General features: G+C 45.3%; 4 protein-coding genes and 2 non-coding genes across 8 annotated transcripts in view; 3 read left to right on the forward strand and 3 right to left on the reverse strand.

Moving 5' to 3' along the window:
• MPC2 (mitochondrial pyruvate carrier 2) overlaps positions 1-5,393 on the forward strand; it is a 26,608-nt gene extending 21,215 nt beyond the window's left edge. Inside the window, exons 4-6 of the mRNA XM_044916411.1 lie at positions 66-150; positions 654-765; positions 5,180-5,393. Coding sequence (XP_044772346.1) covers positions 66-150; positions 654-765; positions 5,180-5,216 — 234 coding nt within the window. The 3' untranslated portion in view covers positions 5,217-5,393. The remainder of the gene's footprint in view (positions 1-65; positions 151-653; positions 766-5,179) is intronic.
• A 2,975-nt stretch (positions 5,394-8,368) lies between these two features.
• On the forward strand, positions 8,369-90,384 carry ADCY10 (adenylate cyclase 10). 2 transcript variants are annotated; one of them, XM_021682662.1, is made up of 33 exons: positions 8,369-8,499; positions 14,976-15,181; positions 15,853-15,957; positions 17,081-17,119; positions 17,315-17,458; positions 18,420-18,625; positions 20,285-20,381; positions 24,835-24,923; positions 27,325-27,516; positions 29,955-30,073; positions 31,109-31,185; positions 33,341-33,530; positions 36,202-36,257; positions 40,062-40,215; positions 42,331-42,523; positions 43,061-43,147; positions 46,869-47,143; positions 48,526-48,662; positions 60,435-60,563; positions 61,746-62,024; positions 62,144-62,434; positions 70,591-70,660; positions 70,924-71,155; positions 73,084-73,191; positions 73,684-73,859; positions 77,509-77,665; positions 81,251-81,455; positions 81,535-81,638; positions 82,298-82,406; positions 83,268-83,385; positions 85,125-85,320; positions 89,112-89,300; positions 89,864-90,384. In XM_021682662.1, exons 2-33 carry the CDS (start codon positions 15,034-15,036, stop codon positions 90,023-90,025), a joined length of 4,833 nt encoding a protein of 1,610 aa, XP_021538337.1. In that variant the 5' UTR covers positions 8,369-8,499; positions 14,976-15,033; the 3' UTR covers positions 90,026-90,384. The 2 variants fall into 2 exon arrangements, with proteins under 2 accessions (XP_021538337.1, XP_021538338.1); XM_021682663.2 differs by lacking the exon at positions 8,369-8,499 and having other exon boundaries at positions 15,004-15,181; positions 81,535-81,631; positions 82,291-82,406; positions 89,864-90,025.
• An 11,118-nt stretch (positions 90,385-101,502) lies between these two features.
• Positions 101,503-163,961, reverse strand: MPZL1 (myelin protein zero like 1). The gene is made up of 6 exons (XM_044915958.1): positions 163,742-163,961; positions 123,400-123,566; positions 118,213-118,426; positions 117,359-117,491; positions 114,831-114,933; positions 101,503-103,961 (listed from the first exon to the last, which is right to left on the reverse strand). The coding sequence occupies exons 1-6, from the start codon at positions 163,830-163,832 to the stop codon at positions 103,860-103,862; spliced, it is 810 nt and encodes a 269-aa protein (XP_044771893.1). The 5' UTR covers positions 163,833-163,961; the 3' UTR covers positions 101,503-103,859.
• Positions 163,962-170,418: 6,457 nt separating this feature from the next.
• Positions 170,419-170,490, forward strand: TRNAP-AGG. Its single transcript has one exon. It is a non-coding gene; the product is annotated as a tRNA-Pro (tRNA).
• A 630-nt stretch (positions 170,491-171,120) lies between these two features.
• On the reverse strand, positions 171,121-171,192 carry TRNAP-CGG. Its single transcript has one exon. It is a non-coding gene; the product is annotated as a tRNA-Pro (tRNA).
• A 6,826-nt stretch (positions 171,193-178,018) lies between these two features.
• RCSD1 (RCSD domain containing 1) lies at positions 178,019-242,303 on the reverse strand. 2 transcript variants are annotated; one of them, XM_021682664.2, is made up of 7 exons: positions 242,181-242,303; positions 196,580-196,681; positions 195,349-195,438; positions 190,871-190,942; positions 187,862-188,059; positions 185,077-185,772; positions 178,019-178,864 (listed from the first exon to the last, which is right to left on the reverse strand). In XM_021682664.2, exons 1-7 carry the CDS (start codon positions 242,184-242,186, stop codon positions 178,832-178,834), a joined length of 1,197 nt encoding a protein of 398 aa, XP_021538339.1. In that variant the 5' UTR covers positions 242,187-242,303; the 3' UTR covers positions 178,019-178,831. The 2 variants fall into 2 exon arrangements, with proteins under 2 accessions (XP_021538339.1, XP_021538340.1); XM_021682665.1 differs by lacking the exon at positions 178,019-178,864 and adding an exon at positions 182,830-182,864.
• Positions 242,304-267,257: the final 24,954 nt, after the last annotated feature.

Consider the following 267,257-nt stretch of genomic DNA (forward strand, 5'->3'; position numbering starts at 1 on the left):
CTAAGAATTATTACTGCACACTCATGATACCATTTCTCTTGCTGTGTGTTAACGTGTATTTCCAGGGGTTGGTGTGTGCTGGATTGGCTGACATGGCCAGACCTGCAGAGAAACTCAGCACAGCTCAATCTGCTGTTTTGATGGCCACAGGTAAATTAATTGAATATTTTCTGTGTTTCATTTAGGACATTCAATATTTTTGTTTTGTTTTACATCAATTTATTTAACAGTTTAATGTTTGAAGCACCTACTCACACACAAACACATACACACACACATACACAAAGGAATCAACAGTGTTCTCTCTGGGAAATTTTTATAGATTATAGATAGAAAAGGTAGAAGAGGGTTACTGTGAGTAAGTATCCTCATGGGTTTTGTTTTTTATGTTTTTGCCATGAACCTACTTTTAAAAGTGGGAAAAAATAATCGTTTGCCCTGTAAAGATTCCCTGTTGATGTAAGAATTAAATATTTTGTGTAACACTGAATTATGGCAACTTTATTAAAGACTCAAAGTATAGCATTTCCTTTTCCTTTATTCTACATTATATTGTCATGGTCTTATTTATAATTATCTTACTCTAATACTGAATGTTCAAAGATATTGCAGCAGTACCTGTGCTTTTTAAAAAAAATATTTTGTTTCAACAGGGTTTATTTGGTCAAGATACTCACTTGTAATTATCCCAAAAAACTGGAGTCTCTTTGCTGTTAATTTCTTTGTGGGGGCAGCAGGAGCTTCTCAGCTCTTTCGTATTTGGAGGTAAGCCTATCAAAGGTGTAAAAAGAAAAATCTGCCTCAGAAGCCACCCAGATGGCAGTGCCTTTTTTTTTTTTTTTTAAGATTCATGTATAATGCTAAGATGGGATATGCCTAAGGCAGAAATTTCTAGAAAAGTCTGGGGGTTTAAGTTAAAAGTGTTAAACAGTATGTTTGCTACCTAGGTTTTAAATCTGTCTGTGTATTATCAAGACATATAGCCTGTTCATAGAATCTGTTTTAAGACAACATACACAATTTATGAAATACTAAGTAATTTTCTCCACGAACCTTTTATGACTCAGTTTCAATTATATATAATAAAGTGGGACCTAAACGTGTATGGTTATGTAGTGTTGGAAATGATCTTTAGAGGGAGGTTACTGGTTTTGTCAGAAAGTATTCCATGAGCATTTGGAAATTTTTATAACTGTTTACAGGCATCCCTTATTTTATTTCACTTCACTTCATTGTGCTTCACAGATTTTGCACATTTTTACAAATTGAGGGTTTGTGGCAACCCTGCATCAAGCAAGTCTATCGACACCATTTTTCTAACAGCATTTGCTCCCTTCATGTCTGTGTGTCACCTTTTGGTAATTCTCACCATATTTCAAAATTTGTCATTATTATATTTGTTATGGTGATCTGTGATGAGTGATCTTTGATGTTACTACTGTCATTGTTGGGGGGTGGGGAGCATCACAAACCACACCCACATAAGACAATGAGCTTAACTGATAAATGTGTGTCTTCTGACTGTACCACCGACCGGCCATTCCCCCATCTCTCTCCCTTTCCTCAGATCTCCCTATTCCCTGAGGTGCAGCAATATTAAAAATAGGCCAATTAATAAGCCTGCAGTGGGCCTCTAAGTGTTCAAGTGAAAGGAAAGAGTCATATATCTTTTACTTTAAAACAAAAGCTAAAAATAATTAAGTTTAGTTAGGAAGACATGTTGAAAGCCAACGAAATAGGCCAAAAGGTAGCCTCTTGTGCTCAACATTTAGCTAAGTTGTGAATGCAAAGGAAAGTTCTTGAAGGAACTTAAAAGTGCTACTCCAGTGAACACATGATTGATAGGAAAGTGAAATGACCTATCACTTATATGGAGAAAGTTTTAGTGATCTGGATAGAAGATCAAATAGCCACAACGTTCCTTTAAGCCTAAGCCCAATCCAGAGCAAGGCCCTCACTCTCTTCAATTCTATGAAGGCTCAGAGAGATGATGAAGCTGCACAAGAAAAGTCTGAAGCCAGCAGAGGTTGGTTCATGTGGTTCAAGGAAAAGCCATCTCCGTAACATAAAAGTGCAAAGTGAAGCAGCGAGTGCTGATGTAGAAACTATCTATCCAGAAGATCTAGCAAGTTAGTTAATGAAGGTGGCTACAGTAAACAACAGATCTTCAGTGTAGGTGAAACAGCTTTATATTGGAAGAAGATGCCATCCAGGACTTTCATAGTTAGAGAAGTCAATACCTGTCTTTAAGGCTTCAAAGGACAGGCTGACTCTCTTGCTAGGAGCTAATATGGCTGCTCACTTTAAGTTGAAACCAGTGCTCATTTAACATTCTGAAAATCCTGAAGACCTTAACAATAATACTAAATCTATTCTCCTTGTGCTCTGTAAATGGAACAACAAAGCCTGTATGATAGCACATCTGTTTACAATATGGCTTACTGAATATTTTAAACGCACTGTTGAGACTCACTGCTTGGGGATAAAAGGTTCCTTTCAAAATATTTCTGCTCATTGACAATGTACCTCATGACCAAGAGCTCTGGTGGAGAGGTACACCAAGATTAGTGTTGTTTTCATGCCTGCTAACCCAGCATCCATTCTGCAACCCAAGGTTCAAGGAGTTGTTTCAATTTTCAAGTCTTCTTATTTAAGAAATATATTTTGTAAGGCCATAGTTGCCATTGATTGTGATTCCTCTGATGGATCTGGTCAAAGTAAATTGAAAACCTTCTGGAAAGGATTCCCCATTTTAAATGCCATTAGGAACATTTGTGATTCATGGGAAGAGGTCAAAATATCAACATTAACAGGAGTTTGGAAGGAGTTGATTGCAACCCTCATGGATGACGTTGAGGGGTTCAAGACCTCAGTAGAGGAAGTAACTGCAGATGGGGTGGAAAGAGCAAGAGAACTAAGCATGAGAAGTGGAGCCTGAAGATGGGACTGAATTGCCACAATCTCAGGATCAAACTTAAACGGATGAGGAGTTGATTCTTATAGATGAGCAAAGAAAGTGTTTCTTGAGATGGAATCTACTCCTAGTGAAGATGGTGTGAAGACTTTTGAAATGACGACAAAAAAATTCAGAATATTACATAAACTTAGTTGATAATGCAGAGGCAGCATTTGAGAGGATTGATTCCAATTTTGAAAGAAGTTCTACTGTGGGGTAAAATGCTATCAGAATGCATTGTATGCTATGGAGAAATCATTTGTAAAAGAGAGAGTCAATTGATGTGGCAAGTTCCTTACTGTCCTGTTTTAAGAAACTGCCACAGCCAGCCCAACCTTCAGCAACCATCACCCTGATCAGTCAGCAGCCATCAACATTGAGGCAAGACCCTCCACCAGCAAAAGGATTATGACTCACTGAAAGCGTAGATGATGGTTAGCAATTTTTAGCAGTATTTTTAAATTAAGGTATGTACTTTTTTTCTAGACATAATGCTATTGCACACTCCATAGACTATAGTATAGTGTAAACATAACATTTATATGCACCGGGACACCAAAATGTTCATTTGCTTGCTTTATCATGATACTTGCTTTTATTGTGGTGGTCTGGAACTGAACCCACAATGTTTCCAAAGTTTGCCTGCACTCAGTAGTTGACATTATTTGTCAGTGACTAGCTAACACTCTGGAGTGAGCTCATCTTAGATGAAGGCTCTGCCTTTGTTTGAACCATAGAACCTTTCTAAATTACGAAACAGTGTTCTTTGGCTGAAAAAAATAAATGATCTCAATAAAGAAATAGAAAATATTCAGTTATAATTTACCTTCCTTTCAGAAGGCATTCTATTCTGCACAGTATAGTATATCCTCATTTTATTCATCTTTACTATCCCTATGTTTATAATTTAATCCTTTCATAATCATCTAGCACAGATGGGATGGATGAATAAATAACTCATTCTATAGTATGTCTGATGTCTGACCAGCATTTTTAGAGCTTACTTATATCAATATAAACTTTGATTTGTACAGTGATTTTATTCACAAGTATTTTTCTCAGCCACCATTTCTTTTTTTTTTAATTTTATTTTAATTTTATTTTTTTTATTTTTTTTAAGATTTTATTTATTTATTTGAGAGAGAGAGAGTGAGAGAGAGCATGAGAGGGGAGAGGGTCAGAGGGAGAAGCAGACTCCCCACTGAGTGGGGAGCCCGATGTGGGACTCGATCCTGGGACTCCAGGATCATGACCTGAGCCGAAGGCAGTCGCTTAACCAACTGAGCCACCCGGGCGCCCCTCTCATCCACCATTTCATTTTAACTTTATATTAACTCAGTAGTAGAGCTAAGAAAAGGCTAAGTGCAACATTCAGAACTATTTCTAGAGCAAAAACTCAGATACAGTTTGACAAAAGGATTTTTGGCACCTTTCAGTCACAATAGCAGATTGGGAGATTTAGTTAAAAATATAAATGTTGGACTTTGGAGCATTTAGAAAAACACTGTTGGGTATTGAAATCAGAACCTTTTGAGAAATCTGGGAGGTATGGTAGACTTCATGGAATAAGTTACTTTTTGTGCTTATATTATTGTCCACTCTTGTAATCTGGGAAGAACAGTAAATGAAGCTCAGGGTATTGTAGAAGGGAAAGACTCTATGGCTTTGTGGTTAATTCTTCTTTAGATAAATGAGAATTTAAAAAACAGGCCTTAGCTTTACTCTCCTGCTAACCCAGTGTTTACAAACTGCTAATAACCCAGTAATCTGCCTGCCTCACAAAAGTATATTTTATTTTTAATGATTAGACAGGATCCCATTCCCAATTTATTTTATTCTTAGGAAAGGTGTTCTGCGAGTATAAAATAAAAAGTTCTAGATGACCACGTTTTGCTAAATTTTATATATATGTTCACATGTTTATTATGCTCTTAAATAATTCAAGAATGAAAATATTCACCAAAATAATACTTTTGTATAAGAAACTGTATGTCAGTTAAGTTGTTAAAACTCTTGGCAGTTGGAAGCCAGATGCAAATAAAATCCTTAAGTCACTTTCCCTTCTGCCTGTTTTACCTACATGCCCCCGAGAAGTTTGTAGTTACAATGATGTAGCCTCTTGACTAGTGAGAAAGAAGACATGGAATATACGTCCCATTCCCTTCTTATTACACATATATCTATTATGATTCATAATTATTTTTCTTTCTGTTTCCTTTATAGATATAACCAAGAACTAAAAGCTAAAGCAAACAAATAAGAGTTCCTGACCACCCGAACAATCTAGATGTGGATATACCCACTGGGACTAATTTGATTTATTATTTGGCTATTGATAAGGTGATATTAACTGTGCTACTGTTTGGAAGGCATAAAAAAACTGTAAACTGGGGGCTAATACTTGATTCAACAGAAAAATAAAGCAAACTTTTAATAATAGTGTTTCTTTATATGTGACTTAAGGAACTTATCTATGGCTATGAATAACATTTTTTTCTACCATTTGCCCATTGTAAATCATACTTGCTCCTACAGACCCATGGCTTCCTTCTGTTCTAGTCTACCAGAAATGGTTGAAAGGTTAAATAATCTGTTGGACAGTGAAGGATGGTGAAGTCACCGGAAGTAAAAGGAAATCGAGCTAAGGAGAGTGAGAAGTGGGTAGTGGAATGGCTAGCCATTCCTTTACAGCCACAGGGTAACAAAGGATTCAAAGTTTTTGAATTATATTCTGTAATTGATATAATGTGGTAGAAAAGGCTCTGGAGTCCTAAATTTGAATCCCAGCTCGTGATTTGTAATCTATGACTTTGGGCAGATTAAAGTGTCTGGTAGAGTACCCTGGATGTAAGTCAGCTTTTGAAAACATTGTGATCTTTGTCCCTGTTTTGAAGAGAGACTGGACATAGATTACTCTGTGCTAGAAATAATCAGCTGTCTATTTGATTTGAGCTTCTGTTTGGAGTACTGAGTTTCCTTCTAAAAATTCTAGTAGAGCTCGTCCCGGGTAGTAGTCAGAGGAATCAGCAAAGCAAGTTATTTCCAAGTTTGAAGAAGCAATGACAAAAGAACTTTTAAAATAATGTATTTGATCAAAATTTGGCAATTAGTGAAAACCTTGCGCTTTATCACTTACCCCTTCTCTTTAGTCCATCTTTGAGGAGGAAGGATTAGAGAATTTGACATAGGCAAAAGTGAAGAGGTCCTGAAGAGCCCAATTATTACTGCTTTCTTTGTATAAACCATGCTGTTAAATTAGTGTGGCATGTGTGAGCACACGTGTGTGTTTCCTAGGGTTAAGCCTTTAGGAAAACCATCTATTATGAAATATGGCATAGACACAAAAAAGTTTATTAAAATGTTTATGTTGAACTGATGTTTCCCTTCCTTTTCATTAAAACCTCCTCTTTCCTATATAGGTTCTTCTAAGCCCCACTTGTCAGTCAAATTAATTGTAGCATTTAGATGCAATCACAATTCTCTTCCTTTTGGTTCTCAGAAGTTCCATTGATAGACCACGAGCTCATGCTTTCTTTATGCCCCGGAACTTCATCCATCCCATTATTGAATCTTAAAAATTAAATGACTCTAATAAGTATCCAATCGAAAATTCTTGCCACTTAAAACATAGAGTCCACTGACCAGTCTCACAACTACTCTCAAAAACTGAGAATTTATATACCAGAAGTCCTTACTACCAGTGTGGGTACTAACATCCATAAAAGTACAAATGATACAAATCACTTGATTAGTTAAGTTGATTTCTTTATCAAAATTTCTAACCAGTCCTTACTGAAAATTTCATTAGGTAAATACTCAATGCCAGGTCTAATAGGCCTGGGTTTCAGCTCAACTCTGCTACATATTAACTGTGAGACCTTATTAACCTTTTTCTCTGGGCTTTAGTATTTTCAAGAGTAAAATGGGGATACGAGAGTATTTACTTAATAGGATTGTTGTAAAGATTAATTGAAATAATGTTTTAACTCAAGACCTCGTCAATGATTGGTGTAAAATTAAATAAATGTAGGAAGTTTCGGAAAATGGTAAGCTTATTAATTGAAGGTAGACCTAAAAAGTACTTTCTTAGACCAAACTATACCTGCAAAGAGGGTATACTGTGTTAACCTATTTGCACACCTTCTGGGGTAGTAACTGTTGGAACTCTTGAGGCTTTCACAGATTAAACAGAAAACAAGCTGCTTGGGGTGAGGGTCCAGAGGCGGGGTGGAGAATGCTCAATAAGAGATAAATTCTTTAACCTAATCTTTTTTGTGGTTTGGCATTCATTTCAAAGAAACACTGATCCAAAGTACATCAGTGCTATCAATTCTCCATAGTTAAACAGGTTCTCTTTTTTTTTAAGTTGTTCAAATGATGGTGAAAGGTTGAATCTTAACGTGGGTTGACCTCAAAGCCCAGGTTCCTCTCCATGAAGCAAAGCAGTTTCTACTGGAGCTTGTTTGTATAATGAAACAGAAATAGAAAGCACTGGTATTTAGATGGGCTTTCTCCCTAAGGGGTCTGTTCAATTATATGAAGTATGATTCTAATTATATTAAGACTGGTTTCCACAACTAGCATCAGAAAATTTTCTTGACAAAATATAATTAAATGAATCTCTTTTCCTCCCTTAAGACAGATGTGTTTTATAACATTTTGAAACACACAGTAAATGTAATTATAGGGCTGGACTTTGCTTGAGAATGATTACTTGCTTTTTCAGTTCAACTTTTTTAAATTCAAGTTTTACATATATGTCACTAAATGTTAATTGTAGTTGTGACATACATAAGAACAGCTAGAAAATCAAAACGTGATTTAAGCTGTTAGAAAATATGCAACCTTCTTAAAACATATTTTGCCAGTGTCACATTGGATTGAGAAACCCAAATCCAGTGCCACATTGGATTGCAAGTTATCTTTGGGGTGAATTTGATTAGAAATGTGCACTTGCCCAATCAAAAAAGACAGGTGTGTAATTCTTCAAACAAAAATTTACCTCACAAAAATCCCTAAAGTTCTGAAAGCATAACTGATAAATTTCATAGTTCTGGTAAAAGCCATAATCATTATTGATCAAAATTGGGTGTTTGCTTATTTAGGAGATACATGGCTTTAGGATAACCTACTAATTATTGCCTAATTTCAGCCACCCTCTACGAGGTCAGAGAAAGAGTTATGAAAACTACTTTGGAGTCAGTCATATCAGTCTCCCAGACCCTTGCCCCACATGTCCGGATGGAGAACCTGAAACAACCAGTCCCTGTAGGAGATAGGCTGCTGGGACTGGTGGGGGAGGGGAGGGCAGTGCCAGCCAATCAGAAGCATGGTCAGTGAGCATGAAACAATGAGCTTCTGATGAGGGTGTGGCCTGGAAAACGGCTTTTAGACAAAACTGTCATTTTATGGGCCATACACAGACATGGCACTTTTGTCTTCAGAATAATGTCACCCAGGCCCCTTTTGTGTTTTCTGCACTCCTGAAAGATCTAGTACCTGATCTAGGCTCTGGCTTTCCCTCAGCCTTGGAGAAAGAGGAGGTATGTGGAGTCTCAGTAGGAAGAATGGTTGCAAAGGTAAAGGTGAGGTCAGCCCTCTGGGAAGAAGACAGGTATTGGAGCTTAGAGGAAAGGGAACTCCTTGGGCTAGGTATCCTAGATAGATAGACAGATGTAAATCTCTGTGTCAGTCTTTTAAGTGAGGCTAGAAACTTGGAAGTCTTAAATGTTGCCTCATCTTATGTATCCTGGATGCTCTATTTTGCTGGCTTGCCATCTTTATTTACCTCTGTCCTGCAACTTCTCCCTTGATAGCCTACTTTTTATTGGTCCTCAAATAGCAAATGCTACCGTGTGAGGGGGGTGGTAGGAAGATGCTCTGGAGGAAACAAGGACATGTAGAATATGGCCTCTAAGACAGGAGTTTACAATTCACAGGAAGATATAAGCAGATCAATAGGTAAGGATGTTTAAATAGAAAATAAGGCATGTACATTTATAGACACTAAGTGTCCTCATAACTCAGAGGAAAAGTTGCCTTGGCTAGAGTGGTCTGGCAAGCTTTCCTGACACATTATCCCTTTAAGTTCAGAGTATCTCCTCTTTGGGCTCTTGTAAAACCTGATTTTACATAGTGGTAACAACTGGTTGAAAGCTGAAATCTATTAGAAGTTTCTAGAAAAGGTATTTAGAGAAACCATAATGGATATAATCTTTAGTTTCATTTTCGTTTTTGGATACTGCTGAGTTTTAAGTAGAATAAACCCACACACTTCTTCCTTCTTTCAGGAAACTCTATCTTGGTGTATCTTTGGGGTCTCATCCGCCTGCTTGCTCTTTCAGTCTTTCCAATATCCTCATTCCTCATTGCTTTCATGCACCCTCAGTGCCTGCTCTGTTCATGCTCTCTTCTTGACTGTGACTGAGTTGGCCAAATAATTGATGACACCACTATCAACATGCATTGGAAGTACTCTAAAATTAAATGTATCTTTTCTCTAGGTCATTAATATCCCCAAGGTGTCATAAAACATATGCAAATGGGATGTAGCAAGGTGTGGTAGAAAGAATATGGATGTTCAGATCCCGCCAACCTGGGCTTTCCAGCTGTGTGGCCTAAGGCAAATTAATTTCTTTGAATTTCAGTTTCTGTGTCTATAAAATGGGGGGGGGCTACCTCACAGTGCTGTTTTGAGGCAACCAATGTAAAATGCTTCACGTAAAGAGGTCTCAATAAGTTGAAATGTGCCACAAAGTAAATATTAATCTACTCTTCTAAAATAGAAGTTTTCTATTGTTGTTTTATGAGTGTTCATAAGACAAACTCTCAGGTATTCATTTTAGATGTCTGGGCCTCTTCAGCTCATGGACATCATTTTCTTACTCTAGTTTCCCTCATACATTTGTCATCTTAGTGGCCAAATGCATCTACTTTCCCTGCCGTAGTCCTAAACTTAAAAAAAAAAAAAAAAAACCTGTCCAAGTTCTCAGATCACCTTATTTAAAACAATGGCATCTTAGCAATCATCTTTCCATTAAATGTAAGAATCACTACAACCTTGCAAGCAAGATAGCTGTGGTGTCCCCTTCACGAGGAAATCCAGTGCTTCCCAGACTGCCCTGTTGGGGAGTTTACATTGTTAAATTTGCCTCCCAGTGATTGCCAGCCATCGATCCTAGTTCCTGCTTTTGGAGCAACAAAAAATAAATCTAACCCACTTTCCACACAGTGTTCAAACTAAAGCAAGATGGTCTACACTGTGCATTTGAGGAGGGTATGGTATTTGCCAGAATTGACAGGCTGGAAGCAGGGTTGCTAGATAAGATGTAATAATTGGGATATATTTATATTTAAAAATTGTTCATTGTTCATTTAAAATTTAAATTTAACTGGATGTCCTATATATTGTGCTCATTCTCGTAGTCTCACAAATGGTAGCCAAAGAAAAATCTGTTGAGAAGTCAGTGAGCAGCGGCAGGAGAGGGAATAAAGCTCCAGCCCTGCTCAGTTCTCTTCAATCCTACCTCAGTTCTGTGGCTGCTTAGCACACCTGTGCAAGCCTTTTCAGAGCATCCATGCCTGCAGAAACCTATTAAGATCATCCGTTCTTTGATAAACTGACCCCCTCTACTGAGGAAAAATCTCCAACCTGCCTTTACTCCTCAACCCTCTTGTGAACTTTATTCTCGATTAGCCACACTCAATCCCTACCTGAGGGAAATAGTAGAGGGATTAGTATGTGAAAAGCAGGGGTCTGCATTAGACTTTGCACAGGGACCTGTGTCTCCTTGTTTCTTCACAACTTTCACATTTCCAGATATTGGAAGATAACTAGCATTTCACCTGAATGTCATCATCTCCTGACATTTCCAATCTCTCCCATCACTCATGTTCCATTGTTAGTGACCTTCAAATAAAGTGGGCACAACTAAACCCAATGCTCTGGATCAGATTTGAACACTACTCATATACCTTAAGATGGCATCATATCCAAATGGCCAATAAGCATATGAAAAGGTGCTTAATTTCATTAGTACCACAAAGTTCCCCACAAGGGAAACAAAGCCACACATACCACCACTCACCTACGAAGATGGCTAAAATTTTGAAAGACTGACAATAGCAAGTGTTGGCCAGGATACAGAGCTTCTGAACTCTGATATCTTGCTTGTAGGGTATACATTGGTACAACCAGTTTGGAAGACTGGCAGGATCTACTCAAGTTCAATATATGTGTATCCTGTGACCCACCAACTCCACTCCTAAGTAGATGCCCAAGCAAAATGCACACGTGTTTACCAAAACACATGTACAAGAATGTTCTTAGCAGCATTGTTTCTAATAGCCTAAAACTGGGAACAACAAATAGGTCAATAGTACAATGGATAAATATTTATGGTATAATCAGCTGGTGGAATACTAGATAGCACCGAAAAGGAATGTTCTTGATATACAAATAACATGGATGAATATCACCAACATATGAGAAAAATGAAAGAATATATATAGTATAATTCCATTTGTGTAAAGTTTAAAAACATAGGTAAAGATAACCTGTGGTGTTAGAAATAAGGAGAAGGGGTTACCTTTGGGAAAAAGTTGGGGGGGGGGCGTGCCTGGGCCATGACATGAAAGGAGCTTCTATAGTGCTGGTAATGTTCTCTTTCTTGATATCAGTAGGAATTACATGGATTGTTCACTTTATAATAATTCATAAAGCTATACGCTTATGAATTGTTCATTTTCCTGCATGTTATGCTTTAATAAAAGTGTTTTTTAAAAGACAGCATGGAGGGACGCCTGGGTGGCTGAGTCGTTAAGCATCTGCCTTTGGCTCAGGTCATGATCCCAGGGTCCTGGGATCGAGTCCCATATCGGGCTCCTTGCTCAGTGAGGAGCCTGCTTCTCTCTCTCCCTCTGCTGCTCCCCCTGCTTGTGCTCTCTCTCTCTCTGACAAAAAACAAAACAAAACAAAAAAAAAACAGCATGGAATTTGCAGTAAATCTAGTTTTTCACACCATATGCTGATGCATTTGATTTCGTTAAAATTCTACATATAGCACTTTGCCTTTGTTCTTCTGAAATTTTATTATTATTTCAGTCAATTAAAATATTTTAAGATCCTGGGGCGCCTGGGTGGCTCAGTCAGTTAAGCGTCTGCCCTCAGCTCAGATCATGATCCCAGAGTCCTGGGATTAAGACCCACATCGGGCTCCCTACTGAGTGGGGAGCCTGCTTCTCCCTCTCCCTCTACTGCTCCCCCTGCTTGTACTCGCTTTCTTTCTCTTTGTCAAATAAATAAAATCTTTTTTAAAAAAAGATATTTTAAGATCCTGATTCTGTCATTCAGTACATTGGCTCTCTTTCCAATTACATCTTTAAGTCCTCTAGCATGCCCATGGAGGCTTCCCTCTGAGTGGACGATAGAACACGAATCCATATCCTTTAGGTAGGATTGTTAACAATGTTAACAGATAACCATGTTTTTATCACCTATAATTTTGTATCTTACCCATAAGGATGTGAGAAATTTGGCTAAATGCATTGTTAAAGTCAAGATATACTTTACAGCATTCTCTTGATTTAGAAGTTTAATAACTCTTCACAAAAGTTAATAACTTTTCTCTTGGCTCTGAATCTATTTTAACTCCTTTTAATCACCTCCTGCTGATCTAAGTGCTCACATTTCAGCAAATATTTGAATTTTCACAAATATTCCAACTCTGCCTCCCACTGCACACAAGGTAGAATTGCACTTTCACACTTATTTGAAATTGTGTTCACATAATTTTCTTTGGCCAATGTCATGTGAGTAGAAGAGAAATATGTCACTTCTGTGAGGACACTTTAAGAATGAGTCGGCCCCATCAAGTCCTAGTCTGGCTAGCCAGAATGTCCCAGCCTGGATCCCAAAGTGAAGGCAATAATAGAGCAAAGCCTCAGACAATCTACAATAGATATGTAGCACAAGTAAGAAATGAACAGGAAATAAGCCTTTGTTATTTCAAGCCACTGTCATTTTGGGGTATTTGTTTATGAAGCAAACCTAGCTTATACTGACTGAAACATATTTACCAGTCTATGTTTTCTGTAGCCTCATCTTTTGAAATTCAGAAAAGAATGTGACCATCTCCAGTTTTCTAGCTCCTCTCTTGTTCTCAAGATTACATCTGTCCATTCCTTCAGTATCTGTGTATATAGGTTATCTGGGGCTGACTACTTGAATTTGTTTAAAGTGACTTGGTGCTTTATCACTACCTTCTAAGCTTGGAGTTTAATTCTTTCTTAGCAATATTTGTTATACTTTTTAATTCTCCATAGTGAAGAAGCCAGAAACTTTGTCCTTATTTCTCTTTTAATAATTTCCTTGATTTTAATAAAGCCTATAACTCCCTCTAAGTTTTCTTAACTTCAGCATTTTTCCTAAGTCTCAGCTTACTCTGGGAATTCAGTCTTCTCCCACCCTTCCTATAAGTCATATAACACTTACCAAATTCACTATCTGAAATTATTTATTTGATTTAATCTTTTTTTTATTTTTTATTTTTTTTAAAGATTTTATTTATTTATTTGAGAGAGAGAGAATGAGAGAGAGCACATGAGAAGGGGGAGGGCCAGAGGGAGAAGCAGACTCCCTGCTGAGCAGGGAGCCCGATGCGGGACTCGATCCAGGGACTCCAGGATCATGACCTGAGCCGAAGGCAGTCGCTTAACCAACTGAGCCACCCAGGCGCCCTATTTATTTGATTTACATGTTCTCTATTAACTGTTCCTAGTACATGCTGTGGTTTTTATTGAGTTTTTAAATGCCAGCCCCCCCCCTTTTTTTTTAACCTTAGGTACATGTCTCTCTATCTTTTGTTCACTTTTTAATATTTGAGTTTGCCAGGGCTTTTCCTTTTAAAGGTTATTCAGTACCTAATATTAAGTACTCAATTTTAGAGGTTTCTATACATTTTAGAGTTTGCTAAATATACTAATGTTTTCCCTTGTTTTTTTTTTTTTAATGTTTTTCTTAAGTCTATGATACATGTTAACTATCTCTCTTTTTCCTTCCAATGCTCTCACATACCCCAGTATGACCTGTGTCTGGTTGAAATTACTAACCAGTTTCTCCCTGATGGTCAGGAACAGTTCCTTTTTTTTTTTTTTTAACTCTCTTATTATCTGTATCACTTATTCCAGGAACTTGGATTGCTCTGAAAATGTTGGGTATGCTATTTCTGTTCACGGTGATAGAGCATGATTTTTACAACACTCAGGCATGAACATTTAATTGACCCCAACAGCTTAAACGAAGGCCTTAGGAAATTCTGGTTTTCTTAGAACTAACTGGGCAATAAATTAAAGTTTCAACATTTCCCTTTTAACTTACAGTTTAAAGCCTGGTGCGTGCGTGCACACGCACACACACCCCTTTGAATTCGTTCCCTCTTGTAATTTAAGACTATACCTTAATACACATAGTCTCCTGCTTGTATGTGATACTGCTTTGCTTCTCATCTTTATATAAACATTCACCCACATAAACTCACATCTATACTTTTTTTTTTAATTTTCAAAAAGGAGAAAGAACAGGTGAGAGACCAAAAGGGAGGGAGAGAGGAGGATGAACCATGAGGACAGAAGAAGGACAAGGAGCATAGACTGAGCGAATAGTGCAACTGGCCTCTCTTCAACAGGACTTGTATCCTGAGGGCTCATCCCTTCACGAAAATGGATGGACTCATTCAGCTACTCTCTTTTCACTCCATTCCGTTTGTAATGGTGCTCATATATGTCACAGCTGTTGAGGGTTGAAGGCCCAGCGTATGAGGGGTTCTCCATATAGAATAGTGGCCCTTTTCAAGTGTGACTCAACACTTCAGGCATTATCACCACTCGGTCACTTAAATAAGTAGTCCACAGTTTAGAACAAAGCAAGTGGAGAAAAAGAAATAGGAAAGTGAGTAAATGAATATAAGTCAGATTTCCAAAAAAAAGTCAGATTTCCTCCATTCTCAGCTTTTCTTTGTAGAAGGTCTATTTGGGGACTGTTTGCTGTGACCATAAATTCCTGAACATTTGCCTTGAACATGAGCACTCGAAGAGAAGAATCACAGGACCGGGCCATCGTCAGAATAGCAGCTCATCTACCAGACCTCATTGTCTATGGAGACTTCTCTCCAGAGCGACCCTCTGTGGATTATTTTGATGGGGTCCTGATGTTTGTTGATATTTCAGGCAAGTACAGAGGGAATCTTTCATGTGGGTGAACTCACAGAGCTTGATTGCAGAGTGGGGTGCCATTTTTGAGCTTTTGCGCTATTACAGCAGATATTCCTATGGAGAAAACAGGAGGGAGGAGGGATAGCCTGTGTACCTGGCCCTTTCATTCTTCCCTTCCCCAGCATGTCCAGTCACGGGCAAATCTTTAAGATGCCCCAGTTCCAGGCCTGGAACTTTAGGCTCCATGTCCCTGCCCAACTTCACTGAGTCTAGCTCCCAAGCCCCACACACATTCCAGGCAAACTTGACCTCAGGAAATGGTCTCCCCAGGTGTTATTTACATCTTAACAGTAAACTTGTCACCTCTTCAGACGTGTTTCCATTTTGTGTGTTTTCATTATCATGGAATGGAAGTCCTACACCAGTTAAAGGAATTGCAGTCATCCCTGTACAGGGTGAGGAAATTTGGAGGGAAGAGGTAGCTGGCATCTTTCCCTGATCCCTAAAATAATAAGCATAGATAGGGGAGGCTGCATGTTTGACACTCGACCAGCTGAAGATCATGGAGAAGAAACCTTGCCCGTTCTTAAAAGTTAGGACTCAGTGCCCTCGAGTGAGTTCCTCTTTTCCTGGCTCTGTTTGCTTCCTCCAAGCAGCCAAGGAAACGAGGTGGACATTTATTACAGGTTTTACTGCAATGACTGAGAAGTTCAGCACAGCCATGTACATGGACCGAGGGGCTGAGCAGTTGGTGGAGATCCTCAACCACTACATCAGTGCAATAGTGGAGAGTAAGTGTCCCCATGGGTTTCTGACTTAAGTATGTTTCATTGATTGTTTTCCCGTATTTTTTGGTTATAACCTGATAGAATGCTATCTTTGTTTTCCTCATGAAATGTGTAAGAAACCAATCTTTTTTGAAATACAATACAGTGCAAGTAAAGGAATGTAATCACACCTCACTAATACAGACTATTTGCAGGAAAGAGTGTTTTGCACCAAAGACTGAATTAGAAATTACCTTTAAAGAACTTTAGTTATATTCGATGACTCAAAAAAGCGAGCATCAACATAACCCAAAGGTCATTAAGAGAATGCTGTATGAATAGATGAGTGATTTTAACTAACTCATCAGTGCTCTGTCTTCTAATGATGAATTCAGAAGCACAACTGACTTTTCAACCTCTGCCTACCATCTTATTTGTATTATTAATTTGGACTATTCATGAAGAAAAGATTTACTCTATTAAGGTAAACTCAGGGTCTAGTCTTTTATCGGGCTGTGAGTTTCCCTAGTAATATCTTAATGTCACCCACTAAACAAAAGTTAATGTTCCTTAAAAGCAGAAACTGTATCTAATTCCTGTTTGTGTCCCACTCAGCACAACGGTGCTCAACAAATTTGTGATGATGCATAAATAAGAGAAAAAAATGCCCACTTATGTCATAAAGCCTAAACAAAATGAAAGTTGGTAATAAACAAAACCCCAGTTGACCATTGTAGTGGTTTCCCAATTTTTGGATTCTCACTTCTGTGGAATCCTGCCACTCATCCACTCACCCATGCTTAAGCCCCAGCTTAAAACATATATTGATCTGTAAAAAGCATTCCACTCCTGAGGACAGGAGTAGTCGCTGTCCTCAGACCTCACCAGAAATCCCACCTTCTGTCCTATCTTTTCCCATTCACAGAAACAGAACGTGTACATCATCTAGTTCAATGTGTGCCTTCTACAGTTGAGGAAACACACTCCAATGGGTATAAGTGATGTGTCTGAGACATCTTTAGTATAAGTTTATTCTCTGAATTGTTGTTCTCTTGACTGATTTTCTATTCCATGGATGAAGAATGAATTCTCATTAGCTTTAAAAAATTGGGAGTTTGATTTACCTTATTTTCTTTTTTTTTCTCAGAAGTGTTGATTTTTGGAGGAGACATCTTAAAATTTGCAGGTATGGGGGGCTCGCTGAGATGGGAGGGGTAAGGAAGGTGTGCCGAGGGGCCTGTGCTCCAACAAAGGAGACACCTCACAGAAAGCAGTGGCTGGCTTGAGGCATGTTTGAAGAGTAAGTGTCTATAGATTCCAGACAAAACAGACCGATCCCCAGGGCAGCTCAGAAGCCCCCCGGTGTGTCTGTCCCTTCAAGGTGATGCGCTGCTAGCCCTGTGGAAGGTGGAGCGAAGGCAACTGAAAAACATTATCACGGTGGTAATTAAATGTAGCCTGGAGATCCATGGATTGTTTGAGACGCAGGAGTCTGAAGAAGGCCTGGATGTCCGAGTCAAGATCGGTAAGCTTGGAGAAAAGAGAGATGCTCCAGCATTCTGGAAATGGGTCCCAACCCCTGAGGCATCTCTCTCCCTAAGAGAAAACACAGAATATAGTGGAACATAGTGGCTCAGCCCGCCCATCATGTCTTGAACTTCGGAATTAGACTAACCAGAAGGAGTTTTGGCTCCTTCACTTACCAATTAAGATTTGGGCTAATCCTAATTAATTTGGGCTAATCCTAATATCTCCCTCGTAGGCTCTTACAAAATGTGAGTTTAAGCAGTTAGTATAGTGCCTGGCACATAGTAACCACTCCACAAACTAGTCTTTATTATTACTATTATTGCTATTATTGTCAGGTCTTGCTGCTGTCAGTCATTTGAAAGAACTGTGTATCACGCGTAGTTCATTCGCACATATAGTTTGTATATATGTTGTATTTTACAACATTCTATCTTCTGTCGCTCTGGTATGGAAACCTTCAGCTCTCAACTTGAAAACAATCAGAGGGCACATTGTTGGGATGGGACCTACTCCTTTTCCCCAACCTTTTCCCCTCTGGCTGTTGCAGAGGTTGAAAAGTCAGTTGTGCTTGGTTTTGCCTGATACTTTCTCATTAGTTAAAGCCTCAGTCTCTGATAAAACGAAAATCCTCTCCAGAAGGAATTACTGAAGTTGTTCTCTGTTGCTCTTAAGTACAAATAAATTGAAGAAAGGATAAAATAACTTTGGGGACTGAGAGGGCCATCTAGAGAGAGCGATGTCACAGAAAGGTGAAAGCTAGTAGCCGAGTTTCTAGCTCAGGAGAAAGAGGAGTTTTGGAAGGCCTGGGCCCACAGGGGCGTCTTCCGACACCTCTGTCAAACTTCAGAAACTACATTCGCTCTGACGTCGCGCAGTCACACCGAGATTCGGGCTGTTCCGAGAACCAGTGCTGCTGGGGACTAACCCAGAACTCCTGGTGCTTGCCTCCTTGCCAGCCCTGGCTGCAGGCCACATCACCATGTTGGTCTTCGGAGATGAAACACGCAGCTTCTTTCTGGTGATCGGGCAGGCGGTGGATGATGTGCGCCTGGCACAGAACATGGCGCAGATGAACGATGTCATTCTGTCCCCAAACTGCTGGCAGCTCTGCGACCGGAGCATGATCGAAATTGAGAGAATTCCAGATCAGAGAGCAGTCAAGGTAGGTGCCATGCTGCCGCTTGCAGAAAGTTCTGTCCGTCTGTGCCAGGGGGCCCCCTGTCAGGAAGCCACTGGGAAGGCCCGTGGCGTGAAGCTCCCGGGCTGGAGACTCGGGTGGGACAGCCTGAGTTAGACTTACAAGGCTTTAGTCCAGGAGCCAAGGCCGGGCATTCAAGAGGAGATGATTAGGCTTCTCTGTGCTCACTGAGGATGTAGACTTTGGGTATGGAGGCCTTTGGTGGAGGTAGGGCCCTTGCTTAAGGAAGAGGGAGGGTCTCCTGCCTATTCCTTAGGAGCAGAGGGCTGTTGTTTGAGGGCCGCCATCGGCCATCACTTTCACTACTCAACACCCTCCTAACTCAGGGCGAGGGATCACTGAGGGTGAGAATAGGAGGGGAGCAGGGGCAGCCGTTCAGTGAGGGAAGACTTTCCCCACAGCCCTGCCTAGTAGCAAACACTGTGGTGAGGTTGAAGACTGACTATAAGCAGAATGGTCCTTGGGACTGGACTTCGGGCGTGCATAGCAGGGAGAAGAGCTGTGCCACCAGCTGAACCCCGGGAATGGACTGCACGGCCCACAGAGAGGTGGTGGAGATCTGGGTAGCCGCTGGTGGAGGCCAGAGGCCCTCCCACATTGTGCCTCAGTCTACCACCCTCACACTCACCCACCACTCTCCCTGCAATGCTGCCCAGGCTACATGATCTAGCTGGCTAACAATTCCCTGTTCCCCATCTTCTTCAATCATTCCTTATAACTTTAGAAACTGTTTTAATTCTAATTAATTTTAGACTCACAGACAAGTTCAAAATTAATACAGAGTCTCCATATATCCCTTACTCAGCTTCCCCGAATGTTAACATCTTTCATAACCAGAGTGCAGTAGTCAAAAGCAGAAAATTAACATCGGTACGATACCATTCACTAATTAAAGGCCTCCTTTGGACTTCACCAGTTTCCTACTCAATATCCTCAGTGGAATGTTCCAAGAGTCTATCCATGATCTCACACTGCATTTTGTTCTTATTTTTACTTAGTCTCCTGCAATCAATAGCAATTCTTGAGTTTTTCCTTGTCTTATTTGACCTTGATACTTAATAAGAGTATTGACCATTTTGATGAATGTCCCTCCATTTGGTTTTGCCTGATACTTTCTCATTAGCGGACTAAGGTTACTCATATGGGGTGGGAGGCAAGGACACCACAGAACTGAGGTTGTATCATTCTGTGTGTCATACCATGGGGTTCCTGATCTTGGTATGAATCTTATTGCTGGTGATGCTCCGCCAACATTTTTGGGCATCATTTCCTTTTGTCCTTTTATCCTTAAAATATAAGAAGGAAATGATATGTAGTTTAACCAGGTTTTATTTACATTAAAATGTTACGAGGGAAAGAAAGACGAAAGTTCTGAGTGGAAAAGTATGCAGATCAGCCCCCTGGTGTGGCCTTGTGTGTACACACTGAAGTTTGAGATCTTAAGGACTAATCAGAAAGACATCCAAATGAAAGGTCTTTGTTGTCTAAGTATGCCAGTCTCTGTTTACCATGTCCTGGACATGCAAAAACATACTCCCTGCCCTTTCTGCTGAGAAATTCTATTCAAGGGACTGGTCAACCCTCAGAATAACCGAAAACTTCTCTTTTTTTTTCTTTATTTAGGTTAATTTCTTAAAACCACCTTCTACTTTTAACTTTGATGAATTTTTCACAAAGTGTATGACTTTCATGAATTATTACCCTTCTGGTGACCACAAAAGTAAGTACACTCCATTGACAAGAGCCTTTGCCTCTACCAGTGGTCAGTAGGGTCTTACCAACACCAAGGGCTCTATTATAAGTGGCAGGCCTCCTCAATACAGCTCCCAGTCCTCAGCAGCACACAAAGGGGACCTCCTTCCCATTCCTCACGACAGTGATTCCAAGCACAACCCTCCCCAGGCCCTCCATCTCTGCTCTGGCAATGACTCTTCCCCCTTACCATGTGCAAGTCTGCCCCATGATGAAAGAAAAATAAAACTTCTATGAACCCTAATTTCCCCTCTGAATTTTCACCACCAGAGTTCTCAGAAGAGTAATCTGTATGTCTGTGCCTCCTTCTTCTATCTTCTCATTTATTTATTCACCCAATAAACTTAGGTGAAAATTGCATTTGCATTGGGGGGCATGTGTTCACCTACTCTTCAGTCTTGAGCCCCTGACATCTAGCTTCTAGCCATTTCTCCTGTCTACTGAGACTGTTGAGGTCAAGGCCACCAATGAGCATCAACTTGCCAAAGCAGGTGACCTCTCTTCAGGCCTCATCCTAGCTGGTTGGCCTTAGATTACTTAGATTACTCTCTTTTTATGGACACAAGCTTCTCCTCTTTCCTTGGTTCATGAATATTCTTTCTTAGTTTTGCTTTTACCTTAAGCCACCTGTTTCCACTTAGTCTTAGTCTCCTTCTCGTTCCTTAAATGTTGGTAATTCTAGGGATCTGTCCTTGACCCCTCTGGTCTTTCCTACTGACCTCTTGGAGATCCATTCCATTCATCCATGCTTGACATTCCTAGGACTCCCAGCAGACTGGGACTAGGATGAGGAAAGGAGGAGCCTAGGGCATGGAATTTAAGGAGGCACTACTCATCGTCTTGCAAGTTGCTTCCTTCACATAAGATCCAGCCCTACTTGCCAGAATTCAGCCCAGACTTTTGTCATGATTTCTAGACTCATAAAAAAACTGCCCATGGGTCATCTCTACTGGATGTCAAACAGGTACTCCAACATTAACGTGTTGTTAAAAAATTGTTAAAGACAATTTAGGTGATGCAAACAAACTCAAATGCTTCAAGAAGTGGACAGTCTCCTTTAAGAGACCTGCAAAATGAGGCAGAAGACAAGCAGCTTTTATAAGATGTACAATAAAGAACAAGGAAGCAGCAAATAGAAAATATCCAACTGCCTGGGGCCACACAGTCAACCTTGTTTGGGCTGAGAAGATGGAGAATTGGCTTGGCATTTGGGGATTGGCTGGCTAGATATACCACATTTCTGGTCAAGTGGGGCATTTCCAGGGACATGACAGTTCCCGAAGTTTCGGTTTGCTGACGTGGCACCGCAGGCATGGGCCTAGAAATTGATTTCAACAATGTCTAAACTCAGCTACTTGCCTTTCTCCTGCAATTGTTTCTTCCTCCACACTAGAAACTTCAGAAGCATCTTTGAATCATTCTTCTTCCTTGTCATCTACATACAGGTCTTACGTATTTTGAACATTACAAAGAGTAGATTATACGTTTACTAAGCTGTAGTATGTAATGGGGCAGGAGGTGGAGCAGGGGGGAAACTGTTGCAGAATTGATCAGGAAAGGCCAAGAACCAAAAAGCTCCAGAGATGGAGAAGGTCCAGTGACACCCCTTGGGCTCTACCTGATCCCATCCCCTAGACCTTACTGGTGCCTTCAGTATAGGGCCTCTTCACACTTTATTTTGGGCACTGCAGTATCACAATGCAATCCTGATGCTAAGTACCTGGAGTTAGCACCGATTTCATAGGTTAAATTCTCTCCAAGACACACCCCCCCCCCACCACCCCACCACAACTTCAGACACCAGCAGCAAGCTCTGGGATCACCAGGCCCCCTGTACTTCTGACCAAATGTCTATAAATCTAGGGGTTGCCCCACTGCTCCCAATAATTTACTAGAATGACTCACAGATCTTCAGGAGATGCTGTGTTCATGATTTTAGTTTTATTGTAAAGGATACAAATCAAGAGACACTTAGGGTAAAGTGTGGAGAGTCTCAAACATGAAGCTTCTGTGTCCTCAGGGCACATCACCCTTCCTGCACATCGTTGTATGATTACCAACCAAAAACAGTTCACCCTGGTTTTGGGGTGTTCAGTTTTTTTTTTTTTTTTTAAGATTTTATTTATTTTGGGCGCCTGGGTGGCTCAGATGGTTAAGCGACTGCCTTCGGCTCAGGTCATGATCCCAGGGTCCTGGGATCGAGTCCCACATCGGGCTCCCGGCTCAGCGGGGAGCCTGCTTCTCCCTCTGACCCCCTCCCCTCTCATGCTGTTTCTCGCTCGCTCGCTCTCTAATAAATAAATAAATAAATAATCTTTAAAAAAAGGGAGCCCGATGTGGGACTCGATCCCAGGACCCTGGGATCATGACCTGAGCCGAAGGCAGTTGCTTAACCATCTGAGCCACCCAGGCGCCCGGGTGTTCAGTTTTTATTGGGGTTTTTATTTTATTTTATTTTAAGATTTTATTTATTTGAGAGAGAGAGAGAGAAAGCGAGAGCACAAGTGCAGAGGAGAGAGAAGCAGACTCCTTGCTGAGCAGAGAGCCGGATGTGGGGCTTGTTCCCAGGACTCTGGGATCATAACCTGAACTGAAGGCAGCCACCCAACTGACTGAGCCACCCAGGCGCCCCTTATTGGGGTTTTATTAAGTAGGCATGATTGATTGAATCATTGGCCATGTGATTAAATTCAGTCTTCAGCCCCCTTGCCCTCCTCAGAGGTCGGAAGTCAGGCTCATATCACATGGCTCAAAGCCCCAACCCTCTAATCACAGGATTGGTGTTTTTCAGCACAAGCAGCCCCATCCTGAGACCTCATTAGCATAAATTCAGCTGTGGTCCAAAGGGCCTACCATGAAGAACAAAGACAATCCCATTATTTGAGAAATTCCAAAGATTTAGAAGTTACTTCCCAGGTACCAGGAACAAGGACCAGCCAGATGCTTTATTTTACTATAGGCACACATACGTCTCCATAATATTGCCACTACAGTAGCCTAGACCTTTATAATTCCTGCTCCCTTGCCTCTCTCCAGTCTGTTCCATATCATTTCTTCTTCCTGTCTTTTAAAGATTTATTTATTTATTTGAGAGAGTGGTGGGGGGAGGGGCAGAGGGAGAGAATCTTCAAGCAGACTCCCTGCTGAGCACAGAGCCCTGCGCAGGGCTTGATCTCCCAACCCAGGAGATCACGACCTGAGCCGAAAACCAAGAGTAGGACGCTTATCTGACTGAGCCACCCAGGCGCCCCCATATCATTTCTTCTTAATCTTCAGTACTCATACGGGATTCCAGCCAGGCTAGCATCTTCACCAGTCCTTTAACACACTGTGCTCATTCTTGACTTTCACTGACATGGTCCCTCTGCTAGGCATGCCTTCCTCAATCCTTCTAGAAATATGCCAGAAGTCATTCAAGATCCGGTAAAATTCTCTAGTTCTCCTGTGAACCCCTTTCTTATTAAACCATCTCATATTGATCACTTCTTCCTCTTTATAATCTATTAGCCCATTTGAGCTTTTCTTTTTCTATTTAACTTTTCCACTCATAGTACATTTGGAAGTCCAATGAGTAAGTGCCTCCAGGAAAAAGCCCAAGCTTCCTAATTACTTTTTTATTCCCATGTAGTGCATGGTATTTTGAATATACTAGCCTTTGAATATACTCAATAAATGGTTTAAATTGAATTCGCTTCTTAATTTATATCCTTTTCAGACTCCATTTTTATTTTTCTTCTCATCTTTTTTTGCACTGTTATTATTCTATTCCATGCTGAAAGCCTATCGCCACTTTTTCTCCCTTGTTTTTTTATTTTTTCGAGCTCATTCCTTCCACCTCCTATTAGTCCATTCTAGAGTATGGAACTGTCAACCATCATAGTGAAGGGATCCATAGAGACTATGAGACCCCACTGAGTTTTTTTTTCCAGATGAGGAAATGGGGGACCACCAGGGCAGTGAGGTGACTTGTCCAGGGTCACACAATGAGTTGGTATCAAACCGGGGATGAAAAGCCCGGAGATCAGAAGTCTCCTGAATCTTACCCATGCTGCTCTTTCACCTCTGTCGTCCCCTTCATTCTGTCTTCCTTTTCTGTTGTCATCCTCACATCTGTCCATTCACATCCCCTGTGGCAATTGCTTTAGCTCAAGTCTGGAAGTAAAAGTCTCCCCAAGTTCTGAAGTGTGATGACAAGTATAACAGGGTTTTGATCTCCATGCCACTGAATTCTGAAACCTGCAACTTCATAGAACTTCTCATTGGACTTCCTTTGGTTCTCTTTGGCCACGAGATGTCCCAGAGTCCCCTGACTGGACTGCGAAGACCACCACCCAAGGGAACGGGGACTGGGAGACTCCTATCTCTAGCTCTGCAAAACCATGCTTCCTTTTCTGATCCTGCCCCTCCTTCTGCTCTCTTAGACCTCCTGAGGCTTGCATGCATGCTGGAGTCTGACCCTGAGCTGGAGTTGTCCCTACAAAAGTATGTGATGGAAAGCATATTGAAGCAGGTATTTGCACAGTTTGATTTATTGGCTTTTATTATCAGGGATCTTGGACATCAGGAAAGATCAAGAAAACCAGTAGCTAGTAAAATGTTTCATTGAACTAAAAAGAGATGGGGCTGACGTTCTCTATGTGTAGGTGACTACAAAATGTGTTCTTCAAATCAGGATATTTTTAAGAGTTAAAAGAGGCATTATTCATAATTACACTCTGACAACAGGCATAAACCATGACTGTGTGTTTTTATACAACTGGGCAAATGGGAACTTTTTTCCCCAAGCAAACAAGAACATGTGGTCACCCTTTGTATACCCCACATAGTCAAAAGATCGCAAGTGAATTAACATTGCTACACTGTTTCTCTAAGTCACTCACCTTAGATCTGGAGCTTTGGGAGTTAACAATAAAGATAATTAGAATGCCCCGAACTACCTCCTCCACCCCTAAAATTTTCCCTTTTTATTCGCTTAGATCTAGGCTTTCTTAAATGTATTAATTCATGTGAATCTCAGCACTCACCATATGCCAGGCATTCTGCTCTCATGTATTTATTCTCCACAATTCTTGCTAGATAGCTTTATCCCCATTTTATATGTGAGAAAACAAAGACCCAGAAGGATACCAGGAACTTTTCTAAGGTTATAAAGTAAGAGATGTAGCTAGGATTTGAACCTTGTTCTGTCTGAATCCTACATTTTTTTTGCACAGGCTGAACACCTTCCTAATATATGCATGTTTTAATCTTTAATTCCATCAAAATGCAGTTGTGTCCTGGAGGACATCTTAGGCAAGCCTGAACAGTGGGCAGCTGCCTTCCCAGTGTGAGTTGAAGTGAAATCAGAACACATCCCTCCATCTTCAGCCCAATTTAGAAGCCCTACCTCCAGTATCTGCAATTGTTTGACCCCTCAAGATATGACACATTATGCTGCTTCAGCTGCAACCAGCCAAGAGCAAGATTTACAGGAAGGGAAGGCAAGATAGACTCCATGAGCCACCAAGAAAATTGTGGGTAGGAATGATGAACACCAGGTAAAGAGATACAGCTGAGGGGGCAGAAAGGAGGCAAAAGACAAACCTTTCACACAGTACCAAGACTGCACCTAAAGAATAGAGATCCTCAGAGATGCAGTGATTGCATTTTTCCAATCAAAGCTCAGGCCACACAGTCCAGTGGAATAATTTTTAACTCATTTCTTTGCTAGATTTAATTTTTAATATTTATTTAATATTAATTTCTTATTTAGTGACTTATTGGGGAAGTCAAAGAAAATCATCACATCGATTAGTTAGAGATTACTAAATCATCTTTTTTTAAAAAAGATTTTAATTCATTTATTTGAGAGAGAGAGAGAGCACAAGGCAGGGGAGGGGGAGAGGGAGAAGCAGACTCCCAGCTGAGCAAGGAGCCCGACTTGGGGCTCGATCCCAAGACCCTGGGATCATGACCCAAGCTGAAGGCAGACGCTTAACCAACTGAGCCACCCAGCCGCCCCTATTAAATCATCTTTTATGAAAAGAATAAAATTACCTGAAACCAGGACTGTCCCAGCCAGTTAGGAAGCATGACTGCAGGATTCCCTATGCACAATTCCCTCCTTTGTCTAGAAGATATGTTTTATATTGTCAATGGAGAATCTGATACTTTTGTGCTCTTTGGAGAGAAAATGAAATTATTTTCCCCCATTGGTTTGCTTTGCACTTAATTAAACAAAATTCAAGAATGATGAGAGGCAGGCATCATTTGGGAACGCGCTTCTTTCCTTTCCCTGGGCCTGTTGTGGGCGGGGTGGAGAGAAGAGAGGAGTGGAATGAAATATACCGCCTGGGGATGCAGGTGCGAGTCCTAAATGGAATATTGGCCTAGGAACCTGGAGATCCAGGTTCTGTGTGACCCTGGGAAACTTGTGTAATTGCTCCGTGTCTCAGTTACCTAATCCGTGAAGTGGGAATAATAATGCTGATTTTATTTCATTTGAAGACAAAGTAGGATAGAATGTGAAAGTATTCCGGACGGTCCCGGGCTGTGAAAATATCAGGTTGGATTATGTAACATGCTGTCCTTATCCCTAACTTGTAAGAGAGTCAAAAGGAACAGTACTTCTTTCTGTTATTGTGATGGCTCCCACTGGCACTAGGGAGCAAGCAGCTGGGGCAAGGGTGTGGTGGTCATGAGCAAGTCTGGCTGTTCACACTGGAAGAGATTTTGATAGTGCATTCCATTTCCATCTGCTCGGCTTTGGGCTGACTCTGCCATGTTGCACCTCGTACATTCTGATAACTTCCGCTTTCTGGAGAACCTCAGAAGGTTAGTTGCCTCCAGGGATAATGTCATGGAGGTGGGGTTGTGACAAAGAATCCACTGCCAAGGACACGCACTAAGGAAAGCTGCTCTCGACTCCACAGATTGATGACAAACAGCTTCGGGGTTATTTGTCTGAGCTTCGCCCAGTGACAATTGTGTTCGTGAACCTGATGTTTAAGGACCAAGACAAAGCAGAAGTCATAGGCTCGGCCATCCAGGATGCCTGTGTGCACATCAATTCTGTCCTGAGGGTCTTCCGAGGCCAAATCAATAAAGTCTTCATGTTTGACAAGGTAAATATGAACTCAGGGGTGGGAACCTACCAAGAATTTAAGGTTGGCACTCCCACCTATGGACATTGGTGAGAGGAAGAGAAGAGACTTTTAACCTAAAAATATCTGTCTTTATTTGTAGTTATAGAAACAGCTTATATGGTGGATTTGGCACTTACTATGTGCCTGGAATTGTTCTCAACCCTTTACACATATTAACTCATTTCACCCTCAGAACTCCTCTAAGAGGTAGGTGCTGAGACACTGAGACACTGAGACAGGTGAAATTAAGTTTTGCTCGTGATCATCCAGTTAGTGGATAGTGGGCTGGATTCAAATCCCGCTAGGCCGCCTTCCCAGGCTCTGCCCTTCAGCCCTATGCTTGACCAGCTCTCCCTGTAGGCACATCTGTAGCCCCACATCTCCCGGAGATTTTAGGTCAGGTGTCTAGTAACCTTCACACCCCAGAAGCCTGTTTCTAATAATCCCCACCTGCCATATCTACACCTCCTTCCCCTTCCAGCTTTGTGGGGTGGGGGTAGGGAGAGAGGCCAAAGCAGGGAGGGAGGAAGGGGGCGGGGGGTGGGGGTGAGGGTTGGCACCTCTAGCTTCTGGGTGTTTTTATTTTTTATTTATTTATTTTTTTTTTAAAGATTTTATTTATTTATTTGAGAGAGAGAGAATGAGAGACAGAAAGCACGAGAGGGAAGAGGGTCAGAGGGAGAAGCAGACCCCTTGCTGAGCAGAGAGCCCGATGCGGGACTCGATCCCAGGACTCCAGGATCATGACCTGAGCCGAAGGCAGTCGTTTAACCAACTGAGCCACCCAGGCGCCCCTCTGGGTGTTTTTAATCTGCTCTTAATCAGTTCAGAGAAGAACAGTGTAATTGGCACGTTACCACAGAAGTGATAGTGAGCATGGATTTCCCATCTCAAGTGTTTTTGCATCTTTTGCACTAAATTACTGCCCCACACTCATTCATTTATTGGGCATTCTATAGAAAGGGGTTACCCTCTAGTCTTTACACAGACCTGAATCAGGGCTTCCTTTCTCCCATCAAGACAGAGCCCGGCACCAACTAGGATCTGACCCTTAGACTCTTTTTGGAGAGGGTTGAAGAAATCAAGGCATTCTTTTTTGCATGTCATCAGGCTATAACATATACAGACTGAAATTTGTAGTCCATTGTCCTTTAATTATTAGGCTCTTTCCTTATAGACAACAGCATCTGACTGAGGTAATTTTTTAAGTGATTGATACTAAGAATGCCAAGCTTCAGAGTTTAATCTCTGCTCAGAACAGTTAAAGTCATGCCAAGAAAAACCACTCTCAGTTTAAGTCTTTCTCCCTACGAATAATAACAATATCTAAAAAGAACATTATAGTTTACAAAGTGTTACTGTATATCAAGTTTATATTATATATGTATATAATGTTATATTTTGTTTACAAATATAACATCATTACAAAAAATATATATATACTATAAAGTATGTATTCTATATAAAATATGGAATATATGTAATATACTATGAGAAATGTATATATACTATAAAGTAGTTTATAGTTTATATATATATACATACATTATATATATGTAATATACTATGAGAAGTGTATATATATACTATAAAGTAGTTTATAGTTTATATATATATACATATATTATATATGTAATATACTATGAGAAGTGTATATATACTATAAAGTAGTTTACAAGCTTTGTGTATATATATATATATATATATATATATATATATACACACACACACACACACACAAAGTAGCAAAACAACCTTGGCAGGTCTATGTTATATCCATTTGCAAACTGAGAAACTGAAGTTCACAGAGTGTAGTTGACTTATTCAAGTTTCCACACTTGAGGTTTTTTTGTTTAATTTTTTAAAAAATTTTATTATGTTCAGTTAGCCACTGTACAGTACATCATTAGTTTTTGAGGTAGTGTTCGATGATTCATTAGTTGCGTGTAACACCCAGTGCTCATCACAACACGTGCCTTCCTTAATACCCATCACCCGGTTACCCCATCCCCCCACCCAAGTTTCCACACTTGTGAAGGGGCCTGAGAACACAGATTTTCTGATTGCAGAGCTGGTACCTTTTCCACTGCTCTGTGCTGCCTACACAGATCTACACTTAGCACCTTGTAGCAGAAGATCTTGACTGAAAGGGAAGAGACAGGTGGGGGCACACATAGCCCCATACAACCCATTATCTCTAGAGAAAAGCAAGCCCTCCTCAGGGTCGAGCCCTACTGCTGCTGATGCACTTAGAAGTTAGATGAAGTTTACTAAACATAAAATAGGTAGGAGAAAAATCACGATGAAATGTGATCCAGACAGGGAAAGTTGCTACCCACCTTCCACTGGGCCTTCTGGCTGGTCCACTTCAAAGATCGCATTGCACCAGCTGTGTTTGCTGACTCTCTCCCTCACAGGGCTGCTCCTTCCTCTGTGTCTTTGGTTTCCCCGGGGAAAAGGCTCCTGATGAGGTCACTCATGCCTTGGAGAGTGCTGTGGATATATTTGACTTCTGCTCTCAGGTTCACAAAATTCAGTGAGTGTTGCCCCTGATCCCATCTGGTGATCCCTGAGCTTTTTGTAGTATCTGGGGAGAGAAGACAGGGTCAGAGAACAGGAAGTAAGGAGAGAGCTGTCTGGAAGCCCTTCTGTTTGTATTCATTATTCAGGGCCGAACCAGCCCCGGTGCAGTGATAAAGGGACCATAGAGGCCAAGTGCAGAAAGGACATCCTTACAAAGTTTAAATGTAGCAGGTTTGCAAGAAAACCTAATTGGGTTGTCTCTCGATCCTCCGGCTTACTTTTTGGTAGAGGTTGAACCACCAACACCATGTTGGAGACCTGCATTGATTTTTAATAACCAGGAGATACAATGAGTCCTTGGGCTGGAAATGTATATATTGATCTGGCCTCAAGATGTTCTACTCACAGTAAAACTGTTAAGATAAGTAAGGTTTGCCATCCCCAGCCCTGGCTGCCTGAGAGCCCAGGCCCCCAGGTTCATCTAACCTGAGCACCCCAGTGACCCAACACTTAGTTCTACTTAGCTACAAACAGGTATCACCCCCTTGCTCTAAATATTTCCACCATGTCAGCCCCTAGTCATCTATATATTCAGTTATCCTCATGTACTAACGAAGTTAGCTTTTGATGCCACATACTACATCTGAGTTACTTCCGTTCAAAATAATGACTTTATTCTTTCTAGCAATAACAAAGATAAGTTAAATTGTTTAGAACCACAGCTGCTCTTCATTGAGAGTCCGCTTAGGGTGATGAGAGGTGCTTTTCTAGAAAAGTGCCTCAGATGAATACTTAAAAATAGCAGAAAAGCGAACTGATTTATCACTTCTAAGAACTTAGTTCTGTGTCTCAAACTGTCCATCCTTCACAGCTCTAGGCCCTGTACAGTGGCCCTAAACTCCCCACCGCAGAATACAGTTACTTGTTGAAAATCCTTTCCCTCCCTCCCTGCCCCGTTCATCGTCATGCCCCCACCCTCCCCACGTTCTCTCTGCTCATTATCTTTCCCTTTCGCCTTACAACTCTCTCGCTTTCTTCTGGGCACCAGTACCGTCTCCATCGGCGTGGCCAGTGGGATTGTCTTCTGTGGCATCGTTGGACACTCTGTGAGACATGAGTACACAGGTGTGCTGAGCTAGCTCATCTCGCTGCGCCTTGCCACCCAGCTTTGTGGGAGGAAGGGCAAAACTGAGTGAGACGTGGGCCCTGCCCTCTAAACCTATAGTCTTCCAGGATGAACCAAGCCATGTAGCTTTGCCCATTGGCATCTTGATGCTCGCAAAGTGCGTGTTTCTGGGGCTCTGCCTGGGTATCACATATGTAGTCATTCGAGGGGAGCAACGGAGGCTCTAAGCTCATGGAATGAGGCGGGGGCAGGGCCTTTGTAATAATTGCCTGTTATCATTAGACTGTTACGCCTCTTAATTCCCATTAAAAAATCCTAAAGAAAATTAAGAATATTGGCATTCCTGATAAATAATACTAATCTCAAAAGAAAAGAGAAAGAAATGCTATCTCAAGATTTTGCTGCTTTGACTTCCCTCCTCAACCCTATTACAGTTTGAGATATTCAGAAACAATACATCTGGAATACTGAAATCGTTATGTCTGAAATGATTGGATGTCTGAGATTTTCTTCAAAATAATACAGGGTGGAGAGTAGATGGGAGTGAGAGTGGGGCAGGATTGGCCACGCATTTGTGGCTTTTGGGACTAGGTGACAGGTATATGGAGATTCATGATACTATGCTTTATTGCATGGTCAAATTTGAATAATAAGCAGTTTTTAAAAAGAATATCTTGATCAAAAGAAGATGTTAGTTGAAAAAAAAAGAATATCTTTTTTTTTTATTAAGATTTTATTTACTTATTTGAGAGAGAGAATGAGATAGAGCATGAGGGGGGGGAGGGTCAGAGGGAGAAGCAGACTCCCTGCCGAGCAGGGAGCCCGATGCGGGACTCGATCCCGGGACTCCAGGATCATGACCCAAGCCGAAGGCAGTCGCTTAACCAACTGAGCCACCCAGGCGCCCAAAAAAAGAATATCTTGATCAGAAGTGCTTAAGTTTGTGTTAAAGTACTATATTTAAAACCTAGCTAGTTGTAACATTAATTGAGGGCTTACTAGCATCCAGGCACTGTTGAAAGTGATGTGCATGAATTGACTCATTAATCTTTATTTTTTAAAAAAAAAAAGACTTTATTTATTTGACAGAGAGAGCACAAGCAGGGCGAGCAGGAGAGGGAGAAGCAGGCTCCCCGCTGAGCAGGAAGCCCGACATGGGAGGTAGGGCTCCATCCCAGGACCCTGGGATCATGACCTGAGCCAAAGGCAGACGCTTAATGACTGAGCCACTGAGGCACCCTGACTCATTAATCTTTATAAACTGCTCCCTGAAAGAGATACTCTTATCATCCCCATTCACAGATCAGGAAACGGAAGCATGGGAGTGAAAGTACTAAGTTGCCCAAGTAATTTGGTAACATAGTTAGAGGTAGGGCTGGGGAATCGAACCTGCCCAGCTTCCTTCAGACGCTGTGCACTACAGTGTATTACCCTTTAAAATACCCCCTGAGTCTGTCTCACACACACACACCCCTTCCAGCCCTATTTATTCACTCTTAAGAAATTGCCAGTGGGGTGCCTGGGTGGCTCAGTCAGTTAAGCATCTGTCTTCGGCTCAGGTCATGACCTCAGTGTCCTGGCATTGGGCTCCCTGCTCAGTGGGGAGTCTGCTTCTCCCTCTTCCTCTGCCCCTCCCCCTGCTCATGCTCTCTCTCTCTCTCAAATGAATAAATAGAATCTTAAAAAAAAAAAAAAAGAAATTGCCAAATGAAGGTGATTCATTTTGAAAATGAAATGAAAAGTTGCTATTTTGTGCCTCACTTGAGGGTCAGTGTCCCCCGCCCAAGCTTGTGCTTGTCTGTCTTGTAGCAGAAGACCAGCTACACCTCATCTGCGAGCCCTCAGGCTTATGGTCACCACCAGTACAGAACCCTCTCCATACACCAGACCCTTTTATCTCCGAGCACATCATCCCCGCCGCCTCCCAGGAGAGGTAGAAACGGTGCAGATAGCTAATCAGGTTCACTCCCTTATAGTTTGAAATAACCATTGGCAGAATAAGGGTAGTCGAAGGCGGGACTTCTATGTCATTCATGAGAGGTGAAAGCAGTAAGGAGTGAAAATGCCCCTTGGGGACAGTATGTTTCTGATTACGTTCTGCTAGTTCAATGGCTGTTTTCTCCCTGGTCTTTGCCTTTCTCCCTTCTGTTTTAGTAATCGGTCAAAAAGTCAACATAGCTGCCAGGATGATGATGTACTACCCAGGGATCGTGACATGTGACTCCGTCACCTACAATGGTAGCAACCTACCAGCCTACTTTTTCAAAGAACTTCCAAAGAAGGTCATGAAGGGTGTTGCAGATTCTGGACCGGTCTATCAGTGTTTGGGACTTAATGAGAAAGTGTGAGTGTGGGGCATTGATTTTGTAGTATTTTTTAGTAAAGAAGTGGGAAAATTATGATAGCAAAAACCATTGGTCACCATGTCAGATCTGAATCCAACTTACGAAATTAAAATCTATTCCTTCCCCAGAACAAGGCCCAGATTTCAAAATCCTTCATCTTTCTCTATCCTACTGATATTATAGATGGTGCAAGATCCCATTCTGCCCTCATTACTGATAATCTGAGGGTGATTCATCACAGGTTGTGCAAACAGAACAGAGTCCCTTCATTTGAGTATCTACTTGGACCCAGCTGATCACAGTGACCAACCATTAAGCATTTAGTGATCATACCAACTGTGTGCCAGGCATCAATAGGGCTAAAAAAGGATAAGATAATTATTCCTCCTGTAGGTCTGTAGTGAAATATATTCCTCCAAAGACCAGCTGAGATATATGGGTATCACCTTGGAACTTAAAATCCTTCAGTGCCTTCCAATCACCTTCATAATGTGCAAATTCCTCGAAATGACATACAACATAACCACCTGCCTTTCCAACTTCATCTCCTCCTATGCCCCCTCCTCTGGGCTGTCTAAATAGATTGCCCTCTCCATCACCCACCCACCCCCAATTCTACTGGGAAAATCACAGTCAACTTTTGACATCTATTTCAAGGGATCTTGAATTTATTTCAGGGATCTATTCCTGCACAAGGCCAGCTCTGGAACTACCCAGTCAAGCTCAGACAGCTTAGCTTTTTCCTCCTCTGTGTACCTTTTCCTCCTCTGTGTACCTCTCTGGTACATACCCATCACAATTACTGACCTGATAGGCTTTTCACTTACTACGTTATGAGCTCTTTGAGGGGAGTGGCTATTTCTTGCTTGTTTTTATATTCCCAGTGCTTAACACATAGTGGGCACTCAATAATAATGAATACATGAATGAGTAAATGGAAAGTGGGTGGTATTATTCTTAATATTAGCAAGCTAGAATATAGGTCTTAAAGGTCAGATAAAAGAATCAGGGCAGCAGTTGGTTCAAGGAGTCTTTATCATTCACCTTTGTATTCCCAGGGTGCAGCACTGTACTTGGCATGCGTAGACCATCAATAAAATGCTGTTTGAATATATGAGTGAATAATACTAGTTTTTTTGTGGGCCCTTATTAAGTACTAGGCACTCTACCTCAAAACATGTAATTTACTCTAGTATCAACCATATCAGATAGAATCTATTATTATCTCCAGTTTATAAATTTAAAAGCTGAGATTCAGAGATGTTAAATGACTTGTCCACGGTCATAAATCTAGTAAACAATAAAGCCAAGTTTCAAAATGCCACAATAATGCTGCATTATAGACAGCCACAAAACCTTAGTGGCTTAGTATATACCACAATAAATATTTGTTTATCCCACAAATGTGGGATTCAGTTGATCTTGGCTGGATTTGGCTGATCTTGACTAGGCTTGTTCACCTGCCTGGGGCTCTGCAGGTTGTTGGCTGATCCAGGACGATGTCAGGTGGGATAACTGGGAAGTCTGGCTAACATAACGGGGACAGTTTGGCTCTGTGTGTCTCATCCTCCATCAGACTGGCCCAGGCATGTGGTCATGGCAATATCAGAAGAGCAAGAGAGAGCAAGCCCAATGCCCAAGCGTTTTTCAAGCCTCTGTGTCATGTTTGGTAACATCCCATTGGCAAAGTATTCACAAGGCTGAGCCCAGAGTGACGTAGCACAAGGCACAGATACAGGTAGGGGTGAAGAAGAGGGGCCACTAATGCAGTCAGTCTACCACAGGAACCCAGGACTACCCGATCCCAAAGGGTGGCCTCCTCATAGTTTTTCTATACCGTTTCTGCAAGTATGAGAGTGTAGAAATCACAAATATGAACAGGGCCTGGTTCCTGCCCTGAAAAGTCACAACTTCATAGGGAAGGCCAACATATACAATATACAAAATTAGCTGTATATTACTGGGAGAGTTGGCATGTCCTGTAACAGAGACATAATAAAACAGTATATTAGTGCAGGCAAGGAAATGATCCATTTGACTAAAAAGGCTCCTTCAAGAAATAATATTATGCAGTGGGCAAGCGTACGTACCCTGGCCTGGTTATAGATACTGATTCTGTCAGTATCCTCTGTTGCTGTCCTCACTACCCATGGGATCTTGGGCAAGTTAAACTCTCTGCACCTCAGTTTTCTCATTTGTAAAATGGACATAATAGTACTTTCTTAATGAGGTTTTTGTCAGGAGTAAAGGATGATATATGTAGAGCACGTGAAACTATGCCAGGCACGTTGCATGTGCTCACCAAAGGGGGGCCATTGTTGTTTGAGCATGTGGTGGACCCTTTCCAGGATGTGATGCAATATGCCACATCCAAGTCCATGGGTCCCATTATGGTGTCTGGTTTCCCTAGAAAGGTTCAGTTCCACCAATGCAGACTCAACAAGCATTTAGTGAACACTCTACCAGGCACTACATAAGTTGTTTGGACTCTCTATTACCAGGTAAGAACTTCTCTTTTCTCCTCCCCCTGGCGTCTGCAAACCTTGAGTCAGGGGATAGATTCTTGTTAGAGATCGAAAAAGGAGACTTTCTGGGAACTAAGCATGAAACACTCTTGCTCTCGATATTTCCCTGTTCTGACTCTAACATCTTTTCTTTTCTTCTCTTCAGCATGTTTGGTATGGCATACCTCATCTGCAACAGAAATGAGGGCTACCCTTTGCTGGGTAGGTAGTGGGCCTTGATTTTTAAACTTCTTTATTGAACTATAACAAAACATACAGAAAAATACACCAACGTTACATCTGCATCTTACTGAATTATCACAAAATGAGCATACAACCACCATCCAGGGAAAGAAATAGAAAAATAGAAGTCCTCCGGGAACCCTCACATACTTTATCCCTCACCCTCTCCCCAAGACGTCTAACACCTTAGATGACTCAGGCCTATTTGTGATATTCCTATAAGAGAAGTTGTACGATGTGTAATTACATATGCCTTCTTTTAATCAACTTTATGTTATGAAATTCCTCCATGGTCCTAGGTGTAGTGGTAATTCATTCATTTTCATCACTATGCAGTATTCCATTTTGTAAACGTACAACCATTTATTCATTCTGTCATTGTACAACATTGGAGTTGTTTCCAGTTCTTGTTTTTTACGAATAATACTGCCATAAAGATTCTTGTACATGTCTCTTGGTGAACACATGTACGTGTTTCTGTTGAGCGTATATGTAGGAGAGAAACTGTCAGGACAAAGAGCACAGCTTTGGTAGGTAATGCCAAATAATTGTCCAAAATGGCTGTATTTATTTATATTCTGACTAACAGTGTTATGAGAGTTCCAGTCACTCTTCACCCTTACCAACAACTTAGTTTTAACAGTCTCTATAATTTTAGTAACTCTGTTGGGCATATAGTCGTGTCTCATTGTGATTTCCATTTGAATTCCCCTGATATGGTTGAGCTCCTTTTTCATATATTTATTGGCCCTTTGGACATCATTTATAAAGCATCTATACAAATCTTGTGCCTATTTTTCAGTTGGGTTGTATGTTTATTATAGATCTGTTGGAATTTTTTATATATCCTAAAATGGGTACACTGTTGTTTTTCTAGTATGTAACTTTTCCCATTCTGTGCTTGCCTTTTTACTGTTTTTTTTTTAATTTTATTTATTTATTTGTCAGAGAGAGAGAGAGAACACAAGCAGGGGGAGCAGCAGAGAGAGAGAGGGAGAAGCAGGCTCCCCATTGAGCAGGGAGCCTGATGCGGGGATCGATCCCAGGACCCTGGGATCACGACCTGAGCCGAAAGCAGATGCTTAACCGACTGAACCACCCAGGCGCCCCAACCTTTTTACTCTGTTAATGATGTATTTAATGAACAGAATATTTTATTCTAATGTAATCCAGCTTATCAGTCTTTTATAGCTAGTGCTTTTGTATACTATTTAGAAATTTTTCTTCACCCAAAAGTCATGAAATTTTTTTTTAGATTCTCTTCCAGAAATTTTATTTGACCTTTTACATTTAGATCTGTGATCTAAATCTGGCAGTGGCCGTGATGTTTTTGTGATTTGTGGTGACAGGGACCCTATCATAAGGAAGCTAACTCGAGACTAGACTAGACAGGGAAGTGGACATAAAACAAGGGAGGGATATACCCTCGGGGGGAAGAGATCCTCATGAAGATAAGCCTGTGGATTCTGAAGGCAGCCATTTCTAAGAACACTTGAAATTTCCTTCTGTTAGACTTGAACATCCCTAAAAGCAGCATCATAAGTTAAATCCTGGTCCTAACTGTGTTAGGACAGTTAGGAGGAGGCTCTGTCCCACACTCTGGGGGCATGTCGGGACAGAATCCTGATTTTAGCAGAGCCTAAAAGAAGGCAGCTCTTCCAGAACTGTAGAGGATCAGCAGCCGTGCCCACTTTCACTGTGTTCAGGTGTTTTTCAGAGTCTAATCACTCTTTGTAAATCCAGACCCCCAGACTCCTGAAGGCTGGAAAGGAGAAGGAATGCTCACTCTCTCCCTCCTCTGAGGCTTTACCTCCCAGCCTAGGATATGCTTGTTGTGATAGTAACTGACAGCAAACAGAAGTCCTAACCCCCCTCTACAAGATCAAGGACTTAATGTGGCAGTCATATGAAAACACATTGGTCACAATAGGCATATATTCTAGTTGCCTTTTTCCCTGATTCCCCGATTCCATCAGGTAAAGATCAAGCCCACATATCTTTTCCTTAAACTCTAGTCAAAAAAGAGACTGTCAGAAGTTAGGACTATAGGAAGTGCCCTTCTTTTACAAGAGTTCCTGTGAATGAAATTATGTGCTAACCAACCGCATAGATGTCAACAAAACTATAATCAAAAAAGTGGTTTTTTGGGCGCCTGGGTGGCTCAGTTGGTTAAGCGACTGCCTTCGGCTCAGGTCATGATCCTGGAGTCCCTGGATTGAGTCCCGCATCGGGCTCCCTGCTCGTCAGGGAGTCTGCTTCTCCCTCTGACCCTCCCCCCTCTCATGTGCTCTCTCTCATTCTCTCTGTCTCAAATAAATAAATAAAATCTTTAAAAAAAAAAAAGTGGTTTTTTTAAGATCAAAAATACATGCAAAAGTCCCAGATCTTAGGGCCTTGTTTAGATAGAAACAAGGTGCATGTACTTCAAGTCAAGACAACTAGACTTTATTTTAGAATACAGCTGAAAGACAATCCATAAGGTCTTACCTGTATGGGCTCCTTGTGAATAGGACACAGAGAGCTAGAAGACGTGGCTCTGTGGCTGCCTGGGCTCTGCCTTCTGAGTTACCTACTGAGCCTCGGGCCAAAGAAGAGCATGACACATCTCACAATATCGAAGTTCAAATGCATTTTCAGAAAGGGAATGTTTCACCCAGAAGAAGTCACATAGTCTGCAGGTTAGTTCTCCCTAAATCGTGCCCAGAAATTTACATCACCAAGTAAACACTTAGCTTCTTTGTATAGAGCATCTAAGCTTAAAAGAATGGTCCTGGTTTTCAACAGACGTTAGATCACACCTCGTGTATGTGTTTACTCCATGAATGGACACCTAACTCTCTCGGCAGTGACCAATCCAGCAAAGGAGGAGAAAACCAGCCCTGAAGGGCTCTCCAGCTCCTTCCACAGAAATTGCTCACTCCTCTGAAATGACAGTTCTGGCAGCTCCTTCTTGTCCATGCAGGTTTCAAAGACTGTGGGCTGAGTTTCAGATTTCAGTCAGGGCATCCTGTTACATATATTTAGAAACACGTAAGAAAAATAACAGCATCAGGGGTGTAACCACGGTGATGTTTATTTGCTCCTAAGTTTTCCATATTTTTCACAGTGAGCATGTGTTAGTTTTATAATCAGAAAAAGACTATAATTTATTTTTACTAAGAATGTAGGTTGTTCCTAGGAAAGAAATAATCTACACGTGATTTCTGAGAGCAAATTGAATGTTCTTATCCCTGATCATGTTTCCAGTGGCCCTGAGAGAAGTATAATTTCTCATTTATAAAGAGCAAGTTTCTTTTACAGAATTAGAAATAAAAATACTTTATAGGAACCCTAACTTTAATACATTTATTTTCCAATGTAATAATCTACAGATTACTTCTAGTGTGTTATAGAAAGCAAGAAAAAGGAAAGGAACACAAGGGCCAGGGACAGATAATGCTGGTTTTGTTCTTGGTTGTGTAATCTAAGCAGTTGGCTACACTAAATTTTGGTTTTCTATGCTAAAATTAAATGGACATTATAATGAACATTATAAGAATACTTGCCCTCACAGCTTGTGGGGATCAAATAAAATTGTAAAACTACGTTGTTAACTGGAAAGCTCCAGAGAAAGATTTAAAAATTTTTTTAAAGGGCACAGGATCTCAAGAAAGTTAATGAACAATTCCATGGAAATTCCAGAGGTATTTTTAGAAGTGTTATCACTGTGTGCTTTTTTTTTGTATCTCTAGATTATTTTATGTTGATTAGGTTTGCTCCCTTTTTAAAAAATAAAAACAACAGGACGTGATAAGGAGATCAAATACTTCATGTGTACTATGAAGGAATTTTTGATGTCCAACTGCAGCCGAGTCCTAATGTACGAAGGATTATCAGGATATGGAAAAAGCCAGATACTTATGGAAATTGAGTATCTGGCCCAAGGTGAGAACCACAGGTGAGTGTCTTGCAATGATCACTTCTTGGAAACCCAGAGAAATGTCTTTAAGAGTTTCATTTATTTTAATGCTCCTCTCCTTTATATTATTTATCATATGCAAACCACCCACAATCTGTCAGTTATTGGGTGTCATGCCCTCTGTACTAAATAAATAATTAATGATAAACATATTGAGCTGAGAAATGAGAAGCTGGGCTGACCCCTGGAGATCCTAATTTAATGCCAGGTGGGGCTTGGATATCAATATTGTAAAGCTTCCTAAGTAATCCCAATGTGCAGTTTGAGAATGCCTGCCCGGATATTGAGAGCAAGGCTAGATGGGGTCTGCAGAACAAACACAGAAATATATCCAGCTCACGGACAGAGAATCACTAGTTCAAACCATTTAGCCCTGGAGTGGGGATGGAGAATGACAGGCCTCTGGATTTTCCTTTGGAAGGCAGAGCTAAGGTACTTCTCTCACACTGTTCTTCTGTTTTCATACGAGAAATGTCACGAGGGCACTCTGGGACAGCCCATGTGGCACCCTCGTGGCAGTGGGCAGGATGGTATTCAATAACAGTGACCAGTGACGGTGACTTAGATGAGGACGATGGTGTCCCATATCCTTTCACGATCGAACCTCAAGGCTTTAAGGGGAAAATGCTTATAAACCATATATTATTGTTACCTGTTTTTCTATTCCTTTTTAATGTCAAGCCTAGGAAAGGCTGGTTCATAAATATCTTTAACATTGCTTAGGAGATAATTAATAACCAGAAGACATTTATTCATTCATTCATCCTGTCACTTATCGAGTACATCCTACGTTCCAGGAACTGTTGAGGGCTATATTGGTTTGCTAGAAATGCTGTAACAAAGCAACCACGAACTGGGTGGCTCCATGAACAGAAATTTGTTGTCTCTGAGTTCTGGAGGCTAGGAGTCTGAGATCAAGGTGCCAGCTGGGTGGGTTCCTTCTGATGGCTGTGAGGGATGGTCTGTTCCATGCCTTTTCCCCTAGCTTCCTGTGGCTGGCTAGCAATCGTTGGTGCTCCTTGGGTTGAAGAAGCATCACCCAATCTCTGCCTTTATCTTTATATAGTGTCCTCCCTGTGCCTTGTCTGTGTCCAAATTTCCCTTTCTTATAAAAACACTAGTGATTTTGGATTAGGGGCCCCCTCTATGCCAGTATGACCTCATCTTAACCTATGTAATTACATCTATAGTGATCCTATTCCCAAATAAGATCACATTCTGAGGTACTGGGGGCTAAGACTTCAACATATGAATCCGGGGGGGGACATGAGTCAACCCATGACAAGTGCCAATGCCCAGAAGATGAATAATATCTGATCCCTGCCCTCAAAGAGCTCTTATGGAAGAGAAGGAGAAAGAGGGAATAAAAATAGGATGCGGTGAGGACAGTGATGGAGGTGTGCAATCAAGTATTGGGAAGCTATGACAAAGAGGGGTCTGTAACCCAACCTCAGGGCACCAGGGAAGATTTCCAGGAGGCTGCACCTGAGCTGAGATTTGCAAATAAGCAGGAGATGAGGAATTAGACAGCGCTGGGAGGAGCGGTAAGCTGCCAGGCTGGGGCGACAGCTCTGGGTGTGCAGGGAACTCTCACTAGTTTGTTGGTGGAGGGTAGATGGCTGGGCAGAGTGGCAAGATATGATATAATGAGACCTGGGAAAGTCTGGTATGGCCCGTAAAAGAAGTCTAGACCTTTCGGCAGTGGGAGCCACTAAAAACTTGTAAATAGGAGAGAGGATTTGCATCTATCCAGATACATCAGGCCTCTGGAAAGGCAATGCACTGAATCATGGTGCTAGGCAGGGGGAGTAGCATGTTCCTCAGCAGTGTGGGTGAGAGTCTGAGGGCTTGGGGCAAGGTGGTAGGGGTGGGACTACAGAAGACAACATAGTGAGGGTCAATTAGGGGGGCTCAGGGACATAGAGGAATGAGGGAGTGTATCTGAAGCAGGAGTAAAGAACAGCTTCCAGATAGTGTGGGAAATAGCTGTTGTAACAACTGAATAGGAAGAGCCAGAGCTTTCCTTCAGCCTTTATTATTTTCAGAAAATATATTTAAGAACTCTTTTCTGCTTCTCGGCTTTCTTATAAACAGGACTATTGCTATCGCGTTGACTAAGATAAGCTTCCATCAGAATTTCTATACCATCCAGATACTCATGGCCAATGTCCTGGGTCTGGATACTTGTAAACATTATAAAGAACGACAGACCAACCTTCAAAATAAAGTCAAGACTCTGTTGGATGAGAAGTTCCACTGTCTCCTGAATGACATCTTCCACGTCCAGGTGAGTAGCTAGATTGTGCCTCTGCAGGGAAGAGTGACGGGGTACCTGCAGTAACTCCTGCCTGAGGTTGGATGACTTAGCATCTCTTTGCCATTTATTATCTTTCTCTTTTCTCATGTGGAGATGATGTGTGTGATGAGGAAGTGGCTCCTAATCCTCCTTGAATGAGCTTCCACCTTCCTGAGACATTGGAGGTATCTAGAAATACCATACTGGAGAAAATCCAGATGGCCACCTGCTGATTCATTTTTTTCTCACCTTTCCATCAGAGCTATCCTGTAGTAGCTGGTGCCAGGCACAGAGTCCCTCTGCTCCTGCAGGTGACTGCCGGGGCAAAGACAGAGTATGCCCCCAGTACGTCCTGTATCTAGTAGGTTCACTGACATAGGGTGGCACAGCTGGAAGGGACGTTATGAACCATCTAACACATGAGGATTTGAAGGCACAGAATGGTAAAGTGATTTGCCCAAAGTCACACAGCTAGTAGCTCCCTTTGCTATTTCCCCAGACTCAATATTCTCATAATTCTTTATACAGTTCCCTATTTCACGAGAGGTTTCCAAGATGACCACCTTAAAAAAGCAAAAGCAGTTGGAAGCATTGTTTATGAAGATCTTGGAGCAAGTAAGAGCATCTGTGGGTCTAAAGTAATGGGGGAGGGAAAAGGGAGGTAGCCCGAGGGGCTCAGACGCCACTGGCAAGAAGCTTTGAAATGTGTGAAAGCTTCATCTTAACACCCCTCGCATCTCCTTCTTCCTTCCTTCCAAACCTCAAGTCAAGAGTCTGTTCAGAATTTAGCTGTGCTTGAAAGGAGTCCCTTTAACATTACTCCTGGGGGTTTGGCCTCTCCTTAAAACCAGCCCTCCCTCCTCCTCCCTCTGCCTGAGAGGCAGTATATCCAAATGCTTATGGATGTAGGCTCCGTAGTCAGACTACCAACATCTGAACCCTTAGGCCTATCACTTGCTACCTGGGTTACTTTGAGCAAGTGACTTAACTTGTCTATGCTTTTGTTTTGTCATCCATAAAACAGGGAAATAGTAGTACCTGGCTCCCAGGGTTGTGTAAAACACTTAGAACAGTGCCTCTTTATCAGAAACACTCCCCCTATCTTACTTCTCTCTCTGAGTAATCTCATGACAATCCACTATATGTTGACAATCACCATATTTATATTCACCTCTCTCATAAGCACCAGAACCATATTTCCAAGAACCTTCCATATATAACACGTGGATGTAGTAACTCACATTCAGGTCGGTGTCTAATACTAAATTTTCTTTTTCCTACTGCAATGGACCCTTCTTCCTCATTCTGGTCCTTGATTTAGTTAATGGCAGATTCATTCAAGCTTCATTTAAAGTTGTCTTTGTTCCCCATCCTCATCGGTTGCCACTTGTACCGCATCTACTGAGTTGTCAAGTCCTACCATTTCTCCTGTGGGTGGCCTCTGTCGTGTCTCCGGCCTCTCTTCCTTGCTGTACTTCTCTCTCTCCTGGACTATTTCCATGGCTTCCCGATGAATCTCTGTGCCTCATACCTCTCCACTCCAGCTCATCCTCCATATAACTGCCAGAGCACAGGCAGATTGCACCAACCCATCCTTTCTACTATCCAAATAATTCCCAGGGCTAATGACATAAAAGCCAAAAGCTTTTGTTGTTGTTGTTGTTGTTGTTGTTGTTGTTGTTGTTAACCTGGAGAAATGCTATTCATCCTTCAGTGTCACTTCTTTGGTAAAAACTCCCCAAAGCACTAGGTATGACTAGTTCTTCTTCCAATCTGTTTCTGTAGCACTTTGAACATCTTTCTTATGATATTTACCACACACTATGACAATTTGTTCCTTATATGTGTGTCTCTCCCCATTAGGAGATGGTGAGTTTCTTAAGGGCAGGGAACCTGATTCATTTTTATATTACCACTGAGCAGCTCAGCATCTGGTACATTATAAATGATCAATTCAAGTTTGTGGCATTGTCTTAAGTTTATGATATGACTTTCTCCTTCTCCACTTGGCAAGGCAATATGAGTAATTTCAAAATGTCAGACTTTGGACTGTTTGTGTTACAAGTATCCAGAAAGCTTCTTAAAAAAACATGGATTTACAAACAGAAAAACAGACTCTTAATATGGAGAACAAAATGATGGTTGGCAGAGGGAAGGTGGATGGGGGCTGGGAGAAATAGATAAGGGGATTAAGAGTACACTTATCTTGATGAACACTAAGAAATGTATGGAATTGCTGGATCATTAGATTGTATACCTGAAACTAATATAACACTGTATGTTAATTATAGTTGGATTAAAAAAAAAAACTTCTGTAGAAAAAACAAAAAACCATCGGGGCGCCTGGGTGGCTCAGTCATCAAGCATCTGCCTTCGGCTCAGATCATGACCCAGGGTCCTGGGATCAAGTCCCGCATCGGGCTCCCTGTTTGGCGGGAAGCCTGCTTCTCCCTCTCCCCCTGCTTGTGTTCCCTCTCTCGCTGTGTCTCTCTCTGTCAAATAAATAAATAAAATCTTAAAAAAAAAAAAGAACAAAAAACCATGAATTTATGAATTCTACCCCCCTAAAGATTCAAAGAGGCTTAGGTTGGGCTTAGGAATTTGTTTAGTTGTTGGTCTTTGTTTTAAATTCCTCAGTTGGTTCTGATGCACAATCTAGTTTGGAAATCACCACTAAAGCTATGCTTTAACTAAATGCTATGACAGTAATCTTCAGAACATTTACTATCTGTGTGACCTTGGCAAGTTACTTAACTGAAATTTTCTCAGTAAATAGATTCAATAGGACCACTTCCTGTGAATGTTATGAGGAGTAAATGAGTTAATTTATGTAAAGAGCATCACACAGTGCTTGGAACATAGTAGTGCAATGTAGACGTTGACTTTTAGTCACATTAGAGAGAATCCAATTCAGTCTTCTCATTTTATTTATTTATTTATAAAGTTTTTATTTATTTATTTATTTTAAAGATTTTATTTATTTATTTGACAGAGAGACACAGCGAGAGAGGGAACACAAGCAGGGGGAGTGGGGGAAGGAGAAGCAGGGGGAGTGGGGGAGGGAGAAGAAGGCTTCCCACCGAGCAGGGAGCCTGATGCGGGGCTCGATCCCAGGACCCCAGGATCATGACCTGAGCCGAAGGCAGACACTTAATGACAGAGCCACCCAGGTGCCCCCAGTCTTCTCATTTTAAATATGAAGAAACCAAGGCCTATGATATATTATAGAACTCATGCTTTTTTGGTTCCTGCTTGACTCTCCTCAGTTTACAAAGATTCACTGACAAGGCCATCATATAGCAAAAACTCACATTTCTATCTGCCCCATATTTTTAAAGGTATCAGCCAAAAACAAAACAAATGTAACGCTAACCTCCCCATTAATCAAAACGTCCTCAAGAAGAGTTAAATAGCTAGTAACAGAATGGAGCTGCAGGGGTAGATTTATTATGTATATGTAATCAAACAGGTTATAATACTTTATAATGATTGTCTTATGAAATCTGAAATTTTAAAGTAGCCTTTGCTGCTTTAGATGGTAAAAACATGGAGGGGAAGAATGGGTTAACTGTCTTCCCAGAAGGAGCCAAAGGAAGCCAAGAGCAGTGTGGAGCCCTGAGAGGGGAGAAGGTCTTCTCCATTTAGACACTTCACACAGTGCAATGCAGGCCCCACTCTGCAAGGGGCTGACTCTACCATGTAAGCTCTTATTTTGTTCAATACTGTATCCCCAGCACCTAGAACAATATCTGACCCTGATGAGTGCACAATAAATGCTTAAGAATAAATAATTCAGACTAGGGAGGGCAAAGGTAGCCTACACCTGGAAAGGGACCCGTGATCTGTTTTCAAGTGTGACATATACCACAGTTCAGACTAGAATAGCATCAACTAGCTTAGCTTCTTTCAGCACTGCGTATGTAGCGTCTAGCCCAGTAGGTGCTCAGTTAGTGTGTGTTGAATACATACATGTTGGTTGAACAAATGTCAGTTAGATAAACCCAGGAGATCTTCATTTGTCAGTAGATTAAAATGACGTGTGGTGAAGATATCAGTTCTTTTTATGTAGCGGGTGCTTTGACTTGGCTACAACCCCGTTTACCCTACAAATCTGCATTATCTTTCCACAGGGATTTGACGAAGTAAGAATCCATTCCAGTCAGCTCTGTCCAAATTGCCACACATTCCAAGTTAGTGGAATCTAAATTAATACAAATTTATTGGAAAGAAGATTTTAATTTAGCACCACAATATCAGTGCATACACATGCATACCCATACACGTGAATAAAAATCCAAAGTCCTCCAGCATTTTTCTGTTTCTCTACTTTGTCCAGACAGTGAAAGAGGAAAGGATTATTTTCATCATCGATGAGGGCCAGTTTATTGACTCAGCCTCCTGGGCCTTTATGGAGAAGCTGATCCGGACAGTTCCTATCTTCATCATCATGTCCCTGTCTCCCTTCACTGACATACCCTGTGCAGCGGCCAGGACCATAATGAAGAACAGACACACCACCTACGTCACCCTTGGAGCCGTGCAGCCTAAGGACATCCGCAACAAGGTCTGCCTAGACCTCAACGTCAGGGGCATCCCCAAAGAACTGGACACGTGGGTATCCTGTTTCTCCCCTGCGGTCTTCACATCCGTGTCCATTCCCCAGATCCAGACTTCATCAAATTTCTTAAGATACATCTGAAAGCACCCATTTCGGTATTTTCACTGGTCCTACCTTTCAAAAGAGCCATTTATCATCCTTTTCCTTGTTATCACTCCTGTTACACCTCCTTAAACTTGGCTCAGTGACATCAGTTTGGCTTCCCTTTCATCGTGCTGGGTATAGACATGCTCGGTTTAATCAACAGTGATAGAGGGCGTCATCATGGGCAAGTGTCACAAAAGGCAAACTGGTAAGCTTTAAAGACACAACCTGCAAATAAGCAAGGTCTCACTCGGCTGCTGGTAATGTAGGCTGGACTTGCTGTTCCGTCTGTGGCAGGTGTTGAAGGCAGGCTCTTTAGTCACTGCTCTCTGAGCCTCTCAGTGACTCCCCCACTGGGGTCCAGACAGTGGTCACCTTAACAACGTGGACAGTGCCCCTTCTTTAGCTGGCTGCTTACAACCCACCTTGGTATCTGCATCCATTCTTTCTAATGAGTTTGCTTTGCTTCTGGAAGAAAGATGTCTGGGACAAAGTCCCATTTAAAAGAACTCCAGGCACGAATTTGGCATGCTCTCTCCCTTTGTCTCTCGCTCGTTCTCTTTCTATGTGTATGTGTGTATTTCGTGTGTATGTGTATCTATACATGTACATTTACCTTTTGATCTAGAAACCCCAATTCTAGGACTCTATCTCAAAGATTTATTAACAAAGCTATAAAGAGACATATGGACAAAGTTTTATCGAAGCATTATTTGTATTAGCAAAAGACTGAAAACAATCCAGATGTCCATCTCTGAGAGGATAAGTAGGATAAAATAGGATGCATGCACATAGTGGAGCACTACATAGCATTAAGAAGAATGAGAAAGATCTACTGATATGGAGGGATGGGCAGGATATATTCTTGAGTGAAAAAACAAGGTGTAGCCAAGCGTGCAGTAGGGGTGACATGCTGTCTTTTAGGTAAAAAAAAGGGAGGGGGGGGATGAAATACATCTGTGTGCTTTTGTTTATATGTTTAAAAACACACATTGAGCAGATAAGCCAGAAACTAACTGATATGGTTATTTGGAAGTCGATCAAGGGAGGCAACACCGAGGATGTACCTGATTATATAGTTTGGGCTTTGAAAAAAATGTAAAGATTTTATGTAATTTTAAAAAATGAAAGAAAAAGAGAAAAAGCAACCCAAGAAAGGAAAACAAGTGGAAACAGAGAATATTGTTATTTTCAAATAATGAGTTTTTTCAAATAATTAGATGCGTCAAATATTTTTCCTTCCTAAAAGATGGTTGTTTGGTGTAAACAGATCGCCTTGTTTCTACTGCAGGTACCTGGTGGAGGGAAGCTGTGGGATTCCATTTTACTGTGAAGAATTGCTAAAAAACCTTGACCATCACAGGGTACTTGTTTTCCAACCGATGGAGTCTGAGGAAAAGACCAATATGACCTGGAATAACCTGTTCAGTAAGTACCCCGTTAAGACTCTTTCTCCTTCTGCAGGGAGGGCGGGAATGGGCTTTTCCACTGACTGCATCCTATAGCGTCAGAGGGTTTGGGGAGGCAAGGAGTGGCAGACCCGATATCCGAGACTGCGAGAGAAGTTAACGTTTCCTGTGGGGACTCACTGAACTGGGAGGAAGAATGTGTGCCTTGGAAAGAACATGGAAGAACACTGGGGAATCTTAAAGCCCAGAACCAACACTGAAGGGGGAGTTAGATGTTAAGTAAGGGGAGAAAATTCCTTGATTTTCTTTGGCAGGCAGCGATTATAAAATGGGGGTAAAGGAACTCAAATCCTTTTTTTTTTTTTAATATTTTATTTATTTATTTGACAGAGAGAGACACAGCGAGAGAGGGAACACAAGCAGGGGGAGTGGGAGAGGGAGAAGCAGGCTTCCCGCGGAGCAGGGAGCCTGATGCGGGGCTCGATGCCAGGACCCTGGGACCATGACCTGAGCTGAAGGCAGATGCTTAACAACTGAGCCACCCAGGTGCCCCTCAAATCCTTTTTCATTTATTCATTCAACTGAGCACCTTCTCTGTGTCTGACACCACAGGAGGTACTCTGGGAACCTCCTGGAGTATAAATGAAGTACCTGAATCAATATACTTTGCTACCTCTTTTTTTAAAACAAATAATACAGAGAGATTTCGTGCACCCTCTACCCAGTTTTCCCAGTAGTAACATCATGCAAAGTGGCCATATAATAGCATAGCCGGGATACTGACACTGAGGCAGTCAAGACCCAGGTTTCCATCTCCACAAGGAACCCCCTTGTTGCCCGTTTTATAGCCACGCCCACTTCTGTCCCCACACCCCACCTGCCCCCTCCACCCCCGGCAACCTCTAATCCACTCCCCATTTCTGTAATTTTGTCATTTTAAGAATGGGATCTAACTGGACTCATACGATATGTGTAATGTCTTGGGGTTGTTTTTTTTTTACTCCTCATGACTCTCTGGGGGTCCTCCAGGTTGTCAGTGTATTGGTGGGTTGTTGCAGTTACTTGCTGGGCGGTGTTCCATGGTATGGACGCCCCAACAGCTTGCTATCCCATCCGCCTGTTGCAGAATCTGGGCTGTTTACGGCTTTTGGCTATTACAAACAAAGCTCCTACAAGCATCGTGTACAGGCTTTTGTGTGAATCTAAGTTTTCATTTCTCTAGAATAAATACCCAGGCATGCAATGGCTGGGTCATATGGTAGTTAACACTGTGAGTTTTTCGTTCTTTTTTTTAAACTGCCAAATTATTTATTTTATTTTTTTTTAATATTTTATTTATTTATTTGACAGAGATAGATAGCGAGTGCAGGATCACAAGCAGGGGGAGTGGGAGAGGGAGAAGCAGGCTTCCCGCCGAGCAGGGAGCCCGATGTGTGGCTCAATCCCAGGGTCCTGGGATCACGACCCAAGCCGAAGGCAGACGCCTAAAGACTGAGCCACCCAGGCGCCCTTTATTTTATATTTTTAAAGATTTTATTTATTTATTTGAGAGAGGGAGAGAGAGAGAGCGCACAAGCAGGGGGGAGTGGCAGAGGGAGAGGGAGAAGCAGGCTCCCCGTTGAGCAGGGAGCGCAATGCGGAGCTCCATCCTAGGACCCTGAGATCATGACCTGAGCCTAAGGCAGACGCTTAACTGACTGAGCCACCCAGGCGCCTCTGAGTTAATTTTCATTTAAAGTGTGAGACTTGGGCTCCTGGGTGGCTCAGTTGGTTAAGCGACTGCCTTCGGCTCAACTTATGATCCTGGAGTCCTGGGATTGAGTCCCGCATCGGGCTCCCTGCTCGGCAGGGAGTCTGCTTCTCCCTCTGACCCTCCTCCCTCTCATGCTCTCTGTCTCTCATTCTCTCTGTTGCAAATAAATAAAATCTTAAAAAAAAAAAAAATTTAAAGTGTGAGACTTAGGTTGAGGCCCTTCTTTTCCCCTTCCTACCCCCCATGCATGTCCTTTTGCCCCAGCATCATTTATTAAAAGGCTGTATTTTCTTCCTTGAATTGCTTTGGCACCTTTGTCAAAAATCAGTTGGATGTGTTTGTGTGGGTATATTTTTGGTTTCCTATTCTGTTCCATTGATCTATGTATCTATCCCTTTGCCAATATCATTCAGTTTTTATTACTATAGCTATCTAGTCTTGGAACCATGTAAAACTGATTCCTTCCACTTTCTTCTTCTTTTTTCAAAATTGTGTTAGCTATTCTGGTTCCTTTGCCTTTCCATATGAACTTTAGAATAATCTTGTCTGGGGGTGCCTGGGTGGCTCAGTTGGTTGAGTGTTCGACTTGTGGTTTCAGTTCAGGTCATGATCTCGGGGTCATGAGATAGAGCCCCAAGTCAGCTCTGCACTCAACAGGGAATCTTCTTGAGATTATGTCCCTCTTCCCCACTCCCTCAAATAAATAAATAAATCTTTAGAATAATCTTGTGTATATCTACAAAAATCATTGAGGGTTTGTTTTTGTTTTGTTTTTTTAAGATTTGTTTAGAGAGAGAGAGAAAGAGAATGAACAGGGGAAGGGGCAGAAGGAGAGAGAGAATCCTGAAGCAAACTCCTTGCTGAGTGTGGAGCGTGGAGTCAGGCCCGGGGTTCAATCCCAGGACTCTGAGATGATGACCTGAGCCGAAACCAAGAGTCGGCTGCTTAACTGACTGAGCCACCCAGGCTCCCCCTTGGAGAGATTTTGATAGGAATTTCAATATATATGCATTGCATTGTATATCAATTTGGGGCAAATTGACATCTTTTCTATCTTGTCTTCCAGTCCATGAACACAGTACATCTCTTCCATTTATTTAGATTTTCTTTGATTTCTTTCATGAGTCTTTTGTAGTTTTCAAGCATACAAATCCTGTGCATGTTTTGTTAGATTGACACTTAAATATTTCTTTTTAAAAAAATATCGTAGGGGTGCCTGGGTGGCGCAGTTGGTTGAGCATTAGACTCTTGGTTTCAGCTCAGTTCATGATTTTTCGGGGTCATGGGATTGAGCCCTAAGTCAGGCTCCACGCACAGTGCAAAGTCTGCTTGGGATTCTCTCTCCCTCTCCTTCTGCCCCTCCCCACTGCGCATGTGTGCTCTCTCTCCCCCTCTCTTAAATAAATAAATCTTTAAAAAATATATATATATATATTGTAGGGCACCCGGGTGGCTCAGTCGGTTGAGCTGCTGCCTTCGGCTCGGGTCATGATCCTGGGGTGCTGGGATTGAGCCCTGCGTTGGGCTCCCTGCTCAGTGGGAGCCTGCTTCTCCCTCTCCCTCTTCCACTCTCCTCTGCTTGTGATCTCTCTCTTTGTCAAATGGATAAAATCGTAAAAAAATAATAAAATAAAAATAAAAAATATATTGTAAATGTTATATGTTTTTAATTTTGGTGTTCACATGTTCATTGCTAGTATGTAGAAATGCAATTGAATTGTGTGTATTTATCTTGTTTCTGTGTCCCTGCTGAACTCATTTATTAATTCTAGGAGATTTTTATTTTGTAGAGTCTTTGGGATTTTCTATGTACAAAATCATGTTGTCTGCAAATAGGAACAATTTTATTATTTCCCTTCCAATCTGTATACTTTTTATTTCCTTTTCTGGCCTTTTCAACTGGCTAGAACTTCCAGCGCTATGTTGAATAAGAGTGCTATGAGTAGCCATCTTTGCCTTATTCCTGATCTTAGGGAAAAGCGTTCAATCTTTAAGCATTAAGCATGCTGTTAGCTGTAGGGTTTTTGTAGATGCTCTTTTTCAAGTTGAGAAAGTTCCCCTTTATTCCTATTTTTCTGAGAGTTTTTATCATAAATGAGCTTTGAACCTTATCAAATTATTTTCTGCATTAATTGCTATGATTAGGTTAATTTTATTTTCTGTTAATATGATAGATTACATTGATTGACCTTCAAATACTGAACCAGCCTTGCATCCCTGGAATGAACTCCATTTAGGCATGTTCTATTATTATTTTTGCATATTGCTGAATTCTATTTGCTTAATCTGGTGTTAAGGATTGTTACATCTATATTCATGTGGGATATTGTTCTGTAGTTTTCCCTCCCTCTTTCTCTTTGTTGTTTTGTCTGGTTTTGGCTTCATGGTAATACTAGCTTTGTAAAGTGAAATGGGAACTGTTCCCTCCTATTTCCTAGAAGAAATTGTGTAGGATTGGAGATAATTCTTCCCTAAATGTTTGGTAGAATTCTCCAGTGAAACTATCCCATCCTGGGGATTTCTTTTTGGGGAGTTTTTGTTTATTTATTTGGTGGTTGAAAATGTATTTATTTTTCTTCAAATGATCTTTTCAAGCAATAAATAAAAACAGGCATGTTGACTTTTCTAGAAAATAAAACCAAACAAAAAAATCCCCTAAACTATATACATCCTACATAAATACAGGCATATCAAATGTAAAAATGACATCACTTTGAAAGATGGGTCTATTAACAAAAGTTACAAGTATTGCATTGCTCTGTCTTCAAGAATCCTCTTCCCCATATGACTCATAAGCTCTAAGGATGGGTAGAGTGCTCCTGGGGGACAGGGGTATCTTCAAGAGGTGAAACTCCTCCATCTTGCTTGCTAGACAAGGAAAATTTAAGGGAAAACCTCAACATCTTTTTGGGGAGTTTTTAAATTAAAATTTCAATTTCCTTAATAGTTATGGGGCTATTCAAATGATCTATTTTATATTATATTAATTGTGGTAGGTTTTCTTTTGAGAAACTGATCCATTTCATCTAAGTTCTCAGATTTATGTGTCTGGAGTTGTTCAGAGTATTCATTTAATATCTTTTTGATGTCTGCAGGGTCTGTAGTGATATCCCCTGTTTCATTCCTGATATTGGTAATTTGTATTTTCTTTCTTTCTTGTTAGTCTTAACTACAGATTTGTCAATTTTCTTGATCTTTCAAAAGACTCAGCTCTTTGTTTTGTTGATTTCTGCTCTTCTTATTTCCTTCATCCTGCTTGCTTTGAGTTTAATTTGCTCCTCTTCATTGTTGGAGGTTTAGATTATCAGTTTGAGATATTTCTTCTTTCTTATGTATGCATTTTTAGTGCTATAAATTTTCCTCATGGTACTGCGTTAGCTATGTCTCACAAATTTTAATATATTGTATTTTTATTTTTATTTGATTCAATATCTTTTTAAATTTACCTTGAGTTTTCCTCTTTAGTCATGGATTATTGAAAAGAATGCTGTTTCCAAGTGGTTGGATCCCTTTTTGTTATCATTCTGTTATTGGTTTCTGGTTTAATTCCATTATATTTAGAGAACATGCTCTGTACAATTTCAATTTATTTTAAATTTGTTGAAGTTTGTTCACAAGATATGGTCTATTTTGGTCAGTGTTCCATAGGCACTTGAAAAGAATGTATATTCTTGCTTTTGTTGGTAGAATGCTATATAAATGTTGGTTAGATCCTGATGATTAATGGTTGTCAAATTCATCTATATGCTGGCCTGATTTTCTGTCTAATTGTTCTACCAATTGCTGAGGGAAGAATGTTGAAGTCTCCAGCTGTAATTGTGGATTTGTCTATCAGTTTTTGCTTCACTTATTTTGCAGCTTTTTTGTTTGGTGTATAAACATTTAGGATTGCTATTTGTCTTGGTGGATTGACCCTTTTATCATTATATGATATCCCTCTCTGTCTCTGGGAACTTTTTTTCCCAAATGTTTATTTAAATTCTAGTTAATTAACATACAGTACAATATTGGTTTCAGGAGTAGAATTCAGTCATTCATCACTTACATACAACACCCAGTGCTCATCATAACAAGTGCCTTCCTTAATACCTACCACTCATCTAGCCCAACCCCTACCCTCTGGTAACTTTCTTTGCTCCAAAGTCTGCTCTGCCTGATATTAATATAACTATTCTTGTTTTCTTTTGATTAACATTTGCATGTTATTCATGCTATTCTTTTACTTTCAGCCTGTGTATATCATATCATATCATATTATATTTGAAGTGAATTCTGTGTAGAGAGCAGGTAGTTATGTTTTAAATATACTCAGGAAATTTATCTTTCAATTGTTATATTTAGACCATTTACATTTAATGCAATAATTGTTATGTCAGAGCTTAAGTCTGCCATTTTATCTTTTGTTTCCCTTTCTTCTCCCCATGTCACTGTTTTCATTTTCCTGTCTCCCTTGGCTGTTTGAGCATTCTTTAGAATTCTGTCTTCATTTATCTACAGTATTTGTGAGGCTATCTCTTTGTATAGCTTTTTTAGTGATTGCTCTAGCTATTGCATAATATATGCATATGTTATCACAGTCCACTGGTGTCACTGTTTTAACAGTCTGAGTAAAGATTAGAAACCTTACTCCTTTTTACATTCCATTACCATCTACTATTTGTAATTATTTTAAATATTTTCTCTGGGGTGCCTGGGTGGCTCAGTTGTTAAGCGTCTGCCTTTGGCTCAGGTCATGATCTCAGGGTCCTGGGATCGAGCCCCGCATCGGGCTCCCTGCTCAGCGGGAAGCCTGCTTCTCCATCTCCCACTCACCCTGCTTGTGTTCCTGCTCTCACTATCTCTCCTTCTCTGTCAAATAAATAAATAAAATCTTAAAAAAAAAAAAAAGAATTCTATCTTCATTTATCTATCATATTTGTGAGGCTATCTCTCTGTATAGCTTTTTCAGTGATTGCTCTAGCTATTACATAATATATGCATATGTTATCACAGTCCACTGATGTCACTGTTTTAACAGTCTGAGTAAAGATTAGAAACCTTACCCCTTTTTACATTCCTTTACCATCTACTATTTATAATTATTTTAAATATTTTCTCTGGGGTGCCTGGGTGGCTCAGTCATTCAGTGTCTGCCTTCGGCTCAGGTCATGATCCGAGGGTCCTGGGATCGAGCCCCGCATGGGGCTCCTTGCTCAGGAGGGAGCCTGCTTCTCCCTCTCCCGCTCCCCCTGCTAGTGTTCCTTCTCTTGCTTCTTCTCTCTCTGTCAAATAAATAAATAAGGGGCGCCTGGGTGGCTCAGTCAGTTAAGCATCTGCCTTCAGCTCAGGTCATGATCCCAGGGTCCTGGGATCGAGCCCCACGTCCAGCACCCTGCTCAGCGGGGAGCCTGCTTCTCCCTCTCTCACTCCCCCTGCTTGTGTTCCCTCTCTCGCTGTGTCTCTCTCTGTCAAATAAATAAATAAAATATTAAAAAAAAAAAAAAGGGGGCGCCTGGATGGCTCAGTCATTAAGTGTCTGCCTTCGGCTCAGGTCATGATCTCAGGGCCCTGGGATCGAGCCCCGCATTGGGCTCCCTGCTCAGCGTGAAGCCTGCTTCTCCCTCTTCCACTCCAGCTGTTTGTGTTCCCTCTCTCGCAGTGTCTCTCTCTGTCAAATAAATAAATAAAATCTTTAAAAAAATAATAATTAAAATAATAAAATAAGTAAACATTTTCTCATAAGGTGGTTGTTATAATTTTTGCTTGAACTGCAAATATAATTTAGAAAACTTAAGAGGAGAAGGGAAATCTATTGTATTTACCCATAGTTTTGCTTATCCTGTTCTTTATTCTTTTTTGATGTTCTGTTTCTTCTTTTATTGTTTCTTTTCTGTTTAGAGAATGTCTCTTAGTCATTCTTTCAGGGTAGGTCTGCTGGCTACCAATTGTCTTAGTTTCCCATTATCTGAGACTACCTTGATTTCCCCTTCATTCCTGAAGGATATTTTTGTTGGATATAGGATTCTGGGTTGACAGTTTTTTCTCTCAGCTTTTGGGATGGAAGCCAAGGCTCCTCCCTCAGCCTTTGCTGGTGGGAGCAGGTGTGGGCTACAGTTACTTGTTTTTGTTTTTTGTTTGTTTGGTTAGCTGGAGTAAAGTGGTTTTTGTCTAAAAATTTTCTGTCTCGCTAGCTGCCCCTTTGCTGGTCCTTTGGCAGAAAGTGCAGGCTATTGTTTGCAACCCTTGCTGTTTCTAGGTTGTTAAGATTCTTCCCTCCACATCTGGGATATAAGGCAAAAAGAAAACTCAGGAAAATCACTGCTATGTTGTTCCTTGGGTCCCAATGTCCCTAGCCAGTCTGACTTCTCTCCACTTTCAGTGTCTTCTTATATTTGCTTTATATATAATGACACAGTTTTTAGTTGTAGTTAACAGGAGGAATAGACAAAAACATGTCTACTCCAGCTTTCTAAGAAATGGAAGTTCCCAAATAAGTGATGGGGGTTTTACAGCTATAAGCACTGTGCACATTAATATTGCTAAGCTTGCAGAATAACAACTCCTTCCTCTGAGACAAATTTAAGGGTGAGCTTGTAGATGGAAAATCAGTGCCATGCTTAGATGAATATTTGTAATAAAGGAGGTTTTGGTGCTGGTTTTCTACATATAGCAGGATAGAAAATTATCACCTAAAGGTGATAATAAGGGAAATTTCACAAAGAAATTCCTCTTGCTTCCTGAAACTCCCCATGTCTCCTGCATGATTGAAGCGCGGAGGCCCCGTGTCCCTCCATGAACTGTTTCAGTCTGTGGCTTCGTCTGCTGCCTCTCATTCTGTGTATAATGACAGGCCCACAGGACCACATGGCCAGAGTGGCCACATCTAGAGGAGAAACAAGACAGACATAAGTTTGCTTTTTAAAAGAAAGCTATTATTTTTTCTGGGTAATCATGATTAAAAAACAGTCAGATAAGGCTTTTCTTGGCTAAATTAGTTTTAAGGAGGGTAATGAATCATCAGATGGACAATGCGTGCTAAGATCATTATTTTTAGATAAGTCCCTTACAGTAATATATTAACCAATGAATTAACAAAAGGAAATTTGTAAATATAAATACTACTGAACAATACTGTTCCTACATTTTACATGTTTATTTGTTCCACAAACATTTATTCAGTGTCTGTTAAGAGCTCTTTTCAGAACAGGTGACTCCTTTAAAACCGTTCAGTATCTTCTGGGGTGATTGAAAAATTCTGAAACTTGGGGCACCTGGGTGGCTCAGATGGTTAAGTGTCTGCCTTTGGCTCAAGGTTGTGATCTCCAGGTCTTGGGATCGAGCCCCACGTCGGGCTCCTGGCTCAGCAAGGAGCCTGCTTCTCCCTCTGCCTCTCCCCACTGCTCATGCTCTTTCTCTCTTTCTCCCTCTGTCTCTCTCTCTCCCAAATGAATAAATAAAATCTTTTAAAAAAATAAAGAAAAAAAATTAAAAAAGAAAAAAAAGAAAGAAAAATTTTGAAACTAGAGAGAGGTTTTGGTTGCAAACAATGTGAATGCACCAAATGCCACTGAATTATAAACATTAAAATGGTTAATTGTACATGAATTTCACCTAAATTTTAAAAAAAACAACAACTATATACAATACATGATCCTAGACTGGATCCTATATTGGAAGAAAAAAATGCTAAAGGACATTATTGAGTCGGTTGACAAAACTGGAATATGGATGGTAAATTCCTATTTCAGTGTGAAATATTCTGAAGCTGAAGAGTGCACTCTAGTTATGTAAGAGAATCTCATTCTTAGGAAATACAGAGTAAAGTATTTGGGGTAAAGGGGCATGAATTGTGCAACTTGCATTCAAATGCTTCAGAAGAAATATGTACATATAGAGAAAACAAAGGTTATGGCAAATGAGGCAAAATGTTAACAACAGGTGAACCTGAATAAAGAGTACACAGTTTTATTCTTACAACTTTTGGTAAGTTTGAAACTTTTCAAGTAAAAAGATTTTTTAAAAACATACATTTACTAACATAATATAATAAAATTAAATTAAATTTTAAAAAACCCAAACGTACAACATTCAGTGGTTTCCCACTGAGCTTATGACGAAATCCAGCCTCCCACCTGGGACTGGAAACCCCTTCAGGACCCGACTTTCACACCTGTGTGGTCTCATCAGTGTTCTGAAATGTGTTTCAGCCACACCAGCTGCATTTCTGGCATTTCCACTGCCGGGGCACACACCGCGCTCCTTTCTGCTTCAGACCGCTGTCCTCTCTCCTCAGGCGCCTCAAACACATGTTGGCTCCTCTCTCCCTCAGCTCAGGTGTTGCCTGCTCAGGGTGACTTTCTCTACCTCAGTCTAGCTGAAGAAAGCCTCCCTGACCCTGCACCTCTTGTGAGTCTCTGTTCCTTCATACAACGAAGTCACATTATGATATTATCCTATCAATTTATCTATCTGTTGTTCCTTGTCTCTCTGCCACTGTTGGAATTTAAACTTTGTGAGGCAGGAAATCTTGTACATTTTGGAATCTTTAACCCCAGAACAATGCTCAGTACCTAGGGGCGCTCAGCTGACACTGGTTGAGTGATTGAAAGAAGGGTCATCCCAGTTGCTAGGTCCTAGAAAGGGAAATGAAAAAGCATAAAAGAACATGGACCAAGTCGTGCCCTTGAACCTCACTCTCCTACCCCTAACGCACTCATACACACTCACACCAGGCCCCTTTTTGGGTATTCCACCCTGCCTTGACCTCCCTCATTCTGAACTCTTCCTGTCCCGCACCTCACCTCTCTGACCAGTCAGCCCTCAGCTTGGCTCCCTGGGTCTACTCTTCCAGTGACAGCTTTCTTCAAGTTCCATCCTTAGCCCCCTTCTCTGCTAGCTTGGTTCTCTCTCCCCAGGCGTTATTCATCTGTTCTCCAGCCTTTGTGTGTGTGTATGTGTGTGTGTGTGTATGCATGTGTGTAATCTTCAACCATAACCTCATTCTTAATTCTAGATGGTATATTCCCAATTGCCCATTGGATGGTCTTCTAGACACCCCTCAAACTCAACCTACTTAAACCCTAATGCATCGCCCTCCCTCCCATACTATAGCTCCTCCTCTATCTCCCAGCTTGATTCTTGGCAACACTCGTGTCTCAGCTCCATCTGTACAGGTCTGTACTGTATCGACATTGAACTCTCTGACACTGTGCCACTCACATGGGGCTTGTTTACTGCCTGGAAGTGTAGCCCTTTGTGTACATATCTTATCTCTCCAGGAGATTAGAAACTTAGCTGTGTTCACCTTCATATTTCCACATCACATATCATGCTGTTACATGAATGACTGGAGGAATAAGGAAGTAATGCATTTTGGAGTACCAGGAGACAGTTACCAGGCAAGTGTACTATCCAACCTCACCATTTTATTTTTTTTATTTTTATTTTTTAAAGATTTTTTTTTCTTTTATTTGATAGAGAGAGACACAGCGAGAGAGGGAACACAAGCAGGGGGAGTGGTAGAGGGAGAAGCAGGCTTCCTACTGAGCAGGGACCCTGATGCGGGGCTCAATCCCAGGACCCTGGGATCATGACCTGAGCCGAAGGCAGACGCTTAACGACTGAGCCACCCAGGTGCCCCATCAACCTCACCATTTTAAGTATCTCTTTCTGATAACCATGTTGTAAGTCGAGTACAATCTCCCACAGAACGTGTTTGCATCTGAGTGTGGATATTTGAATGTGCATACAAATATATGTTACTACATACTATAAGATACACACTGATAATCTTTGAATCAAATTTCTATAAAACTGCATATACTCCGGAAGACTTCCAATAGTTATTCCCAATACTTTTGGGGGCGGCAGAACATTTTTGCATACATTTAGGTTTTCATATATTAGTTTACTTAAAATGCTATTCCAAAATACTCGGTGAGCCAACACACATCTCTACCTGCTCTTTCTCTCGCAAGATCCATCTTGAAGTTTATTGGAAAATCAAGATTGTGATAGCACAATGACTCTCAATTGTTCTTCCTTTTCATCTCCCTACAGAGAATTTTAGTAGGCCAACCGAGGAATTAAAAATATTTACTCCTAATAATGAGGAGGGAATTGAAGAAGTCTGTAATCTCGCCAGTGGTGTCAGATTGAAAAACCTGTCACCGCCAGCATCATTAAAAGGTAAGGAAGATTTGACCCCGTGTTCCAGGACCTAGACTCCCCTTTTCCTTTCTCTAGGATGATTGTTGAAAAGGGAGAGAGGAAGGTAGTAGCAGACTGTGGTGGTTGTCTGTGTTGTGTTACCCCAGGCAGTCGAAGTCTCCATGGAAGGCTTAGCTTTTCTGCTTCTGACTTGGAACCACCTGCTCCCCTGGGCATACTCTGGAGTCTGATTTGAACCAAGTTCAGTTCAACTGCATAAACAAATGAGGTGTAGTACATTTTTCATTAAATCAAAGCCAAATAATGAGAGAGAAAATCAAATACTGACACTTTTTCTGTCATTTATTTTTATAAGAAATGACGAGCATGGAATTTATATCCGAGCTGTATTATTATTCCTTTAGAAAAAAATGACTTGCAAGCAATGTTCTAGTATGAATTCAGCTCCAAGCCATGCCATCTAGAATAACTGAACATGTTTGAAGGGTGACCTAGGGACACCTCGAGGTTCTCAGACTTCAAAAAAGCATCATTTGTTTCATTCACTATGTCTATGAAAGTAGGAAGGTGGGCTAGCTTGGCTTCTGCAGTGTTCTGCGGGCAAGCGGAGAAATTCGGATTTTGTCCTGATGCAGGTGATGTCACAGAAGGACATCCTGGTCCAGGTGTCCAGGGAGCCACGTGACTATGACAGCCACACATAGGTGAGAAGTTGGAATTGGAGCTTGAAGCTCTCTGGCACTTTGTCATGAGCACAGAGACAGTAGTAGACTGTCACAAGAACGAGTAAGTCTCAGGTGAGGTCGAGAGGAGCCTTGTTGCTAGGAGGAGGCAGTCAGTGAGGGGGGCAGACAAGGGCCAGCTGGCGAAGTCAACATAGCAGGTGGATGGCAGGCACTCTCCAACTACCATGGCCCACCATGACCTCCCCTGTCCTCACAAACCCTGTCACACTCTAGCACAAAACCCAAACACCTTGCAATCAGTCTTGTTCTGGGCTGGCCATCATGCCGTGCGTGTCTCAGATAGCAGCACCATGCACTCTCCGTGAAGTAGGTCCTAAGCAAATAATCTCTTTTGGTTTAGCGTGGCCAGGTTCCTGTGAAACAAGCAGTGTAGAGAAGGACAGTTGTCCATCTCTAGAATGTATTTGCTAAAGACAGGTGACCAGTTTCCTATTGTGTGGCTTTTCACCTGCAGAAATCTCTCTGGTTCAGCTGGATAGCATGAGCCTTTCCCACCAGATGTTGGTGAGATGTGCTGCCATTATCGGCCTGACCTTCACCACGGAATTGTTGTTCGAGGTTCTGCCTTGTTGGAACATGAAGATGATGATCAAGGCCCTGGCGACTCTAGTGGAATCCAACGTCTTTGATTGTTTCCGGAATGGCAAGGAGCTCCGAACAGCCCTAAAACAGAATGCGGCCTCGTTTGAGGTGAATTATCGCTCGCTGTCTCTGAAGCCCAGTGAGGGAATGGGTGAGTAGAACCTGGAAGTGACTCACATTTCCTCTTAGTTAAAGGCGTACCTGGTCAAGGAATCAGTGTGTGTGGGGCAGCAGGGGCTGACCCAGTCATTGCCTTTCTGTTCTCCCTAGCTCATGGTGAGGAGGAAGAGCTCCACGAGCTGGAAAGCGAGGTCATCGAGTGCCACATCATTCGATTTTGCAGGCCTATGATGCAGAAAACAGCCTATGAACTGTGGCTGAAGGACCAGAAGAAAGCCATGCACTTGAAATGTGCCCGCTTTTTAGAGGAAAATGCACACAGATGTGACCATTGCCAAAGTGGGGACTTCATCCCCTACCACCACTTCACAGTGAACATTCGCCTCAACAGTTTGGACATGGATACCATTAAGAAGATGGCTAAGTCCCACGGATTTAAAAGTAAACATACCTCATTCCTCGTTAGTCCTAACTATTCCTGGGGAATGGAGTAGATTTGGACCTTGAGGGCTTCAAGTCCCTCGAGGCGTGGGATCCGCAAAAGGCTGGAGACTTGAGTAGCATAGGTCACTGGAGTGGGAAAGGGGGATATGTGAGCAGCTGAGTCCAGCAGAAACACCCTTGCTGTGAGACTCAGAGAAGGTTTGAAGATCAGGAGTCTGGCAAAATGGGGTGCAGCCAGAGCTCAAAAGAAAATATCCAGAGGGATAAAATGGACCCAGCTTAATTCACACCAAGGGATGGAATCCAAGGGGGGTGGGGGGCAGGGGTCCCACATGTTGAAGCAGAAACAAGAGCAAGAGGGAGTACTGTTTCTTGGTAGGTAAGAGTGTTGTTGCTCTGGCAGTCAGGTTTGAAACAAGGTTCCATCAGAGAAAGAATGTGAGAGGGGGAGAATTATGCAGGGCTAAGCAGGTCAAGGCCCCAGAAAAGGGGGCTCAGGCTCAGGGCCGGGGTTCCAGACATCCGTGAAGCAAAAGCGAGAAAGTTACAGTCTGATAGCACAAATCAGCTACACAATCTGGGAAAACACAGGAGAGGATTCAAGGGGTATCAGGGACCAGGGACTCCGTTACCATAGGCATGGTGGATGTGAGGCTAGGGGCAGTAACCCCAACTTCAGCCCTCCCTCGTGGGTGACCAAGGAGCACCAAGGGGCTACATGCTCTAGCCGAAGGCCTTGGTGATTATGGCTAAATCTGGTTGGGAAAACAGAGGCTATAAGGACAGAATTCCTATATTATATGGATATTAAAAATTGGGAAGAAATGTATGTAAAGTGCCTAGCACATAGTAGGTGCAAAAATAATTTTTTAAAGATTTTAATTATTTATTTGAGAGCGTGCAAGAGCTAGAGAATGCCAGCAGGGAGAGGAGCAGAGGAAGAGGGAGAAGCAGACTCCCCGCTGAGCAGGGAGCCCGATGTGGGGCTTGATCCCAGGACTCCAGGATCATGACCTGAGCCAAAGGCAGATGCTTCACTGACTGAGCCACCCAGGTGCCCCCCCAAAATAAATATTTATTCTCATTCACTCTTTATTTCACATGCATTCTCATTTGATCTTCATGTTAACCTTTCAAGGTGGAGGGCTATTTTCATTTTATACATGAGAAAACTGAGGTTCTGGAAGATTGAATAACTTGTCCAGTGCCACAGAATGAGTGATAGACTATTCAATCACAGGTCAGTCTCATTCCCAAACTCATGCTGTGCCCAGTACACCTGAGTTTCCCAAAGTACAGGGTGGGACCTTTGGGCAAGACTGGCAGGGGAGATTAGAAGAGGTTCCTGGATGTGACAGTCAATGGAGTCAGAGAGGGAGGAAGGCGATGCCCTCTCAGTCCTCGATCAGGAAGAAAGCAGCTTTGCAGTGTGGCATAAGTCTCTCTTTGACCCAGTACTAACACTTGCCCATCTCCCTTTTCAAAAAAGAGAAGTCAGGCTTTAGGTTCAGAGCCTTAGAGTCTGGATTCTCATGGATCGGATGGGAGAAAAAGCCAGCCTGGAGCCATTTTAAGTACTTCCCAAGTACTTTTGGGAGTATGAAAAGAGCCCTAGATGCTGGAACGGAAGACACAAGAAAATAACAACTTTTAAGAAGGACTTGAGGACCAAGAGAGGGCACACCCCTACAACAAAAAAAAAAACAGGTGCCCAGAGGGCAGAAAATGAGGGCTGACAGGGATGCATGTGCAAATCCAAGAAGCTTCAGGGATGATACCAACATAGGTCCATGTTCAAGGAACCAGTGAAAATACCAGTAGGAGAGAGTTGACTGAGGCCGATAAGAGAAAGGGGAAGCAAGGGGCAGCCTGGTGACTCAGTCATCTAAGCATCTGACTCTTGATCTCGGCCCAGGTCTTAATCTCAGGGCTGTGAGTTCAAGCCCTGTGTTGGGCTCCATGCTGGGTGTGGAGCCTACTTTAAAAATAAATAAATAAAAATGAATGAATGAATGAATGAATAAATAAATAAATAAATAAATAAATAAATAAATAAATAAAAGAGAAAGGGGAAGGAAGATTCCAGACTATGTGGAACCAGCGAGTCTCTCTATGTATGTAATTATATATATATATATATTTGGTGGCAGTGGGGGGTAAAATCACAGTTGATTTTTGTTTAAGATTTGTTTGTTTATTTTAGAGAAGGGGGAGGGACAGAGGAAGAGAATCCCAAACAGACTCCCCACTGACCACAGACACGGGGCTCGGTCACACAACCTTGAGATCATGACCTGAGTCAAAATCAAGAGTCAGACGCCCAATCGACTGAGCCACCCAGGCTCCCCACCTCCCCCCAAATGGTTTTAAGCAGGCTAGGGCTGTCAAAGAAAGCAACTTCAGTTATTTTTGGATTCTCCAATATACCTTAGCAGTTTCACTCGGGTGCTTCTGTGCCCTCCTGTGTCTCTGAGTAATGTCTGCGCTTCTGTCAGCCCCTCCACCTGCCTGAGGCCAAAGCTCTACTATTTCTCCTATCAGAACTTTTCACCTGTTTAAAAGCCTATCAACTAGACATCTTTAAATAAGGACTTTAAAATTTTCCCTAAAAGTTTTACAATAGAAACAATAATCTCAAACCCTAGTGCCCCAGACAATTTCAGTACATCTCAGGGGCGAATATCTTAACTGTTCTTTCTGGTCATTGCCTCCATAACAAAATGATGTGTTTATACAGTTTTCTTTTTTAAAAAAACAAATTGACATTGTGCTCGCTTCGGCAGCACATATACTAAAAAAACAAATTGACGTTATCTTTTTTCTTCTTACTTTGGTGAACAGATACAGCATGCCAGGGTGAGGACTTACCCCTGTCACACTACTCCTCAGGACCTCTCCCCCAGTATTGTTAATGACCATCATTTGATAAATTGTTACAAAGACCATGTAAATGCTATGCATTACAGAACCAAGTAATATACTGTGAAAAGAGTTCTTTTTTTAAAGATTTTATTTATTTATTTGTCAGAGAGAGAGAGCTCATAAGCAGGGGGAGCAGCAGAGGGAGAGGGAGAAGCAGGCTCCTCGCTGAGCAGGAAGCCCAGTGTGGGGCCTGATCCCAGGACCCTGGGATCATGACCTGAGCCAAAGGCAGTCGTTTAACTGACTGAGCCACTCAGGTGTCCCTTGAGTTCTTACAAAAGTTTATTTTTCCTCGAGTTTCTAGGATAATTTTCTTTTTTGCAATGTCTTCTTTATAATATCCTGTCTTGGTTGGAGACTCTGTCCATTATCCCTGAACCTTGTGCCTGTAGGTCATACTGGTGAAGGACATACAGTTGACCCTTGAATAACACAGGTCTGAACTGTGCAGATTCACTTATATGCACATTTTTTTCAATAAATACAGTATAGTACTATGAACGTATTTTCTCTTATGATTTTCTTAATAACATTTTCTTTTCTCTAGCTTCCTTTATTGTAAAGATACAGTATATAATACATAAAACAGAAAATATGGGTTGGGGCACCTGGGTGGCTCAGTCGTTAAGCATCTGCCTTCGGCTCAGGTCATGATCCCAGGACCCTGGGATCAAGCCTCACATCGGGCTCCCTGCTCTGCGGGAAGCCTGCTTCTCCCTCTCCCACTCCCCCTGCTTGTGTTCCCTCTTTCGCTGTGTCTCTCTCTATCAAATAAATGAATAAAATCTTAAAAAAAAAAAAGAAAATATAGGTTAATTAACTTTATGTTATCAGTAAAGCTTCTGGTCAACCGTAGGCTGTTAAGTAGTTAAGTTTTTAGGGAGTCAAAAGTTATATGTGAATTTTCAACTGCTGGGGAGGCGAAGGGGTTGGTGTCCCTAAACCCCTGTGTTGTTCAAGAGTCAGCTGGAATTGGAAGAGGTTCAAAGACATTAGGTGTAAATTAGATAATGAGGAATTTGATTCTCTTTTCAATTCTCTCTCAATCCTCAAGTCCTTCTCAAGTTATTTTCTTAAGTCTTGATCCCCAAAGATCTGCAGTCCATGGGCTTCCTCCTGGGCTCTGTCCTTCAACTCGCTCTACCTACTTCATCAGAGACCACTCCTCTCACTCCTTTGCCTTCTGAACATGTATTGAAACCCCACCTGACATTTCATTTACTCATTCAACAAATACTGAGTTCCTACTATGTGCCAGACCCTGCTGCAGGCACGTGGGATACATCAGTGAACAAAAGAGCATTCATTCTATTGTGGAGAAGCAATGGAGGAAAAAACATAATGAAGAAGTAAAAAATCTACAGTATGTAATGGGGGGTAAATCCCACCCCAAGGAAGGAAACTGAAAAGCTTGTTTGCTAGGGCAAGTGGGATTAGGAATGCAGAGCCATTAGGGGGGCCCTCACTGAGAGGTGAGATTCATAGAAAGACAAAGGAAGTGAGAGATTTTGTCTTACTGACAGCTGGGGAGGAGCATATCATCCAGAGAGGATAGCCAGCATAATGGCCCTAGACGGGAATTGATCCCTTCCATACATTGTGGGTTTGTGCTTTTTAAGATTATTTTATTCTCATTTTAATAAGGTGAAATGTCCTGGACCTGGAGGTACTGGAGATAAACAAAAGAATTCAATCTGTCACCTTGAACCTGAAGTCTTATTTTTAGGTCTTTGAAACCAAGAGATGAGCAAGTGGTATCTTTGCTTTTCTCCTTTCTTCTGAGAGCCTACAAGCATTTTGTATATATTTTTTCCTTTTGAATTTTACAGATCCCCTCTGAAGTAGGGAACTTTTAAGAAAATATGTCCTTCATAAATGAAGAGAATTAAGAACTAAAAATAATATGATTCACCTAAAGGGTAAATGATAGAATGACAAAAAGCATATCTTGTACTCCCCAACTTTGCTTCCTTTTCTAGCCAATGTTGTTTGTCTCTGCATCTCGTTCTATCACTATTACAATTTGAAACATAAAGAAAGAGGCACCTTGGTGGCTCAGTCAGTTAAGCATCTGCCTTCAGCTCAGGTCATGATCCCAGCATCCTGTGATGGAGCCCCAGATCTGGCTCCCTGCTCAGTGGGGAGCCTGCTTCTCGCTCTCCAGCTCACCCCCCTGCTTGTGTTCCCTCTCTCACAGTCTCTCTCTGTCAAATAAATAAATAAAATCTTTAAAAAAAAGAGAAAGATGTTGAAGGAGAAATAGCATTTTTATTTTTCTTATTGATTTTTTTCAAAAAATGTGCATTTTATTCAGCAAATATTTATTGAGCATCTACTATGTGCTAGGCCATGATCCAGGTATCAGGGATATAGTGCTGAAAATGATAGACATGTGTCTATTCTCATATATTAGAATTTTCATGAAGGCTGGTGATAGATGTGATAGACAATAAACAGATTAATTAATAAAACCATAAAAGAGCCTTATAGGCCTTGATAAATAGTCTGACTTTTATTTTAAGTGGGTCGGAAGACTTTGGAGATGTATTAATTAGAATTAGTATTTGCTACATGTAACAAGGACCCAGCTAGAGTGGCTTTAATTTATTTACTGTTAAATTTATTTCTCTCTCATGTAAAATGTTTTGTCTCATCATTGGGACTAATATGAAGGCTTCATGATCATCAGAAACTGTTGGTCCAAAAATGGCTGCTGGAGCTCCAACCATCATGTTTACATTTAACACTAGAAGAAGAAGAGAAACCAAAAAAAAAAAAGGAAAGAAAGAAAGAAAAAGAAAGGGATACTCCTTCCCTTTTAAGGAATTTTCTAGAAGTCCTACACAAAACTAAATCACATGGCTATATCTAGTTGCAAGGGAGGCTGGAAAATGTAACTGCCCTGAGTAAAATTGAGTTTTATTACTAAGGAGAAAAAGGACAATAGAGTTGAGATAAGAAACCAACAATTTCTGCCACAGAAATCTGAGTCATGTTTTTAAAAACATATTCTGTCTTCTCTGTAGAGAACAGATTATGGGAATTGGACTAGAAGGGAGATCAGTTTTTCACATTTGTCTAGATAAAATTTGGTGGTGGACTAGGGTGGTACTATAGTAAAGATGGACAGAAGATGGATTCAGGTATGTTTTGAGGTAAAGTCAATGGGACTTCCTGATGGGCTGAATGGGATGAGGGAAAGAAAAGAATCCAGAACATTGCCTAGGTTTTTTGCCTTGAGAAAATGGATATATGGCTCTGATGCTTAGTAATATCAGAGTATAGGTTTATGGAAGAGAGATTCAAGAGTTCTGCTTGGATCATGTTAATTTTTAAATGCCTATTAGGCATTCAAACAACAGTTGCCAAGAAGGCATTTGGATATATGAATCTATAGTTAAGGGTAGATGTCAGGCTCAGAGATTAAACAATTGGCAGTCATTGGCATGTGACTGGAATTCATAGTCATAGGCAGATGAAATTACCTAGGAAAAATGTGCATAGAGAAGGGAGCCCAGGACCAAACGGAAGCTCACCAACATTGGGAATGTTGGTAGAGGAGTAGGAGCAAAGCAAAGTGGGCAGGCAGCCAATGAGGAAAGCAACCAAGAGCATGGTTGGTAGAAAACCTGGTGAAAAGAGGGAGTGGTCGATTGTATTTAATGCTTGCTGAGAGGTGTAAGATATGGACAAACGTGAGCTTTGGATTTGGCAACATGGTAGCCACTGGTAACCTTTACAAGAACAGATTTAGAAGAGTAGAAGGAAAAAGGCATAAAACAATTTATTTAGCATCCAGTCACTAGAAATACATTAGCTGGCAGTCTAGGGGGAGAGGTGGGCAAATTATTCCTCACACAGTGTGACACTAAGGACCAGGATGGAGGTCTGCACAGGGCACAGATGAGTCGGGGCACTAAATCTATGGGGACAAGGGCACAGAAGGCTTTCAAAAGAAGGTGATAACTAGGTGCCTAAATTGCATTTTTAGAAATTAAAAGATCTGTGGAATAATGCATTGGCCTTGGAGCTGGGAGACCTAGGTTCTAGTCCTACCTCTGTCCCTAACAGATGATCTGAGACAAGTCCCTTCCTCTGTCGAGGGTTCTTCCTTCCTTCTGCATGGGGAAATGGCTAGATCCAACCATCCTCATTTGTTTCTGGAATTTTCTAACCTATTGGAGTCTGGATAGACTGAAGGTTTTAAGTTCAAGTTTCTCTGCCCTTTAGTTAGCCTTTGGGGTATATATTTAAATGTCTGTATTTCTCCACTAGAAACAGATCATTTATTCGTAGTTTTAGTTGCTGCAGTGTAAATTAGTGAGGATAATGTTATCCTCTATAACCAACCCCAACGTTTCAGTGGCTTAATACTGTAGGAGCCACTGCAAGTCACTCCAAGACGGGCCATTTTGCATGAACATTATTTTGAATTAAAAGCAATCCAAATCCAGCAGATTCAGAAAAAGCTCTTCACCTGCCCCTCAACTGCCTGCTATTAAACAGAGATTCCTCTTTACCTAAGAAACTTCTCTGCATAATAAGGCAACCTTTGTTTTCCAAACATCTCCTCTCACCTTCCTGCTAATGGTCTTTCTTCCCTTTGTATCCTCAGATCCCCTCCCCTTCTCCTTAGCTCTTCTAAGCTCCATGTTTCCTCACTGTCTTTGGAATTTCCATGTCTGCGCGGATTCCCCTTATTGACATGTATTAAATTTGATTTTCCCCTGTTAATCTGTCTCATGTCAATTTGATTCTTAGTTCAGCTATAAGGACCTCTGAACGGCAGGGGAAATTCTTCCTCCCCAGTGGAGGAAGAATTGGGGACACAACAGAATAATTTTTTTTCCTGCCCATGTAATGATCCAGTGAAAGTTCTGACAAATGGTCTTGAACACAGTAAGTCAGGGACACAGGCTCCTTCCATTCTGTCCTTTTGCCATCCCTTAGATTCTCCCAATTATTTGCTCTCTAGCAGAAGGAAAGTGTGGAAAAGATACCAAACCATCTCAGCTCAGAGGTGCCATATATTACTTCTGATAGAATTCCATTTTAAACGAATCACGTGGGTTCACCTGAGACGCAGTGGAGACTGGGAAATGGAGAGTCTGGCTGGGCAGGAGGCACTGTGTCGGGAAAGGGGGAACAAGAGTCTTTGGTGGACACCAGACATTTCTGCCACATGGAACATTTCGTGACTCATACAACTCTTTTGTTTGTTTATTTTCTAGCTGAAGAAGAGACCACCTTTTCCAAAATAGAGATTCATAAGAAATCTGAGATATTTCCTGAAAATCTCAGGTACAGGCGTACATGACTGTTTAGGCATAAACAACTGTCATTAAGCTCAGAATACTGTTAAAATCTTCTGTCAGGTCAGTTCTTTACGGCCTCTTTGGTACGAGTGGGGAAATGTTGGGGTGTGTGCATGGTGAGTTCTGTCAGTAGCATCTACATCAGGTTTGATTATCTTGCTCTTTTATTAGTTTTTTAAAGATATTTTCATATCAAAAACTAAGTGTAGCTACAAGTTATTCCTCCTCTTTATTTCTGCATTTGGACAGTCCTGAAGAAATAAGAGAAAAGATCTTGAGTTTCTTTGATGTCATTATAACAAAAATGAGGACGTCTGAGGAAGACATCATTCCTCTGGAATCTTGCCAGTGTGAGGAGATCGTAGAGATGGTCATCATGCCTCTGGCCCACCATTTTCTGGCTTTGGGAGAAAACAACAAAGCCTTATATTACTTCCTAGAAATTACATCTGCTTATCTCATCTTGGGTGATAATTATATGGTAAGGTGTTTCTACCCCGCCCCCCCCCCTTGAGACAAGTTAGAGACCACAGTGCCCGAAGGGAAGCTCTAGGGTGCTTTTTTTATTACTTCATGTTCTTGATTCCTGCCAGCACCACTTTCCTCTGAAAATCAAATTGCTGAGAAGGGAAATGACCCGAGATTGAGAAATGAAAGTCAGAACAAATTGAAACTAGCATTATACATCATTTAAAATAGTGCCACCTTTAGAAACTTGCCATGAACTGTCTACCTATATGGGAAGGGGGTGGATGTCCTATCTCATTCCCAAAATGATGCAGAAAGGACTCTTGGTATCAATGCTGCTGTTTCAGCAGAGTCTTCCTCAGTAATGTCCTTGTGGCATTTGCCTTCTGTCCTCCCTAAATACCTGTGAGCACAAATACCTGTAGGTCTTTGGATAAGTACAAATCTGGCTTTCATCTTGTGATTCCCCAAAAGGAGCTCACCCACTTTGGTCTTCATGCAATTTGTGCTAAATTATCATACACTTCCTTTAGGCCACCAAAACACTAGTGTTTCTCCGGGATAATTGTAAATAACATTCCAGGGCTATATGCCCCTAGAAATGTGGGGATTGGATGTATGTATAATGAAATAAAAAGGATTAATTCTTAAGTAAGTTGGGAAGCACTGAGCTGAATAAAGCTAAATAGGTTCCTTTACTGCAAATATTTCATGGCCTTAATATGCTAAGATACAGGTAAATCTTCCAGAGGGTCGGGCTAGTTCTGGGGCATACTGTGTTTCTCAAACTTACTTGACCTTAGACCACTTTTCGTAGAGCAGCTGACTAGACTAACATTGCTTGAACTCACTTTAGGAAATGCTCCTCTGGCCCCTGCTTCATCTGACTCACATTTCTGAATAGGCATGCCTATACTTCATGCCCATCCTGGTGGTCTCTTCCATATTTACAACTGCTTTTGATCACAGCAGCCTAATCAACCCTCATACCTTAGATTTTTATAAAATTTAAAAATTAAATCATTAAAAATGTTGGTAAGCCCCAGTTCTCTCAGTATTTATGTGAAAGCTGAAAGTCGCCCATGTATATTATATATATGAATATATATGTGTGTATATATGAATACACACACACACACACACACATATGGAAAAGGGGGATATGATCAGTGAGTCCCAAGAAGAGAAGGTTTAAGTAGCCTTGGGGACCAACTTGCTAAGCACCCCCATCTCAATTAGCAGGGAATGGGGGATGGTCAGGAAAGACAATGATTGGAAGCAGAGCCCTGGTGCAAGTTACCCAGAATGTGCCATTTGCATCCTCTGTCCCACCAAAAATAATTTAGTAGGTCCAGGTCAACTCATGTCTCCCTCTTCTGCCTCCCACTCATATCCCTTTGGCTGAATGAAATTTGAGGATATCGCCTTGCCTTATTTTACTCTTCAAGTCTGACCTTGCCTTGGTACTCATGTGTACCAAGGCTGTCCTGTCTAACGATATCATAGTTTTAAAATGAAGTGGGGAGAGTTGCTCAGGGCCTTACCTTCCTAAAGATGGCCCTGGCAAAGGAAATGGGAGCGGTCCATAACTCATTCCAAAAATCAAGACCAGCTTCTCATAGATGTGGGGATACTGTCAGGGGCAGTGGGTACATTGTTGGAAATAGGGGCCATCGGGGGTGGAATTACTCAGAGGAAGAAATTGCCCTGGATCCATCCTCTCGAGTGAGTGATCCAGTGGACAAAGACGGGCCTGCAGGTGGCCAGGATCTTCACCAGGAACTTGACCTACCCAGTGCTGCCTAGAGTTTGGAGGCCCTTACTAATCCAGAGCCAGGGACGGGGGTGGAAGTGGGTCCTGCGGTGGCAGGTGCTTCTCCCTGCTCGGTAGAGGCCGGACCCCCGCTGACTCAACACAATGTGCCCCTCTGCTGGCTGCAGGCATACATATATTTGAACGAGGGAGAGAGGTTGCTGAAAATGCTCAAGGACGACAAATCCTGGAGTCATACTTTTGAGTCTGCTACCTTTTACAGCCTCAAAGGTCAGGTAAGAAACCATTAAAAACATGACCATGTGTTACCGGTCACTGGGGCGTTATATAGAAGAAGCAGAAGACGTCCCTGTCCTTCCTGCATCCCCTCCCATCCTCTGCCACAAATCCTTGCCAAGACCACAGAACATCAAGCCCCGCTACTCAAACCTCCTTGCCCTCACTTACCAGCAGCAAGATCTTCCTTGTCCTCGTGCCTGACGTCATTATGAAAGGTTTTTTAACAACCTCCAAACATGGACCTGCTCGGGGAAACATTTTCTCAGGTAGATGATGCACAATAAAGATTCGACACAAAATCCTCATCAGTCAGCCAGCATTCGTCTGCAAACATTTACTGTTATGCCAGGCCCACGGGGATTTTGTTCCTGGGGCTTAAGTTACCCTTTTGATAAGAATCCCAGGAATATGTGTTGTTGGAACACACCGATTAAGTCCAGAATCACTGCTTTTCCTCTCTCCTTGCTCCCCCTCCTTTCTCCCTGTAGGTCTGTTTCAACATGGGCCAGATGGTGCTTGCCAAGAAAATGCTGCGGAAGGCACTGAAGCTGCTCAACAGAATCTTTCCTTACAACTTAATCTCCCTGTTTCTTCACACCCACATTGAGAAAAACAGACACTTTTACTATGTGAATCAACAGGCCCAAGAGAGCTCACCTCCAGGGTAAGGGAAGAGCTGGAGATCTCACTCCTGAGAGAGAGAGACCTACGCAGACTCCATCAGCCCCCAAAGCCTGGGCCTCTAGGGGGCGCAAGAAGGCCTGGTGGCTCTGCCCTGAGGCTCACTGGTGCTGGAGGGGGCTGGAGGCGGCTAGAGGGGGCTGGTGGGGAAGGCTCCCAGGCGAGCTGGGGGTTGCCCAAGAATACCTCATACCAGCTTTTGCAAAAGGTGAGTTCAGGTGACAAGAACATCAGGGAGCCCTTTGCAAGCTGAGCTCCAGTGCCCTGCCCTAGTCCGCCCCTTCAATCCCTGTGACCCGCCGTGTTCCACTGGAAGCTAGCTGTACCAGTGCTCCTGGGGCCTCAGTCACAAGCCCTTTTCCATCCAGGGCTACAACGCTGGGTATCGTCCCTGGCCCAAACCGAAATACAAGGTTCCAAAGACCTCTGCCAGAGGGCAGACTGCCCACCCATCTATGTACCTGGATGGGAATGTGCGTTACATGGGAGTATCCATCAGTCATGATTAAACCACTAAGATTTATACATCTCAACGTATGTAAATTTTGCCTATAAAAAAACTATAAAAAATACTGGGAGGGGGACCACCTGTGTGGCTCAGTTGGTTAAGCATCGGACTCTTGATCTCAGCTCAGGCCTTGATCTCAGTGTCGTGAGTTCAAGCCCTGCGTTGGTAGTTGTTGAAGCTGGGTGTTCAATGCATGTAGTTCATGATATTTTTCTGCTTTACTGTGTGTATGTTTGAAATTTTCCACAATAAAAGTTTCTGGATATATTCCCCCTATCCAATCGGCGCCAAGGGAAATGCCACCTAGCTGGGGATCTAGAGAGCTGACAGAGGACATCTCTCCCATGCTGGCAGAGGCCAGTAGTGGTTTCGCTACAGGTTCTGCCTGAGATGCAAACAGCTATTTCTAGGAGCCAGTTGCTACAGCTCTTTCCCCAAGCCCACTGCCTTCCCCCAAAAGTGTTCCCTTAAATGTGGGGGAGCCTGGGGTGGGAAGGAGCTGGAGCTGAGCTACTTTGCAGGTTAGGGGCAGACTCCTGGGAATGGTGCCTGTGGTCTCAGGAGACACCAAGAGGGAGGGGCAGGGAGAGGTCAGCAGAGATCTCTCTGAGAGGTAGGAGGGAATCAGAGTTTGGGTCATGTGTAGAGTTGCCGGATCAAATACAGCATGCCTAGTTCACTTTGAAGTTCAGATGAACAATGAATCATTTTTTTACCTTTTTTTTTTTTTAAAGAGAGAGAGTGCGTGTGAATGGGGAGGGGCAGAGGGAGAAAGAGAAAGAGAATCTTAAGCAGGCTCCAGGCTCTAAGCACAGGGCCCAGCCCAACGTGGGGCCTGATCCCGCCACCCCGAGATCACTACCTGAATCGAAATCAAGAGTCGGACACTCCACTGACTGAGCCACCCAGGTACCCCGAGTCATTTTTTTAGGATACATATATGTCACACAAATATTTAGGACATGTGCATTCTAAACAAATTATTTATTGTTTTGAAATGCAAATTTAACTGGGCATCCCACGTTTGCATTCCCTAAATCTGACAAGCCTAGTTAACAGCCACATTTTATGAAAGGAATAAGAAGTTACCTGCATGAGGGTAAAGGGGGGAAGTACTGCTGAGGAAGAAACTGCAGAGCTGTGGGTTTCCAACACCGTCTGGTCAAACGGTTCTGATCTCAAAAATGAGGACAAGGAACAACTTTAAAGTCAGAGTTTCTACGGCCCTCATGAATGTCTTACGCTGTAAGGGATATTACGCTGTTTCCTAAGAGGCTTTAAAAAATAATTTCCACAACAGAATCAATGTCATTAATGTCTAAATTGAAAGTACCTGGAATTCTTCTTTAAAAATCTCCAGGATCTCTCTTTTTTTTTTTTTTTTAAAGATTTTATTTATTTGAGAGAGAGAGAGAGAGCATGAGCCGGTGGGGAGGGGCAGAGGGAGAGAGAGAAGTAGACTCCCCTACTGAGCAGGGAGCCTGATATGGGGCTTGATCCCAGGACCCTGAGATCATGACCTGAGCTGAAGGCAGATGCTTAACAGACCGAGCCACCCAGGCGCCCCCCAGGGTATCTCTTTCTTCCTCCTTTCTCGTCTTTATTTAAAATCTGCTTTTTGATAAATATTTCTAATTATATTTTGTTTTCTTGGTTTTGTTAAATCACTAATATCGCAGCCAATTTGCTTATCATAAAAATAAGGTTCCCATTTTTAAATGGCTTGTTGAAGCCAAGATTGAGAACCCGAACATTCTTTGTAGGTTGGTCGTCCTTCTCCCCTTGAATACCTTCAGCACAGGAGGTTCACCATCTCCTGTGACATTCCTTTACATTGTTGGAATGTGTCTTAGTCTGCTCAGGCTGTTTTAACAAAATACCATAGACTGGGTGGCTTATAAATAGCAGAAATTTATTGCTGAAGTCTGAGATCAGAGTCCTAGCATGGTCGGGGAGGGTCGGGGAGGTCTGTGACCTCTTTAGGGTCACAGACTTTTTTTTATCTTCATATGGTGGGAAGGGGCTGGAGAGCTCTGGGGTCTCTTTTATAAGAGCCTTACCCCCATTTATGAGACTCTACCCTCACGACCTAATTACCTGCCAAAGCGCCCATCTATTGTTACCATTAATTTCGGGGGTTAGGATTCAACATGTGAATTTGGTGGAGATGCATTCAGATCACAGCAGAATGTAATTGTTAAAATGTTCATTTCCTTTGTTGAGCTGAGGTCTAGCTCCTGATAGCCTGCTCAGTGGAGAACATGACACATAGGAATGGCTGGGCTGGAAGCGGACAGAGCCTGAGCCCTGGCCCCACCACATTCTAGCTGTGTGACTTCGGGTTAGTCACTTAACCTCAGTCTCACCTGCTTGCATAAAATGGGGTTCATTATTTCTTCCTTTCTTCCAAGCTTGTTATCAGAATCAAATGTGATGAATTAAATAAATGGGCTTTTAAAAATAACTTCATTTATTTATTTTTTTTTTAAGATTTTTTATTTATTTATTTATTTGAGACAGAGAGAATGAGAGACAGAGAGCATGAGAGGGGGGAGGGTCAGAGGGAGAAGCAGACTCCCTGCTGAGCAGGGAGCCCGATGTGGGACTCGAACCCCGGGACTCCAGGATCATGACCTGAGCCGAAGGCAGTCGCTTAACCAACTGAGCCACCCAGGCTCCCAAAAATAACTTCATTTAAATAGCGATGACCTGGGGCACCTGGGTGGCTCAGTTGGTTAAGCGACGGCTTTTGGCTCAGGTCATGATCCTGGAGTTCCGCATCGGGCTCCCCGCTCAGCGAGGAGCCTGCTTCTCCCTCTAACCCTCCCCCCTCTCATGTACTCTCTCTCTCTCATTCTTGCTCTCTCAAATAAATAAATAAATAGCGATGACCTGACAGGGGACAAGTGATTTGCATAAATTATCTTAATTAATCATCACAAAGTAGGTATTATGCTCCCATTGGGTGGGGGAGAAAATGTGCTTCATAAAAATTAATGTGCCTGCGCTTTACCATCTTGTAAAGGAGGCAGGACTCAGGCTCACACCTGCTTTGACCTCCCAGCCAGGAGCGAGGCTTCTGTACCTGCGTTCCTCTCTAGCCTGTGTGTATTTTCTCTAATAGGAAGAGGAGGCTGGCGCAACTCTACAGGCAAATCGCGTGCTTCTCCTTGCTGTGGCAGATCTATAGCTTAAATTATTTTTTCCACTACAAGTATTATGGCCATCTGGCAGCTATGATGCAAGTGAATACGGCCCTGGAAACTCAAGATGATTTTCAGGTAGGCTGTTGTTGTAGCTGCTTTTAAATTTCTGCATCTCATTTAGAGGGAAACTCCTACTGGGAGCCAAAAGGGATGCAGAATCGCGAGGGTAGAACAAAGCCCTTCTGGGCTGGGTTGTTTTGCCAAGGCCAGCATCCCAAACACTTTGGTCCCAGAATCACTTTAGACTCAGTAATTCCTGAGGACCTCAAAGCTTTTTGTTTTTATGGGTTGAATCTACCGAAATTATAAGAAACAAAAACTGAGGTATTTAAAAGAAAAATAAAGCTCTTACATGTTAATGTAATTAACATTTTAATTGGAAGAACAAAAGACCAATTCCCCCAGACAAAAAATTGAGCGAGAAGAGTGGCACGTATTAAATTTCTGCAAATATCTTAATGTCCGACTTCATAGAAGATAGGTGGGTTCTCGGTCTGTTTCTAATTTCACTTGGTTGCAACATGGGATGTTGCCCCTGGAAAACTGCGCTATATACCAGTAGAGAATGAGGGTAAAAAAGGAAAATGTTAAAGGATAATTTTTTTTTTAAAGATTTTATTTATTTATTTGACAGAGAGAGACAGCGAGAGCGGGAACACAAGCAGGGGGAGTGGGAGTGAGAGAGAAGCAGGCTTCCCGTGGAGCAGGGAGCCTGATGCGGGGCTCGATCCCAGGACCCTGGGATCATGACCTGAGCCGAAGGCAGACGCTTAACAACTGAGCCACCCAGGCGCCCCAAAGGATAATTTTTTTAAAAAAAGATAAAATCATGACTCATAGAAATACAAAAAGAACCCATGTCAAAGATCCTATTAAACACATTAATTACTGAGAAATTAGTGAGATGTTACAACTGGTTCCAAGGAGAACTCAATTTATGACTGGACGCAAAACTAGTCTAGTCATGGGGGCAATAATCACATGGATTCCCCTGAACACTTACATTTCTATGCAAGAGGCTAATTTACATTATCAGTTTTCTGCCTCATACAGAGCTATAAAATAGCCCAAAGACAATGAAAGGCAGAGATAACCTTAATGAGTGAACTAGACAGGACAATCCACTGAGTTTTGTGGATCGATGCGGGGCTCGATCCCAGAACGCTGGGATCAGGACCTGAGCCGAAGGCAGGCACTTAACGACTGAGCCACCCAGGCGCCCCGAGAAAATCAAATTTAATAGCGTATGTATGGGGAATCCATGGAGACATGAAATTCCAAAGACAATGAGGCAACATGAGGCTTATTTGAGCTAGGGAGAAGGGTAGGAGCCTGAGGGCACGAAGGGGAGGAAGACTGTTAACAGGAAGGTGAGGAGATGTTTGGAAAAGAAAGGTGTTGCCCTATTATGCAGAGAAATTCCTTAGCTAAAGAGGAATCTCTGTTAATACCTCTCTTCCTAGTAAAGCAGGCAGTTGAGAGACAAAGAGCTCTTCCTTGAAACTAATATAACATGAATGTTAATTTTATTTCGGCTTAAAAAAATAAAACAAATAAATTTGTTTAGCCTTTAAAAAAAAAAAAGCTTTTCCTGAATCTGCTGGGTTTTGATTGCCTTTGACTCAAAATAATGTTCATGCCAAAGTGGCCCATTTTGGGGCAGCCTGCCCTTGGCCCCTACAAAGTCATAAGCTGGGAAAACTTTGGTTAGATGTGGAAAACTCCAGAAGACAAAATAAGGAATTATTAAGCTAAATCCAATTCATCTAATGAATGATCTGGTTCCTTTATAAAAAAGCACATCAAGTCTAGATTTCTTCTGGGGCAGTAGCTTCCTCTTGGAGTGACTAATGATCAGGAATTAAGGGAAATGGTCAAGTAGCACTGTAAATGCTGGAGGGGCTTAAATTCCTAGCCAGGAGTCTGTCCCCAGCATTAGTGCCTTCCAATAGCCCAGGATACAAAAATATTTACAAAGCCCATCAAATATAGCCCTCTGCCCATCCTCCTGTAGCTCCCTGGGCCACTAAACCCAGCCATATTAGACCTCTTTCGGTTCCTCAAACATTAAGTTCAGTCCCCTTGTACGGTCTTTGCAGTGGATATTTCCTCTGCCTGGAGCACTCATCCCCTGACCTTTACTGGGCTCTGTGCTCATTAGCTTGAAGGTCACCTCCTTCATAGGCCTTTCTGGACCACCTCACCCACTGACTCTTTAACCTGTCCCTCTGTTGTAGTAGCTCTTATTACCATCTGACGTTTCCTTGTTTGCTCCTTTGTTAGTGTGTAGCCTGTATCCGCTACTAGCCTGTAAAGTCCATAAGAGCAGGGATCTTGTCTGTTACCGTTCTCACATCCTGAGCTTCAGTAACAGTGTCTGGGACATAGTGGGCACTCAGCAAATATTTAGTGAATGAAATCCTTTAATTCCCCTCCCTATTTGGGGTCTATCTCTTAAAAACATGGTGGCATTGGGGGACAGGAGACTAGAATGGAGAAGCCAAAATTGGAAAGTGAATCGAAAGAGGCTGGTTAACAATATGGCCATGACCAAAGGCAGAGCAGCCTGGCAAGAGCTCCCCTGGGTGCTCAAAAGCAGATGACACACTCATTGTTGGATAACAGAAAGAACCAGAATGAGCCCCGAGAGAGTAGTTTCCGGAACTTCACCCATCTGTGGCGTGACCACTGGCAAGCCCCATAACCTCCGAGCTTCATATTTTCTGCATAAAGTAAAGCAGTTGGACTCTGTGCTCTTGATCCAAATCCAAGAAGTCCTGGGCTCTGTTACAGCATTGGACATTTCATTCGCCCGGCAGTCCTCTCCTGGTCCACAATTTCCAGCTGCCCTCCCCTTCTGGTAGCACCATCTGAAACACAACTCAGGTCAGGAATACAGGAAGCCCCTCAGATTGACTCTGTGGCTTAACAAATGCCCACAGAACTGTCTGTTAACACAGAATTTGTAGCCTGCTTATTTTGTGTGAGTTGAAGAATTCTAGGAAAAAAGTCCCCTTCTCCTAAATGCCTCCCCACTGACTGCGCTCAGTGCGAGACACTTGTATCATTAGGAACCTTCTTTAGCAGGAACTGCTTTCTCTTCACCTGTCCCTAAGCATTTATATTCTGGAGCAACTTGACCATTTGAAAGAGTTGTTTATGGAGTAACCAACTTCTCAGAGGTCTCTCAATTCAGTTTACAACCACGCTTTCCTCTTTTTAAGAGCAAACAAACCAAACCCGCCTTTCTTTTTCGTTAATCAACAGAATAGACATACTTGTTATAAAAATTAAACATCACAGAATTGTATAAAGTAAAAAGTAAAGTCCCTCCTGTCCCTCAGATTCCTCCCCAAGTATGCACCATGGAGTGAATCCTTCCCGGCTTTTTGCTCTGCAATTATATATTCACATATATATAAGCCACCGCTTCTATTTTTCACAAAAATTAAAATTCTTATATTTTGCTTAAGGACTCTGTGGGCAAGAGGAGCCATCAAGCATGTCTGGGATGATCCAATAAACAGGTGGCAGAGACCCAGTTTAATATCTGCACCTAAACCCATGCCTTGACCAAATGACCTTGGCAATGTCCCCGGGCTTTCTGCCTTGGTTCCACCTTCATTTTGCCACTTCTCTTCTCCACTGCTGCCATTTCAGATCATCAAGGCCTACCTGGACTATTCACTGCACCACCAGCTGGCCGGCTACCAGGGCGTGTGGTTCAAATATGAAATCATGGCCATGGAACACATCTTCAACCTCCCCCTGAAAGGCGCGGGCATTGAAATCGTGTCATATGTGGCTGATACACTGGGCTATACCAAGCTTTTAATGGGTCACTTGGACTTGGCCATTGACTTAGGTAAGGTTTTTCTGGGCAAGAAGGGGCATGCAGAATACAAGTAACACCCTGAAATATACTGGAATTGTTTTCTTCCCAGGCTATCGAGCCCACAGGATGTGGGCTCTGCTCCGGAATCCCAACAGACACTACATGGTCCTCTGCTGGCTTAGTAAATCTCTCTTCTTGAAAAACAGGTATTTAGCTGAAAGCATTTTCCAAAATTAGAGGGAGGAAGCCATAGTAATTGAGTGTTCTGGGCTCGCTTTACTCTGGCCACTGGGTGGCAAAGGAGCAGGATTTACAGCAAGATGTGACTGATAATCATAGTCTTTGGGATACCACTGTTCTTTGCACAGCATTCTTTTTTTTTAAGATTTTATTACTTTTTAAAGTAATCTTCACATCCAACGTGGGGCTTGAACTTACAACCCTGAGGTCAAGAGTCGCACGCTCCACTGACTGAGCCAGCCAGGTGCCCCTGCACAGCATTCTTTCACATACATCATCCCTAGTCTGTTTGCTCTGGCCAGTGACTGGAGGAGAGTCAGTCAATCATCCTGCCGTGGGCATCAGGCTTTCCCTAGAGGGAAAGGGAAGAGTTTCACAGGAGAGGCAAATGCCCAGAGAAGAAGAGCACCCAGGACCAGAAGCTCCAGCCTCTGGTCGCCGTGATACAGAGGTCTGTGACAACAGTTTGAGCAAAGAGCCAATTTGAGATTTGGGAGTGGGTTTGAAATCTGCGTAAGGGCCATATTTGGTCTGGAATTGTGGGTACCATGGAAACAAGACCAGCACTCAACTCCATCCTCTCCTCCCCAGCACTTCCTAATCTTACTACCTTCCTTTGCCTCAGAAACAAGCAATTGATCCAGGTGTTGGGGTGGCTGTGGGACCTTTCTATAACAGAAGAGCACATCTTCAGCAAGGCATTCTTCTATTTTGTCTGCCTGGACATCATGCTTTATTCTGGTAAATGTGGCTTGGGGATTTACAAGCAATTGGGGGCACGGTATGTGTGTTGGTGTGGTGCGGCAGCTGTCGGGGCTAAGGTCTTGAGACCACTAGGATTCTGGCTGGGAAGACCTCTAGGACAGGGAAGGGGAGAGCATGGTCAGCTGAGGAGCCATCTGGAAGGTGCAAGGATTGTGAAGGACCAGCAAGGAGGAGAGTTTAGTCCAGAGGAACCTGTTGGGTGTAAGCTGCCAGTTTAAGGGTGAGATCAACTTACACACCGGTGTGGGGACTGACAGTGTCTTATATGTGCCTTTTACTAGAGGACTTGTTAGCAGAATATACTTAGAGACCTCATGCTTTAGGACAAAGGGTGGAGTTGCTAATGGGTCCAGGCACTGGTTGCTGTTGGAGATTTGGAAAACAAGTTCTGTCCGGATAGTCCTGGTTACACCAAGGAGGCAGCCTTCAGTGTCCATAGTAACCAGAAGGGCCAAGCTGGGCATTCATTCCCCACCATGTGATTTTTGGAAAGGGATACAGATACTGCCGCCAACGAGGGAAGCGTGGGTGGGGAGATGGGGAGGTCCCAGGCCGCACTAAGGCCAACTCCAGCAGGGCTCCCAGGGCAGGGTTGGTTTAAACTCCAACCCTGGAGTTTGTACCCTATGTGCATATACTTGCACAGAAGCTGGGGCTCTGCAAACACAGGGCAGCATGGTCTTGAGGCTGTTGCCCTCCCCAGGACCCTTTGGCTTCATAAAGTAAACAGAGATTATGGCCTCTCCCCACAGGAGGAAATTCTCCTGGGGAGCTACTAGGCTAGAACAGGACCACTCCGACCCACCACCAAAGCTCTCCTGCTTCTCTCTATTTTAGGCTTTGTTTATAAGACATTTGAAGAATGTTTGGAATTCATATACCAAAATGAAGACAACAGAATCCTCAAATTCCAAAGTGGAATCCTCCTGGGACTCTATTCCTGTGTAGCTGTCTGGTAACAATGTGTTGCATATCACTAAACTCCCAAATTTGAAAAGGTTGACTCCTGAAGAAGAGTTCTAGGAGATTAAAAAAAGAAAAGAAAAAGAATTTATAATTTATACGTGAGACAGATTGAAGGCGTCAGAGTGGATTTACATTGAAAGGTGCCTTGGGGGTCGCCTAGTTCATCCCCCTTAGGCAAGACCACCTCAGTTGTATTCAGTGCAACAAGCATTTATTACAGACACACCACAGTGTGATAATACAGAAAGGAAGAAGAGTACGTGCTTCTGAGGAGTGTTTGGGGTTTGAGGGAGACACATAAATAGTACCACTTGCCCACCCACCCCCACCAAGATGGAATTCTATTGAAAAACATTGTTGACAGAAGTGATGTTGGAGAATGTGGCTTGTGTCTGCAGGTGGGTGGGCTTCCTAATTTTGAACCCCAATATTAGGCTTGCCCCCTTAAGCAGCAGGCAGTGCTGGAAAACTGCTGTTCTCCTCCGTCAAGACAGGTCTTTTTCCAACGCGTGACAGAGAGGAGAGCCGTACGAAGCTCCCTGTGGGCCTCAGCCCTCTCAGGATGGAGAGGGCCAGGTCCTGGGCTACACCTGCCTACCTCCTTTCCCACAGTCACCAACAACCCGTCCCTCCGGACCACTGGAGCAGGAAGGGAAGCAGGGGAAGAGAGGCCATGCTTTGCACAGCGGAGCTCCCTCAAACGAAAGGAAACCGTGAGGGAAAGCAGCACCCTTCTGTACCCCGTTAACCCATCAAGCCTGGGGCTTAATGCCTTTAACTCATCAAGTTTTTAACTCAGTAAAGCTGCAGCTATGGTCTTACCTTCAAGGAAGTAGATCAACAGCAAGGTTCCAGAACATTCGTTAAATTACTTCCACAGCATCATTCCCTAGTCTACTTCCCATCTCGTATATGCAGCCATGTTGTCCAATATTTCAATTTTGTGACGAGATTAAATGACAGTATGAAGACATTCCTATACAAAGGGCCACAAACTAGAGCAGTTCCAAAATTGAATAGAAATCTACTATAAAATTCCTTGGGAGAAACTGAACTCTAAAAATGAATTACGCTTACCAGTAAAAGTCCAAAGAAATTAAAGTCCAAAGTTAAATTAACTTGCCCATGTGAATTAAAAATCAAGGGATCTAAAGTCCAAAAGTTTTTATTCTACTGATTCCTTTCAACAGCTGTGGCCCAGGCCAGTGCTTGTCACACTTAAATGGGCACAGCAATCACCTGGAGAGCCTGTTAACACTTGTTAACGCGGATTCCTGGCCCCATCCCCAGAGGGTCTGATTCAACAGATGTGGGTTGGACCAGCAAGCCTGCGTTTCTAAGGAGCATCCAGGTGACACTGGTGATCCCAGTCTGTGGCCCACACTTTGAGTAGCAGCACTGGCCTAAGCCATCTCTCTCTGGACTTGGAGCAATGTCTTCAAGCCCTAGAATTTATAGCTCCAAGCGTCCAATATCCTTCACTTTTTTAGAGTTCAAAGAGTTAAATAACTGGTTGCTAATATTACCTGAGCGTTCCTGAGGATTCTGTTTGCCTCAAACCAACCAAAAAATTCTATTCTTGCCCGGCTCCCTATCCCATCATTCCCACTGGGGAGCCGACGGCAGATTCCAGGCTCAGGTCCTGGGAGCTGTTACTTGCAGACCCACTTCAGAGCCTCAGCCCATTCCAAGGGCAACCCTGATTTGTGTTCTTCTGTGGTGACGCAGGTATGCCAGGCGTCAGGAATGGGACAACTTCCACATATTTTCCAGTAGAGCTAAAAACCTAGTGCCCAGAAGAACCCCAACAGCTCTCTACTATGAAGGAATCTGTAGGTACATGGAGGGAGAAGTTCTCTACCTTCAGAAGCAGATCGAGGGTCAATCTGAGAATGCTCAAGACAGTGGAGTCGAGCTACTCAAGGTGAGCCCAGGCTAACCCACCCCATAAGTGGATTTCTGTCTTCTACCTCCTTGTGATAATGATTTCCTCGGATTCCAGAAGTTATCTGTTTATAGTACAAATTTTTAAGGTAACGCCTTCCTCCCAAATTCGAAGAGAACACAAATTGCCCACAACCTTACTGCTCAGGGAGAACCGCTTTTTACCTATTGAGACACCACCGTTCAGGTTTTTTTACGATGTGCACATGCGCATGTTTCCATTTTTAAAATGTGCTCTCAAATAAAATATATTGTGAATGATTTCCTGTCAATACATTGTTTTCTACACCACGAGTTAAAAGGAAGCATAGTATTTTCTCTTACAGATAAAATCTCAAAGATCTTGTGAGACAATAGGCCAAAACTATTCTGGGACAGGAATTTTTCTGTAGCATTTTACTGCTGTTCCTGTGATAAACATCTTGGTGGGTAAGTCTTTGCACGTGGAAGTTTAAAATATTCAGCTGATCCTGAATGTGTCTTTTAAGTTAACTTCTTAAAAAAAAAAAACAACTTACAAATGAGTGTTCAAGCACTTCAATAAAAGCAACACAGAACGTGCACCTCTTCCACTCACTGAACAAAATTGTGCTGAGTGCCAAAATACATACATAAGTAAAATATTCAGCTGATCTGTAGTAACCACCAGGTACAGCTGCGGGGATACAAGGGGGAGCAAATTACACGTGGTACCCGCCTCTAGGTTTACAGCCTAGACTGGGCAAGCCCTCCACGGGAGGGTAGGGTTGAATCTCCGGTGTCAGCTTGACACTTGTTTGCCTTGTTCTCTTAAAAACTGAGCACAGGTGTATTCGTTTTCTATTGCTGGGTCCCCAGTTACCACAAACCTAACAGCTTAAATAACACAAAATTCTTTTTTTTAAAAATATTTTTATTTATTTATTTGATGGAGAGAGAGAAAGAGACAGTGAGAGAGCACAAGCAGGGGGAATGGGAGAGGGAGAAGCAGGCTCCCCACTGAGCAGGAAGCCCGACGTGGGGCTCAATCCTAGGACCCTGGGATCATGACCTGAGCTGAAGGCAGACACTTAACAACTGAGCCACCCAGGCGCCCCAATAATACAAACTTGTAATCTCATAGTTTGGCAGGTTAGAGGTCTGGACAGGCTTGTCTGGGTTCTCCGCTTAGGGTCTTAGAAGGCTTTAAAATCAAGATGTTGACCAAACTACCTTCTCATGATCTAGGGAAGAATCTGCTGGCAGGGTCCTTAAGGGTGTAAGCAGAACCCAGATGCTGAAACTTAGGAATGTCCCTGTTTCAGAGATGTCAAAATGTTCCAAAACAAGGCATCCTGGGACTTCAAGGCATCTCAAAGTAGAATAGCTCGTTTCATCCTTGGAACGTTGTTAGGAGGCAGGTCCTTTCACTCCTGCTGTAGGGAGGAGAGTCTTTAGTTTGCCCCGGTGGGAGCCGTGCACCACCAACTCTCACAGGACACCCAGGCCCAGCGTCTCTTCCTGCACTTTGTTCACATCGCTTACTAATCACTGCCTGAAACACAGAAAAGGTCATTGTCATCGCTGCTTAGAGGTATGTGCTCTTTGACATAGAGCATGTATTTATTTTTTCTGATGATAAAGCATTCTACTAGCTCTCACTCAGGGTATGGACTTGCTTGGTTATAGAAAACGTTATTTTGTTTTATGTAATTATTATGTATTGGGTAATTTCATGTAATTTGATAGAGTAATTAAATGTCTTTCCTTAAGTTGAAAGAATGACTTATGAGGGATTTGAGACATGCTTAACTCCATGTTGGTCAGGAAAAATAGGTTTTTGGTTTTTTAACCGTCTTACACATGCTCTATTCCAACTTTCTCTCCTTTTTTTTTTTTTTCAAGTACCAGGCACATTACATATGACAAGTGAATTGGCTGTCATTATCACTTCTAACTATTGATTAATAATAAAGGTGTACCATACTTTCGGCCAAACTGATATATGAAAATCCAGATAGACAAATTAGCAGGTGCCGAAAAGAAAGCACATCTTTATTTAGTGAGTAGTAAAGTGATAAAACTCACCTATCCCAAAGCCAGTACAGGTTAAAAATACAGTAGGTGCTACCGGGGTTACAATAAAGATGAGAGAAACACTGTCTCTCTACTTGAGGAGTTTGTGATTTATCTGATTTGGAGAAGCAGGTAGGGGAGGGGGCCCGGGGCTGGGAAGGCATGATGGAGGGAGCGGAGAGAACACGGGACCACAAAAGAGGGGCAAAGTGTGTATCTCCCACAGTACACAAAACAATGCCTTGTTCGCAGTAGATGTTTCATTTCTTAAATAATCAATGGACTAAATAGACATGGAATAGATCGGTCTGGAAAACTCAAAGGTTTGATTCCATTTCTATAATATTGAAGTAAATGCAACAAAACAAAAAGACATTATTTCATTGACCATCAAATTAGCAAAGACATGAAAGAAGACACATTTATACTCTGAAAGACTCCCATAAACTTGCCAGAGAGCATTCTGGCAAAATATCTTTTAAATACACACATCGGTTAATTCTCTCCCTGGGAATTTTTTTAAGGAAATAACCAGATGGCAAACAAAAACAAAAAAATCAATATAAAGATATTGATCTCAGGTTGATAGCATTAAAAAACTAGGAGAAAATAAAACCTATATGTATTTCATAAAGGAGATTTGGTTAAGTCAGACACAGTGCATTTATTTTTTTATCATTATTTTTTTAAAGATTTTATTTATTTATCTGACAGAGAGAAACACAGCGAGAGAGGGAACACAAGCAGGGGGAGTGGGAGAGGGGGGAGCAGGCTTCCCGCGGAGCAGGGAGCCCGATGCAGGGCTCGATCCCAGGACCCTGGGATCGTGACCTGAGCCGAAGGCAGATGCTTAACGACTGAGCCACCCAGGCGCCCCAGACACAGTGCATTTAAACATTGTGATATTTGACATAAAATTCTGAATTTCTGACTCTTCTTTTAAAAACTGGAGGAACTGCTGACTCTAGGCCCACATTCCTAAAGAGCAGCCATTGGCTGGAATTGAAAGGTGACACGTCTATAGAGCACATCTTCCATCTTCTGTAGCATGACATAAGAAGCATAGCTCTGCTCCTTCTCATGCTACATCCAGCGTGCTTATTTTTTTGCTTGGTTTTTTAGAGAAGGGGGAGGGCAGAGAAATAAGTGGGAAAGCATATACCCAAATGTCAAGCATATTTCTTTCTGGGTGCTAGGCTTATGGGTAATTCTTATTCTATACTTTTCCCCCGAAATTTTGAACAATAACTTAGGATGCCTTAGTAATCAAAAGAAAAGATATTTTTTTAAAAATGTGGTTGCAGGGCGCCTGGGTGGCTCAGTTGGTTAAGCGACTGCCTTCGGCTCAGGTCATGATCCTGGAGTCCCTGGATCGAGTCCCACATCGGGCTCCCTGCTCAGCAGGGGGTCTGCTGCTCCCTCTGCCCTCTTCCCTCTCGTGCTCTCTGTCTCTCATTCTCTCTCAAATAAATAAATAAAATCTTAAAAAAAAAAAAAATGTGGTTGCAGAGAAGGGTTAGTGAGCACCCCCCCCCATTGCATTCTTGGTCCGAGTGGACCGCTGAGGCTGCGCCACTTGATGCGTGTCACCTTATGTCCGCTGCTTCCTATATATGTCTCTGTAATGCGTTTTCATTTGATTGCTTGAAGCTTTGAAATGGTCCCAAATCATCTGTGGAGGAACAATCTTTGCAGCAAGGACCCCTTTCTGATTCGAATATGCTGTTTTTCCTTCAGAACTTGGAGAGTCTGGTGGCTCAGAATACCACTGGCCCTGTCTTCTACCCGAGGCTCTACCACCTGATGGCCTATGTCTGCATACTAATGGGAGACGGGCAGAACTGTGACCTCTTCCTGAACACAGCCTTACAGTTCTCCGAAACACAGGGGAATATGCTGGAGAAATGCTGGCTGAACATGAGCAAAGTATGTACCATCAACCAGCAAGCTGGGATGGGGACGCCCACCTTCCTAAGGAAGCCTCAGAAGCTTACTGCCTGGTTAGGCTTCCCCAAGCATGGAAGGCCTTTCTGGACTCTTCCTGTAAAGGGGTGATAGATCTGTAGTTCAGGTGTGTGTGCCTCTTCCCCTTTGAGTTCCCACAGAATCTCGCTCACATTCACATCTGCTTCAGCAAGATCTCTGCCCCTTCGTTGTAGCCCTCACCACTTTCCAGTCTGTGTTAGTTTGCTAGGCATGTCCCTCCTCCGCATGAGAATGTGAACACTTGGAAGGCAAAACCACACATAGCATCCAGCATGGCGCCTTGTACCCAGTATTTGTTGAATATGTGAATGGACGTATACTTCTATGGGTTTATTTAAAATCATGTGTCAGTATCTGAGTTTGGGCAGCAAAATTCATCATTTGTCTGTGGGTTCACATGGTTTTGAAAGCTCAAGGACACTGGACCATTTCTGTACGAGCCCAGCCTTGGTCACACAAGTGGAGGAGCGCTGGTTAATTCTTGGCCCTCTCCCTCTTCTCAGGAATGGTGGTACTCAAGCTCTGAGTTAACAGAAGACCAATGGCTTCAAACCATCTCGAGTCTCCCATCATGGGAAACAGTTGTATCCGGCAAGGTAAACATGCAGGATATTCAAAGAAACAAATTCCTGATGAGAGTTAATATCCTGGACAATCCTTTCTAACATTTCATGAAAGAGAACAAAGATTTCAGGAAGACTCCTCCTCTTGCAATTACCCATTATTACCCTTTCTCTGTAGCTGGCACCCTCCAGGTTCCCGCATATTCTCTTCCCTTCCAGACACAGAACCAACTACGTTGGTTTCTTCCCTCCCTTTCTGGAGGGTCAGAAAGGGTCAGCGGGGTCATGCGTACTCTCTCCTCACTTCACATAAACTCCTTGCCTCTCATTTTCAGCTTGACCTGTTCATTTCGGCCCATGCACAATGTCTGTCCTGGGGAAAAATATCAATATCAAAATGGTACACTTTGTGGCAGATACAATTTCTAGTGAATCTATTAAACCGAAAATGTTTATTTTTACATGTCCAATTGTCCCATCTTTTGTACATAGCACAGCATTGCAAAGGGCAAGTTCTTTTCACGGTCTGTGAGGGCAAGATTTGAAAAGACAGTTTTGTGGGGCCTGACTGTGGCTTCCACATGCATCGAATGTCTGTGGAAATAGATTTTTTTAAAGTTGAAATACTAGTAATTCTGATGCAGGTTCATGTACATTCTTAGTGTTTGTTTGCTTATTTGATTTAAGAAAGTAATAGCATGGAGCGCCTGGGTGGCTCAGTCATTGGGCATCTGCCTTCGGCTCAGGTCATGATCCCAGGGTCCTGAGATCGAGCCCCACATTGGGCTCCCTGCTTGGCGGGAAGCCTGCTTCTCCCTCTCCCACTCCACCTGCTTGTGTTCCCTCTCTCGCTGTCCCTCTCTGTCAAATAAATAAATAAAATCTTAAAAAAGAAAGAAAGGAAAAGAAAATAATAGCACTCAACTTCATTTCCCAGACGCTGGAGAATGTGCCCCAGGGCCACCTACAGTCACCGCCTCTCTTTGTTGGCAGACAGAACAGTTGTGGTTTTTTTTTTTTTAAGACTTTATTTATTTGATAGAGAGAGAGCACAAGCAGGGGGAGCGGGAGAACCAGACTCGGGGCTCGATCCCAGGAGCCTGGGATCACGGGATCATGACCTGAGCCCAAGGCAGACGCTTAACCGACTGAGCCACCCAGGCGCCCCCAGAAAGAACAGTTCTTAGTGGCGTTTTGTGCCTCTGAGGGTACAAGTGGAATCCATGTAGCCTCAGCCCACCTCTGCACTGCCACAGCTCCCTTGTGCTGGCTCATTCCATGGAGCCAGGTGGCCCTCTCAAGCAGGTGCACCAGGATTTCCATTTGTTGATTCCAGTCCTCTTCTGGTCCCAGGAGGAGGTTCTCCTGATGGGCCTCGCCATGTCCTGCTTTAATGCACACCGGGATTTCTCATAGTGATTTCCACAGGCGGTGCCACCAGACAGGTGTCTCTTTAGTAGGCCAGTATTTCATTGTCCTGCGGAGGTGCGCATACTTTTCATCCTGGTAACATAACCGTGCCCCACAGAGACCTGGTGGCCTGGGACGTGGGAAGAACAGCTGCCTGGGAAATTACAGCATTACATTCCAACATGAGCTCTGCCACACACATACTTTATTCCTGTGGCTCGTCACCTAACCTCCCTGTTTCAGTGCATGGGTGTGAGGATCGCAGATGACAGAGGTGAAAATGTGTTGGAAATGACAATGTGCCATACAAGTAAAAAAATTATTATTAGACTGATGACTGATTTTAAAATAAACACATCAAATAGTAACCTGCGTGTAAGTATCATCCCCTTCAAAGTTGTTCTTCTAGAAGTTGGGTACTCGTCTCATGGTTCTACGTAAAAGTTACTTGCTTTCTAACTGCCTTCATTATTTCGTATACCATTCATCTTATTCATTCACTTATTTATTCATCCGACTAACATGTCTTGACTAATCACCACGTACCAGGAACTGATTAAGGAGTGGAGGTTATGCTACAAAGACATAAAAGACCAGTCCTTGACCTTGGCAAGCTCATAAATCCATTAGCGGAAGCAGGTGCACCAGTAAAGCTCACTTAGCCCCCTGCGCCGTGGTAAGAATAGAGTGGTGGACAGTAGCACCCACAAAAGCCGGACAGCTCAGAAGACTTAGCTGAACTGCCTCAGCAACAAGTTATTTGGGTTACATTGTCCCTTCCTGGAGTGGGTGGAGGGCAAGTGGGGGGGAAGATGGGTGCGTGTGTAGGACAGCCTGGGCGTGCACATTAGAGGACAGCTGTGAGCACGGCTTAGCCAACAGAAAAGAGGTGTTTGGAGCTTATAGGAGATGTGGGCCGAGCGTCTGGGGGCCCATTCCACAGAGGCTGCGCTGTCCTGGAGGTGAGTGTGCCCTCCTCCCTACGCACCCCCACCCCCATCTCCCCCGGCCTGGGGCAGGGCCTGCCATTAAATGACTAGAACTAAAGCGTCCGGCGAGGAGCTGGGATGTGAGGGTGCCCACAATCCTTCCTTCCCCCAAACTTCAAAAGCTTCTTTCCCTTTATCTGACTGGCTTCTGAGCAAGCCCAAACAAAGCCCGGGCGAGGCTGGAGAAGGCGGACGGGGAGAAGGCAGGCAGGCCTGCGGTTACTGGAAGGGCAGCTCGGCAACTCCCAGACTGCATTGCGAAGGTCTGCCCTGGCCCGCGCCCGAGTCCAGAGGAGAGAGCATCAGGTTTGCAGGAGCCCTGCACTTGGTTTCCGGCCCCGACCATGCCGCAGACCAGTTATGTGACCTTCCTGTCACACACTGCGGCACCGACCCGGCTCTGCGTCCGGCTCAGGCTGCGATTCCACCTCCCACCAACAGGACGGGCGCGGGCGCGTCCCCTCTCCGGCCAGCAGATGGCAGCACCGCCTCCTGGCTGTGGCCGCCGCCGCCGCAGGGACAGGAGTTCTGGTCCAGCTCCGGGCTCGCGTCTTGAGACCCTTAAAACCACTTCCGCTTCCACAGCGGCGGCCCTGGCCACCTCCCGCAGCATCGCTGGAGAAGGGAGATTCGGCGGAGAATTCCTTTAAGAGAAGGCACCTAATCCATGAAGGCTTCAGGAGCCCAGAGGAATGGAGAAGAGATGATACCTCTCTCTTTTTTTTTTTTAACATGAGCCCTTGACCCCTCCTCTGGCAAGTCCCTGAACTCCTGGAGGGCAGGGGCTCTGTCCTCATTCTCTACCTCCAGGCCTGGGCAGTCAGGACGTGCTCAGAAAGTGCTTGCAAATTGATGAACGTATTAACATTTTCATTTGATCATCTCAAGTTCACTCCTACAGGCACCCTGAGAAGTATGAACCTATTATTTACTGAATGAGTAAACTGTGTGGACCCTCAGGGAGATGAACAAAAGTTATTTAGCATCGGCAGCAGTGGTCGGGATCTGTGCCGGGGCTGAAAGGACGGAAAAGGACCCGTCTGCATGGTGGTGACACGTGTGGGTCCGGGACTTCACTGGATGGATCTCCATACTGCCAGTTGCTAGCTTTGTGTCCTTGGGCAAGTTAACCTCTTCGTGGGGGCAGTTCCTTTGTTTTAAAATGGGGATGATAATAGTATCCACCTTAAAAGGTTGATATGAGTTAATTCAGGTAAGGCACTCAATTCTGCAGAGGGAACAAACAGGCGATTAAAATTCAGGGTCCCGGGAAGCCTGGGGTGGCTCAGCCAGTTAAGCGACCACCTTCGGCTTTCTAGGAAGCTTCCTGGAAGAAGAAAGAGGACTCAGCCAGGGGAAGACTTGCCAAGCTGGGACCTGGTATTCAGTGCTGGAGAAATTGTGGAGGCCACGGAGAGCCCGGGCCTCCCACGTGGTCTGAACAGAGCTCCACTGAGCCCGGCAGGGTATGATGAGGACGTGGGAGGTGGGTGGGATTGGCATCGCTAAAGGCCTGGTGGTCTGGGCGGCTTAGGGGTTGGGCCCTTATCCTGCCGGCCCCACGGGAGGCACTGACTTTACTGAGGAAGTGCGTGGATCACATTTCTGATTTTAGAAAGACCACCCCTTTGTGGACCATGGGATGGAAGGGAGCTGGGCCCACACAAAGGCTGGGAGGTAGTTGCTGTCTGTAGGCTTGGAATTAGGATGGTCTGCAGTAGAGAAGGGGCAGTGGAGACAGAAGTCGGGTCTTTGATTTGAGAGATACTGGAGGAGGCAGAACATTTAGAAATCTTAGATTGGCTTTTCAAGGAGGATGCTCACAAGTAACAAATATGTAGGGAGAAGCCCAGTCAAGCAGGGACTGGGGAAGTTTCGAGCACTTGTGTCTTCCCAGGACTTGCTGAACAGACTATTACATCACTCCCTCTTGCCTCCGCCCCAGCGCCCTCAGGATGACCTGTTGGTGAGTCGGCTTCCCATCTCTTAGTGGTGCTGGTCACTGCTCATCTCCAGTCTTCTCTCTCCAGCTGCCCCCCCCCCCCCCACCGTCACTATATTCTGCCAAAGCCCTTTCCCATTCTCCCTAACCCTCCTCAGACCCTCCTGGCCATCTTCATTCCCACTGCTGCGGAAAATCCAGTTGGTGTGTGACTGAGCTCTGCAACAACCACATAATGAATTGCTCTGATGAATTCAGATTGCCACCCCCCACCAACTGGCAGGGTGAGCTTGCTCACCTGCAAATCCCTGTTTACTACTCCTCTGCCTAAAACCCTTTGCCTTCGGGACAACATCCCAGTTTCTTAGCCTGGACTGCAAGGCTTTTGAGGCTTGGCTCCCTGCCAAGTCCGATGCAATCACATTGGCCTCTCTCTCTCTCTCTCTCTCTCTTTCTCTCCCAGCCTGAACCTTTGGGCTGTCCCCTCCAGCTGGAACGGCCTTCACCAGTCTTGTGAGCGTGCGAGCGGTGCAACTCTTGAAAAGGCTGCCCGCCCCTGCACGGTCTTCGCCAGCGCTGTCCGGCCGAACTTCCTGTGACGAAGGGAAGGTTCTGTCTCTGCCCTTGTCCAGTACGCTCCAAAACCACATGTAGCTCCTGAGCACTTGGTATGTGGCTAGTGTGACTGAGGATCTGAATTTTAAGTTCTATTTAATTTTATTTTTTATTATTTATTTTTTTTCTAAATTTTATTATGTTATGTTAGTCACCGTACAATACATCATTGGTTTTTGATGTGGTGATCCATGATCCATTGTTTTCGTATAACCCCCAGTGCTCCATGCAGTACGTGCCCTCCTTAATACCCATCACCGGGCTAACAAATCCCCCCTCCCCCCTCCCCTCTAAAACCCTGTTTGTTTCTCAGGTCCATAGTCTCTCATGGTTCATCTCTCCCTCCAATTCCCGCCCCCCCCATTTTTCCCTTCCTTCTCCTAACGTCCTCCATGCTATTCCATATGTTCCACAAATAAGTGAAACCATATAATTGACTTTCTCTGCTTATTTCACTTAGCATAATCTCCTCCAGTCCCATCCATGTTGATGTAAAAGTTGGGTATTCATCCTTTCTGATGGTTGAGTAATATTCCATTGTATATATGGACCACATCTTCTTTATCCATTCGTCTGTTGAAGGTCATCTCGGCTCTTTCCACAGTTTGGCTATTGTGGACATTGCTGCTATGAACATCGGGGTGCATATGGCCTTCTTTTCACTACATCTGTGTCTTTGGGGTAAATACCCAGGAGTGCAATTACTGGGTCATAGGGTAGCTCTATTTTTAAATTTTTGGGGAACCTCCACACTGTTTTCCAAAGTGGCTATACCAACTTGCATTCCCACCAACAGTGTAAGACGGGTCCCCTTTCTCCACAACCTCTCCAACATTTGTTTCTTTCCCTGTCCATTTTTGCCATTCTAACTGGTGTAAGGTGGTATCTCAGTGTGGTTTTGATTTGGATTTCCCTGATGGCTGATGATGATGAACATTTTTTCATGTGTCTGTTAGCCATTTGTATGTCTGCTTTGGAGAAGTGTCTGTTCATGTCTTCTGCCCACTTTTTGACTGGATTATTTGTTTTTTGGGTGTTGAGTTTGAGAAGTTCTTTATAGATCTTGGATACCAGCCCTTTATCTGTAGTGTCATTTGCAAATACCTTCTCCCATCTGTGGGTTGCCTCTTTGTTTTGTTGACTGTTTCCTTTGCTGTGCAGAAGCTTTTTATCTTGATGAAGTCCCAAAAGTTCATTTTTGCTTTTGTTTCACTAGCTTTTGGAGATGTATCTTGAAAGAAGTTGCTGTGGCCGATGTCAAAGAGGTTACTGCCTATGTTCTCCTCTAGGATTTGGATGGATTCCTGTCTCACACTGAGGTCTTTCATCCACTTTGAGTTTATCTTTGTGAATGGTGTTAGAGAATGGTCGAGTTTCATTCTTCTGCATGTGGCTGTCCAATTTTCCCAGCACCATTTATTGAAGAGACTTTTTTTTCCATTGCATGTTTTTTCCTACTTTGTCAACAAAGATTATTTGACCATAGAGTTGAGGGTCCCTATCTGGGCTCTCTATTCTCTTCCAATGGTCTATATGTCTGTTTTTGTGCCAGTACCATGCTGTCTTGGTGATCACTGCTTTGTAATATAGCTTGAAATCGGGCAACGTGATGCCCCCAGCTTTGTTTTTCTTTTTCAACATTTCCTTGGCGATTCGGGGTCTTTTCTGATTCCATACAAATTTTAGGATTGTCTGTTCCAGGACTTTGAAAAATGTCATTGGAATTTTGATCGAGATGGCACTGAAGGTATAGATTGCTCTGGGTAGCATAGACATTTTAACAATGTTTATTCTTCCGATCCATGAGCATGGAATATTTTTCCATCTTTTTGTGTCTTCTTCAATTTCTTTCATGAGTGTTTTGTAGTTCCTAGAGTATAGATCCTTTACCTCTTTGTCTATTTAATTTTAAATAATTTCAATGTCAATGGCCACATGTGGCCACTGGCTACCATATAGGACAGTGTAGTAACTTCATTAACCTTAAAATGCCAAGGCAGAACCACCGAAAATTGATCGGGAACATCTGTATAGCAAGGAATAATACCAGCTTGGATCAGAGGGGAGTTATTATTATTATTATTTTTAAAGATTTTATTTATTTGAGAGAGAGAGAATGAGAGAGAGCAAGTACATGAGAGGGGGGAGGGTCAGAGGGAGAAGCAGACTCCCTGCCGAGCAGGGAGCCCGATGCGGGACTCGATCCAGAGACTCCAGGATCATGACCTGAGCCGAAGGCAGCCGCTTAACCAACTGAGCCACCCAGGTGTCCCAGAGGGGAGTTATTAATATTTAAGAGAAAATGTATCATGCTGGGTAGGCTAAACCTCTTATCAAGAGATATTTCTCCATCTAATGGGATTCCAGGATGCCAGACAAGTGCTTGACAACAGCTCTGATGTTCATCTAATGCCCGGGTCATACATCGGCTAGGCTGCTTTATACTTCTATCCTCCTCCCTATCTGCCCTTGGCTCCCGGGGAAGGGATTGCATTTTGCAACCAGTCGAATGCATGCCTGCTGACCTGCAGGAGGAGGCATGCGGGGGAACCCTGGAACAGTCCTCGTCTAAAAGCCCGGAATGAATTGCAATAGACAAAATGCTCAATAGGAAGCCAAGTCTTGCACTTTCTCTCATGGGAAGGAGGCCAGTTATTTCCAGCCAGGTGTGAGCTCTCCTGCTTGCTTCCCTCCCGTGGGCTTTCTTCGCTCTTGCTCAACCTCACTTAGCCAACATTAAGTCATTTAGCTCGGCCTGCTCTCCCCGCGCCGGCCTGTCCTGAGGCGCGTGCATGTGTCAGAGGGATTCAGGCCTCACCTCTGCGTGCGCTCCTTTCCCGGGGCGTGGTGCTGTTTCACGGGCTTGAACCCCGGGGCTCGGCGTGGCCTGTGCTGGCCACCAGCACCCACGTGGCCCGCAGATATTTTACCTTCTTTGGGACCAAAATCCCCAGGGCAAGCTTTTCAGAAACACGTCTCCCTCTGGCAGAGCAACCAGCTTCAGGAACGGCTTAGGCGCAGAAAAGGCCGGGGCTTTTACTCAGCTGGAAACGTCCAGACACGTTAGAAACACCCTCTGCGCTCGCATGGAAGCTTCTCAGACACAATGCTGAGGGAAGACAGCATTGAGCCAGGGCGGGGCTTCTCTGCACCATGCTCCGCATTCCTCTGGGTCTCTTGTACATTTTAAGAGATTCCCTACAAAATAAATTAAACATTTATGTTTCTTTTATCGAGTTGAAAGACACTCTGTCGTTAAAAAAAGAACCCCATTCAGAGCCAGAGAAAGAACCGAGAATGGATCTAGCGTCAAAGCTCAGTGTCCTTGGAGTCCGTGGCAGGGGAGGGCAAACCTCAGGCCCTCGGCAAGCCGGCCTTAGCTCGCCCCGTCCCCCATTCCCTCGGCAGAGCAGTGACTTGGGCACAGGAGGGCAAAGTGAGCCCCAAATGTGTCAGCCACGCAGCACTGGAGGGCAGGGCTCCAAAGCCAATGTGGGAATATTAAATCTGCCAGACTTCCTCTTCCCAATTGCGGAGATAAAGAAAAGAACCCAGCCCTTGCTTATGTTTGGGAGCACTGCAGGCAGGGGCCACGAGGCTCCCAGTGAAGGAACGGGTGGACAATCAAACCCGAACCTGAGCCGAGAGGGGACAAAGTTGAACATCCTGTTTGCAGGAGGAAAGGGAAGCTGGAAGCGGCAGCTCGTCCAGGACTCTGGGGGCTAGAAAGGTTTGCGTTTCCTTCCTTGTAAACACAGCCAGGTCCCCTGTAGGTGCTAGAGCTCCCGCCTGCCTCCTGCCCCCAACTCTTGTCCTTACAGTCCCGTCAGTGGCCCTTGGGCCAGCCCCGGTGGCGTTAGGAAGGATGTGACGGGGAGTGAGCTGGAGGGCCACCACCGTCACTCCCACATCCCCTTTCCAGGGGCCAGGAGGACTCCTCTCATCCTGTTCTGCTGCTCCAGAACTGCAAATAATTTACATTTGCCTTCCTTCTTCACTAGTTCATGAGAACGAGTGACAATTACAGGACTGCTTGGGATGGACAAAAACAAGACAACTAGAAGCAAATATCCAGGAAGTCAGAAATGGTTTAAAATATGGTGCATCTACCCAAGAGAAGGCCCCCTGGGTGTAGTTAATGGCCAATGGCCTAGTTTTCCCGCGCTCGCACGGAAGCTTCTCAGACTCAATGCTGAGGGAAGACAGCGAACTGCAGGGTACTACGGTCCCGTTTTTGTTTCCGGAACAGGCACGACATCGTTACTGGGGCCATGTCTGGATCCTGATTTGAAGAAACCATTTGTAAAATGCCATTTTTGAGATAAGGGGAAGTTTGAGTATGAACTAGGTTTTAGATGAAATCAAGGAATCATTATTTTTTAAAAGATTTTATTTATTTGAGAGAGAGCGAGAGAGAGAGCACGAGCAGAGGGAGAGGGACAAGCAGACTCCCCGAGGAGCAGGGAGCCCCACGCGGGGCTCCATCCCAGGACGCTGAGATCATGACCCGAGCCGAAGGCAGACGCTCAACCGACTGAGCCACCCATGCGCCCTGTAGTCAAGGAATTATTTGTTTAAATGTTTTTTTTTAATTTTAATTCAATTAACATGATGTATTAGTTTCAGGGGTACAGGTCTGTGATTCATCAGTCTTATATAACACCAGTGCTCATTACATCACATGCCCCCCTTAATGTCCATCACCCAGTTACCCCATCCCTCCACCCCTCTCCCCTCCAGCAACCCTCAGTTTGTTTCCTATGATTAAGTGTCTCTTATGGTTTGTCTCCCCTCTCTGGTTTCATCTCGATTTATTTTTTCCTCTCTTCCCCTATGATCTGCTGTTCTGTTTCTTAAATTCCACATACCAGTGAGATCATATAATTGTCTTTCTCTGATTGACTTATTTCACTTAGCATAACACTCTAGTGCCATCCATGTCATTGCAAATGGCAAGATTTCTTTTTTTTTTTTTAAATGTGTGGTTTTTCTTTAAACGTTTCTGTTAGGGGCGCCTGGGTGGCTTTGTCAGTTGAGTATCAGCCTCTTGGTTTCCGCTCAGGTCTTGATCTCTGGCTCATGGGATCAAGCCCGTGTCTGGCTCAGAGCTCTTCCTCTAGCCCTCCCCCTGCGCGCACACACTCTCTCATACATAAATAAACCTTAAAAAAAAAGTTTGTTACATGTGACAATATGGTTATGGAAGAAAATTTACATATTTTTAAAGATGCCCAAAGAATGTCAGGTGAACTGACATGTTTTGGGATTTGTCTTCAAATAATTCAGAAAAGAGGAAAAAGAACAAAGGAGTGGATGAAGCAATCATTGAGGACGGATATGTGGAAGTGGGTTTTACTATTCTCTTTTGTGCCTGTTTGAAATTCTCCATAATAAAAGATCTCGAATATACAGGAACAATGTGTACATGTGGGAACCTGCCATAAAATCAGACGGTCAGTTCCTTGCACCACCTCCACCACTACAAAAGCCCCTTGCCTCCTCTAAGAGAATGCTCCCTCAACCGTCACAGGCAGTTGGGAGGATTAAGTCATCGGGCCCTAAACCCAACCTGGTTAGCACTGGAATCATCCGGAAGGATCAGGGGGGAGCGTTCAGCTTTAAGCGGGGAAGAGAGTGTCTGAGGTTTCCTTTTAAATACTGCCGAACCAGCCCGCCTGGGGCAGCGGCCGCCCTTGGAAATAACAAGTGCGTATTTGGTTGGCATGTTCCCCATGCAGCTTGGAAACCAGAGCCCCAGCCGGAGGCAACTCCCCAGTACTCTGCCTCCGCGCGCTGAGGGAGGCGTCTCTCCTCTTTTCGCCACATCACATGTGAGGGACGTGGCTCACAGGAGATCCGCTCCCACAGGCGATCCCGCCGGCCCTACCTTTTCCTCTCCCACTCCCCCTGCTTGTGTTCCCTCTCTCGCTGTGTCTCTTTCTGTCAAATAAAGAATATCTTAAAACTAACTAACTAAAAGTGGGGTTAAGATTAGGACTAGTGCACCGTCATCATGCTATGCAGAGTGCCTGGCACACGGCAAGTACTTAGTAGCTATTAGTTATTACTGTTATGTCCCCTGTTACCCCTACTCTGTGGCAAGGTCCTTGAGGAGCTCTGTCTTGTTCATTTTACTTTCTCATGCTTGGCACACCGCCTGGGGCAGGACAGTTCTCGATATAAATGTGTTGAATGAATAACATCCATCACCCAATCAGTCAACACTTGTTGAGCCCCTGCCAAGCGCCAGGCACTAATCCATGCGCTGAAGATGGAGCAGCGAACAGAACAACAAAGCTCTGGGGCTCGTGCTCCAACAGACAAGCACATGTACGGCTGGACAGAAGGAGAAACACAGAGTGAGCCTGAGGGGGCTGGGGAGAGCCAGTGGAGGGGGTGAGGCTGCTCTTTTATATATGGCAGAAGGTCTCTCTGAGGTGAGCGGAGACTTACAGGAAAGGAGGGAGCAAACCACCCAAATAGGTGCCGAACGCAAGCTCCAGGCAGAGGGGACAGCAGGTGCAAAGGGCCTGAAGCTGGCAATGCGTGGTGTTCCTGAAGAATGAGGAGGCCAGTGGGACCCGAGGGGCATGAATGAAAAGGCTTTCATCTCTTTTTCTACTTGGTTAAAAATGAGCACATGACACAATTCAGTAATTGAAAAAGATGTATTAAAATACCCACAAAAGTACAACAATCTTGAAGAAGGAAAAAAAACAAAAAATAACAACGAACTCAATGGGTTTTTCCCTAGCTGGATACATTTCCACTGAAAACCTATAGGTGGTTTGGGATTTTCACCTCTTAAGTAATCGCTTCTAGGTGGCCCCTGATCACACGGAACGTTAAAAGGTCTCCTTCTGCCACTAATTAGACATGGGAAGGGCAGCCCTGCTACCCGACTGTTGTCATCTGTGGCCAGGCACGGGGACACTGGGTCGCAAGAGAAAGCGCCAAAAAATCCAGAGGCGGTTAGGAGAAAACCCCGGGGCCGAGGAGGCAGCTGTCAGCACCAAGTGTCGCTGCACTGGGTGCCCCTTGCATCCCAAGTCCCCGTCCCCACAAGGAAAGGAGGAACCGGGACTGTCGCTTTCAGGAGGTATTAGGAACATCTACTTTATTCGCAGGACCTGTGGAGAAAAAGGACAATGCGCCTTTTCTCTGTAAAAAAGGACTCAAGGAAACATTACACAGACGAATTGGTCTCTCAACAATTTGTGTCCTTTCTACCTCACGGCGGTCTTGGTCAGCTGTCCGCTCCTCGGGTGGCAAAGGCTCACCAAGAACAACATCATCATCAGCTGGAAGAAGGGTGACGATCCCAGCACCCCACGCCCCCAAACACACATGCACACACAGGGCTTCAGAGGCTCCTGTGGTTCTCCGAATGGATGCAAGGAAGTTCCCGGGGGCACGGCGAAGTCGCCCACTTCGCAGAAATGTGTCGGGCGAGCCCCGGGTGCCCCCATACCAGCTCGCACCCCTTTGCGCCCGGCGCCCTTTGGGAACCTCTGCAAAGTCGGCTTCGGGGTCATCGCCCGGAGGTGACAGCAGGCAGGCAGGCAGAGCGAGCTGCTCCGGGCGCGCCTGAACCCCGCGGCAGGAAAACTAGCCTGGGCCGAATGTGCTCTGCACCCGGCTAGCCGGGGTCCTGCCCGACTGGGGGGCTTGCCCATCATTTTAAGTGGCAAAGAAATTCTGTTAAAATCATCCAGAAAAAAGGGGGGAATGACAATAAAAACAAGTGTTCGCTGACCTTCCCCATGTTTTTCATCCCCAGTAAAAGATAAAAACTCATCGGCTCAAGACGGGGTAAGGAGGGTAGTCAGTGAAGACGATGAATTCTTGGAAAGGATGCCCCCATTTCCCCTCACCTCCTTATTTATCAATTCCACATAATGGGAAAAAGTAGGGGGGGGAGTAAAAACAAAAAAAGAAAAACCAAAAAAACCCCACCCCAAACGCCCAAACAGTAACAGAGAAGAGACTTCCAGAGCAGAAATGCTAATAACCCTACCTGCTGATTTAAAAAATCTAGACTATCTTTAACCTTTGAGGCCCCGTGAAGCTATTACAGAGCCGTGACCAATGCCACCTCTCGCTGGAATCATGACAGAAGCTTTTAGAAAGACGGTTCTCTAGAGATAGCTCCGGGATGCCACAGACTGGCTTTGTAATTATCCCAATTTGTGCCTACTTAAAAGGAAATGAAACTCCTCTCCGTCGGCTGTATGGGGACCCTTATTTCAAGCAGGAAGGACTCTCCAAATGGCACCATACTCCTCAAGCAAGACCTGGGGTTCCTACTTCAATTACGTGTATGATATTGATCTAAAAGTACCTAGAAAGAGGTGACCTTGGCATTTATCCTTTGCTGGTCTTGCTATGACAAATCCACCAACTGATATGATCAAGGGTGTAACATTAAGGTCGGTCTCAACATATAAAGCAAAAAACCAAAATACCAACAAAAACTTCCCGAACTGTGTTCAAGGGGCACAGCTAACGGAGGTTTTCTGTTAGAGGCCACCCTGGGCATGACGCCAGGATAGTGTCTCCACTCTCCAACCACGATAAATGCAAAGACTGGTTAAGCCCTGAGACAGAAGGGCCATGTCTACTGAATACTAAAGACCTGCTACCATCTCCAGGAAGGCCAACCACATCTAAATGACAGCGACAGGAATGTTTCTGACTTTTCCCAACTGTAAAGGACCCTGAAAGAAAGTACAAAACAGCAAGAAAATTTATACATACGTAAAATCATACCATCTTTTCATCATGCAACATTGGTTCCCCGTATCAGATTAAATAGAATATTTATACATATCCTTTATACACATCTTTTTCTCCTTCCATGAATGAACATGTGCTTGTCCTTGCCCAGCTCTCCAAGGCCACAGGTGGTTATGGGCTACATTTTCTGCATAAGTGTCCCCTTTCATTTGTTTCTTGCTTAGGATATGTTCTGGGTCTTCTCTTAATTTTTCCGGATGTCCGCATACACCACAGACTCTGACTTGTTAATCTTGTCACTGTGATGTCCACCAGAGTGGTCTAACTGCGCATATATGACTGGGCCCTGGAGAAGAGAAGGACAATTAGGGGTTTGGGAAAACCGGTGGTCCATTCAGGGGCAGGGGCAGAAGCAATCATTAAAGTGGTAATATTAGGGTTCCAGCATCATGAGTTCCTTCTTCTGAATGTCTTCAAGAAGACCTCTTAGGAACAGTATGTCCTGGGCTGACTTTAAAACAAGGTCGGGGATGCTCTGGTGATTGTTAAAGCTGGTGCACGGAGGCATATTACATTATTCCGTCTACTTCTGTATCCGGGAATTTCTATACAATATAATATTCCTCCTCAGGAAGTACCCTTATCTTCGTACCTGCCACAGAATTCCTCAACCCTTGTAACTGGGATCAGAGTTTTAAGGACTAAGATGGGCACCTGAGACCCACTGAAATTGTGAGCACCTAAGAAACCAGCATGTTGGGTATCACCCAAAGATATGATCAATTGTGAACTGATCACTTTGTACAAACAGGTGCTTAAAAACATTTCAAATATTCTCTCATGTACCTACCGAGAGTATAATTCTTTTGGCCTGATCCTATCATAACTAGTAAGGCTATTGCTTCTTTGATATCTAAGACCAGGTAACTATTTTTCCTGTTTTAAAATAAAAAACCAAAAAGCTATGATCTGGAGCAATGTGAAGAAAACTCTGGACGGACTAGTATGGAGGAGGCCCTTTGGCCTCAGCAGTGAGGAAGGGGGCTCCAGGGCCCCAGCCAGGACAGCCAGGGAAGGCGGGCTGCTGGGAGGCACAGTGAGCCCTCTGGCTCCTGGGGAGGAGGACTGAGCAGACACTGGTGTTTCAAGTATCAGGTGGGTGCTCGCACTTCACAACCCTTATTGTCCCTCCCTTCCAATCCAGAGATTCTAAAGTTAGAAACAACAATAACACAATAGCCCCGATTGCAAAAGACAGGTTCAATATAACCCAAAGTCAACTTTTCTCCCAATCCAGGAAACTCTCCTTGAGAAGTCAAATATTGTGCTTAAGCTTTCAACTTTGGAATCATAAGCTCAGTAGCCAAAAGCCTGTAGTTTCAACTAAACATCCTTATTCCTACCTGGGGGCCCCAGAACTTGCATCCCCTAATGTGTCGTGGGGGATCCGGAGGAGTGCAGGTCCTCCAACTTCTCCAGAAGGGACATGCCGGCTGTCAGGGCCACATGATATGCACCTGAAGTGGTTAGAAAACAATATCCCAGGGCTGCCTCTCAGGCCAACCACCTGTCCACTAACAGACTGTGATTGAGACCACTGTAGACAGTCCAGCCAACTGCAGGTGCAGAGATCGGCTGGACTCTCCTGGCCAGATCTGCCCAACCAACCTACAGAATTGGGAGCCAAATAAATATGGTGGCTGTTTTAAGCCATTATGTTTTGGGGTGGTTTGTTACACAGCAATAGCTAACTGATACACTAGGTAAATGGAAAAGAAAGAGAACACAGAAAACAAAGACGAAAAAGAACACAGAATAAGTGGAGAATCAGTCAGTAAATGTTAAAATACCAGTAAGGTATCTCATGTGAGACAGTGTTGTCTTCCATGGCAAGAGGACACAACAATTTGTCAAAAGCAACTGGGAAAACACTGAAAGATAAAAGAAATTCCCTCCTGTTGATGGATTTGTGTGTGTGGTTTGTTTGTTTGTTTTTAAACTGCTTACCACTATCCCATGTCCTCATTCCCTTTCCCTCTTAGAATGGGGCCCCGAGGTCAGGGATTTTGTTAGTTAAGTGCCTAGAGCAGAACTGGGCAGACCCAGTAGGTGCCGGTGAAGGGGTGTATGATGTAATGGATCCAAAGGAATTCTGGGATGTGGGTCAAGATCAGGCATCTGCTGATAGTAGCTCAATCTAGAACAGCTCTTTGAAGCTGGGTTCTGAAGGTTATTTGGAAGCTGAAAGTATCCTGGGTCTCTGTGGAACATGGAGGATCCAGGGAACGAAGATAGTCACTTTTGGGTATTCGAGAATTAAAACAGTACCAAGAACAGCACCTACGCTAAGCTAGATGTTTTTACTGTACGTCTTGGCACTCACCCCCTCTACCCTCCACTTTTTTTTGCAGGGTGGGGGTGGGGGGGTACTTTACCACACAGAATTACAACAATCGAGAGAAAAGTTGCTCTGGATACATTTCGCCCCCAACTATTTACTGCATAAATTGTCCTTAACTACTGAAAATGTTTCAAGAAACAAGTCGCTTGGGGCGCCTGGGTGACTCAGTTGGTTAAGCAACTGCCTTCAGCTCAGGTCATGATCCTGGAGTCCCGGGATCGAGTCCCGCATCGGGCTCCCTGCTCGGTGGGGAGTCTGCTTCTCCCTCTGACCCTCCTCCCTCTCATTCTCTCTCTCTCAAATAAATAAATAAAATCTTAAAAAAAAAAAAAGAAAGAAAGAAACAAGTCGCTTGACCCAGGTCTAGAGATAAAATTACTCCTGAAGTCCATGTGTATGAAGTGTATTCCAATATAAAAACATACTGGTGAAGGTGGGGGGAGAGGGATCATGAGAAAAGGGTTACGGAAGAGCAAGGAGGCCCACCTCCAAACATGCACTGATTACGCAGAAGCCAGTGTGTTCTGTCCTGCTGTCCACTTTCCGTAGTCTCTGCAGCCCTTTCTAATCTCAATCACACCCAATCCCCTAGCACAGGTACCACCAAGAGAGAACATCTGCTTTTACCATATGCTCAGTGACTGTTCATAAAACACCTTTTTCAGTATTTATGTCACTGCCAAAAATAGGTGTGAAACACAGCTACGTATTAGGACTCTGAGATAAATGAGATCGAGTATCAAAACGGACTTGAAAAGAACTGGACAGGCAGGAGACAATAAGCACCTGCCTTTGAGCCAGACAGATCTGGATCTAACACCAGTTCTGCCACTAACTAGTAACTTTGAGCAAGTGACTCAACAAAGCTTCAGTCTCTTCATGTGGAACATAGGGACGATAAAAGAACGTGCCTCGTAGGGCCGCTGTGAGAACCAGATGAGGCGATGAGCGTGCGTACTTCAAACATTACCGCATCCTTGTGCCCCAGCTGGTAGGTACCTAACTAGTCCACTCCATCGCTGCCCCCCACCAATCCCTGCCTTTTGCATTCAAAACATTAACCATTTCTAGAAAAGGATTCAGGAAAGAGACCCACAAAAATTATTTTAAACTAAACTTCACAAAGAAAGAGTTTTGCTTCTCATCCCTAATGCCAGAATACTCTAAGTAGTGCCTACCTAACACCCTTCCCAACCCAACCTTCTACTTCCACTTCGCTGAAGAACCCTAATTCGGGTTTGGTGTTCCCCATCCCTTTGCTCAGGTAAATGACCCCACCCTTCCCTGCCCCCAGGGGTGAAGCCCGTCATCATCCCTGTCCCCTTGCCGATGACTGGAAGAGACATCAGCATGTGACCCACTCCCAGTGGGGACTCAGAGAAGTCTGCTGGGGGGCTTCTGGTAAAGGAAATCCGTAATAAAAACCGCATGGGAGGAGCTTCAGCTCTTCTCCCAGATGCCTTTTCTCGGGTGCTGCCGGAAACCATGGTGGCCATCTGGAGGCTGCAGGAAGGAGCCCAAGAACAAAGACAATATGCAGAGGATGAAAGAAGAAGGCGGAAAGAACTATGTCATCGATGACACTGTGGGGCCACTGAACTAAAGAACACAGAAGTACCTTGCATTGGGACCGCTTGTGAGTTAATAAACCTCTGACTGTTAAGGCTACTTTTACTCAAGCCTTCCAATTATAACAAAAATAGTGACCAAAAACAGACAAATAATACAGCAAACTTCATGTCCTGGTTGGGTGTTATGTCTCATCTTTTGTAAATTTCCTCCTTAGTGCACTCCTGTTAGTTCTATTCTTCTGACAAAATAACATGGAGTTATTTATTCCTCCAAGTAGTAATTACTAATGCTATTAGATTCTCGGATGGTGCCTGTGGGTAGGAAATGGAAGGTTTTGCTGATCAGGGAACATGTCATGATAAAAGCCCTGGAAGAAAGTACCAAGGGATAGCTTGCAAGTATTCCTATCCACGCCCCCACTTCACCAATCTGATTGCTAGCAGGGCCAGCAACCGCCTTTAGCCGTCCTTACAAAGCACAGTGCACCATCGGCCCTTGTAATTAAAAACAGAAAAATGAGAAGATCGACTTGCCCCAACCCATCATTTCAGAGATGAGAAACAGATGCTGAGGTGAAATAACTCCCCCCAAGTTAACACCACTGACTGGATCCCAGAGTCAGTGCCAGTCTGTGACACATTACTAATTCTTAAAACACTACCCTGGAGTTCATCTAAGTATGAAGATTTTCTCAAGGCTGTCAGGGTATTTAAAAAAAAAAAATCTGTTCATTCAGATATTAAAAAAAATTTGGGACACCTGGGTGGCTCAGTTGGTTAAGCGGCTGCCTTCGGCCCGGGTCATGATCCCAGGGTCCTGGGATCGAGCCCCACATCGGGCTCCCTGCTCAGCGGGGAGCCTACTTCTCCCTCACTCTCCCTCTGCTTGTGCTCTCTCTGTCAAATAAATAAAATCTTAAAAAAAAAAAAAAATTTCAGGCCATCACAGAAAAGCCTAAAAATGATCTTAACAACCCAGAAGACTCTAAGGTTTTTGAGGGCAGGGTCTGGGTGCTCATCATCCCTGCATTTCCCAAGTTCAGCCACACTACCCGTATAGTAAGCACCCACATGTGTGTGGAAGTGATCAAAACAAAACATACAGAGGAATGATTAGATTTTTTTTTTAAATTTTATTATGTTATGTTAGTCACCGTACAATACATCATTGGTTTTTGATGTGGTGATCCATGATCCATTGTTTTCATATAACACTCAGTGCTCCATGCAGTACGTGCCCTCCTTAATACCCATCACCAGGCTAACAAATCCCCCCTCCCCCCTCCCCTCTAAAACCCTGTTTGTTTCTCAGAGTCCATAGTCTCTCATGGTTCATCTCTACCTCCAATTCCCGCCCCCCCCCATTTTTCCCTTCCTTCTCCTAACGTCCTCCATGCTATTCCATATGTTCCACAAATAAGTGAAACCATATAATTGACTTTCTCTGCTTATTTCACTTAGCATAATCTCCTCCAGTCCCATCCATGTTGATGTAAAAGTTGGGTATTCATCCTTTCTGATGGTTGAGTCATATTCCATTGTATATATGGACCACATCTTCTTTATCCATTCGTCTGTTGAAGGGCATCTCGGCTCTTTCCACAGTTTGGCTATTGCGGACATTGCTGCTATGAACATCGGGGTGCATATGGCCTTCTTTTCACTACATCTGTGTCTTTGGGGTAAATACCCAGGAGTGCAATTACTGGGTCATAGGGTAGCTCTATTTTTAAATTTTTGGGGAACCTCCACACTGTTTTCCAAAGTGGCTATACCAACTTGCATTCCCACCAACAGTGTAAGACGGGTCCCCTTTCTCCACAACCTCTCCAACATTTGTTTCTTTCCCTGTCCATTTTTGCCATTCTAACTGGTGTAAGGTGGTATCTCAGTGTGGTTTTGATTTGGATTTCCCTGATGGCTGATGATGATGAACATTTTTTCATGTGTCTGTTAGCCATTTGTATGTCTGCTTTGGAGAAGTGTCTGTTCATGTCTTCTGCCCACTTTTTGACTGGATTATTTGTTTTTTGGGTGTTGAGTTTGAGAAGTTCTTTATAGATCTTGGATACCAGCCCTTTATCTGTAGTGTCATTTGCAAATACCTTCTCCCATCTGTGGGTTGCCTCTTTGTTTTGTTGACTGTTTCCTTTGCTGTGCAGAAGCTTTTTATCTTGATGAAGTCCCAAAAGTTCATTTTTGCTTTTGTTTCACTAGCTTTTGGAGATGTATCTTGAAAGAAGTTGCTGTGGCCGATGTCAAAGAGGTTACTGCCTATGTTCTCCTCTAGGATTTGGATGGATTCCTGTCTCACACTGAGGTCTTTCATCCACTTTGAGTTTATGTTAGAGAATGGTCGAGTTTCATTCTTCTGCATGTGGCTGTCCAATTTTCCCAGCACCATTTATTGAAGAGACTTTTTTTTCCATTGCATGTTTTTTCCTACTTTGTCAACAAAGATTATTTGACCATAGAGTTGAGGGTCCCTATCTGGGCTCTCTATTCTCTTCCAATGGTCTATATGTCTGTTTTTGTGCCAGTACCATGCTGTCTTGGTGATCACTGCTTTGTAATATAGCTTGAAATCGGGCAACGTGATGCCCCCAGCTTTGTTTTTCTTTTTCAACATTTCCTTGGCGATTCGGGGTCTTTTCTGATTCCATACAAATTTTAGGATTGTTTTTTCCAGGACTTTGAAAAATGTCATTGGAATTTTGATCGAGATGGCACTGAAGGTATAGATTGCTCTGCGTAGCATAGACATTTTAACAATGTTTATTCTTCCAATCCATGAGCATGGAATGTTTTTCCATCTTTTTGTGTCTTCTTCAATTTCTTTCATGAGTGTTTTGTAGTTCCTAGAGTATACATCCTTTACCTCTTTGGTTAGGTTTAAGGAATGATTAGATTCTTAAGAGAATCCTTATGTTTGGTTGCATTCAATTTACAAAGGGCAATGAATTTCATAAATTCCCTAATTAGATGAACAGAGGAGGTCAAGTAAGTTTTCTTAAACTGTGAAAACCTTTGCAGCCTCCGTTAAACTGAAGAGAGAGTATAGCATAAGGATTCTGGCGACGACAACGTCCATCCAGTACTCCGGTGCTCGGCCAGAGGGGCGTCGCTATGCAAACTGATGATGGCATGTGAGTGGCGGTGAATAAATGCATTCACCAGGGGCTCCTGGGTGGCTCAGTCAACTGAGCATCACGTTTGATTTCAGCTCAGGTCATGAGCTCAGGGTTGTGAGCTCGAGCCCCGCGTTAGGCTCTGCGATCAGCGGGGAGTCTGGCTGGAGATTCTCTCCCTCTGGTCACCCCTCCCCCCGCCCCCCTGCTCACTCTCTCTCTCTAAAATGAATAAATAAATCTTTAAGAAAAAAAAAAAGCACACACTAGGATCACCTGCTAATGCTCTACAGTGTTTGGGAATTTTATGGTGTGAATGAAGCAAATGTTTTAACCTTAGGAGACCAGTCCGTGTTTTAAGTTGACATGGCCACTAAATGCAAAGCCAAATAAAACAAAAGCGAGAAGAGAAGTCTGCTAGGAAATCACGTGATCTACTTCTAAGCCTTGCGTTAACTGGCAAAGGATTTGTAAGTTCCAGAAACAGGTAAGGCAGAAACGAGTTTTAACAAGTCCAACTGTAAAATAAAAGGTACTGTATGACTTGATAAGAGTAACTGAGTCAGACAAAGGTACTCAGGTACATGCCACCCGAACAGAAACCCTGATTTACAACCTGATGGAGACGGAAGAGGCCTTCAGGGGTCTGCCCTGAGCACAAAGGAAATCACCCAGGAACCAACTGTGAGGAACGCCACAATTTTACTCCCAAAGCTAATCTGGTGTTATCTTGCGGATGCTGAAAAATGCCAATACAGATCAACACAATGGCTGGATTACTTCTCACCAACCTCTAGAAAATGCCATTGAGTTCGGCCTGGGCAGAACCCTGGGGGTTCACTCGCAGCAAATGAGCCATCACTGACTCAGGGATAGCAGGCATGGCAGGGGAAGGTGTCGGCACTCCAAACGGGGTGGGCAAGTCTGCTTCTAGAACAGTGAGCCTTCAGCTCTCCTTCCTCTGCTCAGCTCCCAAGCAGGGGTTTCTTTCTGGACAAAGTGACGAACCCGAGAAAAAAAGACTCTCAGCAACTGATACTTAGAGGTCCCCCAATGAAAGACAGCCAGCACTTCATACCAACTGTGAAGCCCACTACCCAGGAAGCTCTATCTCTGTACAAAGAGCTTCTGAGCAGATTTGAGTACCTTACATATCAAGGGTCATTATAAGAGAAAAAGGTAATTGAAAAGAAACAGCAAAATCAAGTGACAGAAGAAAACATTAAATAAAAAAATCACATAAAACCTAAGAAAAAATTATATGCTCAGAGAGAAGAAAAACGCATTCATGAAAACAAGTACAGGATATTATAATTAGAGAGTAAGAAATAGCTTTTTGAAAATTATTAAAAAAGGGGCACCTGGGTGGCTCAATCAAAGCGTCTGCCTTCGGCTCAGGTCATGATCAGGTCTTGGGACTGAGCCCCACATTGAGCTCCCTGCTCAGTGGGGAGCCTGCTTCTCCCTCTCCCTCTGCCTTTCCCCCTGTCTGTGCTCTCTCTCTCTCAAAAAGATAAATAAAATCTTTTAAATAAACAAATAAGTACTATGTAATAAAAAAACAAGGCAAATATTGGCTCCATGAAAAACAAAAAATTACAAAAGGAAACAAATATATGTGGTACAATGGTGGGAAAAAAAAAGCTACACACAACTTTGAAATATACCTAAATCCAGTGACATAACCACATTGGGAAGAGGCCTGTGTGTATGTATGTGTACAGAATGTGTGTCGGGAAGAAAGGCTGGAAGAAAAAGAAACGTATATTCTCATTTTCCATTCTATGGAGTTGGTAGATAATATCTAAAACTGAAATATCTAGAAGTAGTAATATAATGAAGTTGTTTAGAAACATGAAGATAAATACCAGAAGAAATAGTTAAAAGAATGTAAAGCGTTTGGCTCTTATTTCTTTAATTTTTTTTTCTTACTCCCTTCTTTTCCTTCCCTTTTCCGACTCTAATCAGATATTGCCCATCTTCTCTAGTCTGCCCTTCTCTTCGTGCTTCATTTTGGGTAGTTTCTATTGCTGTGTCTTTGAGCTTACTGATATTTTCTTTTGTGGATTATGCCATCCAATGTTGTCCGCCACCCCTCCCCCCCATTCTGGTCTTTTTTATATGTGTCTCATTATGTCAAGGTTCCCTTTAAGGTAATTTAAAAAGTTTTCGTACTTGTTTAAAAGTCCTGGTTCTATGTCCATTGTCTGTCATTTCTGGGTTTGTTTCTATTGATTGACTTTTCTCCTGGTTTTGTTATTATTTTCCTGCTTTTCTGTATGTGTGGTAATTTTTGATTGGTGCTAGACATTGTAAACTTTACATTGTTGGGTGCTGGATTTTGTTGTATTCTTATAAAGAGTGTTGGATTTTGTTCTGGCATGCAGCTAAAATACTTTCAGTTTAGTCTGATTCTTTGAAGGCCTCCTTTTAAGCTTTGTTATGGTGGGTCCACGGTGTCCATATCCTGGTGCTAATTAGCCCTACTACTAAGGCATGACCATTCTCAGGACTGCAACCAATACTCTGTGTATCATGAGGTCTATGTACTCTGGCCTTTAGGAACACAAACAATTCCCAGCCCTGATTGGTATCATATAACCTACTGCTTTTCAGGTGATTCTTTCTCTGGTTGGAGGGTGTTTTCTCCCATGCGTGCAAAAATCTCTACTCAGAAAAGGCTCAAGGGAGCCCCACCACTGCACATCTCTTTTTTTTCTGTGTAGTTTCTTCTTCTCTGGTACTTTGCCTCATAAATCCTAGACACCTTGATCTCCCCAAACACTGACTTCTGCCCCTCAATTCAGTGGGACAACTGAGCTCCGTCTGTGCTGCCCCTCCCAGCACTGCAGTCTGGAAACTGCCTCAAGGCAGTAAGCTCAGACAGTCACAGGGCTCCTCTTATTTGTGTCCTTTCTCTCAGGGATCACAGCACCACACTGTGCTGTTTCATTTTCCAGTGTCCAAAAATCATTCTATCTTTTTTCCCCCTCCTTGTCTGTTTTCAACAGATGAGCAACTCCCATAGTGCTTCAAAGCAGAAGAAAAAATTTCCAAGCCTTCTTCAGATTCAGATGTTATGCCTAACTCTCAAGCCTTTATTTATAACCCTATTCCCATTTGCAACCCGAATTAGTGAACTGAGGTATCTGAGATACACTATGTTATCTGAGAGAGACAGATAGACTAGGAATTAGTCATGAGCCCTGATGCTATGACAGGACAGAGAATGTGCTAGAGCTTGAGTTCTAGACCCAATTCTGCGATTTGCTGGGTGTGTGCTTTTAGTGATTTTACAACACAATGCCTCCGCATCCTCACCGCATATTAACAGCTGTGGACTAAGGCTCTGAGTACCACTTCCACAGGTCACTGTTATTCTTTTCTTTCTTCCTTTTAAATCTATGTGAGCTCCAAAACACCTCAGGGAAAAGCTGTCACTGGCCAAATTCCTTAGAATGCTTTCTACCCCAGAAGGACAGAGTCGGTACTAAGCTCTGGAATTTTTGCCATGCCACAATTAGAGTTCCAACAACACAGCCGAAACACAGTATTAACCACGATGCTAGATCCTATGCTGAGTTCCAAATAAAAGTTATTTCTCTTCTGTACTTTCTATGAGAAGTAGAAATCAATGCCCTTCCTCGTTCATCAAGCCTACCAATTATTCGGATACGTGTTTACTTTCAAATTCTTCTAAAGAACTCATACAAAATATTTTTTTCTACTTTATTTTCAATACCAAGAATATCAACTTTTTCCTGCTAATTCCTTGTCTTACAGAGCACCTCAAAACATAATCTAGTTCCCTAGATTTATTTCCTTAAGCAATTAAGGAATTACATCAGACAAGGCCATTTCCTAATTTCATTTGGCCGAGAAGAGCGGCATTATTAGTAAACAATCCGTTAGCGGTGCCTTGGTGGAAACCTTTACTCGGGGATTCTTCTCCACATATTTTCTTGTGGCCCTCCTAAGCCAGCTCTTATTCCCCCTCTTCCTCTCTTGCTCTCTTTCCTGTCTCATGGCTCAGTATTGTTTCCTGCATCAGGAAAGTGACAGAGCACCAAACTACAGAGTACAGAACAGTGGGCAGAACTGCAATCAGCCGTTACCTGGTGGGATCCAGAAGGCAGGCTCTTTACTAGACCCTCTGTGTCGGAGGGGGACTTCCGTGGGGCCTGCTTAACTGGTGACACACTCTCTGATGTACTGCAGCTGATGAGTTGGCAGTTTGGAGAACAAATGTAAAAAAATAAATAAATAAAAATAAAAAATTAAAATTAATGGAAAAAAATACAGATATGGAAGTGATGACAAGATGAAGCAGCAGATAAAACAAAACACAACAGAACAATGAGTATCAAAATGGTCACAGATCTTGAGGCTATTTTTCATCCCTGACACTATTTCTTTCAAGTCAATGAACCTACTGTGTGTGGATAGAAACCAATGTAGTGTAACCTTGGTTTGCTGCTTTGTGTTTTCCCCCTGCTACCACTCCTCCTCTGGGATTAATGCTTAAAGAAGCTAAGCCTTCGTAATATCAATCCAAGGCAAACCTCTGCTGAATGTATTTCAAAAATTACAGATCCACATCCAGGCTTGTCGCCTTGGCTCATCTCATCCCTTCCATTCCTTAGCTCCCCATATTCAGTTTCCCCACTAATACTACAACCCAACCAAAGAAAACCCAGGAAGTGACGAATGATAAGAAACTGTGAAATGTCACATCACAAAGGCTGAACTTTGTCAGGGCTCTGGGCATCTTTCACAACAAGCATTATCTCATAAATAAAGAAGGGAAAGTGAATGCCAGGAGGTAACTCATTGGGGATTCTCTAATGGTATTTGTCAGAGCTTAAATCCTTTATGATGCATTTTTAAAGAAAATCTTAGAGGTTTGGGGAGGTCCACATTCAAGTGTGGTTACTAAGAACAAAGCAAACTGTGTGTTCTGTGAACTGTGTCTTCTCTGAAACAGGAAGCTCTATGAGCTCTGTATCCCAAACCAAAATGGTCTGAGTATCTAACACAAAGAGGGTCTCAACCACCAATAACATAATTCACATACGAAAGAACACAAGAACACTAAAACACACACACACACACACAAAGCCACTCTACGTGAAGAACATATATATTCAGATGATCATAAAACCTCCAGGAAACCTGACAACCCAATTTCCCTGGGATGGTACGCTCAACAAGTTGCCAATGCAAACACAGGACGTATTTATGGACAAACTATAATAACTGTTGGGTTAGCTCAGAGCTAGCTGGTTAGTTGTCGACAAGGGGGATGGGCTGAATACATACACATCAATGTTAACAGCAATGGGATTAGTTACCATGTGTCTAGTGGGAGTGGAAGAGGACCCCAGCCCTGTTACAGTCCCAGTGTGTCCTCTATGTCAGCCTTCCTTAAGAAGTGGAAGATAAGCAGGATCTGATCCCGGCACACCAAGGTAGAAAAAGCAGGGGAGGGGGAAAAAAAACCACAGTAAGAAGAGAAGCAGCATTCATGATGCCATGCAGGATTCTAAGGCACACTTTTCTGCCCCCTCCTGACCCCCAAAGCAAGAACTATGGACCCTGGTGGGTCACCACCCTGGATTAGTCTCATGTTGAAAACCAACGCTCCAGTTACAGTTCATCGTAAAGCACTCACCATGCAAAGGGGAAGACAGAGTCAGCAGGACAGAAGCATTCCAAGCAAACAAGATCTGAATTTGAACACTCAAACGTGTTAGAACACGGCACTCCTAAAGACCGGAGCAGCACGGGGGGCCAGGGCTCCCACCACCCAGCAGCACGGGGGGGGGGGCCAGGGCTCCCACCGCCCAGCAGCACAGGGGTCCAGGGCATGCAATTTCTCAGAGCACACTCCCTTCAGGCTGCTGATGGCGAGCCCGTGCACAGGGGGCCCGGCTCGTGCTGCAGCCCGAATACAGCCTCTGCTCGGTCTTACCCCGGGAGTCCTACAGAGCTTACATGGGCTAGCTGTCCAGCTGCAGCGGGGGAGAGAGAAGGTCCTTCAGTTAGACATGCACCCTCTGCTCCGAGGTGCTCTCTTTGAGAAGCCATAAACAGAAAGAAAATCTACTTCTCTTTATTGCTGGTACACTGTGGTGTCCAACTCTTGTTATCCCAGTTTGGAGGAGTCCAGCCATGCATTCAAGAATGATCAAAGCAATAAAACTGCTTACAAAACAACAGAAGGGAAAAGCCCTCATCATCACATCTGCTGGAGTTGTTTATTAGCAGCAGGCTTTGGGACTAGCGCTTTATATTCACCCAACTGAAAACAAGAACCTTGTGCGATTACTACCAAGAGATTCAAACCACACTGATAGTGGGAAAGGGACGTCTGTGGCTTCGTGGTCCTAACTGTGGTCCATCCACGGCACCAAACCCCAGACAGGCACTCTGGAGCAAGCAGAGTGCCACAGTCCACGCTTACCCACAGGCCACCGCTCTCTGCTGCCCCCCAAGGACACACTCCCCGATTCCGATGTGAAAACGAAAAGTAGCTCATACTTCACCCTTCATTTTCCACAAAAAATACACCAGTTTTTTTATTCCTTTCCTCCCCCCATTTTCTCCCCCACTTCACCCCCCCTCCCCAAGCACTGTTTCTTACCCAGTATAATCCGGTTTAGAGTTTCTCCTTCTATAAAGGACAGCCAGGATCATGCTGATGAGCAGAGTGAGACCTAGGACCACAGCAGTAACTATACCCACCACCACCCAAACTGGAAACACGGGCAAGATCTCTAGAGAGAAAGAACAAAATCGTTTTAAGGTACTTTCCTACCAAGAGAAGAAGTGGGATTTTATTATATTAATAATAAAGTGCTTTAGCAGTTTCCACTTCCTCTTTTATTGTCCACATTACAAACTCCTAGTGTCTAAATGATGAAGTACAAATATTAACGGATGAAGAATGAGCTACAGAGCGAAGCATTTCTACGCACACAATCCCTCCCTCTCAATGCCCTAAGGTCAGAGAAATTCCAGGGGTGTGAATTTACCTCAATTGGCTCTCCAACAAAGCAGACTTTGTCTCAAAAGGAGACACCAGAACCTGCATTTCCTGCTTACTTTCCAAAAAAGGGAAGAAAAAAACTGTCCTGCTTCTGCAGATGTGAAAACTTTCTCTTGGGGAATATGGAAGCAGTATTAATCTTCTTTCCCACTGCCCACCCCACCCAACCACCGTGAATTCAGTCTGACTTCTGATTAATACTAAAGAATGCACACTGCTGAATTTGGATCAGCGGGCTCCAGATGAAGAACCTGGCTAGTCCAGCTGGAGAAGCAGGGGCGCCCTGAACGCGCTCGTGTGAGCAAGCCACAGGTCCACAGGGGCAGGGGGCTCAACTGTAGTACAAACACACTCCTTCCCAACACACCCGGAAATGTAAGTCTTGCTCTCCACCTAAACCTGAGATAAAAGGGACTGTGTCACCACTGCCAAAATACCCAAGGAAGTACCTTTCTCTACGACATAGAGCCTAATGTGTCCTGGCTGGGCAACAATGTCAGGAGGGTTTTTGACGTCACAAATATAGGTGCCATTGTGTATAAACTGCATGTTTTCTATGTTGATTGACGCATCTTTCTTGTCGAGGTCTCCAGCCCAGCTGATTCTGTCCTTAAATGGTGGGTAATTCCCAGGATACGCTTGCCCTTGGGAGTAGTGGAAAAACTGCAGTTAGAAAAAAAGAACACATGAGCTCTTCTCAGTGGCAGGCACTCTAAACTCTGTAACAGGCATGCTGTGGAAGGTTCTTTTCAAAAGACTTCACAGAGAAAGAAATACAACTTCATATGACAAGTGAGCTATGGAATAGAAGCCAGACCAGAGTTTAGAAATCACAGGGTTTGACCCTATTTCAGTTGAAGAAATAAACTCGTGTATCATCATCTCAAATCTTCTCAATATGCCACTGATGAAGTGATTACTCCCCATTTCTCATACATAAGGAAAAGGAGACCGAAGGAAGCCATTTGCTCAAGGTCACAGTGATAACGGGGTGGATCCAAAGTCAAAGTCAGGACCATCTGACCCTTCAGAGCCAGTGACCACACCATGACTGAGCCTGTAAATCCAAATGTTTCGGTCTGAATTCACGAAGTTTACCATTTAGTTCTACAAAGACCTGAAGTAAGCAAAGCCTAAAGTTCACAGATCAGTTAGTTAATCTGATGGGCTTCTCCCTCTTACGTATTGGTTTCCTAGGGAAATGTTACGGGTGTGTGAGAGGAAGCCCAGACACCCCAATGTCCTCGCTTCTCTTTGAAGATTCCGCCTTCAGCTAACTTTCCTCACACCTGCTTTTAGCAAAGGAACTCATTTCTCAAAGAAACCTTGTCAAGCCCAGCACCTTGGAAGCTAGGTATGGTCTAATGGGTGGGGGATCTATCCTGATACTTGGCTTCAATCCCAGCAGCTCTGCAGGGGGCTTGATGCCCTTCTTGTTATTCACAGGTGCGATGATAGTGGGCCAGGGGAAGAAATCAGCATTAGTCAAACACAAGCTCCGTGGTAACTCAAACAGAACATTTTTAGAACCCTCTGAGCACAGCGAATCCTCTGTGTGATTTAAGGACATTGATATTTTGGTAACTCCCCAACCCCTCTCTCCACCTGTGGTGTTCCCCTGAGCTCTGAATCCTCACCCAGCTGCCTACTCACTTTACAACCCAGCTGCCCCACCTCCAAGTTTGTCACCTTCACCTTCCATCTGTGTGTCCCATCTCAACTGGTGGATGACTGCATCTCCCAAACCATAAATCCCGGAGTAACCCTTGATTCCTCTACCTTCCTTCCCACCCAGTCAACCTACTAATCCTGTCAATTCTACCTCTTAGTTTTTCTCTTCTCTCTACTGAAGTTCCACTGATAATACATCATTTCGTGCTCTCATCATCTTGGACTGTGGCCTCTTAACTGCTCTCAACCTTCTCTAATCCACCCTCCATGATGCCTAAATGATCACTGGAAAATATTAATAGTAATAATTATATTATTATTATTACCATTTATCAAGCATATACCCTGTGCTTAATATAATCTATATGCTTGTTAAGAACAGCAAGCATTCTTATTTCCTGGGGTGGAAAAGAAGTGGGAGCAGATAGGGAAGGACAGGACCAAAAAACCCCCACAAGATTCAAGATTTAAAAATTGGGTCCTCAGACAAACACAACTACCCAAAAGAACTAGCAAAGAAGGTAAACAAAGGGGAGAGAAGATGAGTTCCAGTTTAGACATGGGGACCCTGATTCCACAGACCAGAAAAGCCATCTATGGTATGTCAGGCTTGAATTTTCCTGGAAATCTGTAAAAACCAAAGCATCCAGCTCATCTTATTAAATATATTCTGATACTTTCGAGTTAAAAGATCTTATATCAATAGCTAAGCATTCTGGAATTACCTGTAATCAGGTTGGTATGTAAGTATAAATTGATTATCCTAATATGCTCATGAAAAATACAGCATGTTCTTTATATTAAGTCTTATAGACTTGCCTCAACCCACTTGACAAGAATGTTTTGAGCATAAATGGAGCCAACTATTTGAGAGAAAGTTATTACCACTGGGTGTCTTCCTGGTGATGTTTTATTTCCTATAGACTAAACAATGCCCCTCACATCCACTCTTACCGAAGACTTCAGTTGGGAAACCTTCACCGGTTTGGACTCTCTCTCTCTCTTTTTTTAAAGATTTTATTTATTTATTTATTTGACGGAGAGACACAGCATGAGAGGGAACACAAGCAGGGGGAGTGGGAGAGGGAGAAGTAGGCTTCCCGCGGAGCAGGGAGCCCGATGCGGGGCTCGATCCCAGGACCCTGGGATCATGACCTGAGCTGAAGGCAGACGCTTAACGACTGAGCCACCCAGGCGCCCCGGTTTGGGCTCTCTTGAGTAAACTTATGTGCGCTTGATTTTGTGTCTATAGGAAGCAGGTTCTGCACCGGGGCCACGTTCACATGAAGCAGCAGACTGTTTCCCCATGACATTTGCATGATTCCTGCTCTCACTCACTCCTGTGCTACCTTATACAGAATCACACCCAGCTGTACCCAGTGAGTAAGTTATCTAAGTCTACACTCCTGGACTTGATCCCAGCCTTCCTTCCTTCTCAGGCATAACACGCAGGGCATCTTCCTTTTTTATGCACATCCTGGGGGACACAGGTCCACTTAAGAATTTGGAAGTCAGGGGGCACCTGGGTGGCTCAGTTGGTTAAGCAACTGCCTTCGGCTCAGGTCATGATCCCGGAGTCCTGGGATCACGTCCCACATTGGGCTCCCTGCTCAGTGGGGAGCCTGCTTCTCCCTCTGACCCTCTCCCCTCTCATGCTGTTTCTCACTCTCTCTCTCTCTCTCTCAAATAAATAAATAAAATCTTTTTTTTTAAAGAGAAAGATCTTTTTTTTTTTTTTAAAGATTTTTATTTATTTATTGAGAGAGAGAGAATGACAGAGAGAGAGCATGAGAGGGTGGAGGGTCAGAGGGAGAAGCATACTCCCTGCTGAGCAGGAAGCCCGATGCGGGACTCAATCCTGGGACTCCAGGATCATGACCTGAGCCAAAGGCAGTTGCTTAACCAACTGAGCCACCCAGGCGCCCAAATAAAGTCTTAAAAAAAAAAAAGAATTTGGAAGTCAGGTATATATATTCCAACCCAGTGCAACAGAGATTTTCTTTTGGAGACTTATTTCAACAGAAAATATGCAGCTTTGATGACATCGCATATGAAAATGAAGCCACTTAGGCTCAACATAAAAATGGTTTTATTCCAGGGGCTACAGTCATCTCTATACACACCCCAAGTTCTCCCAAAGGAGACCCTCAGGAACTCATGATGTAGAAATAATGGACAGGTAGTCACTCTGTTCTTTCAGGAAAGGCATCAAGGGGATATTCTTAGCACAAAGACTCTCAGCAAAAAAAGACACTCAAAACTTCCACAGATGAACAAACAGCAGCTTCTAGAGTTTCTACACCATGCATTCTCAACAGGGGTGACATCTCTCACAGTGGGGGCAAATATTGGCCCTCAGGGTAAAGAAGGATAAAAAAAAATCTTACTCTTTTTACAAAATAAAGCACAAATGAAGATGTAACAGTGTATCTGTGGTCTTAAAATTTCATAGAAGGGGGACAGAAATTTGGAAAGCATGTTTCAAAAAGATTCCTTAGGAAGGTGATAATGAATAAAAAGACTGAGAAACACTGCTTTAAGCAATCCCTAAAGCCTAGAGACAGTAAATACTATTAACAAATTTTTCCATCTGAGATAGAAAGGATATATAAGGGAAATAACAGCAACTAGAGGGAAACAAAACAGGGTTTGAACAATTCCAGCTTGTATGGTGTGACCTTGGGTAGGTCATGACCCTTTGAGCAGTTTCCCGTGCCCCCCAAATCTGTAGTGGGGAAAACACTTGTTCCTCGCGAGGGTGAGGAAGCGATGTGACAGAGGCATGTGGGGGGCTCAGCATCCAGACGATGCTTAACAATGTAACTCATCATCATGCAGAAGAATTTATCTTAAAGAGAAGTGGCAGACTCTGTCCCTGACGCGGACCGACACCCTGAAATGTGAGACCCTGTTAAAGCACGTCCATGTGCAGATGGAACAACAGAAACAGGATAAACTGTGCAAGTTAGCACTGCAGGAGCCAGACGTGGTCCTGAGCACTTGAACAATCCTCCGTGACCCTCATAGCAGCCCCAGGGGCAGGTCTGCTCATCCCCATCTTCCAGACAAGAATCAGGATGGTTGGGGCACCTGGGTGGCTCAGTCATTAAGTGCCTGCCTTCAGCTCGGGTCATGATCCCAGGGTCCTGGGATCGAGCCCCGCGTCAGGCTCCCTGCTCCGCGGGGAACCTGTTTCTCCCCCTCCCTCTGCTCCTCCCCCTGCTTGTGCTCTCTTGCATGTTCTCTCTCTAATAAATAAACAAAATCTTTTAAAAATAAGTTAAAAAAAAAAAAGAATCAGGATGGTCAGTCCACGTGAAGCACCCCACTGCTCAGCTAGCACTCAGCTACTGACTGACTAATCTTCCTGTCAGCTCTCCGGGGCTCGTCTTTGTTCTGCCCCTCACCTTAGTCTGAAGTCCCCCACATACCATTCCTATCCCTAATTGTTCCCGGGGGAGGACACACCGTTCTGAGGACCCTACATAGCCCCTGCACAGTAAGTTTCCAGGACTACTGCTGAATCAGATGGACTACAAATCAAAAAACTTCATACTTAAATCAGAAAGGAGTGTGTGTGTGTATAAAACAGGAATACTTCAAAGAAATACAAATAAATATGGGACAAATGAAAGCTGAAATGTGGAGGATAAACCATGATTAGTCAGCCAGGTCAACTAGAAGCTACTCGGTGGAAGAGAAATTCCATAAGGGGATCTGATGGAGAAGAACAGGGGGCTGGAAAGAGGAGAGTGCCATCCATGTAAAGCCAAGGAAATAACTGCATTTAAGGGATGCTGAACTTATTTTTTTCCTGGAGAGTTTGAAGCTAGAGAAGGGCCCTGGAATCTACGTGTCAACACACTCGTTTGGGAAGTGAACCATCAGAAGAATGGATATTCGTTATACCACAGCAGTGAAGAACCCGGGAGGAAGGCTCAGCAGGAGGAAGTGAGCATTCTTACCGACACAGTGGTGTCGGTCCCCTCTGGCTGGAAGCTCCAGGAGACTGAGGTCAACGTGCCGGTGGTGTTAGTGGACTTGAACTTGCATGTCAGCTTCCCTTGTGTCCCATTTGCCACGAAGATTTCTTTTGGTGTATATACCTCCAAGGCTGATGCATCAGTGGTCACTGGAGAGAGAAGAACAAGGAAAGCTTGAGTAAGATTTAGCATAAATACCACAGTGCATATCTATTAGAGAAGACAACAAAGATAATGAGACAGTTATTTGATATATACAGTATATCTGTTGCCATTGTGTACCACTGTGTACCATTGTGTACTACACATTTCTGGCCGAAGAGTCCACAGCCAGGTACTTCCAACAAGCAGGATAAACTGCTGACCGTCTGGGATTCTGTTTTTGTTTTTCAGTAGGAAGATATTTTCACTAGTTCAGCTATACCTAATGTTTGTTTTCTTTTAAATTAACAGATTTTATTTCTTAGAGTAGTTTTAGGGTTACAGAAACACTGCGCAGGAAGCAGAGGGTTCCCATCTATTCCCTCACTCCCCGCCCCCACCAAGTTTCCCCTATTAGTAACATCTTTTGTTAGTGTAGTAGTACGTGTTGCAATTGATGAATCAATATCGTTACATTATTGTTAATGAAAGCCCATCACTGACATTAGGGCTCACTCTGTGTTACACATTTCACAGGTTTTGACAATGTATCCACTATTATAGTAAAACACAGAATCATTTCACTGTCCTAAACATCCCCTGTGCTCCACCTATTCACTCCTCTCCACCCTCCCCCTCAATCCCTGGCAACCACTGATCTTTGTACTGTTTCTTTATGTTTGCCTTTTCCAGACCACTATATAGCTGGAACCATACAGCAAATGTAGCCTTTTCAGATCAGCTGCTAGCACTTAGCAATATTTATTTAAGTTTCCTCCATGTCGTTTTATAGCAAGACAGTTCATTTCTTTTTACTGTTGAATAATGTCCATTTTATGGATATCCACCTCTTGGAGGACATCTTGGTTGCTTCCCTGATGGTCTATTTTTAATAATGCAGAGGGCCTATTTTTTTTCACTTCTTTAAATAGTTCTATTTACCTGTTAAATTTCAACTGCTAGCACACTGAACTTTTCTCACCTTCCATATTTATTGCAATTAAAGCTATTCTAGGTAAGGTATCACTTCACTTAAAGCCGTATTTAGGGGCATCTGGGTGGCTCAGTCATTAAGCATTGGACTCTGGAGTTCAGCTCAGGTCATAATCTCGGGGTCTTGGGATCAAGACCCCCACTGGACCTTGCGATCAGTGGGGAACCTGCTTGAGATTTTTTTCCCTCTCCCTCTGCCCCCCACCCCGCTCTAAAATAAATAAATCAATCTTAAAAAGAAAAGAAAAAGAAAAAAGCCAGGGGCACCTGGGTAGCTCAGTTGATGAAGCCAGTCCAGTCGGGCTCCCGGCTCAGTGGGGAGTCTGCTTTTCCCTTGGCTCCTCCCTGCACCCCGCCTCCCACTTGTGTGCACGTGCGCACACGCTTGCGCTCTCTCAGGCAAAAATAAATAAAATCTTTTTTTTTTTTTTTTAAAGATTTCATTTATTTATTTGACAAAGAGAGACAGTGAGAGAGGGAACACAAGCAGGGGGAGTGGGAGAGGGAGAAGCAGGCCTCCCGCGGAGCAGGGAGCCCAATGCGGGCCTCGATCCCAGGACCCCGGGATCATGACCTGAGCCGAAGGCACACGCTTAACCGACTGAACCACCCAGGCGCCCCAAAAATAAATAAAATCTTAAAAAAAAATTCATGTTTATTGTTTAACTGACCCTTTTCCTATAAGGGATTTAAGGCAAAAAACATGCACAACATATTTTGCTTTCCTTAATGAAATGGTATCTACTGTTACATTTCAGCGTGCTTGATACATATGTATTCAAGAACTAGCTGACCACGCTGGGTCATATTTTCACTTCACCCATTGAGTTTATTCAGTTAGCCTAAGCCCAGAAATAGTCATTAAAATGTCTATCACTTATAATATAAAAATAGCTCCTTTTTTCAAATCTGAAAGCAGAGCCAACTGTAAGAATTTTAAGGATTGCTGCTAAAATAAAATAATCTTCACTCAAAAAAGGCACTTTCATGGATTAAATGAAGGTTAGAAAAAAAATTATTTAGCCTAAAAATGAAACCAATTAAAGCTAACGTAGAAAAGATTATCTTCCAAATAAGATATATATTTTTTATTTATTTATTTTAAGATTTTATTTATTTGACAGAGACACAGTGAGAGAGGGAACACAAGCAGGAGGAGTGGGAGAGGGAGAAGCAGGCTTCCCGTGGAGCAGGGAGCCCGATGTGGGGCTCGATCCCAGGACCCTGGGATCATGACCTGAGCCGAAGGCAGACGCTTAACGACTGAGCCACCCAGGCACCCCTAAGATATTTTTTTAAAGACATAGTTTGGAAAGAATCCATATCTGCAGTGTCCCAATTATTCCTAGAATGTAACAGATGAGCAGAATAAGGAAGGGTACTGTCTGTCACCCAGGATTGATGATCATATTCAGAATTTTTTCTTCCTGAGATCTTAACCATGACTCTAGGCCAAGGAGAACAAGAGTACTCCCCCAGTCCTCCCAACCATCTTCCAAATGTTTATTCTCAGGACACAATGGGCACTTTTGGCTATTCTTTTAAATAAACTGATAGCCACACTGCATCAAGCAGATTTTTTCTGCTAAAGAGGGTGGATTATTATTATAGAGAACAATGGATTATTATTTGTGGTCCAAACCTCAAAACAAGCCCTTCTTTCAAACAAGAAGCAAACAAAAGACGTTCCTTGCCATTGTGGGTAGGCAGAAAAGCAGCCCCAAGGCATCTGAGTTCAAAATGAGGGACAAAGCACAAGACCAGGCGATCTGACCAGCTTATTCCAGGAAGTAGCACTGGTTTCTAATCCTTATTTACTCCGTGTCATTTTGACTAGTTTTCTCCACGGTGGTGAGCACTGCAAGGGTAGCCAGACTACAAAGTCAATAAATAAAAGTCTCCTCAAGGGTTTTCTTAAACCAGATCCCTGCCTCAGGGCTGGCTTGCAAAATCTGACACCTGAGAGGTTATTTAAAGACGGAACTAGGCCAAGTGTCCAAGTTTACAGTCACTGAATTTTGACCATAAAGACTAACCAAATCCCTAAATGGCTTTTAGACAATCTGAGACAGACTCAATTATATGAGAGCTGGTTAATGAACAAGTGACTTAAAAAAAAAGGGGGGGGGCGCCTAGGTGGCTCAGTCATTAATCATCTGCCTTCAGCTCAGGTCATGATCCCAGTGTCCTGGGATCAAGCCCTGCATCGGGCTCCCTGCTCCGCGGGAAGCCTGCTTCTCCCTCTCCCTCCCCCGTTTGTGTTCCCTCTCTCGCTGCATCTCTCTCTGTCAAATAAATAAAATCTTAAAAAAAAAAAAAAAAGTCACTCTTTGGCTAATTAGGACATGCAGCTCTTATTGCCAGGATTATGAATTCCAACTCTGGCCAATCAACAGTTCCAAAAAAAATAAAATGGCTCCATAGAGCTAGTTAACATCTTCTCATCCCTGGCTCTCTCTCTTTCTCACCAGCACTACCCTTGTCCCAGTTCTTGGGAGATCCCATTAGTCTTAAAATGAACCTTCCAAAGCCCTAGTCTCTTTGTGTATCTTCTCTTTTCCTATAATATCATCCTCAGGCCTATCCCAGCCACCCATTCCCACATCCTACCCTAGGCCAGGGCTTCTCAACCTCTGCACTGTTGAAAACTGGGCGGCACTGTTCTCTGCTCAGGGGCTGACTTATGCATGACAGGATGTTTAGCACAGTCCCCGGCCTCTACTAGATGTCAGTGGTATCTGACCCCTTCCAGTTGTGGTAACCAGAAATGTCCCCAGACATCTTCTCAGGGTCAAATTGCCCATGGTTGAGAACCATGGCCTGAGACCGTATTATTATTATTATTATTTTTTTTTAAAGATTTTATTTATTTATTTGAGAGAGAGAGAATGAGAGAGAGAGAACACATGAGAGGGGATAGGGTCAGAGGACGAAGCAGACTCCCCGCCGAGCAGGGAGCCCGATGCGGGACTCGATCCCGGGACTCCGGGATCATGACCTGAGCCGAAGGCAGTCGCTTAACCAACTGAGCCACCCAGGCGCCCGAGACCCTATTATTAATACGAGCACCCCCTCCACATCTCAGGCTTCTCTACTCCCTGACTCCACCTCCTGTCTTTCCAGAGTACTTCTCCCAATACCCTGAGACTGTTGATCCTTCAGCCGCAACAGAAGCTAAAATCCATCAACCCTCCAGTCTCTACGGTCTCTCATGCTCAGCACATCTTCATTTTGTCCTACTCAGACTGGTTCCATGGCGCATGACTGGACTCATCCCCTGACTCTCTCCCCTCCGTGCACACTCCCGGCCAGACCTTAACCCAATGCTCTACCCCCTCTGCATCCCCACCAAGGGAGTGGACTATAGATGGAGAAAAGCACACAACTCCACTGACTGGTGTCACCTGAAATTCAGGACCAGTAACTTCAAAGGGGGCTCTTAATGCTGCCCAGCAATCCTTCCCCATTTCCCTAGTCCATCTACTTGCCACTCTCTGAGAGGACTATTTCATACCTTCCTCTCGAACCTCGACTTTCCACCCAAGACTGTGCTTCCTATTTCACTGAGAAAACAATCAATTAGAAGAGAACATCCCCGGTTCCCCAACTCCCCGCGGCTGCGGCCACAAGCTCTTCCCTTCCACCACCACAGGGAAACATCTGCACTCCTCTCCAGGGCTGCCCCACTGTGCACAGGACCTCATCTTCTCTTGCCTAACTAAGGATGTCAATCCAGCAATTCTCCCTCTTTCTCCGGAATTTTTTACTCTCTCCTGAGTTACTGCCATCAGCCACATAACTGCCCATATTTATATTTATATCCCACCTTTAAGGGAAAAAATCTTGACCCTGCATCTCCCCACCTCGATGGCTGTTTTGTCCTCTTCTATTTTACAAATCTTGAAAGGATAGTCCATGCTCACTGTGCCCAATTTCTCTCCTTCCATGTTCTCTTGAATAAACCCAACTGAGGCTTTTATTCCCAGTACTCCACTAAAACTCTTCTGGTTAAACAATCCGATGACTCCATGTGGCTAAATCAATAGTCAATTCTCAAACCTCAACATCTGACACAGTTGATCGATCCCCACTTGGAACAACTGTTTTTTCTCAGTTTGACTTCTGAAACATCACTCTTTGGTTCTCTTCTTATCTCATTGCCTGCTCCTTTTCTAGTTCTCCTGACCTCCATATGCTGGAGAGTTCCAGACCCTTCTGCAGACCTCTTATCTCTTCTCTTGATGGTCTCACCTAGTTTTAAGGCTGTTAATTATCTCCTAAATGCTGATGACCCCTGTATGTACACACACACACACACACACCAATGTCCATGAACAACCTCACTTGGATCTAACTGGCATCTCAAATTTAATATGTCCAAATTGAATTCCCGATTCCCACTCTCAAACCCACCGTTCCATGGCCTCTTCCGTTTCAGTAAATGTCAGCACCAGCCTTCCAGGGGCTGAGGCTTCCTGACACCTCTCTCTCTCACGACTCACCTCCATGCTATCACAAAACATGTTGTGTCTACTTAGAAACATCTCTCAAAAGTGATCTCTCCCTGCCTTGCCCCATGCCGCCATCTTGGTCCAAGCCATATCATCTTTCACTTGGGCTATTTCAGTGGCTGCCTAAACTGGTGTCTCTGCTTCCACCTTCACCCACTTAACTGCAGTTAAGTGGGGAGGCCAGAGAGATCTTTTTAAAATACATATCAGACCATATCATTCCTCTGCTCAAAATACTCCAAGGGTTCTCCACATTCGCCAGGACCAGGCTCACAGGCCCACAACTCTAGCCCAACTAGGAGCCCAACTCGTCTAGCCTCCGCTCAGACCTCGCCTCTCCATCTTCTCCCTCAGCCATGCCGCAGCAGGCACCCTGGTCACTTTGTTGCTCCTCTGCCCGCGATGAGTGCCCCCAAATACAGAGAACACGAAGGACAAAGAGATGTGAGGTATCCCGGGGAGTCGTGATGCCGTGAGACAAGGGCAGAGGAAGCCCCCGTTGGGAGGGCCGAGGCCGGTGCTCTGCCCAGCTGCGCAGTGGCCTCCCTTGCTTAGAGGCCCGCGGTTGGCCAAGCACAGCGCAGCCCGTTCTGAGCACCTGCGATGAGCTGGAATGGGCTGCGCCCTGTGGGCAACGGCAGGCACGGCGTGGGTAAAGGACAGGTTTCTCTCCCGCTGCATGCCCTGCGGCTCAGCAAGGGATGAGCTCACTGGTTTCTTAACTCGGAATGGTTTGCTCTGTCCAGCCTCTCCCCACCCCCACCCACCAGTCACTAGGAGTATTATGGAAATACATAGTAAAATCATTGTGGAATTCAGATGGCTTGTCTTCACAGTCATGAAAGAAAGTTAGTTAGCTAAAACGGCTAAAAACGCAATTGTACACGGAGATGTGGAGAAACTGGTGTTGTAAACCCCATCGCTCCACGCCACTGGGGCCTGGAATCCTAGTCTGAATGAGATATTAAGTAGGGATCTTTTAGGCCTAAGATTTAGGTTAGTGGCAAATATTGCTGTGAGAATTATTAAAGCTTTAATTCAAAATTCAGATGGGGAAAAGTCTCCTGTTGAATCCTGGAAAAACCAACTGCCTCAGGAATAAAAACACAGAAGTGAAATGAAATGAAATAAAAAGAGTAAGTGACATATAAACGTTTTTTATATCCTGCCGACTTTGGATTCTGAATTATATATTAACTTACATGTAAATTTCAAAATGGTTTAACGGGGGCTGAGCTTACTTTCTTCCTGGGGGAAGGAATCCTGCTAAATTACACTCGCATTCAAAGGGCAAGAAATGGAACGAGGACAACCCTTTTTGTAGATCAATTCAAATGAAAAGCCTGAAAAATCATTTGACGAGGAATCAAAAAGTTTGTAGAATCAACTCACCAGGGGTCATTCTACAGTAATCAAATATGATACCCCAAATTTGATATTCTTCTTTTTTGGATGGAGAACCACAACAGCTTAGGGAAAAAACAAAGCAACAAAACAACATCCATTGCAACCACAAAGAAAAAAGCAAATTCAAGAATAGTTTGGCCAAGAGTCTATTTCTTGACATGATCGATTTTTTTTTTTAATTATTTTTTTAAGATTTTTTTTTTTTTTTTTTTTTTTGACAGAGGGGGATAGAGAGAGAGCACAAGCAGGGGGAGTGGCAGGAAGAGGGAGAGGGAGAAGCAGGCTCCCTACCGAGTAGGGAGCCCGACATGGGGCTTGATCCCAGGAACTAGGGATCATGACCTGAGCTGAAGGCAGACACTTAACCCACTGAGCCACCCAGGCTGGCACCCTGACATGTCCTATTTCAGTATTTTGAATTACTGAAGTAATGCAATGTCAATAATGCCTCCTAATTAACATGCCCAATGGTCTTACGCCAAGTAAATTCAAACTCTCATACCATAAAATCATTTGAAATACACTGGAATAGCATTATTATGAATGAATAAACACTTTCAAGGCCTAGACAGGGGCCCCAAAACTTAACGATGGATGCAGTTCCTTGTCATATCACTGCTGGTCCGTCTATGGTACCCGGTTTGTAAAAACCTCACCCTTTCAACAACCCCTGCTACGTTTTTCCTTGAAATTGAAAGAAGGCTTTTGTTTTCAAATTTTTTTTGAAACACTTTGATGTTACCAGTATATTCTCCTGCCTAAAAGAGTACAATCAAGCAATTTATTTAAATAGCTTTCTAGCCTATCTCTTGTTGGCTGTTAGTACACAGTGTTAATCTGATATCATAATATCTCCTAACACAAGCCTAAATATGACCTTTTAAAACATACTAAAAGAGAAAAACAAAAGAACACGGAACACAATTCAGATGGTGGGTGTTAGTGGAAGAGGGTGGAGGGGGCAAGATGAAAAAGGCACCCACTATTGGTAACATTTGATTTCCTAGGGTAGGTCGTGAGGGCATGGGAGCTCGTTTTAACATTAGCTCTGTAAACTGTACACACACACACTCCTTTGTATATATTTTATTTTTCATAATAAAAATTGTGTTTTTAAAGAAAGGAAGACATCAGTAAGCTGATAAGAGACTTGCTTTTTAAATTCCAGAATGTTCCAGAGAAAGCATTCAGCACAGGATTCCTTCACAGTATCAACTGTGACTCCTACAATCAGGCTGGATAAAGTACAGCCAACGGATGATGTGTGTCAGTGGAAACCATACAGATGCTGGACCAGAGGCCTCCCATCCTTAGAACAGGGCCACTCTGCCGCCGAAGTGGGCTCCTTTCTTCTATGAACCAGGCTCTCTATTTTGGACCTCTCTCAGCTGGATAGCACAAAGTAAGTGAGACTATTAAAAACATACTCTACTCAATGAACCCTAAATATTAATAAATGGAGCTTTTTGGGGCACCTGGGTGGCTCAGTTCATTAAGCGTCTGCCTTTGGTTCAGTCATGGTCCCAGGGTCCTGGGATCTAGTCCTGCATCAGGCTCCCTGCTCAGCAGGGAGTCTGCTTCTCCTTCTTCCTCTGCCCCTCCCCCTGCTTGTGCATGCTCTCTCTCTCTCTCTCTCTCTCAAATAAATAAATAAAATCTTTAAAAAAAATAAATTAAGTGGGCGCCTGGGTGGCTCAGATGGTTGAGGTCTGCCTTCGGCTAGGGTCATGATCCCAGGGTCCTGGGATTGAGTCCCGCATTGGGCTCCCTGCTCAGCGGGGAGCCTGCTTCTCCCTCTGCCTCTGTCTCTGATGAATAAATAAATAAAATCTTTAAAAAATTAATTAATTAAGCTTTTCACTTGTCATGAACACACTCCTCTACACTCTGTCTGCAGTTATGCTCCGGGCCTCAATCTAAAAGTGACTTCCTCACGGCCTTTGCCCAAACTCCCCACCCTATGCTTCCCCCACCCCCACCCCCACATCCTGCCCTGCCCCGGCTTGGCCCTGTGAAGGCCCCCCCTTACAGTCTGCTGGAATGACCGGCTGTCTGTAACCAGGAGAGACTAGGGACTGTGTCCACCTTGTTCATCATATTCTCATTATCTCACAAATGCCTTTTGTCAATGTGTTCAACAAACATTTGTTTGAAAGTTGGAACAAAGGAAGGAAGGAAAGAAAGAAAGAAAAATAAAACATACCAACTAAACTCAGATAAGCTCAGCCATAAAAAAATATACTTGCTTCACAACAAATGCCCTTAGGATAATGCCCCAAACACTGTTTGCAGAAATTACTCAGGGCCTAGTTAGGATGCTGACAACTATCTTGGAGGAAGTTTAGATAGGTTTCAAGAGTCTTCTTCCAATCTAGATGAGAGAGTCCCAAAGGAGACTCATCTTTTGAAATGTTCAATAAGAAAGGTGCATGTACTACTTTAAGACCCAGAATAGATAAGACAATCTTGAAAAAAAAAACAGAACTGGAGGCATCACACTTCTAAACTCCAAGTTATATTACAAAGCTGTAGTGATCAAACCAGTATGGTAGTGACAAAAACAGACACACAGATCGATGGAACAGAATAGAGAACTCAGAAAAAAGCCCCACAATCACATGGTCAGTTAATCTGCAACAAAGGAGGCAAGGATATGCAGTGGGGAAAAAGACAGTCTCTTCAACAAATAGTGTTGGGAAAACTAGGTAAGTGGCATGCAAAAGAATGAAACTGGACCACTTTCTCACACCACACCCCAAAATAAACTCAAAATGGATTAAAGACCTAAATGTAAGACCTGAAATCCTAAAAATCCTAGAAGAGAACCCAGGCAGTAATTTCTCTGACATCAGCTGTAACAACATTCTTCTAGATATGTCTCCTGAGGCATGGGGAACAAAGCAAAATAAACTATTGGAAGTACATCAAAATAAAAAGCTTTTGCACAGCAAAGGAAACAACCAACAAAACTAAAAGACAACCTATTGACTGTCATTTGCAAATGACATATCTGATAAAGGGTTAGTGTCCAAAATATATAAAGAACTGTAACAACTCAACACCAAAAAACCCCACAAACAATCCAATTAAAAATGGGCAGAAGACATGAACAGACATCTCTTCAAAGAAGACATGAGATGGCCAACAGACACATGAAAAGATGCTCCACATCACTCATCATCAGGTAAACGCAAATCAAAACTACAATGAGATATCACCTCACACTTGTCAGAACAGCTAAAATAGAAAACACAAGAAAAAGTGTTGGTGAGGATGTAGACAAATAGGAAGCCCTGTGCACTGTTGGTGGGAATGCAAACTGGTGCAGCCACTGTGGAAAACAGTATGGAGTTTACTCAAAAAAATTAAAAATTAAACTACCATATATTCCAGTAACTCCATTACTGGGTATTTACCCCAAAAATATAAAAACACCAATTCAAAGGGATACATGCACCCCTATGTTTACTGCAGCTTTATTTACAATAGCCAAATTATGGAAGCAACCTAAGTATCCATCAATAGATGAATGGATAAAGAAGATGTAGTATATATAATACAATGGAATATTATTTGGCCATAAAAAATGAAATCTTGCCATTTGTAACAACATGAATAGATCTAGAGAGTATAATGCTAAGTGAAATAAGCCAGCGAGAGAAATTTTCAACAAATACCCTATGATTTCACTCATATGTGGAATTTAAGAAACAAAACAAACTAACGAAGGGGAAAAAAAGAGAGACAAACCAAGAAACAGACTGTTAACTATAGAGAACAAACTGATGGTCACCAGAGGGGCGGGTGGGGGGGGGATGGAGGAAATAGGTGAAGGGGATTAAGAGTCCACTTATCATGATGAGCACTGAGTAATATATGGAATTGTTAAATCACTATATTGTACACCTGAAACTAATGTAACACAGGATGTTAAGTACACTGGAATTAAAATTAAAAAAAAAACCCTTTATCTTGAAAAAGAATAATAGTAAAAGAGAAGTCTGTGTACTTCCACTAAGACACAGCATTACTAAACTCCTCTCAGAGTCAATTCCTTCCACTCACGATCAGCGTCCAGCCGGCCACATCTCTATCTTTAACCTTTTTTGCACCAACAAAGGTCTTTCTGTTTCTCAAATGAGAGACATTCAAAAGGTCCTGAATCAGGCCAGTCATTAACTGATCATTTGACTCCTTAAAGCCCTGGTATTTCTTCTTTGCCCTCCTCTATGTATGTACTGTTCATCTTTCTTTCCTTCTACCGCTTTTCTTTTTTTCAATCAACAATTCATTCTTTCAAACCACACTGGGCCTCAGCCTCTGCCCTTAATGGACTGACCGTCTCATGGAGACAAACAAATTTCTACAGTGTGGTGAGAGAGGCACAGTGCCTGACCCCCCCCCCCGATGTGCGTGGTGCTAGCTCAGACTTTACACAGGCTAAAATGGGGCCCCTGGGTGGCTCAGTTGGTTAGGTGACTGCCTTCGGCTCAGGTCATGATCCTGGAGTCCCAAGATCGAGTCCTGCATCGGGCTCCCCACTCAGTCGGGAGTCTGCTTCTTCCTTTGACCCTACCTCCTCTCGTGCACTCTCTCTCTCAAATAAATAAATAAAATCTTTTTAAAAATAAAAATTAATCAATTAATTAATTTTAAAAAGGCCAAAATGTGCAAACGGTCAAGCAGTCAACACAAATGCCATGTTTGTAGCCAACCTGAACTATGTCAGCTACACCAGGTGTCCTAGCATTTCTCAGTTCTTAGCAAACAGATGAAAGTAAAAAATCAGATCATTTTACTTCTGAAAGATTCCAGTGGACTAAAAATGCTCAGTGTAAAGAACATGTTGAGACCTCTGTGGGGCACATCTTATGGATTAAAAAATAACACTCTCACATAGTTTATACTTCTCACATGCTGAAATGGCTTACAAATTTCATTCAAGCAAAAGACCACTGTACCTGAATCTATTTTCTGAGCTCTCAAATCTTATCAGAAGGTCTACAGTATGTTAGAAGATACTTGAACCACAATTTAATCCAAATCAGAAAAAAACAATACAAAATATTAGAGCCAACAACAGACCATGTGATTGGAAAAGAATATGCCTATGGTCAATGACAAGAAGGGTATTCCTCACCTCCAAAATAAGGCAAAAAGGGTGCAATGGGAAAACCACCACTTACTGAGTGGTCATTATGGGTAAAGTATTACTGAACTAGGGAACATTTCTTATTTTTCCACAACACTGTTGGGTGTTATCTACTGGGCAGAAGCTCAGAGAGGCTAAGAAACTTGCCCGAATCACTTATCCAGCACATGTGGACCCAAAAGTGAATCGAGGACATTCTGACCCCAAAGCCCAGCTCTTTTCACTATGCTGATTATCAAGCTTTAACTGAATCTTTTATTCAAATAAAATACGGGTTCTCATGGGGAAAGAAGACAGAGGTAGTTTTCACATACAAGTCAGATAAGAAGTACTCAAAACTCACAATAATAAATAAGGCCCAGAACTCCAATACAGCAGTGGTTCTCGACCTTGGTTGCACACTGGAATCACCTAGAGAGCTTTAAGAAATACTGATGCCTACTGAAACTACTCAAATACTCCGCATAGTAATGATGGATGCATACCCACAGATTGTACAACATTAGAGTGAACCCTAATGTAAATCACGGACTACAGGTGGTTATGATCTATCAGTGCAGGTTCATCGACTGTAACAAATGTACCACTCTGGTGGGGAGGTTGATAATGAGGGAGGCTACGCATGCCTGGGAGAATATGGGTATATGGCATATGGATATATAACCTTTCTCTCAATTTTGCTGTGAAAAATAGTCTATTAAAGGCAAATATTGATGTCTGAGTCCCAACTCTAGCCCCCGGAACTCTGCTTAATTGGTGTGAGGTGCGGCCTGGGCATCAGGATTTTTAAAAAGCCCTCAGGTGATTCTACACTTGTAACCACTGAGCTATCGGCTCCACGTGCACCTGAAGCCTATGAGCCAAGCCTTGCGTGGCATTTGGTTGAGTATAGGTACCGGTATGTTCCCTTGTAAAACCACATTAGTGCTCACACACAGACGTGAGTTTCTTAAAAGACTGGGGCAGTGCGCTACTACCATCTTAATCACACACGAGTATACACAGAAATGTATACACAGAAATTACAATAATCTGCTTTATCCTGAAGAATGCATTAGCTGCCGGAATTAACATAGCAGTGGTCTCAAGGTCCCCAAATTATGCCTCTGACTTCATATCTATGTATGTTGTTCTTTGTTATTATCTTAATAATTGTTAAAAAATAAACTTTAGGGAAAAAAAAGAAATGCACATCAAACATTTGAAAGCTCTAAGTCACAGGTGCCAGAATTCCCCAGGAATCCACTGAAGAGAGCTTGAAAACTACTGTTCTGCTTGGTTTTTGAAAGTTTACTACGGAGGTGTAAGACCACAGTCTGCTCCCACCGCAATCGAAAGCTGGACAAACAGACTAACCATAGTTTAACCACACAGGGGAAGTGAATCCAATGGGGAAGGAAATACCAAATCCTTTTTAGAGCTATAGGTACTCTCACAGCTGTTGTCTAATCCCTGGTTATCCTTTGGGCAGATTCTTAATTTAAATGCAAATTGATCCATGCCAATTTTTAAAATTTAAAACCCAGTTTCAAAGCTGCCCAATTACGTCGCCAAGCCCACAGTCCTCGGCATGGCACACTAGACTTCTCAAAGTAACACGGCCCTTTTTGGCTTTATGTTGGCGAGGGCTGTTCCTGGTGAGCTGTATCAGCTTGCTCTCACTTCCCTCAACAGGCTGTGCAGATGGCCCAGCTTCGGGCACATGGCGCGCAGATGCACTGTGAGCTTGGAACGAGGCCCATGTCTAAAATCGTACAGAATCTCAAGACTCCACCCAAACGTGACTTTAGTAAACTCCTCCCTGATCTGACTACCTCTTCTGCCCTGCTACTCAGTATTTCCTGTACATCTCTCTCTGACTGCCGATTACTGAAGCCACACCGTCAAGTGAGAGGCAAAATCTTTTCGGTACTAGTACAGCAATGATCTGGAGCACCCCTCCTAGACTCAAGAATCCTTGAGGGGTGGAGTTACCTCTTACTTGGCCTTCGTGTGCCCAACACACAGGATACTTCCTGGTGGACACAAAGCCCTCAAAGAACATGTCAGGAGTAAACAAACTGATAACAGCTGAATTTTTAGGATACCTATAATGTGAAGTTATTGTTAATCAAACATATAAGCATTTTTTCCCCTAAAGTAAATTAAAGAAACCAACTTGCCCTTAAATGGATGCTTAACCTCAGTCAACAAGATTAATCAGCACCAACTTAGCACTGCCAGAAAGAGTTCAAAGTGTAAATGCTCACCCTTGGACAGAAAATAAAATATGAGAGAGAATTGAAAACATTTGCCACCCCCCCAATCCTGTTGAGATGCTGGCTTTGTTAGAATAAAATAACAAAAAAGATAAAAAAGATTAGTATCAATCAAACAACTAATTTCCTGAATAGCAAATGAAGGGCTAGCTAGTTCTGTGGGGGATGCAGTCTCATTGGATACTCTGCACGAACATACACATCCGTATGAACGTGTACAAGAGACACCGAGTGCCAGCAATCTGCGGGGCCGGGCACAAGGCAGGACACAGGAAAACGGTCCTCCAAACAGGGATCACAGGCTACCAGGTCTGTACTTGACTTGTTTATTTCACTTCATCTTCCCTAAAAAGTTCCTATGGAGGCCTCTCCTTAAAGTAGCAAATAGACTATCTGTGGTTATTTAAAGTTGAAGTTTGAAAAATGGAGAGGTCAGGGATGTTTCATGGAGAATGCACTTGGAAGTTCAGCTGGAAGTTTGAGAAGAACCAAGATAGATGGATAGACGAAGAAGACATCCAAATGGCCAAAAGACACATGAAAAAGTGCCCAACATCGCTCGACATCAGGGAAATCCAAATCAAAACCTCAATGAGATACCACCTCACACCAGTCAGAATGGCTAAAATTAACAAATTAGGAAATGACAGATGTTGGTGGGGATGCGGAGAAAGGGGAACCCTCCTACACTGTTGGTGGGAATGCAAGCTGGTGCAGCCACTCTGGAAAACAGTATAGAGGTTCCTCAAAAAGTTGAAAATAGAGCTACCATACGATCCAGCAATTGCACTACTGGGTATTTACCCCAAAGATACAAATGTAGGGACCCGAAGGGGTACGTGCACCCCGATGTTTATAGCAGCAATGTCCACGATAGCCAAACTGTGGAAAGAGCCAAGATGTCCATCAACAGATGAATGGATAAAGAAGATGTGGTATATATATACAATGGAATAGTATGCAGCCATCAAAAGGAATGAGATCTTGCCATTTGCAACAACGTGGATGGAACTGGAGGGTATTATGCTGAGCGAAATAAGTCAAACAGAGAAAGACATGTATCATATGACCTCACTGATAAGAGGAATTCTTAATCTCAGGAAACAAACTGAGGGTTGCTGGAGTGGGGGGTGGGGTGGGAGGGATGGGGTGACTGGGTGATAAGACACTGGGGAGGGTATGTGCTCTGGTAAGCGCTGTGAATTGTGCAAGACTGTTGAATCTCAGATCTGCACCTCTGAAACAAATAATGCAATATATGTTAAGAAAAAAAAAAGAAGAAGATAGGAGGGGAAAAATGAAGGGGGGAAATCGGAGGGGGAGACGAACCATGAGAGACGATGGACTCTGAAAAACAAACTGAGGGTTCTAGAGGGGAGGGGGCTGGGAGGATGGGTTAGCCTGGTGATGGGTATTAAAGAGGGCACGTTCTGCATGGAGCACTGGGTGTTATGCACAAACAATGAATCATGGAACACTACATCTAAAACTAATGATGTAATGTATGGTGATTAACATAACAATAAAAAAATTTTTAAAAAGATAGATGGATAGGAAGGGCATTTTGCAGAGAGAGAAAAAGGAGATGATGTTTACAAATGAACTGTGTAGGTTAATTTGGCTGGAATAGACAAAAGCCTTCAAATTGAAAAGGCACACTGAGAAGTTGGAACTTGATCCCATGGGAAGTGGGCACCACCAAGTGTATTTAAGAAGGGCAATATAGTAAAAGTGGACTTTTTGGTGGAGATGTAAAAGAAACAGAAAAAGGAGGGAAGGAAGAGGCATCCACTTTTTGGTGGAGATGTGAAAGAAACAGAAAAAGGAGGGAAGGAAGAGGCACATCCCCTCAAAGGATTTTTGTTTGTTTCATTCTACCCCCAACCCTGGAAAAAACAAAAACTTCTAGGTGTGACTCATTTCTAAATCTTTCAAAAGTAACAATGCTACTAACAGACCAAATTATTTGTACATTTATAAACCTACAAATTGACTTTAGGTATGTGAGGAATATTTTTAAAAAACTAAGTAGTGTATATATCTAATTTCTTTGAAAGAATTTAGAATTCTGCATGGCTATAATTGTCCTATGGCTGCCACAAACTCCTTGAAGTGGTTTTGTTTTGTTTTTACAGATTTTTATTTATTTGAGAGAAAGTGAGAGAGAGCACAAGCGGGGAGAGGGGCAGAGCGAGAAGGAGAAGCAGACTCCCCGCTGAGCAGGGAGTCCAATGCGGGGCTCGATCCCAGGACCCCAGGATCATGACCTGGGCCGATCATGACCTGATGCTTAACTGACTGAGCCACCCAGACGCCCCTCCTTGAAGTTGTTTTGTAACACCACAAGCATTTTGATGGAAATATTGCTAAAATGTATTCTCTTTTTTCTGTCTTCATAAAAAGATAATAGAGTGAAGGTTTGCAGAAAAACAATACTTACACACTTTCAAAGTATTCCTCCACAAGATAGTTATTAAATACAAAGGGAAAAAATAGTTACTTTACAGTGCAAAAATATGGCAGACACCATCTTAACTAGGGATCAAAGGTGACATCATTAGTAATGGAAAAAATTGGTAAGACATGCCTTCCTGCATCATGCACTGAGAACAGAACGCCAAACATGCATAACCGGAATCATCAGACAAATGCGATGGAGGGGCATCCTGCTATACAATTGGCCTGTACTCTTCAAAAATGTTAATGTAAACGCAAGAAAAAAAGACTCAGGCAGACTGAGGTGACAGAAGGGATCTGACAACTCAAAGAAACTCATGATTCTCTACTATAATGGACATTATTGGGACAACTGGCAACATCTGAATAACACCAATATATTAGGGAACTGTACTGTATCAATATTAATTTCCTGATTTTCATAATTACATTGTGGTTATGTAAGATAATGCCCTTAGTCTTCAGGAAACATTAAATTACTTAAGGATAGGGGCACCTGGGTGGCGCAGTCGGTTAAGCGTCCGACTCTCAGTTTCAGCTCAGGTCATGATCTCAGGTTGTGGGATCGAGCCCCGCATTGGGCTCCATGCTGGGCGTGGAGTCTGCTCGAGATTCTCTCTCCCTCTTCCTGCTCCTCACGTTTGTGCTCTCTCTCTCTAAAATGGATAAATAAATCTATAAATAAACAAATAAATAATAAAGTACTGAACGATAATGGTCACACACACACAAAGTATTTAAGGATAAAGGACTGGCATTTCTGCTTTCATATAGTTGAGAAACACACACATGAGGGAGAGGGATTAAGAAAATGTAATAAAATGTTAACATTTGAGAAACCCAGCTGAAGGGTAAATGGTATTCTTTGCATTCTTTTGCACTTTTTTCTTGTCTGTCTGAAATTACATCAAAATAAAAATGGGAAAAAAAAGAATGTAATATTTCATTTAACTGGTTTTTTTGCTATTTGGTAATAGGACTTGTATGAACGTCAGGAACATAATATAATTTAGTGATGTTTCTGGGGCCACTTGGATATGCAGGGCTATTTGCCCCCATCTAGATGTCCCCAGCATGATTATTTTCGAACTTTGGTAAATGTTTTTAATTATTTACTATCTGCTCCATTCCAATCAAGTCATCAGCTAATGGCAGCTTGCCTTCAGTGGCCCCTCCTGTACCTCCTAATTAATTGCTCTGACCTATTTATAGGCTTAGAAAAACTCACCTAGTTCAGAGTTCATTTTACAGATAAAAGAACTCTGGCCCAGAGAGGGTAAGCAACTGATCCATATTATCAAGAACAGAAAAAGGATTTGAACAACTCCTTTGTTCTTTTTATGACATCATGCTAGTTTGATCAGTGTATAAAATAAGAGGAAATTGTTTCTTTATGAAGAACTGTGTTATGAGTAAAGCTCAAGAACTTGAAGGAACAGACTTTGTCATATTAATCTTAGCTGTCCATCGCCCACCCCCTTTTTTTTGCTTACTTTCAAGTAGACAGATAAGCCTCTGCAGATTAGTCAAGTGTTGGTGTATTCCAAGATATCCCCTCAAGCTTACTTTCTTTAAAAAAGAAACCCACATTTCATAGTCTCCAGACATTCTATAGCCTATGGAGTGCCTGGCTGAACTGCCCAAAGTTCAGATTATTACTCACTTAGATTTATAGACGTGAGACACAACCATGCTGCAAAAAAGCAAAAGGATGACACATGCTATGAAGTCATCTGCAACCAAATATAGTTAAAAATGTACAACAATTTTTGAGCACCTTATTCCTCCAAAAGTATTTTTCCAAATATTTTCAGATAACTAAATATTCTGCCTCCTGACTTATTATAAACATTTAATGGAATGAAATCTCCTGAAACCATTCTTTGGAGTCTTACTCCCCAGAGGACTGGCATTTACTCAAAGGCTTCTCTAGATGGCAAGAAATGCTTAAAACAATAAAGTCTGTCAAATGGCTGAAACTACCATTTTGAGAAGGCTGATATGAAATAACTTTTCGAGCCATTTGATATTTCAAATAATTTCCAAATCCAAATGTTTATGTATGGGTGAACTGTTTAAATAAATTTGGTATATCTATAAAAGGGAATACCGTGGTATCATAAGAAAGAATGAGGAAGTTCCTTAGTGTTGATATGAAATGATCTCCGAGACATATTATTAAATGAAAAAACCAAAACATAGACACACCATATACAAAAATTAACTCAAAATGGATCACAGACTTAAATGTGAGAACTAAAACTATAGAACTCTTAAAACATAGTAAATCGGGGTGCCTGGGTGGCTCAGTCGTTAAGTGTCTGCCTTCGGCTCAGGTAATGATCCCAGGGTCCTGGGATCGAGCCCCACATCGGACTCCCTGTTCCACAGGAAGCCTGCCTCTCCCTTTCCCACCCCCCACCCCCGGCTTGTGTTCCCTCTCTTGCTGTCTCTCTCTGTCAAAATAAATAAATAAAATCTTAAAAAACAACAACAACATAGTAAATCTTTGTGATATTGTATTAGGCAATGGCTTTTTTTTTTTAAATTTTATTTATTCATTTGAGAGAGAAAGAGCGCGCACAAGCAGGGGGAGCAGCGGACTCCCCACTGAGCTGGGAGCCAGACATGGGGCTCGATCCCATGACCTGGAGATCATGACCTGAGCCAAAGAGAGATGCTTAACCATCTGAGCCACCCAGGCGCCCCACAGGCAATGGTTTCTAAGATACGACACCAAAAGCACAAGCAATAAGAGAAAAACTAGGTAAACTGGACTTAAATCAAAATTAAAACTTTTGCACTTCAAAGGATACCATCAAGAAAGTCAACCTACAGAAAGAGATAAAATATTTGCAAATTTATATCTGATAAGGGGCTTGTATCCAAAATATACAAAGATTTAAACTCAACAATAAAAAGACAAACCAATTAAAAAATGAGCAAGGACTGGAATAGATATTTCTCCAAAAAAGATAACAAATAACCCAATAAGTAAACAAAAAGATGCTGCAACATCACTTACTATCAGAGAGATGTAAATGAAAACCACATGAGATGCCACTTCACACCTACTAGGATAATGATCATCAAAAAGATATTAACAAGTATGGGTGAGGATGAGGCGAAATTTAAACTCTATGTTGCTGGTGGGAATGTAAAATGGTGTGGGCCTTGGAAAACAGTTTGGCAGTTGCTCAAATGATTAAACACAGAGTTACTATATGACTTAGCAATTCTACTAAGTATACATCCAAGAAAACTGAAAACATGCCCATCAGCTGGTAAACAGGTAAACAAAGTAAGGTATATCCATACAATGGAATATTTTTCAGCCATAAAAAGAACTGAAATATCGATACATGCTACATCACGGATGTACCTGGAAAACATAATCCTAAGGAAAACTAGATGCAAAAGGTCCCATATCAGCGATTCCACTTACAAGAAATTTCCAGAATAGGCAAACCCACAGAAACAAACAAAAGATTAGTGCGGGTTGCAGGTAGAGAGGAATGGGGAGCGATCACTAAAGAGTACGGGATTTTTTTTTTTTAAGATTTTATTTATTTGAGAAAAAGGGAGAAAGCAAGAGAGAGAGAAAGAGAACGAGAGTGAGAGAGCGCACATGCACACGAGCAGGGGGAGGGGCCGAGGGAGAGGGAGAAGCAGACTCCCTGCTAAGCAGGTCCAGGTCCCTGGCATCATGACCTGAGCTTAAATCAGATGCTAAACCCACTGAGCCATTCAGGTGCCCAGAGTACTGGATTTCTTTATGGGGTAATGGCAGTGTTCTAAAACTAGGTAGTAATGATGGCCACACTATGTGAATATACTAAAAACCACTGAATTTTACACTTTAAAGGGGTGAATTCTATAGTAGGTGAATTATATCTCAATAAAACCACTGCTTAAAAAAAGAGCAAGCTGCTGAACGTGTATGGGATGCTGTCAACTTACAGGTTTGCTCATGTCTCAATAAAATATCTCTGGAATGATACACAGGAAACTAACGTTAGCCTCCTCAGCAAGGACTCTGGAGAGATTTTCTACCATGTACTCTCATTTTTAACTTTGAACGATGCCAATACAGCAGTATTCAATTTTTATTAGAAGTGAAATGAAATTAGAAAATGTTTTTAATAGACTAGTCCCTTCCACTAGTTTAACAATGCAAAATTCTGCGTAAAACAATACATTCAGGGGCTGCAGATGGTATAATGAATGTTACAATTAGCTGGAAGGAACAGAAAAATTAGCAGTTCTCTATACTGTTTAATTCTGGTTCCATTAACTTTTCCTCATTGGTCTTCTAACTCTCTATCTCAGTGGCTCTCTGATGAACAAATTTTCTGTGCCTCTTTTATTTGGAGACCCAAACTGAACAAATATCTCCTATAATGGATCAAATTCCCAAACTTGAAAAAAAACCACAAACCAAGGGACGCCCGGGTGGCTCAGGTGATTAAGCGTCTGCCTTGGGCTCAGGTCATGATCCTAGGGTTTGGGGATCAAGTCCTGCATGGGGCTCTCTGCTCAGCGGGGAGCCTGCTTCTCCCTCTGCCTGCAGCTCCCCCTGCTTGTGTGCTCTCTCTCTCCGACAAATAAATAAAATCTTAAAAAAAAAAAAACAAAAACACAAACCAAAAACCTATTTTTAAAAAATTCTGTGATAAAATCTTCCTCTACCAGATGTTATATTTTAGAGGAAAGTAAAAATAAATAGCTCTTAATTTAGGAATAAATTTCAGAATAAATGACCCTTAGGAGAAAGCCAAACACAGCTTAGAAACAACACTTCCTACATGCTTCCCCCCAAATTTCCATCCAGCTAGATGAAAACTGCCTGCCCTATGAAAGCCATTCTCTATTTTCCACCAGCAGTCGTAGAGGTAGTCCAGAAACAGGCTTCCAGAATAGGCCACCAAACCCCAACTCCACTCTCAACTGGGGCAGAAGGAACAGCCCCATTCAGTGAAGTTCTTCCTTCCAGTTAATTCCACAGCATCCAGCTAGCTCCTTCCATTTGGGAGAGCTCTGTACTACTGATTTTATTTGACATACTGCATTACCTACAATCTTCTGTTAACTATGTCAATGCTGCTCACCCCCTCGCTGACGTGAACAGGGGCCGGCTGCTTTACGAGGCTACAGGGGAACATCAATACAGCTCAACTCCCCTGCCTGCCACATCAAGTCCTTCCAAGGCTGGCTCCAGGTTACCATTCTGCCAGTTTATCCGTCTCCCCATCTCGCCCCAGCTCCAACATCCCTGCCACACCAAACTCCTAACCCTTTCTCCAACACAATACACTCCATAACAACAACATGCTTTATGCACGCTCTTCTCTTTGTCTGGAATGCCATCTCTACCAACCCACTCGCTCAAACTGGGCCAACGCCTACTTTTTTTTTTTTTTAAAGATTTTATTTATTTATTTGAGGTAGAGAGAGTAAGAGAGCATGAGCAGGGGGGCAGAGGGTGAGGGAGAAGCAGACTCCCCACTGAGCAGGGAGCCTGATGTGGGGCTCGACCCCAGGATCCTAGGATCATGACCTGAGCCGAAGGCAGACGCTTAACTGACTGTGCCCCTTTTTTACGAAGTTTAAATGAAATTATGTTGAAAAGACATAAAGTTATAAAAATTAGCATATTTCATCAATTCTAAGATGCCATTGATGGTTAAGACACATTATTTTATGTGCCATCAGCAACTAAAAATGCTGGTTCTAACTCACCAACAATTGTAAGGCATATCCCAAAGTCAGAGATATTCAAATGTGACAAACTGTCTTAAAGATATGCAGTAAACCACAAATCTTAAAGGTAAAGATGTTGTTTTCTGTTTACTTATAACACATCTCTTGATAATTGTTTCCCAGTCTCTCCCAGGCCTTCGGCATCTAAAAGTCTGAATTTTATTCACATTTGCCGCCTCCCAACAGTTAGCCCAGAACCTAAAATCCAAGATATGCACAATAAAATAAGAGTCCCATTTATTAAATTTAAAAATAAGAAAATTAAGCATCTGCTTAATAAAGTACAAAAAGAATGTCATAAAACTTAAAAATCCTTAATGCCATAAAAATAAGACTTTAAAAAAAAATAACTTCTTTGCCTATTAATGATCAAGGGAATACCAAATATTTCAGCATCAGGGTTAACCCAAACATATAAGACATGTTAAATATTTTCAATGTTTTTAAAAGATACACAGGACATGGCCTTGTATGACGGTTCCAAAAACATTCTTGACATTGGAGTTTGCAGAACCTCCCATTTGCAATATTAGATTAATGTGACACGGTATTTACTTCAGTCCATGGACAACATTTCTGCCCCATAATGTACCTAATGATAAGCACTTAAAAATATATTTGTAATAAAGAGTCTGAAGTTTGCTGACAGCTTCCAAGCTGTCCCGCTCCCCTGTCCCTAGGCAGGGTGGTAAGAAAGTCCAGGTGATTCCTCCTGTGGATCAGGCAGGAGGTTACAACCAACCACCACTCAGCAGCACGATGGGAGCCCGTGCCCCAGCCCCACCATCTCATCACGGTAAAAGGAAAGCCAGTCCACTTTCCCTGTTCTTTGAAGCCACTTTTGAACCTGCCTGGGAAGCCTGCCCTGCTCTTCTCAGAGAGCGTCATGACAGGCTGAGCAAACCTCTTCATACCCTCTGGGTGCATACATATGTGACATCTTTGTTCCCACACCTGAACCAGATACTGTGGGGACGGGAGGGGGTCCATCCCACCTCTGCGGTGCCCACAACAATACTGACTCTAATTTCACTCCCAATTAAAAGGAAACACATTTAATGAAACCAGCAGATCGAATGATGTTCACTCACTGCTGCTGTAAAGGGTCCATGAAAAGGACTGTTATTAAGGCCTATGAGCTTGTTTCAGAGGGAGGGGGTAGGTGTACCATCTGTCTACTTGCAGGTTCCTACAGGACTCTTAGACTTCATTTAGTCACACTTTCTAATGGATCTTATCTGTTTTACATGTCAAAAGTTGTCCCCCTTGTAAGGTACATTTTTTAACAAGCTATCACAATTTTTCCTGAAAACCTACCAGTGTGGTGGTTATGTGGTCTGTCACCGTAGAAGCCAGAGGGCTACGTGAAATCGCAATGATGTGTAACCTGGGGCAAAGACCCCTTTGTGCCTCAGTTTTGTCTTTTTTTTTAAAAATTTTTAAAAAGATTTTATTTATTTGAGACAGAGAGAGAGAGCATGAATAGGGGGAGAGGCAAAGGGGGAGGGAGAAGCAGACTCCCTGCTGAGCTGGGAGCCCAAAGTGGGACTCGATACCAGGACCCTGGAATCATGACCTGAGCCAAAGGCAGATGCTTAATGGACTGAGCCACCCAGGAGCCCCTCAGTTTCTTCTACTGTAAATGTGTTCTAATAATAGTGTCTACTTCACAGGGTTATTACAAGAGTGAAATGAGTTAATATCCCACTTAAGGGTTGTAAGCAGCTTAAAGGAACGTCTGCCCTATGGTCAGCTCCACACGTGCCTCTGACAAATAAATAAGCAGTTGCAATAACACTTAGGAATATTTGTGCAACGTGATGCTTCTGGGCTCTAAAAGGTACCCTCAAAATAGACAACAGCCCCTCCCTTCTCTGAAAAACTGCTGCATCAGTAAGGAGTCCAAAAGTGTTGGTCCCATTTATTTCATGCATATTTGTTATCTCTCCAAATGGACTCTAAGCACCTTGTATGCAGGGGCGCTTGGGTGGCTCCCATCAGTTAAGTGTCTGCCTTTGGCTCAGTCCTGATTCCAGGGTCCTGGGATCGAGTCCCACGTTGGGCTCCCAGCTCAGCAGGGAGCCTGCTTCTCCCTCTGTCCCCTGCTCCTGCTATCTCTCTCTCTCTCTCAAATAAATAAAATCTAAAAATAATCACCTTGAGTACAGACAGAGGCCACTCCCACCACCTTTCACTGTACCTGCCACAGGTGAAGTGTCAGCCTCCTCAGTTGTAGACAGTAATGCGAGTGGGCTGGCTGGTTTCGGCGATGGTGTAACAGCGCTAGAAGGAGAGGCTAGAAAGGCTGCCCAGCCCACCCCAGTGAGCTCTATCTATTTTTCTCGAAATGGAAGGTGTTCTAAAGTAATCTGTAAGTAAAGACCGTTCAGCAATTGTTCATGCAGAGTCCAGAGACAGAGGCTAAGTTAACCAGGACCGGAGCACTGGAAAATAAAACAGTATGATCCACCGACAGAAAACAAGAGGCATCATTACGTTTATTTACTTAAACTCTGCCCACTTATATGAAGGAGTTGATGTTGCTTACTATAAATACATATAAATATAAATATTGAATAAAATACGGAAATCAGGAAAAATGTAAGTTAAAATAAAAGGCCGATATTGGGGGTAGGAGAATAGAACACAGATATGCAGGAGATATGGTCCATTACTGGCTAAAACAAAGCTTTTCCTGGCCAGTGTCCAGGAGAGATTTCTCATGTACATTATTAGGTAGGGCACGCTGAGTAATGCAAGGGACGTGTCCCCAGGAACAACCTATAGTAGTAAATAGTGAGTTTTCTTTTTAATATTTTATTTATTTATTTGACAGAGAGAGACACAGCGAGGGAGGGAACACAAGCAGGGGGAGTGGGGGGGGGGCGGGGAAGCAGGCTTCCTGCAGAGCAGGTAGCCTGATGCGGGGCTCGATCCCAGGACCCTGGGATCATGACCTGAGCCGAAGGCAGACGCTTAACGACTGAGCCACCCAGGCGCCCCAATAGTGAGTTTTATAAAGCAAGCTCTCCTGACACCCTTTAAAAAAAAAAAAAGCTAACAACATGACACCACAACAAATTCAAAGAAAGCAACTGTGTAAGGGGCCAAAGCGCAAGTGTCCAAGCACAAAGCCTAACCAAGGACGAAATGTGGAACCGCTACAGAAATAAACGGACTGTGTATCACTTCAACAATCCTGTACAAATATCACTTCCCTTAACTGGGCTCCTGACAAAAGTTGTTTGGTGAAACATTTCCGTTATATTCTTTGCCAGTGTGGTCTGTGTTGATTATCAAAGGCAGAACCACATTCTTAACAGATCAAAGAACAGAGCAGGTTGAAAAAACTACGGTGCCAAATCAAAGCTGTGTGTGGCCGGGCTCTGTGGCCATCTCACCCACAGGTCGGAGGTGAGCGATGGGTAGGCCCCTTGAAAGCAATGACAGCACTTTTCTTTAACTCTGGGAATGCTCCAGAATAAATTACAAATGATGGGTCACACTGCCAACTCTAGAACACAGAGCACAGGCACGATCCTAGTCCAGAAATTTCCCACAGTACTTGCTGCCATCGGCCACATAGTCTGTAGGGCCCAAGCCAGGAGTGGGGAAAGGCTTGGTACCTGGATCAGGAGGGTGAAGGTCCACAAAACTCTGAGTAGATGAAAAGAGATGGTAGGGTTTCCCCAAAGCGGTAGTCCTCGCTGCATACAATGAAGGGACAGAGGGCAAGGAAAGTAGGAGCATTTGCAAGGGAGTGAGTGGTTCTAACAATGGACCAGAGACTCTAGGCTGGAGAGGGAGAGAGGAGCAGCCAGGAAGTGACTAATGTAAGTAAGAGAGTGGGGAGGCTTCGGAAGTAATGAGTTCCAGAAAGTACCACAGTCAGACTCTAAGAAGGAGGTGGTGCTCGAATAGGGTGAGATTTGGGAGTTGGTGCATTTTCTGGTAATGACAAGGTTCAGAAAGACAAGGGGGTAGGAGAGATGGGTGGTGTAGCAGATGTTCAGAGCACTAAGAAACAACTCCTCAAGAGAGATCGCACACCCGGGGACTCCCTGCAGGTGACTGTGCTCACCAGGGATATGACAAATGAAGGGTAAATCCAGACGTTCCCTGAGAGTGAAGTACAAAACAAACTCTGGCTGCATTCCCCAGGTACCAGCTGCTCAGCGGGTTCCCCCCCTACAGGCTTTGTGGGGAGGGGGAGTGCCATGGCAATGCGTATGGGAAGGCAGCACCTACTGCAAATTTCAGAGCTCAACTTCCACACTTTTAGAAGGTACATTAATACCTTAAAATTCTAGAAAGTTTTAATTTTTATTTTAAAAATTCAGAAAGCTCCTCTATTTCAAAACTTTAAACTAATAAACTTTAATAAATAGCAACACTTAGCTAATGGTGACCAACAAATACATTCAACAGACACCTACTGGATTCCTGATGTGTTCTAGGTACTTTTCTGGGCCTTGGTGTAGATTCACACTCTGGTGGGAGAGCCAAGAAAGAAGAGACAAAAGGAAAAAAATACTATATTTTCAGCTATAAATAGTAGGGAGAATACCAACAGGAGCAATGGAGATCAGCAATAACGCTCAGTTTTACTTTGGCCCACACTTGTGTTCACTTTTGTGCACCCTGACTCCTAAGTCATCCAATGCATCCATCAGTTATATTCCTACTGATGTGGGAAACACAGGCAGAAGGAAATGTAGATAAAATTTAAATTCCTTATAACCTGCAGCCCATTGACAAATACTTGAGATAGGCAGAGTATAACTTTCCTCCAGGAACTCCCAACTGTCTCATGCTTTGCTAGAGGGGGAAAACAACCTTAGCTTGACAATAGCCAGGCCTCCAGGGTCCTGTGAGTCTTCTTTAGCATATGAAAGTCCTTTTTGGAAACCTCCCTTGGTCTTTACCTTCCCCAACTCCAAAGTTTATATAATCAGCCATTCCTCACAACCACGTGCAGCTCTTCTGCCCAACGGTCTCGTCCCCATGCTTTAATAAAACCACCCTCTTACACCAAAGATGTCTCAAGAATTCTTTCTTGGCCGTGGGCTCTGAAACCCACCACTTCCAACCACATCACTGCCATGGAGAGAAAGTTGTTTCAGACTATCTTGGCTTCCACTGAGCTGATCCCATTTTCGCTGGGCAATCTTGTGAGGACAGTCTATCTTTGCACAGGGAGAAAAATGCACTACCAACCCCACCCACTTAACTATTCTAGTCCCCATTTATAATGCTCACTGTAAGTTAATAAGCTAACATTATGTTCTTGCTGGGTATCACGTCCTTGAGAACTTGGTTAGACAGCTTCCCCCTGAGCCCTATCACTGTCAAATCCATGTCTGGACTCCCTGGATTTTGAAGTCCCAAGTTCTAGAAGGACCTGCCTCCTTATTTTCACTCAGTCTCTGCTCTAATGCTTACAGTTCCCACCTGGGGTTCAGTTTAACAGTTCACCTCCTATCTACTGAACACTTAACTATGTTCTAGGTATAGTGCTAAGTGCTGGAGACCTAGAGAGAATAAGACACAGCTTCTGCATGTGGAGAGGCAATCTTATAAAAAGATAATTTTAGGGGTGCCTGGGTGGCTCAGCTGGTTAAGTGTCTGCCTTCGGCTCAGGTCATAATCTAAGGGTCCTGGGATCGAGTCCCGTAGGGCCCCCTGCTCAGTGGGGAGTCTGCTTCTCCCCCACCCTACTCGTGCTCTTTCTCTCAAATAAAATCTTTAAAAAAAAAAAATGAATAAACAAACAAAAAGATAATTTTATATAAAGTGATAGAGAGGAAGCTTAGAGGTAGGGTGCTTGGCACCTGGGGAATATCTGCTAGATGACACTGCACTAGAGACAGAAAGGCTAAACAGGAGTTAGGCAGGTAAATAAATACAAAGGGTAATCAGGAGGGACAGTGAATATATCATACACAAATTCAAGAAGACAAAACGAGTATCATGCAGAAATGTTGTAAACAATCAATGAAGTGCAAGGAAGGGGATGGCAGGGGATGAGGGCAGGACATATGAATCAAGCTAAGGACCTGAACTCATCCTGGAGATAACAGGGATGGAGGGTCTTAGCACAGGAGTAGCACGATTACACCTGCCCATGAAAGATCCCTCTGGCAACGGTTGGAGGGTAGTCCTGAGGGGAACATGTCGCACTGGGAGACCAATTAGGAGCCTCTCACAGTAACCTGGACTTCCAATGACTGGCGCTTGTCCTGGTACAATGAAAAGGAAGGGGTGGATTCAGAAATAGAAGGTAACCACTGGCAAGACTCTGATTTAAATCCATGGTGTGTGAGGGAAAGGGAAGATTCTGAGATGATGCTCAAGTGTCTGTCTTGGGTGACTGAGGGAAAGACAAAGAGGGCAGTGAGAACAATGCGGGGGTAGATTGGAGGCTCAGTGTGGGAAACAAGAGATACACGGAGTTGAGTTTTCAACATACAAAGTTTGGGGTGCCTCTCGTCAGTCTAATGGATACGGGCAGTTGGTAAGAGTCTGCAGTTCAGAGTGATGGAGACCTATTTGGGAGTCATCATTTACAAATCGTTACTGAATGCCTAGATCTACCGAATATGGGTTGTAGTAAAAAGAACAAAAGTGGAGAAGATCACCGAAGATGAGCACATGGTGAGACTATCAAGAGGGCTGAGAGCAGAACCTAAGGAAAATCAACAGTGGGGCTTGGAGCAGACAGGGAAAAGCGATGAGAATCAAAAGTAATGTCACAGAGACAAAGGCAATTAAGATCAGAGCAGTTAACAATGTCAAGGAAAGCAAAGAAGTCCAGAAGGAGAAGGCCTGGAACAGGTCACTGATTCGGCATATCAGGTGGCCGTTATCAAAGTATCACATAGGTGTTTGGAGGCCAAAGTCAGACATCACTGACTTGAGGTGTGAATCGGAAGCGCTAAAATGGAGCAAAGAACATAACTGTTTACCATCAGGGGAAGTCAACAATTGGAGGTATGGCTTATCTTTTATAATTCATTACCGGTGTGATGGTTAATTTCATGTATCATCTTGGCTAGGTCACCAGCTGGACCAAGGGTCACCAAGTACATAATACCTTTGAACATTCATCAAACTAATAAATATAATGATACTGGCTGGTTCTTCCTAATGTCACTAGATAAGGTGGGGAAAAGGGAGAGAGAAGCTCAGGGATTCAAATTCCAAATTCAAGCGCTGAATAAATGATCAGAAAACTTCTCTGTCTATCCTGAAGAGACCCTTATCTCCTTTATTTTTTTTTTTAAAGATTTTATTTTTTATTTGACAGAGAGAGAGAGACAGCGAGAGCAGGAACACAAGTAGGGGGAGTGGGAGAGGGAGAGGCAGGCTTCCCGCCGAGCAGGGAGCCCGATGTGGGGCTTGATCCCAGGACCCTGGGATCATGACCTGAGCCGAAGGCAGACGCTTAACGACTGAGCCACCCAGCACCTCCCCCCCCCAATCTCCTTTAGCCACAGAGCTGAAACTGGTGAAACCAAAGCCAGAATCTCATCCTGAGAGTGGCTGAATTACAAAGCACATTGAGTTCCCAACCTCAGGGGATGTCTACTATTACAGTGAGGGCACTGATTGGGAAGGAACAGAACCGTGAACACTGGGGACCCTGATGAAGCTGGAGACATCGAACCCTAAGTACTGATGAGTCTTCTCTGCCAGTAGAAACAACTGCTCCACCCCTGTCTGAGGAGACTGAGTGCTTTGCCCAAGGGACGGGGAAAGCTCTCCCCTGAGGCAGCTGCCCTGAAAAACACGGCTGATTCTCCTCAGGACCCACCCCACCGCTCCTCTTTGCTTCAAGATTCGTAACTGGACGTAAATCTCAGAAGGCCCCTATAGGTACAGAGGACGACCCACAAGGAGACCCACTATATTCCAAATCACTACTTGATTTTTCTAATTTATACAGACAGAAATCCAGGGAATGTGTGTGCGTAACAGTAAAAGAAACAAAGTTGGATCTGGCCAAATTTATAGATACAGGCCCACTAAACAGATAATTCTGCATTTCATGTTGCAACTCGGGAGAGTTAGAGCTCTAATAGTTTGTTTCAGTTCCTTGGCTGAAATGTGGACCATATAAGGGGCCCACAGTAAATGAACTTGAAGCACCAGACCCGTCTTGATTTAATATAGAGGAAGGGATTCAAAGGCTTAGGGAGATTGGAATGTTAGAGTGGATTTGTCATTTAAGACCTACTCACCCACCCTTGGAGGGTCCAGAAGACACACCTTTCACCATGACTGTGAGAAATAAATTTGTGAGAGGAGACCCAGCATCTTTGAAGAGTTCTGTGATCGCTCTGCTCTGGAGGCCAGACCTTCAGTGGGAGGCAATGTTTCCTAAATAAAATGGAAGTGACTGCATCCTGGGGGAGCAGGGGCCAAGTGGTGGCACTCAATAGCCAGTGAGGGGTATGGTAACCATAACAGACCGTGAATGAGCAGCCATCAGAACAGTCTGACTCACAGAGACCTGCATGCAGCATTAGCTGGACGATCATGGTATTCCTAGAAGAGATACAGATGGGCAGCCTACTAAATTCCTACTTGATCTTTATAAGCAGAAAAGTTCTAGGTCAAATGAACCAAAGTCTAAATTGAGTCATGGGGCACCTGGGTGGCTCAGTCTGTTGAGCATCTGCCTTCGGCTCGGGTCATGGTCCCGGGGTCCTTGGATGGAGCCCCACCTGGGGCTCCCTGCTCAGCGGAAGTCTGCTTCTTCCTCTCCCTTTGTCTGGCGCTCCCCCTGCTTGTGCTCTCTCTCTCTGACAAATAAGTAAATAAAACCTTACAAATAAATAGAGTCATAAACACAGAAAGTTACATCCCCTCAATCAATTTCCAGACTTGAGCTTGTTTACAGACCCAGAACCCCTCAATAATGGGGAGGCCAGGTCCAAACTAGCATAAATTAAGAAAGGAATTTGAATGAAGGCATTTCAGTGGCAACCATCACCCTGATGTACCAAAACATTTAAAGAACTAAAAATGTGTTTTGTAGTTCTTAGTATTTACAAGAGTAGAAGAAAATGTCAGAGATGCAATACTGCACAGGCCCACAAGCTCTAACAGAAAACCCCTGGGGCCAGATGTGTTTCAGACGTAGAATTTTTCAGATTTAAAAAAATGAACTTAATGCGTACACTCTATATCATCTACTAGCCTCAGCGGGGTCCAAGGCAGCATCCCATAATAAAACGCATTAGTATTTCTGTAGTGAAACACATGATTAGTCATACCAAGTGGGATCAAGGCTAAAAATAGTCTCTCATTAGTACAGGTCAAATCTTGCAGCCACAAGAGTTTGTATCAAACGTAGGGAAAAAGTTTCCATTTTCAGAGATCTGGGGGTTTGAAATTGCTGATAAGAGATTGTGGACCTACAATCTGAAATGAGAATGAGAAACTGCCCCTCGGCATGTTTTGTTCTTAACTCCACATACTGGAGCCTGATTACAGTCGGAACCACCTCTGCTTACTATCAATACATTCTCTAGGGGCTCCTGGGTGGCTCAGTCGGTTAAGCGTCTGCCTTCGGCTCAGGTCGTGATCCTGGGATCTAGTCCTGCATCGGGCTCCCTGCTCAGCGGGGAGTCTGCTTCTCCCCCTCCCTCTGCTGCTCCCCCTGCTTGTGCGCGCTCCTGCTCTCTCTCTCTGTCAAGTAAATAAGTAAAAATCTTTAAAAAAAAAATACATTCTCTAATTTCTCTAGTGTGTAAAATTCAGCAAGCCTCACTGAGGTTCTTCAGCAAGGCAGCAGAACTACATTGGAACCTCTGTCACTGGGGTGGAGGGGCCGGACAAAGGCGCCAGTCAGTGCCTCTGGTGCGAAGACCCAGAGCCTGTTTGCACATCTTGCGGGGCAAGCCTGCCAGAAGTCTTAACTGTAGACGGATTTGCACAGCCTCCAGGGAAGAACTCAACCCAAGCAGGAAGGTAAGGCTCAGTGGCTTGGTCCATACGTAGTGCCTCCTGATGAGGGGCAAGGGACCTTTCTGAGCAAGGGACCTTTCTGACATGGTGTCAGACACTTCATTAAATGGATCCACGCTGTGTCCTAGCCAGAAGAATCAGTATAAGAGTGAGAAGAACCTACAAAACCCACACCATTACAAATCCCTGCGGAGTAGTCTGAGCACTGGGTGGCTCAGATTCTGCTGTTAGTAAGGATGCTTTCCACATGGCAGCTCTGTCCCTCCAAGCAGAGTCAGCAGTAATCCAGCCATCACAATTCTTGTACAAACATTACCACGAAGAGAAGGAAACTGGATACCCTGGGACAGAGTAAAGACACTCTACATGTAAACATTTCAGATATGCCAAAAGCCTCCTAAAAAAATGGTTAGACTTTGAAGGAGAAATTCTATAATATAGCAGAGAGGCTGCAAATATATGCTTTGAGTCCCAACTCTATCATATATTAGCTTTCTGGGACCTTGGACAAGTGACACAACCTACCAGATTCTTAGTTTCCTCATCTATAAAATTCAGAAGAAGAGTAATTATCACACAGAATTGTCGATGAGATAATGCATGCAAGTTGCTCAGTAGAGGCTTAGCATATAGTAAGCACTTAGTCAATGAGGGCAGAGCAAAAGAATAACATGAAACCAGTTGTACAGCCAAATTTCTAAGGGCTAAGAAACAGGAACTATACTTGACAGAAGACACACATAGGATCTGCATCTGTATCTATATAGACAGATATAATAACAATGAATTAATTCAAAATTTCTCCCTAACTACTCACTCACTCTCTCTGCCATTCTTAGCCATTTAGGAGATCTCAAATATTTGCATTTTAATACATTTTTCTCTTAGGAAACGGAGTCCTTTACTGGTGTTTCTGAGCAACACCCTTTGAAGAAGGATATATAGCAAATATAACCTGGATATGACTGGAGAGTGAGTAACTATAAGACACCGTCTGGTACAGGGTCATATAAAGTTCTCACTGAAGCTTAGTCTACAATATAGCACCTTTTTTAGGTGCTATCTGGAAAAAGCACAAGATTATGTTAAAGTGACATAACTCCACACTGTGTTCCTTAATGTTCGAAGAGAAAAGAATACATTTCTTAATTTTGATAAAAGCATTTTTTTAATGTTTTGCACATAATAAATTTTCCAGATTCCACAGTAGAATATCAGGGTCCTATAAACAATGTTCATTGCAAATTCATCAAAGTTTGTTCAGTTGGTTACAGCATGATACTAACAAAGCTCAAGTCATGGATTTCAATCTATGCAGCAATTACTACAATAATAAATAACTCAGGCTCAACAAAGACATAGTACATTTCTAAATTCAATTAGCTAAACCTAATAACTGGGTACAGAGTATCACAGTTGCTAGACAACTACAGTGGAGTCTTGAACAGTACCAGTTTGAATTGCATAGGTCCACTTACACATGGATTTTTTTTAATACAGTACAGTACTGTAAATGTATTTTCCTTATGATTTTCTTAACATTTTCTTTTCTCTAGCTTACTTTATTGTAAGAATACTGTATATAATACATATGACATACAAAATATGTGTTAATCTACTGTTTATGTTCTTGGTAAGGCTTCCAGTCAACAGTAACCTCTTAGCAGTTTTCAGGAGTCAAAAGCTATACTTGAATTTTCGACTGTGTGGGGGTCAGCACTCCTAACCCCAGTGTTGTTCAAGGGCCAAGTGTATTCCAACTATGTGCCCGGACAGTCAATCAGAGGTATTACAAAGTTCACAATTTCTAAAGAGTCTGACTTTGAAAGATAAGATAAATAAATAAAGTTACTGAAGGAGGATTTATTAATGAAAGCATCCTTCTTTTCTTGATAAAGACTTAATGGGACCAATGGAAATTTTTAAGTGACTAAAAATTACAGCAGCCACATGCATTCAAAAAGATACTGAATAGGGGCGCCTGGGTGGCTCAGTCGTTGGGCGTCTGCCTTCGCTCAGGTCATGATCCCGGGGTGGTGGGATCGAGCCTGGCTTTGGGCTTCATGCTCGGCACGGAGCTTGCTTCTCCCTCTCCCACTCCCCCTGCTTGTGTTCCTGCTCTCACTGTCTCTCTGTCAAATAAAGGAATAAATAAAATCTTTAAAAAAAAAAAAAGATACTGAATAAAGAGGTTTAAGGGCAAAGTTATAAAGGTCCCAAGAGACAGTTAAATTTCTCAACTTAGGCACTATGAATGGTCCCAAAGCCAACTGCCCTCTGCCCTCTTATGGCAGTCAAAATCCCAAGGACTGTGGTCTGGACTCTAGGGCATTGCTAATATCAAGCACTTGGCAAAATGAGTGGAAAAGGAAGAAAGGGGAAAATCACTCAAGATACATGAAAGCTTCATACCTCATCAGCCGTAGGGACCAAGACCTGGAGCCATGATACTTGAGACCTCAGGAGATAGTTCTAGTTTTTCTAATTAAATTCCCTTTGATGGAGCCTAAAGACCAAACTAATCTAGAATAAATTCTGTCAGAGCAAATCCTTTATTGTCTCATTTCAAATGATGCCAGTGTTCGTAGAGAACAAGATTAAAATCTTTGCAAGGTTTAAGTACACGTGAGATATGTCTTACACAGAGAATTCAAATTCTCAGATAAAAGATACAACTTAAATAAAAACACCCTTGGGGCCCTGTAGAAGATTCTAATCATCCAGGAAAAATGTGACCACAGAATCACATAAATCAGCCTCAGCGGGAAGAGAAAGGAATGTGAGAAATATTTAACAGGTAGGTCAGCATTTTCTAGATGGAGGGCATGCAACAGTATTTTTGAAAAACTGCATATATCAAGTTTTTCCCAATCAAAGCACATTTAAAAGCTCAGTAGGAAAGATCAGCCATTAATGAAATCCCACAACGTATCCTTTGTACGTTTAAAAAAGATCTACTTTGTAATACAAATAAGTGTTCTATAGTTTTTTTAATTCTGCAAATTTTCGTAACAGGTGAATCATATTTTCTTTAATAGGTGAATTATTTTCTTAAAAGTGGTGACTGTCAGGAATTTAATCTGTCCTTTATTATTCATTTTCAGTATGGGCACCCTGTGTAGGATCCAGTCTCCCTGCTGTATCCCCAGTAACTAAAAATAGCACCACGCACCCAGTAGGTGTTCATTTAGTGCCTTTGCTTTGTAAAAACACAAATTTTCATTTCATGTACTTTTCACATATATCTCTCTTTCACTTAAGATTTGTTTTTATTTCTTCTTTTGGCAGTCTCTGAGCCTAGTGACTATCCTAGAGTTAGGGTAAAAACAAGTGGTAGAATTTTTTTTTTAAGGACTAAGTTTTGTTCTTTTTTTTTAGACTTTATTTATTTATTAGAGAGAGAGAGAGAGAGAACGGGCGGGGAGAGGGACAGCAGGAGAGGGAGAAGCCGGCTCCCCTGGGATCATGACCTGAGCCGAAGGCAGATGCTTAACAACTGAGCCACCCAGGCGTCCCCGGACTAAGTTTTGTTTTATTATCCTAACTAGTAAATAAGTAAAAGGCTGAGGGAATAGTAGTGAAATTTGTGGCCTTTTGACTGAAGAGGTAGTATCTCAAGTCTGAATTCTGTCAACAAGCATCAAATGAAAGTCCTACTGATAAAACACTTAAGGGCTACAACAAACATGATAAAATAATTTAAATATATAATAACCAGAAATTCCAAAACGACAGTGTTTAAAGTAGTGGAAGAATGTTAATTCACTGCATACATTTCTAAAGAAATATGAAATGGTACTTAAAGAGTGAAAATAACCAGATAATACATAAAATCACACTTGGAAAAAATATTCCTTTTTTCAAGGGACATGTATTGGGCACCCACCATATGCCAGGCTAAATCCTGTTTATTACAAACTACTAACAAACTGTTCTCAGACATACCTATGCCTTATTGCCCTTAAATAAACATTAGTGTCTATCATATCCTCTGTGCTAAGCACTAGGAATATTTCTTTAATAATTTTTTTTTTTTTTAAGATTTTATCTATTTATTTGTCAGAGAGAGCACAAGCAGGGGGAGTGGCAGGCAGAGGGAGAAGCAGGCTCCCTGCTGAGCAGGGAGCCTGATGCGGGACTCCATCCCAGGACCCTGGGATAGTGACCTGAGCCGAAGGCAGAAGCTTAACCTGAGCCACCCAGGCGCCCCAGCGCTAGGAATATTTCTATAAACAAGACAAACACTATCTCTGTCCTGGATTCTCAGAGAGGAAAAAAGAAAAACCAAGTAGTCAGAAATTACAACAAAGAAATAAACAAAGGACCAGGAAATGATAACGGGGAACTCCTCTGGATAGGGTGGTTGGATAAAGGCCTCTGAAAAAGTGACATCTATACCCTCACTGATGAAAAGGAGACAACTCTGGGCAGATCTGGGGAAAGGGCAGGAAGAGGCAGCAGGAACAGCAAGTGCAAAGGACCTGAGGTGGGAATGAATGTCAAAGAGCAAAAGATGGCAGTGTGGCTTGAATATAGTGAGCAAGGGTGCGTATGGCACAAGCTGAGGTCAGAGAGGCAGAAACTAGATCACACAGAGCACTGCAGGCCATGGGGAAAAGTCGCTACGTCATTCAGAGTGTAAGGGGAAGCCATTAAGACTTTTAAAGAAGAAAGCAAGATGATCTGAATACATTTTTATAAAAATCATTCTTGCATTTGGGTGAAGAATGGATTAAAAAGAGGCAGGATGGAGGAACGGGGAGACCAGTTGAGTGATTTTGACTAAAATGCTAAGAGTGGACTGCTGACAGAAACCTGGTGAATTCCAAACACATTTCGTAGATGGCAGATGAGGTTGGATGTGGGGCTTGATGAAGGACAGGGAGGAATCGAGGGTGGATCCTAGACCTGGGTTGAGCAATTAGATGAATGGTGGTACCATTTACTGAAGTGGGTGGTGCAAATTACTGAGATTTATTCTTCATATACTGTGTGCTCATTCCTCCTGATGGCGGACCAAAGACATGACAATCGCCAAATCCGATGAATCCTTATCATATTTAATCTCCTCTTCTGACATTGTTAACCACTCCCTCTTACTTAAAACTTCATTCCCTCTTGGTTTCTAAGACACCTCATTCTTCCAGTTCTTCACTTACTCATCACACATCCTTCTCAGGTTCCATATACCCGAGGGCTCTGTCCCTGGCCCTCTGCTATTTCCTTCAACACACTCTCTGTTGGTGACCTCATCCAAGCAATCCATAACTTTAACTACTATCTACATGATGCCTTCCAAATCTGTATCTCCAACCAGAACTTTCTCATCTCCAGAACCATCTATCCAACTGTCCTCTGCCCACTTCTATTAGGATGTCTCAGCTGCATCAGAAACTCAACATACCCAAAAGTAACTTCATCATCACTGTTCCCTCAACCCCACATTCATCTGTGCAAAGCCCCACTTGCCAAAAATGGGCCCAGCTTCCCAAACCCCAAACCTTAGGATCATCTTTCACTCCTCTTTCAAGTCCACAGCAAATCAATTTGCAAACCCTATCAAATTTACTTTCTAACTAGCTCACAAGTGTGTCCTCTCTTCATATCTCACTGCTTTAATTCAGCTCTTCATCTTCCTCTGGATTATTACAATAGCCCTCTGGTTTCTTCAATCTCACATCGCTCCAACCCATTCTTCACGTCTCCAGAGAGAACGAAATCCTTCACCAGCTTCCCACAGGATAAAAATCAAGCCTTACAAATGGCAAATGAGGTCCTTTGTGAGTTAATGCCTCTACCTGGCTCTCCTGCCTCAAGTGCCCCCCATCTCTCTCCCACCATACACTCCTACCTCCCACACCAACCTACCAACGCATCTATTCCTCCAGTGGCCTGGACTCCAGTCTAAGATGACGGCCCTCCTTAGTGCTCTCAGGGCACCCCACTGTCAAAGAGAACTTCTCATATCACTTACCGCACTGTGCTTCTCCCTGTAAATTATGGGAGGGCAGGGACTGTCCTTCTTAGGGTATTTTTGGTGCTTAATTCTTATAAGGTGCTTAATAAATGTTTGCTGAATAACTGTATCTGGATCAAAATCAGGAAGGTTTTCTATAAAACTGGACTGCTATCCATGGACACCATCCATGACCAGGAAAAGATGACTTGGCAAGGAGAAACATTTGATGGTTTTCCAAAATTAAGCAGTAACGTTAGTGGCTGATTTTCACATACCAACATTCATCTTTCCTTACTGAAGAGCTGGGCACATCCAAGGTGTATGCAGCTATTATTCTGATGATCTTTTCATATTAATATCCATTAATACTTAGTTTTTCAGTTCTGCTTTTAGTACCTTGAGTCTAAGATCGCCCTCCCCGCTTTGTCCACAGTGGCAATGTCTGACCTCTCCTGTGTAATTATTCTGTCTGAAGCACACAAGATTTCTGATCAAACTCATTTTTAGGCTATTTCCTACCTGTTTACTTAAAACACAAATATTGTCACCATCGCCAACAAAACCCGCCCCCCCCACACTTTTAACCTTTTTTTCCTCAAAGGAGACATTTACACAGAACCTGTCAACCTCCAGAGGACGAGGAGACTTTTACCTTTATACGTTACCACCCTTGGAATCATTGGTTAAATGATAGCTTTCCGGGTTCCAAAGATCACATGAAGGACTTTTCCACGAAAGAAATTACTGAGTAAACTTGTATTCAGACACTGTGATGCAACTGACATTTTGTGAAACAAAAGAAACGAAAAAGTCGACGTGGTTTCTTAGGAGTTGGCCTTCTTTAGAACCATTACTTAACCACGTTCTGAGGCAGCAACAAGTCCTTTGCTTTGAACAACAACACAAAAAAGTCCTATGACCAACACTACTTCAGATGTCCATAAAACAACGCATCCAATGCAATAAATCGAGCCTGAGGTTTACCTTAAGTTGACCCATGAAATTTGGCAAGAAAAAAAGGTCATTAAAAAAAAAAGAAGAAGAAAAAAGGGAAAATGAGCTTTTTAATGTCCTGTGTCTTGTCAAACTGTGGTGACTCTGCCTGGCGTTATTACGGATTTGACCAAATTCCTTTAAGCCAGGTCATTTCAGTGGTATTCCCAGTCTTTGCCTCCTAACCCAGAAGTAATGTAAATGTCCCCGCGGTGGGTGCTCGGCAGACTGGAGAAGAGACCCAGGAGACTCCAGGGCTCCTCTATCACGGAAGCTTAAAAAACGGACTGGAGGGCATTCGAAATGGAACTCACAAGGTAAAACAAGACATTCGTCTAAAACAAGGAAATAAACCAACAAAGAAAAGCCTGCAACCTTCCGCCACCTCCTAAAGGTGGAGAACGCCAGAACCCCCGGTTCCCCGAACCGGAATCCCAGGCGGGAGTGCCGGGGCGACCCCGGGTCACACGCGGGGAAGGCGGGCGACCCCGCGCCAGCGCGAAACAGCCGCCCGCCGGCCTTCGGCCCCCGCGGCCCCCCAGGAGGGAGCAAGGTGGGGAGCTCGCCCCTCCTCCCGCACACGCAGGGACCGGGAAGAAGGAAGGCTCGGCGCTCCCCACCGGCGCGGCTCCCGCGGCTCCGGAGCGCGCAGGCCGCGCCCCCTCCCCACCTCGGCGCCCGCCGCCCCGGCCCCCGCCGCCCCGGCTCCGGCATCACTCACACAGCCCGAGCGCCGCCGCCAGCACCGACCACAGCCAGCGCCTGCGGGCTGGGGCTACTGGCACTGCCGCGGCTCCCGCGGGCGCTGCCATCGTCCTTCCCACGCCGCCGCGCCCCGGGCCCCCGTCCCCACTGCGCTCCGCTCGGCTCGCCGCAGGAACTCCGGCCTCGTCGCCGCCCGCGCCCGCTGGCACCTCCACGCCGCGCTCCCCGCTCCCGGCCCCAGCCGCAACCCCCGCCCCGCGCCGGCCCCGGTGGTCCGCTCATTGGCCAGCCCCGCGTCCTCGGGAGGACGCCATTGGAGGACACCGACCGTCCATCAACCCCTCTCGTCCGGAGGGCCCGCCCCCCCGGTCCCACCCAGGCTTCTTCTCCCAGCGTTGGAGGCTGGGGTCTCCGGAGGTGCTGGGCTCCCGCCGCCCGGCCCTCCGCCCGCCTGGGTGTCCGTGTGTGTCCCGCGTGCCGACCGCCTGCCGCCGTCTCCTCTGTCTCTCGGAGGTCCAGTCCCGCAGATCTCTTCACAGTCTCTCCTGGCCGCGGGTCCTTGCCGGGTCTGTGCTCGCCTCGGGGTCAGCCCTTCTAGGTTTTTCTGGGCCTCACCTACAGGAAAAAGCACTCCATTTACAAAGGAAAAAAAAAGAGGGGACGATGGGATGATTCAGTCGGCCGCTTGGAACACATCTCCCGCCTTGCCCTTTGCAAGGCCTGTCCTTCGCCTCGACTGGGTTATTTATGTGTTGCAATTTGAGAAATCAGCTAGGTTAAAAAAGAAGTCTCCATCTTGCCCGAATCTCCTCTTAGGAGGCCTTCTTTAGGCTTAAGAAAGGCTGGAAACCGGGAACTCTTTCCTGCTGCTTGGAACACAAATGAATGTGCTTTTAGTTTGTTTTGCTTTTGCAGACAAAATGTCCCTTGATTTGTCAATAAAAATTGGAATGGGGAAGTTCCTGAGCCTGAAGTGCCTTGGTTGACTGCTCAACTTGGTTCCCTTGGCCCAGAACAGTGTCTGCTGCTCACCGGTTGCCCAATAAATGCTGAAAAGTGTTTGGAAGGGTCCTTATGAGAATACCCTACAAAGGGCACACCAGAAGGAGGGACAGGAGCATGACAAGATGAGAGTGAATGAAGAAAAGGAAGAATCTAGGTGGGCGGCCAGTAGAGTGAAGGAAGGAACAAAATGTGGACCATTAGCACAAGAGGAGGGGAAGAGTATGGTGAGAAAACCCAAATGTAACCTCTCATTTAACGGTTTTTGTCTAAAGTCAATTTAGACAAACTGATATTTTTGCTGTTTTAGCCTACTAGCCTTGTAAGGAAACTCATAATAATTAGCAGTAGTGAGAGAAAACTAAAAAAGCATGACAACCATTTTGCCCTATTTTTCTCTGCAAGATCCTTATGAAGTGTGTCTGGAATGTCATAGGTTGGATTGAATACAAATGTGTTAAGTGAGTAACTACTATGTGCTGTAGATGTAGAACACCTAGACTTTACTCTCAAGAAGCACATAGGCCTCCAGCGTAGACATTACAGGTACTAAATTTTTTTAAATGCTTGAAGAGGAGAAACCCAAGGCCAACAGACACATTGTTTCTCAAGGACACATGTAATGTTACAGGCATCTCTGACTGTGATATACCTCAACACACACACCTTCCTCTTCTGGGAACCACTGGCCAAGAGGTGTGGGGGAAAGATGCAGAAAGGATGTAGCACTTGAGGTGGACTTTATTTTTTTTAAAAGATTCTATTTATTTATTTGACAGAGAGAGAGACAGCGAGAGAGGGAACACAAGCAGGGGGAGTGGGAGAGGGAGAAGCAGGCTTCCCACTGAGCAGGAAGCTCGATGCGGGGCTCGATCCCAGGACTCTGAGCCAAAAGGACATGCTTGATGACTGAGCCACCCAGGCGGACTTTAGAGGATGAATAAAGGTTCACTGAGAAGGTGTAGGAAAGCAAACTCAGAAACGGGAAAGCAGTACCAGGTGCAAGACATAGTGGGTAAATCTTCTGTGGTTTGGAACTTCAGAGGAGTTAGGGAAGGAGAATGCTGGTGGTCTTTTGAAGAACCTTGGGTTGTCCATCCTGTGGCCACTAGGGAGAGGTAAAAGGGGAATGACAAATTCAGGTCTGTGTTTTAAAAGGTTGACCACAGCAGACAAGGTGAGCGAGAAAAGAATCCAGGGTGCCTGGGTGGCTCACTTGGTTAAGTGTCTGTCTTGGGCTCAGGTCATGATCCCAGGGTCCTGGGATGGAGCTCTACAGGGAGTCTGCTTCTCCCTCTCCCCCCCACCCCCCCGCCTCATACTCAGGTGTGTGCACGCTCTCTTTCTCTCTCAAATAAATAAATAAAATTTTTTTAAAAAGAGAGAGAGAAAAAAGAATCCAGAAAGACAGATATGACCTCCAGTTTCTAGCCTGAGTGGAGAATAATGCTACCAGTCGACCAAAACGAAAGCCAAGGAAGAGAACCTGGTCTTCGAGGACGGCTAACAAGGTGGGCCTTGGACGTAGCTTAAGATGCTGACAGACGTCAGGGGAACTGCAGAAGGGCTTCTTGGAACTTGAGCTGCTGTGGCAGCAAGGTGTTCCACAAGAAACATTGGTCCATCAGTCTCAAGTCAATAGAACGTCCTTCCCTTCAAATATGGGATGTAAAGGAAAAATGACTTCCCTTGGAAGGGTCAGAGGGCTTGGTCTATCTGAGCACTAGTTGCTGTCAGGCCTCCCTAGGGACTCCTGGGTGACAGCAGATGTGGCCACTCCCAGACTGAGTACACCAGCCCCCCTTTCTTCCTTAGCTTCAAATCCCCGGCCAGCTTCTCTCCCTGCTTCCCTTGGGATCTTCTCCTCTGCCCCAAAGCCTGTGCGCACCCCTGCAGGGAGGAAGACCCGTCCAGAGAGAACAAGAACACCTGGACTCTGAGGTGTTTTGCAGGGGGCTGGACTTTCCATGGATATTTCCACAACTTCCACAACCACCAGAGAGTGGACAGAATGAATTTCCCATTTACTCCCTTTTTAGAGCCTTTCATTGGCTCCTTATTGCCCTTAGCATGACGTCCAAACCCTTTGACCGGCATCACATCCCTGCAGACTGCTTTTGTGAGCGCCTGCCTGGGGCCCTTCTCCCCACACTCCAGCCATGCAACCCAAACCTGCCTTCAGTTCCAGCGCAGGTGCTCTCGAGCCTGCAGGGCTGCGTTCCCATGGCTTCCTCGGGCCTTAGGCCTCCCTCTGCCCCCTGACGGTCAACAGTTTATCTTCCCATCTTTCAGAACATAACTTGAGGGTGAATTCCTCTAAAAAGGTTTCCTGCAGTCTCTAATATCTCCCTGCACTGCCCTGTGTAGACTTGATCACTGTCACCCAGTACAGCTCTGTACTCATTCAGATTTCTAATGATTTTAAAACCTAAAATGGGACTCACGTCTCAAGGTCTTTTCGAACACAGTTGAGAGTAATGTATTAGGTGGTAAGTTCTCGATACAGGTTACTATTATCATATCAGCACTTGCTTGCTATTATCCACTTACTTGTCTGTCTCCCGTATAAAATGATCCCCTCGAGGGACACAAGGGACTTTTTTCCCCAGGGCCTAAGACAGAGCCTGGTGCAGAGTAATGCTCGTCTCCTGTTAACCTCACACTTAGCTGCACCGTCCTCGTTGCTGTTTCTGGAACATTTCAGGTACACCCACGTCTCCCGGTGTTTGCACTGGCCGCCCCCTCTACCCAGTTGGTTCTTCCAGATATGCGCATGACTCACACCTTGTTCCTCTTCCAGCTTTTGCTCGCGTGTTATCTTCTCAAAGAGGACCATCCTTACCATCCTGTTCAAATCACAAACCCTCCCTATACAATTTCTTTCTTCATTATATTTATGGTTTGTCTTCTCTCACTAGAATGTCTGCTCCACCCCGGCAGGGACTGTTTCTGTTTTGTTCACGAATATACTCAACACCTCGCACACAGCAGATGCTCAATACATTTTTGCTGGGTGAAGAGATGAATGAATGTTTATTAAATTAATCTAGAGAAGTTACAAAAAAAACCCAAAAAAACATCGTGCAAAGTTGTAGTTTCTGACCCTGCTGTAGAGAGTAAATGGGAAAACAAACAAGCCAAAAACCCCCTTGGATTCCAGTCATTATTGTTAGTCCGAGGTCCTCACTCAGCAAACCTCCTTCTCTTCATGTACCCCTTTCTTCCTCCTGGAAACTCCCCTTTTCCAGCGCGTGCAATTCAGACAATACAATCAGAATCAACTGAAGACTTCCAATCAGGTCAGAAAGGTCCTTTCAATGGACGGCTGCCTCTGAAAAGAAGGGGCTCCTTGGGGAGAATTTTCCCCACAGAATCAATAATAAGAAAAAAATCATGTGCAGAGGCCTTCTGATAATAGTTATTGACACAGGCCTATTGGCCTCACAGACTTCCTTTTTCACGCAGCGCACAATAAATGCAGTAGTGAGGAGGGGTTTGCCTTGGCTTCACTTAATAGAGATAAGATAAGGGGCGCTCAGGAGCATCTACTCCTGGCAAATATATAAGGGCAGAATTTTCTAGAGCTGGAATTAACGGGACAAAGTAGGAAGATGGTGACAGGCACCAAAATTTCAAACAGATCTTTGTGATTGTGGGGGGATCCTCCCCGCCTCCTGTATTCTCATGGACATTCCTTCCTTGCTTGTCTTTTTTAAGATCTGTTGCCACAGGAATTGGAACACTGTGATCTGTGGGTAGTGAGAATTTGACTATTAATGAATAAATATCAGAGTAAAAAATGAATCTCAGGCCATCGTGAAAAAGATTTGCCTGAAGCGAAATCAATTTCATTAATATTTCTGTTGACAGAATGGCTTAATTCAGGAGAAGGGTTGCATTTTTTGCTAGCAAATATTGAAAATTTGAAAATTAGAGTTCTAGTGTCTCCGGTGTTTCTGGGCACCAAATTGGGGGAACAAGAATAATGGGGGTCCTTAGAGAGGTGTTGTCAGTAAAAGTAGATGTCACCAGGCTTTTTTGTTTGCTGTGACTGGGATAAAATGTTCCTCAAGATCCTCTGTCCTCTTGTACACTGTAACAATCTGTGTACTACAAGGGAAGGATGTGCCCTGGAGGGGGTCACAGGCATTCCTTTACCAGGATAGAGATGTTTCTCCCTGTGAGTTAGGCAACTGATATTCTGAGTTTTGTTACTGTCAGTTTTCCTGCACCTTTGTGAGAGGCAAATGAGATACTCTAATGGAGCCTGAAGAGTAATAGACAAACTATTTTCCAATCACTAGAGAGAAGTAGGAGTAAGAAAAAAAAAAAAAACCCTGAAAATGATAATAACTATAGTAAATTCAAGTGGGAAAGGAGAGCATAGAGACCTCTTAGTAACTGTAGAAGCTCAGGTTTTCAGAAATCTGAAGTGGTTACAGTATTTTACCTTACAAGTTATATTTTTTAGTTTCCTCGTTCTCATGAGAAATACAAACTTCTTAAGTGTCTAGGGCACATTTTTTCCAGTTAGGTTTTGATGAATGAAGTGAGCTGGCACCTAGAACCAATGAACATTTTAAAGGGTATTCTTATTCTCCTTGCCTTGAGCCCTAAGAAGAACTCAAGTCTCTTGTTAGGACAGTTTCAAACAAAACAAAGAAGGGTGGGGAATGTTAGAGATCAGAACTATAATTTGCTAGTGTCAAACCATAGGAAGAAAGTTGACAATTCAGTGTCTGGTACATAGTGCTTCTAATGTTTGTTGAATGAATGAGCAACCAGGCGAATGAATAAACTGATATGAAACAAAATAAGTGACTAGGTTCTATTTTGGATAGCCACTCTTCTGTTTGTTGTTGTTATTTGTTGACAGTTCACACTTACTAGCTGTCCAAGTACCAAGATTTGTTTTGCTGAGGAACTTGAAACTAATTGCAGTCATTTATTGAGCACCAGCTTTGTTAGCATAAGTTAAATAATAAGTATTTAAGAATTTAAAATATAGTAAACAAGCCATGCGGTAAAGGTATTGGGACAATTGGGCACCAATCATAATGAATTATACATTTGGTTGCCAGTTACACAGATTTCAGTATTGTCCTCCAGTAAATTATGATTAGAGGAGACAAGACTGCACGCCAATTATATATCACATACAGTTGATTTTAATATGTTAAAGGATCTTTCTCTGGGAAAGTTAGAGTTTGGGATTTATCCAAGAGGAAAAAGATTTTCCAGCTGAAGAGAACACTTTGAGTAAAAACACAGAGATGGGAATTCACAAGGCTGGCTGGCGTCTTGAGCACTAGGATAAAAAGTATAGAAAGAAACCGACAATTTTACTATTATTGGAAAGCGCAACGTCCAGAACTCAGTAAAGAAGAGAGTCTGGAATCTTCCTGCCACAGGGACTTTGCCACAGATACCCTGCAATTTATTAGCCACGAATATAGACAGAATTATGTCTTTTCAAATGAAAGGTAAGTATATTACAATGGTAATGAGACCGTTGTTTTCTTCTGTATCAGATTCTTAAAGATAAAAAGTAAAAAAGAGAGAAAATAGAAAACCTACATAGAGCATAAAAACAGGTGAAGGATATAAACACAATACATAAATAACCGCTTGGGGGCGCCGGACTAAGTAGTTCACCTTCCTTTAGCATGGCAGGAACGTTAACGCTACGCCGGCTCGTTGGTCTAGGGGTATGATTCTCGCTTAGGGTGCGAGAGGTCCCGGGTTCAAATCCCGGACGAGCCCTTCTTTTCTTACTAAAAATTTCTGATAATAAATACAGGTAATAAATACACGTTGCTGCAAAACACAAAATTGAGACTTTTTGAGCTTTTGCACACTGCACATCCAAATACTATAAGAAGACAACGTAAAAACGTAGAAAGTTTGAAAACATTGTGATACTCTGAAAACGCTGTCCCCACCCCTGCTAGTTCCGGAGTCGCGCGCGTGTGCAAGTGACACAGAGTTCCGCTGTCGGCTGCCCGCAGGTGTGGCCAGCCCGCGTCCAGCCACAGGCCGGGTGCTGGGCGTCGGCAGGAGGACTGCGCGCGTCTCGTCCGGGACCGCTGGTCGCCGGCGTCCTGCCCACGTGCGGGGCTCTGATCCGGGGGTCAGGACTCCGCACGAGGAGCCTCTTTTTTCCCAGCGCGCGTGCTTTAAGGGTACAGCTATTCTCACGCGCAGCTCTCCGACGCACAGTGGCCGTATGGTACAAATTGATCCCATTCGATTTCTTGCTTCGCAAAACTGGGGGAATTAACAGTCAAGCTCAAGAGACCATATTAGTTGGTTTCATAGAAGCCTCTAAATGGGTTGTGTGAGGAAGAGAAAAAAAAGGTTTTAAATTTAAGGTGTGGAGCGAAAGAAAAGCCTGGGCTCGTCCGGGATTTGAACCCGGGACCTCTCGCACCCGAAGCGAGAATCATACCCCTAGACCAACGAGCCACTCTCGGCAAAGCGGCTCCCGGTGCCTCCCTTCAGCCTCGCCCCGCCTCTCGCTGCGCTTCCCACCCGACCCGGCCGGCGACTTTTTTCCCACTGCCTGGACCGTGCACCCAATCCAGGCGTGAGCCCCGGAGCCCCTCTTGTCGCGGATTTTGCGGAGCCGGGCGGGTCGCACCACCCTGAGCCGGGGCCCATGCTGCACCCAGCGGTAGCGGCGGGCGCGGGAGCCGGGGCTGGGAGGGCGCCGCCGGGTGCCCGCCTAGGGCAGTGCTCGCTGGGCGCGACGGGCCCCGTCGGGCTGGGCTGAGGGCACGAACGGGAGCCGCGGCTGAAGGCGGGCGGAGCGGGCGGGGAAGAAACCCCAGAGGAGGGTTAAAAGAGAACTTTCCCAACATTCATTATGGGATCGTCCGCCCTTTTGAGGGCTTTGCAGGTACGGAGCTCATTGGATATTCCTGACGTCCTGCTCCTAGGTGCTCCCCGCCTCCCTTTGCAGAGAGAACGCAGGTCCGGGACCTCAGGTAGCTCGTTTGGAGCTGTGGACAGGGAAGGCCTGGGAAGGGGCCGCGAGCGGTTGGGGGCGACGGATGTCCCGGCGGCTGCGGGAGCGGGGAGGACCCCGGATGCGTGCGCCCCCTGCAGCCGACGGCAGGGGCCCGGCGGTGGTAGCGCGCCCCGCCTCCGCCCCGCCCCCTCCGCCTGCGTCCCCGCCCCCCCCGCCCCAACCCGGGCCCAACTCCCCCAGGGCTGCGGGGTCCTGGCTCCCGCAGCCGGCTTCCGGACCCCAAGCTTCCTTTTTCCGTGGAAGCTGTTCTCCGTAGCTGTCTGACAGTCCTCCGAGGGTCCAGTGGTGTTCTTGCCCCTCACCTTTTGGGAGCTCCCCGTTGCACCAGCTTCTCCGCTTTCCCCCGCCCCCTTCCTCCTGAGGCCCGCCGGCACCTGGGATGTCGCTCAGTGACGGAAGGTCAGGACCGGAGCTCGCGCCCTGGGCGGGGGTGGGGGAAATACATGCGAAAACACCTCAAATCAAAGAGCAAAAGCTGAAAAGCCAAATCTGGCCGCGTAGAGCCCTGCTGCTCCCTGGGGTAGGAGGACGTGGCTGGGGAGGCAGCCTGTCCAAGCTAAGCCCTCTATTTGCTTTGATCGCATGTAAGACTAACGACACCCTCTCCTTGTCTGAGACCACCTTTCTTCCTCCTACTGAGCCAAGGTTTCAGAGCTAAATACTGCTTTGAACTTGAGGATAGGTTCGGGATGCGGGTGCGGTGGGTTCAGGGGTGGGCGTGGGGCAGGAGGCGCTCCCCGCAGAGTCCTGAGCAATCCGCTTCGCCCTCTCCTTGAGACCATGGGCTCACTCTGCCCTGCCAGGGCTGAAGCCCGCTCCCACCACTCGCCCTGGTGCCATGAGAGGTGACAAGGCTGGAGGCCTCTCCTACCTCTGCCGGTGTCCCCTCTCAAGGTTGTTGAATTTCCCACACCCGCTTTCTTATCCCTTAAGTTGTTTGTAATGACTTCATCCTGTTCCGTCAAGACAACAGGGCACGATATTCTTATTTTTCTGTAAGCTACGTAAGTGGTGTCCAACGTTTCATCGATGTAAATATTGCTTGACGGACCCATCTGTGTGTATACTTTTTTCATGTTTTAGGTGATTTCCTGAGGTAATATAGTCAAAGGAGGTGACCACTTTGACAACTTTTATGGCTCTTGATGCAATTTCATGCCAATGAGCTTAGCTTGGCTGGTTAGCAAGTAAGATGGAAACTGGCCTGGAAGAAGAGGACCTGAAAGAGGAGAACTTTGAAACCCATGCTTTAATATTTTAATTTTATTAAAGGGATCTGGAAGCATCAACGCTTTTGAGAATGGTGGGAATGTTAAAAGTACGACTGAAGATAATTTTGACTTGGGGTCAGATGCATGAGAGAAAGATGATGACATTAGAGTAGGTCCATTAGGAGGTGATTAGAATAACTCTGGGATGATGTCAGGGTGGATGTCTTGACACTGTGAATGGATTTTTAAAGATTTTATTTATTTATTTCAGAGAGAGAGAATGAGAGAGAGCACATGAGAGGGGGGAGGGGCAGAGGGAGAAACAGACTCCCTGCCAAGCAGGGAGCCCAATGCGGGACTCGATCCTGGGACTCCAGTATCATGACCTGAGCCAAAGGCAGTCGCTTAACCAACTGAGCCACCCAGGCACCCGACACTGTGAATGGATTTAACAATCACTTTCATTCCTATTTTATAACTAAAATTAGTTGGCATGCTACTGAATTCAGACCCAATCTAGACCTGAGTGGTGCAGACTGTTCTGACCTGACATGGTTAGTCTTTGGAAGTGAGAATACAATTCAGTCACACAGGTCGGCCATTCAGAGGACCCTTCCTGCTGACTCAGCACCCGGGACTGGAGGACTGTGTGCTGAGCCTTATTTGCTGCCCATGAGGTTAGGCTCTAAGTGACTTTCAGGCCACCACGGCTGTCATAAATGGCAGGTTTGCTTCACCACGGCAAGCCATGCCCTGATCCAAACGGAAACTTGAATCTGATTGAAGATGTGTGTCTTTTTCCAGACTCCAGTCCAATATCCTATAATAGCTTCAGCTCCTTTTTACTAACAACATTTCTACGTGGTTTCCCTCAATGATTCTTTTTCTGAGGTCTATCTCATGCCTTCCTCTGAATTTTGCAGCCCCTGAATCATCAGAAATGAATCTTTGGAGCTGCCTCAGCCCTTTCTTTTTTCATTCAAAAGTTTTCACTTGATTTAAGTTTTGAGAGTGCCTGAAGTCCCAAGGTGATAGAAATCTAAGGCCAAGAGTGTGAAAAGAACCACTTTCTACTAGAATACCATTTCCACGAGGGGATCCTACTGTCCTTCTGTTCTATACACACTTGGTCTTGCTCTGGATGTTATTGGCTGCATTAGAAGAGGACAAAAGTGTATCGTTTTCATGATCAGAAGTGTGATTGTTTATGAAGACACGCTCATGATAGTATGTTACAAAAAGGAAAGATGCACAGTTACATGTATTGAGAGCTTAATTTTGTAACAAGCAAAAATTAAAACAAATATATATATGCATATTAAAAAACTAGAAAAAAATCCATAAAATCTTAATACTAGCTATTTCTCAGTAGTGGAATTATAAATATGTTTTTACTTAATTATTTTTCTTTTCCTCCACAATTTTCTAAAATAAAGATGTATTGCTTTTATAATAAAAAATAAGGATCATTAGCATCTTTAAATCACACTTTAAGAACTCTGTGCTTGGTAGAAGAAAAGAGACACGAATCAGAGGCAATGCAAAGCAGGCCCTTTTGCTTTTTCAGCCCAGCTACTTCTGAAGGTCATCAGTAAGGCTTTTACCATCACTCCTGAGGGGCCAGGTGCAGCCATGATGGGGAAGTGCCTGGCACCATCCAGCACCCAGGGGTTCCTTAGACAGTCCAATAGTAATGACTAGTGTCAGAGCTCCTACTATTTTTTTGAGTACCAACCATGTATAGTTATTCTAGAGTCTTGTGTTTGAATGCTGATTAAAGTGCAATCCAGTCCACTCATTCTTTTAAAAAGAAGTTGAGAAGTGTGATAACTGACATTACAGGTTTACCTAAATTCAAGTAATTTTCTCAAATTTTTATGTAAAATGACACCATGAAGGGCCAGAGTCATTACTTATCGGAGTAACCGGGGGGATCCTTGCTCATTTTGGCCCCTTCCTTCTGCATCCTGTTTGCCTCCTAGCATCTCCCTGGCAATGCCAGGATCAGCGTGTCACAGCTCCCACAGAGAAGCCCACAACTTTCCAGGATTAAAAGGAGCAAGTCTTTATGCTCTGGTTTTTGAGGTAGATGGTTTTTACCCCCGTGGCTCCCTTTTCACTGAGAAGCATAAAACATACACATTGTCTCTTCCTCCTCTGTGGAGTCTCAAAGAACCATAGTTTCCTGCCCCATTTGACCACAGTGGAGCCTCTCCAGAATTCCCACAGTTCCCCTGGGATTTGAGGGCAGAGCCGGAATAAAAGTCTTCGCAGCAACCATAGCCACTCTGGCCAGGACATCACTAGGCTGAGTGGGAGCCTGGGTTGCCCCAAGCAAGATTGGAAGTCAGAAAAGTATGTCTCCTGCCCCTAGACTTTTCTATACTTTGCTCTTCTTTTTCAACCCCTCTGGGAAGGATTTCAAGAACCAACTCAACCCAAGGTGTGATGACAAAGGAAACTTAAAATATTACTTCTCTCAGGATATGCATTTTGATTGGGAAAGAAGACTGAAGCCAGTGGAAGAGTTGCTAATTATGATATTTCAGGCCTCTGGTATCAGATGAGGGAGGTGTTGGGCAGTGATCAATACTGAAAGTAATCTATTCCAGCCCCGACATCAGTGCAATCATTCATTACTTAACAACTATTTATTGAGCACCTATATTGCATGGGGCACTGTGCATAATGAAGAATACAGACATCAACTGTACCCTCATGGAGCCCCAGGTTAGCTCTGGATCAGCCATATATTATTACATGAAATCATGAGACTGATATTCAGTGGTGGCTTATGAAAACGAATTCCACTTTGAGTAGCACTTGCATTTTGCTCAGTGCTCTTGGTATCTTCAGAAGCCACCTGGTCATACATCATAAAGAAGCAGTCTGGTCACATTATTTTTACCTGGTCCATAGAGCACAAAGTTGATTAGAACTCGTTGAGGGGTCAAACAAAATTTAATGTTTTAGTAAACAATGGAATAGTAGTTTGGTATGTCTGGGCTTGCCCTCTTGGACACATCTGTTGTTGGGTTTTTTGTTTTTTCCAGCATAATTTCCTTTGGTAACAGCACCCCATTTGACACCCATTGTTCCCATTCAGAATCCTTGCAGATTGCACAGGATTGGCTTACCTAGCACTTAGCTCCGGAGGTCACACGACCCAGGCCTGGCCAGTGTGATCTCCGCAGCTCCTCAGTCATAAAGACTGGTTCAGGTATGAACAGGTGATCCACACATGGTTTATAGAAAACCTTTGCAGGATTTTTTCCCCAGTGTTATTGGAAAAAAATAAGCTCTTTCCATTGGGTTTGCAGGCTGTGAAGAGCCTGCTTGGGAATATGGCCAACATAGAGGAAAGCAGAGACCAAGAACAAAGAGAGGTTTCTGATATTGCTTGAGTATTGTATTTAGGTCTATCCATAGATTTTTAATTTATATTATTCTATATATAGGGAGAGAGGGAGGGAGAGAGAGATATTCATAGATACAATTTTCTGGTTTTCATCAGCCAGTTTCTTTCATTAGCAACTGAATGTCCTCATTCATTCAACTGTGTTAAACTGTTACACTCCCAGGAGTATCTAATCAAAAGAAGATGATGAATAGGTTGCCTTTCTACTAATTTATCCCTTTATTTTTTGAGTGTCTAGTTGACTGGCAAACTGAGGTTTGTCCGGGGGGACCTCAGGGAGGAGAGTGGAGTTCTGAGACCCCTGGGCTTCCTGTAGTCATCTGGCGACCTGGTTCCACATGCAGCTGAAACAGTATAACAGCCCCCTATTAAATATTGGCATCTCCCTTCACAGCATCCAGGGTTTTTTTTCCCCCTTGCTCCCTTTCTGGAGAAAGCAAAGACACAGTATGAAATTCAAGCCGGAAGACAGAGGTAAAGGAGGAATGACTCTGACTCTTGAGCCTTATAGCTATGAAGAAATCAGTGTTTTCCTTCAAGCCTATTAGGGAAGCCTGAATAAAACCATCTGCTGCTGTAAACTGTCGTGCCTCCGGACGAAAAAATAGTTTCATCTTCACATCTACATCCCATGCTTTCTGGTCCATTCCTTTTTCAAGTAGAGGAAAGTGGCAGATACCCCTTTTCTGTCACACACGCTCACAATCATGCACACATTCACTAGACTGTGTGTATAAACAACCCAAAGACATATGTAAGTAAAATCATGTATTGTTTCGGGGGTACACATCTCTGTGGATAGATGGGTGGATGGACAGATGAAGGACAGATGTAGATGGATGGATGGGTGGATGGGGGGAGGGATGGATAAAGATGGATTATACTGACCTCAAAATAACTGAAACACACTTATCTCCAAAATTCCGCTAAAACATAAAACTTAAAATATTGGGCTCGACTAAGTTACAAGTTTTTGGAAGATGCATGTATTTAAAAAGTTTTGAAAAAATACATATCCCAAGTATGAACACTCTCCCGGAGTTCTAGGAATACTGTAATGGGATGAGAACGCTGAGGTACCAGCAGTGACATAAGGCCTTTTTGTCCGGGAGATGACGTTCCGACGTCGGGGTAGGAAGTGGTCTAACAGACCTCCAGACAAACAGCCGCTCCACCTGCCACATCAGCACATGAGACACTGAAATACGCAACTCTGGATAAGAACCAACCCTAAAGATTAAACATTTATTTGGATTAACATCTTTGCATCAAGAGGGGAGAGGAAATTAGTCAAGGAATGGGTAGTCAGGGCCCTGTTCCTTGCAAAGCCCCTTGCATTTTCCACACAGAACATTAAAGCCAGAGCTCCCAAGTGAGAACAGACTGAAGACCCAGCCCACTCCTCCTGAGTCCGGAAAGGGAGTCTGGGCTTTGATTCAAGAGCAGCTTCCCAGGGAAGCTAGGAAGGATGTTTTTGTTATGTACCTTTCAAAACAGACACTCAAGCACCTCCCAGGCAACATGGACTCCCTGCTCAAGGATCTCCTTCAGAAAGTGCAAATTTCATTCTCCCAGCCTACCTCAGAGGGTAGGCATTATTTAGGTATCCTTGCTCTGCTTTCAGGATGAGGAAAGGCAGTGTGCACAGCCATGACCCCTGGCATCTGCTTCTCCAGGAGAGCTGCTCCCTGCCTCCACTGGACTGAACCTGTCACCTCCGAGTGTACCATCCACTGGAAAACTCCTGGACAGGAAAGGTTCCTATTGCTGGAACAGATACCTATTTTTTAATGTTGCAATAAGTATCTTTTCCAGGCCAAGGTTTTAAAAATTGGTTGGCCAGTTCCAATTTGGACAAAGCTGAGAGGTTGTCTCAAGGGTCTTGATACAATTTAAGGTCTTCTGTAACTTACGGGATTTATATTTTCAGCAACGCGATTTTCTTTTGTTTCCTGCCACCTGAAATTAGTTTTTACTTCCATCTGAGAATCATAAAAGCTTCAGAACATTAAAAAGGCTATCGCTTTACACAAAACAAAATCTGAGAAGCTAAATTAGAATCCAGTTCCGAGGTCAGCCGCAGGGACAGGTGGGTGTGGATAGGATCCAGGCCCACAGGTTGACCAGTATCCCTGGGAGCTGTCGCCGCAGTAAATTGTTTTAAATAAGTTTTTTTTTTTCCTTCTTTTTTAAACCAAGTCCATCAAGTGACACAAACTCAAGCTGATTAAAGCCTGCTGCCCTCGGACTGATCTTTGTCTGCGAGGGAACATTCGGTGTGGAGACGGGAAACAACGCAATCTACATCTTCGGGCGGCCTCCAGCCCCCCCCCCCCCCGCCCAAATTCTGCTCCAGCGATGGCTTCATTCTCTCTTTCTCTTGTTGCTGCTCCTTCGAAAGAGATGTCTCCAGCAGCCTCATCACTAGGCACAGTGAACTCTTCTTCACATTTTAGTGTCCTGGACAGGGGTGTTATCCTGTGAACACAGGAGGAAAGGATGAGTTAGGAAGAGAGTGGGGGAAATCCTGACGCTCAGCAGACCTCCTTGGTGATACCAGATCTAGCAAGAATTGTAACACTAACAGTAGTGATGGTAATAATAATGCTATGTGCTTGACGGAGGTTTCTACGAGCATCAAATCATGTATTCCTCACAAAAGCAAGACGAGTTAGGTACTTCTGTTAACGCTGTTCTGCAGGTGGGGCAGTTAAGGCACAGAAAGGTCAAGTGACTTCCCCTAGGTCACACAGCTAGGAAGTAACAGAGTCAGGATTTAAAACCAGGGACCAGAGCTTGAGCCCTCAACTATTAGGTGACATTGCCTATTCCTTGATGCCTGGCTTCCCATACCCTCCCTGCCCCAGCTCTTACTTACTAATTCATTCCCACTCAATCTCATCTCCCTGTTATACTGCTCAAGAAACTTTGGTGACATAAAGGTGGAAAAAGAACACAAAGAATCAAAAATAGAAGGTGGATACTTTAGTAAAAGGATAGGAAAATAGCTATTTATTCAACATTCAACCCAAAGTATGACTTTTAGCTCCTTCTGGGCTGGGGCTGCACCAGGCCTTACCACCTTGGGTTCTCTGGCTGGGAAACGGAGACATTTACGACTGTGTCCACGGCATCAGGTGGCATGTGCTCTGGGCCACCAGAACGCGCTGTACTGAGCGTGAGGGGGTGCTTGAGTCACTGCGGGTGTTCCTCACCGGAGCAGTCGGGGAAGGCCTATGGAGGACAGAGACTTCCAGGCCGCAGTGAGGGCAATCTCAGTCGGGGGTGCGGGCGTTTCTGGCGGAGGGGACGGCAGGACGGGTGGGATGATGCGTTGCCTCTTGTGGAATGGTGGGTCCTGGAGGCCGGCTGGAGGCATGGCCCCATGATGGGGGAGAGGGAAAGGCTGGGAGAAAGTTCAGCATGGGGAGGAGGGTGAACTCGATTCTCCCGTGAGTGGTATCAAAGGGTTTGGGGTAGGAGAGTAGACACCGAGATGCCGTTTTCAGCAAGATGAATTTGGTGCTAATGTATAGAGTGTGTCTGGAGACCAGGAACTCCTTGAGGAGCGAGTCGTGATTGTAGAGATAAGGAAGGGGTCACAGCAGTGGAGACGGGGCGGGAGGGAAAGCGAAAGGCCCTCCCTGGCAAACCCCCTAAGACCTGGGGGGCTGATTAGGCAGGGAGGTGGAAGAAACATGAGCACCTCATTAGCAGAAATGGGTGAGGATAACAAAGGAATGTGGGGTTTCAGTTGAATACAAGTGAAGAAACAGAGCAAGTAGGACGAGTTTGGTTTTGAGTTTGAGTGACTGGCAGGTGTCCAAGCGCGGAGGTCGGTTGGTGTGTGGTTGGGACCAGGGCCAGGCTGGTGCTAAGCAGTCAAGAGTGGCCCAGTGGCTGATGGTGAGGGGCAACCTTAGGGATCATTCACAAAATAAGACGGCTGGAGCTTGGTAGTGGGGGCCAGAGGAGACTGCCAAGGTCAAATGTGGTGGTTCTTGAGGAGACAGGGAGGGAGGGAGGGAGAGGAGTTGGCGGGGCAGCCCACCAGACAGAGGCTACGGTGGCAGGTGGCCTCAGGGGCAGGGCTGACACCTCACCGAGGTAAGAATGCCTACTCTTTGGTGGCAGGGAAGCAGGGAAGCACTTGTGAGCTTCACATCAGAGAGAAGCGTGAGATCACAAGGAGAAACAAAGGAGGGGAACAGCACTGGGTGTGTGGGGGAGGGACAGACTCGGGGGATTTTTCTTTAGGACTGGAGAGAACTGAGCAAGGTCTATAGGCAGAAGGGGGTGAGCTAGTGAGGAGCTAGAAACTTGGAAGAGCACCTGGATGGATGGGAAATTCTTAGTGTGACCCCTCACTTAAAATGCACAGACACACTCCACAAATGTCCTGTAAAAATGTCCAGAAAATGGCAGTTGGGGGAAGCCAGATCACAGCCAATGCGGGTTTGTCTTGTCAAGAAGGGACCTGTCCTCGGATTCCTACTTTGAGAGGACGAGGCTGCCCTTCCTTTCACTCACATAAGAGGTGAGGTCATTTGCAGAGCCCGTGGGGATGAGGGAGGAGTGACTGAGGAAGGTAGGTGAAAACAGGCTGATAGAATGCAGTGAGTGAGTTTCCAGGCAGGGGGGGAAGATGGATGTGGCTCAGCCCCATTGGTAAGAGGTCATAAGGGGTCCGGGCTGCTTGGCAAAGAATGCGGAGTGAGAGTGGCTGAGCTTTGTGGATTGATCCAGAAAGAGAGAGCAGGTCAGTGGGGAGGGCAGGACGGTCCAGAGGCTAAGGGAGGGGCTGAAGAGGGAAAGCAGGGGAGTGTGGTCCCAAGAGAAGTGAGAAGAGAAGGCCAAGAATTGAGGCTCAAGAGAAAGTGGTATCTCATCAGCTGAGGGAGAAAGACATTTCAAATCAAATATTGAGAAATCAAGGAGAATGCCTTGGACGAGCAATGGAACCAGGCGGTTAGGTAGTCAGGGGTTACTGTCGGTCCTACAAGGTCTTGAATGTGATGCATCTTGAATGTCGTGGCTTGGGGAAGTTTATCTTTGGCATACCTGAGTGCCCTACACAGTACTGGAAACATAGTGAGTGCTGGAGAAACACTTGTTTGATTTATTTACAGTATGGGAGCTGGATCCTAGTCAGTGCCCTCTCTCCAGGGGGAAGCAGAATCCCAAGGGTTGGGATTTGATATATCCAGCCTGTTCCATGACTGAAATTCCCAGAATGACTCATTCCTTAAGCATAAAACATTGAAATACTCATGAGGGGCTATGCAGTAGGAAGTTAACCCTTTCTAGTACTTTCACACAGCTGATACCTGGGGCCTCATCGGAAGCCTTTCCCTGCTCTCTCCCTTGAAGAAGGGACGGCCCCATCCTCTGTGCTTCACAGAGCATAGCAAGTTCCTGGGAAGAATCACATTTCTTCTACTGCCTTGTCATTATTTGTGTTTTTTGTTCATCTGTTTGTTTTATTTGTCCTTATTTGCTATTTGTTTATGCCTCTGTCCTTTTCGTCTTGGAGCCCCCAGTAAGTCCCATAGTGCCAGGGGTAACTGCTGTTTGGTAAATGTCGAGTGGGACTCCAATTAGTTTCTCTGATCAATGTATTTCTACCAATCAAAGAACTAGATGGGGATTAGATCAGGGGGCTGCGAAGCTGTCTGCTGCCTCTGCCGGACCCACGAAAGGCCTGGGACAGGCATGGGGTGTGCAGGGAAGCCGAGACCCAAGCAGCCCCCTTCACCATCACTGCACCGGCGAATCCTTTTGCACCACTGCCTGAGGCTTCTTGCTTCTAACCTTGACCAAGCCTGACAAGGATGAGAGAGGATGGGAGGCAACGCCCCTCCCAGATTGAATAAATGATGCCAATGTGCAGAGAGGTGCTGTGTGGTGTCCCTGAACATTGAGCTCCGTGACCTTGGACAACTTGTGTTCCCCTTTGGAGCCTCAGGTCCTTCCTCTCTAAAACCAGGGGTTTGGGCTAAGGGTGTCAGGATTTTGTGTCTCCGTGACGGAGAAGGAGACGGAAAGCATGAAGAGGTGGTGGGTGGACGTCCTCAGTGCTTCCCTGGGCTTCCTGTTCGGAAGAAGAGCACCTGCGAGGGTGTGGGCATCTTGCTCCCTGGCCAGGGCTCTGCCAGGCTGGGAATATAGAGGTGGCTCGAGAGGTTTCATGGGAGCCTGTTCCAAAGCTCCTCCAGTTTCTGCAGAAGACGTTCCCGAAGCTTTGCAACCAAGGTGATTCCTTAACGCCTCAGGACCAGTGCTGTGGGAAGTTCTCCTGGTGAGATGAGCACCTCCCAGCCTGAAGCTAAGGTGGAACCGCCCCTGGCAGGTGGCCACGTGGACTCGCTGGCTTCATCCTCAAAAAGAAGGGAGGATCTGAGGCAAGTGTTTGCCTTCTGGACATCTGGTGAAGAGCTCCGGGCTGATGGGATCAGATCGCTCATTTTGATGGATGGTACTGAAGAAATGTGAAGCATCTTTGCTTAACAGCCCACCCAGAGGAGTCTCACCCACACCCCAGGTGTCTTTGGGACTCCTACTACTGTCTTCTCCCCAGTCTAGTTTGAGTGGGAATAATGTGAGGGCCCCTCGTGAGCCCCTCTCCGAACACATCAACCCTTCTTATAACTCTAGTTGTATCATTAGAGATTATTTCCTTTGGGTCAAGCAATTTTCTCTCTTTTAAAAATTCACTCATTCACTCAACAAATATATTTTTTAAGAACTACAGTGTTCCAGGCTCAGTGGTAGGGGCTGGGGATACAGTGAGGGCAAAAGAGTAAAGAGAGATGATAAGAAAATAAATAAGAGCATGTGAAATAGTGATATGCACCATGATGGCAGAGTAGAGTAGTGCAAGAGAGTGACCGGGTGGTCCAGACAGGCCCAAGGGGCATCTGAAGGATGGGTGAGAAGGGGCCATGTGAGGGTCAGGAGAAGTGTCTCGGGGGCGGGGGGTGGGGGAACAGCAGGACAGCGCTCTGAGCAGGGAGTGATCTTGGTATATTTGAAGAACAAAATAACCATTGGCATGGCTAAAGCACAGTGAGGAGAAAGGTCAGGGACAACTGGTAAACAGCCTCGCGAAGGGTTTGGATTTGATTTTGAGTGCACTGGCAAGCTGTGGGACAGGGGGTGGGGAGGCACAGGGGGTGGCATACCCCCCAAAGATATGTCCAATCCTAACCCCCAGTACCTGCGAATATAACCTTATTTGGAACTGGCATCTTTGCAGATGTAATTAAAGATCTCAAGATGAGACAATTCTGGATTTAGGGTGGGTCCCACCTGCAATGACCTGGTGTCCTCATGAGAGAAAGGAGGGCAGTTTTGAGACACACAGAGCCAGGGAAAGACCATGCAAAGACAAAGGCTGGGTCTACAACTCAGGGAGTACCAAGGACTGCCGACCACCAGCAGGACCTGGAAGAGGCCAGGAAGGATTCCAGGGGTTGGTAGCAGCCGTCAGAAGTCAGGGGACGGCATGGGACAGATTTTCCCTCAGAGCCTCTAGAGGGAACCCACCCTGCCAACACCTTGATTTTGGAGTTCTGACCTCCGGAATTGTGAGAAAATACATTTCTATGGTTTTAAGCCACCAAGTCTGCGGTAATTTGTTATGGCAGCCCTAGGAAGCTAACGTAGGAGGTGAGTGACTTTAGCAATGAGTAGACGATCTAAACACAGACACACACATACACACACACACACACACCTCTTTGGTTGCTATACAGAAATGAACTATATAGGCAGAAAATGAGGAAGCAGGAAGTCCAGTAAGAGGCTGATCTGGTAGGAAGCTGATGGCCGCCTGAGTGAAGGAGTGAGTGAGTGAATGTACTGAATGAATGTACTAACGGAGGGGGGAAGCGAAGCACTGGGGGGTGACTTTGTTGATGAGATTGTCAGGTTTGGGGGTGGAGGGTAGAACACTGAGCTTCTCTTGTGGAGCTGCTGAGTCTCAGCAAGGCATTCTGCTCCTTAACACAGGTAGGTGAGTTCAAGAGGGCTTCCTGGAATGGTGGTGGTGGGGGTGGGGGGGCTGCTGAAGGGCCAGGAAGTGGGGGTGGGCAGGGACTGAGGTACCCCTTCCTCTGTGCACTTGGTGTCCAACACAAAGCTTCCTCCTCAAATGGCCCCACTTGAATGCCACCTTCACCCTGAAGCTTTTCCAACTTCCTCCCACACACACGCACACACACACACATGCACACACACGCACACACACACTGTTTCTCCCTCGCTTGTGCTTTGGGCTTCCCCCAGAGAACCCCCTGCCCACGGTCACACTCCGCCTTCCTCAGTGTGCCCTAAGGAGCTGCTGGTCTCCCATGCTAGCCTGAGTTGATGGAAGGGTGCACCCCCCTTCATCTCTGAGCCCCCCAGCAGTGAGCCGAGCCCAGAGCCCTGCCTCCTGGGCCTTCAATAGCTGTGTGCGGGCCTCAGTCACCGAGCCGGGCCTGGTCTCCATACATACCCAGAGCACCCCAGAACTCTGAGTGGGCAGGAAGGCGGACAGAGCCTGGCACATGCTTCCCTTTCTTGTATCTCTGTCCCCTCACCGTCCGCAACAGGGCCTTTGTTTCTGCACACTCGCGCTGATTTGTGAGGAAGTATAAACAGACACACTCTGGCCCTGGCCTCCCCAGGTGACCGTGCAGGCCACTTACCTCGGGCTTGGGGGCCTCATGGTGGGGGTTGCAGCCGGGCTCCAGAATGGCCCCTTCCTCATCCTTTTCCTCGTCTTTCCCCTGCTCCAGGATGCGGGGGCCCTCCACCCCTTCAGGGGGGCTTGGTGAGGCCTCCCGCACTGCTCCGTCCACCGGCCCCTTGGTGTCTTGGCTCCTCTGTCTGGGCTCCTCCTCTTCATTCCCTGCCCTCTCCACCTTCACCTCCTCAGACTTTTCTGTCTCTTTTCCAGCTGCTTTTTCTTCTCTGGGGCTCCTACCTCCGTTTGCTGCCTCTGGGTTGGAGGCTTGGGCTGGTTGGACGGCCTCTCCTGTGGCTGGATGTGGGCTGGCCTCCTCTTCAGAGCCCCCCACAGCCTTGTGGGGATGCTGGGCTTCATCCATGGCCCTGCCCTTCTCCTCCTGCTTCTCCGTCCTGCTGGACGTCCTCCTCAGAGGAGGCTTCTCCTGAGACCCCAGCTGCCTCCCCACTTCCTCCCCCACCGGCCCCTCGCTGGGTGGAGGGGAACCCAGGGCCTTGCTCTTGGATGGGAACACCTCATCCCCATTCTCTTCCTTGGCACCATTCTCCTGGGATGACTCGGGGGCCCTGAAATCTCCCAGGTCCCCACAGTCCGACTGAGACCTTCGGAATCGTCTGGAGGGAGGGCGCCTTTTTATCGAGCCCTTCGTCCGCACCTGGAAGAACGTGTTAAGAGAAATTATCCACAACCTGTGAAAAAGGCCAAGAAGGGGACTGCATGTCTTTCGATGTCAGTCTAAGGCACTGCTTCGTCAGCCAGCCTTTAAGGGTCATTTGATTTTCCAGCAGAATGGACCCCTGTGTGCTATGTGAAGTCACAGGGTAACCAGTAGGTTTTTGCCTCATGAAGACGCAAATGCTTTCCATCCACTAAAAATGATAACCTACCTATACTTTTATTATCCTGTAAAACATTAATCCGTTTGGTGTCTAATTTAGCAGTTTAATTCTAACATTTGTTTTTTCAGTTGCCTATAAATAACCAGCTCTCTGAATGTTCTTTGAATGAACTTTACTATATTATAGGTTTCTTCACAAATCTGACAAGCTGAATAAAATCTATCTCTATTTTATATAAGAGTCATGTTTTAACATTTAGGACATTTCACTTTGACAAAGGTGAATCCAACAGACAAGAGGGTTAAGGGCCTGCAGATGGCCTGGCCTTGCTCAGGGACCTCATGGGGACAGAGCTGGACAGCAGGTGACCAGCTTTGTCCCCTTCCCCAGCCTGGCCCTCCCAGCCCTCCGCAGAGCTGGCTAATCCCCGGGAAAGCTGCACAGACAGACACCTTCACTTTCCTAGGCTCAGGTCCGCTATAAGCAGAAGCCATGCCTTAGGAGCCTCCAGCAGAGCTGCCCCAAATCATCTCCTGTCTGGGAAGTGTGTGCATCTCAGGATCACTTGGGCCTCATCTAGGCCTACCGGACTTTGCCAGAAGTGCAATGGAAATGTTTATTTGGATGCCGTACTTTACTCAAGTGGTGTGTCCTTTAAAATTTTATATGTAGATGAAATCTTATTTCATAAACCTTAAATCTTATTTTTGTAAGTCTTATTTTCCCATTGGCTTACGTTTTGATATTTGTCAATCCTAGCTCCTTCTCAGAAATTTGGAGTCAATACTTGGCTTATAAGGGCTTCCCAGGCTCTTTCCTGAGACCATGGTGTGGCCAGCCCTGCAGGCTATCAAGGACTGGCCCTGGCCTCACAGTCAGCAGGGTTCAGGAATACACCCTGCTGCCCTAAAGCACCCCCCCCCAACCCCGGACCCCATTACAAACAGGCGGCCCTGCCTCCCTCCCGGCCCGCCTCCCTAGTGAGCATCCTGTGAAGAAAGGAGGCTCTCCCCTGGGTTCCTCTCTGCTGTCAGGGGTCTCTCCATTACCCTGAGCTGGAGAATCTCCACCCTATCCCCAGCCAGCAGACTCAAGACTTAGCACGTTTGTTTCCCTGGATTCTACCTGTTTCTACACATTTGACCTTCTCCCCCGTGGATTTTCTGGAATGGCCCAGAAGACCCCACTCTTTCCATCCATTACTTTAAAGTTCTATCCATTTGCCATTCCCTGGCATCAGACCCCTTTATGTTGGCCCTTGCTGGGCTCTGGCCCAGATCTGCCGGGCACCTGCTTGGACAGTACTGGACCGTATCTCTGATTCTTACCGTGTGTAGCAGGGCCGAGGATCTGACGAAAGAAAGCAGACTCAGGGCATCTACAGAAAGGGGCCTTACCTACATCTTTTTGCAAAGGGAACAGTTTGGCTAGTCTTTAAATAGGGCAAGCTGCGGTAAGAATGATTTGAACCCATACTGGGGCACTTAAAAGTATTTACCTCAAGCCAGAGCAGTGTGGTTTGGAGTCCTAATGACCCTGCCCACCCTCTGTGTGAATCACTGATCAGGTCTTCAGATTTTGCTTTCAGTTTTTGACACAGCTATCTGTGTGGCTGGGACCCGTCCTGAATTCTCAGCCCTCTCTCCACGAAGGATAGAGCGCTCCATCCCCCAGGCGTGCCTTCCGGGTGAGGGCACAGCTCTGGGAGAGGGGATGAGAGAGGCAGGCTAGGGAGAGGGGCCATCTCAGGCACAGAGAAGTTTCCTTTCCGTTGAGAACCAACTCTGACGGCAGCTCACGTGCGTCCTCCCTTCCCCGGGACAACATCACGGCAGAGATGATTCAGGACTGCACAGTGCCTGCATTTCTACCAACACGCCGCAGGGCTTTGGACCCAGACATTACCTTATTGTAACAGGGCAGATGGCTCCCTTCAGGAGGCTGGTCAAAGCTAACTGGCACCTCCTCTGTCTCCTGAGACCGCACGCCAGGGCTGCTGGGGGTGGAAGGTGGGCTCTGGAATGGTGACACCGCGGTCTTAAGTCCAGGACTCTTGGGCGAGGCCCCAGGTAGCAGGGCCGCTGGATCGAAAGCTAAATTGGCCTGCCAAGAAAAGGTGAGGCATTTCAAGTTGGGGTGGGGGACCCTAAGAGTTTCTGCTTGAGCTTGTTGGGTGTGTGGCCTGGAACTGGTTGGGGCCAGGTAACCAGGTAATGTGAGGCTCTCTGTGTTGCTTCCTAACCAAGTATCCATTGCCCTGGTCCTGGAGGCACTGTCTCTTGCCACCACCCGCTCATACCCCATCCCCACCCCCCACCCTCCAGAGCTGGATAAGACTGAGTCACGGTAAGAATTAAAAATATAGGGGTGCCTGGGTGGCTCAGTCGTTAAGCCTGCCTTCGGCTTGGGTCATGATCCCAGAGTCCTGGGATCAAGCCCCACATCAGGCTCCCGGCTAAGCGGGGAGTATGCTTCTCCCTCTGCCACTCCCCCTGCTTGTGTTCCCTCTCTCACTGTCTCTCTCTGCCAAATAAATAAAATCTTAAAAAAAAAAGAATTAAAAATATAAAACCAAATAGCAATGCTCTGAGCCCGAGCCATGTTAAAAAAGCAGCATGTGATGAGTACCAAGGGGCAGGCTTGGTGACAGGAATTCAGGGCTGGGCGTTAAAGGAGGTCTCCCTCCCCACCCAAGTTCAAGCTGGAAAGTTCCCTCTGTAAGACTGCTTGCAAATAAAAATATATCTTGCTGGCCAGCAGGAAACTTGAGCTTTGAATTATGGACTACTCCAGGGAGGAAAAATCATACTTCATAACTCATCTAATAGAATATTTGGCTGAAAAGTCTAGCGGATGATGCATTTCTTAGTTCTTGGCTCCCCCTCCCCCCCCTTCCCAACAAAGTAAGGTTCCTATGGGATCTGGCCAAATTGTCATCCTGTTGCTGACATTCTTTTTTTTTTTTTTAAAGATTTTATTTATTTATTTGAGAGAGAGAGAATGAGAGAGAGCAAGCACATGAGAGGGGGGAGGGCCAGAGGGAGAAGCAGACTCCCTGCCGAGCAGGGAGCTCAACTCGGGCACTCGATCCAGGGACTCCAGGATCATGACCTGAGGCGAAGGCAGCCGCTTAACCAACTGAGCCACCCAGGCGCCCTGTTGCTGACATTCTTAATGAGATTGAATGATTAGCGATCACAACCTTATTCTCAGTTGCTGTGCCTCCCAGAGAGGCTCCTTAATGATGGGGAAGGGAAGGGGAAGGAGACCAAGATTGTGGGGCACAGAGCACGTGGGAATGAATTTCTGGCACTTGGATGAGGGCTGAGATGGACTGCAGGGAGGCAAAGGTGAGGGTCCTGGGCTGCACCCCTGGGCTGGCTACGAGAGGGGATGTGCACATCTGGATCCCTTCTGAGAGATCCTCCTTATGTACATGAGATCCCTGCAGCCTCCCAGCGTGACAGGCAGCCCCACTCCTTCCCTGCAGCTGGAGGGCAATCAGGGCTTTTCAGTAAGAATTCAACTTCTGGGGAGCCCCCTCCCACACTGCACAGGGTAAGCTCATGACCAGAAACCAGAGATGCTTTTCTTAACCCCAAATCAGGCTGGGGGCCAAATCCCTGGGCTCTCCCAGAGGTGGAATTGCAAAAGCTGTGGCTGCTTGTCTTGACACACCCCTAATAACAGCTTTGGAGCAAAGCTGATGAGCTGGTTTTCTTAGTTGGGCCCAGATGGGAGGATACGGTGCACAAGAGCCTTGCTGTTCTCCCGGGTGGCTGCACAGAGACCGCGGTGAAAGCCGGGGCAGCCTCCATAGGCCCCACCCAGACCTATGCTAACCCTCCTCTATGCTTTAGCTCATGCTGGTCCCACATCAGGAGCGCCTTCCTCCTTCCTTTCCAGCCACCCATCCTGGAGGACCGATTCAGGGTCTAGGCGTTTCATAAAGCATGCATTAATTACTCCTGTCCACTCTACTGTACTCTTGCTCTAAAATTCCTGAGCAAAAATAAATAAATAAATAAATAAATAAATAAATAAATAAATAAATAAATAAATAAAATTCCTGAGCAGTGGTTCTGATCTGGGGTGGGGGTGGGGGGCAGTTGTGTCCCTGGGAGACATTTGGTAATGCCTAGAGATGTTTCCCACTGTCACAGCTTGTTGGAGAGTGTTGCCGGCATTTAGTGGGTAGGGACCAGAGATGCTGCTAAGCATCTTGCAATGCACAAGGCAGTGCCCTGCCACAAAATTATCCTGCCCCAATATTGCCCAGGTTGAGAAACCCCGATTTAGAGTAGTAGGAGTCGGGGGGTGACACACAATTTAGATCTCGGTATTTACTCTCCAAGAGTTTATGTCTTCTATTGTATCATGTGTGAAAAATCTTGTCTCCTCCCAAAGACCGTGAGCTCAAGTTCAGTGCCACAAGGTTCATGTACACTCCCAGGAAAGCCAGCCAGTTGCGGGCACAGTGGTGAGGGCTCTGGGCTCACAAAGTGATAGGTAGGGAGGCAAGCTTTCCAAACAACAGATTTGGCCATATCAGTGCAATGCCTAGCCACTGAATTTCAGCCCTATGCACGACTGAAATGGTTTGTAGGGGCATTCAGGCCTAGGGGGAGAGGACTTGGCTAGTCCTGGAGCGTTTCTTGCACTCTAATGTCTTTTTCCAGACTCTTGAGACACCCCATTATCCACCAACCACCATTAGCTGTTGATCACATGAGCTGGTGCTGGATGGGATCTTTATATTAGCCCTTTGCCCCTGGATAGAGCTCCTCATCCTTCACAGCTGCTTATCAGAGATCAACTCTTCAGGTGACAGCAGATGCTACCCCCAGGAGCCCCGAAGACATGCAAATGTTGGATAAGAGGTGAGGTGGGGTCAGAGTACCATTTCGCACTTACCTGAAGCTTCTCAATCAGAGGCGAGCTCTTCACCTTGATTTTAGGAGGATGGCTTGCATTGGGCGGTGATTTCTATAGAGCAAACGGACCAAAACAACCAAATGAGCGAGGTGAAGGGAGGTGGCGTTCTGGCTGGAGCTCACAAGGCACAGGTGGAAGAAGAGGGGCACAAGCTCGTGTCACCACTTTCCCATTTAGCTTCAGCTGCCCACTTACCTCGTGCGGGCCTGGGCCAGTGTAGGCTCCCCTCCACCCCTCCCACATCCTGCAGTTGGCAAGACCACTTGAATCTATGAATCAGAGCAGGCAGGACAGACATCTGAAACACAGGAGGCCTCCTGTTCCAGGAAGGATGACTTCATGGTCATTACGAGGGAACAGACCATGTCTGAGGGAATGAGATCGTCACCTCATGACCTTCAACAAAGTGAGCCAACAACAGGAGGGAATTCCAAAGAGAAAAGGCGAAATGACCGTATGTTCTGTTTGCACAACTAAAACAAGAAACCACAGACCAAAGCTAAAACCTCACAGAGGTACAACTGAAAATCTTCCCTTGAACTAATGATATTTTGGAAAATCCCATCAATGTATCATTTACAGATTATCATTCTCCCAAACATTGACTATTCATTCTCATTAAGCAGACATTTACTCTCTACTACATTCTGGGCATTGTGTTGGTTATATGAAGATGAATATGATTTAGTCTCTGGCCTCTAAGAAGCAGTCAATGGCTAATACATATATAGAAAACCATACCTACGATCTGCTAGTTGGAGGTATTTTCGTGATGAATGTACATCAGGAATCTTGTCTGTAGTTAATTTTATCTAAAAAAATGGACTCCTTGGGGGCGCCTGGGTGGCCCAGTCGTTAAGCATCTGCTTTGGCTCAGGTCGTGATCCCAGGGTCCTGGGATCGAGCCCCGCATTGGGCTCCCTGCTCCGTGGGAAGCCTGCTTCTCCCTCTCCCACTCCCCCTGCTTGTGTTCCCTCTCTTGCCGTGTCTCTCTCTGTCAAATAAATAAATAACATCTTTAAAAATAAATAAATAAAAAATAAAAATAAATAAAAAAATGGACTACTTGTTTTGTGTACAATCCCTGTAACTTGAGTCTGGGTCCACAGATACATTGACCTCCACACGCAGGAGTGATAAGAGTAATGATGATGGTGATGAAGGTGACTTCCATGGGGTTTAGGAGAGGCCAAGGCAGAAAACAGACTTGTCTACAGTTTGGAGACCCCACATATGTTTCCTGCCCCTGTGTCCTAGTGTACCTGAATCATAAAAAGAAGAGTAACACCCATCTCTTGGAGATATTCTGAGATATTTATTGAGCGAGATGATTGTATGTTAGTGATGGAAGGAGGAAGACTTACTCAGTCAAACTCCTTGTGGCCTTTTTAAGGCCCAACATTGAGGGAGAGGTGCGGAGTGGTACAGTTTCCAGCTGGGACTTGGGCATTGACAGGAGCCAGATGAGTGCCCTGGCCTCAGCCTCCTAACCAAGACCCAGGCAGGCGGGTTAGAATAAATGATTCTAGGGGCGCCTGGGTGGCTCAGTCAGTTAAGCGTCTGCCTTCGGCTCAGGTTATGATCCCAGGGTTCTGAGACTGAGCCCTGGGCTCCCTGCTCAGCGGGGATTCTGCTTCTCCCACTGCCCTTTCTCCCCTGCTCATGCTCTTTCTCTCAAATAAATAATAAAATCTTTTTTTAAAAATGATTCTAAGGACTCTTCCAGCGTGAAGGCACCTCCGGTCACATGAGTTTACGCTGTCAGACGTATTCCGAGAGCAGTCTTGCAAGGAGCCACGTGTCCCTGAGGAGTACGGCTTCCAGCCCCGAATCAGTTGTTTTTAATTTCTGTGCTTTATGGTGAAATTTCACAGGAGCCATTGTTTCTGAAGACACTGTTTTGGGACCGGCGGCAAGGATTCTGCTGACAAAGCTCACTTTATGTAATACCAGAAACTCTTCTCTTCCCCAAGAGACCACTACCTTCCGAAGAGAGAGGACATTCGATAACCAGCCTCTTCGCTATAGGACAGTGCTGGGAACCAGCTCCTGCTCCACGACGTCCGTGCTGATTAGAAGCGAGCCGCAGAGCGGGAAGGCTCCGCAATAGCGGCTGGTGCAGTTCCTGCGCTTGGCAGCAGGGGGCAGCATTTCCTTTGCCATTTAATAGGATTCCAGGCCAGCGGCTGGGTCTAGCACCATCCTGGGGGGCGGGGGGCACCTGCCTCAAGCTCTGGATGTATGCATATACGTCTACGCATGACGTTCCTGTAATGCCTAGAAATTACGAAGCTGATCTTTCAGATGGGAGTGCTTTTCAGCGCTTTTGCAGACGGCCATGCTAACTATTCTTGTGGTTGGGTCCTCCAGAGAGGAGTCACCCCACGGTCTCAGGCCTGAGCAGGCCTGGGAGGGGCAGGAATGAACAAGGGGTGCAAAGACCCTTCCCTGCACCGAGGAGTCGCCTGCCTGGGGCTGTGCCCTCCAGGCCCCCCTCCGAGGCTTCGGGAATTAGGGCTCCTGCAGGCAGAAGCCTCTCTCCAGCCCAGCCAGACAAAGCTGGTGGTTCTTCTTATTTCTATGTGATTTCCAAGGTGACAAGAACTCATCGATCCTGGAAGCAATGTCCTTCCTATGTGCACGCAGCCTGCCACTCCAGGCCGGACTTTTTCTTCTAAAATCCACCCTCCTATTCATCTTGCCCTTGGCTCCTAGAGCCCGTTTCACTGCCGGGTGGTGCCTCATGGGATGAACCTGTAGATTGATTTCTCCCAGAGCCACTGAACTAAACTGACTCCGTCTGCTTTTATTCCAGGGAATAAAACGTCCCCGTCCAGCCCCCGTCATCTGTCTGGTTAGTGTTCGCGTCCCCATTTCACAAATAAGGAAGCAGGCTCAGTGCAAGACAGGGGCTTCTCCAGGGCTGAGCCCAGGTCATCAGGGGGCAGCCTCACAGTAGGCTCCCAAGGGCCACGGCCTCAGCCTATGGCCTGACACCGACACCAAGCCCGGGGGCTGAAAGTCACAAGGAGAAGTTGACCCTCCGTAAAGAGAAGTTGTTGGAATGTATTTGGTCATAGCACTGGCTAATAACTCCATGAGGCCACAGAATCATAATGTTAGTGCTCGAAGAAATTCCAACAAAAAACTCAGTTTTTAGGGGCGCCTGGGTGGCTCAGTCGTTAAGCGTCTGCCTTCGGCTCAGGTCATGATCCCAGGGTCCTGGGATCGAGCCCCGCATCGGGCTCCCTGCTCGGCGGGAAGCCTGCTTCTCCCTCTCCCACTCCCCCTGCTTGTGTTCCCTCTCTCGCTGTGTCTCTCTCTGTCAAATAAATAAATAAAAAATCTTTAAAAAAAAAAAAACTCAGTTTTTAAAAACTGTGTTTCTTGGGATTCCCATTCCAGGAGAAGACACTTGTTCAGGGCCTGGGGGAGTAACCTCAGAGCAGTGGGGCTCTAGATGCCCCCACCCCACTTGACCGGCAGCAACGAATTTCCGCTTTCTCTGATGGGCTTCGGCCTGTAAGCCTTGGGTGGGAAAGGTTTGAAACTGTCGCCCTACTCCACACGTTCACTACCATAGATGCTCAAGGTCACACAGGTATCTAGTGTCTATCGTCAGGTTGCTGGTCCCCAAAAAGGAAGGAGGAGAGAGGTAGCTGATGTGGGATTTGGGAACTGAGCTGTCTTTGCCTTCCTTGCTCTCTTTTGGGGTTGGTCTTCCAGGCTGGACGAGAGAACATGCAAGTTCATTTCTGGGGGACCGTGACGTGACCACGATGAAGGTTCATGGGCTGCTGGGAGGGGGCGCAGAGAAGTCACTCTTACAGCTACGATGAGATAGATCAGGGTAGGTACCTACCCAGTCTGGGAATCTGTTGCTGGCTACGATCTGTGATACCAGAGCCTTTCTTTTGTTGGTAACATCGGCTATTTATATGTGAGGGCAACGAGGCCTCTGTGTGCTCTGATTGTCTTCCAGTGATCCAAAACAACAGCCAGTCTTTACAAGGATAGCACGAAAACACGGCACTCTCTCTCACGAGGCAAGTCTGCCTTATGTAAGTGTGGCCTCTCTTTCCAGGCGCCTTCTGCCCAAGGAAGATCACAGAAGTCGGACCTGGAGTGAAACATAACCTTGGTGACTCCTGAACCTGGCGTGGTAATACTCTATGGCCCGTTTGTTCTCTTTGTTGAAATTCTCCGGCTTGGAGAACAGTGCTCCAGTCCTAAACAAATCCTAAAGGAGTCTCCATGAGAAAGAGTGGAAAGGAACCTGGTGTCTAAAGTAAAGGATTCCAGAAGCATTAAGAAGAGGAGCTTTATCCCTGAATCTGAAAGGGAGAAATTCCCTGTGCAGGTTCCAAGGCCTAAATGTGCGCGTTTTGTGCCCTCTCCTCTAGAAGGAGAGAGCAGATCCATAACCAGCACCCCCTGAGCTCTGACATAGCACTTACCTCCTCACCGTTCTGGCCCAGCTCTACCTTGGGGGGGAACAGGAGGAGGGAGCAGGGTGGTTTCCTTCTTGTCGGTTTACAGGCTGGTGTCTAGAGGGAGGGGGACAGACACACAGAGAGAAAAAGAGAGAGAGCTAATCAGGCAACAGGGAGGAAGAGGAGTAAGTGGAAGCTGGTTTTAGGAATGTTCAGGGATGTCCAGAGAGAAAAGATGGAGGGAGGGGTGACATGTCTTTAAGACGGACCCATTAGCCCTATGCATTAATTCTATTCCGCTGTCCACCCCTTCTGACTTCCAGGCTCCTGGCTCCTGGCCTGGTTCATTTCTGCTGGAACATCCTCTCTGACTTGAGATTCACTGGCCTGAAACAACATCTCAAAATGACACCTGCTTCCAGCTTCCAAGCGTTGCCGGCACCTTAGGTCAACACTATCTTCTTCACCCTTTATGACATTGCTATACTGTCTAGAAATTAAAGACTGGTTTTTCAGATGGGAAAACAAAAGCACAAAATACTGCACCTAAAAAAGCCTGATGGCTGCACCCCTGTTTGCCCCAAGGGGACCATCGCCCACCTTGGGGTGCAGTCTCCTTCCTGTCACTCCTCCTGAGCTCTGTATACTGTGTGACTTGGGAAAATCTAGCCCAAATCTCTCCAGCGTTGTGACAACCCTTTTTACACTGTCCTCTCCAACTGGATTCCCCTGGAGTCCGGTGGTCACTGGATCCCTGTCCTTCCTGATCCCTCGCCTCCCATCAGAATGCACTTCCCTGGATGTTTTCTCTTCCTCTTCAACTCTCAATTCGGAATCTGTTCCCCTCTCGCCTTGCCCCTGACTCCTGGACCCCGGGGCAGGAGCTGATCATGGGCATCTCTGTATTCTAAGCCAGTCCAGGTCTGGCACGTCTGGGCAGGATCTAAGTCTCCCACAGCCGATGATCAAGATGGAAATGAATCCAGACTCCCATGTTTCCAGCTCTCTGGCCTGTGTCTCCCCCCCCCCCCCCCCCGTCCCAGCCAGAGTGTAAGCCTCGCTCTGGTGGGGAAAGATTCTGCACAGGCCCAGCAGCCTGGCCACATTCCTCACATTCAGAGGGACCCCTCTCTGGCTTCTCTTCCTAATTTGGTAATTACCAAGGCTCCTCCCTCCCTCTCCTCTGGGCCTGACCCAGACTTCCCCTTCCTCCAGCCCCCTCCCAGAAGAGGGGCTCAGGAGCCGCCTGACTCACCTCCTTTGCAGTGGCAGCCTGCTCCCTGAACCGCCCGGCCAGCTGGGCCACCGAGGGGGGCGCCGAGTCATCCACATTGGCACTGGACTCTGCTGATCTGTCCTGGCAAACCAAGGGGAAGCGAAAGTTAACGGGCAAACGTGCACTCGGCTCTTCTCCATGTTGCTCCTGGGTGCCGCTGAGCTGTGGCCTGGAGCAGGGAAGTGGGGACAACGAGGTATTTTAATAGCATCTTGCAATTGGCCCCAGCGTCCAAGGATTTTAAAAACCATCCAGTCAACCACATTTAGTGCATTTTGACGATGCGCTCGGCCCTGGGTGTGGCTCTGGGGGTCTGGAGAGGAATAGACTGGGTCCTGTCCCGAAGGGGCACCCAGGGATCTGGGAAGTAGTATAAGCCCAGTGTTCCTCATTCTGCAAAGACCCAGACTGGAAAGGGGTATATCAGAGACGGCACAGGAGTCTCCTTCCCTTGGTCAGAAGAGGTCTTCAGAAATGGTGGCAAATGCTTTGGAAAGCAGGGCTTTAAGTGTATGGAACGGGGTAAGCAAATGCCCTCTATTGAACTTCGAACATGTATATAGGTCTTGTCTTCTCCACTTAAGTGAGTGCCTTGGACGAAGAAGCGTTCGGTACCTATTTGCTGAATTAATCAAGAAATAATCTGAGGGGCACGTAGCATGCAGATGAAAGCTGGACTGCCTGGATTCAACCCCTGGGTCGCTGCATCTCTTACTAGCTCAGTGACCGGGGCTAATGGCTTTACCTTTCTGTACCTTTCCGTGGATTGAATGATTCACTATCTGAAGTGCTGGGGCCAGGCGGGGCACACTGTGAAGAGCTTTGGAAGGCTTGTTATTCCTGCCAGCGGCGGGGTCCTTGCAAGAGCCCTTGTGCTGGTTCACATTAGGTCCTCGCATGATGCATTCCTGCTCTCCACAGCGTCCTTCCCCGAGAGAAGCTCAGCCCTTTCCCCTTCTGCTCCTTTTTGCTGAAGGAACTACCTGAAAGTCAGGTTTCTCCAAGTTGGCTACAAGCATGCGTGGGCCCCTGCTCTGCCACCAGCGCAGGTCACCGGTCCCTCCCTCCAGGTGCCTCCGGGCTTCCTGATGCGACCAAGACGCACCCTGGACACTGTTCGCGCCCACGTGCCACTTGTCACCGAGACACACTCGGTGAGTCAGCGAGCGCTGTAAACGGCACCCCACTTCTGACGTGTGGCATGTGGCCTACATAACCACCTGGTTTCAGTATTTTTTAAATGTCCTGTCCTAGAGACATTAGGCTCTTGTTTTGGGGACCACGATGACGGCATTTCTTACACAGCTGCAAATGCCCCCTACCACTTCCCCTCCTCACGTCAAGCCTGAAACTGGGATTTGGGCAGCAGCAGGCCCGAGAAAGCCCACCGTGGTCTCTGCACGGGGCTCGTGGCCCACAAAGACAAGGCATGCCCCCCTCCGGCTGCAGGCCTGCACCCCTGGGCACCACACGCATGTGCACGCAGGCTTCCTAGGCCCTCCTTTTTGTGCTAGAAGGTGTCTCCAACCTTTCTTATTTGGGTGCTCCCTCCAAAGTAAATGTCATTGGTCATGCTAGACCCTGGCTGGTTGGAGCAGGGGCAAGGCAAGCCCCAAGCCCCACTAACCTCTTGTTGTGAAGTGAAGTAAACGGAGCCGAGCTCTGTGAAGAAGGCTTTGTTCAGAGATGGGAAGGAGTGGCTGGAACACAGACCTTCAAATCTGAGAACAGGCTCTTCTGGAGGAAAGACCAGTTCGTCTTTACTGTTTCCTGCTATAATTCAAGGTCAAGCCCGTTCCAGCCTAAACACCCAATGCTGACTTCGCATACAGATGTGGAAGGATTCACCTCCATCCAGGGAGCCAGTGTTCCCCATAATGCTGGGGAAAAGCTGGGGAGCCTGAGCCCCCCCCAGGTCATGCCCCACTGGGCAGAGCTCCTGGGGCTCACACCTGTCTGCCTCCCACACCTGCCATGATAGGGGTGGTCACAGGCAAACATCTTGTCCTTCGGGTCCTATGGAGAGGCTTTAGCACAGAGCCTCTAATGGAGCCACTCTTGGCCGATTGGTTTGTCCATCTGTCTAACTTCCTGCCCACATAACAGATCAGTCTCTCTGTCCGTTGCTATTTATTGCTCGGGTCCTGCTGACAGTGTACTTTACCTCCGCTTCGAAGGCACCAATCACTGGTGCGCAGGAAGATACATTCCAGATAAAAATAGAGCTGTACAGGAATCAAAAACTCCTCCCTAACTTCCTCGTCTCGAAACAGGGCTTGGCAAGGGGCTCAGAAGTGGTAGAACTGGAAGCATTTAGGGCTTAAAAGCTGGGTTGAAGGAAAGATTATAAGACATCTGAGTTTGTTTTCCTGGAGCCCAGTGAATGGCTCTTCTTTAGAATGTCGAAGAACTCCAGAGCTTGTTGAAGCCTGGCAAATCCATTCACCACCAGCCCCTCTCCAGACTCTTATTCTGTGTTGTAGAAAACTGCCTTCTCCCAGCTGCCACACTGAAGCCCAGAGAGGGCAAGTAACTTAGCCAGAGTCACACAGTAGAAGCCAAACAGTGATCTATGAGACGCTTTACTCCAACACCTGCTAATCCAGCAATTGGTATCAGTTAGATAGTATAATTTGTGAAGGTGCTTTGAAAACTGTGAAGTGCTGTGTAAGAAGTGAAACTATTATTAGCCACTGGGTTGCACCGGTACAACGGGAGAAGCGTGGCCTTGGAGCTGGACGAAGCCGACGGCTCGGGCTGCTTGAGGCTCCGCCTGGGTTTCTGCCTTGCGATTCTGGCAGGTACAGCTGCTGACCTCCTCCAGCTCTTCAAAGGCGCACGGCCTCGGCTCCAGGTTAGCGAGCGACTCCTCTAGGTTTTTCTCCCGGCCCTGAGGCTGGTTTGGTAAGGCCACCGTCTCACCTGGACTGAGAAAGACTTCAGGGTCCCTGCCTAGCCCCAGACTTTCCTGGGACCCCACAGCCTCCCTGGGATTAAGTGTTCTTCCTCTGTCCCCAAGATGCCCATAAAGCATTTAACACAGAGCCCAGAGCGTAGAAAGTCCTTGTCGAAGGGCGCTTTCTTCCCCCTACCCCCACATCCAACTTAGCTCGGAGGGGCAGGGCTGTACCTGTTCCCAGAGTCGCTGACACCCTAACTTACCCCTTGGGACCGTGCCGGTCACAGGTTCTCCCCGGCCTGCCTCCGGCCTGGGTCTGAGTCACTGCTGAGACCTCAGTGCGTCTTGTCTTCTTGGGCTAATCTCTATGTCTTCAATCTGTTTTCTGGACTCAACTCCCTTTGTGCCTCGCTTTAGCTGACACTCGTCTTTCCAGACTGTGGGTCTCCACTCCATTCTCCTGGGCCCAGATCTTGCTCACCAAGCCCTCCCTGCCACCGATCCAGCCTGGCCCTGCCAGCCAGCTTGGAAACCACTCGTGTGGTTCCTGTCTGACTTTGCCAAGGCCAGAAAAAAAATCACCTCTGGTGTTTACTTTCCATTTCTATGGGACTTTCTTCTGAGAACTGAGGAGTCCCTGTGTCTGGACAGCATGGAACTTCCCCCGAGCTGTTGCCATGTTGAGTAAATACAATCTGCATGCTGCTGATCATCCACATAGTGGAACCTTTGTGTACAGGCCTGAATTGCGGGCTCTACCTACCTCCCTGACTCTGCCCCGGGTTCTCCATCCTCCTCCTTGGTCCAACGTCTAAGTATCTGACGCTGTCTGGGCCCTGGATTAGGGAAAAAAGGCACCAAGGGAGGCCTCTCCATCTACAGCTTGGAAGGAGAGGCAATGAGAGGACCAGCTTGGGGGCTGAGGAGCCCCTGCTCTTGGCTAGTAGGAAGGTTCTCTTTGCTCACCAGAAACAGGCCAGACAACCGAAGCCTTGAAAGTATGGAGTATGTTTGCTTCTTTGCTCTTTTAGAACGACGACGGATCTTTATTTATTTATTTATTTATTTTATTTTTTTTTTTAAAGATTTTTTTTATTTACTTATTTGACAGAGAGAGAGATAGCAAGAGCAGGAACACAAGCAGAAGGAGTGGGAGAGGGAGAAGCAGGCTTCCTGCCGAGCAGGGAGCCCGATGCGGGACTTGACCCCGGGACCCTGGGATCATGACCTGAGCCGAAGGCATACGCCCAACGACTAAGCCACCCAGGCACCCCACGACGACGGATCTTAACACGGTCCTTTAAGGGATTCACACCCTTCCAACATGACCATACTTAAACTGTCACTTCGAAAGGATCAACAGACTGTCTCTCTGGGATGCCACAATTGTTCCAGAGTTTTCCTTTACACTCCTACCTTATCCCTGACTCTTCAATTCACCCAACGTCCAGCCATTACCATCCTGGGATGATGCAAACGGCACTGGACTGGGAACCAGGAAGGCCCATTTGACCTACCTACATTCTTAGAGCACCTGCTTTGTGGGAAGCACAGTCTTTATAGCACTTGGTACACTTGCAGTAACTCTCAAAACACTTCTTCCGGGAGAGGAAACCACCCCAAGTTGCTGAGTGACTTGCTATTCAAGTCAGGAAGTGCCAGCACCAGACTTGTCTAGATACCAAAGCTCCAACTCTTTCCAGACCAACATGCTAAGGAACTCTAGACCTTTCCTGGAAGGGTTAGCTTACTCAGTCATTAATATATTCTGTCATCAATAAACATCTACTGTTCTAGGCCCTGGGGTATCACGGTAAACAAGACAGAGTCCTCACACTTAAGGGGTTGCTCTTCTGGGGGGGGACATATACACAGGTAAGTAAGAGGACTCGTTCAATGCTAAGGAAGAGATAAAATAGGGCATTTTATCTCTGGGGGTGGGGGAAGACATTTATGAGGAGGGACCATCTGAGTTAAATCCCAGCTGGGGAAAAGATGGGAAGAAAACTCTCCTGAGCAGAAAACACAGACAGAAACAAAGGCTGAGGGAGACACGGTGTGTAAGGGTGAGAGGGAGCCTGGGGGGCCACATTGTGGGAAGCAATTTGTAGTTTATTCTGAGGGCACAGCACACCTTTCGGAGGGTTTCAAAGAGGGGTGTGAGCTAGGTCACACACAAGAGACTCTCTGTGGAGGACGGATGGGAGTAGGGAGCAGAGAGACTAGGAAGAAGCTTCTGTAGGCGGTCCAGCTGAGTGCTAACAGTGGAGTGGCCAGGCTTGCAGCAGGCAGGGGGTCAGAATGGGGTATCTGGGGGCAGGACAGTGAGGAATTACTGATGCACTGGGTCTGGGGAACAAGGAAGGGAGCATCCAAGGACGACTCCTGGAAGTTTGATTTGGACAACGGGATGCAGGGCTCTTTTTTCCTGGCTTGGGAGAGAGGGTAGACGGGGGATGAACAGTTCTTTCTTGGTCGTGGAAGTTTGAAATGTCTGTAGACATCCAAGAGGAGATGCAGTAGAGGGAGCCGAACGTAACCAAGTCCAGGGCTCAGAGGAGGTGTCCAGGCTGGACCCAGAACTTGGAAAGTCACTCGTTAGGGCTGGTATTCGCAGTCACAGGACGAGATGAAATCAGAGGATGCACAGAATAAGGAAAGGAGAGGGTCCACAGACTCAACTCCGGGCACCGAGCTGGCTCTCCTGTGGCCGCAATGTGGGCCTGGCAGACATTTTCCTGCAGACTGCAGAAGGGATATCCCGTGGGGGCCGGAAGAACACTGTGGCTCAGGCGACAGACGGTGAGAATCTTGGGATGTCACCGCACAGAAAAAGCATCGCGTCCGCCCCCCGTGCTGCTGAGACCCTTCTTCACCATTTCTTAAACATCTGTAGACACCGCAACAGGTACTGGGATCACCGTGGTGGCCCTTAGAGGGTAAATGGCCCTTTTTGGAGGAGGTGGGAATGGAGAGGAGGTGAAGAAGGGGAAAAACAGCAACAAGATGAGGCAGAGGAATAGCAAGGGTTTATGTGAACGCTGATCAAATATTTCATGTAAGCCCCCAAAAGTCCCAAATATCCCCTACCTGCCCGTTTGTAGGCTTTAAGGATCTGAAAATAGTAGGTCCTTGGCCTCTGAGATTCTCTCCCAGGGGAAACCCAGGTAAGGGACTATGCTCACATGGAGGACTCACAGACCCCTGCCCCGGGGAGCGTGTCCCTCCTGAAGACCTTTAGGGCTTCCCACTTCCTCCCAGGATGTGGTTGCAGCCCAGCAGCGTGGACAGAATTTAGCAGCCCTCGGTCGGTTGGTGGGACACACTATGATACGTTAGTGGTCTTAGAATCAGTGTAGCCCACAGCCTCAGGTGCATGGCGGGCCATCCAGGAGTGGTCAGCTGGGTTAGTGGTGGTGGGACAGGCTGGGTTAAGGTCCAGGTGCCTTCCCGGGTCACAGCAGGGACAACAGAGAAGGGGGATAGAGATGTTCATCCCGAGTGCCATTATAGTGATAGGACCTCATAGATGTAATTTGGGAGATAAGATCTGTTAAATGTCTCTATCAAACCCATTACCTATTGGACAAGCATAAGGAAAACACATTTATTTTGAGTCTGGGCTCTAGTCTTGGATGTGGGTCTTGCTGACCCCCAGTTTCTTCATCTGTAAACAGAATTCTTAACATCCATCAGCCTTTGTTCCAACCCAATCTGCAACACGTGCCCTGTTTCCTGGAGGCTGTGCCAACATTCTCCCAGGGACACCAGGAGGTGGCTAGAATCCCCAGAGTCCCCACAAGATTCAGAATGAGCCTTGTCTATCGCAGGAGGAGTGCACAGCTGGCGATGTTCTCATGCTCTGCGTGGGACAGTAGAGCACGGAGCTCAGGCTTGGAGCCAGACTGCCTGGGTTCAAATCCTGCCTCTGCATTTACTAGTTCTGTGTTTTGGACGAGGTACCTAAATTTTTTGTGCCTCAGTTTCTTTTTTCTTTTTTTAAAGATTGTATTCGTTTATCTGAGAGAGAGAGACCGAGAGAAAGAGAGAGAGAGAGAATGAGCAGGGGGAGGGGGAGAGGGAGGGGAAGAGAGAGAGGGAGAAGCAGGCTCCCCGCTGAGCTCAAACCCAGGACCCTGGGATGGTGATCCAAACCAAAGGCAGACAACTGACTGAGCCACCCAGGCTCCCCTTTTAGTATATATGCTGCTCAAGTGAGCACGGTGCCTCGTTTCTATCTGTAAAATGGGGATGATAATGGTAGCACCTGTGATATATGGTCATTGGAAGGATTTAATGAGCTCATGCATGTAAAATGCTTAGAACGGGGCGTGGCATGAAGTCAGCGTTCCAGAATTGTTAGCTATTACCAAATGCTGGCTATGGGGCTGGTGCCTACTCTCGCTCTCCCATTCCCTTTGGGTCACCGAAGCCTCAGGGGGAGCTCCAGCTGGCTAAGATGTGCTCCCTGCTGTTTCCTGCACTCAGGAATCTGTTGCTCAGGTGGGGCCATCTCGACTCCGCCATTTTAGTTGGCTATCTTATTACCAAGGCAGACTCTCAACAGACACTCCATCACTGAGTGTTCAAACCATCCCTGAGAAACTGATGTGCACCGTAATGAGCGACTAAAACAATAAGCAAAGCTAAGTTTAATTTTATGCTTCTTAGGGTCATGACATAGGTCATGAATACATACGCATCCCAGCTGCCCAAAGCTCTGTGTCAAATCCAAAGAGTTGGATCAAAATATCAAGTCCACGGCCACTCACTGATGAATGCATAGGCAACCGTGGCATACCCATGTATTGGACTATCACTTGGCCATGAGAAGGAATGAAGTATTGATCACGCTATAGTGTGGATGAACCTTGAAGACATGATGCTTGCTCAGTGAAAGAAGCCAGTCACAGAAGATCACATATTGCATGATTCCGTTTATATGAAACGTCCAGAATAAACAAATCTGTGGAGACAGAGAGTAGATTCCCAGCAGTAATAGATTACTCTGTCATAGATTACTACAGAGAGTAGTGGTTGCGTAGGGCTGGAGGGGAAGGGAAGACAAGGAGGTGGGGTAGTGCTAAGGCATATGGGGTATCTTTTTTGGTGAGGTGACAAAAATGTTATAAAATTGACCATAGTGATGGTCGCACAACTCTGTGAATATACAAAAAACCATCGAATTTTACCCTTTAAGTGGGTAAAAAAAAATTGTATGGTATGTAAATTCTCTCTCAATAGAACTTGTTGGTTTGGGAGTGGGAGAGGCCAATGGAGAGAAACCAGCTCTGTTTCTATGTTCCTGACTTCCCTTCCGTCGTGTTTAGCATCCTCCATCCACAGGTTTGGGCTTTGCCAGGCTCCCAGCATGCCTTACAGCTGCAGACTCATCTAAGGAGTCTCTTCCAACTTGCTGCTGGAGGGGCTGATTATGCAGCCTTATAAGTTTGTGAGGAGGACAGAATGAGTTTGATGGTCAAGCACCCAGGGAAGGGCCTGATACTTAGGAGGCACTCAATTCATGGTCGTTCACTTCTTTACTCACTCAGTGAATATCTACTGAGCATCTTTCATGTGCCCAGCACTGGCTAAGTGTGGGGATATAAAGTTGAAAGTTCATGGTCCTGGAGCTCAAGGAGCTGAAAGACAGAATAATAAAAATCACCATAATGCAGAAAGACCGTGGCTGTAATTGGGAAATGCATGTCATTGCCGTGGAAGCTTAGGAGAAGGGGCACTTAGGTTTTGTGAGTGAATCAGGGAAAGCTTCATGGAGGAAGTGATGCTTAAGCAACCTTGAAGGGTAAATAAGAGCTTGGCAGGAGGGAAGGAGGGAGTGGGGGGAGAGGGAGGAGGTCATACCAGGCACAGGAGTGGACTGGCAGGTGCAAAGTGTCAAAGCGTGGAAGACGAATATGTCTTTGGGAAACTTTAATTGGTTCAATATGGTCTAAGTGGAAAGGGGATGAAAGAGAGGAAGAGAAAGAGAAAGATGTGGCCTGTCCAGGGGGAGGCAGATCCAGGTTTTAATCCGGGCGCTAGCACTTATGTCTCAGCCGTACGGGTGACCTTGGGCAAACCTTATGTCTCTGAGTCTCAGTTTCGTTACCTGTAATATCAGGTTGATAATCCCTGTCTCGCTGTGTTGTAATGAGGAAGACATGAGATGACAGGGGCCCTCAGAGCCAACACCTGCTGTGAGCGTCCTCTGTGCTCGACCCTGACCTCCCGGGACGTGTGCAAGAAAGCCACAGTGCTCCGGAGGTGCTCCGGAGTGTGGACTTTAGTCCCCAGGCGATGGTGAGCTAACAACACATGGTGGAGAGCTACAGGCTTTGCTGTATAAGGGGATCCCTCTGGAAGCAGATGGGATAATAGCATGTATTTCCACCCATTCTGCAGTCCTTGGGCGACAAAGGGGATTTGCCGCTGCTCTTTGAAGGTGGGGCTGTTGAGAAGGAAAGTGTGTTTCCATCATCATCTTCTTCCTCCTCTCCTCCTTTTCTTCTCCTTCTCCTGATTATGATTATTGCTTGCTACCACCTCATGCAGGGAGCACTCGGAGGCTGGCTGGTAGGGCCACTGGTAGGTCCTGAGCATAGTCTTGGATCTGCCCCTTTCCTTGTGTGACTTTGGTCAACTCACATGGGCTCTTGAAGCCTCAACCTCCTCATCTGTACAGTGGGAATAATGCCCGCCTCCCCTTCCTCATGGGATAGTTGTGAGGCTTTACAGACATGATGGTGAATGCACACTGGGTGGAGGAGACAGAAATGGCCATGATGGGTGCTGCCTGCACCCCAGAGTTTATGCGCTACTGGGAAACAGGGACAGTTAAAACATATTTAAAGTGTAATAGATCTGCATGGTAGGCAGAATAATGGCCCGCAAAGACGTCCGCATGCTAATCCCTGAAACCCGTGAATATGGTAGGTTCCATGGCAAAGGAGAATGAAGGTAGCAGATGAAATCAGGTTGCTAATCAGCTGCCCTTAAAATAGGGAGATCGTCCTGAATGAGCTGGGTGGTCCCAGGGCAGTCAGGTGGCTTCCTAGATGTGGCAGAGTGGGGTGGAAGGGGGCTGAGCGTCTGAATTAGTGAGGCTGTGGGGAGGGCCCAATCCATCCCCGCTGGCCCTGAAGATGGAAGGGGGGCCACAGCCGAGACAGGCAGGCAGCCTCAGAGCTGGGGAATCGCGAGGAAGCAGTTTTTCCCCTAGAGCCTCCAGAAGCAACACAGCCCTGCCAACAACTTGATTTTAGTGCAATGAGACCCACGTCAAACTTGTGACTGCCGGATCTGCAAGGTGATAGACTTCCACTGTTTCAGCTACAGTTTGCTACGTTGGGGAAAGACTACGGTGAGCCGGCCAAGGCTTGCTGAGCAGCCCCCCTCTGTGCGCTCGAGCTGTGGGCACGTAGTTGTGAAGACAAGGTGCCTGCTCTCACTGGGACCCACATTTGGTGGAGGGACCGGCAGTGAACAAACGAGCGAGTGAACGCAGAGTATGGGAGTGGTGCTAATGTCCTGAGGGGGCACTGGGCGCAGCTTTAGTGCTTGTGGTCACAGGACACCTCCCTGGTGGGGGGGGGGGGGAAGAGGAGGAGAAGAGGGGAGAGGTGACATTGAGTTGAGGATGCTGTGATTGGAGAAGGCCAGGGTGAAAAGACAGCCTGGGCAGCAGCCTGGCCAGAGGCATCTGGGAAGGCTTCCAGGAAGAAGCACCCACCTGGCCAAGCTTGAAGGATGAGCACAGCTGGTCCCTCTCCCCCCGGGGAGAGCAGGATGTGTGAAGGCTGTGAGGCCAGGGGTGGCTCAGGAAGCACAAGAGGTCCCTAAGCCTGGTGCAGGGCTTGAGGCGTGAGGGATGAGACGAGCAGCCGGAATGGGAAGGGCCCCCTAAGCCGGGGCCCTGTTCTAAGGGCCATGCAAAGTCATCAGAGCGTTTTAAGCAAAACCACTGGATTTATTCTGATGCTCCCTCTGGCTGAGAAATGGATGGGCTGGGGACAGGGAGCCCAGTTTGGAGGCTGTTGCCATTGTGATAAAAGGGGGACAGTGAGCACATGGACAACCCACCGCTGCCCACAGAGGTGGACCCTGGCCCTGAATGATGCTTTCACTGGGCCAAGCCTCCTTGCTGCTTCTGGATCTGCCAGGGGAGCCATGAGGTGAATTTGGGAAGAGCGAATATGGAGGAACGGGAAGGGGGCTGAGCCCTGAGAAACGTTGAGGGCCGACAACTTCTGGGGGCAGTGGCCAGGTTAACAGAAAGTCTGGTGACAGGGGGCCAAAGGGTTTGAAACTCGGCTCCTGCTACAAGGTGATGGTGGGCAAAGGCTGCAAAGAGAGGGAGAGGGTGCTGGGGTGAGGAGGTGGCCTCCAGCCTGGGCTTCCCACACACTGTCACCTGTCCCTGCCCCTCCTCCCACAGTGGGGCAGAGGAGCAGGTCAACCCCAGCCTTGTCCGTCAGGCAGCCTCTGAACGGCGGGCCTTCTCTTCGCTTTTGTCCTTTCTCTGTAGGGCAAAGGGGGAGGGCGTGAAAGAAGTGACTGCCGAGCCGGCAGGGGTGATTTAGGGGGTTTCGCCCACCGAGGCCGACAAATCAACCTGCCATCCTTGGCTCCTCGAAGTGAGGCCAGAAATGCCCTCCCCTGTACCCCTCTCACGCTGCTTAGTCCCACAGTAAAGCCGATTTCACTGAGGGCCCCTCGAAGTCTGGGGGGGGGGGCCAGGGAGCCACCCAGGCTAGCGGCAGCCACCTGAGTCACTGCGAGTACCCCCCCTCCCCGGGGAGGCATTTCTGCTTCCCGAGTGACAGTGACTGTCAGCGTGTGTCCTGGGGTCTGGGACATGTGTCCTTCGGGCCACAGCAGAAAGCCGAGACATACCTTCTAAGTTTAGAACAAGTCACCCGAGGACCTGGGCCTGCCCCCCGTCAGCCGCAGTCTCTCCTGTTACAGTAACTCCCCTGGCCTCCCGTCCTCCCCCCCGAGGCTGAAGCTGGACTCGCCACAGGGACACCCTCCGACGCTCTGTGGGTTAGGTCACCATGGGCAGGGCGCAGTGCTGGGCCCTCTGCTCCCTCCTGTTGTTTTACCACATCTAGGACTCATTCGTTCATCCATCCATCCTTCCATTCTTCCTGTGCTCCGGGCCCTGCGCTGGGATATAACAACGAACCAGAGGACACTGGCCCTTTCCTCACGGAAGCTAGTGAGGGAGCCATGCATTCGACAACCATCCTTAGTTTTACCCAGTTTATTGTTCATCAGGGCAGAAAATGATACAGAGGGAAAGGACTGGGGGAGAGAAGTAGAAGGGACGCAAGCAAGGTGTGTGTGGAAGGGAGGGAGTAGCCAAGAGCATTCCAAGGAGAGTTGATACAAAGGCCAAGAAACCAGAAGAACAGGTGTTTGAGAAAATGAAAGGAGGCTGGAGCTCAGAGAGCTGATCCAATGCCCACAGTTCTGTAAGCTTGTCTCCTTCTGCTGTAATCTCTGAGCACGGGGACCATGTATTATTCATGCCCCCCCGCCCCCAGCCTATTGCCTGGCCCATAGTAAGTGCTCAATAAATGCCAGTAAAGGAGTGAATGAAGAAATGAAGGGTGCTGCAGCACCCCTGGGCTGACATTGTGAAAGCTCTATAAATATAGATCAGGACCTTGAAGTGAAAATGGAAACAAAGTGTCAGCCAGGGTTGGCTCTGGGCTTACCACACTTGAATATTTTCATTAAGGCTCATTGACTCATCCAAGGTCACTGGAATAGTAACTAGAGGGCAGAGAATGAGATCTTCCTTGCTGGGTCTAATACTTAGCAATCTGAGCCTCTGGTCTCTACTTGAAGCTAGGCAATCCATCATAATTTCAGGTTCCCATCCCTGGGTATCTGTCGTCTCCAGTTTTAACAACCCAATTTATCCTAAAACATGACATACCTAAAACACACTTACAATGTGTCTATTTCTGTATCTAGAATGGTGGAATCTCCCTGTTGTAGCCAGCGCTGTCCACACTCCGAGTGATCTAGCCATACCTACTACCACCGCTCACACGTCTCTTTAGAAACTGGTTTTTAATTAGTAATAGCAATCTTCTGCTACGTATTTTCTCCACAGTAATAAAACAGCTCATCTGCTGAATGTTTATCATGCCAGGTGCTGTGTTAAGATCATCTTTTTCTTTTCTTTTTTTTTAAGATTTTATTTATTTGGCAGAGAGAGACACAGCGTGAGAGGGAACACAAGCAGTGGGAGTGGGAGAGGGAGAGAGAGAAGCAGGCTTCCCGCAGAGCAGGGAGCCCGATGTGGAACTTGATCCCAGGACCCAGGGATCATGACCCGAGCCAAAGGCAGATGCTTAACCACTGAGCCACCCAGGTGCCCTAAGATCATCTCTTTCAATTCTCATGACATCCCTGGGACATGGGTTTCATAATCACCTCCAGTTTGCTGATGACAACACAGAGAGCTCAAGTAACTGGTCCAATATCACAGGCCTACTCATACAGGCTTCGCATCCACGCGCAGATGCTCTGCTAAAACCTGTGTTCCTAACCACAATACTATTTTGCCTCCAGCAGAAAAGCATTTGGCAATTCACATTTTCGGATTAAAAAGTACGCATCAAATTTAGTAATAATAAGACAAACAACCCAGTAAAAGGATGGGCAAAGGATTTGAGCAGACATTTCACCAGAAAAGATATATGAGTGGCTAATAAGCACATGAGTGATTAAGTAAACGCAAATTGGAACTGCAAAGAGACACGACTGCACACCCACAAGATGGCTAAGATGCAACTACAGACAATACCAAATGTTGGGGAGGCTATAGAACAACTGGAACCCTCATACCATTGGTGAGAATGCTAAATGGGATAGCCACTTAGAAAAATATTTTGGCAGTTTCTCCTCATCAAGTTAAATGTATACTGACTGAACAACCCAACAATCCCACTCTTAGGTATTTGCCCAAGAGATATGAAAACATATGTCCACATAAAAACTCGCGTGCAAATATTTAGAGCAGTTTTATTCTTAATGGCCCAGATCTAGAAACAACCCAAATGTCCACCAACTGGTGAGTGGGTAAACAAACATATTGTGTGTTGTATCACAGAGTACTCCTCAAACAAAAGGAATGAACCAGTGATACGCACAACAACATGGATGAATCTCGAAAGCGGTATGCCAAGTGAAAGAAGTCAGACACAAAACACTACCAGTATGATTCCATTTACATGATATTTTTAAAAGGCAAAGCTATAATGACTGAGAGCAGATCACTGATTGCCCGGGACCAGGGGTAGGGACAGGGGATTGACTCCAAAGGGTACAAGGCAACTTGTGAGGTGATGGAAATGTTCTATCTCTTGATGGTGGTCTGTATCTTGTGGTGGTGGTTACATGACTGTACACAGTTGTCAACACATCAAATTGTACACTTAAAACAGGTGAATTTTATCGTGTACAAATTTTACCTTATGAATGTGATAAAGCAAGCAAGAATGGTGAAGAAAGCACAGAATTTGAGGCCTGAGAAGCCCAGGTTTTTTACTACCACGGGTGGTGGAATCTCAGGCAATCAACTCACCTGCTTAGAGTCTCATCTGTAAAATGCGGATAATAACAGCCCCTACGGGGTCATGGGGATGCTAAGAGCTAGTGTTTGATCAGATAGTTGGGATTCAAATCCAAACCCTTCCCCCTACCAGAAGTGTGATCTTAGGCAAGACACTTAACTTCGCTGAGCCTCAGTTTCCCCGCTTGTAAAATAAGGCCTATCTCATCTGATTATATTATATTATTTGGGTTATAAAGCCCAGAGCAGATAATGCACATAGTGCCTGGCACATGACAAGCTTTCCCTCACGTTGTTGTCCCCTAAGGTACTGATTGCCACACGGTCAGTGTTAGTTGGGACGCGGCCCCGCTGCACTCCTTACAGGGACGCCAGGCGGCTGCCAGTTGGTGTTGAAGCACTGCAAGGGCTGGGTGGAGATCTGCCGCTGCCAAGTCATTTTCCCTCTCACCCTGCAGAACAAGTTGGCAGACCAGGTGGGTTGGCACCGCATCTTAGTGTCAGAGGAATTTACAAACAGGAATTTTCTGAATCACGCAAAACAGCAGACTGGCTAACTCAAGTGTGATTCTGGACTCCAGCCATGAGCAGCCTAACTCACGGCAGAGCCATTCATGCGCTGGGGTCACGTGGGTGTCTGGAGGATGTGAAGTGGGATGATGCGGGCAGGACCAGGCTTCTGTAGGTGGGGAAGGGTCTTGCCTTTTTCCCAGGACCCTGCACCATGAAGGGGCCATAAAAGGAAAGCCCCATAGCCAGAGTGCGAGGGTTGTGCCTGCCCCAGCAGGTCCAAGTCCGAGCAGGACAGTGTCTCAAGTGGGAGCAGATGCCCTCTGGGGCTACTGTAGGTGAATGCCTTGGGCAGCTCTCCGGGGAACATGCATGGGTCCAGATGGTGCAGGGAGTGGGAATAAGGGGTTAAGTTCCTGGGAAGACATGCTCTGTCCCGCAGAAGGGGAGATCCAGATGAGTTATTTCAAGAGCTGAGCAGCCTGGGGGTGGGAAGGCCACTGACCCAGCGGTCAGGGGAGCTGTGTGAACTCTCCGCCCCTCCCTGCCCTTTTGTTTCCTCATCTGTGAAATGTGGGGCTCACCAAGGCCCCCTGAGCTAGCTCGCTCTTTGGTTTTTCACGTTAACACCACTACGAAGAGAACGGGGAACACTTAGCTTATCTGTCTTGGGTAGATGGCAATGGGGGCAGGCAGCCCCACTGAGTTCGGGCAGAATGGGAGCACACTGCCAGGAAGTTCAGGAATCCCAAGGAAATGCCGTGGTAACCCTGAACAGCTTTGCATACAGCTCTTCTCCTCCTCTTCCCAAAGATGAGTCCAAGAGCGGAACCCTCTCCCACTCTCAATCCGGGAATCAAACGGGTAATGCGATATAATCCCTTCATTCCAAATTAGCAAGCCAGGGGCCAGTGATTCTTTTGGCAAGAAGAGTCTAAGAGCAGCAAGACGGCATGGCTCAAACAGCCGAGGAAGCGTTTAGCCCTTAAAGAGAGAGTGGGTGAGAACCCAGGAACAAAGAACAACCCACACACTGGATCCCGGGGTACAAGGCTGAGAGACACACAACTGCAAAGGGGGAAAGTCAACGTGCATGGAGAACTCGGGTTCTTCCCTGTGCTGCTGCCCAGTTGGGCAAAGAATAACCCTCACTTTGGTTTTCTCGGGAAGTTTATGTTTTGGGGAGGTCATACAAAGAAATGACGACGGTTTTGGTTTTCTTTCCTTCACGCCCCTCAGCATGTTATCTTACTGCTGTCTGCCTACACCAAGGGGACAGGCTCGGCGCCTTGGCCAGCTTGAGAGCATCCCAGGTCTGAAGCAGGAAGGGTTGAGGCAGGAACCAGGGCTCTAAGAATTCATGGGCCTGCAGGGAAGCCCTGGGGGGTGATGCAGACCCCCTGCGTGGGAAGGAGGAGGGATCTCCATTTCTACAGGGGGCTCCCAGGGTCTGAGCAGAAGCTCCTCACAGGAAACCCGAGAAGGGTCCTTCCAGTGGTGAGCACACAAATTCACGGATCCCAGCCCAAGAAGCAAGTACAGGGCCCAAGACACAAATAAACCCACCTCCTGTCATCTTCTTCCGTCCCCACCGCCTGCACACAAGAAGGCTCTTTAGACACCGGCCAATTCGCTCCTCACCTAGATATCTGGGCAGATGACTCACAGGATGATTTGGTTTTTCTTTTGACAATGGGGCTGTGGCCATCTCAGGCAATACTTAACCCCATCATTCCAGCACACCCCCACACGCTTGCTCACTGACTGCAGGGAGCCCAGGATGGCCGTTGCTACGGCTTTTCCAGGAGAGGTGGCTCCACTCTCAGTGACTTCCAGGCCCCTTCACACACAGAGGAGCTGGGAATGCCACAGGACCCCCTTGACGCCCACAGAAAGCAGCAAGGAAGTGGTGCTCAATTCCATCTCAGGGTCAGCACAGCGCTGGTAATGAGGTCAGACGTCCAAGCACCAGCTGGTGAGATGCAGTGTGAGGAATCCCAAGGAGAGTCCCAAGGAGAGTCTAGTCCCAAGATCTGCTCCTCTTGGCAGGGACCTATCTCCTCTAGATTTCATTTCTTCCTCTGTACAATGAGGAGACTGGCTACATAGCATCATTATGAAGATTAAATAAAATGAGTGTGGGAAGTGTCTTAGAGGCCAATAGTTACTGTTCCTAATTTCCACTGATTTTACTTGATATTGCTAAGAACTGGCCCTTGTTAGAGCTTGCTTGGGAGTCAAGACATTTAAGTTAAGCAAGGACTTCTCTGTAGGTTCATCATTGCACGTGTTTTAAAGCCAAGTGGGATTTAAGAAGATTCAATATCCCCACAGAAGTCGTGGCTAAACCTCATCTTAGTGAAGGTTGGAGAAGTTCCTGAAAAATAAGCAATTAGATGGCCAACAGACACATGAAAAGATGCTCAACATCACTCATCATCGAGGAAATGCAAATTAAAACTATAGTGAGATATCACCTCCCACCTGTCAGAATGGCTAAAATAAAAAACATAAGAAACAGCAAATGCTGGTGAGGATGTAGAGAAAAAGGAAGCCTCATGCACTGTTGGTGGGAGTGCAAACTGGTGCAGCCGCTGTGGAAAACGGTATGGAGTTTCCTCGAGAAATTAAAAATAGAACTACCCTATGATCCAGTAATTTCACTACTGGGTAGTTACCCAAAGAAAAAGAAAACACTAATTTGAAAAGATACATGCACCCCTCTGTTTATAGCAGCATTACTTACAATAGTCAAGATATGGAAGCGATGCAAGTGTCTGTTGATAAATGAATGGATAAATGAATGGATAAATATTCTGCTGTGTATATATACACAGCAGAATATTATTCAGCTGTAAAAAAGAATGAGATCTTGCCATTTGCAACAACTTGGATGGATCTAGATGCTGTGATGCTAATTGAAGTAAGTCAGACAGGAAGACAAATACCATATGATTTCACTCATATGTGGAATTTAAGAAACAAAACAAATGAACCAAGAAAAAAAGAGATGAACAAAAAACAGACTCTTAACTACAGAGAACAAACTGGTGGTCACTGGAGGGGAGGGTGGGGGGATGGGTGAAATAGGTGAAAGGGATTAAGACTCCACTTATTGTGATGAACACCGAGTTATGTATAGAATCATTAGATCAGTGTATTGTACACCTGAAATGAATATTATATTCATATTACATTATGTATATTAACTATAATGGAAATTTTAAAAAAAAGCAATCAATCAACAAAGTTGGAGGGTGTGGTGACAGACAAACTCAGTCATGGTCCCTGCTCTGTTGAGTCCAGCTGGGGAAATTTGAAACAAGAGTGGAGTAAATAAGGAGTGAGTTAAGAAGACGATGGTACAGAAGTTGTATCCCTGCGGGGCATGACGAAGGGCCCCTGGAGTAAGACAGGCTGTAAGTGTTGCTGCATCTGAGGCCCCAGGAAGGAGAAGTGACAACGGGGTCAGGATGCGGGGTAAGACAGGATCAGAAGGTTGTTATAGACAGTGCTCTGGAGACCTCATGTTTGATGCATATACCCACCCTGCTCCTTATGTGACTGTGGGCAGGCGACTGAACCTCGTTAAATGTCAGGGGTCTCATGTGGAAAGTGAGGATAGCAACAGTTACATCACAGGCTTGTCTAAGAATCAAGTGAGAGCACGGGTACAGTGCTTAGCACAGAGTCTGGCACGGAATAAGTGCTCGAGAAATGCAGGTTGTTAGTAAACATGAAACCAAAGTAGTGAGAATTTATCCTGAAGGGTTAAATCCGGCAGGGAGTTGAAAGAAAAACCTTTGTCCTGAGTTCTTACAATGCAAACCCCCCGCCGCAAAGAGGCACTCGGGCAGCCCCCACGGTGCTGAAGACATCCTTTTGGAGACAAGGTTGGATGTTCAGGGAAGGGTGGGCGACCGGGCTCAGGCAGCAGGAAGGGCCCTCCCCCCCCCAACCCTGTGACCTCGGAGGCCCTGGAGCAAGGGCATGGAGAGTTCAGGGACATTCCATATCTATCCTGGCAGAAAGAAGGACAAAATATAGAAGAGAGCTGGGACAAGGGAAGGAAAAAAATCCCATTTAAGGAGCAAATGGGGGAGGGGGCTGTCAGGGGTGGGAAGAGAAGACAGAGGCTAAGAGCTGGAGATATAAAAATTCCAGACTGGTATCAGCGATAGGATCTAGCCAGAGAATAGACACGTGGCCTGAGGGGAGCCTGGAATAACAGCATGCTTTGCTAAATTCCCATGCCTGGCTCTGGGGTTCATGACATTTTGAAGGCACTGAGATTAGCTGGCTGAAACATATGATATAACAGCAGAGTACAGGATAAAAGAGTGTTAACATGAAGTATTTCCCTTTTTTAACCAAGAGAGAAATCCTAGAAGCTATTAAAAAAGGCCCTCTAACTATAAAAAAGTAAAAATTTTATGGCAAAAGTACTGTAAATGAAGCAAAGAGAAAACAATAGATTGGAAAAAGTGTCACATGGATGAAGAGGACACGGGGTCTGTTAGATAAAGTGCTCTCACAAAATGACAAGAACAATGTATCTATAAATAAGCGGTTCACAGAAAAAAGCAAACCCCAAAAGTCCAAGAAACATAAAGGATGCTCAAATTTATAAGTTGTCAGAGAACTATGAATTAAATTAACACTGAGACTTCTCTTCATGCTTATCAGACAGGCAGGAGGGTGGGGGAGGCAGGAGGGAAGAGAGAGAAGTAGCTATTGCTATTTGGGAATTGGGAAAAGGAACCATCATACATTGCTGGAGGGACTGTGAGTTGTTACAGCCTTTTGGGAATGTTATCTGGCAACATTTATTAAATTAGATTACACAAACCTTGCAACTCAGCCCCATGTTCCTGAGAATCTATTCCATAAACATAAAAGGCCCAGTATATAAGGACATGGAGGCTGATTCCCTGTTACTGGGAACAAAGCAAATACCCATAAAGAGGGAAATGGTTTATGGTCCATTCACATAGCGGGTTATTATGAAACCATTAAAAAGAATGAATTAGAGCCCTCCAAACTTCCATGAAAAATTGCAAAGTGAGAACAGTAAGCTGCACGGAAGTCTGTTTGATATGGCCCCAGTTTTATGAAGCAACAACTCAACAAGCCACCCCCATATTGTGTGTATGTGTATATCTACATGAGTGTGTTTGTATAATGTATATGCAATCATTTGCATAGTTACAGAATATGAAGTATCCTACAGAAAGTGTTATAGGAGATTTCTGGAGGCTGGGGTGTGGGGAGGCAAGCTGATTTGGAGGAGGCAAATCAAACGAAAAACACGGCTTGTAAAAACCCAGCAGGCTTGCTATGATTTCAGTTACGTCAAATTGTGTATGTGTATTTGAATGAGTAAACTAGAACTGATTTATAGAGTTGCCCATGATTGTTTTCTTTCCTTTTCTTTTTAAAATGATTTTATTCATTTATTTGAGAGGGAGAGAGTGTGAATGGGGAGAGGGGCAGAGGGAGAAAGAGAGAATCTCAAGCAGACTCTGCACTGAGCATGGAACCCGACGTGGGGCTCGATCTCATGACCCTAAGATCATGACCTGAGCCAAAATCAAGAGTTGGACATACTTAACCAACTGAGCCACCCAGGCGCCCCACCCATGATTGGTTTCAAAGGAAAGAAGGGAAGTTGCCAAGATGTATAATAAGGTAAACATAAAGAAAAATGTTTAAAATACTGAAATGAGAGTTTTAAACTCTACTCTCCAAATCTTTTGGGAAGGTATGGTTTGCAGGGAAATAAATATGTGAAAACAACTCTGGAGTGAGTTGTCAGTCTTCTCCAAATATCAAAACCAGGGCCTGAGTGTCAGCGGACAGGACACATATGTCCAGTGGGGAGGAGGAGGAGGAGAAGGAGATGAAGTCAGTAATTCCATAAAGATACTGTGTCGTTATCACAATTCCGGACTTCAGGTTATATTATGAAGCTGCAGTAAGCATCACGGTATGGTACTGGCACAAAAACAGACACAGATCAATGGAACAGAATATCAAACTCCGGAATAAACCCACAGCTATGTGGTCAATTAGTCTTGGACAAAGGAGGAAAGAATATGCAATGGGAAAAGGACAATCTCTTCAACATCTGGTGTTGGGAAAACTGGACAGCTACATACAAAAGAATGAAACTGGACCACTATCTTACACAAAATAAACTTACAAAAAAATAGATGGATTAAAGACTGAAACATGAGACCTGAAACCATAAAAATCCTAGAAGAGAGCACAGGCAGTAAGGTCTCTGATATTGGCCAGAACAACTCCTTTCTAGATATGTCTCCCCAGGCAAGGGAAATAAAAGCAAAAATAAACTACTGGAACTACATCAAAATAAAAAGCTTCTGCACAGTGAAGGAAACAATCAACAAAACTAAAAGGCAACCTGTAGAATGGGAGAAGATATTTGCAAATGACATGTCCAATAAAGGGTTAGTATCCAAAATATATAAAAAACTGATAAAATTCAACACCCAAAACCCAAATAATCGAATTAAAAATGAGCAGAAGACATGAACAGACATTTTTCCAAAGAAGACATACAGATGGCCAACAGACTCATGAAAAGACGCTCAACATCACTCATCATCAGGGAAATGCAAATCAAAATTACAATGAGTTATGACCACACACCTGTCAGAATGGCTAAAATAAAAAATACAAGAAAAAACAGGTGTTGGCGAGGATGTGGAGAAAGGGGAACCCTCTTGCACTGTTGGTGGGGAGGCAAACTGGTGCAGCCACTGTGAAAAACAGTATGGAGTCCTCGAAAAATTAAAATTAAAACTAATGTACGATCCAGCAATCGCACTACTAGGTATTTACCCAAAGGATACAAAAATCCTAAATCAAAGGGAATATGTGCACCCGATGTTTATAGCAGTATTATTTACAATAGCCAAATTATGGAAGCAGCCCAAGTGTTCATAGATAGTGAATAAAGAAGATGTGGCATATATACAATGGAATATTATTCAGCCATAAAAAGAATGAAATCTTGCCATTTGCAATGATATGGATGGAGCTAGAGACTATAATGCTAAGTGAAATAAATCAGTCAGAGAAAGACAAATACCATATGATTTCACTCGCATGTGGAATTTAAGAAACAAAACAAACAGGCAAAGGTGAATAAAAAAGAGAGAGAGACAAACCAAGAAACAGACTCTTAACTATAGGGAACAAACTGATGGTTACCAGAGGCGGGGGGTGGAGGGATGTGTTAAAGAGGTGATGGGGATTAAGGAGCGCACTTGTGATGAGCACTGGGTGATGTATGGAAGTGTTGAATCACTATATTGTACACCTGAAAATTATATAACACTGTATGTTAATTATACTGGAATTAAAATAAAAAGAAAAAAAAGATACTGTGTCATTAGGTTTAAATATATGCTCCTTGAAGCTGTTTTTAGGTTTAGTAAAATCTAGGCCAATTTATCCCATTTGCAGGAGCCCCGAATACATTTTTTTTTAAATGCTGTTGCTTTGTTATTACACACTGCTCTCTGCTCAAGAAAATGATCAATCTGAAGCCAAAACGTCCTCTTCCATCTCAGAATATACTCAGAAAACAACAAATCATAAGACAAGAGAAAGGAGAAACAGGTAATTTCCTTTAGGCCCCACACTCCGATTTTCTACAGATCTTGGACAACTCAGCATAGAGACATTTCCATCCTTGGTGATAAATAGACTACGTCGCCGGGAAGTCGTGTATTTATCAGTTTGGGAGAGGAAAAGGAGGACAGGAATCAACACTGATTGAGTGCTTACTCTGTGCAAGGCACATCAAGAATGAGTTCAGCTCACTTAATCCCCTCAACAGCCGCGTGAAGAAGACCTTTCTACACTATGATCCTCTTTGACAAGGAACCGTGGAGATGGAAGAGCCTTCCCACAGTCCCATGCCCTATTGTGGAGCTGCTGGGTTCAAAACTTGGCCAGTCTGACTCTGAACACAACACAGCCATCCTCCCTTCTCTGAAGTCTATTTGTACCCTAGATATCAATGACGTGAGTTCTGACCCAGAGCTGCCATTCTGTGAATGCAGCTAGCCACCCAGGGGCGGCCACCTCCTTCAGAGTCAGCGGGAGCCGCCCAGGGTGCGACACCTGTTCTGATCCCGAGTGCACCTCCGTGCACTGTTTTCATGCCCCTCTCCCGCATCACCCCACATGCAAACTCCAGCGCCCTCAGAGGCCAGCAGGCAATGCACAGAGTGGGGGCGGGGGTGGTGGGGGTGCTTCGCTAGGGAGAGAGCATGTCCACCTGCAGCATGTGATCCTGGAGTTTGCAACTTCTGATTTAGGGGACCAATGTTTCATCCTATTTGACCTGTTTACCTGGATAATCCCAGGAGGTATTTTTGGGTTTATTATGTGAATTTATTTGTAATTCTTTAGGGATGTCACTGATTCATTGCTCTTAATATTAAATAATATCACAGGCATTATGACCTCCTCATTGAATTCTAAGGAGGATCAGGGTGAACTGCAGACAGGATGAGGGAGGGACCTGTTAGACTTCTGTTTCTGCCCCTCAGCAGCAACCAGACCCCTAACCCATCCTGAGCGTTGGTCTCCTATTCAGGACAACGGACCAGTAATACCCAACTCACAGAATGGCAGTGAGGGTTTTAAAAGAGAAGCTGTGTAATAAAAGTATTCAATAAATATTTGTCCCATTCCTTGTGAAAGACAGATAGGAGGCTCCATAAATTCACGTATATTGTAAAATAGATACATTGAGAGAGATTATGTTGCTTTACTGATGGTCTCTTCACTTTATAAAAGGATTTCCTGTCACCAAAAGGTTTCTCTGGTGTGTGAAAAACAGGATGTTTTCCTCAAAATTTTAGTTTGTGCCTAACTTTTTGGGGTAAAAATAAAGAAGCATTCTGCTTTTTCAATAGCTGTTCTACAAAGCTATTGTAGGAGGTGGGAGAACTGTCCTACAAATGAGAAGTAAAGAATGATTCTACTGGAGCTACTGGGCAGCCCAGTCATGAATGTCACATCAGCTAGGGATGCATAAACCGGGGGGCTGCTGGAGACCAGAGACTGCCTCCTCTCCAGTCCCCCCATGGGCACCTCTCACCAGGGGCTCTCAGGAGTGAGCCCCGCCTGCACCACAGGTGAAAGATGGAAAACACATGCAGGTATGAGGGGCCCGTGCATTCCCCTCACCTTGCCCAGAGGGGATTTGAGGTGGCGCCCACAGGTCACAGCAGGGAGAATTTTTGGAAGTCTCAGGAACAGAGCTGATTATGTCATGGGCTCTGTTCTTTCTGACAGCAAGACCAAAGGAAACACCTGTAGACAGCAGGAAACTAGAGGAATTAAAAATATCTGCCTCATCCCTAAAAAATAAATAAAAGAGGAAAGTAAAATGGTCTCTTTTCTTCACAGGGAAAACAAACAAGGCAATATCTGGTTTGAGCCATTTCCTCTCTGCAAAGCACCTCCCTCCTATGGACTACGCTCCCCAGGCAGAGATGTGCCTGGCCCATATGCTTCAACAGCCCAGGACATCCGGATGCCTGAGATGGTTGTCAGAGAAGGTCCTGAGCAGCTTCCAAGTCACCAAGCTTGAGATTTCTTTTGCAGGAGTGGGGGACTGAGGAAGCTGAGCTCACTTCCTTGGGGAGAGGTGTAGCCTCCAGCTAGTTTTGGAAACAAGGGGCCCCTAAGCTCTTCCTCTGCAGTCTTCCTAACCCCTGGGAATCGGTCTCTGGGAGCCAGGAAGATCAGGACAACGGGTGCATTCAGAGAGGTTGGGTTCGCTGCATCTGCTTGATCAGGCCGAGCACAGGAGCAGACTTACAGGTGGTGGAATTAGGAAACATCAGATTCTGCTCTCTGTCCCCGGCCTTCCCACATCCAATAGGTCACCAAGCCTAGTTGCTGTCTTCTAGTTAATTTGTATTTCTGGTCTGGCCTCTTCATTCCCACAGTGGTCACTGTACCTGAGGGCCCCCCTCACCCCTCCTTTGATTGGGAAAGAGATTATGGCCACACGATTTCTTTGCCTCTGCTCTTCTTCCTCCTGTCCGTTCTCCCCTCTGTTGCCCAAACAATCTGTCTAAAATCTGTCTGATCAGGGGCGCCTGGGTGGCTCAGTTGTTAGGTGTCTGCCTTCGGCTCAGGTTATGATCCCAGGGTCCTGGGATCGAGCCCCGCGTCGGGCTCCCTGCTCTGCGGGAAGCCCGCTTCTCCCTCTCCCACTCCCCCTGCTTGTGTTCCCTCTCTCGCTGTGTCTCTCTCTTTCAAAAAAATAAATAAAATCCTAAAAAAAATTAAAATGATTAAAAAAATAAAATCTGTCTGATCATGTCTTTGCTTGGCTTACCTACTCTATCATCCCTACTCTATGATAAATCCTCTCAGTATAGAATCTAAGGCCCCTGTCCATCCCTCCTTCCTAAAAGATTACACCTTCTCACTAACACAGCCAATACATCTGGAGCATTTACTATGTGCCAAGAATAATGCCTAGTGCTCAATAAAGATGATCTCCTTTGGTTAATCCCCAGCCAGCCAGACAGGCATTAATATCATCATGTGGTGGATGGCAGACTGGGAGCTTAGAGAGGCTATGTGACTTGCTGTCATGGACCTGGGACCCCGGCCCTGGCAGGCCGACTCCACGCCCTGCCCTTCCCACCATGTGTTCCTGCAATGCCCCCAGCACACCACCCATTTTCATACCTCTGTGTCTTTGCACATGCTGCTCCTCTACCACAGAAGCCTTCACCCTTATTCCCTCCACCTGGGTAGCTCTTCTTTGTCCAAGCCCCAGCTTCTTGCTTCCTCCAAGAAGCCTTCGAGGCCCTCTCCCATAGCACCTCCCCGGCTACAATGAACTGTCTGTCCCTCTCACTGGTGTGACTCCCCTTGAAGGCATGTACCATAGACTTTACTCGGGCTTTCCCCCATTCCTAGCAGAATGGGCCAATTCATAGTAGGGGTATAACAAATATTTATTGGTTTGAAGATATCTGCCACTGGATAAAGATTGAGGTTCTGGTTTCTGGATCAAGTCTCTGGGACTCCAGGACCTCTACCTGTTAGAGGAAACCAACAGATCCTCTCCTGTACTTCCGACGGGGCTAAGGTCTGTGTTTTAGAGACTCTCCCACGTGACTCTAACATGTGCCCAGTGTTGAGAACCATCGCTCAATCTAAAGACGACATAGTGGTGGCAAGGCTGCCGGGGTAGATCCTCGTTAAGGGAAATCATACAACATGTGTATGCATGTGAAATCTTTGCAAAATAAGCACCCACAAGGCAACGGGGCAGATCAACTTCCAAAACCAAGGGAGAAAATACTGACCTGAAGTTATCATTTGGGAGGCCGCAGAACGTTGACAGTCAATACTGAAATGCAAATTAACTTTAAGGAAACATCACACAGCCATTAGATTGGCAAAATATGTCACAACGATAAGAAGCCAGAGTTGCCAGGATTACAGGGAAAATTCTTTAAAAATTGTTGTTAGCATTACATCTTGATTAATTCTGCCCTCTCCTGGGACAATAGTCTGGCACTGGGTAACAAGAGTTTGAAAATGCTTCGCTCTATTTTTAGAACAGACGTTAAGGAAATAAAGAAGAAAAATGCAGTTTCTACGAAATTATCTATAGCACTGCTATTCACATAAAGGTGAAAAATTAGAAACCATCTGAATATTAAATCTGAGAGAACGGTCGGAATAAATTATAGAGAGCATGAAGGCAATATACCACTACGCTCCCATTCAAAATGACAAGTACTCAACGTTCCTAACGCAGAGATGTGTATGGAACAAAAAGAAAACAAGGGCTGGAGAAATTTGGTGTTTTGTGTGCAGTGATGAGACTCACAGAAACACATAAATCTAAATTGACAAAGACAAGGGGCACCTGGGTGGCTCAGTCGGTTAAGTGTTCAACTCGATTTCCCGGCTTGGGTCATGGTCTCAGGGTTGTGGGATCGAGCCCCGTGTCGGGCTCCGTGCTCAGGGGGAGGTCTGTTTGAGATTCTCTCTCTCTCTCTGCCCCTCCCTGGCTCGCACTAAATAATAAATAAATAAATAAATAAAATCTTTTAAAAAAATTGACAAAGACGAGAAGTGAACTTGGAAGGATGGGCAAGAAAATGTAATGTTCATCAGCTCTGAAGTCGTTCACAGTCTTCATCATTAGAGCACGTGTGGGTCCCCAGCGAGGGCAGCCACTGGTCAGGGTGTCTCCACGGAGGGGCGGGCCTGGCTCCAGGCTGACAGCTGCTTGTATCCTTACCTAGGCCTCCAGGCTGAAAATACACTCCGTATCTGGCCACGGGGAGGTTTCAACGTTAAAGGGGCCCAGTTCCTTTTAAACTCAAGTTGTCGCCAGTCCAGATGATAAGAAGGGAATCACGGGTCAGGAGGAGGGGAGAGTGAGCAGAGCAGGAGCTGGGGCGGCGGAATCTACCCTCCCCCGCCCGGGGCCTGGAAACGGGGCGCTGCCCTCCTGTGGGCAAAGGCACTGGTGACTGTCTGTGTGAGAGGAAGCATCTGGGACCCACCCCCAGATAAGAGTGGAGGTGGGGAGGAGAACAGCCCCTTCAGCACCAGCTGGGAGAGGCCTAGAGGCTCTGCCGCCTCCTGCCGGCCCCCGGGGGGCAGACAGGCAGTGGGTTGGTCCATGCTGGCCGCCCTCCTGCCAGGCCTCACCCTTCGTCCCGGCCGGGTAGACACGGCCTCCAGAACGGGATAGTGACTGGGGAGGAAGAGCCCTATAGTAACAAAGCTCCCCCGGGGTGCTGGGGAGGAACAGTGAAGTTCCAGACCAAGGGACCAGCACGAGCAAAGGCCTCCCAGCCAGGAAGCCGCGAGAATTTTCCAGAGGGGCTGGAAAATGCCGTGGGCGCAGCACACAGCCCTGCACTCTGCGCAGGCAGGAGAGGGGGCCAGAAGGAGGCGGCGGAAGCCGTGCCTGGATGAACGGAGCGTGGGGCGCGTGGCGAGAGCCAGGCAGTGGCGCTGCCAGCTCAGGGTTCAGCGTGCCCTGCTGCCCTGCTGCCCTCTCTCCAGGACCTGGCCCCGGGACAGGCATGACAGAGGTCACACGAGGAGCCAGGCATGGAGTGGAAGGTGGGCCCCGGGCCACCGCTCTGGTGTCCAGAGCCATGACCTCCCCTGCAACCCGTCCATTCTCACCCTCAGCTGGAGGTGAGGCTCCGGGTCCGGGGGTGTTTTTATGGGCCGAATGATGTCCCCAGATTCATACATTGACGTCCTAACCCTCAGCACCTCAGAATGAGACTCTTCGGAGACAGGTCTTCAAAGAGAGAATTAAGTCAGGATGAGGTCCTCAGGGTAGGTCCTCATCCAGCGTGACTGGTGTCCTTACAAGAAAAGATTAGGACACACCCTTGGAGAGGGAAGACCCCGTGAAGATGCAGGAGAAGACACCCATCCCAAAGCCAAGAGGAGAGGCCTCAGAAAAACGCAGCGCAGCCGACACGTGAGCCTTGGGCTTCTGGCCTCCAGAGCCGTGAGGAGACGCTTCTGTCGAGTGAGCCCGCTGTCTGCAGCAGCCCCACCAGCTAACACAGGCCGTGCCCCTGGCCCGTGCAGGCTGCCTCTGGGCTGTGCCCCAACGTCCGCCTCACGCCAGCAGACTATGTGTGCTCTTGCTCACGCATGGGGTCAGGACCAAAGTGCCCCTCATCCCTCTCCGCTATGCTGTCAAAACTGCCCAACTTCACACAAGCAGAGACATTGGCTGGGCTGGCACTGTGACCTTCCCAGCTCCCTGCTCTGTTCTTAATTGGGACTTTCGTTTCTTTTTTCTTTCTTTCTTTTTTTTTTTTTTTAAAGATTTTATTTATTTATTTGACAGAGAGAAAGATAGCGAGAGCAGGAACACAAGCAGGGGGAGTGGGAGGGGGAGAAGCAGGCTTCCCGCCCAGCAGGGAGCCCGATGTGGGACTCGATCCCAGGACCCTGGGATCGTGACCTGAGCTGAAGGCAGACGCTTAACGACTGAGCTACCCAGGCGCCCGGGACTTTCGTTCCTAAAACTCAAAACACTTCACTGGGTAGAAGAGGGGTCCCTAGAGCTCCTGAACTTCGCGCTTGACTGCGGCTAGAACTGAGCCCCCGGCTGGCGTGATGGGGCAGTGGTCCCCCTGGTACGGACAGCAGGCCCACGACCCAGCGGCTCCTGGGGGCATCAGGTCAGAGATGTCCAAACACTTAGAGAGTCCAGAAGTCCTGTGAGACCCCTGCTCGTCCCCCCGCTGTGGCTTCAAACATGGCTTCTGCGTCCCAGCCGAGTGACCTGGGCTGGGCCGGACCTGGTCTTTCATCTAACAGCTGCTCAGAACTTCAAAGGCAAACCACAAGAAGAGGAGGAAGCAGAGACTCAAGCAGAGGTGCACACCCTGTGGCTGCCCCACCCTCCCCCTGCACCCCCCTCCCTCTCCCTCTCTCCCTCTCTCAGGCTCCAGGGCGCCTGCCTCTCTTTGAGGGACCAAGTAATTTCCAGATATCTCCCTGTGTTTTCCAAAGTGCAGCGGTGACAACACTCTGGATCTGTGGTGTCCTTTGTACCTTCTCCAAGGCCTTGACCACGAACACATTGTCTCATTTAATCCTCCCAATAAGCCAGGCAGGGACGGAATTATCATCCTGGTGAGGACCCCGAATCTTGTGCCATTGATCCAAGATCCCACAGCGATTCAGTGAGGGAACTTAGTCCAGAGCCCTGAACTCTGGCACCACCGTGCCTGGCTTCTTCCATCTAGATTGTAACACTCGCTTGGCTCTCTTCCAGCACACACAGGACACCTTCACAGGCCCCGGAGGCACAGGTGAGCTGCCTTCCATTATGGACACTAGAAACCCTGCCCCAGGGCTTTCCTCCCTCTAAATGCTATGGTCACACCTGGGCATCCCCATTAGAGCACAGGTCCCTGGAACCAGGCTTCTCCCTCCCTTAGTCCTCAGTGAGGCCTGTGGGGAGAAAGTTCTTGGCCCTGGGACGAGGGGCCCCCTCCACCTCCCTCTATCCTCACACTTGCCTGATCTCTACCAGACGGTTTGCCCAGCCCCCTGAAGGACCCCATGCCATGCTCTCTCCAATCCATTCTGCGAACCCTAGCCACAGCAAACTTTCTTTTTTTTTTTTTTTTTTTTAAGATTTTATTTATTTATTTGACAGAGAGAGATACAGCGAGAGAGGGAACACAAGCAGGGGGAGTGGGAGAGGGAGAAGCAGGCTTCCCGCAGAGCAGGGAGCCCGATGTGGGACTCGATCCCAGGACCCTGGGATCATGACCTGAGCTGAAGGCAGTCGCTTAACCAACTGAGCCACCCAGGCGCCCACAGCAAACTTTCTAAAATGTAAATCTGATCACATGACTACCTGCCCCCCAGTGCTCTGAGAATCAAATGAGTGGGGACCCAAAGAGATGGCTTTGGAGAGCTTTAAGTTCCCCATAATCTCATCAGCCATGCCAAAGAAACATCCAATTTACGTTAAAAAGCATGAGCTACAAATGCAGCTTCAAGGACCCTCAGGCTCCCCCTTGCAGTTGTGACTGTGAGCTAAGTGCCCCTGCAGAGAAATCCTCATGCCCCCTTGACCAAAGTCTGAAAGAGGGCTCCCGGGGTCTTGCATGGTCTGCCACTTCACGCACTCCCCTCTCTCCTGCGTCCCCAGCTGGAACATCCTTCTCTTCAGAGGCTCCCCATCTCCTCAGCCTGCTGCACTGAGCTCAGGTGTTACCTCCTTTGGGAAACCTTTCCTCCCTGCAGGTCACACCCAGATCTGTGTCCTGAGCACAGATCTGGAAGGAGAGGTGATCACGCTGTTGCAATCCTGACTTCCTTACTGGACTGCAAGCTCCTTGAGGGTAGGGCTCAAGTTTTACTCCCTTTTGTGTGCAGAATTTCCGGCACAGAACCTGACATAGTGGGCGCTCATTAAATATTCATGAAGCAAGCACGTGAATGGCTCTCCTCCCTAATCCAGACCACTCTTGTCCATGACCCTGAGGGATTTCCTAGGAGCAAGCCCTCAGCTCCCTAGAGGCCATTCCCAACACTCAGGGTGTTCTGCTCCCATCCTTCACTGGAGGGTAAGGTTCTTGCTCACTCTGCTCTGGTGGTCCTTGCTCACTCTCCCTCTCGCTGGTACATAATATCCCCCCATCTACAGCTGCTCCAGCAGGAAGTACCAGGTTGTTGCTTCATTTCCCACGGTGCCCACAACCCCTTCCTGCCCTCTCCTGCCCCTTCCTGCTGGTGGACGGGGACCCACAGGAGTACCTGGGAGGACAGGGCTCCGCGCTGACCCAGGCCCCACAGGTCGCTCTCAGCTCACATTCCCTTCCTGGCACATCTCACTGAGCCGACAATTTGAGCCCACCAGGTACAGTGAGCCTTTAAGGAAGGAAGGAAGGAGGGGGCCAATTTGGCAACGCTTACTGAGAACCATAAAAATATTCATATTTTTTTGACCTAATAATTCCACTCCTGGGAATTGCTTCCAAAGAAATAATTCAAAAGAACAACAAAAAAGAAACATGTACTGTTTATAGCTCTGTATTTACAATAAGGAGACAGTGAAAGCAAATGCCATGTCCCAAAATAGAAAAAGAATTAAATAAATTATGGTATATTTGTATAACAGAATACCATTCAAATATTTAAAGTGAAAATAGGACCACGTCAAATGAGCATATTGTCTTGGAAATAATATTAAGACAGAAGATACAGACTTGCATGTACAATGATGACAATTTTGTAAGAACTATGTATCTGGCAGAAAGTAATAAAGACACACAAAGTTGGAAGTAGTTGCATTAAGGGGAATTATCTTTCCCAGTTTTTTTTTTTTAATGATAAAGGGATTCAAATTGAGAATCAGAAAGGTGCAAGGAAATGAGAAGAAAATAGTTACGTTAGGAGGATGAATGTTTACGATTTTACCTTAGGATGCGTAATATTAGTTTAATAATAAAATAACATTTTAAAACTAAAGCAAATACCCTGAACACAAAGTCCTAGGGTTTTCTAAGAGGATTTTTTGTTAATCGTGGTTTTAACATTGTTTTACAAATACTAACAAGAATATCCCTAATTCAGACCTTCCCTATGTGTGGCTGGAAGTCTATAAATGATCTGGTGTGGGACCTGTAGCCTGATTACCACTAAAAGCACTTCAAAGACCTTTGCCCAGTGGATAAAGAATTCTGTCCCCTCTCCGTCCACTCTCTCCATCTGGACTACCACAGTCCCAGTCCCCAGGGCCTCCCTTCCTTGAGCGTGAGAGACAGCCAGGGGAAGGAAGGTGGGGTCCCACCAAGGAGAGACCTAGGGAGGCTGCTTGTGCAGGGTGGAGACTCTAGGTCCTACAACGGTGGGAGTACAGAGGGAAAGCCTGAGATGGAGCCTTTCTTTTCTTGAGTGTGAGTTTGTGTGAAGTTAATGGTGGGTTCAAACTCCCCACCCTCTGCATTATAAATTGAAGTGCTCCTTCACTGTCCTTTAGTCTCCTGGTGTCCCTCACAGGCAAGGGGTGTCCACAGCCTCGTCCTTGGCCTGATTCTCTCCGTGCAGTTGCTCTCACCTCCCCTGCTTCAGAGAGCACTTCTGGGCAGGTGGCCGCTGACCGAGTCTCCGCCCAAAGCCCCTCCAAGCTCTGGGGCTGAATGTCCGGCCAACGCCTCAACCGAAACGCAGCGTCTCCCCGCCCAAGCCAGCAACATTCTCGTCCCTGCGCCCGGACTGAAAGTGCGCTCCCTGTGCACTGTGCACACCTTTCTCTCTCACCGCTGCCTCCACGGCAGCCTTCAACCAAACACCAACCACTGGGGATCCCTCCCTCAGTTTATTCCACAGCTTCTTTGCCTCTCCAGTCTCAAGGCCATCTCTCATTGATGCTTTAGCCCCTCGACTGGTACTTCGGCCTCTAGAGCCTCTCCATCTGCACCCCCTTGCGCACTGGGACCAGATGTATGGCCTTGCTGCGCCCCCTGACCCCGGGAGCCCCTCTCCTCGAGGGCCTTCATTTCCCACGGAAGAATGCCCACAGCACCAACGTTGTCTTTCTAGTCAGAGCACAGTCTGATTTCATCCACCCTACCTCTCCCCATCCCCGCATGCACATACACGTGTACGCACGTTTGCACAGACACCCCCTGTGTGCACGTACCCATGTACGCACGTATGCAGGAACGCCCCCTCTGTGTAGTCGTACACATGTGTGCACATTTGTACGCACGCCCCCGTGTGCACATACACATACATGCACGTTTGCACGCACACCCACTCCCTTAAGAGACCCTCCATGTTGGTCACTGCAGGTACCCATCATTGCCCACACACGTCCTTCATCCCCTTCTCCTCGTCACATTAGCTTCTTCCCACCGTTCCTTCTTTGCCCCTGCAACCCTGCCTCCTGTTTAAAAAATCTTCCTAGTGTTCAGTGCCCACTCTGAAGTCACCCCTCCTACGAAGCCTCGTCCAGCTGCACCAGTTGAGGATACTCTTCCTCTGAGAAGGTCCTCCAGCCCTGTGGTCTTGTTGCTCACATAACAACCTGTGCCCTGCATTTCTTCAGAGCTGCATCATATAGCTTCCCACCACCACTACTAAACCTTCAGCTTACTGAGTACCATCCTTATACTTGACTCCCTCTGAGAATCCCAACAGCATCTTCTTACAGTAGGCCCAATAAATACATGTGGAAGGCTGACCAAACGAATGTGTATTTCTTTTTTTTTTTTTTTTAAAGATTTTATTTATTTATTTGAGAGAGAGAGAATGAGAGCGAGCACATGCGAGGGGGGAGGGTCAGAGGGAGAAGCAGACCCCCTGCCGAGCAGGGAGCCCGATGCGGGACTCGATCCAGGGACTCCAGGATCATGACCTGAGCCGAAGGCAGTCGCTTAACCAACTGAGCCACCCAGGCGCCCACGAATGTGTATTTCTAAGCCAGGTCTCTCCTATAGAGTTACATGACATTTTCCTAAAGCTAAGCAGAGGACTTTACATTCGTCCCTGTTTCATTTCACTAGGTTGGTTTTGGCCCAGCACCCCACCCTATATAAATCATCTTGAACTTGAATATGTCATGTAGCATATTAGCTATCCTGGCTGTGGGTCATCTGGATTCTTTCCATTTTTCGTCCAAGTCATTAACAAAAATGTTTAACAAGCCAGGGCTAAGGACAGAGCCTGTCCCTGGAGACACCCCTCAGGAAAAACCCGGGATGCAAAGTGTAGCTCACTACACTTTGGGCAAGGTAGCTCATCCTGCTCTGAATTCATCTTACCAAAAAATCCTTCGTAATACAAGTAATGTAACTGTTTGAAAATTCGGAATACCTGGTTGGCATGTGAGAGCCCTCAACTCCTTCCGCCCAGCCAACAGCTCAGGATCGATGTCAGCGGCAAAGCCTCCAATGCTTGCAGCTACCCTAGCAGTCTCAGAATCCCTCGTCCCACTCTGGTCATCCCCCCAGCAGGTGTGAAAGTTGAGGACAGTCAGGGAAGAGGTAACCAAGGTATAGGAGAGGGAGGGGTTGGGGGGGGAGAAGGTGGGGGTGGGGGGAGAGGAAGAGGGTGAGCAGAGAGGGAGGGACTGGGAGGAGAGGGAGGGGAGCAGTAGTTCAGTGGTAGGACTGTCTCCTTCCCATTTCCTCCCTCCACATTTCACTCGCTGCTCTATCAGGATGAACCCACAAAATACGCTTGCTGTCTCCTCTCTTCCCCTCCCTTTCCCTGAAATGCATGTATTGAGCCAGTGATACTCCCTTCCTCTTGCAGGCTTTGGCTGCCGTGGGAGCCTGCAGCCTGGATTTGCTGTTCCATGTCTGAGCCTCCCCCATTTCCCAGTTTCTGGTCTGGACTTACTGTTCCAGCACTGCCCCAAGGACTGGCCTCCTCCAGAAGCTGTAACAGCAGAGGTCTGCACGCAGTGTGCACTAACTGCCCCCTACCCACACACACTCAGGGAGTCACACGCTCTCCTGGAGGAGAACTTCAGATGTCCTCTTGTCCATCCTGGGTCCCAGTTAAAGAAAGGGCGTCTATAAAAATCGACTTATTTATCCCAGCACACAATCATGTCACACCTAATAGGTACCAGGCATTGTTCTAAGCACTTTACACAGATATTAACTCATTTAATCCTCAGAACAACCCAATCCTGTAGGTACGATTCCTATTTCCATTTTACAGATGGGAAAACCAAGGCACAGAGAGGTCGCAGGCTAGTAGAAACTGGAAAAATCTGGATTCAAAGCCAGCTGTGTGACTCCTGGGTCTGTGCCCTTAACCCTTACGTCATGCTGTATTCTGGTCTTCATTCAAAAGGGTGTGTTGAATACCTGCGATGCTCATTGTAGGATAACTAACGCCAATGATGGGGATTTTTAGAGCTTATCATTTAGTTTAAGAGCTATGGGAGAGTGTTTTAAAAAGAAAGCATGGTAAAATTGTATTTTCCTTCTTCCCATTTTGTGCATCACCTGACCTACAGTGGAAGGCTTAGCTCTGCTCATATTCACCAATGTCACCTTCTTTGCACTCCCTCTGCCGCCTTCCACTAGGCAAAGAGAACACCAGAACCTTCTTACAGAAGACACACTCAGGGATGTTACGATTTCCCACAATATCCACTTAATGAATATTAATAACCATAGGAAATCAGGAAAAATATCTCCTGATACACTCCCTGTGTAAGTTCCCAGGGAATGAGCGTGAGGGGCACAGACACAAGCTTTCTTCCTCAGCCTTCACACCTTTGCCAGCCTGAAAGACACAGTCTTCCTTCCAGACCCCATTCAATGACACCTCCTCTGGAAGTTCTGTCAGACTCCTCCAGGACCCCGATGATGTGCATTAGACACTTCCAGCTCTCATCACTTAGGGCACATGGGAGGATCGCTCCTCCTTTTTCCTGTGGTTGAGTGTAGCTGTGGGCTACTTCTGACCTTTCCAGGCCAGAGCCACAGCGAGTGCAGGGCCTCCAGAACTTTCCTTCCCTCTGCCATGACAACTGACAATGTTGCAGGGACATGGACAACAGTGACATGGAGCAGAGCCCCCAGCCCCACTCTTGACAGACGCGTAGCACGAGAGAAATAAGCCTGTGTTGTTTTCAGCCACACGTGAGCCTGTCCAAACCCTGAGAGGTACCTGGCAATGTGCCCCCAAACTGTTTGCCGATCACATCATTTGGTATCACTTCTTCCGTCTCTGCCCCCTCTCCACCTCCAGACTGTATGGATCTGAGAGCAGGTATTGTGTCTTACTAGTTCCCATTTAGTAGCTGCTCAAAACGTGTCCTTAAATACACGAATAAAGGGATGAATCAAGAATAAGGCATTTGACAGCAGAATATCAAATGAGATCACACAAAATGTGGTTTTATAATCTTGCTAGGCACAATCCTTTCTGAAGGTGGCGATGATCCTGGACGATCTTAAGTAGCTCTTCCCAGCCTGCTAACACCATATTTATCTCACTGGGAAGAGATAACCCTTATAGCCCTACGGAAATGCTCCATAGCACCCTGTGGACCTCCTCTCCCAACTGTGGGTCTGACCAGAAAGAACTGTGTTTGTGACCCACCCCAATACGGGTGTTGTAGGCTCCCCAAGAGGCAGGAAATCAGTCACAAGACAGATACCGAGGAGTATTCACTGGTAATTCACTTGAGGGCAGTGACAGAGATGGTGGTGTCATAATATGGCCTGCAATAGGGGCGCCTGGGTGGCTCAGTTGGTTAAGCGGCTGCCTTCGGCTCAGGTCATGATCCTGGAGTCCCGGGATCGAGTCCCGCATCGGGCTCCCTGCTCGGCAGGGAGTCTGCTTCTCCCTCTGACCCTCCTCCCTCTCATGCTCTCTGTCTCTCATTCTCTCTGTCTCAAATAAATAAATAAAATCTTTAAAAAAAAAAAAAAATATGGCCTGCAATAACCAACGATTCACTCTGCCAAAGCCCAAGTCCCCTGCCCTTATAATGGACAGCAAGTTGTCTGCTGTCATGGGCTGAATGGTGGCCTAAACTGTGGCCCCTCAAGAAGATATGATCACACCCTAATCTCTGGAACCTGTGAATGTTACCTTATTTAGTAAAGGGTTATAGATTTGAGATGTGGAAATCACCCTGGATTATCAGTGTGGGTCCTAAATCCAATGACACACGTCCTCATGAGAGACACACAGAGGAGAAGGTGATGTGAGTGTGAGGCAGAGATTACTGTGGCCACAAGCCAAGGAACCTCAAGCAACCACCAGGAGCTGGAAGAGGCGTGCAAAAATTTCTCCCCTAGAGCCTCCATAGGGAATGTGGCCCTGGGGCACCTAGATTTCAGATATCTGGCCTCCAGCACTGAGAGGATAAATTTCTATTGTTTTAAGCCACCTAGTTTGTAGCCGTGTGATGGCAGTCCTAGCCAACGCCTCTACCTGCCCACTCCACGGGCTCTAGATTCCCCATGTGGGCAGCAACCTGGCATTCTGCTGTGGCCTGGGGCACCCCATCTCCGTGCGTCTCCCATTCATGTCCCCTTGAAAACACAAGGGCTTGGAACCAACCTTGTTTTTCTCCTCCCAAGGACTTCAGTCCAGGCCCTCGGAAAGTGATTCAGGCACGACTGGGAAACAGGGGTCAGGGGCTCTCCCAGGAAGACCCCTCCAGGAAGGCCAGTAGGAACAAGGCACAGGGCTGCACCTGTGGGGTTGGGCCTCCCAGCCTCAGCCCTGGATCTCTTGCCCTTGCGGGCTAAAAGAATGACAATAAAGGGCATTCCTCTCCCTGCCTGTGTCACCCCAGAGATAATGGTGCTTGCTAGGTAAAGCCTAGAGAACTGAGCACCCCCAGTGTGGACTTGGGAGAGCCTCAAGGAGACGATACACAGAAATGGGGCAGTGAGACGGTGATGATGAGCTGATTTCCACACATGATCTATAGTGCCCTGTGCAGGGGAAGTTCCTGTGCTGAGGGCCGGGAGGCCTTCATCTTAGGTCTGACTTTGCCCCTGACTGATTTAAAGTGTGACCATTGGTAAAGCTTTTACGTATAGTTTCCTCATCTTTAAAACCAAGGGAACTGGAGAAATTGCTAACATTCCTTCTTGCTTTCAAAACTCTAAGCCCTAAAATTGCATTTTTATTTAAACTTCTTTTTTTTGCCACAGACGTTCGCACTAGTCTCACCCAGATACAGCTGGAACCTTTCAGAAACCTTTCAGGTACGTAGTGAGGGCTCAGAATGAATCTCTGCCAGACCTTAAAAGCCCCATGCCTTGAGCCACCTGGCCTCCACTGTGGGCTGGCCCTGAGCTGGAGGAGGACCCGCCAGGCCCAGGGGCCTGTGGTCTCCCTGTGAGCACACACACACTACGGGGGTGGCCAGAGCTTCCCCAGTGCAGGAGAAAGAATAGGGGCCATAGGATCCCACCCAACAGGCTGGGTTCCAATGTTGGCTCTTCTGGTAGTCACCTTCTAGGCCTTGGGCACATAATTTAATCATACTGAAGCCCCAGCATCCTTCTCTAGAAAACAGAGGTAACAAGACTTTATGAGGACTAAAAAAAACAAACTTATGTGAAACATCTGTATTTAGGAGGCATTCAACAAGTGGTAGGAATCACCCAGATGACAAGCTTTAGGTTTCTCCCCACACTGACATCGATGTGGCTGCTCAGAAATGATTTCCCATTTTCCGTCGAAATGTACCTCAAAAGCAAGATGAGCCAGGGACCTGAAGCCTGAGAATGCATTTCAGAGGTGGGGCGAGGTGGGGGTGGGAGACCGGCCCTCTAGCTCACGTGCTTGGAATGAACGAGCCCGTGGGGGTCTGGAGGGGAGGCCCCGAGGAGGCCTGCAGTCCTCTGTGGCATATTGTGACATGTAAATTCTCGGTGACCTCTGGTGTGGGAGTTGGGTTTGTGTAATAGCGGCCGCAAGGCTCAGCTTCCTGCTTCTGTTGCGCGGGGCTTGCTGGGCCAGCCCGGGCTGGTGCCTGTGGTTGGCCGCTGTTACTGGGCCCACCTCAGCCTGTCCTTGCGCTGCCTTGGGCCGAAGAGGAGAAACGGTGGCTTTTCAGACCACGCACAGGATGTGCGACCACGGTGGGAGGAATGAGTGGGGCTGCAGGTAAAGGTGTGAATGGGACGAGGAGGTTTTTCGTGAGCATGGCTATTCCCAGAGGCCTCTTTCTGACCAAGGTGAGTGCCATGGCGGTGGCTTTTGGTGAGCCTGACCAAAGGCATTCCCTTGGGGCCTGGAGCCTGTTTCAAACGGATTTCCTGAGCAAGAGTGTGTAGGAGCAGGCCCAATGCAGTGCACCTCATCACTAGGTTGAAATCCCCATGGTCGTGCACCGCCAGGGCTGCCAGGAGGCTGCCACATTTGCGGGGGGGATCCCCAGCAGAGGAAGCAAGCTTCTCTAGCTGCCATTAGAGAAGCTGACTTTGAACGCCTACATACCTGCGAGCTTATCAAGATACTATCTTATATCTTGTATGTCATGTCATGTGTGTACATCTTGTTTCCCCAAACAGAAGAGAGCTCCTTTAACGCAGGAACTGTAACTTCTATTTCTCTGTATCCTTCATCCAGTCCCCCAGCTTCAAATACGTTTATCTTGCTTTGTCCTCCAGGAATGAACTGTGGGGAGTCCCCCCAGGCACACCATGTTGTTTCTAGAACCAGAGGCTTTGCTCTTGTCATTCCCTCTGACTGGAATGCTCGTCCCAATTTTCTGCACTAGAACTCCTACTCATCCCTCAAGACCTAACTTAGAAATTGCCTCTAACAGGAAGTCCCCCTGAACCTTGGGCTGGGTACACTGCTTCTCCTCTGTCCTTGCGAGCTCACACCTCTGTTCTGCACTCACCTGTTAGGTGCTTGCCCTGCTCCTAGACCTGAGTTCTTCAAGGCTGGGCGGAGTGAGGCATTTATCTTTGTGTCCCCGGTGCCTGCCCTCAATGCATGTCCATTGGACCTAATTAAAGAGTGAGGATGCGGTGTCCTGTGAATTGTTAGCGATGGATTATAGAAGAGCCAGTCTGAGAAAGAGCTTTGATTGCTACCCTGAGGCCAGGAGGGTGGCCCTGATATGGCATAAGCAGTGTCGGAACAAAGGGCTGGGGACATCTGACAATGCAGATGCTTAGTTGAGTTCCAATGTTTGGAATTTCTCCGTGCTTCCAGCCTGGGGGCGCCAACATTATCCATCAAGCATGGGCTCTGATGGCCTCTCACAAGTGTCTCCTGCATGTTGTGCATGTCCATATCACCTCCCCAGGGAGCTACTGGGGCCGGAGCCCCTCCTCTCCCAAAAGGATCTGGGGGGCCTCACGGGCTCGGCAGTCATTTTCCACAATTCCCAGAAGACAGGTATTCAGGAAGCCCGAAAGGAAGAAGATGGGGAGCTCACTGCCCAAATGACCGGCGTACAAGGACAGATCCGTTCAGGAGATCAGCTCCTGGGAAGTCCTAGAGCAGTGAGGTTGATGGTGGCCACCAAGCCCGAGCCGGTATCAGCAGGATCCTTGTATCCTCTTTTGCACAGAGAGATAAACATGTCTACATAACACCCCGAAGGCCAAACATGAGGTGGATATTGCTTTTGTGATGAAACTGATGATCTTACTTCTTAAGGTTTAGGCTGCTCTGCTCCCCGGATGAGAGAAACACTGCAAGCTGCTGGCTTTCCAAAGGTCCACCAGCAGCCTCGGCGGCTCTCTTTTCTCCCTCACAACGTGGCGGGGGCAGCTAGAGAAGGTTTCCTTCCACCCACAGCTCCGAAATGTTTCGATTCTAGTGAGTCGAGTAGGGGTGGTCAGGCTGGCTGCAAACCTAAAGCTATTACTAGAGGAAGGCAGGGCTGCCTTCAGATTTCTCTGGAACCAAAATGCTTTCGCCTGTGGCCCTGATAAGATTACTGGGCCCCTGAGCCGCCAGCGTTCAGATTTCCCACAGAACCCCGCTCTGGCTCTCCTTGCCTCGAGGGGGCACACTGCGGATCAGGCTCTGAAACCTGACTCCATCCCGGGAATGCACACTCACCCTCCTGTGATCGGGCCTGGGCCCTTCCAGTCGGACTGCCCCAAATTCCCCCTGTCATTGCAGGCCAGTGAATGAAAGGTAGTGGCTAAGCGGAAGCCAGTGTTACTTTGGGGGTCCCGCAGAGCACCCGGGAGCCTCACAGGAATGGGAGGGTACTTCGGGATGCCCACAAGTCTTCCGAGCTAAACCCCAGCTTTCAGAGGCCATGCAATCCCTAATTATGACCCATACGCTCCAGCCAGCAGCCAACATATGGCTCAGCGAGAGGGTGGGTCCAAAAACAGCAGAGGCTGTTGGTGAAATTGTGGTAAAAAAAATTTAATGAATTAAAAAAAAAAAATCAGTGAAAAAGTAGGTTACAAATTGAACACATTATACACACACGGGTACACATATACTCTCTGTCCCTCCCTCTCTTTCCCTGTCATCGTCACTAATGGGCTGAGATAGTCTGCGAGGAGGAAAAGACATGATAGCCCAGTGATTTTTAAGTAACATTTCAAACACAAGGTTCAGTATGGAATAAATCCTCAATAAATACTGAATAAATGGATGAAGAACAAATGATATCCGGAAAGGACTTGGCGTAGCCTCGAAGAAAAGGGCTCATTAATTGTCCCCATCTAAATTAGAGATTATCTGTTCAGTGGCAAGAAAGTTTAATCTTCACGAATGAAATCCTTCGTTTGTTCAATAAATAGGAGACACATGAAAATTAAACTTATTTCCCACAACCACGTGTCTATTATTTAGTTGAACATATGAAGGATTTCGTCTGTGAAGATTAAATTCTTTGCAAGCACTCTCAGGTTATTTGGTAGGGCCTACAATTTATAGTTAAACAACTAAGAATATTAATTTAATTTGGATGTCCTGAGTCTCCATGTCTTTCTTCGCTATTTATTTCTCTCTTCTGGGCTCCTATCCACAGTGATGTCCCCCATTAGCTCTTCTAAAGAAGAATCCTCTTTGCATCCTAAGAGGTCTGCATTTCTCAGAGAGTGCTGGGCATTTCAAAACCAATATACCTAAACCTTGCTTTAAAAAAAAAAATCTCACCTTTCTCCCATCAACGATCATTTACTTACTCATTCAAAAAGCATTTATTGGGTGTCTGTTGGGCCTTCCAGGGAGGGAGCCAGCTGGGCAGTTATAAGTCGGCCTGATACTGGGACCCAGCTTGCCCAAAGTGCTCGGGGAGAGAGCCGCAGGGTCTGAGGGCATCTGCCAAGGCCTCCTAGGCGAAGGCACTGGAGCTGTGCACTGAGATGTCAAGGACTTCCCTGTTTCTCTTACTTCATTTACCGGGCAAACTTTTCTTGAGAAGTGAGAGGATTATACTTCGAGGCACTGTGCTAATCTCTGGGGACCGAAGGACCCACAGCACAGATCCTGCTTACAAAGGGCTTATAGGCTTACGTAAAAGCTGCACTATTCTCCTTGGTGTCTCGGGAACTCCACCCTTCTGGGCACCCTGGTGAGCTCAAACACGGATGTCACTTCTGATTTCTCCTTCGACACACGGACCTTACTCTTCCATCTTTTCCATCCTTATTTTCTCTTGAAGGCAGAATCTGTGTGGACACTCAGAGAAGCTTCTCAGCCTGGTTCCCTTGCTCACTCTATGAGTTGGCACTTCTGCCAGTTCATCCCTGCTTCCTCATGACCACCATCTTACTAAATGCCCTGCAGAGTTTGCCACTCTCCGTGGAGCAGAACCCAGAGCCATCCCCTATCTGGCCTTGGAGGCCTGTAGCTGGCCTCTGTCTGAATTAGAAAAAGGCACCCTTTTGGGGGCACAGCTAGACAAGGAGACTTTGTATGAAGAAAAAGTAACCCTTTCCTCCAGATGGCTTGGATTCCAGCTCCCACTCACCCACTTGGCCAGCATCCACTATACTTGGAGGCCCTGTGGTTTTTATCTTATTACTTTCATTTTTTTCTCTTGCTGCTTCCCTACCTTCCTCTCAGCCAACTGGCCTACTTTCCTGAACAAAGCTGACATGTTCTCCCTGTACCCATTCCTATGCCTTCTCCTCCTCACCACCCACTATTCTTTCAAGGCTTCTGCCAGGTCTCACCTCAAAACACCAGCATACTTACCATCTGCAGTAGTCATTCGTTTGGCATTTACATGTTTGAAAACTCATACATGACAGGATCTAGTAAGTCTCATTTGCCCTACTGCATTGTGAGCTTTTAAAAGGCATCTTAATCTTGTTTATTCCAGAGGGCTTATTGAGGGCTGAAGTAATGACTGATATTGATAACAGTGACTTAAAAAAAAAGAACAGATTTCCCACAGACTTCCAATAGGTAAGCAGGTTCTAGAGAATGAATGTTGAGTAAGCCTTGTTGATCTGGCTTAAATTCCTAATACTGAGAAGTCATATAACTCAGTTTCTTTCCAAATAGAGTGGTGCCTTCATGCCTCAAAAGTGGGTTTCATCTCTCAAAAGAGGGGTTTACTCTGAGATTTGTCAGGAGTTCCCAAATCCCACTCCTGCATATCATGTCCCACCATAAAAAGTTTACTTCCTGGCTACGAATCATCTCTTCCCCAGCCTCTCGGTTTCCTCTTTACTTCCTTTTCCAGGGCTAGCAGCTGCAGTTCTTTTTTCGGTCGTTTTGACAAAGAAAACTTCAAAAGCAGTCACTGCCAATCAGCAGACTCAGGGCAAACCGACAGGCTTCCTGGCTGGCTGAGCAATTCCCTCCCAGCCCCCATCTTGGTAAAATGCCCCCCAGCAGTTACGACCCGTCTCCCTTTGTAGACCGGAGGGCCTTGTCTTTTCCCAGCCCCAAGCCACACAGGAAGTTGCTCAGGTGACAACTTCAGGGCCTCTACCACATACCATTCCTTCCTCAACTGAGGGAGAAGACAGTGCCTCTGTGGAATGAGTCCCTCTGTGTCTTCCGAGAACAAAGTCCACACACGTATTTGGCCTCACACACGCATTAGGCCCCCCAAGCAGCAACATGCTTTTACTCCTAAGGCTTGCTTTGCTCTTATCCCCAACCCATTTCTGCAAGAGATTAGATGGGTCCTAAATCATATCGAACCTCTAGCCTAGGGCCTGAAGCCCCTTGTACTCTCCCAGAGGAGGGTACCCACTTCTCAAGCAACTTCTTTAGGAGCCTTCATTCACCCCGCCTGACAAGCTGGGTGCCCCCCTGGGCCATCTCCCTCCTCTGCCCTGAAGCTGTAGCCAGCGGGAGAGAATCCTGATGCTTTGGGCTTAGATGGTCTTTGAGCAGACCTGCACACCACCTGCTGAGCTTTGCTCTGTGGTCCCCACCACCCTTCCCCAGCCCTAATCTGCATGAGTTTCCCTGACTTGCCAATGTTTCCAAGGAGGGTGGATCCCACACTCTAAAGGCTCCCTGAAGATGGTCCCTGTTCCTTGAAGACAACCAGTTGAGCTGGATGCCTGAATGCAGGATGCCTGCTCAGGACAGACAGAGAGCCCTGCAGAGAGTCACAGGGCTTCACAGGCCCAGCAGGGGTCTAGCTCAGGAGAGCCAGCCAGGGCTCCAGTGCAGAGCATGGAGCTGGGAAGGAAGGAACACTGTGACTACAGCCTCAGGAGGAACAGTCTTCCTTTTGAGTGTGCGTGGGAATCACCTTAGAAGCTACATTAACATTTGCACCTTCTCCTTTCATCTTTTTCAAAAGCCCCGTCCTGTTAGGATTGGCTCAGGGCTAAACGTCAGGTCTCCATTTCAAGGGGGAAATCTATGGAAGCCTCAAAATGTGGAGAAGGGCGGGACAGGGGAACACACGGGGCATTCCTCCACTGGCGGGTGGCGCCTGCACCCCACTGGGGTGGGAAGAGCGCCAGGAAAGAGCCATGCAGAAAAGCCGTGGGCACCCCACAGATGCGGCCAGCACCCCTTGACACAGCCGGTCTCAGGAGGCAGGGACGTACATGGGAGTCTCAAGTTTGATCAGAAACAGCGCCATTTGACTGCCCGCGAGGGGAGCTTTTCAGAAAGTTCTGACAGAAGATGTGACGGCCAGAGAGGGACTTGAGAAGCAAGAGGACTCTCCTAAAGGTCAATCTTCAGTCGAAAGGGGAAGCCCGTAGCCTGGCACAGAAGCGCCGCACGTCGCCTGCTCTGTTTCTCTTTCAATACCCATCTCTTCAGACCCTCCAGATTCAGGGGCTTCTGCTTTATTGCGATTTTTTTGGCCCACATGTTCGCCCATTTACGAAGTCGCTGCACCTAACTTCTTACTTCTGAAGCACAGACGTCCTGAACCCAGCACCTGGACCCCCGGAGGCCCCCTTCCCCGTCCCCGCGCCCTCCCTCGGAGGTCCTCCCGCCGCCCGGCCTGCCCGGAGCGGTGTCCCGGGAGCCCGGGAGCATCTGCCCTCCTTTCCCGCCCGGGCGGCCGGAGCCCCGCGCTCCCCGCCCCGAGCTCCGCAGCTGCGTGCGCCCCGGCCGCCGTCCGCGCTGCCCGGCCTGCGCTTTACCTCCATGGCCTCCAGGTGCCGGCTCCGCGGCGGCGGCGCTCGCTGTCCGCTCGGCTCCCCGCGACCGCCGGACCCCCGGCTGCGGCGCGCGGGGCAGGGGCGGAGGGTGGAGCGGCGCGCCGGCAGCTGCTGGCTCTGGACTGCGGGCGGCCCGGCCCTGCCCGAGAGCACGAGGAAGGGGGAGGCCGCGGGAGGGGGAAGGGGTGGGGAGCGGGGGAGGGAGGCCGGCGATCAGGGTTTAAATTTAGACACAAATCTAAACAGATACTGTCCCCTCCCAGGGCAAGACTCGAGCGAGGGAGTCACGACTCCATTAATCTGCCCAAACATGGGGATGGGACAGCCGTCTGGCCCCTCTTCCTCGCGAAGTTTCTGCAGGACCCTGGTCTTTGCCCGGGTCCCAGCCCTTCTCAACCTCGCCCTCCTTTAAAATACCTTTTTCTTGCCCTAAAAGTTAAAGCTGTTCTTTTATTCTTTTTATCTCCCCTCTTTTCTGTTTCCTTCTTTTACGTGCATCCTTATTGCTTTCTTTCCTCCTTAAAAAAAAAAAATTATGGCATTCATGTCATACCTGGGTTTCCTGGCATTCTTGCGTGGGATTGAGAGGACCTTCGATGCAGCTGTGTTCTCTCCTGGCCCCAGGACCGGAGCTCTTCCAACGGAGCCTTCAGCGCTCTGTGTGGAACCCACAGGAGCCCCTTTCCTATTTTTCATCTCTTGGTCTCTCCACGTGCACTGTCACGTTTTCAGGAAACACCCATCAATCTGTCCATCTCTTATCTGTGTACCGGGCGTGGGGGGAGTTGTTTGGGTGGGATCAGGGACCACAAGGAGTCCAAGCAAGGATTTTCTTTTTAAAGATTTTATTTTTATTTATTTGACAGAGAGAGACACAGCGAGAGAGGGAACACAAGCAGGGGGAGTGGGAGAGGGAGAAGCAGGCTTCCCGCCGAGCAGGGAGCCCGATGCGGGGCTCAATCCCAGGACCCTGGGATCGTGACCTGAGCCGAAGGCAGACGCTTAACGACTGAGCCACCCAGGTGCCCCCAAGCAAGGATTTTCAAGTTTCCTGTAGCATTAAATCTTTTTCTCTCCCCTTGATTTGATAGATGCATTGGATTCTGTGGGAATTTCAGCTCCCACAAGCTGCTTGCTAAAGGGCCTTTTTTGCCGTTCCTATTAAATAGAGTAAAGGGCAGGATCCTGAACATCCGATTCCCATAAGACCCAGCATAGCAGCCCTCCCCCAGGGCTGTTCCAGTCTTCCCAGCTGCGAAGAGGCTGAAGAAGAGGAGGCTGCATGGGAGGGATGTGGGACCTGGAATCTGCAGTAGGTGCTTTCTCGGCTACCAGCTTGTGTACTGGCCACCAGCCCTGGGTTCTGGATCCCTCTCCCCAGGACAGAGAGAAGAGGGGAGATGCGTGCAAGGACTGTGAATAGAAGGGGATTGGCTGTCCAGGAGGGGTGCCTCCCTGTCCGGTTGCCTGCCCTGCCCCCATCCCAAGGTCTCACCCAAGTTCACTCCCTACAGGGGGGGCGAGCAGTGTCAGAGGGCAACAGCAGAGTGGGCAAGGGTAAGCCCTGTGAAGGGAAATATACGGAGAATCCCAAAAAGCAAACAAGTGGAGAGTTTGCTCACACTAGGAAAAACTGCTCTGATTCAGCTCTTCATCCCAACACCATCAGTGGGTCTTTCAGGCACTTAGATTGCTGCTCTGGGTACCAGTCTTAGAAACATGACCTCCTTCCTATCATAGAACCTTCTAAAACCTGACTTTCTAAAACACTAACAGCCCAAATGCCAAAGTGTTTTCCAGGTCTGAACATAGGGGCAAGACCTCAATTTCCAGAAATGGATTGTGAGTTGAATTCCAGCTCTGCGACTTTCTAGCGGGGTTTCCTCCGACAAGTCACTTACTCTCTCTGATCCTCAGCTTCCTCACCTATATAATTTAGTCGGCACTCTGAGAAGAGTAACTGTTTTGGTAATGCTTAGCTTTGTGTACAAGCTCAAATGAATAGGGACCAGCTATTTCTTTTATTTAGAGCAGGGCATTCTGGGGACCCACGAAAGGGCCCCCTGCCCTTAGGAATTAAGGGTGAGTCCCCTCCCATTTCAGTCACACAGCGAGAGAGGCGAGCACTCTAGGGCATAGTTGGCAGCAGGGAAGGAGATTTCCTGGTACCTTACAATACGTACTTGTGCTTGTGACTGTTTTCTTTTCTTCCTTTTAAAGGTGCGGGACTGAGCGGGTGATAGGAACCTAGTCTCTTACCATGTCTTCCAACCCCCACTGGCGGCGCCTTTTTCTTTCTGCCTCCATCTAGTCTTCTTTTCGGCTCAGAATGGGGCTGCCCCAGCACAGGTTTCTGGCTTCGCAAACAGAAGGGCGGAAGTGCCGACCCAAAGGAAACGGTTAGGCCCAGATAGCATCACAACCACCTGAAGTACCTTGCAGCGGCACCACACGCCCTGCCCAGGCCTTCCCTTGCCCAGCAAGAACCCGTGACCCACAGCCCAAACAAGCTCGGCCTCTGTCATGCTCTGGGCTTTGCTCTGGGGTCTCAAGACCTGCAGAGTGGAAAGCTGCTCCAGAGCTCTTTGGGCCCCAGGCAGGCAGAGGCCTTCGCTGGAGGAAGGAATGGAAAATGGGGAGAGAGGGGTGGAGGGGCGAGACAGCTCAGAGCTCAGTTTCAGCAGCCATGAGTAGGTGTGGGGCGGGGGGTGTGCTCCTCTCTTTTCCCCCTCCTGCCCCTCCAGAAGATCCCCAGAAGCCAGAGTGAAGGTAACCCAGCTGGTAAACACTCTATTTTTGCTGGGTCACCTGGGATTGTGACTTGCTGCTCTGACAGCCTAAGGGGAAGGGAAAGTGGCTCTGAGGAGGTGGATCCCCTCCCTCTCTGGGGGGCTGGTTGTCTCACCAGGACCCACTTCCTTTACTTTCTCCCACGCCCCCTTCACACACCCTTGCAGTCTGACCAGACAGGCAGTAAATAGAGGCCAGTGCAGGATGAAGACAAGGGACACTAGAGACGTAGCTAGGGCAGGGGAGTCTGTGTGTCGTGGATCCCACGTTACCGCGGACAACCATAGGTACATAGCAGGTCCTCGATGGATATTTGGTGAATGAATGAGTGCATAAATGAATAAGTGGAGCAGATTAGTAGCATCTTTGTCGTTAAATCAAAGGCAAAGCCCCTTCCATAGATGGGTCTCCAACGGGAGAAAAGACCCACTTGGAGAAAAGATCATTGAAGGCCATGATAAGTTAAGCTGTAATTTAATTAGTTTTTTTTTTAAGATTTTATTTATTTATTTGAGAGAGAGAACGAGATAGAGAGAGAGAGCACAAGAAGGGGGAGGGTCAGAGGGAGAAGCAGACTCCCCGCTGAGCAGGGAGCCCGATGCGGGACTCGATCCCGGGACTCCAGGATCATGACCTGAGCCGAAGGCAGTGGCTTAACCAACTGAGCCACCCAGGCACCCCTTTTAATTAGTTTTTGAGCAGAATTGTCAAGAACCCAATCAATCAGTTCTTAGTAAGCGGCCACACCGTGCTGCTGATTGACCATTTCTAAAATTAAGAGCAAAAAACAAACATTTTTTCATGACTGCAAATATTAATGTATATACTTCAGCCCTAAATTCTGGGAATGTGGTAAAAACAAAACAGCGAATTCTGCCATAAGTGACTATCATTGAGGAACAGAGTTGAAAACACTGACATGAAAGCATGTCTTTTATGTGTTTAAGAAGTGGCAATGGAGGGTTTCCCAGATGGCAGAAGATGGAAGCTGGTAGCTGTTTTTTTTTTTTTTAAGATTTTATTTATTTATTTGATAGAGAGAGACACAGCGAGAGAGGGAACACAAGCAGGGGGAGTGGGAGAGGGAGAAGCAGGCTTCCCGCCGAGCAGGGAGCCCGATGCGGGGCTCGATCCCAGGACCCTGGGATCATGACCTGAGCCGAAGGCAGAAGCTTAATGACTGAGCCACCCAGGCGCCCCTCTTTTTTTTTTTTTAAAGATTTTATTTATTTATTTGACAGAGAGAGAGATAGCGAGAGCAGGAACACAAGCAGGGGGAGTGGGAGAGGGAGAAGCAGGCTTCCCGCCGAGCAGGGAGCCCGATGTGGGGCTCAATCTCAGGACCCTGGGATCCTGACCTGAGCCAAAGACAGACGCTTAATGACTGAGCCACCCAGGTGCCCTGGTAGCTGTTTTTAATGTGTGGAAGGTAAATTGAGGAGGAAGGCAGCAGGGTAGCAATGGGACCACAGGGAAGATGTTCATGTGTGCAGACGACAGTCAGCAGGGATTGGAGACCTCATGAGGAAGGCTTTTGACTGGCCCTTTGGGGATCAGGAGATTGACTACATAGGGAAACCGAGCAAATAAGTCGATATATTGAAGCCTATGGGAGCCAGGTTTCTGGGCGAGGGAAGTACAAACATGCAGGGGTGGGGTGGGGGGACTAGAATGAACTAGACTGGACTAGGATGAACTCTGGCGCTGGACTGGAGCGGGATGTATTGGTGTGACGTCATGGTTTGCAGTCTCTAGATAGCTGTAAATACCAATGTATATAGATACATGCATATATTTCTTAGTTTGAGCCACCGAGGGAACCTAGGAGCAGTGACATCCCAGTAGCAATCAGTGCACACAGAGCCCAGATCTTGGTTTCTAAATACCATTCTCCACTAAAGGAACCAGGGCACCTGGGAGAAAATGACTGATTATAGGGCTGGGGCAGATAAAAAAGCAAGATAAGCCTGGAACATCTTGTTTTGACAGAAAACATGGAAGTTCTCAATGAATGACAGAGAAGTGTTAAAAAGACATAGAACTCTGTTTGCAGGAGTTCCCACTGGCAATATTGGGATAACTTGGGGATAATATAAGGATCAAAAGAAATAATGATAGCAGTGAGGTATAACGCATGAAATAAAATAGAAGTTCAAGAGTCCAAACTGATACAAACAGGTGAGTGAGTAGGAGAAGAGAAAGCACAATACCAATGAACAAACACAAAACAAAGTTTAGAAGAAAACTGCCATATGACAATCATCATAGTTATAATTTCAGGTAAAAAATACTATTGGATGTTAAATCTAGTGGGTAAAAATGAGATGAGGAATGGGATTTTTACATAATTTAAAAATATCTCCCTTACAAGGTACTCACTAATTATAAAGGGGAAAAAGTACCTTTACAGAGAACAAACCTGACATCATATTAATCAAGTGATCAAAGCAAACATGACCAACAGTGGGACAAATTGACATTACATGCTACCCGATGGGATACAAGAACATAACATCACTTCTGGAATATTCTTGCCCAAAGTGCATAAACTGAATTTAAACATGAGGAAACATTGGAGAACCTACATAGGAAGACATTCCTCAAAGTGACTGGTCAATCATTTGCAAACACAGTCAAAGGAAGGGCGAGGAAGGGTCCTAGGCTGAAGGAGATGAAAGTGACAGGACCACTGGTTCAATGTGTGGTTCTGGGTTGGCTCCTTTGACTATAGAGTCTATTAAAGGGTTATTGTATATACATGTATCAAATTATGACAATGTACACTTTAAGTATATTAGGGTGTTATTAGTCAATTATACCTCAAAAGAGCTGAAAAAAAGACAAATTATTAGGATAATTGGCAAAACTGTAAGGAATCCTGGGTGAAGGATATGTGGGAGTTCTTTGTATTAACCTTATAGCTTTTCTCGATGTTTAAAATTATTTCAAACTGAAACATGAAGGAAAAAGGTGGTGGGGGAAGAATTGAACTGTCCCATTTGTTTGATTTCAACAGACTCCCTGCCCGGTCCCTCCACATCTGTTCATCCCCCATCCACCCCCACCCCAGACACCCCCAGGGTGGCCAGGGGCCTGGTGTCCCCAGTGATGGATAGAGACAACAGGTAAAGAGCATCTAGTCTTCTTGCATGGCAGGGGATGGAGACAGGAAGGGGAAGAGTATTCAAGTCTTTCTTTGTACAAATATCTTTGCGTGGTTGTAGCAAACACATGTATCTTTATGATTTTGGAGGAGAGATTTAATTTTTTTTTTAAAAAGAAGAAAACGAAAAGCCAAACTGGACTGAGGGAAGGCTGTACATACTGACAGAGACTGCGCTAACCTCCAGGGAACTGAGGAAGGGGCTGGGTGTCCAAAGCCGAGAGAAGGCCCCATCAGGGATTTCCCGGGGGGGGGCAGGGGGAAGCCCAGCGAGGACACTGGTCTGATTATCAATGCCAAGGAACAGTGTTGACAAAAACCCAAAGGGGGTAGTCTGCAGGCCCCAACAGTTTGTGGCCTTCTTCTCCTGAGGCAGAGTCCATGTTTAGAAAGGAAATTATGCAGCCCTCCAAGGAACCTTATTGTATCATGCAGAGCACCAGAGCACCAGCCTCATCTCTAGCTGTAAATTAGAATGACCCAAGGAGCTTTGAAAAAAAAAATCTATGCCTGGGCCCCACCCTTGTCAATAGGGAGTGGCACCTGGTATCAGTGTTTTGGTTTTTTTTTAATTAAAAAATGTATATTTTTTTGAGAGAGACACCCTGTGCCCCACACGGGGGTGGGGGCAGGGATCAGGGGCAGAGGGAGAAGCAGATTCCCTGCTGAGCAGGACCCTGATGTGGGCTTGATCCCAGGAGCCCAGGATCATGATCTGAGCTGAAGGCAGACGCTTAACCGACTGAGCCACCCAGGTGCCCCTTTTTTTGAAGCCTCAGTAAAGAGGTAAATCCTGAATAGTCTAAGCCAATTGTGGAAATAACATTCCTCTTGCCAGAAATTGGTTTAGAGAGAAATAAGTGAGATTTTGGTCAATGAGATAAAAGGAGAAATCTTTATGCTTTTGGATAAGGAAACACAGAGGAAGAGATGCCCTGTAAATCTAGGGTGTTTTCTTAGCTAATATTATGCCCGGAACTACAGCAATCATTTTGCTACCATGAGAAAAGTTGGAAAGAGCCAGAAGACAAGCTCCACGAAGACAGAGATTTTTGTTTCTTTTCTGGTCACTGTATATCCCTTGTACCTAAATCAAGGCCAGGCACAAATAGGTCTTCAGTAAATATTCATCAAATAAGGAACCCGACAACTGTTGAGGCATTGAATTGGCCAGTTGTAGAGGGACTATCCCCTGGATTTCTTCTTACGTGAAGTAATACATTTCTTTGTGGTTTAAGCCATTTGAGCACAGTATTTTGTGATAGCTGAAAGCATCCAAATGATTAAGATAGATACAAACTTACAAGAAGACAAAATCAGACATCCATACCAGCATAGGCAAAGAAGTATTCCTCAAAAAAATGTTCAGTGGAGATGTGGAGAAAGAGACTGGCATGGAAGGACAGAGAAACACACACACACACACACACACAGATAAACAGAGATGGCAGAATATGAGGCAGAAAAAGAAAGTGGGAGAACTGAATAATACCTATTGGGGAAGAAAAAAATTTAGTTTGAAAAAATTAGAGTAATCACTGTCAGAATTTGAAGTGTCTTAATTCCTATCTGAATTTTGGGCAGCAGATGTGGCTAATCCTCTATCATTCCTTATTCTTCCCCCCCCCCCAAGATTTTATTCATTTACTCATTTTTAGAGAGAGAGTGAGCACAAGCAGGGGGAAGAGCAGAGCAGGAGGGAGGAGGAAAGAATCTCAAGCAGACATGCTGAGCGTGGAGCCTGATGTGGGGCTTGATCCCACAACCCATGAAGAGATCATGACCTGACCCAAAACCAAGACCCCCAACAGACTGAGCCACCCAAGCACCCTTATCTTTCCTTATTCTTTTTTTTTTTTTAGATTTTATTTATTTATTTATTTGGGAGAGAGAGAGAGCTTGCGAGCAGGCGAGAAGAACAGAGGGAGAGGGACAAGCAGACACTGAGCTGAGTGTGGAGCCCCAATGTGGGGCTCAATCTCACGACCCTGAGATCATGACCTGAGCCGAAACCAAAAGTTGGACGTTTAATCGACTGAGCCACCCAGGCGCCCCTCTTTCCTTATTCTTAAAAAGAAATAAAACTAGGGGTTGGGCGTCTGCCTTCGGCTCAGGTCATGATCCCAGGGTCCTGGGATCGAGCCCCGCATCGGGCTCCCTGCTCGGCGGGAAGCCTGCTTCTCCCTCTCCCACTCCCCCTGCTTGTGTTCCCTCTCTCACTGTCTCTCTCTCTGTCAAATAAATAAAGAAAATCTTAAAAAAAAAACCCTGATTTCTCCTAGAAAGAAAGTGGATCATATTTACAGAATTAGAAGTACACTTTCTTGTTTTAAAAGTATATTTTCATAGAGTACTTTCATATCACAATTTCTTTTAGGGTATTTTTAGTAATGTTAAGTGCTGTTGCAGTTTTGCCAGTAAAGACATTTACTAATATGAATCAGTTTCTTGGATTGGGCAGGAGCTTGTCCAAAGCTGGAGGTTACCCACATGGCCTTAAAAATAAATATCTGCAATGGTTCTACACAATAAAGTGAAGCAGGTTATGAGAAAGAATAGTACCCGAGTCCCACCTACCACCCCTCCCCTTTGCTTTCTTGACATGGACAACAGGCGAAGAATGAAGTGGGAAGTTTTCTTTTTCTTTTTTTAAAGATTTTATTTATTTATTTGTCAGAGAGAGAGCGAGAGCACAAGCAGGGGGAGCAGCAGAGGGAGAAGCAGGCTCCCCGCTGAGCCAAGAGCCCCATGGGGGCCTCCATCCCAGGACCCTGGAATCACGACCTGAGCCGAAGGCAGACGCCTAACCGACTGAGCCACCCAGGCGTCCCGAAGTGGGAAGTTTTCTGCACGCTAGGTGCTCATTTTTCAACCCCAGCAAAGTGCACATTTGCAAAAATTTACTAAAAACCTGTGTCCCCACCTGTTAGTTTCTCTTTTCCTCTTGGGGTATCCATTTGTTAGGGCAGAAACCTGGGAGTCATTCTTGACTCTTCCTTCATCTTTACCAACCAGGTGCTGCCATTCCAGCTCGAAACACCCACCATCGGTCCCCCCCGCCAACTCCCAAGGGCGTCTAGATAAGATGTCCTGGTTCCTCTCCGCGTACTTCCTAATTGTTGTGCTTGCACTCAGCCTGACCCACCATCTCCCCCCACAGTTCCCACTCTACAGACAGCAGTCTTTCTCCAACGTGGAACCCACACCCTTTCCTGACAAGGCCCTGCTGACCTCAGTCAGCGGCCTCTTCTCAACAGAGAACACCCAGTCCTCCACACTCCAGCCGTCCTGAACTGCTTTCAAGTCTCTGAAAGAGCTCTGTTCTCTGCTTTGCCCAAAGTGAACTCTGATCCATCCCTCAGTTCTGGGTTAGGCTTCCCCCGGGGAGAGGGTCCTGACCGTGCTGTCCCTCCCCCATTCCCTGACCTCCCTCTGCCCCCAGGGACACGTTTCCCACTTGCACCTCCTGCCTGGACTCTTCCCGTCTTTACAAGAGTTGCTTTCTAATTGCCTGTTTACTTTCTTTATCCTCTTGCAGAACTTGAAGCTTAATGAAGGCACATTCCATTCTGCCTTGGTCAGAATTCTATGATCAATGCCGGGTTCAGCTTTGTTGAGTAAATACAGGTTGGATGAATGAGTAGACACTGACTCCATGCAGAAGAAGTAGACAATCCATACTGTGATCCACTTCTTGAACGTCCACCTAAAAATGTGGTAAGAACATAAAGAGGAGTAACATAGAGGGTAGCACAGAGGTTTATAAAGACCAGCATTGAAACCAGACTTCCTGGGTCCTACTGTGTGACCTTGATCAAGTTACTTCGCCATTTCGCCCCTCTTTTTCTCCTTCTGTAAAGTAATAGAATTTACCACATAGAGCTGTAATGATTAAGTAAGTTAATACATGTGAAATGCTTAAAATAGTTGCCAGTGAATAGTGAGATGAGTGCTGGATGGTTCTTGACATAGCAGTAATGGGAGCAGGATCTGTACTGTGTCATGAAGGAATGATTATGACCAGGGGCAGGTTCCTTCCCAACATGAGTGCATCCATGTCCATCTCCCAATTCCAAGCCATCCGCTTATGATTTCCACCCACTTCTTATAAAGTCCTCTGCTTGGCTGCAGCCTCACCTTGGAGGACGGGTGCATCTTTGTCACATTTCTCCTCATTCGTACTTTATTCAACAGTTCTTGAATATTCTAAGTTCAGATTCAGTTCTGCATTCTTTTGCTTGCACGTGCCAAAAAACAGGGGGCGGGGGGAGGAAGGGGTTCCGTATCTCAATTGTGAATAAATTTCACTATCTTGAGGGGTGTTTTTTCATTTTGGAAAGTAGTTTTAAGTTACCCTCATTTAAATAATAATACACTTCATGCATAGGAACTATAGGGTTTTTCTGGAATCATCAAGCATTTGACCTATTTTTCTGAATGTTACCACTTATCAACTTGTTTACTTGCCTTCATCCCATCGGATAACCTCACAACTCTAAGTGCCAAAGGCTTTCCTGTGATTTTACAGTTTTGGAGTATGTCATTATTACATTTCCTTTACTCGTGTTTCTTCATTCACTTTTTCTGCTTCCCCACCTGTGATAGTACTTGAGACTTTCTTTTAAAAGATCTTAGTTTTTAAGTAATCTCTACACCCAATGTGGGGCTCAAACTCACAACCCTGAGGTCAAGAGTCGCATGCTCCGACGGAGCCAGCCAGGTGCCCCGTATTTGAGACTTCTAAAGATTTTTTTCATTTTGGTGGACCCAATACCATTCGGCCCTGGGGAGGCCCACACCGGGTCCCGATCTTATAAGAGTGTCATTTATCTGAGAAGGCAGTAAATAGTAGACCCTTGAACATTTGCATCATACTTCGAACTAAATACTAAATATCCTGAAGCAGTGTTAACCCTGGCTGCCCTTGGGTCCTGAGGAAAGCGTGGGGGCAAGAGGAAGAGGAAGCAGGCCTAGGTGAGCTTGGTGGAGATGGGGATGTTGGGGCTCTGGGTGGAAGAACCACATGAGCGAAGAAGGGCTCCAGGAGCCTGAGGACGGCGGAGAGGGACATGAGGGTTCGTCAGATTCCAGCTTGGACAGTCCTCAGGTTTGCGAGCGTCTGCTGCACCAGGGCACACATTAGCCCTTTGAGTAAGCATTACATTTAAATCCACCCTGGGCTCGTTATAGGGGGCTGGCTGCTCCCAGAGCCCTCTGGAAGTGCTTTATGCTTGGTATTTGCTTCTGAAAAATAGGTGATTATTGACCTTGAGCAGAACTACTTCTGTTTTGTCTTGTTTCTTTTTGCACTATGATGGGAATTTTAGGCAACGACAAAGAGAAAGACATGGTGTGAGCAGGGAAAGAGAGAGAGAGACAGAACGACCACGCACCTGTAGCAACTGAGGGCAGAGGGGCCACTCCAAGGACTGGGGACCCCAAGCCCCTAGCACATGTGTGCTTCCTAAAGGGCAAAGCTACTTCACCGTTCTCTTTCCTCATTTGAGGATGAGTCTCATCAGTCACCCGAGGACGTAGGAAGGAACATCTAATGGAAATGACCATAAATCTCAAATGAAAATGGGGTAGGCACTAAATCTGATCTCACACAGCCTAGCTGGCAGTGGGCAAAGGAGGCCAACAGCCCCTGATGGGAGTCACACAGGGAGATGAATGCATCTCTGCTGCTCAAAGGGGGATGGTGTGGGCGGCAGTGATCAGGAGCAGGGTGGGGGTGGGGTGGAGAAGGAATTTGCATCTTGTGGCTTAATCAGATCCGAAACCTAACATCCTGTTTTCTGTAGGTTGGGCACATCAGTAGCCGAAAGCCTCCTCTGACCATGGCCAGCCTCAGGAAGTGAGTGTCAACAGCCTTGCAGATGGAACCCAGCTCCCGAGTGACCATGCCTGCAAAGTGTCCCCCCTGCACCCTGACCAGGCCCCCTGCCCTCCCTCTACCACAATTCTAGAACTCCAGACCTCACCCCTCCTCTTCGGAGACTTATCAACAGGAAGTTAAGTCAGCTGGAACACTCTATTCCCTTGACATTTTTGTTTTAATTCTGCAGCTGTGTTTAAGGCTTCATGAATTCTCTCTCTGGCTCTGTCTCTTGGGTCTGTCTGTTTGTCTGCGTGGTGCTTTTTCTCTCACACCCATGCACCAAGTCATGGTTACCATAAGGCTGGTGGACCGGAATGGGAACTAGGATTGATAAGAAGGAAGTGGGGTGGTAAGAAAGCACTTTAGGGACCGTAATAATAGCAGTTGATGAGCTGAGGAAGGTGACTATTTGCTCAGGGATCATTACTCAGGAGAAACTATAAATGCTGAAGAGGAATTCCTAAATCATTAACAATGTGCCCTGCCCATAGCTCCTTCCTCACCCCCTCATGGTTCTTATGTCTCCCTCAGATCACCATGTGGGCATGTCTCCTTTCCTCAACATTCTAGAGTGTCTACTCGGCAGATGCCTTACTCACACTTATTCTCACTCAGGAAGCTTCTCTCCCTTCTTTTATCGCTTGTCAGCTTATCACCTAAGAAACCACAACACGGCTCACACACGCACCTTGATCCCACTTCGTCCTCTTAATCCTTGGTAGCTGCAGTTCACCAGTCCTTCCTTGCTGAATGTCTAAATTATGTTCACAGAACACTGTTCTAAGACTCATCAGGGCATTCTTTTTTTTTCTGTCCTGTTTTCTTTGCCTTCTACTGACTCTCATTCAAGTCTAGAGGGAAAAGAGCTCTAAACTCAGAGACTGGGGTCTCTAAAGCACCCTCATGTCTACAACGAAGGTGGTTATTGGTGATTATTCTTTCTCCAGGTTCTTCTGCCTCAACAGACCCAAGAAGAGTGTCCCCCATCCATGATAGTAGCTGGCCCATTAAACATACATGTAAACTACCAGGGTTGGTTTTATTTATTTATTTATTTATTTTTATTTTTATTTTTTTTAAAGACTTTATTTGCTTATTTGACAAAGAGAGAGAGAGAGAACACGAGTTGGGGGAGGAGCAGAGGGAGAGAGAGAGGGGGAAGCAGGCTCCCCACGGAGCAGGGAGCCCGATGCGATGTGGGGCTGGATCCCAGGACCCTGGGATCATGACCTGAGCCGAAGGCAGATGCTTAACTGACTGAGCCACCCAGGCACCCCTGTCAGGGCTGGTTTTAAAGGGAGTACCTGAGGCAAATGATTTACAGTCACACCGACTGGGGATGCCTTGTCAATCATTTAAAACTTAACATAGCTCATAATACAGGTATAGTCCCTTATGTCTCTGAAAACCACATCTAGAGAATCCATACACAGATCTGTTGTCAGTTCTGCATTTCTATACACTAACAATGAACAATCCAAGAAGGAAATTAAGACAACAATCCCATTTACAATGGCATAAAAAAAATACTTAGGCGTAAACTTAACCAAGGAAGTGGTAGACCTATACACTGAAAACTGTAAAACATTGCTAAAAGAAACTAAAGAAGACACAAATAAATGGAAAGACATTATGTGTTTGTCCATTGGAAGATTTAATATTGCTAATATGTCCATACTACCCAAAGCTACCTACAGAGTCAATACACTTCCTTTTAAAATCCCGATGGCATTCTTTTTAGAAATGGGAAAAAAATCCTAAAATTCATATGGAATCTCAAATTGCCTGAATCGCCAAAAAAAAAAAAAAAATTCTTGAAAAACAAGAACAAAGTTGGAGGCTCACACTTCCTGCATTCAAAACATGTAACAGGGACACCTGGGTGGCTCAGTCTTTAAGCGTCTGCCTTCGGCTCAGGTCATGATCCCAGGGTCTTGGGATCGAACCTCACGTCGGGCTGGCTCCCTGCTCTACGGGAAGCCTGCTTCTCCCTCTCCCACACCCCTTGCTTGTGTTCCCTCTCTGGCTGTGTCTCTCTGTCAAATAAATAAATAAAATCTTTAAAAAGAGCAAAAACAAAAACAAAAACGTGTAACAATGCTACAGTAATCAAAACAGGTGCTGGCATAAAGACAGACACATAGACCGATAGGACAGAACAGAGAGCCCAGAAATCAACCTTGGTGTATGTGGTCAAGTGATCTTCAACAGGGTGCCAAGACCACACAATGGGGAAAGGACAGCATCTTCAACAAATGCGGTATTTGGACAATGGGATATTCACATGTGAAAGATTGAAGTTAGGTCCTTACCTTACACTATATTTAAAAATTAACTCACAATGGATTAAAGACCTAAATGTAAGACTTAAGACCACAAAACTCCTAGAAGAAAACACAGGGGAAAATCTTCGTGACATTGGATTTGGCAACGATTTATCAGATACGACGCCAAAAGGACAGGCGACAAAAGCAAAACTAGACAAATAGGACTACATCAAACTTTAAAACGTCTGCACATTGAAGGCAACAATCAACAGAGTGAAAGGCAATCTACAGAATGGGGGAAATAATAGCAAATTATATATCTGATAAGGGGCTTGATATCCAGAATGTATAAAGAACTCCTACGACTCAACAACAAAAAATGAAATAACTTAATTAAAAAATGGGCAAAGGGCTTGAATAGACATTGCTCAAAGAAGATACACAAATGGCCAACAAGCATATGAAAAGATGCTTAACATCACTAACCATTAGAGAAATGCAAGTTAGAATCACAGTCAGATATCCCCTCACACTCATTAGGGTAGCAATTATAAAAAACACAAAATACAAAACAAGTGTTGGCGAGGATGTGCGTTGTGCACTGCTGGTGGGAATGTAAAATGGTGCGGCTGCTGTGCAAAATGGTATAGAGTTTCCTCAAAAAACTAAAAATAGAGTTACTATATGATCCAGCAATCCCCCTTCGAGGGATATATCCAAAAGAATTTAAAACAGGATCTCAAAGAGGTATTTGCACACCTACGTTTATTGCAGCATTATTCACAATTAGCCAAGAGGTGGAGGCAGCCCAAGCGCCCACTACCAAATGAATGGAGAAAGAAAATGTGGGATATATATATTCAATGGAATATTAGTCAGCTTTAAAAAAGAAGGAAAATCTGTCACCTGCTACAACATGTATGAACCTTGGGGACACTATGCTGAGTGAAATAAGCCAGTCACAAAAAGACAAATACTATATGGTTCCACTTATATGAGGTCCCTAGAGAAGTCAAATTCAACAGAAACAGAAAGTAGAGTGGTGGTTGCCGGGGGCTGGGGGAGGGGACAGGGAGAGTGGAGTTGTTATTCAATTGGTATAGAGTTTCCGTTCTGCAAGATGAAAAAGTTCTGGAGATCTGCTCTACAACAATGTGAATATAGTTAACACCACTGAGCTGTACGCTTAAAAATGGTTAAGAGGGTAAATTTTATTTTGTTTTTATTTTAACCACAATTACAACTAAAAAAAGGTCGGGGTGGGGAGGGAGTAGAAGCATACATGCTTGAACATGCTTAATCATAAATTACCTTCACTGGTGCCACACCTGGGGGTTTATGTCAAAGACCAGGCCTATGACTGACTGAGTAAAAATATCTTAAAAAAAAGCATATTTAGGGGCGCCTGGGTGGCTCAGTTGGTTAAGCGGCTGCCTTCGGCTCAGGTCATGATCCTGGAGTCCCGGGATCGAGTCCCGCATCGGGCTCCCTGCTCGGCAGGGAGTCTGCTTCTCCCTCTGACCCTCCCCCCTCTCATGCTCGCTCTATCTCATTCTCTCTCTCAAATAAATAAATAAAATCTTTAAAAAAAAAAAAAAAGCATATTTAGCACCAACCAGGAAAACACCTTTATAAAAACTGGGCTTCCAACTGTGGTGTCTCATAAGAAGGGGCATGTCCTCCACTAGTGAAAACGAGTGAACTGAGAAGCCAATCTCAGGCAATCTCTTATGGAGATGCTATAGAGCATCCATGGTTTTGTTGTTGTTGTTGTTTTAATATATATTTTTTAAGATTTTATTTATTTATTTGACAGAGAGAGACAGTGAGAGAAGGAACACAAGCAGGGGGAGTGGGAGAGGGAGAAGCAGGCTTCCTGCGGAGCAGGGAGCCCGATGCGGGGCTCAGTTCCAAGACCCTGGGATCACGACCTGAGCCGAAGGCAGATGCTTAACAACTGAGCCACCCAGGCACCCCAGAGCATCCATGCTTCGATAGAATTGAGCAGCTTGCTTTTTCTAGGTAGCTCTAAGATGCAGATTCAAGGATTCTCAACCACAAATTGGGCTGAGAAGTGGTGATAGTGGTGCACATTACCTCAATCTCTCTGACTGCGCCATGAAGTGAACTGCTGAAGCCACGGACTGAAGCCTCCATGGGGTGGATAAAGTGTAGGACAGTGATTACAGTGTGTGTCTGTGGGTCGGCGGGGCGGGACAGACAGGTGTTGAAGGAGGGGCAAAAGTAGAGCAGAAAGTGAGCAAAGCCTTGGGAGGAATGGAAGGGGAAGGGATGCATGTTTTAAACCTTAGCATCTTTCAAAGTAGGAGACAAGACGCTACGTGCCTCCTGATATGATGCAATAGGGAGGACACAGGGCCCCCTACGATGTGACATTTGCAAAAGTCATTAAAAATTCAACCAGAGTCTAATCACGCCTCTAGTTCTAACTCCCAGTTTACAGGAAATACAGCATATGGTTCATGTATGAGCCATGAGGACTTAATCAGCAAAACCTGGAATAGGATTTTCTATAGATCAAATGAACTGGTTTCTTCTATGAATAAATGACATTTGAAAAAAAGTAAAGAAAGGGAAAGTAGGAATTGTTCTAAATTGAAAGAGACTTAAGAGAAGTATCAAAATACAATGTGCAGAACTTTGCTGGATCCTGATTCTAACACACCAATGGTTTTGAGACAGATGGGAAAATTTGAACACAGATGATATGCAGAAATCTATGTCACTTTTCTTAGGTCTGATAGTGATGTTAAATACAAAGGCTTCTATGTGTCAGAGGTATATACCGAAGTATATACACCGCACTTCAGAGGTCCAAGATTGGCTTTAAAATATTCCAGAAAAAAAATGGTTAGGGGGATAGACAAGGCAGGACTGGGAATACACTAACCACTGTTGAAAGAGTGTGGCACGTGGGAATTCATAGCATTATTCTCTCTGGGTTTGTTTATCCTTACAAATTTCCACAATAACGGGAAGACAGTGAACCCACTCAAGTTGACTAGGTATCCTAAATAGGTCTTGGCGTAGATGTCGGAAGGGACACTGAACACTTTGAGATCAATAAGTACACCTTTATCTACTCTACAGGTTGGCTTAAGGGCCGTCTCCTTCATGAGGATATGGGGAGAGTTACTTCATTCATTTCCTTAAAACTTTGAGAGTCAGCTCCATGACCAAGCAACCCACACATAGCTAACCTCCCAAGAGAAATGAGTGGTTCTATCTATCAAAGACAGGTACAAGAATGTTCACATCAGATTTATCCATAATAGTACAAAACTAGAAACAACCCAAGTATCAAAGAACAGATCAACGGATTGTGTATCATTCATACAAAAAAATATATATAACTCAGCAGTAAAGAGAAACAAATGACTGACACACAACAACACAGATGAATTTCAAACACATAATGCTGAGCAGAACCAGACACAGAATACAGCTGTGACGTTCAAGAATACGCAAACTAAGTGAGGGTATCCTGACAGAGGCCAGAATAATAGCTATCCCTGGGTGGTGGTTTGACTGGGAAGGGGCATAGGGACCCTCTTGAGGAAATGGAAATGTCTTATATCTTGATCTGAGGCCTGGTGTGTGCATATGTAAGAACCCATCAACCTGGACATTTAAGATCAGCATGCTCTGGGGGCGCCTGGGGGGCTCAGTGGTTGAGCAGCTATGTCTGACTCTGGTCCTGAGATTGAGCCCCGCATCAGGTTGCCTGCTTCTCCCCCTCCCTCTGTTGCTCCCCCTGCTCCCCCTGCTTGTGCTCACTCTCTCTCTCAAATAAATAAAATATTTTTTTTAAAAAAAAGATCAGTGTGCTTTGTGCATTCTAGGATACATAAAACTCAATTTTGTTTTTTTAATTAAAAAAAATTTTTTTTAAGATTTTATTTATTTATTTGAGAGAGAGAGAGCATGAGAAGGGGGAGGGTCAGAGGGAGAAGCAGACTCCCTGCTGAGCAGGGAGCCTAAAATGGGGCTCGATCCCAGGACCCTGGGATCATGATCTGAGCTGAAGGCAGATGCTTAACCGACTGAGCCACCCAGGCGTCCCTAAAACTCAATTTTAAAAGTAATTTTTAAAGGGCGCCTGGGTGGCTCAGATGGTTAAGCGTCTGCCTTCGGCTCAGGTCATGATCCCGGGGTCCTGGGATCGAATCCCGCGTCGGGCTCCCTGCTGAGCAGGGAGCCTGCTTCTCCCTCTGCCTTTCTCTCTCTCTCTCTCTGTCTCTCATGAATAAATAAATAAATAAATCTTAAAAAAAAAAGTAATTTTTAAAAATAGGAAAAGAGGGGCGCCTGGGTGATCAGTCATTTGTGTCCCACTCTTGATTTCGGCTCAGGTCGTGATCTCAGGGTCGTGAGATCAAGCCTTCCGTTGGGCTCCGTGCTGAGTGTGGAGCCTGCTTAGGATTGTCTCTCTCCTCCTCCCTCTGGCCCTCCCTGCTCTCTCTCTCTCTCTGTCACAAATAAATAAATAAATAAATTTCTTTAAAAAATAAAAAATAAAAATAGGAAAAGAAAGAAAAAAAACTTTGAAGTGTTTGGAATTTCCAAGAGAGACCTAAGTGATGGTGTAATTTAAGATAATTTTAAGGTCTAAAAACACCTAAGTTCCTGACTCCGACAGCAAGTCTCTTCTGAGGAAAATGCTGCGTGGAATGTTCTATAGTCCCGGGGTCAGGGAAAGGGTTCCAGTTCTACCCCAGATTTCCATCCTGCTTTTTCCCTTTTGCAAAATACATCAGCCCTATTTACCCAGCTGTTTGCCTCAGTAGCAATTAAAGAACCCATTCTTTTTTCTATTTTGTTTTTCTTCTGAAAACATTCATGGCAAATTCCTGATCATCACCAATTCAATACACCAAGCCAAATGAAGATGTCATGTACAAAATAATGAGCATGCGGCCAGCAAAGAAGAAATGATTTGTTGTCCGGGACCTCCTTCTGGGACAGTGAGGCGTTGCGGGGGGGGGGGGGGTTGGGTGGCAGAGTTCTCTAAATAGTGCCAGACATACAGTAAGAAGACTTGGGTGCTAAGTCTAGCTATTTCCCTAACTAGTTAGGTATCCGGGGGCAATTCATGCGACCCCATCTCTTGTTATCAGTTCCACATTTGAGAATCGGGGGTGGTGAGCCTGCAGGCTGTCACGCGGATTAACTAAGATCATGTGCACACAGTGTCTGGTGCAGCTTCTGTTGCTCAATACGTGGTGACTCTAATAAAGAGGAGGAGGAAGAAGCAACATGGCCAAGTTTCTTCTTTTTTTCATCTTCTCCTTTGTAATAGTACTTTTCTCTCTTCCTATCCTCCTAGTGCCTTGAGGGTCCCCAGACTCCTCCTGCCGTAGTCAGGACCGCCCCCCGCCCCACCGCACCTCTCAGGTGCTCCACTGGATGGCTGAGATCCAGTCAGTGGTGTGGCCAGCGCCCCCCAGATGCCCTGTGCCAGGTGCAGAGAGCGCTGAGGTGCTGCGGAGGTGACACTGGGACTAATGACAGAGACCCAAAGCAGATTTTTCCAGACTGTGAGGTCAGCAGAAGCAAACCAGAGGATACATAAAAGCGTGCACTCTAGGGAGGGAAAAGCAAAGTCTTGGATGGCTGGGATGGTGGAGGAGAATGGGGTTGGCTTTGGACATGCTAAGGACCTTGGACCTCGGTGGGAGAAGGGGCAACCCCGGGAGAGGCTGTTTTGCAGGGGTCAGAATTGCATTTGGGGATGATGATTCTGGCCGCAGATGGAATTGGAGGCAATATGTTTGCAGACAGGGCAACAAATCAGGGGATCCTGGCCACGTCAGCTGAGACATGATAAAGACCTAACCTGGAACAGAGGCGAGGGTTTGAAAGACTTTACAAATGTCTTAGTGATTAGCTAGGACTGGCATGCAGGGGTAAGCTGGAGTTGCTGAGAATAACTAAAACTTTCAGAGGAGGATTGCCAGATTTATTGAACAAAAACACAGGACAGAGGTCCAGATGAATTTGAATTTCAGATCATCAACGAATAATTTTTAGTCTCAATGTGCAATGTGCAATAGTTCATCTAACGTTCCAGTTGTACTGGGGGGGTCCTGGATTTTCTCTGGTAACTCGATTTCAGAATCATTTCCCTAAAATGCAAGTCTGATTTGCTTAAACCACTGTTATCTTAATTCGATCTCCCAGGTAGATAATCCTCCTGGAAAGAGACTGCCCTTGTTAGTTAGAAAGAGTGTTTGGGGGGGCGCCTGGGTGGCTCAGTCAGTTAAGTGTCTGCCTTTGGCTCAGGTCATGATCCGAGGGTCCTGGGATCGAGTCCCTCATGGAGCCCGCCCCATCGAGCCCCCCCCAAAAGGCTCCGTACTCAGCGGGGAGTCTGCTTCTCCCGCTCCCTCTAACCGGTGTGCTTGCAGACCTGCCCTAGACTGTTCTAGATTAGGAGAAGACGGACAAGCCCCTGATAAGAAATGGGCAAGTGGGACTGGTTCTCCTGGCCCCACTGCTCAAGAAGAGCTATGTGGGGACAGGTGAGCGGCAAGAACTTGGCTTCAAATTAGTTGGGTTGAGGCATGATCTCCCCGAGGGAGCAATCCCCTTCCCCAGGGACTGTAAACTGATATCCCAGAAGACTGGCTGTGGGATTTGGACATAGATTGCGATCTACCTGTGTGCACAATGTCTAATTGTTCCTGATTTGTTCTGAAAGCGTCTCCTGATACTTGGTAGCAGCTCAAGTGAGTGGCAGTCCCTGGGCTGTCCAACAGAGAGGTTTGCCCAGGTTTCTTGGTGGAGACTGAAGCTATTGGAATTGGGGCGCCTTGAACTCAAACCAACCAGCCATTCTTGCCCAGGCACCTCTGACCCCAAAGGTCATGCCAAGAGCCCAGAGGCTCTGCTCATGAGTTCAGCACTTTAGCCAAATAATGGCCATCATTGTTGTGTTTCCCAAATGCCACAAGGCTCTCTTCTCTCCAGGTTTCACTGATCCACACTGCTTGTAAAAAGACCCCTGGATTGTGTCAGCATTCCTCTGAGCTCTCTCTCTGGTTATCAAAGTCCAGACTCCTTGGTGTGGGCTGATGGATGCCTGGTGTGCTTTTCCAAAGTGGGCTAGTGAGACAAAGGACAGTAGGGGTGGGGGAGGTGAGTTAGAGTAGACGTGAGGCTGCTGTAACAAACAGACCAAAATACAATAACTTACACTAAGTTATTTCTCTCTCACGTCAAATTTCAGGTGAGTAGTTCAGAGGTGGTACACTCCAAAATGGCTTCCTCGGCTCCTGCCATCACATTCCGTGTCCCCGCCATCAGGAAAGAGGAGAGCACAGGCTGTTGTTTTAAGGGGCTGGCCTGGAAGAGTGCACATATCACTTCTACTTATATTTCACGTCGGCCCAAACATAATTTACATGGACAACTGTAGCTGCAAGGGAAACTGGGAAATGTAGTCTTTAGCTGAGTTGCCAGTGTGCAGTAAGAACTTCCATTGCTGTAGAAAAAGAGAATAGACCCTGGGCAGAACAGATAACCACTACCGACCGCAATAACTCTGGGAAGCTCTTGCATGAATTGAGAGGCCATTTATGTTTTCTTTAAGAAGTCTGGATTTAGAGTCAGAGTATCTGGCTTAGAGCAACATCTCTGCCTCTCAGAGTTGGCAAGTTTTGCGACATCTCTGGATCTCAGTTTCCCCTGCTGTACAATGAGGTAATGATAACTAGTCTGCCCACCTCACTGGGATGTTGAGAGGCTCAAACACACTAATTTCTCTGAGAACCTAGAGTAGGGGACACAGTCACCTGAAAAGCAGAATGCTACTTACTGCCCTGGGACACCCCGAGGTGGCTTCTTGTTATTGCTTCGAAGTTGTGAGCACTTGGTGCTGGCTGTCCTGCTTGGTTTAGGGCGAAAACACCTGAAACCACGGATCTGAAATTTCCTGGAATTGCATTTCCCCTCACAGGGGGATACTATTGTATGTCCTATGGTATGTCACCTCACCCGGTTAGCCTGGCCTCGCTGTGGCCACGCACCTCTCCCCAGGCTCCGGGGCTCCTATCTTCGTCTTGAGGGACAGTCGTCGCCAACCTGCCCCGCTGGTTCTTTCCGAGCTCTAATCACGTGTGGCCGATGAAGGCCCAGGAAGTTACTTCTCACAGAGTGGATCTGGGTGGAGACCCCCTGAACAGGACCGGGGGGGAGGAAACCAGTGAGCGGCCCCCAGCTTTGCCAGTCTGAGCGGTTCCCCCTACCCCACAGGCAGCAAACCACAGAAGGCAGCCTTGGCATGTTTTTGAAACCCTCACTGAGCTTGTATGATGGTCTACAATGTGTGTTAGCGATAGCAGAATCTATCTTATTGATTGGTCTCTGAGGCCCTGAAGGAAGGAAGGAAGGATGGGAGGAAGGAAATGTTTTCTCAGCATCTTTTATGTCACAGGCACATAAACAACTTGCCAGCTTTGGTCCCTCACCCAACCTCACTGCCAGGGGAGCTTATGACTCCTTGTTGATAGAGGAGGGGTCGGAGGTTGGACTACCTTGCTCAGGACTACACAACATTAGTAGAAGAGTCGAGATTTGAACCCAAGACCTCTGACACCAAGTCTGGCTCTCTTTCTATAATGCCATAATTATTTTTATTACAGTTGAGTGTGAAAGGGTAGCAATCAGCTGGTCAGTCCTTGGATCATCCTCTGGGCATTACTAGCATGATTTCATATCTACCACAAGGACCCAGAAGAGTCAGAATAAATGGCATTTTTTGGGTGCCTGGGTGGCTCAGTTGTTAAGTGTCTGCCTTCGGCTGGGGTCCTGAGATTGAGCCCCACATCGGGCTCCCTGCTCGGCGGGAAGCCTGCTTCTCCCTCTCCCACTCCCCCTGCTTGTGTTCCCTCTCTCTCGCTGTGTCTCTCTCTGTCAAACAAATAAATAAAATCTTTTAAAAAATTGCATTTTTCACCATTTCATCTCTGACAGTTTACAGCACAGTATCTGACATGTGAAACAGGTCATTATAGTATTTATTGGACATACTTAAGTTGTTGGATTGATATTTTTAAAAGAATCATCACTGCATTCCAAAAGTTGAAGGTAAAAGCACCTTGCAAAGCCTTCATGGGACTAGGGTCTTTGTGCAGATACAACAAACAAGTGACATCAAGGAAAGGGGTTTTCTGGACACAACTGTTCATGCCCAGATTCTTGGCAGGCCCTGAGCAGGAGTTCACCAATGGTCCACTATGTCTGGTATCTGAGTCACACTCAGTCTTGAATCCGTGGCAAAAGCAGATGGCAACTTCTGGCAGGCATCCTCCAGAGCAGAGAATTTCCCATGATGTTTGTGCATGGCAGCCATCCATCCTGGATTTTCTGACATGGTCCTGTTTTATGTCTTTTGTTCAGAAGTCCCGAGAAAGGCACGTGCCCAGTAATGAGTCCTGCTCTTGAATTTGGAAAATATGGTTACAGCGGGCATGTGGAAGGTGCCTTTTATTGCTGCTTCCTGCTATAGATCAAAAGTAGAGGGGTTGGACTGCCCAGGACAGCCTGCTTAACCCAGGCAAAGGGAGGGACCCCAGGGCTCATGAGTCATTCTGTTATTCTGTTGAGGTCAGGAAGCCAGGGGCAGCTTCCCCTAGAGAAAGCCAACTAGGGCTGGAGCAGGGCTGCGTCCTGAGGATTGGGTCCTGGAAAAGCTACAGAAAGTGATAACAGGAAAGAAAAGAAGCAGAGGCAGAAACTGCTCTTTGGATCTCATTGCACAAAGGAAGGAGGTGACCCAAGGTCTCCTTGTGACACAGGAAGAAGCACATTTGGGGAAGTGAGAGCTCTCTCTGCAGATCCCTCAGATTAGAGGCCAACCATGGGGGGCCCCAGAGCAAGCATGAGGTTCTTCTGTGGTTCTGGCTCTTTCCACTCCTGGGTGGGGTCACTGCTGGGTAAGGGTACCTCTCACAAGCACTGTCAAACCAAGCCAAGAGCCTATTTGGTTTCTAGGATCAGTCCATTAAGATCCCCCCCAGTCCCCATTCCTCCCACCCTTCAGGCCCCAGCCTGTTTGGTGGCTCCCTGAGGGTTAAGCTTTGTGCTCGGACTCAGGAGACCTGGGGTCTTATCTGGATTCACTAATCAGCTCTGAAACCTCGGGCGCATCACTTTTCCCCTCTGACCCCTGTTTTCTTGCCAGTCAAATGAGAAGCAGCAAAGACTGACAGAGCTACGAGTGCTTACCACTCACTTACTAGACTGGTTGCTTCTCTCTGAGGTGACTCAGCCAGCTGACTCCACATGGGGAAAGCTTGAAAGTGTTAGCTTTCCTCCAAATCTTTTCGATTCTACACCATTGATTCATTCATTCACTTAAACATGTATTGAGCACCACTGTATGTCAGCACTGCTAAGTACCACCTCGTGTTAGCTTCTCCTTACTGAGTCCCTCTAATGTGTCATGTCCGCTTTAGATAGATCCTCCATCCCATTTAATCCCCACCCCCACAGCTCTAGGAGATGATACTTCCCTTTTTAGGCTAAGAAGAGTTTAAGCAACTTGCTCCATATATCGTTGATTCTAGGTCAGACCCCAGAAGTGGTGTTTTGATACATTAATTCTGTGGCTGCAGAGACACATGACACAGCTAGTTGGTTTCTGATCTGAAGGAGGTTCCAGCCAGCAGCCCTGTGGCAGAAGGCCAGCCCTGGACATTAGAACATGTCCCACCCATTCCAGAAAATCTGGTGACCCTAGAACACACAGCCAACTCCTTTTCTCTCACTGCTCCCAGCCCCAATTTCCAGACCTAGGTTCTCACAAGACTGTAAACTGTAGAAACAGCGCCCTCGTGCGTCAGAAAAACAACATACATTTGAACTATGAGGCCCTTTAGTTTTTACTTTTTTCTTTCTTTCTTTCTTTCTTTCTTTCTTTCTTTCTTTCTTTCTTT

This window comes from Neomonachus schauinslandi, chromosome 6 (assembly GCF_002201575.2).
Source record: "Neomonachus schauinslandi chromosome 6, ASM220157v2, whole genome shotgun sequence".
NCBI lineage: Eukaryota > Metazoa > Chordata > Mammalia > Carnivora > Phocidae > Neomonachus > Neomonachus schauinslandi.

Coding starts and splice junctions, on each gene's coding strand:
- MPZL1 (XM_044915958.1), bottom strand. CDS start 163,832: ATGGCAGCGCCCGCGGGAGCCGCGGCAGTGCCAGTAGCCCCAGCCCGC. Junction 118,427..123,399: donor GGACCGACACCACTGTGTCG/GTAAGAATGCTC, acceptor TTCTAACTGCAG/TTTTTCCACTACTCCCAAGG. Junction 117,492..118,212: donor GCTCTATGTCGTAGAGAAAG/GTACTTCCTTGG, acceptor CTTTCTCTCTAG/AGATCTTGCCCGTGTTTCCA.
- RCSD1 (XM_021682664.2), bottom strand. Junction 195,439..196,579: donor AGGCTGCCACTGCAAAGGAG/GTGAGTCAGGCG, acceptor CCCTCCCTCTAG/ACACCAGCCTGTAAACCGAC. Junction 185,773..187,861: donor ATCTGCCCTGTTACAATAAG/GTAATGTCTGGG, acceptor ACGTTCTTCCAG/GTGCGGACGAAGGGCTCGAT.
- ADCY10 (XM_021682662.1), top strand. CDS start 15,034: ATGAGCACTCGAAGAGAAGAATCACAGGACCGGGCCATCGTCAGAATA. Junction 62,025..62,143: donor GAAGCCCAGTGAGGGAATGG/GTGAGTAGAACC, acceptor TGTTCTCCCTAG/CTCATGGTGAGGAGGAAGAG. Junction 85,321..89,111: donor GTGGAGTCGAGCTACTCAAG/GTGAGCCCAGGC, acceptor TTTTTCCTTCAG/AACTTGGAGAGTCTGGTGGC.